A 285,658-nucleotide genomic window follows, 5' to 3' on the forward strand; every position below is an offset into this window, starting at 1 on the left:
GCTGATCTTTACCTCTAGGGGCCTGTGGCCCTGAAGTGGCCGGACACCTCCAAAAATCCAAACGATCGAGGATGTGTCGCAGACCCAAGCTGCCCCCACCTCAAACCTGTGCTGCCCTGACAGTCCCAAGGGAACCCTACAAACTGACATCAGGAACCTGGGCTGGCCACTTTTCTTTCCCAAGGAAAAAGGCTGATCTTTGCCTCCAGGGGCCTGTGGCCCTGAGTGGCCAGACACCTCCAAAAATCCAAACGATCGAAGATGTGTCGCAGACCCAAACTGCCCCCAGCTCAAACCTGTGCTGCCCTGACAGTCCCAAGGGAACCCTACAAACTGACATCAGGAACCTGGGCTGGCCACTTTTCTTTCCCAAGGAAAAAGGCTGATCTTTGCCTCCAGGGGCCTTTGGCCCTGAAATGGCCGGACACCTCCAAAAATCCAAACGATCGAAGATGTGTCGCAGACCCAAGCTGCCCCCACCTCAAACCTGTGCTGCCCTGACAGTCCCAAGGGAACCCTACAAACTGACATCAGGAACCTGGGCTGACCTCTTTTCTTTCCAAAGGAAAAAAGCTGATATTTGCCCCCAGGGGCCTGTGGCCCTGAGTGGCCGGACACCTCCAAAAATCCAAACGATCGAAGATGTGTCGCAGACCGAAGCTGCCCCCACCTCAAACCTGTGCTGCCCTGACAGTCCCAAGGGAACCCTACAAACTGACATCAGGAACCTGGGCTGGCCACTTTTCTTTCCCAAGGAAAAAGGACCGGTCTTTGTCTCCAGGGGCCTGTGGCCCTGAGTGGCCGGACACCTCCAAAAATCCAAACGATCGAAGATGTGTCGCAGACCCAAGCTGCCCCCAGCTCAAACCTGTGCTGCCCTGACAGTCCCAAGGGAACCCTACAAACTGACATCAGGAACCTGGGCTGGCCACTTTTCTTTCCCAGGGAAAAAGGACCGGTCTGTGTCTCCAGGGGCCTGTGGCCCTGAAGTGGCCGGACACCTCCAAAAATCCAAACGATCGAAGATGTGTCGCAGACCCAAGCTGCCCCCACCTCAAACCTGTGCTGCCCTGACAGTCCCAAGGGAACCCTACAAACTGACATCAGGAACCTGGGCTGGCCACTTTTCTTTCCCAAGAAAAAGTCTGATCTTTTCCTCCAGGGGCCTGTAGCCCTGAGTGGCCGGACACCTCCAAAAATCCAAACGATCGAAGATGTGTCGCAGACCCAAGCTGCCCCCACCTCAAACCTGTGCTGCCCTGACAGTCCCAAGGGAACCCTACAAACTGACATCAGGAACCTGGGCTGGCCACTTTTCTTTCCCAGGGAAAAAGGACCGGTCTGTGTCTCCAGGGGCCTGTGGCCCTGAAGTGGCCGGACACCTCCAAAAATCCAAACGATCGAAGATGTGTCGCAGACCGAAGCTGCCCCCACCTCAAACCTGTGCTGCCCTGACAGTCCCAAGGGAACCCTACAAACTGACATCAGGAACTTGGGCTGGCCACTTTTCTTTCCCAGGGAAAAGGACTGGTTTTTGTCTCCAGGGGCCTGTGGCCCTGAAGTGGCCGGACACCTCCAAAAATCCAAACGATCGAAGATGTGTCGCAGACCCAAGCTGCCCCCACCTCAAACCTGTGCTGCCCTGACAGTCCCAAGGGAACCCTACAAACTGACATCAGGAACCTGGGCTGACCTCTTTTCTTTCTAAAGGAAAAAAGCTGATATTTGCCTCCAGGGGCCTGTGGCCCTGAGTGGCCGGACACCTCCAAAAATCCAAACGATCGAAGATGTGTCGCAGACCCAAGCTGCCCCCACCTCAAACCTGTGCTGCCCTGACAGTCCCAAGGGAACCCTACAAACTGACATCAGGAACCTGGGCTGGCCACTTTTCTTTCCCAAGGAAAAAGGATCGGTCTTTGTCTCCATGGGCCTGTGACCCTGACTGGCCGGACACCTCCAAAAATCCAAACCATCGAGGATGTGTCGCAGACCCAAGCTGCCCCCACCTCAAACCTGTGCTGCCCTGACAGTCCCAAGGGAACCCTACAAACTGACATCAGGAACCTGGGCTGGCCACTTTTCTTTCCCAGGGAAAAGGACCAGTCTTTGTTTCCAGGGGCCTGTGGCCCTGAGTGGCCGGACACCTCTAAAAATCCAAACGATCGAAGATGTGTCGCAGACCCAAGCTGCCCCCACCTCAAACCTGTGCTGCCCTGACAGTCCCAAGGGAACCCTACAAACTGACATCAGGAACCTGGGCTGGCCACTTTTCTTTCCCAGGGAAAAAGGCTGATCTTTACCTCTAGGGGCCTGTGGCCCTGAAGTGGCCGGACACCTCCAAAAATCCAAACGATCGAGGATGTGTCGCAGACCCAAGCTGCCCCCACCTCAAACCTGTGCTGCCCTGACAGTCCCAAGGGAACCCTACAAACTGACATCAGGAACCTGGGCTGGCCACTTTTCTTTCCCAAGGAAAAAGGCTGATCTTTGCCTCCAGGGGCCTGTGGCCCTGAGTGGCCAGACACCTCCAAAAATCCAAACGATCGAAGATGTGTCGCAGACCCAAATTGCCCCCAGCTCAAACCTGTGCTGCCCTGACAGTCCCAAGGGAACCCTACAAACTGACATCAGGAACCTGGGCTGGCCACTTTTCTTTCCCAAGGAAAAAGGCTGATCTTTGCCTCCAGGGGCCTTTGGCCCTGAAATGGCCGGACACCTCCAAAAATCCAAACGATCGAAGATGTGTCGCAGACCCAAGCTGCCCCCACCTCAAACCTGTGCTGCCCTGACAGTCCCAAGGGAACCCTACAAACTGACATCAGGAACCTGGGCTGACCTCTTTTCTTTCCAAAGGAAAAAAGCTGATATTTGCCCCCAGGGGCCTGTGGCCCTGAGTGGCCGGACACCTCCAAAAATCCAAACGATCGAAGATGTGTCGCAGACCCAAGCTGCCCCCAGCTCAAACCTGTGCTGCCCTGACAGTCCCAAGGGAACCCTACAAACTGACATCAGGAACCTGGGCTGGCCACTTTTCTTTCCCAAGGAAAAAGGACCGGTCTTTGTCTCCAGGGGCCTGTGGCCCTGAGTGGCCGGACACCTCCAAAAATCCAAACGATCGAAGATGTGTCGCAGACCCAAGCTGCCCCCAGCTCAAACCTGTGCTGCCCTGACAGTCCCAAGGGAACCCTACAAACTGACATCAGGAACCTGGGCTGGCCACTTTTCTTTCCCAGGGAAAAAGGACCGGTCTGTGTCTCCAGGGGCCTGTGGCCCTGAAGTGGCCGGACACCTCCAAAAATCCAAACGATCGAAGATGTGTCGCAGACCCAAGCTGCCCCCACCTCAAACCTGTGCTGCCCTGACAGTCCCAAGGGAACCCTACAAACTGACATCAGGAACCTGGGCTGGCCACTTTTCTTTCCCAAGAAAAAGTCTGATCTTTTCCTCCAGGGGCCTGTAGCCCTGAGTGGCCGGACACCTCCAAAAATCCAAACGATCGAAGATGTGTCGCAGACCCAAGCTGCCCCCACCTCAAACCTGTGCTGCCCTGACAGTCCCAAGGGAACCCTACAAACTGACATCAGGAACCTGGGCTGACCTCTTTTCTTTCCAAAGGAAAAAAGCTGATATTTGCCTCCAGGGGCCTGTGGCCCTGAGTGGCCGGACACCTCCAAAAATCCAAACGATCGAAGATGTGTCGCAGACCCAAGCTGCCCCCACCTCAAACCTGTGCTGCCCTGACAGTCCCAAGGGAACCCTACAAACTGACATCAGGAACCTGGGCTGGCCACTTTTCTTTCCCAAGGAAAAAGGATCGGTCTTTGTCTCCATGGGCCTGTGACCCTGACTGGCCGGACACCTCCAAAAATCCAAACCATCGAGGATGTGTCGCAGACCCAAGCTGCCCCCACCTCAAACCTGTGCTGCCCTGACAGTCCCAAGGGAACCCTACAAACTGACATCAGGAACCTGGGCTGGCCACTTTTCTTTCCCAGGAAAAAGGACCGGTCTTTGTCTCTAGGGGCCTGTGGCCCTGACTGGCCGGACACCTCCAAAAATCCAAACGATCGAAGATGTGTCGCAGACCCAAGCTGCCCCCAGCTCAAACCTGTGCTGCCCTGACAGTCCCAAGGGAACCCTACAAACTGACATCAGGAACCTGGGCTGGCCACTTTTCTTTCCCAGGGAAAAAGGACCGGTCTGTGTCTCCAGGGGCCTGTGGCCCTGAAGTGGCCGGACACCTCCAAAAATCCAAACGATCGAAGATGTGTCGCAGACCCAAGCTGCCCCCACCTCAAACCTGTGCTGCCCTGACAGTCCCAAGGGAACCCTACAAACTGACATCAGGAACCTGGGCTGGCCACTTTTCTTTCCCAAGAAAAAGTCTGATCTTTTCCTCCAGGGGCCTGTAGCCCTGAGTGGCCGGACACCTCCAAAAATCCAAACGATCGAAGATGTGTCGCAGACCCAAGCTGCCCCCACCTCAAACCTGTGCTGCCCTGACAGTCCCAAGGGAACCCTACAAACTGACATCAGGAACCTGGGCTGACCTCTTTTCTTTCCAAAGGAAAAAAGCTGATATTTGCCTCCAGGGGCCTGTGGCCCTGAGTGGCCGGACACCTCCAAAAATCCAAACGATCGAAGATGTGTCGCAGACCCAAGCTGCCCCCACCTCAAACCTGTGCTGCCCTGACAGTCCCAAGGGAACCCTACAAACTGACATCAGGAACCTGGGCTGGCCACTTTTCTTTCCCAAGGAAAAAGGATCGGTCTTTGTCTCCATGGGCCTGTGACCCTGACTGGCCGGACACCTCCAAAAATCCAAACCATCGAGGATGTGTCGCAGACCCAAGCTGCCCCCACCTCAAACCTGTGCTGCCCTGACAGTCCCAAGGGAACCCTACAAACTGACATCAGGAACCTGGGCTGGCCACTTTTCTTTCCCAGGAAAAAGGACCGGTCTTTGTCTCTAGGGGCCTGTGGCCCTGACTGGCCGGACACCTCCAAAAATCCAAACGATCGAAGATGTGTCGCAGACCCAAGCTGCCCCCACCTCAAACCTGTGCTGCCCTGACAGTCCCAAGGGAACCCTACAAACTGACATCAGGAACCTGGGCTGACCTCTTTTCTTTCCAAAGGAAAAAAGCTGATATTTGCCCCCAGGGGCCTGTGGCCCTGAGTGGCCGGACACCTCCAAAAATCCAAACGATCGAAGATGTGTCGCAGACCCAAGCTGCCCCCACCTCAAACCTGTGCTGCCCTGACAGTCCCAAGGGAACCCTACAAACTGACATCAGGAACCTGGGCTGGCCACTTTTCTTTCCCAAGGAAAAAGGACCGGTCTTTGTCTCCAGGGGCCTGTGGCCCTGAGTGGCCGGACACCTCCAAAAATCCAAACGATCGAAGATGTGTCGCAGACCCAAGCTGCCCCCAGCTCAAACCTGTGCTGCCCTGACAGTCCCAAGGGAACCCTACAAACTGACATCAGGAACCTGGGCTGGCCACTTTTCTTTCCCAGGGAAAAAGGACCGGTCTGTGTCTCCAGGGGCCTGTGGCCCTGAAGTGGCCGGACACCTCCAAAAATCCAAACGATCGAAGATGTGTCGCAGACCCAAGCTGCCCCCACCTCAAACCTGTGCTGCCCTGACAGTCCCAAGGGAACCCTACAAACTGACATCAGGAACCTGGGCTGGCCACTTTTCTTTCCCAAGAAAAAGTCTGATCTTTTCCTCCAGGGGCCTGTAGCCCTGAGTGGCCGGACACCTCCAAAAATCCAAACGATCGAAGATGTGTCGCAGACCCAAGCTGCCCCCACCTCAAACCTGTGCTGCCCTGACAGTCCCAAGGGAACCCTACAAACTGACATCAGGAACCTGGGCTGACCTCTTTTCTTTCTAAAGGAAAAAAGCTGATATTTGCCTCCAGGGGCCTGTGGCCCTGAGTGGCCGGACACCTCCAAAAATCCAAACGATCGAAGATGTGTCGCAGACCCAAGCTGCCCCCACCTCAAACCTGTGCTGCCCTGACAGTCCCAAGGGAACCCTACAAACTGACATCAGGAACCTGGGCTGGCCACTTTTCTTTCCCAAGGAAAAAGGATCGGTCTTTGTCTCCATGGGCCTGTGACCCTGACTGGCCGGACACCTCCAAAAATCCAAACCATCGAGGATGTGTCGCAGACCCAAGCTGCCCCCACCTCAAACCTGTGCTGCCCTGACAGTCCCAAGGGAACCCTACAAACTGACATCAGGAACCTGGGCTGGCCACTTTTCTTTCCCAGGGAAAAGGACCGGTCTTTGTCTCCAGGGGCCTGTGGCCCTGAAGTGGCCGGACACCTCCAAAAATCCAAACGATCGAAGATGTGTCGCAGACCCAAGCTGCCCCCAGCTCAAACCTGTGCTGCCCTGACAGTCCCAAGGGAACCCTACAAACTGACATCAGGAACCTGGGCTGGCCACTTTTCTTTCCCAGGGAAAAAGGCTGATCTTTGCCTCGAGGGGACTGTGGCCCTGAAGTGGCCGGACACCTCCAAAAATCCAAACGATCGAAGATGTGTCGCAGACCCAAGCTGCCCCCAGCTCAAACCTGTGCTGCCCTGACAGTCCCAAGGGAACCCTACAAACTGACATCAGGAACCTGGGCTGGCCACTTTTCTTTCCCAGGGAAAAGGACCAGTCTTTGTCTCCAGGGGCCTGTGGCCCTGACTGGCCGGACACCTCCAAAAATCCAAACGATCGAGGATGTGTCGCAGACCCAAGCTGCCCCCACCTCAAACCTGTGCTGCCCTGACAGTCCCAAGGGAACCCTACAAACTGACATCAGGAACCTGGGCTGGCCACTTTTCTTTCCCAGGGAAAAGGACCAGTCTTTGTCTCCAGGGGCCTGTGGCCCTGAAGTGGCCGGACACCTCCAAAAATCCAAACGATCGAAGATGTGTCGCAGACCCAAGCTGCCCCCAGCTCAAACCTGTGCTGCCCTGACAGTCCCAAGGGAACCCTACAAACTGACATCAGGAACCTGGGCTGACCTCTTTTCTTTCCAAAGGAAAAAAGAGGATATTTGCCTCCAGGGGCCTGTGGCCCTGAGTGGCCGGACACCTCCAAAAATCCAAACGATCGAAGATGTGTCGCAGACCCAAGCTGCCCCCAGCTCAAACCTGTGCTGCCCTGACAGTCCCAAGGGAACCCTACAAACTGACATCAGGAACCTGGGCTGGCCACTCTTCTTTCCCAAGGAAAAAGGACCGGTCTTTGTCTCCAGGGGCCTGTGGCCCTGACTGGCCGGACACCTCCAAAAATCCAAACGATCGAAGATGTGTCGCAGACCCAAGCTGCCCCCACCTCAAACCTGTGCTGCCCTGACAGTCCCAAGGGAACTCTACAAACTGACATCAGGAACCTGGGCTGGCCACTTTTCTTTCTCAAGGAAAAAGCCTGATATTTGCCTCCAGGGGCCTGTGGCATTGAGTGGCCCGACACCTCCAAAAATCCAAACGATCGAAGATGTGTCGCAGACCCAAGCTGCCCCCACCTCAAACCTGTGCTGCCCTGACAGTCCCAAGGGAACCCTACAAACTGACATCAGGAACCTGGGCTGACCTCTTTTCTTTCCAAAGGAAAAAAGCTGATATTTGCCTCCAGGGGCCTGTGGCCCTGAGTGGCCGGACACCTCCAAAAATCCAAACGATCGAAGATGTGTCGCAGACCCAAGCTGCCCCCACCTCAAACCTGTGCTGCCCTGACAGTCCCAAGGGAACCCTACAAACTGACATCAGGAACCTGGGCTGGCCACTTTTCTTTCCCAAGAAAAAGTCTGATCTTTTCCTCCAGGGGCCTGTAGCCCTGAGTGGCCGGACACCTCCAAAAATCCAAACGATCGAAGATGTGTCGCAGACCCAAGCTGCCCCCACCTCAAACCTGTGCTGCCCTGACAGTCCCAAGGGAACCCTACAAACTGACATCAGGAACCTGGGCTGACCTCTTTTCTTTCTAAAGGAAAAAAGCTGATATTTGCCTCCAGGGGCCTGTGGCCCTGAGTGGCCGGACACCTCCAAAAATCCAAACGATCGAAGATGTGTCGCAGACCCAAGCTGCCCCCACCTCAAACCTGTGCTGCCCTGACAGTCCCAAGGGAACCCTACAAACTGACATCAGGAACCTGGGCTGGCCACTTTTCTTTCCCAGGGAAAAGGACCGGTCTTTGTCTCCAGGGGCCTGTGGCCCTGAAGTGGCCGGACACCTCCAAAAATCCAAACGATCGAAGATGTGTCGCAGACCCAAGCTGCCCCCAGCTCAAACCTGTGCTGCCCTGACAGTCCCAAGGGAACTCTACAAACTGACATCAGGAACCTGGGCTGGCCACTTTTCTTTCTCAAGGAAAAAGCCTGATATTTGCCTCCAGGGGCCTGTGGCATTGAGTGGCCCGACACCTCCAAAAATCCAAACGATCGAAGATGTGTCGCAGACCCAAGCTGCCCCCACCTCAAACCTGTGCTGCCCTGACAGTCCCAAGGGAACCCTACAAACTGACATCAGGAACCTGGGCTGACCTCTTTTCTTTCCAAAGGAAAAAAGCTGATATTTGCCTCCAGGGGCCTGTGGCCCTGAGTGGCCGGACACCTCCAAAAATCCAAACGATCGAAGATGTGTCGCAGACCCAAGCTGCCCCCACCTCAAACCTGTGCTGCCCTGACAGTCCCAAGGGAACCCTACAAACTGACATCAGGAACCTGGGCTGGCCACTTTTCTTTCCCAAGAAAAAGTCTGATCTTTTCCTCCAGGGGCCTGTAGCCCTGAGTGGCCGGACACCTCCAAAAATCCAAACGATCGAAGATGTGTCGCAGACCCAAGCTGCCCCCACCTCAAACCTGTGCTGCCCTGACAGTCCCAAGGGAACCCTACAAACTGACATCAGGAACCTGGGCTGACCTCTTTTCTTTCTAAAGGAAAAAAGCTGATATTTGCCTCCAGGGGCCTGTGGCCCTGAGTGGCCGGACACCTCCAAAAATCCAAACGATCGAAGATGTGTCGCAGACCCAAGCTGCCCCCACCTCAAACCTGTGCTGCCCTGACAGTCCCAAGGGAACCCTACAAACTGACATCAGGAACCTGGGCTGGCCACTTTTCTTTCCCAGGGAAAAGGACCGGTCTTTGTCTCCAGGGGCCTGTGGCCCTGAAGTGGCCGGACACCTCCAAAAATCCAAACGATCGAAGATGTGTCGCAGACCCAAGCTGCCCCCAGCTCAAACCTGTGCTGCCCTGACAGTCCCAAGGGAACCCTACAAACTGACATCAGGAACCTGGGCTGGCCACTTTTCTTTCCCAGGGAAAAAGGCTGATCTTTGCCTCGAGGGGACTGTGGCCCTGAAGTGGCCGGACACCTCCAAAAATCCAAACGATCGAAGATGTGTCGCAGACCCAAGCTGCCCCCACCTCAAACCTGTGCTGCCCTGACAGTCCCAAGGGAACCCTACAAACTGACATCAGGAACCTGGGCTGGCCACTTTTCTTTCCCAGGGAAAAGGACCAGTCTTTGTCTCCAGGGGCCTGTGGCCCTGACTGGCCGGACACCTCCAAAAATCCAAACGATCGAGGATGTGTCGCAGACCCAAGCTGCCCCCACCTCAAACCTGTGCTGCCCTGACAGTCCCAAGGGAACCCTACAAACTGACATCAGGAACCTGGGCTGGCCACTTTTCTTTCCCAGGGAAAAGGACCAGTCTTTGTCTCCAGGGGCCTGTGGCCCTGAAGTGGCCGGACACCTCCAAAAATCCAAACGATCGAAGATGTGTCGCAGACCCAAGCTGCCCCCACCTCAAACCTGTGCTGCCCTGACAGTCCCAAGGGAACCCTACAAACTGACATCAGGAACCTGGGCTGACCTCTTTTCTTTCCAAAGGAAAAAAGAGGATATTTGCCTCCAGGGGCCTGTGGCCCTGAGTGGCCGGACACCTCCAAAAATCCAAACGATCGAAGATGTGTCGCAGACCCAAGCTGCCCCCAGCTCAAACCTGTGCTGCCCTGACAGTCCCAAGGGAACCCTACAAACTGACATCAGGAACCTGGGCTGGCCACTCTTCTTTCCCAAGGAAAAAGGACCGGTCTTTGTCTCCAGGGGCCTGTGGCCCTGACTGGCCGGACACCTCCAAAAATCCAAACGATCGAAGATGTGTCGCAGACCCAAGCTGCCCCCACCTCAAACCTGTGCTGCCCTGACAGTCCCAAGGGAACTCTACAAACTGACATCAGGAACCTGGGCTGGCCACTTTTCTTTCTCAAGGAAAAAGCCTGATATTTGCCTCCAGGGGCCTGTGGCATTGAGTGGCCCGACACCTCCAAAAATCCAAACGATCGAAGATGTGTCGCAGACCCAAGCTGCCCCCACCTCAAACCTGTGCTGCCCTGACAGTCCCAAGGGAACCCTACAAACTGACATCAGGAACCTGGGCTGACCTCTTTTCTTTCCAAAGGAAAAAAGCTGATATTTGCCTCCAGGGGCCTGTGGCCCTGAGTGGCCGGACACCTCCAAAAATCCAAACGATCGAAGATGTGTCGCAGACCCAAGCTGCCCCCACCTCAAACCTGTGCTGCCCTGACAGTCCCAAGGGAACCCTACAAACTGACATCAGGAACCTGGGCTGACCTCTTTTCTTTCCAAAGGAAAAAAGAGGATATTTGCCTCCAGGGGCCTGTGGCCCTGAGTGGCCGGACACCTCCAAAAATCCAAACGATCGAAGATGTGTCGCAGACCCAAGCTGCCCCCACCTCAAACCTGTGCTGCCCTGACAGTCCCAAGGGAACCCTACAAACTGACATCAGGAACCTGGGCTGACCTCTTTTCTTTCCAAAGGAAAAAAGAGGATATTTGCCTCCAGGGGCCTGTGGCCCTGAGTGGCCGGACACCTCCAAAAATCCAAACGATCGAAGATGTGTCGCAGACCCAAGCTGCCCCCAGCTCAAACCTGTGCTGCCCTGACAGTCCCAAGGGAACCCTACAAACTGACATCAGGAACCTGGGCTGGCCACTCTTCTTTCCCAAGGAAAAAGGACCGGTCTTTGTCTCCAGGGGCCTGTGGCCCTGACTGGCCGGACACCTCCAAAAATCCAAACGATCGAAGATGTGTCGCAGACCCAAGCTGCCCCCACCTCAAACCTGTGCTGCCCTGACAGTCCCAAGGGAACTCTACAAACTGACATCAGGAACCTGGGCTGGCCACTTTTCTTTCTCAAGGAAAAAGCCTGATATTTGCCTCCAGGGGCCTGTGGCATTGAGTGGCCCGACACCTCCAAAAATCCAAACGATCGAAGATGTGTCGCAGACCCAAGCTGCCCCCACCTCAAACCTGTGCTGCCCTGACAGTCCCAAGGGAACCCTACAAACTGACATCAGGAACCTGGGCTGACCTCTTTTCTTTCCAAAGGAAAAAAGCTGATATTTGCCTCCAGGGGCCTGTGGCCCTGAGTGGCCGGACACCTCCAAAAATCCAAACGATCGAAGATGTGTCGCAGACCCAAGCTGCCCCCACCTCAAACCTGTGCTGCCCTGACAGTCCCAAGGGAACCCTACAAACTGACATCAGGAACCTGGGCTGGCCACTTTTCTTTCCCAAGAAAAAGTCTGATCTTTTCCTCCAGGGGCCTGTAGCCCTGAGTGGCCGGACACCTCCAAAAATCCAAACGATCGAAGATGTGTCGCAGACCCAAGCTGCCCCCACCTCAAACCTGTGCTGCCCTGACAGTCCCAAGGGAACCCTACAAACTGACATCAGGAACCTGGGCTGACCTCTTTTCTTTCTAAAGGAAAAAAGCTGATATTTGCCTCCAGGGGCCTGTGGCCCTGAGTGGCCGGACACCTCCAAAAATCCAAACGATCGAAGATGTGTCGCAGACCCAAGCTGCCCCCACCTCAAACCTGTGCTGCCCTGACAGTCCCAAGGGAACCCTACAAACTGACATCAGGAACCTGGGCTGGCCACTTTTCTTTCCCAGGGAAAAGGACCGGTCTTTGTCTCCAGGGGCCTGTGGCCCTGAAGTGGCCGGACACCTCCAAAAATCCAAACGATCGAAGATGTGTCGCAGACCCAAGCTGCCCCCAGCTCAAACCTGTGCTGCCCTGACAGTCCCAAGGGAACTCTACAAACTGACATCAGGAACCTGGGCTGGCCACTTTTCTTTCTCAAGGAAAAAGCCTGATATTTGCCTCCAGGGGCCTGTGGCATTGAGTGGCCCGACACCTCCAAAAATCCAAACGATCGAAGATGTGTCGCAGACCCAAGCTGCCCCCACCTCAAACCTGTGCTGCCCTGACAGTCCCAAGGGAACCCTACAAACTGACATCAGGAACCTGGGCTGACCTCTTTTCTTTCCAAAGGAAAAAAGCTGATATTTGCCTCCAGGGGCCTGTGGCCCTGAGTGGCCGGACACCTCCAAAAATCCAAACGATCGAAGATGTGTCGCAGACCCAAGCTGCCCCCACCTCAAACCTGTGCTGCCCTGACAGTCCCAAGGGAACCCTACAAACTGACATCAGGAACCTGGGCTGGCCACTTTTCTTTCCCAAGAAAAAGTCTGATCTTTTCCTCCAGGGGCCTGTAGCCCTGAGTGGCCGGACACCTCCAAAAATCCAAACGATCGAAGATGTGTCGCAGACCCAAGCTGCCCCCACCTCAAACCTGTGCTGCCCTGACAGTCCCAAGGGAACCCTACAAACTGACATCAGGAACCTGGGCTGACCTCTTTTCTTTCTAAAGGAAAAAAGCTGATATTTGCCTCCAGGGGCCTGTGGCCCTGAGTGGCCGGACACCTCCAAAAATCCAAACGATCGAAGATGTGTCGCAGACCCAAGCTGCCCCCACCTCAAACCTGTGCTGCCCTGACAGTCCCAAGGGAACCCTACAAACTGACATCAGGAACCTGGGCTGGCCACTTTTCTTTCCCAGGGAAAAGGACCGGTCTTTGTCTCCAGGGGCCTGTGGCCCTGAAGTGGCCGGACACCTCCAAAAATCCAAACGATCGAAGATGTGTCGCAGACCCAAGCTGCCCCCAGCTCAAACCTGTGCTGCCCTGACAGTCCCAAGGGAACCCTACAAACTGACATCAGGAACCTGGGCTGGCCACTTTTCTTTCCCAGGGAAAAAGGCTGATCTTTGCCTCGAGGGGACTGTGGCCCTGAAGTGGCCGGACACCTCCAAAAATCCAAACGATCGAAGATGTGTCGCAGACCCAAGCTGCCCCCACCTCAAACCTGTGCTGCCCTGACAGTCCCAAGGGAACCCTACAAACTGACATCAGGAACCTGGGCTGGCCACTTTTCTTTCCCAGGGAAAAGGACCAGTCTTTGTCTCCAGGGGCCTGTGGCCCTGACTGGCCGGACACCTCCAAAAATCCAAACGATCGAGGATGTGTCGCAGACCCAAGCTGCCCCCACCTCAAACCTGTGCTGCCCTGACAGTCCCAAGGGAACCCTACAAACTGACATCAGGAACCTGGGCTGGCCACTTTTCTTTCCCAGGGAAAAGGACCAGTCTTTGTCTCCAGGGGCCTGTGGCCCTGAAGTGGCCGGACACCTCCAAAAATCCAAACGATCGAAGATGTGTCGCAGACCCAAGCTGCCCCCACCTCAAACCTGTGCTGCCCTGACAGTCCCAAGGGAACCCTACAAACTGACATCAGGAACCTGGGCTGACCTCTTTTCTTTCCAAAGGAAAAAAGAGGATATTTGCCTCCAGGGGCCTGTGGCCCTGAGTGGCCGGACACCTCCAAAAATCCAAACGATCGAAGATGTGTCGCAGACCCAAGCTGCCCCCAGCTCAAACCTGTGCTGCCCTGACAGTCCCAAGGGAACCCTACAAACTGACATCAGGAACCTGGGCTGGCCACTCTTCTTTCCCAAGGAAAAAGGACCGGTCTTTGTCTCCAGGGGCCTGTGGCCCTGACTGGCCGGACACCTCCAAAAATCCAAACGATCGAAGATGTGTCGCAGACCCAAGCTGCCCCCACCTCAAACCTGTGCTGCCCTGACAGTCCCAAGGGAACTCTACAAACTGACATCAGGAACCTGGGCTGGCCACTTTTCTTTCTCAAGGAAAAAGCCTGATATTTGCCTCCAGGGGCCTGTGGCATTGAGTGGCCCGACACCTCCAAAAATCCAAACGATCGAAGATGTGTCGCAGACCCAAGCTGCCCCCACCTCAAACCTGTGCTGCCCTGACAGTCCCAAGGGAACCCTACAAACTGACATCAGGAACCTGGGCTGACCTCTTTTCTTTCCAAAGGAAAAAAGCTGATATTTGCCTCCAGGGGCCTGTGGCCCTGAGTGGCCGGACACCTCCAAAAATCCAAACGATCGAAGATGTGTCGCAGACCCAAGCTGCCCCCACCTCAAACCTGTGCTGCCCTGACAGTCCCAAGGGAACCCTACAAACTGACATCAGGAACCTGGGCTGGCCACTTTTCTTTGCCAGGGAAAAGGACCAGTTTTTGTTTCCAGGGGCCTGTGGCCCTGAAGTGGCCAGACACCTCCAAAAATCCAAACGATCAAAGATGTGTCGCAGACCCAAGCTGCCCCCAGCTCAAACCTGTGCTGCCCTGACAGTCCCAAGGGAACCCTACAAACTGACATCAGGAACCTGGGCTGGCCACTTTTCTTTCCCAAGGAAAAAGGACCGGTCTTTGTCTACAGGGGCCTGTGGCCCTGACTGGCCGGACACCTCCAAAAATCCAAACGATCGAGGATGTGTCGCAGACCCAAGCTGCCCCCACCTCAAACCTGTGCTGCCCTGACAGTCCCAAGGGAACCCTACAAACTGACATCAGGAACCTGGGCTGGCCACTTTTCTTTCCCAGGAAAAAGGACCGGTCTTTGTCTCCAGGGGCCTGTGGCCCTGAGTGGCCGGACACCTCCAAAAATCCAAACGATCGAAGATGTGTCGCAGACCCAAGCTGCCCCCACCTCAAACCTGTGCTGCCCTGACAGTCCCAAGGGAACCCTACAAACTGACATCAGGAACCTGGGCTGGCCACTCTTCTTTCCCAAGGAAAAAGGACCGGTCTTTGTCTCCAGGGGCCTGTGGCCCTGAAGTGGCCGGACACCTCCAAAAATCCAAACGATCGAAGATGTGTCGCAGACCCAAGCTGCCCCCACCTCAAACCTGTGCTGCCCTGACAGTCCCAAAGGAACCCTACAAACTGACATCAGGAACCTGGGCTGGCCACTTTTCTTTCCCAGGGAAAAAGGCTGATCTTTGCCTCGAGGGGCCTGTGGCCCTGAAGTGGCCGGACACCTCCAAAAATCCAAACGATCGAAGATGTGTCGCAGACCCAAGCTGCCCCCAGCTCAAACCTGTGCTGCCCTGACAGTCCCAAGGGAACCCTACAAACTGACATCAGGAACCTGGGCTGGCCACTTTTCTTTCCCAGGGAAAAAGGCTGATCATTGCCTCGAGGGGACTGTGGCCCTGAAGTGGCCGGACACCTCCAAAAATCCAAACGATCGAAGATGTGTCGCAGACCCAAGCTGCCCCCAGCTCAAACCTGTGCTGCCCTGACAGTCCCAAGGGAACCCTACAAACTGACATCAGGAACCTGGGCTGGCCACTTTTCTTTCCCAGGGAAAAGGACCAGTCTTTGTCTCCAGGGGCCTGTGGCCCTGACTGGCCGGACACCTCCAAAAATCCAAACGATCGAGGATGTGTCGCAGACCCAAGCTGCCCCCACCTCAAACCTGTGCTGCCCTGACAGTCCCAAGGGAACCCTACAAACTGACATCAGGAACCTGGGCTGGCCACTTTTCTTTCCCAGGGAAAAGGACCAGTCTTTGTCTCCAGGGGCCTGTGGCCCTGAAGTGGCCGGACACCTCCAAAAATCCAAACGATCGAAGATGTGTCGCAGACCCAAGCTGCCCCCAGCTCAAACCTGTGCTGCCCTGACAGTCCCAAGGGAACCCTACAAACTGACATCAGGAACCTGGGCTGGCCACTTTTCTTTCCCAGGGAAAAGGACCAGTCTTTGTCTCCAGGGGCCTGTGGCCCTGACTGGCCGGACACCTCCAAAAATCCAAACGATCGAGGATGTGTCGCAGACCCAAGCTGCCCCCACCTCAAACCTGTGCTGCCCTGACAGTCCCAAGGGAACCCTACAAACTGACATCAGGAACCTGGGCTGGCCACTTTTCTTTCCCAGGGAAAAGGACCAGTCTTTGTCTCCAGGGGCCTGTGGCCCTGAAGTGGCCGGACACCTCCAAAACTCCAAACGATCGAAGATGTGTCGCAGACCCAAGCTGCCCCCACCTCAAACCTGTGCTGCCCTGACAGTCCCAAGGGAACCCTACAAACTGACATCAGGAACCTGGGCTGACCTCTTTTCTTTCCAAAGGAAAAAAGCTGATATTTGCCTCCAGGGGCCTGTGGCCCTAAGTGGCCGGACACCTCCAAAAATCCAAACGATCGAAGATGTGTCGCAGACCCAAGCTGCCCCCAGCTCAAACCTGTGCTGCCCTGACAGTCCCAAGGGAACCCTACAAACTGACATCAGGAACCTGGGCTGGCCACTTTTCTTTCCCAAGGAAAAAGGACCGGTCTTTGTCTACAGGGGCCTGTGGCCCTGACTGGCCGGACACCTCCAAAAATCCAAACGATCGAGGATGTGTCGCAGACCCAAGCTGCCCCCACCTCAAACCTGTGCTGCCCTGACAGTCCCAAGGGAACCCTACAAACTGACATCAGGAACCTGGGCTGGCCACTTTTCTTTCCCAGGGAAAAAGGCTGATCTTTGCCTCGAGGCGCCTGTGGCCCTGAAGTGGCCGGACACCTCCAAAAATCCAAACGATCGAAGATGTGTCGCAGACCCAAGCTGCCCCCACCTCAAACCTGTGCTGCCCTGACAGTCCCAAGGGAACTCTACAAACTGACATCAGGAACCTGGGCTGGCCACTTTTCTTTCTCAAGGAAAAAGCCTGATATTTGCCTCCAGGGGCCTGTGGCATTGAGTGGCCCGACACCTCCAAAAATCCAAACGATCGAAGATGTGTCGCAGACCCAAGCTGCCCCCACCTCAAACCTGTGCTGCCCTGACAGTCCCAAGGGAACCCTACAAACTGACATCAGGAACCTGGGCTGACCTCTTTTCTTTCCAAAGGAAAAAAGCTGATATTTGCCTCCAGGGGCCTGTGGCCCTGAGTGGCCGGACACCTCCAAAAATCCAAACGATCGAAGATGTGTCGCAGACCCAAGCTGCCCCCACCTCAAACCTGTGCTGCCCTGACAGTCCCAAGGGAACCCTACAAACTGACATCAGGAACCTGGGCTGGCCACTTTTCTTTGCCAGGGAAAAGGACCAGTTTTTGTTTCCAGGGGCCTGTGGCCCTGAAGTGGCCAGACACCTCCAAAAATCCAAACGATCAAAGATGTGTCGCAGACCCAAGCTGCCCCCAGCTCAAACCTGTGCTGCCCTGACAGTCCCAAGGGAACCCTACAAACTGACATCAGGAACCTGGGCTGGCCACTTTTCTTTCCCAAGGAAAAAGGACCGGTCTTTGTCTACAGGGGCCTGTGGCCCTGACTGGCCGGACACCTCCAAAAATCCAAACGATCGAGGATGTGTCGCAGACCCAAGCTGCCCCCACCTCAAACCTGTGCTGCCCTGACAGTCCCAAGGGAACCCTACAAACTGACATCAGGAACCTGGGCTGGCCACTTTTCTTTCCCAGGAAAAAGGACCGGTCTTTGTCTCCAGGGGCCTGTGGCCCTGAGTGGCCGGACACCTCCAAAAATCCAAACGATCGAAGATGTGTCGCAGACCCAAGCTGCCCCCACCTCAAACCTGTGCTGCCCTGACAGTCCCAAGGGAACCCTACAAACTGACATCAGGAACCTGGGCTGGCCACTCTTCTTTCCCAAGGAAAAAGGACCGGTCTTTGTCTCCAGGGGCCTGTGGCCCTGAAGTGGCCGGACACCTCCAAAAATCCAAACGATCGAAGATGTGTCGCAGACCCAAGCTGCCCCCACCTCAAACCTGTGCTGCCCTGACAGTCCCAAAGGAACCCTACAAACTGACATCAGGAACCTGGGCTGGCCACTTTTCTTTCCCAGGGAAAAAGGCTGATCTTTGCCTCGAGGGGCCTGTGGCCCTGAAGTGGCCGGACACCTCCAAAAATCCAAACGATCGAAGATGTGTCGCAGACCCAAGCTGCCCCCAGCTCAAACCTGTGCTGCCCTGACAGTCCCAAGGGAACCCTACAAACTGACATCAGGAACCTGGGCTGGCCACTTTTCTTTCCCAGGGAAAAAGGCTGATCATTGCCTCGAGGGGACTGTGGCCCTGAAGTGGCCGGACACCTCCAAAAATCCAAACGATCGAAGATGTGTCGCAGACCCAAGCTGCCCCCAGCTCAAACCTGTGCTGCCCTGACAGTCCCAAGGGAACCCTACAAACTGACATCAGGAACCTGGGCTGGCCACTTTTCTTTCCCAGGGAAAAGGACCAGTCTTTGTCTCCAGGGGCCTGTGGCCCTGACTGGCCGGACACCTCCAAAAATCCAAACGATCGAGGATGTGTCGCAGACCCAAGCTGCCCCCACCTCAAACCTGTGCTGCCCTGACAGTCCCAAGGGAACCCTACAAACTGACATCAGGAACCTGGGCTGGCCACTTTTCTTTCCCAGGGAAAAGGACCAGTCTTTGTCTCCAGGGGCCTGTGGCCCTGAAGTGGCCGGACACCTCCAAAAATCCAAACGATCGAAGATGTGTCGCAGACCCAAGCTGCCCCCAGCTCAAACCTGTGCTGCCCTGACAGTCCCAAGGGAACCCTACAAACTGACATCAGGAACCTGGGCTGGCCACTTTTCTTTCCCAGGGAAAAGGACCAGTCTTTGTCTCCAGGGGCCTGTGGCCCTGACTGGCCGGACACCTCCAAAAATCCAAACGATCGAGGATGTGTCGCAGACCCAAGCTGCCCCCACCTCAAACCTGTGCTGCCCTGACAGTCCCAAGGGAACCCTACAAACTGACATCAGGAACCTGGGCTGGCCACTTTTCTTTCCCAGGGAAAAGGACCAGTCTTTGTCTCCAGGGGCCTGTGGCCCTGAAGTGGCCGGACACCTCCAAAACTCCAAACGATCGAAGATGTGTCGCAGACCCAAGCTGCCCCCACCTCAAACCTGTGCTGCCCTGACAGTCCCAAGGGAACCCTACAAACTGACATCAGGAACCTGGGCTGACCTCTTTTCTTTCCAAAGGAAAAAAGCTGATATTTGCCTCCAGGGGCCTGTGGCCCTAAGTGGCCGGACACCTCCAAAAATCCAAACGATCGAAGATGTGTCGCAGACCCAAGCTGCCCCCAGCTCAAACCTGTGCTGCCCTGACAGTCCCAAGGGAACCCTACAAACTGACATCAGGAACCTGGGCTGGCCACTTTTCTTTCCCAAGGAAAAAGGACCGGTCTTTGTCTACAGGGGCCTGTGGCCCTGACTGGCCGGACACCTCCAAAAATCCAAACGATCGAGGATGTGTCGCAGACCCAAGCTGCCCCCACCTCAAACCTGTGCTGCCCTGACAGTCCCAAGGGAACCCTACAAACTGACATCAGGAACCTGGGCTGGCCACTTTTCTTTCCCAGGGAAAAAGGCTGATCTTTGCCTCGAGGCGCCTGTGGCCCTGAAGTGGCCGGACACCTCCAAAAATCCAAACGATCGAAGATGTGTCGCAGACCCAAGCTGCCCCCAGCTCAAACCTGTGCTGCCCTGACCGTCCCAAGGGAACCCTACAAACTGACATCAGGAACCTGGGCTGGCCACTTTTCTTTCCCAGGGAAAAAGGCTGATCATTGCCTCGAGGGGACTGTGGCCCTGAAGTGGCCGGACACCTCCAAAAATCCAAACGATCGAAGATGTGTCGCAGACCCAAGCTGCCCCCAGCTCAAACCTGTGCTGCCCTGACAGTCCCAAGGGAACCCTACAAACTGACATCAGGAACCTGGGCTGGCCACTTTTCTTTCCCAGGGAAAAGGACCAGTCTTTGTCTCCAGGGGCCTGTGGCCCTGACTGGCCGGACACCTCCAAAAATCCAAACGATCGAGGATGTGTCGCAGACCCAAGCTGCCCCCACCTCAAACCTGTGCTGCCCTGACAGTCCCAAGGGAACCCTACAAACTGACATCAGGAACCTGGGCTGGCCACTTTTCTTTCCCAGGGAAAAGGACCAGTCTTTGTCTCCAGGGGCCTGTGGCCCTGAAGTGGCCGGACACCTCCAAAAATCCAAACGATCGAAGATGTGTCGCAGACCCAAGCTGCCCCCAGCTCAAACCTGTGCTGCCCTGACAGTCCCAAGGGAACCCTACAAACTGACATCAGGAACCTGGGCTGGCCACTTTTCTTTCCCAGGGAAAAGGACCAGTCTTTGTCTCCAGGGGCCTGTGGCCCTGACTGGCCGGACACCTCCAAAAATCCAAACGATCGAGGATGTGTCGCAGACCCAAGCTGCCCCCACCTCAAACCTGTGCTGCCCTGACAGTCCCAAGGGAACCCTACAAACTGACATCAGGAACCTGGGCTGGCCACTTTTCTTTCCCAGGGAAAAGGACCAGTCTTTGTCTCCAGGGGCCTGTGGCCCTGAAGTGGCCGGACACCTCCAAAACTCCAAACGATCGAAGATGTGTCGCAGACCCAAGCTGCCCCCACCTCAAACCTGTGCTGCCCTGACAGTCCCAAGGGAACCCTACAAACTGACATCAGGAACCTGGGCTGACCTCTTTTCTTTCCAAAGGAAAAAAGCTGATATTTGCCTCCAGGGGCCTGTGGCCCTAAGTGGCCGGACACCTCCAAAAATCCAAACGATCGAAGATGTGTCGCAGACCCAAGCTGCCCCCAGCTCAAACCTGTGCTGCCCTGACAGTCCCAAGGGAACCCTACAAACTGACATCAGGAACCTGGGCTGGCCACTTTTCTTTCCCAAGGAAAAAGGACCGGTCTTTGTCTACAGGGGCCTGTGGCCCTGACTGGCCGGACACCTCCAAAAATCCAAACGATCGAGGATGTGTCGCAGACCCAAGCTGCCCCCACCTCAAACCTGTGCTGCCCTGACAGTCCCAAGGGAACCCTACAAACTGACATCAGGAACCTGGGCTGGCCACTTTTCTTTCCCAGGGAAAAAGGCTGATCTTTGCCTCGAGGCGCCTGTGGCCCTGAAGTGGCCGGACACCTCCAAAAATCCAAACGATCGAAGATGTGTCGCAGACCCAAGCTGCCCCCAGCTCAAACCTGTGCTGCCCTGACCGTCCCAAGGGAACCCTACAAACTGACATCAGGAACCTGGGCTGGCCACTTTTCTTTCCCAGGGAAAAAGGCTGATCATTGCCTCGAGGGGACTGTGGCCCTGAAGTGGCCGGACACCTCCAAAAATCCAAACGATCGAAGATGTGTCGCAGACCCAAGCTGCCCCCAGCTCAAACCTGTGCTGCCCTGACAGTCCCAAGGGAACCCTACAAACTGACATCAGGAACCTGGGCTGGCCACTTTTCTTTCCCAGGGAAAAGGACCAGTCTTTGTCTCCAGGGGCCTGTGGCCCTGACTGGCCGGACACCTCCAAAAATCCAAACGATCGAGGATGTGTCGCAGACCCAAGCTGCCCCCACCTCAAACCTGTGCTGCCCTGACAGTCCCAAGGGAACCCTACAAACTGACATCAGGAACCTGGGCTGGCCACTTTTCTTTCCCAGGGAAAAAGGCTGATCTTTGCCTCGAGGGGACTGTGGCCCTGAAGTGGCCGGACACCTCCAAAAATCCAAACGATCGAAGATGTGTCGCAGACCCAAGCTGCCCCCAGCTCAAACCTGTGCTGCCCTGACAGTCCCAAGGGAACCCTACAAACTGACATCAGGAACCTGGGCTGGCCACTTTTCTTTCCCAGGGAAAAGGACCAGTCTTTGTCTCCAGGGGCCTGTGGCCCTGACTGGCCGGACACCTCCAAAAATCCAAACGATCGAGGATGTGTCGCAGACCCAAGCTGCCCCCACCTCAAACCTGTGCTGCCCTGACAGTCCCAAGGGAACCCTACAAACTGACATCAGGAACCTGGGCTGACCTCTTTTCTTTCCAAAGGAAAAAAGCTGATATTTGCCTCCAGGGGCCTGTGGCCCTAAGTGGCCGGACACCTCCAAAAATCCAAACGATCGAAGATGTGTCGCAGACCCAAGCTGCCCCCACCTCAAACCTGTGCTGCCCTGACAGTCCCAAGGGAACCCTACAAACTGACATCAGGAACCTGGGCTGGCCACTTTTCTTTCCCAAGGAAAAAGGACCGGTCTTTGTCTACAGGGGCCTGTGGCCCTGACTGGCCGGACACCTCCAAAAATCCAAACGATCGAGGATGTGTCGCAGACCCAAGCTGCCCCCACCTCAAACCTGTGCTGCCCTGACAGTCCCAAGGGAACCCTACAAACTGACATCAGGAACCTGGGCTGGCCACTTTTCTTTCCCAGGAAAAAGGACCGGTCTTTGTCTCTAGGGGCCTGTGGCCCTGACTGGCCGGACACCTCCAAAAATCCAAACGATCGAGGATGTGTCGCAGACCCAAGCTGCCCCCACCTCAAACCTGTGCTGCCCTGACAGTCCCAAGGGAACCCTACAAACTGACATCAGGAACCTGGGCTGGCCACTTTTCTTTCCCAGGGAAAAGAACTGGTCTTTCTCTCCAGGGGCCTGTGGCCCTGGAGTGGCCAGACACCTCCAAAAATCCAAACGATCGAAGATGTGTCGCAGACCAAAGCTGCCCCCAGCTCAAACCTGAGCTGCCCTGACAGTCCTAAGGGAACCCTACAAACTGACATCAGGAACCTGGGCTGGCCACTTTTCTTTCCCAGGGAAAAGGACCAGTCTTTGTCTCCAGGGGCCTGTGGCCCTGAAGTGGCCAGACACCTCCAAAAATCCAAACGATCGAAGATGTGTCGCAGACCCAAGCTGCCCCCACCTCAAACCTGTGCTGCCCTGACAGTCCCAAGGGAACCCTACAAACTGACATCAGGAACCTGGGCTGGCCACTTTTCTTTCCCAGGGAAAAGGACCAGTCTTTGTCTCCAGGGGCCTGTGGCCCTGAAGTGGCCGGACACCTCCAAAAATCCAAACGATCGAAGATGTGTCGCAGACCCAAGCTGCCCCCACCTCAAACCTGTGCTGCCCTGACAGTCCCAAGGGAACCCTACAAACTGACATCAGGAACCTGGGCTGACCTCTTTTCTTTCCAAAGGAAAAAAGAGGATATTTGCCTCCAGGGGCCTGTGGCCCTGAGTGGCCGGACACCTCCAAAAATCCAAACGATCAAAGATGTGTCGCAGACCCAACCTGCCCCCAGCTCAAACCTGTGCTGCCCTGACAGTCCCAAGGGAACCCTACAAACTGACATCAGGAACCTGGGCTGGCCACTCTTCTTTCCCAAGGAAAAAGGACCGGTCTTTGTCTCCAGGGGCCTGTGGCCCTGACTGGCCGGACACCTCCAAAAATCCAAACGATCGAAGATGTGTCGCAGACCCAAGCTGCCCCCACCTCAAACCTGTGCTGCCCTGACAGTCCCAAGGGAACTCTACAAACTGACATCAGGAACCTGGGCTGGCCACTTTTCTTTCTCAAGGAAAAAGCCTGATATTTGCCTCCAGGGGCCTGTGGCATTGAGTGGCCCGACACCTCCAAAAATCCAAACGATCGAAGATGTGTCGCAGACCCAAGCTGCCCCCACCTCAAACCTGTGCTGCCCTGACAGTCCCAAGGGAACCCTACAAACTGACATCAGGAACCTGGGCTGACCTCTTTTCTTTCCAAAGGAAAAAAGCTGATATTTGCCTCCAGGGGCCTGTGGCCCTGAGTGGCCGGACACCTCCAAAAATCCAAACGATCGAAGATGTGTCGCAGACCCAAGCTGCCCCCACCTCAAACCTGTGCTGCCCTGACAGTCCCAAGGGAACTCTACAAACTGACATCAGGAACCTGGGCTGGCCACTTTTCTTTCCCAGGGAAAAGGACCAGTCTTTGTTTCCAGGGGCCTGTGGCCCTGAGTGGCCAGACACCTCCAAAAATCCAAACGATCGAAGATGTGTCGCAGACCCAAGCTGCCCCCACCTCAAACCTGTGCTGCCCTGACAGTCCCAAGGGAACCCTACAAACTGACATCAGGAACCTGGGCTGGCCACTTTTCTTTCCCAGGGAAAAAGGCTGATCATTGCCTCGAGGGGACTGTGGCCCTGAAGTGGCCGGACACCTCCAAAAATCCAAACGATCGAAGATGTGTCGCAGACCCAAGCTGCCCCCAGCTCAAACCTGTGCTGCCCTGACAGTCCCAAGGGAACCCTACAAACTGACATCAGGAACCTGGGCTGGCCACTTTTCTTTCCCAGGGAAAAGGACCAGTCTTTGTCTCCAGGGGCCTGTGGCCCTGACTGGCCGGACACCTCCAAAAATCCAAACGATCGAGGATGTGTCGCAGACCCAAGCTGCCCCCAGCTCAAACCTGTGCTGCCCTGACAGTCCCAAGGGAACCCTACAAACTGACATCAGGAACCTGGGCTGGCCACTTTTCTTTCCCAGGGAAAAAGGCTGATCTTTGCCTCGAGGGGACTGTGGCCCTGAAGTGGCCGGACACCTCCAAAAATCCAAACGATCGAAGATGTGTCGCAGACCCAAGCTGCCCCCAGCTCAAACCTGTGCTGCCCTGACAGTCCCAAGGGAACCCTACAAACTGACATCAGGAACCTGGGCTGGCCACTTTTCTTTCCCAGGGAAAAGGACCAGTCTTTGTCTCCAGGGGCCTGTGGCCCTGACTGGCCGGACACCTCCAAAAATCCAAACGATCGAGGATGTGTCGCAGACCCAAGCTGCCCCCACCTCAAACCTGTGCTGCCCTGACAGTCCCAAGGGAACCCTACAAACTGACATCAGGAACCTGGGCTGGCCACTTTTCTTTCCCAGGGAAAAGGACCAGTCTTTGTCTCCAGGGGCCTGTGGCCCTGAAGTGGCCGGACACCTCCAAAACTCCAAACGATCGAAGATGTGTCGCAGACCCAAGCTGCCCCCACCTCAAACCTGTGCTGCCCTGACAGTCCCAAGGGAACCCTACAAACTGACATCAGGAACCTGGGCTGACCTCTTTTCTTTCCAAAGGAAAAAAGCTGATATTTGCCTCCAGGGGCCTGTGGCCCTAAGTGGCCGGACACCTCCAAAAATCCAAACGATCGAAGATGTGTCGCAGACCCAAGCTGCCCCCAGCTCAAACCTGTGCTGCCCTGACAGTCCCAAGGGAACCCTACAAACTGACATCAGGAACCTGGGCTGGCCACTTTTCTTTCCCAAGGAAAAAGGACCGGTCTTTGTCTACAGGGGCCTGTGGCCCTGACTGGCCGGACACCTCCAAAAATCCAAACGATCGAGGATGTGTCGCAGACCCAAGCTGCCCCCACCTCAAACCTGTGCTGCCCTGACAGTCCCAAGGGAACCCTACAAACTGACATCAGGAACCTGGGCTGGCCACTTTTCTTTCCCAGGAAAAAGGACCGGTCTTTGTCTCTAGGGGCCTGTGGCCCTGACTGGCCGGACACCTCCAAAAATCCAAACGATCGAGGATGTGTCGCAGACCCAAGCTGCCCCCACCTCAAACCTGTGCTGCCCTGACAGTCCCAAGGGAACCCTACAAACTGACATCAGGAACCTGGGCTGGCCACTTTTCTTTCCCAGGGAAAAGAACTGGTCTTTCTCTCCAGGGGCCTGTGGCCCTGGAGTGGCCAGACACCTCCAAAAATCCAAACGATCGAAGATGTGTCGCAGACCAAAGCTGCCCCCAGCTCAAACCTGAGCTGCCCTGACAGTCCTAAGGGAGCCCTACAAACTGACATCAGGAACCTGGGCTGGCCACTTTTCTTTCCCAGGGAAAAGGACCAGTCTTTGTCTCCAGGGGCCTGTGGCCCTGAAGTGGCCAGACACCTCCAAAAATCCAAACGATCGAAGATGTGTCGCAGACCCAAGCTGCCCCCACCTCAAACCTGTGCTGCCCTGACAGTCCCAAGGGAACCCTACAAACTGACATCAGGAACCTGGGCTGGCCACTTTTCTTTCCCAAGAAAAAGTCTGATCTTTTCCACCAGGGGCCTGTGGCCCTGAGTGGCCGGACACCTCCAAAAATCCAAACGATCGAAGATGTGTCGCAGACGCAAGCTGCCCCCACCTCAAACCTGTGCTGCCCTGACAGTCCCAAGGGAACCCTACAAACTGACATCAGGAACCTGGGCTGGCCACTTTTCTTTCCCAGGGAAAAAGGACCGGTCTCTGTCTCCAGGGGCCTGTGGCCCTGAAGTGGCCGGACACCTCCAAAAATCCAAACGATCGAAGATGTGTCGCAGACCCAAGCTGCCCCCAGCTCAAACCTGTGCTGCCCTGACAGTCCCAAGGGAACCCTACAAACTGACATCAGGAACCTGGGCTGGCCACTTTTCTTTCCCAAGGAAAAAGGCTGACCTTTGCCTCCAGGGGCCTGTGCCCCTGAGTGGCCAGACACCTCCAAAAATCCAAACGATCGAAGATGTGTCGCAGACCCAAGCTGCCCCCACCTCAAACCTGTGCTGCCCTGACAGTCCCAAGGGAACCCTACAAACTGACATCAGGAACCTGGGCTGACCTCTTTTCTTTCCAAAGGAAAAAAGCTGATATTTGCCTCCAGGGGCCTGTGGCCCTGAGTGGCCGGACACCTCCAAAAATCCAAACGATCGAAGATGTGTCGCAGACCCAAGCTGCCCCCAGCTCAAACCTGTGCTGCCCTGACAGTCCCAAGGGAACCCTACAAACTGACATCAGGAACCTGGGCTGGCCACTTTTCTTTCCCAAGGAAAAAGGACCGGTCTTTGTCTCCAGGGGCCTGTGACCCTGACTGGCCGGACACCTCCAAAAATCCAAACAATCGAGGATGTGTCGCAGACCCAAGCTGCCCCCAGCTCAAACCTGTGCTGCCCTGACAGTCCCAAGGGAACCCTACAAACTGACATCAGGAACCTGGGCTGGCCACTTTTCTTTCCCAGGAAAAAGGACCGGTCTTTGTCTCTAGGGGCCTGTGGCCCTGACTGGCCGGACACCTCCAAAAATCCAAACGATCGAGGATGTGTCGCAGACCCAAGCTGCCCCCACCTCAAACCTGTGCTGCCCTGACAGTCCCAAGGGAACCCTACAAACTGACATCAGGAACCTGGGCTGGCCACTTTTCTTTCCCAGGGAAAAGAACTGGTCTTTCTCTCCAGGGGCCTGTGGCCCTGGAGTGGCCAGACACCTCCAAAAATCCAAACGATCGAAGATGTGTCGCAGACCAAAGCTGCCCCCAGCTCAAACCTGAGCTGCCCTGACAGTCCTAAGGGAGCCCTACAAACTGACATCAGGAACCTGGGCTGGCCACTTTTCTTTCCCAGGGAAAAGGACCAGTCTTTGTCTCCAGGGGCCTGTGGCCCTGAAGTGGCCAGACACCTCCAAAAATCCAAACGATCGAAGATGTGTCGCAGACCCAAGCTGCCCCCACCTCAAACCTGTGCTGCCCTGACAGTCCCAAGGGAACCCTACAAACTGACATCAGGAACCTGGGCTGGCCACTTTTCTTTCCCAAGAAAAAGTCTGATCTTTTCCACCAGGGGCCTGTGGCCCTGAGTGGCCGGACACCTTCAAAAATCCAAACGATCGAAGATGTGTCGCAGACGCAAGCTGCCCCCACCTCAAACCTGTGCTGCCCTGACAGTCCCAAGGGAACCCTACAAACTGACATCAGGAACCTGGGCTGGCCACTTTTCTTTCCCAGGGAAAAAGGACCGGTCTCTGTCTCCAGGGGCCTGTGGCCCTGAAGTGGCCGGACACCTCCAAAAATCCAAACGATCGAAGATGTGTCGCAGACCCAAGCTGCCCCCAGCTCAAACCTGTGCTGCCCTGACAGTCCCAAGGGAACCCTACAAACTGACATCAGGAACCTGGGCTGGCCACTTTTCTTTCCCAAGGAAAAAGGCTGACCTTTGCCTCCAGGGGCCTGTGCCCCTGAGTGGCCAGACACCTCCAAAAATCCAAACGATCGAAGATGTGTCGCAGACCCAAGCTGCCCCCACCTCAAACCTGTGCTGCCCTGACAGTCCCAAGGGAACCCTACAAACTGACATCAGGAACCTGGGCTGACCTCTTTTCTTTCCAAAGGAAAAAAGCTGATATTTGCCTCCAGGGGCCTGTGGCCCTGAGTGGCCGGACACCTCCAAAAATCCAAACGATCGAAGATGTGTCGCAGACCCAAGCTGCCCCCAGCTCAAACCTGTGCTGCCCTGACAGTCCCAAGGGAACCCTACAAACTGACATCAGGAACCTGGGCTGGCCACTTTTCTTTCCCAAGGAAAAAGGACCGGTCTTTGTCTCCAGGGGCCTGTGACCCTGACTGGCCGGACACCTCCAAAAATCCAAACAATCGAGGATGTGTCGCAGACCCAAGCTGCCCCCAGCTCAAACCTGTGCTGCCCTGACAGTCCCAAGGGAACCCTACAAACTGACATCAGGAACCTGGGCTGGCCACTTTTCTTTCCCAGGAAAAAGGACCGGTCTTTGTCTCTAGGGGCCTGTGGCCCTGACTGGCCGGACACCTCCAAAAATCCAAACGATCGAGGATGTGTCGCAGACCCAAGCTGCCCCCACCTCAAACCTGTGCTGCCCTGACAGTCCCAAGGGAACCCTACAAACTGACATCAGGAACCTGGGTTGGCCAGTTTTCTCTCCCAGGGAAAAGAACTGGTCTTTGTCTCCAGGGGCCTGTGGCCCTGGAGTGGCCAGACACCTCCAAAAATCCAAACGATTGAAGATGTGTCGCAGACCAAAGCTGCCCCCAGCTCAAACCTGAGCTGCCCTGACAGTCCTAAGGGAACCCTACAAACTGACATCAGGAACCTGGGCTGGCCACTTTTCTTTCCCAGGGAAAAGGACCAGTTTTTGTTTCCAGGGGCCTGTGGCCCTGAAGTGGCCAGACACCTCCAAAAATCCAAACGATCGAAGATGTGTCGCAGACCCAAGCTGCCCCCACCTCAAACCTGTGCTGCCCTGACAGTCCCAAGGGAACCCTACAAACTGACATCAGGAACCTGGGCTGGCCACTTTTCTTTCCCAGGGAAAAGGACCAGTCTTTGTTTCCAGGGGCCTGTGGCCCCGAGTGGCCAGACACCTCCAAAAATCCAAACGATCGAAGATGTGTCGCAGACCCAAGCTGCCCCCACCTCAAACCTGTGCTGCCCTGACAGTCCCAAAGGAACCCTACAAACTGACATCAGGCACCTGGGCTGGCCACTTTTCTTTCCCAGGGAAAAGGACCAGTCTTTGTCTCCAGGGGCCTGTGGCCCTGACTGGCCGGACACCTCCAAAAATCCAAACGATCGAGGATGTGTCGCAGACCCAAGCTGCCCCCACCTCAAACCTGTGCTGCCCTGACAGTCCCAAGGGAACCCTACAAACTGACATCAGGAACCTGGGCTGGCCACTTTTCTTTCCCAGGGAAAAGGACCAGTCTTTGTCTCCAGGGGCCTGTGGCCCTGAAGTGGCCGGATACCTCCAAAAATCCAAACGATCGAAGATGTGTCGCAGACCCAAGCTGCCCCCACCTCAAACCTGTGCTGCCCTGACAGTCCCAAGGGAACCCTACAAACTGACATCAGGAACCTGGGCTGACCTCTTTTCTTTCCAAAGGAAAAAAGAGGATATTTGCCTCCAGGGGCCTGTGGCCCTGAGTGGCCGGACACCTCCAAAAATCCAAACGATCGAAGATGTGTCGCAGACCCAAGCTGCCCCCAGCTCAAACCTGTGCTGCCCTGACAGTCCCAAGGGAACCCTACAAACTGACATCAGGAACCTGGGCTGGCCACTTTTCTTTCCCAAGGAAAAAGGACCGGTCTTTGTCTCCAGGGGCCTGTGGCCCTGACTGGCCGGACACCTCCAAAAATCCAAACGATCGAGGATGTGTCGCAGACCCAAGCTGCCCCCACCTCAAACCTGTGCTGCCCTGACAGTCCCAAGGGAACCCTACAAACTGACATCAGGAACCTGGGCTGGCCACTTTTCCTTCCCAGGGAAAAGGACCGGTCTTTGTCTCCAGGGGCCTGTGGCCCTGACTGGCCGGACACCTCCAAAAATCGAAACGATCGAGGATGTGTCGCAGACCCAAGCTGCCCCCACCTCAAACCTGTGCTGCCCTGACAGTCCCAAAGGAACCCTACAAACTGACATCAGGAACCTGGGCTGGCCACTTTTCTTTCCCAGGGAAAAAGGCTGATCTTTGCTTCCAGGGGCCTGTGGCCCTGAAGTGGCCGGACACCTCCAAAAATCCAAACGATCGAAGATGTGTCGTAGACCCAAGCTGCCCCCACCTCAAACCTGTGCTGCCCTGACAGTCCCAAGGGAACCCTACAAATTGACATCAGGAACCTGGGCTGGCCACTTTTCTTTCCCAGGGAAAAGGACTGGTCTTTGTCTCCAGGGGCCTGTGGCCCTGAAGTGGCCAGACACCTCCAAAAATCCAAACGATCGAAGATGTGTCGCAGACCCAAGCTGCCCCCACCTCAAACCTGTGCTGCCCTGACAGTCCCAAGGGAACCCTACAAACTGACATCAGGAACCTGGGCTGGGCACTTTTCTTTCCAAGGGAAAAGGACCAGTCTTTGTCTCCAGGGTCCGGTGGCCCTGACGTGGCCGGACACCTCCAAAAATCCAAACGATCGAAGATGTGTCGCAGACCCAAGCTGCCCCCACCTCAAACCTGTGCTGCCCTGACAGTCCCAAGGGAACCCTACAAACTGACATCAGGAACCTGGGCTGGCCACTTTTCTTTCCCAAGGAAAAAGGCTGATCTTTGCCTCCAGGGGCCTGTGGCCCTGAAGTGGCCGGACACCTCCAAAAATCCAAACGATCGAAGATGTGTCGCAGACCCAAGCTGCCCCCACCTCAAACCTGTGCTGCCCTGACAGTCCCAAAGGAACCCTACAAACTGACATCAGGAACCTGGGCTGGCCACTTTTCTTTCCCAGGGAAAAAGGCTGATCTTTGCCTCCAGGGGCCTGTGGCCCTGAAGTGGCCGGACACCTCCAAAAATCCAAACGATCGAAGATGTGTCGCAGACCCAAGCTGCCCCCACCTCAAACCTGTGCTGCCCTGACAGTCCCAAGGGAACCCTACAAACTGACATCAGGAACCTGGGCTGGCCACTTTTCTTTCCCAAGGAAAAAGGCTGATCTTTGCCTCCAGGGGCCTGTGGCCCTGAAGTGGCCGGACACCTCCAAAAATCCAAACGATCGAAGATGTGTCGCAGACCCAAGCTGCCCCCACCTCAAACCTGTGCTGCCCTGACAGTCCCAAGGGAAGCCTACAAACTGACATCAGGAACCTGGGCTGGCCACTTTTCTTTCCCAGGGAAAAGGACCGGTCTTTGTCTCCAGGGGCCTGTGGCCCTGACTGGCCGGACACCTCCAAAAATCCAAACGATCGGGGATGTCTCGCAGACCCAAGCTGCCCCCACCTCAAACCTGTGCTGCCCTGACAGTCCCAAGGGAACCCTACAAACTGACATCAGGAACCTGGGCTGGCCACTTTTCTTTCCCAAGAAAAAAGGACCGGTCTTTGTCTCCAGGGGCCTGTGACATTGACTGGCCGGACACCTCCAAAAATCCAAACGATCGAAGATGTGTCGCAGACCCAAGCTGCCCCCAGCTCAAACCTGTGCTGCCCTGACAGTCCCAAGGGAACCCTACAAACTGACATCAGGAACCTGGGCTGGCCACTTTTCTTTCTCAAGGAAAAAGCCTGATATTTGCCTCCAGGGGCCTGTGGCCCTGAAATGGCCAGACACCTCCAAAAATCCAAACGATCGAAGATGTGTCGCAGACCCAAGCTGCCCCCACCTCAAACCTGTGCTGCCCTGACAGTCCCAAGGGAACCCTACAAACTGACATCAGGAACCTGGGCTGGCCACTTTTCTTTCCCAAGGAAAAAGGCTGATCTTTGCCTCCAGGGGCCTGTGGCCCTGACTGGCCGGACACCTCCAAAAATACAAGCGATCGAAGATGTGTCGCAGACCCAAGATGCCCCACCTCAAACCTGTGCTGCCCTGACAGTCCCAAAGGAACCCTACAAACTGACATCAGGAACCTGGGCTGGCCACTTTTCTTTCCCAAGGAAAAAGGCTGATCTTTGCCTCCAGGGCCCTGTGGCCCTGAAGTGGCCGGACACCTCCAAAAATCCAAACGATCGAAGATGTGTCGCAGACCCAAGCTGCCCCCAGCTCAAACCTGTGCTGCCCTGACAGTCCCAAGGGACCCCTACAAATTGACATCAGGAACCTGGGCTGGCCACTTTTCTTTCCCAGGGAAAAGGACCGGTCTTTCTCTCCAGGGGCCTGTGGCCCTGAAGTGGCCAGACACCTCCAAAAATCGAAACGATCGAGGATGTGTCGCAGACCCAAGCTGCCCCCAGCTCAAAACTGTGCTGCCCTGACAGTCCCAAGGGAACCCTACAAACTGACATCAGGAACCTGGGCTGGCCACTTTTCTTTCCCAAGGAAAAAGGCTGATCTTTGCCTCCAGGGGCCTGTGGCCCTGAGTGGCCGGACACCTCCAAAAATCCAAACGATCGAAGATGTGTCACAGACCCAAGCTGCCCCCACCTCAAACCTGTGCTGCCCTGACAGTCCCAAGGGAACCCTACAAACTGACATCAGGAACCTGGGCTGGCCACTTTTCTTTCCCAAGGAAAAAGGCTGATCGTTGCCTCCAGGGGCCTGTGGCCCTGAAGTGGCCGGACACATCCAAAAATCCAAACGATCGAGGATGTGTCGCAGACCCAAGCTGCCCCCACCTCAAACCTGTGCTGCCCTGACAGTCCCAAGGGAACCCTACAAACTGACATCAGGAACCTGGGCTGGCCACTTTTCTTTCCCAGGGAAAAGGACCAGTCTTCGTCTCCAGGGGCCTGTGGCCCTGAAGTGGCCGGACACCTCCAAAAATCCAAACGATCGAAGATGTGTCGCAGACCCAAGCTGCCCCCAGCTCAAACCTGTGCTGCCCAGATAGTCCCAAGGGAACCCTACAAACTGACATCAGGAACCTGGGCTGGCCACTTTTCTTTCTCAAGGAAAAAGCCTGATATTTGCCTCCACGGGCCTGTGGCCCTGAGTGGCCGGACACCTCCAAAAATCCAAACGATCGAAGATGTGTCGCAGACCCAAGCTGCCCCCACCTCAAACCTGTGCTTCCCTGACAGTCCCAAGGGAACCCTACAAACTGACATCAGGAACCGGGGCTGGCCACTTTTCTTTCTCAAGGAAAAAGCCTGATATTTGCCTCCAGGGGCCTGTGGCCCTGACTGGCCGGACACCTCCAAAAATCCAAACGATCGAAGATGTGTCACAGACCCAAGCTGCCCCCAGCTCAAACCTGTGCTGCCCTGACAGTCCCAAGGGAACCCTACAAACTGACATCAGGAACCTGGGCTGGCCACTTTTCTTTCCCAAGGAAAAAGGCTGATCGTTGCCTCCAGGGGCCTGTGGCCCTGAAGTGGCCGGACACATCCAAAAATCCAAACGATCGAGGATGTGTCGCAGACCCAAGCTGCCCCCACCTCAAACCTGTGCTGCCCTGACAGTCCCAAGGGAACCCTACAAACTGACATCAGGAACCTGGGCTGGCCACTTTTCTTTCCCAGGGAAAAGGACCAGTCTTCGTCTCCAGGGGCCTGTGGCCCTGAAGTGGCCGGACACCTCCAAAAATCCAAACGATCGAAGATGTGTCGCAGACCCAAGCTGCCCCCACCTGAAACCTGTGCTGCCCTGACAGTCCCAAGGGAACCCTATAAACTGACATCAGGAACCTGGGCTGGCCACTTTTCTTTCTCAAGGAAAAAGCCTGATATTTGCCTCCAGGGGCCTGTGGCCCTGAGTGGCCGGACACCTCCAAAAATCCAAACGATCGAAGATGTGTCGCAGACCCAAGCTGCCCCCACCTCAAACCTGTGCTGCCCTGACAGTCCCAAGGGAACCCTACAAACTGACATCAGGAACCTGGGCTGGCCACTTTTCTTTCCCAGGGAAAAGGACCAGTCTTTGTCTCCAGGGGCCTGTGACATTGAGTGGTCCGACACCTCCAAAAATCCAAACGATCGAAGATGTGTCGCAGACCCAAGCTGCCCCCAGCTCAAACCTGTGCTGCCCTGACAGTCCCAAGGGAACCCTACAAACTGACATCAGGAACCTGGGCTGGCCACTTTTCTTTCCCAAGGAAAAAGGCTGATCTTTGCCTCCAGGGGCCTGTGGCCCTTAAGTGGCCGGACACCTCCAAAATCCCAAACACTCGAAGATGTGTCGCAGACCCAAGCTGCCCCCACCTCAAACCTGTGCTGCCCTGACAGTCCCAAAGGAACCCTACAAACTGACATCAGGAACCTGGGCTGGCCACTTTTCTTTCCCAGGGAAAAGGGCTGATCTTTGCTTCCAGGGGCCTGTGGCCCTGAAGTGGCCGGATACCTCCAAAAATCCAAACGATCGAAGATGTGTCGCAGACCCAAGCTGCCCCACCTCAAACCTGTGCTGCCCTGACAGTCCCAAAGGAACCCTACAAACTGACATCAGGAACCTGGGCTGGCCACTTTTCTTTCCCAAGGAAAAAGGCTGATCTTTGCCTCCAGGGCCCTGTGGCCCTGAAGTGGCCGGACACCTCCAAAAATCCAAACGATCGAAGATGTGTCGCAGACCCAAGCTGCCCCCAGCTCAAACCTGTGCTGCCCTGACAGTCCCAAGGGACCCCTACAAATTGACATCAGGAACCTGGGCTGGCCACTTTTCTTTCCCAGGGAAAAGGACCGGTCTTTCTCTCCAGGGGCCTGTGGCCCTGAAGTGGCCAGACACCTCCAAAAATCGAAACGATCGAGGATGTGTCGCAGACCCAAGCTGCCCCCAGCTCAAAACTGTGCTGCCCTGACAGTCCCAAGGGAACCCTACAAACTGACATCAGGAACCTGGGCTGGCCACTTTTCTTTCCCAAGGAAAAAGGCTGATCTTTGCCTCCAGGGGCCTGTGGCCCTGAGTGGCCGGACACCTCCAAAAATCCAAACGATCGAAGATGTGTCACAGACCCAAGCTGCCCCCACCTCAAACCTGTGCTGCCCTGACAGTCCCAAGGGAACCCTACAAACTGACATCAGGAACCTGGGCTGGCCACTTTTCTTTCCCAAGGAAAAAGGCTGATCGTTGCCTCCAGGGGCCTGTGGCCCTGAAGTGGCCGGACACATCCAAAAATCCAAACGATCGAGGATGTGTCGCAGACCCAAGCTGCCCCCACCTCAAACCTGTGCTGCCCTGACAGTCCCAAGGGAACCCTACAAACTGACATCAGGAACCTGGGCTGGCCACTTTTCTTTCCCAGGGAAAAGGACCAGTCTTCGTCTCCAGGGGCCTGTGGCCCTGAAGTGCCCGGACACCTCCAAAAATCCAAACGATCGAAGATGTGTCGCAGACCCAAGCTGCCCCCAGCTCAAACCTGTGCTGCCCAGATAGTCCCAAGGGAACCCTACAAACTGACATCAGGAACCTGGGCTGGCCACTTTTCTTTCTCAAGGAAAAAGCCTGATATTTGCCTCCACGGGCCTGTGGCCCTGAGTGGCCGGACACCTCCAAAAATCCAAACGATCGAAGATGTGTCGCAGACCCAAGCTGCCCCCACCTCAAACCTGTGCTTCCCTGACAGTCCCAAGGGAACCCTACAAACTGACATCAGGAACCTGGGCTGGCCACTTTTCTTTCTCAAGGAAAAAGCCTGATATTTGCCTCCAGGGGCCTGTGGCCCTGACTGGCCGGACACCTCCAAAAATCCAAACGATCGAAGATGTGTCACAGACCCAAGCTGCCCCCAGCTCAAACCTGTGCTGCCCTGACAGTCCCAAGGGAACCCTACAAACTGACATCAGGAACCTGGGCTGGCCACTTTTCTTTCCCAGGGAAAAAGGACCGGTCTCTGTCTCCAGGGGCCTGTGGCCCTGAAGTGGCCGGACACCTCCAAAAATCCAAACGATCGAAGATGTGTCGCAGACCCAAGCTGCCCCCAGCTCAAACCTGTGCTGCCCTGACAGTCCCAAGGGAACCCTACAAACTGACATCAGGAACCTGGGCTGGCCACTTTTCTTTCCCAAGGAAAAAGGCTGACCTTTGCCTCCAGGGGCCTGTGCCCCTGAGTGGCCAGACACCTCCAAAAATCCAAACGATCGAAGATGTGTCGCAGACCCAAGCTGCCCCCACCTCAAACCTGTGCTGCCCTGACAGTCCCAAGGGAACCCTACAAACTGACATCAGGAACCTGGGCTGACCTCTTTTCTTTCCAAAGGAAAAAAGCTGATATTTGCCTCCAGGGGCCTGTGGCCCTGAGTGGCCGGACACCTCCAAAAATCCAAACGATCGAAGATGTGTCGCAGACCCAAGCTGCCCCCAGCTCAAACCTGTGCTGCCCTGACAGTCCCAAGGGAACCCTACAAACTGACATCAGGAACCTGGGCTGGCCACTTTTCTTTCCCAAGGAAAAAGGACCGGTCTTTGTCTCCAGGGGCCTGTGACCCTGACTGGCCGGACACCTCCAAAAATCCAAACAATCGAGGATGTGTCGCAGACCCAAGCTGCCCCCAGCTCAAACCTGTGCTGCCCTGACAGTCCCAAGGGAACCCTACAAACTGACATCAGGAACCTGGGCTGGCCACTTTTCTTTCCCAGGAAAAAGGACCGGTCTTTGTCTCTAGGGGCCTGTGGCCCTGACTGGCCGGACACCTCCAAAAATCCAAACGATCGAGGATGTGTCGCAGACCCAAGCTGCCCCCACCTCAAACCTGTGCTGCCCTGACAGTCCCAAGGGAACCCTACAAACTGACATCAGGAACCTGGGTTGGCCAGTTTTCTCTCCCAGGGAAAAGAACTGGTCTTTGTCTCCAGGGGCCTGTGGCCCTGGAGTGGCCAGACACCTCCAAAAATCCAAACGATTGAAGATGTGTCGCAGACCAAAGCTGCCCCCAGCTCAAACCTGAGCTGCCCTGACAGTCCTAAGGGAACCCTACAAACTGACATCAGGAACCTGGGCTGGCCACTTTTCTTTCCCAGGGAAAAGGACCAGTTTTTGTTTCCAGGGGCCTGTGGCCCTGAAGTGGCCAGACACCTCCAAAAATCCAAACGATCGAAGATGTGTCGCAGACCCAAGCTGCCCCCACCTCAAACCTGTGCTGCCCTGACAGTCCCAAGGGAACCCTACAAACTGACATCAGGAACCTGGGCTGGCCACTTTTCTTTCCCAGGGAAAAGGACCAGTCTTTGTTTCCAGGGGCCTGTGGCCCCGAGTGGCCAGACACCTCCAAAAATCCAAACGATCGAAGATGTGTCGCAGACCCAAGCTGCCCCCACCTCAAACCTGTGCTGCCCTGACAGTCCCAAAGGAACCCTACAAACTGACATCAGGCACCTGGGCTGGCCACTTTTCTTTCCCAGGGAAAAGGACCAGTCTTTGTCTCCAGGGGCCTGTGGCCCTGACTGGCCGGACACCTCCAAAAATCCAAACGATCGAGGATGTGTCGCAGACCCAAGCTGCCCCCACCTCAAACCTGTGCTGCCCTGACAGTCCCAAGGGAACCCTACAAACTGACATCAGGAACCTGGGCTGGCCACTTTTCTTTCCCAGGGAAAAGGACCAGTCTTTGTCTCCAGGGGCCTGTGGCCCTGAAGTGGCCGGATACCTCCAAAAATCCAAACGATCGAAGATGTGTCGCAGACCCAAGCTGCCCCCACCTCAAACCTGTGCTGCCCTGACAGTCCCAAGGGAACCCTACAAACTGACATCAGGAACCTGGGCTGACCTCTTTTCTTTCCAAAGGAAAAAAGAGGATATTTGCCTCCAGGGGCCTGTGGCCCTGAGTGGCCGGACACCTCCAAAAATCCAAACGATCGAAGATGTGTCGCAGACCCAAGCTGCCCCCAGCTCAAACCTGTGCTGCCCTGACAGTCCCAAGGGAACCCTACAAACTGACATCAGGAACCTGGGCTGGCCACTTTTCTTTCCCAAGGAAAAAGGACCGGTCTTTGTCTCCAGGGGCCTGTGGCCCTGACTGGCCGGACACCTCCAAAAATCCAAACGATCGAGGATGTGTCGCAGACCCAAGCTGCCCCCACCTCAAACCTGTGCTGCCCTGACAGTCCCAAGGGAACCCTACAAACTGACATCAGGAACCTGGGCTGGCCACTTTTCCTTCCCAGGGAAAAGGACCGGTCTTTGTCTCCAGGGGCCTGTGGCCCTGACTGGCCGGACACCTCCAAAAATCGAAACGATCGAGGATGTGTCGCAGACCCAAGCTGCCCCCACCTCAAACCTGTGCTGCCCTGACAGTCCCAAAGGAACCCTACAAACTGACATCAGGAACCTGGGCTGGCCACTTTTCTTTCCCAGGGAAAAAGGCTGATCTTTGCTTCCAGGGGCCTGTGGCCCTGAAGTGGCCGGACACCTCCAAAAATCCAAACGATCGAAGATGTGTCGTAGACCCAAGCTGCCCCCACCTCAAACCTGTGCTGCCCTGACAGTCCCAAGGGAACCCTACAAATTGACATCAGGAACCTGGGCTGGCCACTTTTCTTTCCCAGGGAAAAGGACTGGTCTTTGTCTCCAGGGGCCTGTGGCCCTGAAGTGGCCAGACACCTCCAAAAATCCAAACGATCGAAGATGTGTCGCAGACCCAAGCTGCCCCCACCTCAAACCTGTGCTGCCCTGACAGTCCCAAGGGAACCCTACAAACTGACATCAGGAACCTGGGCTGGGCACTTTTCTTTCCAAGGGAAAAGGACCAGTCTTTGTCTCCAGGGTCCGGTGGCCCTGACGTGGCCGGACACCTCCAAAAATCCAAACGATCGAAGATGTGTCGCAGACCCAAGCTGCCCCCACCTCAAACCTGTGCTGCCCTGACAGTCCCAAGGGAACCCTACAAACTGACATCAGGAACCTGGGCTGGCCACTTTTCTTTCCCAAGGAAAAAGGCTGATCTTTGCCTCCAGGGGCCTGTGGCCCTGAAGTGGCCGGACACCTCCAAAAATCCAAACGATCGAAGATGTGTCGCAGACCCAAGCTGCCCCCACCTCAAACCTGTGCTGCCCTGACAGTCCCAAAGGAACCCTACAAACTGACATCAGGAACCTGGGCTGGCCACTTTTCTTTCCCAGGGAAAAAGGCTGATCTTTGCCTCCAGGGGCCTGTGGCCCTGAAGTGGCCGGACACCTCCAAAAATCCAAACGATCGAAGATGTGTCGCAGACCCAAGCTGCCCCCACCTCAAACCTGTGCTGCCCTGACAGTCCCAAGGGAACCCTACAAACTGACATCAGGAACCTGGGCTGGCCACTTTTCTTTCCCAAGGAAAAAGGCTGATCTTTGCCTCGAGGGGCCTGTGGCCCTGAAGTGGCCGGACACCTCCAAAAATCCAAACGATCGAAGATGTGTCGCAGACCCAAGCTGCCCCCACCTCAAACCTGTGCTGCCCTGACAGTCCCAAGGGAAGCCTACAAACTGACATCAGGAACCTGGGCTGGCCACTTTTCTTTCCCAGGGAAAAGGACCGGTCTTTGTCTCCAGGGGCCTGTGGCCCTGACTGGCCGGACACCTCCAAAAATCCAAACGATCGGGGATGTCTCGCAGACCCAAGCTGCCCCCACCTCAAACCTGTGCTGCCCTGACAGTCCCAAGGGAACCCTACAAACTGACATCAGGAACCTGGGCTGGCCACTTTTCTTTCCCAAGAAAAAAGGACCGGTCTTTGTCTCCAGGGGCCTGTGACATTGACTGGCCGGACACCTCCAAAAATCCAAACGATCGAAGATGTGTCGCAGACCCAAGCTGCCCCCAGCTCAAACCTGTGCTGCCCTGACAGTCCCAAGGGAACCCTACAAACTGACATCAGGAACCTGGGCTGGCCACTTTTCTTTCTCAAGGAAAAAGCCTGATATTTGCCTCCAGGGGCCTGTGGCCCTGAAATGGCCAGACACCTCCAAAAATCCAAACGATCGAAGATGTGTCGCAGACCCAAGCTGCCCCCACCTCAAACCTGTGCTGCCCTGACAGTCCCAAGGGAACCCTACAAACTGACATCAGGAACCTGGGCTGGCCACTTTTCTTTCCCAAGGAAAAAGGCTGATCTTTGCCTCCAGGGGCCTGTGGCCCTGACTGGCCGGACACCTCCAAAAATACAAGCGATCGAAGATGTGTCGCAGACCCAAGATGCCCCACCTCAAACCTGTGCTGCCCTGACAGTCCCAAAGGAACCCTACAAACTGACATCAGGAACCTGGGCTGGCCACTTTTCTTTCCCAAGGAAAAAGGCTGATCTTTGCCTCCAGGGCCCTGTGGCCCTGAAGTGGCCGGACACCTCCAAAAATCCAAACGATCGAAGATGTGTCGCAGACCCAAGCTGCCCCCAGCTCAAACCTGTGCTGCCCAGATAGTCCCAAGGGAACCCTACAAACTGACATCAGGAACCTGGGCTGGCCACTTTTCTTTCTCAAGGAAAAAGCCTGATATTTGCCTCCACGGGCCTGTGGCCCTGAGTGGCCGGACACCTCCAAAAATCCAAACGATCGAAGATGTGTCGCAGACCCAAGCTGCCCCCACCTCAAACCTGTGCTTCCCTGACAGTCCCAAGGGAACCCTACAAACTGACATCAGGAACCGGGGCTGGCCACTTTTCTTTCTCAAGGAAAAAGCCTGATATTTGCCTCCAGGGGCCTGTGGCCCTGACTGGCCGGACACCTCCAAAAATCCAAACGATCGAAGATGTGTCACAGACCCAAGCTGCCCCCAGCTCAAACCTGTGCTGCCCTGACAGTCCCAAGGGAACCCTACAAACTGACATCAGGAACCTGGGCTGGCCACTTTTCTTTCCCAAGGAAAAAGGCTGATCGTTGCCTCCAGGGGCCTGTGGCCCTGAAGTGGCCGGACACATCCAAAAATCCAAACGATCGAGGATGTGTCGCAGACCCAAGCTGCCCCCACCTCAAACCTGTGCTGCCCTGACAGTCCCAAGGGAACCCTACAAACTGACATCAGGAACCTGGGCTGGCCACTTTTCTTTCCCAGGGAAAAGGACCAGTCTTCGTCTCCAGGGGCCTGTGGCCCTGAAGTGGCCGGACACCTCCAAAAATCCAAACGATCGAAGATGTGTCGCAGACCCAAGCTGCCCCCACCTGAAACCTGTGCTGCCCTGACAGTCCCAAGGGAACCCTATAAACTGACATCAGGAACCTGGGCTGGCCACTTTTCTTTCTCAAGGAAAAAGCCTGATATTTGCCTCCAGGGGCCTGTGGCCCTGAGTGGCCGGACACCTCCAAAAATCCAAACGATCGAAGATGTGTCGCAGACCCAAGCTGCCCCCACCTCAAACCTGTGCTGCCCTGACAGTCCCAAGGGAACCCTACAAACTGACATCAGGAACCTGGGCTGGCCACTTTTCTTTCCCAGGGAAAAGGACCAGTCTTTGTCTCCAGGGGCCTGTGGCCCTGAAGTGGCCGGACACCTCCAAAATTCCAAACGATCGAAGATGTGTTGCAGACCCAAGCTGCCGTGACCTCACACCTGTGCTGCCCTGACAGTCCCAAGGGAACCCTACAAACTGACATCAGGAACCTGGGCTGGCCACTTTTCTTTCCCAGGGAAAAGGACCAGTCTTTGTCTCCAGGGTCCTGTGGCCCTGACGTGGCCGGACACCTCCAAAAATCCAAACGATCGAAGATGTGTCGCAGACCCAAGCTGCCCCCAGCTCAAACCTGTGCTGCCCTGACAGTCCCAAGGGAACCCTACAAACTGACATCAGGAACCTGGGCTGGCCACTTTTCTTTCCCAGGGAAAAGGACCGGTCTGGGTCTCCAGGGGCCTGTGGCCCTGAGTGGCCGGACACCTCCAAAAATCCAAACGATCGAAGATGTGTCGCAGACCCAAGCTGCCCCCACCTCAAACCTGTGCTGCCCTGACAGTCCCAAAGGAACCCTACAAACTGACATCAGGAACCTGGGCTGGCCACTTTTCTTTCCCAGGGAAAAAGGCTGATCTTTGCCTCCAGGGGCCTGTGGCCCTGAAGTGGCCGGACACCTCCAAAAATCCAAACGATCGAAGATGTGTCGCAGACCCAAGCTGCCCCCAGCTCAAACCTGTGCTGCCCTGACAGTCCCAAGGGAACCCTACAAACTGACATCAGGAACCTGGGCTGGCCACTTTTCTTTCCCAAGGAAAAAGGCTGACCTTTGCCTCCAGGGGCCTGTGCCCCTGAGTGGCCAGACACCTCCAAAAATCCAAACGATCGAAGATGTGTCGCAGACCCAAGCTGCCCCCACCTCAAACCTGTGCTGCCCTGACAGTCCCAAGGGAACCCTACAAACTGACATCAGGAACCTGGGCTGGCCACTTTTCTTTCCCAGGAAAAAAGACCGGTCTGTGTCTCCAGGGGCCTGTGGCCCTGAAGTGGCCACACACCTCCAAAAATCCAAACGATCGAAGATGTGTCGCAGACCCAAGCTGCCCCCACCTCAAACCTGTGCTGCCCTGACAGTCCCAAGGGAACCCTACAAACTGACATCAGGAACCTGGGCTGGCCACTTTTCTTTCCCAGGGAAAAGGACCGGTCTTTGTCTCCAGGGGCCTGTGGCCCTGACTGGCCCGACACCTCCAAAAATCCAAACAATCGAAGATGTGTCGCAGACCCAAGCTGCCCCCAGCTCAAACCTGTGCTGCCCTGACAGTCCCAAGGGAACCCTACAAACTGACATCAGGAACCTGGGCTGGCCACTTTTCTTTCCCAAGGAAAAAGGCTGATCTTTGCCTCCAGGGGCCTGTGGCCCTGAAGTGGCCGGACACCTCCAAAAATCCAAACGATCGAAGATGTGTCGCAGACCCAAGCTGCCCCCACCTCAAACTAGTGCTGCCCTGACAGTCCCAAGGGAACCCTACAAACTGACATCAGGAACCTGGGCTGGCCACTTTTCTTTCCCAGGGAAAAAGGCTGATCTTTGCCTCCAGGGGCCTGTGGCCCTGAGTGGCCGGACACCTCCAAAAATCCAAATGATCGAGGATGTGTCGCAGACCCAAGCTACCCCCACCTCAAACCTGCGCTGCCCTGACAGTCCCAAGGGAACCCTACAAACTGACATCAGGAACCTGGGCTGGCCACTTTTCTTTCCCAGGGAAAAGGACCGGTCTTTGTCTCCAGGGGCCTGTGGCCCTGAAGTGGCCACACACCTCCAAAAATCCAAACGATCGAAGATGTGTCGCAGACCCAAGCTGCCCCCACCTCAAACCTGTGCTGCCCTGACAGTCCCAAGGGAACCCTACAAACTGACATCAGGAACCTGGGCTGGCCACTTTTCTTTCCCAAGGAAAAAGGACCGGTCTGTGTCTCCAGGGGCCTGTGGCCCTGAAATGGCCGGACACCTCCAAAAATCCAAACGATCGAAGATGTGTCGCAGACCCAAGCTGCCCCCACCTCAAACCTGTGCTGCCCTGACAGTCCCAAGGGAACCCTACAAACTGACATCAGGAACCTGGGCTGGCCACTTTTCTTTCCCAAGGAAAAAGGCTGATCTTTGCCTCCAGCGGTCTGTGGCCCTGAAGTGGCCGGACACCTCCAAAAATCCAAACGATCGAAGATGTGTCGCAGACCCAAGCTGCCCCCACCTCAAACCTGTGCTGCCCTGACAGTCCCAAGGGAACCCTACAAACTGACATCACGAACCTGGGCTGGCCACTTTTCTTTCCCAGGGAAAAGGACCGGTCTTTCTCTCCAGGGGCCTGTGGCCCTGAAGTGGCCGGACACATCCAAAAATCCAAACGATCGAGGATGTGTCGCAGACCCAAGCTGCCCCCAGCTCAAACCTGTGCTGCCCTGACAGTCCCAAGGGAACCCTACAAACTGACATCAGGAACCTGGGCTGGCCACTTTTCTTTCCCAAGGAAAAAGGCTGATCTTTCCCTCCAGGGGCCTGTGGCCCTGACTGGCCGGACATCTCCAAAAATCCAAACGATCGAAGATGTGTCGCAGACCCAAGCTGCCCCCAGCTCAAACCTGTGCTGCCCTGACAGTCCCAAGGGAACCCTACAAACTGACATCAGGAGCCTGGGCTGGCCACTTTTCTTTCTCAAGGGAAAAGGCTGATCTTTGCCTCCACGGGCCTGTGGCCCTGAAGTGGCCGGACACCTCCAAAAATCCAAACGATCGAAGATGTGTCGCAGACCCAAGCTGCCCCCACCTCAAACCTGTGCTGCCCTGACAGTCCCAAGGGAACCCTACAAACTGACATCAGGAACCTGGGCTGGCCAGTTTTCTTTCCCAAGGAAAAAGGACCGGTCTGTGTCTCCAGGGGCCTGTGGCCCTGAAGTGGCCGGACACCTCCAAAAATCCAAACGATCGAAGATGTGTCGCAGACCCAAGCTGCCCCCACCTCAAACCTGTGCTGCCCTGACAGTCCCAAGGGAACCCTACAAACTGACATCAGGAACCTGGGCTGGCCACTTTTCTTTCCCAATGAAAAAGGACCGGTCTGTGTCTCCAGGGGCCTGTGGCCCTGAACTGGCCGGACACCTCCAAAAATCCAAACGATCGAAGATGTGTCGCAGACCCAAGCTGCCCCCACCTCAAACCTGTGCTGCCCTGACAGTCCCAAGGGAACCCTACAAACTGACATCAGGAACCTGGGCTGGCCACTTTTCTTTCCCAAGGAAAAAGGCTGATCTTTGCCTCCAGCGGTCTGTGGCCCTGAAGTGGCCGGACACCTCCAAAAATCCAAACGATCGAAGATGTGTCGCAGACCCAAGCTGCCCCCACCTCAAACCTGTGCTGCCCTGACAGTCCCAAGGGAACCCTACAAACTGACATCAGGAACCTGGGCTGGCCACTTTTCTTTCCCAAGGAAAAAGGCTGATCTTTGCCTCCAGCGGTCTGTGGCCCTGAAGTGGCCGGACACCTCCAAAAATCCAAACGATCGAAGATGTGTCGCAGACCCAAGCTGCCCCCACCTCAAACCTGTGCTGCCCTGACAGTCCCAAGGGAACCCTACAAACTGACATCAGGAACCTGGGCTGGCCACTTTTCTTTCCCAAGGAAAAAGGCTGATCTTTGCCTCCAGCGGTCTGTGGCCCTGAAGTGGCCGGACACCTCCAAAAATCCAAACGATCGAAGATGTGTCGCAGACCCAAGCTGCCCCCACCTCAAACCTGTGCTGCCCTGACAGTCCCAAGGGAACCCTACAAACTGACATCAGGAACCTGGGCTGGCCACTTTTCTTTCCCAAGGAAAATGGCTGATCTTTGCCTCCAAGGGCCTGTGGCCCTGACTGGCTGGACACCTCCAAAAATCCAAACGATCGAAGATGTGTCGCAGACCCAAGCTGCCCCCACCTCAAACCTGTGCTGCCCTGACAGTCCCAAGGGAACCCTACAAACTGACATCAGGAACCTGGGCTGGCCACTTTTCTTTCCCAAGGAAAACGGCTGATATTTGCCTCCAGGGGTCTGTGGCCCTGAAGTGGCCGGACACCTCCAAAAATCCAAACCATCGAAGATGTGTCGCAGACCCAAGCTGCCCCCACCTCAAACCTGTGCTGCCCTGACAGTCCCAAGGGAACCCTACAAACTGACATCAGGAACCTGGACTGGCCACTTTTCTTTCCCAAGGAAAAAGGCTGATCTTTGCCTTCAGGGGCCTGTGGCCCTGACTGGCCAGACACCTCCAAAAATCCAAACGATCGAAGATGTGTCGCAGACCCAAGCTGCCCCCACCTCAAACCTGTGCTGCCCTGACAGTCCCAAGGGAACCCTACAAACTGACATCAGGAACCTGGGCTGGCCACTTTTCTTTCCCAAGGAAAAAGGACCGGTCTTTGTCTCCAGGGGCCTGTGGCCCTGAAGTGGCCGGACACCTCCAAAAATCCAAACGATCGAAGATGTGTCGCAGACCCAAGCTGCCCCCACCTCAAACCTGTGCTGCCCTGACAGTCCCAAGGGAACCCTACAAACTGACATCAGGAACCTGGGCTGGCCACGTTTCTTTCCCTGGGAAAAGGACCGGTCTGTGTCTCCAGGGGCCTGTGGCCCTGAAATGGCCGGACACCTCCAAAAATCCAAACGATCGAAGATGTGTCGCAGACCCAAGCTGCCCCCACCTCAAACCTGTGCTGCCCTGACAGTCCTAAGGGAACCCTACAAACTGACATCAGGAACCTGGGCTGGCCACTTTTCTTTCCCAAGGAAAAAGGCTGATCTTTGCCTCCAGCGGCCTGTGGCCCTGAAGTGGCCGGACATCTCCAAAAATCCAAACGATCGAAGATGTGTCGCAGACCCAAGCTGCCCCCACCTCAAACCTGTGCTGCCCTGACAGTCCCAAGGGAACCCTACAAACTGACATCAGGAGCCTGGGCTGGCCACTTTTCTTTCCCAGGGAAAAGGACCGGTCTGTGTCTCCAGGGACCTGTGGCCCTGAAGTGGCCGGACACCTCCAAAAATCCAAACGATCGAGGATGTGTCGCAGACCCAAGCTGCCCCCACCTCAAACCTGTGCTGCCCTGACAGTCCCAAGGGAACCCTACAAACTGGCATCAGGAACCTGGGCTGGCCACTTTTCTTTCCCAGGGAAAAGGACCGGTCTGTGTCTCCAGGGACCTGTGGCCCTGAGTGGCTGGACACCTCCAAAAAATCCCAACAAGCCAGGATGTGCCCTCCACTGGCACCTTTCCAAAGCATTGCACTAGATTCCAGTAATACTCTGCATTTCCAGTGGTTCAGCCTGTCTGACCCTCATCCTGACCCTTAAAATGCACTAAGGAATTCTAAAACAGCCCTTAGGAAGGTGTAACAATGCCCTAAAAGACACCAGACAAGTCCTAAGAAGCCTTCCAAAATCCCCTAAATATTCCTAATAGTCCTGCAAAAACACTCAAGGAAACCTGCTCAGCCTCCAAAGCCTTCCTGGTGCTCTCTAGCCCACAGATGTCATCCCTACCTTTCTCCAGGGGGTCCTGTTGTCCTCTGAGGGTTCTGTCGTTGTCCTGGTGTGAGGGTCACTGCCTTGTCCTAGCGGGAGCGTTCCGGTGTGCTCTCGCTGTTAGGGTTGCTGTGTGGTGCTGCTGCTGGCAGGGCTGAAAAGGGAAAAGGCTCTTGTTAGGGGGGCTGCTTAGGCTGAGGTTAGGGCTGGGGGGAGAGGTGGTGCTCCTGTACCCTAACTTGCCTCCTAAGCTGTACCCTGTAGCCCTGATCTCCACTGCACTGTCCAGCCCTCAAGCCCTCGCCCTTTACCCCTCAACCTCTCCCTCTGCCCCCCAGCCCTCAGGCTCTGTGTGTCACCCTCGAGCCCCCCCTTTGCCCCTCAAGCCCCCTCTCAGCTGCCCCTCAGCTCCTGTGCGTCACCCTTAATCCCTCTCCTTTGCCCCTCAGCCCCCAGCTTCTCCGTGTCACGCTCCAGCTGCCCCTGCCCCCCTCAGCATCTCTCTGTCACCCACTGTCCCCTTTCCCCGTGCCTCCCTCAGCTCCCAGCCTCTGTCACCCTCAAGCCCCCACAGTGCCCCTCAGCCTCTATGTGCTGTGCCATGAAAAAACATAAAATTTCCCTAAAAAACCCTCATCTTCAAAATGTCCTAAAATCCCCACAAAAACATAAAAATAGCCTCAGAATACCCTTAAAATACAAGAAAAATACCCTACTTTTAAAAAACCCCTAAAACACACCTAAATATCCCTAAAAAACCTGTAAGAAATCCCTCAATATTCCTAAAAGAGCTCTAAAAATACCCCAAAAATACTTAAAATGCCCTGATAAGACCCTAAGAAAACCTAAAAGTTCCCTCAAAAGACCTAAAAATACCCTAGTCCTAAGAGTCCTCCACATACCCTCAATAGTCCTAAAAAAGCCCTAAAATTTTTAAATAGTCCTAAAAAAAGCCCCAAGAACACCCAACCCCCCCCCCAAATATTCTAATTAGCAGTGAGAAAGCCCTTAAAATACCCTAAAAAAATCTTTTAAAAGCCCTGAAAAAGGCCTAAAAGTATCCTAAATAGTCACAGAAAATTCCTAAAACGCTCCTGTGAAAAAAAAACCTAAAATATCTTTTAAAAGCCCTAAAAAAACCCTAAAGAAGTGCTCAGTCCCCAACCTTCACCAGTCACTCTCTAGCCAGCAAACATCATCCCTACCTTTTCATTAGGGTCACTGCCTGCAGCTGCTGGGAGGGTTCTGGGGCTGTCCCAGCAGTAGGGTCACTGCCTGCAGCTGCTGTTGAGGAAAACTGGTGTTCTAGGGGTGTGTTTAGGGTGAGCTTAGGGTTGGGGTGAGGGCTGCTGCTGTACCCTAACCCTTCCTGGTACCCCGTGCCCTGTCCTTTGTACCCCTAACCCTCAGGGTCAGCTCTCCACCTGTCAAGTCCCCCCCTTTTTGCCCCTCAGCCCGCAATGTCTGTGTGTCACCCCCAAGCCCCCCGACACTGTCCTGTGGCCCCCTAACCTCCACCGTGCACTTTCCACCCTTGTAGGGGTGGTTTTAAGGGTGAGGTTAAGGGTGCTGTGAGGGCTGGTTCACCTGTCACCCTCAGGCACCCCCCCACTTTGTCCCTCAGGACAGCCCCTGCCTCTCAGCCTCCTTGTGTCACCCTCAGGTTCCCACCGCAGCCTCTCAGCGTCTCTGTGCCACCCTGGAGCCCCCCTTTTTAACTCCTAAAGACCCCTTCGGCCTCTCAGCTGCCCCCATCTTCTGTGTCACCCTCCAGCCCCCTCCCCTCAGCCCCAGGTGCCTTTGTGACACCGCGCGGCCCACAGACGTCGTCCCTGCCTGTTTTCTTTGGGTGTTGTCCTGCTGCGAGGGCCGCACTATCCCCACGAGTCCGGGCTCCCATGTCCTGCTGCAGGGAGTCACACCTGGGGCATGGGAGGAGTGAGGGATGGGGCAGGGGCGGGATGGGGAGGGGTGAAGGGAGGAGAGAGACTGGGGAAGGGGTGGGCTGGAAGGACAAGTAGGGGTGAGGGGTGGAGACAGGGACAGAGCAGAACAGGGCAGGGGGGAAGAGGGACATTTGCAGGGGGCAGTCCACATATCCCAGACCAAAGCTGCAGCAAAATACAATTTTAGCGGACAGGGTAAAGCCAAACACCACCTGCAAACTGACATCAGGAACCAGGGCTGGCCACTTTTCTTTCCCAGGGAAAAGGGCATGTCAGGGCCACAGACCCCTGGAGGCAAAGATCAGCCTTTTTCTTTGGGAAAGAAAAGTGGCCAACCCAGGTTCCTGATGTCAGTTTGTAGGGTTCCCTTGGGACTGTCAGGGCAGCACAGGTTTGAGCTGGGGGCAGCTTGGGTCTGCGACACATCCTCGATCGTTCGGATTTTGGGACGCAGCCGGCTACTGAGGGACCTAGGCTCCTGGAGACAAAGACCGGCCCTTTTCCCTGGAAAAGAAAAGTGGCCAGCCCAGATTCCTGATGTCAGTTTGTAGGGTTCCCTTGGGACTGTCAGGGCAGCACAGGTTTGAGGTGGGGGCAGCTTGGGTCTGCGACACATCTTCGATCGTTTGGATTTTTGGAGGTGTCCGGCCACTTCAGGGCCACAGGCCCCTGGAGACAAGGACCGGTCCTTTTCCTTGGGAAAGAAAAGTGGCCAGCCCAGGTTCCTGATGTCAGTTTGTAGGGTTCCCTTGGGACTGTCAGGGCAGCACAGGTTTGAGCTGGGGGCAGCTTGGGTCTGCGACACATCCTCGATCGTTTGGATTTGGGACGGAGCCGGCCACTGAGGGCCTAACCCTAAACCCTAAACCCAAACCCTAACCCCTAACCCTACAAGATGGTGGCACCCCTGTGGTCACATGATGGGGAGTAAAATGGCAGCACCTGTGTGGTCATGTGACAGGGAGCAAGATGGTGGCGCCCATAGGGTCACGTGATGGGGAGCAAGGTGGCGGTGTCTACATGGTGGGGGTGATGTGGGTAGTGGGTATTGTAATGTGCCAGGTGGAGCACTAATTAGGGGTTGTATAGGTATATATAAAAAAGAAGAAAAACTATATGTCCGGTGCAGCAGTAGAAAGTTTCAGGCTCCCGGGGAGTAAATTCTTTTTTTTTTTAATAATTATTTAAAGTTTGTTTTTTATTTTACTCCCAGGGAGCCTGAAAGCTTCTACTGCTGCTTTTTGAAAGCTAGAAAGGGAAACAAAGTTAGAAATGAAAAGATGGAAAGAAAGAAAAAGACAGACTTAAGAGCCCACTTAAGAGCCCACTTAAGAGCCCACTTAAGAGCCCACTTAAGAGACCACTTAAGAGAGCACTTAAGAGCCCACTTAAGAGACCACTTAAGAGACCACTTAAGAGAGCACTTAAGAGCCCACTTAAGAGACCACTTAAGAGACCACTTAAGAGACGAAAAGAAATAGGAAAGGAATGGCAAAGAGTAAAAAATGAGAAGGGTTACAGTGAAAAAGAAAGAGGATGAGAGTGAAAAAGAGGACAAAAGAATAGAGAAAAAAAAAGAAGAGAAGCTGGAGAGAAAAAGAAATAAAGAGTAAAAGCATCAACTAGAGAGACAAATAAATAGTTAGAAATAGTGAAACAGACAAAGAGAAGAAAAGACATACAGGGAAATAGAGAAGCAGAGAGAGAGAGAGTTAGAAACAGTGAGAAACAGAAACAAAGTTAGGGACGGACAGAAATGACGTGACAGAAAGAAAACTAAGAGAAGAAGCAAAGGAAGAAATACAGTGAGGAAAAAAAAATTACTAAACCACACCAAAAAACAAAGGAGCCAAAGGGGAAGGGGGAGGGAGCAGGGGGCATCATTATTAGGGTTGATTCAACTATATTGAATATTTTTTTTTTATTTACATTCCAGCAAAACACATGGAAACGATGCATACAAATGGGAACCCTACAAACTGACATCAGGAACCTGGGCTGGCCACTTTTCTTTCCCAAGGAAAAAGGCTGATCTTTGCCTCCAGGGGCCTGTGACCCTGACTGGCCGGACACCTCCAAAAATCCAAACGATCGAGGATGTGTCGCAGACCCAAGCTGCCCCCACCTCAAACCTGTGCTGCCCTGACAGTCCCAAGGGAACCCTACAAACTGACATCAGGAACCTGGGCTGGCCACTTTTCTTTCCCAGGGAAAAGGACCGGTCTGTGTCTCCAGGGGCCTGTGGCCCTGAAGTGGCCGGACACCTCCAAAAATCCAAACGATCGAAGATGTGTCGCAGACCCAAGCTGCCCCCACCTCAAACCTGCGCTGCCCTGACAGTCCCAAGGGAACCCTACAAACTGACATCAGGAACCTGGGCTGGCCACTTTTCTTTCCCAGGGAAAAAGGACCGGTCTTTGTCTCCAGGGGCCTGTGGCACTGAAATGGCCGGACACCTCCAAAAATCCAAACGATCGAAGATGTGTCGCAGACCCAAGCTGCCCCCACCTCAAACCTGTGCTGCCCTGACAGTCCCAAGGGAACCCTACAAACTGACATCAGGAACCTGGGCTGGCCACTTTTCTTTCCCAAGGAAAAAGGCTGATCTTTGCCTCCAGGGGCCTGTGACACTGACTGGCCGGACACCTCCAAAAATCCAAACGATCGAAGATGTGTCGCAGACCCAAGCTGCCCCCACCTCAAACCTGCGCTGCCCTGACAGTCCCAAGGGAACCCTACAAACTGACATCAGGAACCTGGGCTGGCCACTTTTCTTTCCCAAGGAAAAGGACCGGTCTGTGTCTCCAGGGGCCTGTGGCCCGGAAGTGGCCGGACACCTCCAAAAATCCAAACGATCGAAGATGTGTCGCAGACCCAAGCTGCCCCCACCTCAAACCTGTGCTGCCCTGACAGTCCCAAGGGAACCCTACAAACTGACATCAGGAGCCTGGGCTGGCCACTTTTCTTTCCCAAGGAAAAAGGCTGATCTTTGCCTCCAGGGGCCTGTGGCCCTGAAATGGCCGGACACCTCCAAAAATCCAAACGATCGAAGATGTGTCGCAGACCCAAGCTGCCCCCACCTCAAACCTGTGCTGCCCTGACAGTCCCAAGGGAACCCTACAAACTGACATCAGGAACCTGGGCTGGCCACTTTTCTTTCCCAAGGAAAAAGGACCGGTCTGTGTCTCCAGGAGCCTGTGGCTCTGACTGGCCGGACACCTCCAAAAATCCAAACGATCGAAGATGTGTCGCAGACCCAAGCTGCCCCCACCTCAAACCTGTGCTGCCCTGACAGTCCCAAGGGAACCCTACAAACTGACATCAGGAACCTGGGCTGGCCACTTTTCTTTCCCAGGGAAAAGGACCGGTCTTTGTCTCCAGGGGCCTGTGGCCCTGAAGTGGCCGGACACCTCCAAAAATCCAAACGATCGAAGATGTGTCGCAGACCCAAGCTGCCCCCACCTCAAACCTGTGCTGCCCTGACAGTCCCAAGGGAACCCTACAAACTGACATCAGGAACCTGGGCTGGCCACTTTTCTTTCCCAAGGAAAAAGGACCGGTCTTTGTCTCCAGGGGCCTGTGGCCCTGAGTGGCTGGACACCTCCAAAAATCCAAACGATCGAGGATGTGTCGCAGACCCAAGCTGCCCCCACCTCAAACCTGTGCTGCCCTGACAGTCCCAAGGGAACCCTACAAACTGACATCAGGAACCTGGGCTGGCCACTTTTCTTTCCCAGGGAAAAGGACCGGTCTGTGTCTCGAGGGGCCTGTGGCCCTGAAGTGGCCGGACACCTCCAAAAATCCAAACGATCGAGGATGTGTCGCAGACCCAAGCTGCCCCCAGCTCAAACCTGTGCTGCCCTGACAGTCCCAAGGGAACCCTACAAACTGACATCAGGAACCTGGGCTGGCCACTTTTCTTTCCCAAGTAAAAAGGCTGCTATTTGCCTCCAGGGGCCTGTGGCCCTGAAGTGGCTGGACACCTCCAAAAATCCAAACGATCGAAGATGTGTCGCAGACCCAAGCTGCCCCCACCTCAAACCTGTGCTGCCCTGACAGTCCCAAGGGAACCCTACAAACTGACATCAGGAACCTGGGCTGGCCACTTTTCTTTCCCAAGATAAAAGGATTGGTCTGTGTCTCCAGGGGCCTGTGGCCCTGAGTGGCCAGACACCTCCAAAAATCCAAACGATCGAAGATGTGTCGCAGACCCAAGCTGCCCCCACCTCAAACCTGTGCTGCCCTGACAGTCCCAAGGGAACCCTACAAACTGACATCAGGAACCTGGGCTGGCCACTTTTCTTTCCCAGGGAAAAGGACCGGTCTGTGTCTACAGGGACCTTTAGCCCTGAGTGGCCGGACACCTCCAAAACTCCAGACGATCGAAGATGTGTCGCAGACCCAAGCTGCCCCCACCTCAAACCTGTGCTGCCCTGACAGTCCCAAGGGAACCCTACAAACTGACATCAGGAACCTGGGCTGGCCACTTTTCTTTCCCAAGGAAAAAGGACCGGCCTTTGTCTCCAGGAGCCTGTGGCCCTGAGTGGCTGGACACCTCCAAAAATCCAAACGATCGAAGATGTGTCGCAGACCCAAGCTGCCCCCACCTCAAACCTGTGCTGCCCTGACAGTCCCAAGGGAACCCTACAAACTGACATCAGGAACCTGGGCTGGCCACTTTTCTTTCCCAAGGAAAAAGGCTGATATTTGCCTCCAGGGGCCTGTGGCCCTGAAGTGGCCGGACACCTCCAAAAATCCAAACGATCGAAGATGTGTCGCAGACCCAAGCTGCCCCCACCTCAAACCTGTGCTGCCCTGACACTCCCAAGGGAACCCTACAAACTGACATCAGGAGACTGGGCTGGCCACTTTTCTTTCCCAGGAAAAAAGACCGGTCTGTGTCTCCAGGGGCCTGTGGCCCTGAAGTGGCCACACACCTCCAAAAATCCAAACGATCGAAGATGTGTCGCAGACCCAAGCTGCCCCCACCTCAAACCTGTGCTGCCCTGACAGTCCCAAGGGAACCCTACAAACTGACATCAGGAACCTGGGCTGGCCACTTTTCTTTCCCAGGGAAAAGGACCGGTCTTTGTCTCCAGGGGCCTGTGGCCCTGACTGGCCCGACACCTCCAAAAATCCAAACAATCGAAGATGTGTCGCAGACCCAAGCTGCCCCCAGCTCAAACCTGTGCTGCCCTGACAGTCCCAAGGGAACCCTACAATCTGACATCAGGAGCCTGGGCTGGCCACTTTTCTTTCTCAAGGGAAAAGGCTGATCTTTGCCTCCAGGGGCCTGTGGCCCTGAAGTGGCCGGACACCTCCAAAAATCCAAACGATCGAAGATGTGTCGCAGACCCAAGCTGCCCCCACCTCAAACCTGTGCTGCCCTGACAGTCCCAAGGGAACCCTACAAACTGACATCAGGAACCTGGGCTGGCCACTTTTCTTTCCCAGGGAAAAGGACCAGACTTTGTCTCCAGGGGCCTGTGGCCCTGAAGTGGCCGGACACCTCCAAAAATCCAAACGATCGAAGATGTGTCGCAGACCCAAGCTGCCCCCACCTCAAACCTGTGCTGCCCTGACAGTCCCAAGGGAACCCTACAAACTGACATCAGGAACCTGGGCTGGCCACTTTTCTTTCCCAAGGAAAAAGGACCGGTCTGTGTCTCCAGGGGCCTGTGGCCCTGAAATGGCCGGACACCTCCAAAAATCCAAACGATCGAAGATGTGTCGCAGACCCAAGCTGCCCCCAGCTCAAACCTGTGCTGCCCTGACAGTCCCAAGGGAACCCTACAAACTGACATCAGGAACCTGGGCTGGCCACTTTTCTTTCCCAAGGAAAAAGGCTGATCTTTGCCTCCAGCGGTCTGTGGCCCTGAAGTGGCCGGACACCTCCAAAAATCCAAACGATCGAAGATGTGTCGCAGACCCAAGCTGCCCCCACCTCAAACCTGTGCTGCCCTGACAGTCCCAAGGGAACCCTACAAACTGACATCAGTAACCTGGGCTGGCCACTTTTCTTTCCCAGGGAAAAGGACCGGTCTTTCTCTCCAGGGGCCTGTGGCCCTGAAGTGGCCGGACACCTCCAAAAATCCAAACGGTCGAGGATGTGTCGCAGACCCAAGCTGCCCCCAGCTCAAACCTGTGCTGCCCTGACAGTCCCAAGGGAACCCTACAAACTGACATCAGGAACCTGGGCTGGCCACTTTTCTTTCCCAAGGAAAAAGGCTGATCTTTCCCTCCAGGGGCCTGTGGCCCTGACTGGCCGGACACCTCCAAAAATCCAAACGATCGAAGATGTGTCGCAGACCCAAGCTGCCCCCAGCTCAAACCTGTGCTGCCCTGACAGTCCCAAGGGAACCCTACAAACTGACATCAGGAGCCTGGGCTGGCCACTTTTCTTTCTCAAGGGAAAAGGCTGATCTTTGCCTCCACGGGCCTGTGGCCCTGAAGTGGCCGGACACCTCCAAAAATCCAAACGATCGAAGATGTGTCGCAGACCCAAGCTGCCCCCACCTCAAACCTGTGCTGCCCTGACAGTCCCAAGGGAACCCTACAAACTGACATCAGGAACCTGGGCTGGCCACTTTTCTTTCCCAAGGAAAAAGGACCGGTCTGTGTCTCCAGGGGCCTGTGGCCCTGAAGTGGCCGGACACCTCCAAAAATCCAAACGATCGAAGATGTGTCGCAGACCCAAGCTGCCCCCACCTCAAACCTGTGCTGCCCTGACAGTCCCAAGGGAACCCTACAAACTGACATCAGGAACCTGGGCTGGCCACTTTTCTTTCCCAAGGAAAAAGGACCGGTCTGTGTCTCCAGGGGCCTGTGGCCCTGAAATGGCCGGACACCTCCAAAAATCCAAACGATCGAAGATGTGTCGCAGACCCAAGCTGCCCCCACCTCAAACCTGTGCTGCCCTGACAGTCCCAAGGGAACCCTACAAACTGACATCAGGAACCTGGGCTGGCCACATTTCTTTCCCAAGAAAAAAGGCTGATCTTTGCCTCCAGCGGTCTGTGGCCCTGAAGTGGCCGGACACCTCCAAAAATCCAAACGATCGAAGATGTGTCGCAGACCCAAGCTGCCCCCACCTCAAACCTGTGCTGCCCTGACAGTCCCAAGGGAACCCTACAAACTGACATCAGGAACCTGGGCTGGCCACTTTTCTTTCCCAAGGAAAAAGGCTGATCTTTGCCTCCAGCGGTCTGTGGCCCTGAAGTGGCCGGACACCTCCAAAAATCCAAACGATCGAAGATGTGTCGCAGACCCAAGCTGCCCCCACCTCAAACCTGTGCTGCCCTGACAGTCCCAAGGGAACCCTACAAACTGACATCAGGAACCTGGGCTGGCCACTTTTCTTTCCCAAGGAAAATGGCTGATCTTTGCCTCCAAGGGCCTGTGGCCCTGACTGGCTGGACACCTCCAAAAATCCAAACGATCGAAGATGTGTCGCAGACCCAAGCTGCCCCCACCTCAAACCTGTGCTGCCCTGACAGTCCCAAGGGAACCCTACAAACTGACATCAGGAACCTGGGCTAGCCACTTTTCTTTCCCAGGGAAAAAGGCTGATCTTTGCCTCGAGGGGACTGTGGCCCTGAAGTGGCCGGACACCTCCAAAAATCCAAACGATCGAAGATGTGTCGCAGACCCAAGCTGCCCCCAGCTCAAACCTGTGCTGCCCTGACAGTCCCAAGGGAACCCTACAAACTGACATCAGGAACCTGGGCTGGCCACTTTTCTTTCCCAGGGAAAAGGACCGGTCTTTGTCTCCAGGGGCCTGTGGCCCTGAAGTGGCCGGACACCTCCAAAAATCCAAACGATCGAAGATGTGTCGCAGACCCAAGCTGCCCCCACCTCAAACCTGTGCTGCCCTGACAGTCCCAAGGGAACCCTACGAGCTGACATCAGGAACCTGGGCTGGCCACTTTTCTTTCCCAAGGAAAAAGGACCGGTCTTTGTCTCCAGGGGCCTGTGGCCCTGAGTGGCTGGACACCTCCAAAAATCCAAACGATCGAGGATGTGTCGCAGACCCAGGCTGCCCCCACCTCAAACCTGTGCTGCCCTGACAGTCCCAAGGGAACCCTACAAACTGACATCAGGAACCTGGGCTGGCCACTTTTCTTTCCCAGGGAAAAGGACCGGTCTGTGTCTCGAGGGGCCTGTGGCCCTGAAGTGGCCGGACACCTCCAAAAATCCAAACGATCGAGGATGTGTCGCAGACCCAAGCTGCCCCCAGCTCAAACCTGTGCTGCCCTGACAGTCCCAAGGGAACCCTACAAACTGACATCAGGAACCTGGGCCGGCCACTTTTCTTTCCCAGGGAAAAGGACCGGTCTGTGTCTCCAGGGGCCTGTGGCCCTGAAGTGGCCGGACACCTCCAAAAATCCAAATGATCGAAGATGTGTCGCAGACCCAAGCTGCCCCCACCTCAAACCTGTGCTGCCCTGACAGTCCCAAGGGAACCCTACAAACTGACATCAGGAACCTGGGCTGGCCACTTTTCTTTCCCAAGTAAAAAGGCTCCTATTTGCCTCCAGGGGCCTGTGGCCCTGAAGTGGCCGGACACCTCCAAAAATCCAAACGATCGAAGATGTGTCGCAGACCCAAGCTGCCCCCACCTCAAACCTGTGCTGCCCTGACAGTCCCAAGGGAACCCTACAAACTGACATCAGGAACCTGGGCTGGCCACTTTTCTTTCCCAGGGAAAAGGACCGGTCTTTGTCTCCAGGGGCCTGTGGCCCTGACTGGCCCGACACCTCCAAAAATCCAAACAATCGAAGATGTGTCGCAGACCCAAGCTGCCCCCAGCTCAAACCTGTGCTGCCCTGACAGTCCCAAGGGAACCCTACAATCTGACATCAGGAGCCTGGGCTGGCCACTTTTCTTTCTCAAGGGAAAAGGCTGATCTTTGCCTCCAGGGGCCTGTGGCCCTGAAGTGGCCGGACACCTCCAAAAATCCAAACGATCGAAGATGTGTCGCAGACCCAAGCTGCCCCCACCTCAAACCTGTGCTGCCCTGACAGTCCCAAGGGAACCCTACAAACTGACATCAGGAACCTGGGCTGGCCACTTTTCTTTCCCAGGGAAAAGGACCAGTCTTTGTCTCCAGGGGCCTGTGGCCCTGAAGTGGCCGGACACCTCCAAAAATCCAAACGATCGAAGATGTGTCGCAGACCCAAGCTGCCCCCACCTCAAACCTGTGCTGCCCTGACAGTCCCAAGGGAACCCTACAAACTGACATCAGGAACCTGGGCTGGCCACTTTTCTTTCCCAAGGAAAAAGGCTGATCTTTGCCTCCAGGGGCCTGTGGCCCTGAAGTGGCCGGACACCTCCAAAAATCCAAACGATCGAAGATGTGTCGCAGACCCAAGCTGCCCCCACCTCAAACTAGTGCTGCCCTGACAGTCCCAAGGGAACCCTACAAACTGACATCAGGAACCTGGGCTGGCCACTTTTCTTTCCCAGGGAAAAAGGCTGATCTTTGCCTCCAGGGGCCTGTGGCCCTGAGTGGCCGGACACCTCCAAAAATCCAAACGATCGAGGATGTGTCGCAGACCCAAGCTACCCCCACCTCAAACCTGCGCTGCCCTGACAGTCCCAAGGGAACCCTACAAACTGACATCAGGAACCTGGGCTGACCACTTTTCTTTCCCAGGGAAAAGGACCGGTCTTTGTCTCCAGGGGCCTGTGGCCCTGAAGTGGCCACACACCTCCAAAAATCCAAACGATCGAAGATGTGTCGCAGACCCAAGCTGCCCCCACCTCAAACCTGTGCTGCCCTGACAGTCCCAAGGGAACCCTACAAACTGACATCAGGAACCTGGGCTGGCCACTTTTCTTTCCCAAGGAAAAAGGCTGATCTTTGCCTCCAGCGGTCTGTGGCCCTGAAGTGGCCGGACACCTCCAAAAATCCAAACGATCGAAGATGTGTCGCAGACCCAAGCTGCCCCCACCTCAAACCTGTGCTGCCCTGACAGTCCCAAGGAAACCCTACAAACTGACATCAGTAACCTGGGCTGGCCACTTTTCTTTCCCAGGGAAAAGGACCGGTCTTTCTCTCCAGGGGCCTGTGGCCCTGAAGTGGCCGGACACCTCCAAAAATCCAAACGGTCGAGGATGTGTCGCAGACCCAAGCTGCCCCCAGCTCAAACCTGTGCTGCCCTGACAGTCCCAAGGGAACCCTACAAACTGACATCAGGAACCTGGGCTGGCCACTTTTCTTTCCCAAGGAAAAAGGCTGATCTTTCCCTCCAGGGGCCTGTGGCCCTGACTGGCCGGACACCTCCAAAAATCCAAACGATCGAAGATGTGTCGCAGACCCAAGCTGCCCCCAGCTCAAACCTGTGCTGCCCTGACAGTCCCAAGGGAACCCTACAAACTGACATCAGGAGCCTGGGCTGGCCACTTTTCTTTCTCAAGGGAAAAGGCTGATCTTTGCCTCCACGGGCCTGTGGCCCTGAAGTGGCCGGACACCTCCAAAAATCCAAACGATCGAAGATGTGTCGCAGACCCAAGCTGCCCCCACCTCAAACCTGTGCTGCCCTGACAGTCCCAAGGGAACCCTACAAACTGACATCAGGAACCTGGGCTGGCCACTTTTCTTTCCCAAGGAAAAAGGACCGGTCTGTGTCTCCAGGGGCCTGTGGCCCTGAAGTGGCCGGACACCTCCAAAAATCCAAACGATCGAAGATGTGTCGCAGACCCAAGCTGCCCCCACCTCAAACCTGTGCTGCCCTGACAGTCCCAAGGGAACCCTACAAACTGACATCAGGAACCTGGGCTGGCCACTTTTCTTTCCCAAGGAAAAAGGACCGGTCTGTGTCTCCAGGGGCCTGTGGCCCTGAAATGGCCGGACACCTCCAAAAATCCAAACGATCGAAGATGTGTCGCAGACCCAAGCTGCCCCCACCTCAAACCTGTGCTGCCCTGACAGTCCCAAGGGAACCCTACAAACTGACATCAGGAACCTGGGCTGGCCACTTTTCTTTCCCAAGGAAAATGGCTGATCTTTGCCTCCAAGGGCCTGTGGCCCTGACTGGCTGGACACCTCCAAAAATCCAAACGATCGAAGATGTGTCGCAGACCCAAGCTGCCCCCACCTCAAACCTGTGCTGCCCTGACAGTCCCAAGGGAACCCTACAAACTGACATCAGGAACCTGGGCTAGCCACTTTTCTTTCCCAGGGAAAAAGGCTGATCTTTGCCTCGAGGGGACTGTGGCCCTGAAGTGGCCGGACACCTCCAAAAATCCAAACGATCGAAGATGTGTCGCAGACCCAAGCTGCCCCCAGCTCAAACCTGTGCTGCCCTGACAGTCCCAAGGGAACCCTACAAACTGACATCAGGAACCTGGGCTGGCCACTTTTCTTTCCCAGGGAAAAGGACCGGTCTTTGTCTCCAGGGGCCTGTGGCCCTGAAGTGGCCGGACACCTCCAAAAATCCAAACGATCGAAGATGTGTCGCAGACCCAAGCTGCCCCCACCTCAAACCTGTGCTGCCCTGACAGTCCCAAGGGAACCCTACGAGCTGACATCAGGAACCTGGGCTGGCCACTTTTCTTTCCCAAGGAAAAAGGACCGGTCTTTGTCTCCAGGGGCCTGTGGCCCTGAGTGGCTGGACACCTCCAAAAATCCAAACGATCGAGGATGTGTCGCAGACCCAAGCTGCCCCCACCTCAAACCTGTGCTGCCCTGACAGTCCCAAGGGAACCCTACAAACTGACATCAGGAACCTGGGCTGGCCACTTTTCTTTCCCAGGGAAAAGGACCGGTCTGTGTCTCGAGGGGCCTGTGGCCCTGAAGTGGCCGGACACCTCCAAAAATCCAAACGATCGAGGATGTGTCGCAGACCCAAGCTGCCCCCAGCTCAAACCTGTGCTGCCCTGACAGTCCCAAGGGAACCCTACAAACTGACATCAGGAACCTGGGCCGGCCACTTTTCTTTCCCAGGGAAAAGGACCGGTCTGTGTCTCCAGGGGCCTGTGGCCCTGAAGTGGCCGGACACCTCCAAAAATCCAAATGATCGAAGATGTGTCGCAGACCCAAGCTGCCCCCACCTCAAACCTGTGCTGCCCTGACAGTCCCAAGGGAACCCTACAAACTGACATCAGGAACCTGGGCTGGCCACTTTTCTTTCCCAAGTAAAAAGGCTCCTATTTGCCTCCAGGGGCCTGTGGCCCTGAAGTGGCCGGACACCTCCAAAAATCCAAACGATCGAAGATGTGTCGCAGACCCAAGCTGCCCCCACCTCAAACCTGTGCTGCCCTGACAGTCCCAAGGGAACCCTACAAACTGACATCAGGAACCTGGGCTGGCCACTTTTCTTTCCCAGGGAAAAGGACCGGTCTTTGTCTCCAGGGGCCTGTGGCCCTGACTGGCCCGACACCTCCAAAAATCCAAACAATCGAAGATGTGTCGCAGACCCAAGCTGCCCCCAGCTCAAACCTGTGCTGCCCTGACAGTCCCAAGGGAACCCTACAATCTGACATCAGGAGCCTGGGCTGGCCACTTTTCTTTCTCAAGGGAAAAGGCTGATCTTTGCCTCCAGCGGCCTGTGGCCCTGAAGTGGCCGGACACCTCCAAAAATCCAAACGATCGAAGATGTGTCGCAGACCCAAGCTGCCCCCACCTCAAACCTGTGCTGCCCTGACAGTCCCAAGGGAACCCTACAAACTGACATCAGGAACCTGGGCTGGCCACTTTTCTTTCCCAGGGAAAAGGACCAGTCTTTGTCTCCAGGGGCCTGTGGCCCTGAAGTGGCCGGACACCTCCAAAAATCCAAACGATCGAAGATGTGTCGCAGACCCAAGCTGCCCCCACCTCAAACCTGTGCTGCCCTGACAGTCCCAAGGGAACCCTACAAACTGACATCAGGAACCTGGGCTGGCCACTTTTCTTTCCCAAGGAAAAAGGCTGATCTTTGCCTCCAGGGGCCTGTGGCCCTGAAGTGGCCGGACACCTCCAAAAATCCAAACGATCGAAGATGTGTCGCAGACCCAAGCTGCCCCCACCTCAAACTAGTGCTGCCCTGACAGTCCCAAGGGAACCCTACAAACTGACATCAGGAACCTGGGCTGGCCACTTTTCTTTCCCAGGGAAAAAGGCTGATCTTTGCCTCCAGGGGCCTGTGGCCCTGAGTGGCCGGACACCTCCAAAAATCCAAACGATCGAGGATGTGTCGCAGACCCAAGCTACCCCCACCTCAAACCTGCGCTGCCCTGACAGTCCCAAGGGAACCCTACAAACTGACATCAGGAACCTGGGCTGACCACTTTTCTTTCCCAGGGAAAAGGACCGGTCTTTGTCTCCAGGGGCCTGTGGCCCTGAAGTGGCCACACACCTCCAAAAATCCAAACGATCGAAGATGTGTCGCAGACCCAAGCTGCCCCCACCTCAAACCTGTGCTGCCCTGACAGTCCCAAGGGAACCCTACAAACTGACATCAGGAACCTGGGCTGGCCACTTTTCTTTCCCAAGGAAAAAGGCTGATCTTTGCCTCCAGCGGTCTGTGGCCCTGAAGTGGCCGGACACCTCCAAAAATCCAAACGATCGAAGATGTGTCGCAGACCCAAGCTGCCCCCACCTCAAACCTGTGCTGCCCTGACAGTCCCAAGGGAACCCTACAAACTGACATCAGTAACCTGGGCTGGCCACTTTTCTTTCCCAGGGAAAAGGACCGGTCTTTCTCTCCAGGGGCCTGTGGCCCTGAAGTGGCCGGACACCTCCAAAAATCCAAACGGTCGAGGATGTGTCGCAGACCCAAGCTGCCCCCAGCTCAAACCTGTGCTGCCCTGACAGTCCCAAGGGAACCCTACAAACTGACATCAGGAACCTGGGCTGGCCACTTTTCTTTCCCAAGGAAAAAGGCTGATCTTTCCCTCCAGGGGCCTGTGGCCCTGACTGGCCGGACACCTCCAAAAATCCAAACGATCGAAGATGTGTCGCAGACCCAAGCTGCCCCCAGCTCAAACCTGTGCTGCCCTGACAGTCCCAAGGGAACCCTACAAACTGACATCAGGAGCCTGGGCTGGCCACTTTTCTTTCTCAAGGGAAAAGGCTGATCTTTGCCTCCACGGGCCTGTGGCCCTGAAGTGGCCGGACACCTCCAAAAATCCAAACGATCGAAGATGTGTCGCAGACCCAAGCTGCCCCCACCTCAAACCTGTGCTGCCCTGACAGTCCCAAGGGAACCCTACAAACTGACATCAGGAACCTGGGCTGGCCACTTTTCTTTCCCAAGGAAAAAGGACCGGTCTGTGTCTCCAGGGGCCTGTGGCCCTGAAGTGGCCGGACACCTCCAAAAATCCAAACGATCGAAGATGTGTCGCAGACCCAAGCTGCCCCCACCTCAAACCTGTGCTGCCCTGACAGTCCCAAGGGAACCCTACAAACTGACATCAGGAACCTGGGCTGGCCACTTTTCTTTCCCAAGGAAAAAGGACCGGTCTGTGTCTCCAGGGGCCTGTGGCCCTGAAATGGCCGGACACCTCCAAAAATCCAAACGATCGAAGATGTGTCGCAGACCCAAGCTGCCCCCACCTCAAACCTGTGCTGCCCTGACAGTCCCAAGGGAACCCTACAAACTGACATCAGGAACCTGGGCTGGCCACATTTCTTTCCCAAGAAAAAAGGCTGATCTTTGCCTCCAGCGGTCTGTGGCCCTGAAGTGGCCGGACACCTCCAAAAATCCAAACGATCGAAGATGTGTCGCAGACCCAAGCTGCCCCCACCTCAAACCTGTGCTGCCCTGACAGTCCCAAGGGAACCCTACAAACTGACATCAGGAACCTGGGCTGGCCACTTTTCTTTCCCAAGGAAAAAGGCTGATCTTTGCCTCCAGCGGTCTGTGGCCCTGAAGTGGCCGGACACCTCCAAAAATCCAAACGATCGAAGATGTGTCGCAGACCCAAGCTGCCCCCACCTCAAACCTGTGCTGCCCTGACAGTCCCAAGGGAACCCTACAAACTGACATCAGGAACCTGGGCTGGCCACTTTTCTTTCCCAAGGAAAAAGGCTGATCTTTGCCTCCAGCGGTCTGTGGCCCTGAAGTGGCCGGACACCTCCAAAAATCCAAACGATCGAAGATGTGTCGCAGACCCAAGCTGCCCCCACCTCAAACCTGTGCTGCCCTGACAGTCCCAAGGGAACCCTACAAACTGACATCAGGAACCTGGGCTGGCCACTTTTCTTTCCCAAGGAAAATGGCTGATCTTTGCCTCCAAGGGCCTGTGGCCCTGACTGGCTGGACACCTCCAAAAATCCAAACGATCGAAGATGTGTCGCAGACCCAAGCTGCCCCCAGCTCAAACCTGTGCTGCCCTGACAGTCCCAAGGGAACCCTACAAACTGACATCAGGAACCTGGGCTGGCCACTTTTCTTTCCCAAGGAAAACGGCTGATATTTGCCTCCAGGGGTCTGTGGCCCTGAAGTGGCCGGACACCTCCAAAAATCCAAACCATCGAAGATGTGTCGCAGACCCAAGCTGCCCCCACCTCAAACATGTGCTGCCCTGACAGTCCCAAGGGAACCCTACAAACTGACATCAGGAACCTGGACTGGCCACTTTTCTTTCCCAAGGAAAAAGGCTGATCTTTGCCTTCAGGGGCCTGTGGCCCTGACTGGCCAGACACCTCCAAAAATCCAAACGATCGAAGATGTGTCGCAGACCCAAGCTGCCCCCACCTCAAACCTGTGCTGCCCTGACAGTCCCAAGGGAACCCTACAAACTGACATCAGGAACCTGGGCTGGCCACTTTTCTTTCCCAAGGAAAAAGGACCGGTCTTTGTCTCCAGGGGCCTGTGGCCCTGAAGTGGCCGGACACCTCCAAAAATCCAAACGATCGAAGATGTGTCGCAGACCCAAGCTGCCCCCACCTCAAACCTGTGCTGCCCTGACAGTCCCAAGGGAACCCTACAAACTGACATCAGGAACCTGGGCTGGCCACGTTTCTTTCCCTGGGAAAAGGACCGGTCTGTGTCTCCAGGGGCCTGTGGCCCTGAAATGGCCGGACACCTCCAAAAATCCAAACGATCGAAGATGTGTCGCAGACCCAAGCTGCCCCCACCTCAAACCTGTGCTGCCCTGACAGTCCCAAGGGAACCCTACAAACTGACATCAGGAACCTGGGCTGGCCACTTTTCTTTCCCAAGGAAAAAGGCTGATCTTTGCCTCCAGCGGTCTGTGGCCCTGAAGTGGCCGGACACCTCCAAAAATCCAAACGATCGAAGATGTGTCGCAGACCCAAGCTGCCCCCACCTCAAACCTGTGCTGCCCTGACAGTCCCAAGGGAACCCTACAAACTGACATCAGGAACCTGGGCTGGCCACTTTTCTTTCCCAAGGAAAAAGGCTGATCTTTGCCTCCAGCGGTCTGTGGCCCTGAAGTGGCCGGACACCTCCAAAAATCCAAACGATCGAAGATGTGTCGCAGACCCAAGCTGCCCCCACCTCAAACCTGTGCTGCCCTGACAGTCCCAAGGGAACCCTACAAACTGACATCAGGAACCTGGGCTGGCCACTTTTCTTTCCCAAGGAAAAAGGCTGATCTTTGCCTCCAGCGGTCTGTGGCCCTGAAGTGGCCGGACACCTCCAAAAATCCAAACGATCGAAGATGTGTCGCAGACCCAAGCTGCCCCCACCTCAAACCTGTGCTGCCCTGACAGTCCCAAGGGAACCCTACAAACTGACATCAGGAACCTGGGCTGGCCACTTTTCTTTCCCAAGGAAAATGGCTGATCTTTGCCTCCAAGGGCCTGTGGCCCTGACTGGCTGGACACCTCCAAAAATCCAAACGATCGAAGATGTGTCGCAGACCCAAGCTGCCCCCAGCTCAAACCTGTGCTGCCCTGACAGTCCCAAGGGAACCCTACAAACTGACATCAGGAACCTGGGCTGGCCACTTTTCTTTCCCAAGGAAAACGGCTGATATTTGCCTCCAGGGGTCTGTGGCCCTGAAGTGGCCGGACACCTCCAAAAATCCAAACCATCGAAGATGTGTCGCAGACCCAAGCTGCCCCCACCTCAAACATGTGCTGCCCTGACAGTCCCAAGGGAACCCTACAAACTGACATCAGGAACCTGGACTGGCCACTTTTCTTTCCCAAGGAAAAAGGCTGATCTTTGCCTTCAGGGGCCTGTGGCCCTGAGTGGCCAGACACCTCCAAAAATCCAAACGATCGAAGATGTGTCGCAGACCCAAGCTGCCCCCACCTCAAACCTGTGCTGCCCTGACAGTCCCAAGGGAACCCTACAAACTGACATCAGGAACCTGGGCTGGCCACTTTTCTTTCCCAAGGAAAAAGGACCGGTCTTTGTCTCCAGGGGCCTGTGGCCCTGAAGTGGCCGGACACCTCCAAAAATCCAAACGATCGAAGATGTGTCGCAGACCCAAGCTGCCCCCACCTCAAACCTGTGCTGCCCTGACAGTCCCAAGGGAACCCTACAAACTGACATCAGGAACCTGGGCTGGCCACGTTTCTTTCCCTGGGAAAAGGACCGGTCTGTGTCTCCAGGGGCCTGTGGCCCTGAAATGGCCGGACACCTCCAAAAATCCAAACGATCGAAGATGTGTCGCAGACCCAAGCTGCCCCCACCTCAAACCTGTGCTGCCCTGACAGTCCTAAGGGAACCCTACAAACTGACATCAGGAACCTGGGCTGGCCACTTTTCTTTCCCAAGGAAAAAGGCTGATCTTTGCCTCCAGCGGCCTGTGGCCCTGAAGTGGCCGGACATCTCCAAAAATCCAAACGATCGAAGATGTGTCGCAGACCCAAGCTGCCCCCACCTCAAACCTGTGCTGCCCTGACACTCCCAAGGGAACCCTACAAACTGACATCAGGAGCCTGGGCTGGCCACTTTTCTTTCCCAGGAAAAAAGACCGGTCTGTGTCTCCAGGGGCCTGTGGCCCTGAAGTGGCCGGACACCTCCAAAAATCCAAACGATCGAAGATGTGTCGCAGACCCAAGCTGCCCCCACCTCAAACCTGTGCTGCCCTGACAGTCCCAAGGGAACCCTACAAACTGACATCAGGAACCTGGGCTGGCCACGTTTCTTTCCCAAGGAAAACGGCTGATATTTGCCTCCAGGGGCCTGTGGCCCTGAAGTGGCCGGACACCTCCAAAAATCCAAACGATCGAAGATGTGTCGCAGACCCAAGCTGCCCCCACCTCAAACCTGTGCTGCCCTGACAGTCCCAAGGGAACCCTACAAACTGACATCAGGAACCTGGACTGGCCACTTTTCTTTCCCAAGGAAAAAGGCTGATCTTTGCCTTCAGGGGCCTGTGGCCCTGACTGGCCGGACACCTCCAAAAATCCAAACGATCGAAGATGTGTCGCAGACCCAAGCTGCCCCCACCTCAAACCTGTGCTGCCCTGACAGTCTCAAGGGAACCCTACAAACTGGCATCAGGAACCTGGGCTGGCCACTTTTCTTTCCCAGGGGAAAGGACCGGTCTGTGTCTCCAGGGACCTGTGGCCCTGAAGTGGCCGGACACCTCCAAAAATCCAAACGATCGAGGATGTGTCGCAGACCCAAGCTGCCCCCACCTCAAACCTGTGCTGCCCTGACAGTCCCAAGGGAACCCTACAAACTGGCATCAGGAACCTGGGCTGGCCACTTTTCTTTCCCAGGGAAAAGGACCGGTCTGTGTCTCCAGGGACCTGTGGCCCTGAGTGGCTGGACACCTCCAAAAAATCCCAACAAGCCAGGATGTGCCCTCCACTGGCACCTTTCCAAAGCATTGCACTAGATTCCAGTAATACTCTGCATTTCCAGTGGTTCAGCCTGTCTGACCCTCATCCTGACCCTTAAAATGCACTAAGGAATTCTAAAACAGCCCTTAGGAAGGTGTAACAATGCCCTAAAAGACACCAGACAAGTCCTAAGAAGCCTTCCAAAATCCCCTAAATATTCCTAATAGTCCTGCAAAAACACTCAAGGAAACCTGCTCAGCCTCCAAACCCTTCCTGGTGCTCTCTAGCCCACAGATGTCATCCCTACCTTTCTCCAGGGGGTCCTGTTGTCCTCTGAGGGTTCTGTCGTTGTCCTGGTGTGAGGGTCACTGCCTTGTCCTAGCGGGAGCGTTCCGGTGTGCTCTCGCTGTTAGGGTTGCTGTGTGGTGCTGCTGCTGGCAGGGCTGAAAAGGGAAAAGGCTCTTGTTAGGGGGGCTGCTTAGGCTGAGGTTAGGGCTGGGGGGAGAGGTGGTGCTCCTGTACCCTAACTTGCCTCCTAAGCTGTACCCTGTAGCCCTGATCTCCACTGCACTGTCCAGCCCTCAAGCCCTCGCCCTTTACCCCTCAACCTCTCCCTCTGCCCCCCAGCCCTCAGGCTCTGTGTGTCACCCTCGAGCCCCCCCTTTGCCCCTCAAGCCCCCTCTCAGCTGCCCCTCAGCTCCTGTGCGTCACCCTTAATCCCTCTCCTTTGCCCCTCAGCCCCCAGCTTCTCCGTGTCACGCTCCAGCTGCCCCTGCCCCCCTCAGCATCTCTCTGTCACCCACTGTCCCCTTTCCCCGTGCCTCCCTCAGCTCCCAGCCTCTGTCACCCTCAAGCCCCCACAGTGCCCCTCAGCCTCTATGTGCTGTGCCATGAAAAAACATAAAATTTCCCTAAAAAACCCTCATCTTCAAAATGTCCTAAAATCCCCACAAAAACATAAAAATAGCCTCAGAATACCCTTAAAATACAAGAAAAATACCCTACTTTTAAAAAACCCCTAAAACACACCTAAATATCCCTAAAAAACCTGTAAGAAATCCCTCAATATTCCTAAAAGAGCTCTAAAAATACCCCAAAAATACTTAAAATGCCCTGATAAGACCCTAAGAAAACCTAAAAGTTCCCTCAAAAGACCTAAAAATACCCTAGTCCTAAGAGTCCTCCACATACCCTCAATAGTCCTAAAAAAGCCCTAAAATTTTTAAATAGTCCTAAAAAAAGCCCCAAGAACACCCAACCCCCCCCCAAATATTCTAATTAGCAGTGAGAAAGCCCTTAAAATACCCTAAAAAAATCTTTTAAAAGCCCTGAAAAAGGCCTAAAAGTATCCTAAATAGTCACAGAAAATTCCTAAAACGCTCCTGTGAAAAAAAAACCTAAAATATCTTTTAAAAGCCCTAAAAAAACCCTAAAGAAGTGCTCAGTCCCCAACCTTCACCAGTCACTCTCTAGCCAGCAAACATCATCCCTACCTTTTCATTAGGGTCACTGCCTGCAGCTGCTGGGAGGGTTCTGGGGCTGTCCCAGCAGTAGGGTCACTGCCTGCAGCTGCTGTTGAGGAAAACTGGTGTTCTAGGGGTGTGTTTAGGGTGAGCTTAGGGTTGGGGTGAGGGCTGCTGCTGTACCCTAACCCTTCCTGGTACCCCGTGCCCTGTCCTTTGTACCCCTAACCCTCAGGGTCAGCTCTCCACCTGTCAAGTCCCCCCCTTTTTGCCCCTCAGCCCGCAATGTCTGTGTGTCACCCCAAGCCCCCCGACACTGTCCTGTGGCCCCCTAACCTCCACCGTGCACTTTCCACCCTTGTAGGGGTGGTTTTAAGGGTGAGGTTAAGGGTGCTGTGAGGGCTGGTTCACCTGTCACCCTCAGGCACCCCCCCACTTTGTCCCTCAGGACAGCCCCTGCCTCTCAGCCTCCTTGTGTCACCCTCAGGTTCCCACCGCAGCCTCTCAGCGTCTCTGTGCCACCCTGGAGCCCCCCTTTTTAACTCCTAAAGACCCCTTCTGCCTCTCAGCTGCCCCCATCTTCTGTGTCACCCTCCAGCCCCCTCCCCTCAGCCCCAGGTGCCTTTGTGACACCGCGCGGCCCACAGACGTCGTCCCTGCCTGTTTTCTTTGGGTGTTGTCCTGCTGCGAGGGCCGCACTATCCCCACGAGTCCGGGCTCCCATGTCCTGCTGCAGGGAGTCACACCTGGGGCATGGGAGGAGTGAGGGATGGGGCAGGGGCGGGATGGGGAGGGGTGAAGGGAGGAGAGAGACTGGGGAAGGGGTGGGCTGGAAGGACAAGTAGGGGTGAGGGGTGGAGACAGGGACAGAGCAGAACAGGGCAGGGGGGAAGAGGGACATTTGCAGGGGGCAGTCCACATATCCCAGACCAAAGCTGCAGCAAAATACAATTTTAGCGGACAGGGTAAAGCCAAACACCACCTGCAAACTGACATCAGGAACCAGGGCTGGCCACTTTTCTTTCCCAGGGAAAAGGGCATGTCAGGGCCACAGACCCCTGGAGGCAAAGATCAGCCTTTTTCTTTGGGAAAGAAAAGTGGCCAACCCAGGTTCCTGATGTCAGTTTGTAGGGTTCCCTTGGGACTGTCAGGGCAGCACAGGTTTGAGCTGGGGGCAGCTTGGGTCTGCGACACATCCTCGATCGTTCGGATTTTGGGACGCAGCCGGCTACTGAGGGACCTAGGCTCCTGGAGACAAAGACCGGCCCTTTTCCCTGGGAAAGAAAAGTGGCCAGCCCAGATTCCTGATGTCAGTTTGTAGGGTTCCCTTGGGACTGTCAGGGCAGCACAGGTTTGAGGTGGGGGCAGCTTGGGTCTGCGACACATCTTCGATCGTTTGGATTTTTGGAGGTGTCCGGCCACTTCAGGGCCACAGGCCCCTGGAGACAAGGACCGGTCCTTTTCCTTGGGAAAGAAAAGTGGCCAGCCCAGGTTCCTGATGTCAGTTTGTAGGGTTCCCTTGGGACTGTCAGGGCAGCACAGGTTTGAGGTGGGGGCAGCTTGGGTCTGCGACACATCCTCGATCGTTTGGATTTGGGACGGAGCCGGCCACTGAGGGCCTAACCCTAAACCCTAAACCCAAACCCTAACCCCTAACCCTACAAGATGGTGGCACCCCTGTGGTCACATGATGGGGAGTAAAATGGCAGCACCTGTGTGGTCATGTGACAGGGAGCAAGATGGTGGCGCCCATAGGGTCACGTGATGGGGAGCAAGGTGGCGGTGTCTACATGGTGGGGGTGATGTGGGTAGTGGGTATTGTAATGTGCCAGGTGGAGCACTAATTAGGGGTTGTATAGGTATATATAAAAAAGAAGAAAAACTATATGTCCGGTGCAGCAGTAGAAAGTTTCAGGCTCCCGGGGAGTAAATTCTTTTTTTTTTTAATAATTATTTAAAGTTTGTTTTTTATTTTACTCCCAGGGAGCCTGAAAGCTTCTACTGCTGCTTTTTGAAAGCTAGAAAGGGAAACAAAGTTAGAAATGAAAAGATGGAAAGAAAGAAAAAGACAGACTTAAGAGCCCACTTAAGAGCCCACTTAAGAGCCCACTTAAGAGCCCACTTAAGAGCCCACTTAAGAGCCCACTTAAGAGCCCACTTAAGAGACCACTTAAGAGAGCACTTAAGAGCCCACTTAAGAGACCACTTAAGAGACCACTTAAGAGACGAAAAGAAATAGGAAAGGAATGGCAAAGAGTAAAAAATGAGAAGGGTTACAGTGAAAAAGAAAGAGGATGAGAGTGAAAAAGAGGACAAAAGAATAGAGAAAAAAAAAGAAGAGAAGCTGGAGAGAAAAAGAAATAAAGAGTAAAAGCATCAACTAGAGAGACAAATAAATAGTTAGAAATAGTGAAACAGACAAAGAGAAGAAAAGACATACAGGGAAATAGAGAAGCAGAGAGAGAGAGAGTTAGAAACAGTGAGAAACAGAAACAAAGTTAGGGACGGACAGAAATGACGTGACAGAAAGAAAACTAAGAGAAGAAGCAAAGGAAGAAATACAGTGAGGAAAAAAAAATTACTAAACCACACCAAAAAACAAAGGAGCCAAAGGGGAAGGGGGAGGGAGCAGGGGGCATCATTATTAGGGTTGATTCAACTATATTGAATATTTTTTTTTTATTTACATTCCAGCAAAACACATGGAAACGATGCATACAAATGGGAACCCTACAAACTGACATCAGGAACCTGGGCTGGCCACTTTTCTTTCCCAAGGAAAAAGGCTGATCTTTGCCTCCAGGGGCCTGTGACCCTGACTGGCCGGACACCTCCAAAAATCCAAACGATCGAGGATGTGTCGCAGACCCAAGCTGCCCCCACCTCAAACCTGTGCTGCCCTGACAGTCCCAAGGGAACCCTACAAACTGACATCAGGAACCTGGGCTGGCCACTTTTCTTTCCCAGGGAAAAGGACCGGTCTGTGTCTCCAGGGGCCTGTGGCCCTGAAGTGGCCGGACACCTCCAAAAATCCAAACGATCGAAGATGTGTCGCAGACCCAAGCTGCCCCCACCTCAAACCTGCGCTGCCCTGACAGTCCCAAGGGAACCCTACAAACTGACATCAGGAACCTGGGCTGGCCACTTTTCTTTCCCAAGGAAAAAGGCTGATCTTTGCCTCCAGGGGCCTGTGACACTGACTGGCCGGACACCTCCAAAAATCCAAACGATCGAAGATGTGTCGCAGACCCAAGCTGCCCCCACCTCAAACCTGCGCTGCCCTGACAGTCCCAAGGGAACCCTACAAACTGACATCAGGAACCTGGGCTGGCCACTTTTCTTTCCCAAGGAAAAGGACCGGTCTGTGTCTCCAGGGGCCTGTGGCCCGGAAGTGGCCGGACACCTCCAAAAATCCAAACGATCGAAGATGTGTCGCAGACCCAAGCTGCCCCCACCTCAAACCTGTGCTGCCCTGACAGTCCCAAGGGAACCCTACAAACTGACATCAGGAGCCTGGGCTGGCCACTTTTCTTTCCCAAGGAAAAAGGCTGATCTTTGCCTCCAGGGGCCTGTGGCCCTGAAATGGCCGGACACCTCCAAAAATCCAAACGATCGAAGATGTGTCGCAGACCCAAGCTGCCCCCACCTCAAACCTGTGCTGCCCTGACAGTCCCAAGGGAACCCTACAAACTGACATCAGGAACCTGGGCTGGCCACTTTTCTTTCCCAAGGAAAAAGGACCGGTCTGTGTCTCCAGGAGCCTGTGGCTCTGACTGGCCGGACACCTCCAAAAATCCAAACGATCGAAGATGTGTCGCAGACCCAAGCTGCCCCCAGCTCAAACCTGTGCTGCCCTGACAGTCCCAAGGGAACCCTACAAACTGACATCAGGAACCTGGGCTGGCCACTTTTCTTTCCCAGGGAAAAGGACCGGTCTTTGTCTCCAGGGGCCTGTGGCCCTGAAGTGGCCGGACACCTCCAAAAATCCAAACGATCGAAGATGTGTCGCAGACCCAAGCTGCCCCCACCTCAAACCTGTGCTGCCCTGACAGTCCCAAGGGAACCCTACAAGCTGACATCAGGAACCTGGGCTGGCCACTTTTCTTTCCCAAGGAAAAAGGACCGGTCTTTGTCTCCAGGGGCCTGTGGCCCTGAGTGGCTGGACACCTCCAAAAATCCAAACGATCGAGGATGTGTCGCAGACCCAAGCTGCCCCCACCTCAAACCTGTGCTGCCCTGACAGTCCCAAGGGAACCCTACAAACTGACATCAGGAACCTGGGCTGGCCACTTTTCTTTCCCAGGGAAAAGGACCGGTCTGTGTCTCGAGGGGCCTGTGGCCCTGAAGTGGCCGGACACCTCCAAAAATCCAAACGATCGAGGATGTGTCGCAGACCCAAGCTGCCCCCAGCTCAAACCTGTGCTGCCCTGACAGTCCCAAGGGAACCCTACAAACTGACATCAGGAACCTGGGCTGGCCACTTTTCTTTCCCAGGGAAAAGGACCGGTCTGTGTCTCCAGGGGCCTGTGGCCCTGAAGTGGCCGGACACCTCCAAAAATCCAAATGATCGAAGATGTGTCGCAGACCCAAGCTGCCCCCACCTCAAACCTGTGCTGCCCTGACAGTCCCAAGGGAACCCTACAAACTGACATCAGGAACCTGGGCTGGCCACTTTTCTTTCCAGGGAAAAGGACCGGTCTGTGTCTACAGGGACCTTTAGCCCTGAGTGGCCGGACACCTCCAAAACTCCAGACGATCGAGGATGTGTCGCAGACCGAAGCTGCCCCCAGCTCAAACCTGTGCTGCCCTGACAGTCCCAAGGGAACCCTACAAACTGACATCAGGAACCTGGGCTGGCCGCTTTTCTTTCCCAAGGAAAAAGGACCGGCCTTTGTCTCCAGGAGCCTGTGGCCCTGAAGTGGCCGGACACCTCCAAAAATCCAAACGATCGAAGATGTGTCGCAGACCCAAGCTGCCCCCAGCTCAAACCTGTGCTGCCCTGACAGTCCCAAGGGAACCCTACAAACTGACATCAGGAACCTGGGCTGGCCACTTTTCTTTCCCAGGGAAAAGAACCGGTCTGTGTCTACAGGGGCCTGTGGCCCTGAAGTGGCCGGACACCTCCAAAAATCCAAACGATCGAAGATGTGTCGCAGACCCAAGCTGCCCCCACCTCAAACCTGTGCTGCCCTGACAGTCCCAAGGGAACCCTACAAACTGACATCAGGAACCTGGGCTGGCCACTTTTCTTTCCCAAGTAAAAAGGCTGATATTTGCCTCCAGGGGCCTGTGGCACTGAAGTGGCCGGACACCTCCAAAAATCCAAACGATCGAAGATGTGTCGCAGACCCAAGCTGCCCCCACCTCAAACCTGTGCTGCCCTGACAGTCCCAAGGGAACCCTACAAACTGATATCAGGAACCTGGGCTGGCCACTTTTCTTTCCCAGGGAAAAGGACCGGTCTGTGTCTCCAGGGGCCTGTGGCCCTGAAGTGGCCGGACACCTCCAAAAATCCAAACGATCGAAGATGTGTCGCAGACCCAAGCTGCCCCCAGCTCAAACCTGTGCTGCCCTGACAGTCCCAAGGGAACCCTACAAACTGACATCAGGAACCTGGGCTGGCCACTTTTCTTTCCCAAGGAAAAAGGACCGGTCTGTGTCTCCAGGGGCCTGTGGCCCTGAAATGGCCGGACACCTCCAAAAATCCAAACGATCGAAGATGTGTCGCAGACCCAAGCTGCCCCCAGCTTAAACCTGTGCTGCCCTGACAGTCCCAAGGGAACCCTACAAACTGACATCAGGAACCTGGGCTGGCCACTTTTCTTTCCCAAGGAAAAAGGCTGATCTTAGCCTCCAGGGGCCTGTGGCCCTGAAGTGGCCGGACACCTCCAAAAATCCAAACGATCGAGGATGTGTCGCAGACCCAAGCTGCCCCCACCTCAAACCTGTGCTGCCCTGACAGTCCCAAGGGAACCCTACAAACTGGCATCAGGAACCTGGGCTGGCGACTTTTCTTTCCCAGGGAAAAGGACCAGTCTGTGTCTCCAGGGGCCTGTGGCCCTGAAGTGGCCGGACACCTCCAAAAATCCAAACGATCGAAGATGTGTCGCAGACCGAAGCTGCCCCCACCTCAAACCTGTGCTGCCCTGACAGTCCCAAGGGAACCCTACAAACTGACATCAGGAAACTGGGCTGGCCACTTTTCTTTCCCAAGGAAAAAGGCTGATATTTGCCTCCAGGGGCCTGTGGCCCTGAAGTGGCCGGACACCTCCAAAAATCCAAACGATCGAGGATGTGTCGCAGACCGAAGCTGCCCCCACCTCAAACCTGTGCTGCCCTGACAGTCCCAAGGGAACCCTACAAACTGACATCAGGAACCTGGGCTGGCCACTTTTCTTTCCCAGGGAAAAAGGACCGGTCTTTGTCTCCAGGGGCCTGTGGCCCTGAAGTGGCCGGACACCTCCAAAAATCCAAACGATCGAAGATGTGTCGCAGACCCAAGCTGCCCCCACCTCAAACCTGTGCTGCCCTGACAGTCCCATAGGAACCCTACAAACTGACATCAGGAACCTGGGCTGGCCACTTTTCTTTCCCAAGGAAAAGGACCGGTTTTGTCTCCAGGGACCTGTGGCCCTGAAGTGGCCAGACACCTCCAAAAATCCAAACGATCGAAGATGTGTCGCAGACCGAAGCTGCCCCCACCTCAAACCTGTGCTGCCCTGACAGTCCCAAGGAAACCCTACAAACTGACACCAGGAACCTGGGCTGGCCACTTTTCTTTCCCAAGGAAAAAGGCTGATCTTTCCCTCCAGGGGCCTGTGGCCCTGACTGGCCGGACACCTCCAAAAATCCAAACGATCGAGGATGTGTCGCAGACCCAAGCTGCCCCCACCTCAAACCTGTGCTGCCCTGACAGTCCCAAGGGAACCCTACAAACTGACATCAGGAACCTGGGCTGGCCACTTTTCTTTCCCAGGGAAAAAGGACCGGTCTGTGTCTCCAGGGGACTGTGGCCCTGACTGGCCGGACACCTCCAAAAATACAAACGATCGAAGATGTGTCGCAGACCCAAGCTGCCCCCAGCTCAAACCTGTGCTGCCCTGACAGTCCCAAGGGAACCCTACAAACTGACATCAGGAGCCTGGGCTGGCCACTTTTCTTTCCCAAGGGAAAAGGCTGATCTTTGCCTCCAGGGGCCTGTGGCCCTGAAGTGGCCGGACACCTCCAAAAATCCAAACGATCGAAGATGTGTCGCAGACCCAAGCTGCCCCCACCTCAAACCTGTGCTGCCCTGACAGTCCCAAGGGAACCCTACAAACTGACATCAGGAACCTGGGCTGGCCACTTTTCTTTCCCAAGGAAAAAGGCTGATCTTAGCCTCCAGGGGCCTGTGGCCCTGAAGTGGCCGGACACCTCCAAAAATCCAAACGATCGAAGATGTGTCGCAGACCCAAGCTGCCCCCACCTCAAACCTGTGCTGCCCTGACAGTCCCAAGGGAACCCTACAAACTGACATCAGGAACCTGGGCTGGCCACTTTTCTTTCCCAGGGAAAAGGACCGGTCTGTGTCTCCAGGGGCCTGTGGCCCTGAAGTGGCCGGACACCTCCAAAAATCCAAACGATCGAAGATGTGTCGCAGACCCAAGCTGCCCCCAGCTCAAACCTGTGCTGCCCTGACAGTCCCAAGGGAACCCTACAAACTGACATCAGGAACCTGGGCTGGCCACTTTTCTTTCCCAAGGAAAAAGGCTGATATTTGCCTCCAGGGGCCTGTGGCCCTGAAGTGGCCGGACACCTCCAAAAATCCAAACGATCGAGGATGTGTCGCAGACCCAAGCTGCCCCCAGCTCAAACCTGTGCTGCCCTGACAGTCCCAAGGGAACCCTACAAACTGACATCAGGAACCTGGGCTGGCCACTTTTCTTTCCCAGGGAAAAAGGACCGGTCTTTGTCTCCAGGGGCCTGTGGCCCTGAAGTGGCCGGACACCTCCAAAAATCCAAACGATCGAAGATGTGTCGCAGACCCAAGCTGCCCCCACCTCAAACCTGTGCTGCCCTGACAGTCCCAAGGGAACCCTACAAACTGACATCAGGAACCTGGGCTGGCCACTTTTCTTTCCCAGGGAAAAGAACCGGTCTGTGTCTACAGGGGCCTGTGGCCCTGAAGTGGCCGGACACCTCCAAAAATCCAAACGATCGAAGATGTGTCGCAGACCCAAGCTGCCCCCACCTCAAACCTGTGCTGCCCTGACAGTCCCAAGGGAACCCTACAAACTGACATCAGGAACCTGGGCTGGCCACTTTTCTTTCCCAAGTAAAAAGGCTGATATTTGCCTCCAGGGGCCTGTGGCACTGAAGTGGCCGGACACCTCCAAAAATCCAAACGATCGAAGATGTGTCGCAGACCCAAGCTGCCCCCACCTCAAACCTGTGCTGCCCTGACAGTCCCAAGGGAACCCTACAAACTGATATCAGGAACCTGGGCTGGCCACTTTTCTTTCCCAGGGAAAAGGACCGGTCTGTGTCTCCAGGGGCCTGTGGCCCTGAAGTGGCCGGACACCTCCAAAAATACAAACGATCGAAGATGTGTCGCAGACCCAAGCTGCCCCCAGCTTAAACCTGTGCTGCCCTGACAGTCCCAAGGGAACCCTACAAACTGACATCAGGAACCTGGGCTGGCCACTTTTCTTTCCCAAGGAAAAAGGCTGATCTTAGCCTCCAGGGGCCTGTGGCCCTGAAGTGGCCGGACACCTCCAAAAATCCAAACGATCGAGGATGTGTCGCAGACCCAAGCTGCCCCCACCTCAAACCTGTGCTGCCCTGACAGTCCCAAGGGAACCCTACAAACTGGCATCAGGAACCTGGGCTGGCGACTTTTCTTTCCCAGGGAAAAGGACCAGTCTGTGTCTCCAGGGGCCTGTGGCCCTGAAGTGGCCGGACACCTCCAAAAATCCAAACGATCGAAGATGTGTCGCAGACCCAAGCTGCCCCCACCTCAAACCTGTGCTGCCCTGACAGTCCCAAGGGAACCCTACAAACTGACATCAGGAAACTGGGCTGGCCACTTTTCTTTCCCAAGGAAAAAGGCTGATATTTGCCTCCAGGGGCCTGTGGCCCTGAAGTGGCCGGACACCTCCAAAAATCCAAACGATCGAGGATGTGTCGCAGACCCAAGCTGCCCCCACCTCAAACCTGTGCTGCCCTGACAGTCCCAAGGGAACCCTACAAACTGACATCAGGAACCTGGGCTGGGCACTTTTCTTTCCCAGGGAAAAAGGACCGGTCTTTGTCTCCAGGGGCCTGTGGCCCTGAAGTGGCCGGACACCTCCAAAAATCCAAACGATCGAAGATGTGTCGCAGACCCAAGCTGCCCCCACCTCAAACCTGTGCTGCCCTGACAGTCCCAAGGGAACCCTACAAACTGACATCAGGAACCTGGGCTGGCCACTTTTCTTTCCCAAGGAAAAGGACCGGTTTTGTCTCCAGGGACCTGTGGCCCTGAAGTGGCCAGACACCTCCAAAAATCCAAACGATCGAAGATGTGTCGCAGACCGAAGCTGCCCCCACCTCAAACCTGTGCTGCCCTGACAGTCCCAAGGAAACCCTACAAACTGACACCAGGAACCTGGGCTGGCCACTTTTCTTTCCCAAGGAAAAAGGCTGATCTTAGCCTCCAGGGGCCTGTGGCCCTGACTGGCCGGACACCTCCAAAAATCCAAACGATCGAGGATGTGTCGCAGACCCAAGCTGCCCCCAGCTCAAACCTGTGCTGCCCTGACAGTCCCAAGGGAACCCTACAAACTGACATCAGGAGCCTGGGCTGGCCACTTTTCTTTCCCAAGGGAAAAGGCTGATCTTTGCCTCCAGGGGCCTGTGGCCCTGAAGTGGCCGGACACCTCCAAAAATCCAAACGATCGAAGATGTGTCGCAGACCCAAGCTGCCCCCACCTCAAACCTGTGCTGCCCTGACAGTCCCAAGGGAACCCTACAAACTGACATCAGGAACCTGGGCTGGCCACTTTTCTTTCCCAAGGAAAAAGGCTGATCTTTGCCTCCAGGGGCCTGTGGCCCTGAAGTGGCCGGACACCTCCAAAAATCCAAACGATCGAAGATGTGTCGCAGACCCAAGCTGCCCCCACCTCAAACCTGTGCTGCCCTGACAGTCCCAAGGGAACCCTACAAACTGACATCAGGAACCTGGGCTGGCCACTTTTCTTTCCCAGGGAAAAGGACCGGTCTGTGTCTCCAGGGGCCTGTGGCCCTGAAGTGGCCGGACACCTCCAAAAATCCAAACGATCGAAGATGTGTCGCAGACCCAAGCTGCCCCCAGCTCAAACCTGTGCTGCCCTGACAGTCCCAAGGGAACCCTACAAACTGACATCAGGAACCTGGGCTGGCCACTTTTCTTTCCCAAGGAAAAAGGCTGATATTTGCCTCCAGGGGCCTGTGGCCCTGAAGTGGCCGGACACCTCCAAAAATCCAAACGATCGAGGATGTGTCGCAGACCCAAGCTGCCCCCACCTCAAACCTGTGCTGCCCTGACAGTCCCAAGGGAACCCTACAAACTGACATCAGGAACCTGGGCTGGCCACTTTTCTTTCCCAGGGAAAAAGGACCGGTCTTTGTCTCCAGGGGCCTGTGGCCCTGAAGTGGCTGGACACCTCCAAAAATCCAAACGATCGAAGATGTGTCGCAGACCCAAGCTGCCCCCACCTCAAACCTGTGCTGCCCTGACAGTCCGAAGGGAACCCTACAAACTGACATCAGGAACCTGGGCTGGCCACTTTTCTTTCCCAAGGAAAAGGACCGGTTTTTTCTCCAGGGACCTGTGGCCCTGAAGTGGCCGGACACCTCCAAAAATCCAAACGATCGAAGATGTGTCGCAGACCGAAGCTGCCCCCACCTCAAACCTGTGCTGCCCTGACAGTCCCAAGGGAACCCTACAAACTGACACCAGGAACCTGGGCTGGCCACTTTTCTTTCCCAAGGAAAAAGGCTGATCTTTGCCTCCAGGGGCCTGTGGCCCTGAGTGGCCGGACACCTCCAAAAATCCAAACGATCGAGGATGTGTCGCAGACCCAAGCTGCCCCCAGCTCAAACCTGTGCTGCCCTGACAGTCCCAAGGGAACCCTACAAACTGACATCAGGAGCCTGGGCTGGCCACTTTTCTTTCCCAAGGGAAAAGGCTGATCTTTGCCTCCAGGGGCCTGTGGCCCTGAACTGGCCGGACACCTCCAAAAATCCAAACGATCGAAGATGTGTCGCAGACCCAAGCTGCCCCCACCTCAAACCTGTGCTGCCCTGACAGTCCCAAAGGAACCCTACAAACTGACATCAGGAGCCTGGGCTGGCCACTTTTCTTTCCCAAGGGAAAAGGCTGATCTTTGCCTCCAGGGGCCTGTGGCCCTGAAGTGGCCGGACACCTCCAAAAATCCAAACGATCGAAGATGTGTCGCAGACCCAAGCTGCCCCCAGCTCAAACCTGTGCTGCCCTGACAGTCCCAAGGGAACCCTACAAACTGACACCAGGAACCTGGGCTGGCCACTTTTCTTTCCCAAGGAAAAAGGCTGATCTTTGCCTCCAGGGGCCTGTGGCCCTGAGTGGCCGGACACCTCCAAAAATCCAAACGATCGAGGATGTGTCGCAGACCCAAGATGCCCCCAGCTCAAACCTGTGCTGCCCTGACAGTCCCAAGGGAACCCTACAAACTGACATCAGGAACCTGGGCTGGCCACTTTTCTTTCCCTGGGAAAAAGGACCGGTCTGTGTCTCCAGGGGCCTGTGGCCCTGACTGGCCGGACACCTCCAAAAATACAAACGATCGAAGATGTGTCGCAGACCCAAGCTGCCCCCAGCTCAAACCTGTGCTGCCCTGACAGTCCCAAGGGAACCCTACAAACTGACATCAGGAACCTGGGCTGGCCACTTTTCTTTCCCAGGGAATAGGACCGGTCTGTGTCTCCAGGGGCCTGTGGCCCTGAAGTGGCCGGACACCTCCAAAAATCCAAACGATCGAGGATGTGTCGCAGACCCAAACTGCCCCCACCTCAAACCTGTGCTGCCCTGACAGTCCCAAGGAAACCCTACGAACTGACACCAGGAACCTGGGCTGGCCACTTTTCTTTCCCAAGGAAAAAGGCTGATCTTAGCCTCCAGGGGCCTGTGGCCCTGACTGGCCGGACACCTCCAAAAATCCAAACGATCGAGGATGTGTCGCAGACCCAAGCTGCCCCCACCTCAAACCTGTGCTGCCCTGACAGTCCCAAGGGAACCCTACAAACTGACATCAGGAACCTGGGCTGGCCACTTTTCTTTCCCAGGGAAAAAGGACCGGTCTGTGTCTCCAGGGGACTGTGGCCCTGACTGGCCGGACACCTCCAAAAATCCAAACGATCGAAGATGTGTCGCAGACCCAAGCTGCCCCCAGCTCAAACCTGTGCTGCCCTGACAGTCCCAAGGGAACCCTACAAACTGACATCAGGAGCCTGGGCTGGCCACTTTTCTTTCCCAAGGGAAAAGGCTGATCTTTGCCTCCAGGGGCCTGTGGCCCTGAAGTGGCCGGACACCTCCAAAAATCCAAACGATCGAAGATGTGTCGCAGACCCAAGCTGCCCCCACCTCAAACCTGTGCTGCCCTGACAGTCCCAAGGGAACCCTACAAACTGACATCAGGAACCTGGGCTGGCCACTTTTCTTTCCCAAGGAAAAAGGCTGATCTTAGCCTCCAGGGGCCTGTGGCCCTGAAGTGGCCGGACACCTCCAAAAATCCAAACGATCGAAGATGTGTCGCAGACCCAAGCTGCCCCCAGCTCAAACCTGTGCTGCCCTGACAGTCCCAAGGGAACCCTACAAACTGACATCAGGAACCTGGGCTGGCCACTTTTCTTTCCCAGGGAAAAGGACCGGTCTGTGTCTCCAGGGGCCTGTGGCCCTGAAGTGGCCGGACACCTCCAAAAATCCAAACGATCGAAGATGTGTCGCAGACCCAAGCTGCCCCCAGCTCAAACCTGTGCTGCCCTGACAGTCCCAAGGGAACCCTACAAACTGACATCAGGAACCTGGGCTGGCCACTTTTCTTTCCCAAGGAAAAAGGCTGATATTTGCCTCCAGGGGCCTGTGGCCCTGAAGTGGCCGGACACCTCCAAAAATCCAAACGATCGAGGATGTGTCGCAGACCCAAGCTGCCCCCACCTCAAACCTGTGCTGCCCTGACAGTCCCAAGGGAACCCTACAAACTGACATCAGGAACCTGGGCTGGCCACTTTTCTTTCCCAGGGAAAAAGGACCGGTCTTTGTCTCCAGGGGCCTGTGGCCCTGAAGTGGCCGGACACCTCCAAAAATCCAAACGATCGAAGATGTGTCGCAGACCCAAGCTGCCCCCACCTCAAACCTGTGCTGCCCTGACAGTCCCAAGGGAACCCTACAAACTGACATCAGGAACCTGGGCTGGCCACTTTTCTTTCCCAAGGAAAAGGACCGGTTTTTTCTCCAGGGACCTGTGGCCCTGAAGTGGCCGGACACCTCCAAAAATCCAAACGATCGAAGATGTGTCGCAGACCGAAGCTGCCCCCACCTCAAACCTGTGCTGCCCTGACAGTCCCAAGGGAACCCTACAAACTGACACCAGGAACCTGGGCTGGCCACTTTTCTTTCCCAAGGAAAAAGGCTGATCTTTGCCTCCAGGGGCCTGTGGCCCTGAGTGGCCGGACACCTCCCAAAATCCAAACGATCGAGGATGTGTCGCAGACCCAAGCTGCCCCCAGCTCAAACCTGTGCTGCCCTGACAGTCCCAAGGGAACCCTACAAACTGACATCAGGAGCCTGGGCTGGTCACTTTTCTTTCCCAAGGGAAAAGGCTGATCTTTGCCTCCAGGGGCCTGTGGCCCTGAACTGGCCGGACACCTCCAAAAATCCAAACGATCGAAGATGTGTCGCAGACCCAAGCTGCCCCCACCTCAAACCTGTGCTGCCCTGACAGTCCCAAAGGAACCCTACAAACTGACATCAGGAGCCTGGGCTGGCCACTTTTCTTTCCCAAGGGAAAAGGCTGATCTTTGCCTCCAGGGGCCTGTGGCCCTGAAGTGGCCGGACACCTCCAAAAATCCAAACGATCGAAGATGTGTCGCAGACCCAAGCTGCCCCCAGCTCAAACCTGTGCTGCCCTGACAGTCCCAAGGGAACCCTACAAACTGACACCAGGAACCTGGGCTGGCCACTTTTCTTTCCCAAGGAAAAAGGCTGATCTTTGCCTCCAGGGGCCTGTGGCCCTGAGTGGCCGGACACCTCCAAAAATCCAAACGATCGAGGATGTGTCGCAGACCCAAGATGCCCCCAGCTCAAACCTGTGCTGCCCTGACAGTCCCAAGGGAACCCTACAAACTGACATCAGGAACCTGGGCTGGCCACTTTTCTTTCCCTGGGAAAAAGGACCGGTCTGTGTCTCCAGGGGCCTGTGGCCCTGACTGGCCGGACACCTCCAAAAATACAAACGATCGAAGATGTGTCGCAGACCCAAGCTGCCCCCAGCTCAAACCTGTGCTGCCCTGACAGTCCCAAGGGAACCCTACAAACTGACATCAGGAACCTGGGCTGGCCACTTTTCTTTCCCAGGGAATAGGACCGGTCTGTGTCTCCAGGGGCCTGTGGCCCTGAGTGGCCGGACACCTCCAAAAATCCAAACGATCGAGGATGTGTCGCAGACCCAAACTGCCCCCACCTCAAACCTGTGCTGCCCTGACAGTCCCAAGGGAACCCTACAAACTGACATCAGGAACCTGGGCTGGCCACTTTTCTTTCCCAAGGAAAAAGGCTGATCTTTGCCTCCAGGGGCCTGTGGCCCTGAAGTGGCCGGACACCTCCAAAAATCCAAACGATCGAAGATGTGTCGCAGACCCAAGCTGCCCCCACCTCAAACCTGTGCTGCCCTGACAGTCCCAAGGGAACCCTACAAACTGACATCAGGAACCTGGGCTGGCCACTTTTCTTTCCCAGGGAAAAGGACCGGTCTGTGTCTCCAGGGGCCTGTGGCCCTGAAGTGGCCGGACACCTCCAAAAATCCAAACGATCGAAGATGTGTCGCAGACCCAAGCTGCCCCCAGCTCAAACCTGTGCTGCCCTGACAGTCCCAAGGGAACCCTACAAACTGACACCAGGAACCTGGGCTGGCCACTTTTCTTTCCCAAGGAAAAAGGCTGATCTTTGCCTCCAGGGGCCTGTGGCCCTGAGTGGCCGGACACCTCCAAAAATCCAAACGATCGAAGATGTGTCGCAGACCCAAGCTGCCCCCACCTCAAACCTGTGCTGCCCTGACAGTCCCAAGGGAACCCTACAAACTGACATCAGGAACCTGGGCTGGCCACTTTTCTTTCCCAGGGAAAAAGGACCGGTCTGTGTCTCCAGGGGACTGTGGCCCTGACTGGCCGGACACCTCCAAAAATACAAACGATCGAAGATGTGTCGCAGACCCAAGCTGCCCCCAGCTCAAACCTGTGCTGCCCTGACAGTCCCAAGGGAACCCTACAAACTGACATCAGGAACCTGGGCTGGCCACTTTTCTTTCCCAGGGAAAAGGACCGGTCTGTGTCTCCAGGGGCCTGTGGCCCTGAAGTGGCCGGACACCTCCAAAAATCCAAACGATCGAGGATGTGTCGCAGACCCAAACTGCCCCCACCTCAAACCTGTGCTGCCCTGACAGTCCCAAGGGAACCCTACAAACTGACATCAGGAACCTGGGCTGGCCACTTTTCTTTCCCAGGGAAAAAGGCTGATCTTTGCCTCCAGGGGCCTGTGGCCCTTAACTGGCCGGACACCTCCAAAAATCCAAACGATCGAAGATGTGTCGCAGACCCAAGCTGCCCCCACCTCAAACCTGTGCTGCCCTGACAGTCCCAAGGGAACCCTACAAACTGACATCAGGAACCTGGACTGGCCACTTTTCTTTCCCAAGGAAAAAGGCTGATCTTTGCCTCCAGGGGCCTGTGGCCCTGAAGTGGCCGGACACCTCCAAAAATCCAAACGATCGAAGATGTGTCGCAGACCCAAGCTGCCCCCACCTCAAACCTGTGCTGCCCTGACAGTCCCAAGGGAACCCTACAAACTGACATCAGGAACCTGGGCTGGCCACTTTTCTTTCCCAGGGAAAAGGACCGGTCTGTGTCTCCAGGGACCTGTGGCCCTGAAGTGGCCGGACACCTCCAAAAATCCAAACGATCGAAGATGTGTCGCAGACCCAAGCTGCCCCCACCTCAAACCTGTGCTGCCCTGACAGTCCCAAGGGAACCCTACAAACTGACATCAGGAACCTGGGCTGGCCACTTTTCTTTCCCAAGGAAAAAGGCTGATATTTGCCTCCAGGGGCCTGTGGCCCTGAAGTGGCCGGACACCTCCAAAAATCCAAACGATCGAGGATGTGTCGCAGACCCAAGCTGCCCCCAGCTCAAACCTGTGCTGCCCTGACAGTCCCAAGGGAACCCTACAAACTGACACCAGGAACCTGGGCTGGCCACTTTTCTTTCCCAAGGAAAAAGGCTGATCTTAGCCTCCAGGGGCCTGTGGCCCTGAACTGGCCGGACACCTCCAAAAATCCAAACGATCGAGGATGTGTCGCAGACCCAAGCTGCCCCCACCTCAAACCTGTGCTGCCCTGACAGTCCCAAGGGAACCCTACAAACTGACATCAGGAACCTGGGCTGGCCACTTTTCTTTCCCAGGGAAAAGGACCGGTCTTTGTCTCCAGGGGCCTGTGGCCCTGAAGTGGCCGGACACCTCCAAAAATCCAAACGATCGAGGATGTGTCGCAGACCCAATCTGCCCCCAGCTCAAACCTGTGCTGCCCTGACAGTCCCAAGGGAACCCTACAAACTGACATCAGGAACCTGGGCTGGCCACTTTTCTTTCCCAAGGAAAAAGGACCGGTCTGTGTCTCCAGGAGCCTGTGGCTCTGACTGGCCGGACACCTCCAAAAATCCAAACGATCGAAGATGTGTCGCAGACCCAAGCTGCCCCCAGCTCAAACCTGTGCTGCCCTGACAGTCCCAAGGGAACCCTACAAACTGACATCAGGAACCTGGGCTGGCCACTTTTCTTTCCCAGGGAAAAGGACCGGTCTTTGTCTCCAGGGGCCTGTGGCCCTGAAGTGGCCGGACACCTCCAAAAATCCAAACGATCGAAGATGTGTCGCAGACCCAAGCTGCCCCCACCTCAAACCTGTGCTGCCCTGACAGTCCCAAGGGAACCCTACAAGCTGACATCAGGAACCTGGGCTGGCCACTTTTCTTTCCCAAGGAAAAAGGACCGGTCTTTGTCTCCAGGGGCCTGTGGCCCTGAGTGGCTGGACACCTCCAAAAATCCAAACGATCGAGGATGTGTCGCAGACCCAAGCTGCCCCCACCTCAAACCTGTGCTGCCCTGACAGTCCCAAGGGAACCCTACAAACTGACATCAGGAACCTGGGCTGGCCACTTTTCTTTCCCAGGGAAAAGGACCGGTCTGTGTCTCGAGGGGCCTGTGGCCCTGAAGTGGCCGGACACCTCCAAAAATCCAAACGATCGAGGATGTGTCGCAGACCCAAGCTGCCCCCAGCTCAAACCTGTGCTGCCCTGACAGTCCCAAGGGAACCCTACAAACTGACATCAGGAACCTGGGCTGGCCACTTTTCTTTCCTAGGGAAAAGGACCGGTCTGTGTCTCCAGGGGCCTGTGGCCCTGAAGTGGCCGGACACCTCCAAAAATCCAAATGATCGAAGATGTGTCGCAGACCCAAGCTGCCCCCACCTCAAACCTCTGCTGCCCTGACAGTCCCAAGGGAACCCTACAAACTGACATCAGGAACCTGGGCTGGCCACTTTTCTTTCCCAAGTAAAAAGGCTGCTATTTGCCTCCAGGGGCCTGTGGCCCTGAAGTGGCCGGACACCTCCAAAAATCCAAACGATCGAAGATGTGTCGCAGACCCAAGCTGCCCCCACCTCAAACCTGTGCTGCCCTGACAGTCCCAAGGGAACCCTACAAACTGACATCAGGAACCTGGGCTGGCCACTTTTCTTTCCCAAGATAAAAGGATTGGTCTGTGTCTCCAGGGGCCTGTGGCCCTGAGTGGCCAGACACCTCCAAAAATCCAAATGATCGAAGATGTGTCGCAGACCCAAGCTGCCCCCACCTCAAACCTGTGCTGCCCTGACAGTCCCAAGGGAACCCTACAAACTGACATCAGGAGCCTGGGCTGGCCACTTTTCTTTCCCAGGAAAAAAGACCGGTCTGTGTCTCCAGGGGCCTGTGGCCCTGAAGTGGCCACACACCTCCAAAAATCCAAACGATCGAAGATGTGTCGCAGACCCAAGCTGCCCCCACCTCAAACCTGTGCTGCCCTGACAGTCCCAAGGGAACCCTACAAACTGACATCAGGAACCTGGGCTGGCCACTTTTCTTTCCCAGGGAAAAGGACCGGTCTTTGTCTCCAGGGGCCTGTGGCCCTGACTGGCCCGACACCTCCAAAAATCCAAACAATCGAAGATGTGTCGCAGACCCAAGCTGCCCCCAGCTCAAACCTGTGCTGCCCTGACACTCCCAAGGGAACCCTACAATCTGACATCAGGAGCCTGGGCTGGCCACTTTTCTTTCTCAAGGGAAAAGGCTGATCTTTGCCTCCAGGGGCCTGTGGCCCTGAAGTGGCCGGACACCTCCAAAAATCCAAACGATCGAAGATGTGTCGCAGACCCAAGCTGCCCCCAGCTCAAACCTGTGCTGCCCTGACAGTCCCAAGGGAACCCTACAAACTGACATCAGGAACCTGGACTGGCCACTTTTCTTTCCCAAGGAAAAAGGCTGATCTTTGCCTTCAGGGGCCTGTGGCCCTGAGTGGCCGGACACCTCCAAAAATCCAAACGATCGAAGATGTGTCGCAGACCCAAGCTGCCCCCAGCTCAAACCTGTGCTGCCCTGACAGTCCCAAGGGAACCCTACAAACTGACATCAGGAACCTGGGCTGGCCACTTTTCTTTCCCAGGGAAAAGGACCGGTCTGTGTCTACAGGGACCTGTAGGCCTGAGTGGCCGGACACCTCCAAAAATCCAAACGATCGAAGATGTGTCGCAGACCCAAGCTGCCCCCACCTCAAACCTGTGCTGCCCTGACAGTCCCAAGGGAACCCTACAAACTGACATCAGGAACCTGGGCTGGCCACTTTTCTTTCCCAGGGAAAAGGACCGGTCTGTGTCTCTAGGGGCCTGTGGCCCTGAAGTGGCCGGACACCTCCAAAAATCCAAACGATCGAGGATGTGTCGCAGACCCAAGCTGCCCCCACCTCAAACCTGTGCTGCCCTGACAGTCCCAAGGGAACCCTACAAACTGACATCAGGAACCTGGGCTGGCCACTTTTCTTTCCCAGGGAAAAGGACCGGTCTGTGTCTCCAGGGGCCTGTGGCCCTGAAGTGGCCGGACACCTCCAAAAATCCAAATGATCGAAGATGTGTCGCAGACCCAAGCTGCCCCCACCTCAAACCTCTGCTGCCCTGACAGTCCCAAGGGAACCCTACAAACTGACATCAGGAACCTGGGCTGGCCACTTTTCTTTCCCAAGTAAAAAGGCTGCTATTTGCCTCCAGGGGCCTGTGGCCCTGAAGTGGCCGGACACCTCCAAAAATCCAAACGATCGAAGATGTGTCGCAGACCCAAGCTGCCCCCACCTCAAACCTGTGCTGCCCTGACAGTCCCAAGGGAACCCTACAAACTGACATCAGGAACCTGGGCTAGCCACTTTTCTTTCCCAAGATAAAAGGATTGGTCTGTGTCTCCAGGGGCCTGTGGCCCTGAGTGGCCAGACACCTCCAAAAATCCAAACGATCGAAGATGTGTCGCAGACCCAAGCTGCCCCCACCTCAAACCTGTGCTGCCCTGACAGTCCCAAGGGAACCCTACAAACTGACATCAGGAACCTGGGCTGGCCACTTTTCTTTCCCAGGGAAAAGGACCGGTCTGTGTCCACAGGGACCTTTAGCCCTGAGTGGCCGGACAACTCTAAAACTCCAGACGATCGAAGATGTGTCGCAGACCCAAGCTGCCCCCACCTCAAACCTGTGCTGCCCTGACAGTCCCAAGGGAACCCTACAAACTGACATCAGGAACCTGGGCTGGCCACTTTTCTTTCCCAAGGAAAAAGGACCGGCCTTTGTCTCCAGGAGCCTGTGGCCCTGAGTGGCTGGACACCTCCAAAAATCCAAACGATCGAAGATGTGTCGCAGACCCAAGCTGCCCCCACCTCAAACCTGTGCTGCCCTGACAGTCCCAAGGGAACCCTACAAACTGACATCAGGAACCTGGGCTGGCCACTTTTCTTTCCCAAGGAAAAAGGCTGATATTTGCGTCCAGGGGCCTGTGGCCCTGAAGTGGCCGGACACCTCCAAAAATCCAAACGATCGAAGATGTGTCGCAGACCCAAGCTGCCCCCACCTCAAACCTGTGCTGCCCTGACACTCCCAAGGGAACCCTACAAACTGACATCAGGAGCCTGGGCTGGCCACTTTTCTTTCCCAGGAAAAAAGACCGGTCTGTGTCTCCAGGGGCCTGTGGCCCTGAAGTGGCCACACACCTCCAAAAATCCAAACGATCGAAGATGTGTCGCAGACCCAAGCTGCCCCCACCTCAAACCTGTGCTGCCCTGACAGTCCCAAGGGAACCCTACAAACTGACATCAGGAACCTGGGCTGGCCACTTTTCTTTCCCAGGGAAAAGGACCGGTCTTTGTCTCCAGGGGCCTGTGGCCCTGACTGGCCCGACACCTCCAAAAATCCAAACAATCGAAGATGTGTCGCAGACCCAAGCTGCCCCCAGCTCAAACCTGTGCTACCCTGACAGTCCCAAGGGAACCCTACAATCTGACATCAGGAGCCTGGGCTGGCCACTTTTCTTTCTCAAGGGAAAAGGCTGATCTTTGCCTCCAGGGGCCTGTGGCCCTGAAGTGGCCGGACACCTCCAAAAATCCAAACGATCGAAGATGTGTCGCAGACCCAAGCTGCCCCCACCTCAAACCTGTGCTGCCCTGACAGTCCCAAGGGAACCCTACAAACTGACATCAGGAACCTGGGCTGGCCACTTTTCTTTCCCAGGGAAAAGGACCAGACTTTGTCTCCAGGGGCCTGTGGCCCTGAAGTGGCCGGACACCTCCAAAAATCCAAACGATCGAAGATGTGTCGCAGACCCAAGCTGCCCCCACCTCAAACCTGTGCTGCCCTGACAGTCCCAAGGGAACCCTACAAACTGACATCAGGAACCTGGGCTGGCCACTTTTCTTTCCCAAGGAAAAAGGCTGATCTTTGCCTCCAGGGGCCTGTGGCCCTGAAGTGGCCGGACACCTCCAAAAATCCAAACGATCGAAGATGTGTCGCAGACCCAAGCTGCCCCCACCTCAAACCTGTGCTGCCCTGACAGTCCCAAGGGAACCCTACAAACTGACATCAGGAACCTGGGCTGGCCACTTTTCTTTCCCAAGGAAAAAGGCTGATCTTTGCCTCCAGGGGCCTGTGGCCCTGAAGTGGCCGGACACCTCCAAAAATCCAAACGATCGAAGATGTGTCGCAGACCCAAGCTGCCCCCACCTCAAACCTGTGCTGCCCTGACAGTCCCAAGGGAACCCTACAAACTGACATCAGGAACCTGGGCTGGCCACTTTTCTTTCCCAAGGAAAATGGCTGATCTTTGCCTCCAAGGGCCTGTGGCCCTGACTGGCTGGACACCTCCAAAAATCCAAACGATCGAAGATGTGTCGCAGACCCAAGCTGCCCCCACCTCAAACCTGTGCTGCCCTGACAGTCCCAAGGGAACCCTACAAACTGACATCAGGAACCTGGGCTAGCCACTTTTCTTTCCCAGGGAAAAAGGCTGATCTTTGCCTCGAGGGGACTGTGGCCCTGAAGTGGCCGGACACCTCCAAAAATCCAAACGATCGAAGATGTGTCGCAGACCCAAGCTGCCCCCACCTCAAACCTGTGCTGCCCTGACAGTCCCAAGGGAACCCTACAAACTGACATCAGGAACCTGGGCTGGCCACTTTTCTTTCCCAGGGAAAAGGACCGGTCTTTGTCTCCAGGGGCCTGTGGCCCTGAAGTGGCCGGACACCTCCAAAAATCCAAACGATCGAAGATGTGTCGCAGACCCAAGCTGCCCCCACCTCAAACCTGTGCTGCCCTGACAGTCCCAAGGGAACCCTACAAGCTGACATCAGGAACCTGGGCTGGCCACTTTTCTTTCCCAAGGAAAAAGGCTGATCTTTGCCTCCAGGGGCCTGTGGCCCTGAAGTGGCCGGACACCTCCAAAAATCCAAACGATCGAGGATGTGTCGCAGACCCAAGCTGCCCCCAGCTCAAACCTGTGCTGCCCTGACAGTCCCAAGGGAACCCTACAAACTGACATCAGGAACCTGGGCTGGCCACTTTTCTTTCCCAGGGAAAAGGACCGGTCTGTGTCTCCAGGGGCCTGTGGCCCTGAAGTGGCCGGACACCTCCAAAAATCCAAATGATCGAAGATGTGTCGCAGACCCAAGCTGCCCCCACCTCAAACCTCTGCTGCCCTGACAGTCCCAAGGGAACCCTACAAACTGACATCAGGAACCTGGGCTGGCCACTTTTCTTTCCCAAGTAAAAAGGCTGCTATTTGCCTCCAGGGGCCTGTGGCCCTGAAGTGGCCGGACACCTCCAAAAATCCAAACGATCGAAGATGTGTCGCAGACCCAAGCTGCCCCCACCTCAAACCTGTGCTGCCCTGACAGTCCCAAGGGAACCCTACAAACTGACATCAGGAACCTGGGCTGGCCACTTTTCTTTCCCAGGGAAAAGGACCGGTCTGTGTCTACAGGGACCTTTAGCCCTGAGTGGCCGGACACCTCCAAAACTCCAGACGATCGAAGATGTGTCGCAGACCCAAGCTGCCCCCACCTCAAACCTGTGCTGCCCTGACAGTCCCAAGGGAACCCTACAAACTGACATCAGGAACCTGGGCTGGCCACTTTTCTTTCCCAAGGAAAAAGGACCGGCCTTTGTCTCCAGGAGCCTGTGGCCCTGAGTGGCCGGACACCTCCAAAAATCCAAACGATCGAAGATGTGTCGCAGACCCAAGCTGCCCCCACCTCAAACCTGTGCTGCCCTGACACTCCCAAGGGAACCCTACAAACTGACATCAGGAGCCTGGGCTGGCCACTTTTCTTTCCCAGGAAAAAAGACCGGTCTGTGTCTCCAGGGGCCTGTGGCCCTGAAGTGGCCACACACCTCCAAAAATCCAAACGATCGAAGATGTGTCGCAGACCCAAGCTGCCCCCACCTCAAACCTGTGCTGCCCTGACAGTCCCAAGGGAACCCTACAAACTGACATCAGGAACCTGGGCTGGCCACTTTTCTTTCCCAGGGAAAAGGACCGGTCTTTGTCTCCAGGGGCCTGTGGCCCTGACTGGCCCGACACCTCCAAAAATCCAAACAATCGAAGATGTGTCGCAGACCCAAGCTGCCCCCAGCTCAAACCTGTGCTGCCCTGACAGTCCCAAGGGAACCCTACAATCTGACATCAGGAGCCTGGGCTGGCCACTTTTCTTTCTCAAGGGAAAAGGCTGATCTTTGCCTCCAGGGGCCTGTGGCCCTGAAGTGGCCGGACACCTCCAAAAATCCAAACGATCGAAGATGTGTCGCAGACCCAAGCTGCCCCCACCTCAAACCTGTGCTGCCCTGACAGTCCCAAGGGAACCCTACAAACTGACATCAGGAACCTGGGCTGGCCACTTTTCTTTCCCAGGGAAAAGGACCAGACTTTGTCTCCAGGGGCCTGTGGCCCTGAAGTGGCCGGACACCTCCAAAAATCCAAACGATCGAAGATGTGTCGCAGACCCAAGCTGCCCCCACCTCAAACCTGTGCTGCCCTGACAGTCCCAAGGGAACCCTACAAACTGACATCAGGAACCTGGGCTGGCCACTTTTCTTTCCCAAGGAAAAAGGCTGATCTTTGCCTCCAGGGGCCTGTGGCCCTGAAGTGGCCGGACACCTCCAAAAATCCAAACGATCGAAGATGTGTCGCAGACCCAAGCTGCCCCCAGCTCAAACTAGTGCTGCCCTGACAGTCCCAAGGGAACCCTACAAACTGACATCAGGAACCTGGGCTGGCCACTTTTCTTTCCCAGGGAAAAAGGCTGATCTTTGCCTCCAGGGGCCTGTGGCCCTGAGTGGCCGGACACCTCCAAAAATCCAAACGATCGAGGATGTGTCGCAGACCCAAGCTACCCCCACCTCAAACCTGCGCTGCCCTGACAGTCCCAAGGGAACCCTACAAACTGACATCAGGAACCTGGGCTGACCACTTTTCTTTCCCAGGGAAAAGGACCGGTCTTTGTCTCCAGGGGCCTGTGGCCCTGAAGTGGCCACACACCTCCAAAAATCCAAACGATCGAAGATGTGTCGCAGACCCAAGCTGCCCCCACCTCAAACCTGTGCTGCCCTGACAGTCCCAAGGGAACCCTACAAACTGACATCAGGAACCTGGGCTGGCCACTTTTCTTTCCCAAGGAAAAAGGACCGGTCTGTGTCTCCAGGGGCCTGTGGCCCTGAAATGGCCGGACACCTCCAAAAATCCAAACGATCGAAGATGTGTCGCAGACCCAAGCTGCCCCCACCTCAAACCTGTGCTGCCCTGACAGTCCCAAGGGAACCCTACAAACTGACATCAGGAACCTGGGCTGGCCACTTTTCTTTCCCAAGGAAAAAGGCTGATCTTTGCCTCCAGCGGTCTGTGGCCCTGAAGTGGCCGGACACCTCCAAAAATCCAAACGATCGAAGATGTGTCGCAGACCCAAGCTGCCCCCACCTCAAACCTGTGCTGCCCTGACAGTCCCAAGGGAACCCTACAAACTGACATCAGTAACCTGGGCTGGCCACTTTTCTTTCCCAGGGAAAAGGACCGGTCTTTCTCTCCAGGGGCCTGTGGCCCTGAAGTGGCCGGACACCTCCAAAAATCCAAACGGTCGAGGATGTGTCGCAGACCCAAGCTGCCCCCAGCTCAAACCTGTGCTGCCCTGACAGTCCCAAGGGAACCCTACAAACTGACATCAGGAACCTGGGCTGGCCACTTTTCTTTCCCAAGGAAAAAGGCTGATCTTTCCCTCCAGGGGCCTGTGGCCCTGACTGGCCGGACACCTCCAAAAATCCAAACGATCGAAGATGTGTCGCAGACCCAAGCTGCCCCCAGCTCAAACCTGTGCTGCCCTGACAGTCCCAAGGGAACCCTACAAACTGACATCAGGAGCCTGGGCTGGCCACTTTTCTTTCTCAAGGGAAAAGGCTGATCTTTGCCTCCACGGGCCTGTGGCCCTGAAGTGGCCGGACACCTCCAAAAATCCAAACGATCGAAGATGTGTCGCAGACCCAAGCTGCCCCCACCTCAAACCTGTGCTGCCCTGACAGTCCCAAGGGAACCCTACAAACTGACATCAGGAACCTGGGCTGGCCACTTTTCTTTCCCAAGGAAAAAGGACCGGTCTGTGTCTCCAGGGGCCTGTGGCCCTGAAGTGGCCGGACACCTCCAAAAATCCAAACGATCGAAGATGTGTCGCAGACCCAAGCTGCCCCCACCTCAAACCTGTGCTGCCCTGACAGTCCCAAGGGAACCCTACAAACTGACATCAGGAACCTGGGCTGGCCACTTTTCTTTCCCAAGGAAAAAGGACCGGTCTGTGTCTCCAGGGGCCTGTGGCCCTGAAATGGCCGGACACCTCCAAAAATCCAAACGATCGAAGATGTGTCGCAGACCCAAGCTGCCCCCACCTCAAACCTGTGCTGCCCTGACAGTCCCAAGGGAACCCTACAAACTGACATCAGGAACCTGGGCTGGCCACATTTCTTTCCCAAGAAAAAAGGCTGATCTTTGCCTCCAGCGGTCTGTGGCCCTGAAGTGGCCGGACACCTCCAAAAATCCAAACGATCGAAGATGTGTCGCAGACCCAAGCTGCCCCCACCTCAAACCTGTGCTGCCCTGACAGTCCCAAGGGAACCCTACAAACTGACATCAGGAACCTGGGCTGGCCACTTTTCTTTCCCAAGGAAAAAGGCTGATCTTTGCCTCCAGCGGTCTGTGGCCCTGAAGTGGCCGGACACCTCCAAAAATCCAAACGATCGAAGATGTGTCGCAGACCCAAGCTGCCCCCACCTCAAACCTGTGCTGCCCTGACAGTCCCAAGGGAACCCTACAAACTGACATCAGGAACCTGGGCTGGCCACTTTTCTTTCCCAAGGAAAATGGCTGATCTTTGCCTCCAAGGGCCTGTGGCCCTGACTGGCTGGACACCTCCAAAAATCCAAACGATCGAAGATGTGTCGCAGACCCAAGCTGCCCCCACCTCAAACCTGTGCTGCCCTGACAGTCCCAAGGGAACCCTACAAACTGACATCAGGAACCTGGGCTAGCCACTTTTCTTTCCCAGGGAAAAAGGCTGATCTTTGCCTCGAGGGGACTGTGGCCCTGAAGTGGCCGGACACCTCCAAAAATCCAAACGATCGAAGATGTGTCGCAGACCCAAGCTGCCCCCAGCTCAAACCTGTGCTGCCCTGACAGTCCCAAGGGAACCCTACAAACTGACATCAGGAACCTGGGCTGGCCACTTTTCTTTCCCAGGGAAAAGGACCGGTCTTTGTCTCCAGGGGCCTGTGGCCCTGAAGTGGCCGGACACCTCCAAAAATCCAAACGATCGAAGATGTGTCGCAGACCCAAGCTGCCCCCAGCTCAAACCTGTGCTGCCCTGACAGTCCCAAGGGAACCCTACAAGCTGACATCAGGAACCTGGGCTGGCCACTTTTCTTTCCCAAGGAAAAAGGACCGGTCTTTGTCTCCAGGGGCCTGTGGCCCTGAAGTGGCCACACACCTCCAAAAATCCAAACGATCGAGGATGTGTCGCAGACCCAAGCTGCCCCCACCTCAAACCTGTGCTGCCCTGACAGTCCCAAGGGAACCCTACAAACTGACATCAGGAACCTGGGCTGGCCACTTTTCTTTCCCAGGGAAAAGGACCGGTCTGTGTCTCGAGGGGCCTGTGGCCCTGAAGTGGCCGGACACCTCCAAAAATCCAAACGATCGAGGATGTGTCGCAGACCCAAGCTGCCCCCAGCTCAAACCTGTGCTGCCCTGACAGTCCCAAGGGAACCCTACAAACTGACATCAGGAACCTGGGCTGGCCACTTTTCTTTCCCAGGGAAAAGGACCGGTCTGTGTCTCCAGGGGCCTGTGGCCCTGAAGTGGCCGGACACCTCCAAAAATCCAAATGATCGAAGATGTGTCGCAGACCCAAGCTGCCCCCACCTCAAACCTCTGCTGCCCTGACAGTCCCAAGGGAACCCTACAAACTGACATCAGGAACCTGGGCTGGCCACTTTTCTTTCCCAAGTAAAAAGGCTGCTATTTGCCTCCAGGGGCCTGTGGCCCTGAAGTGGCCGGACACCTCCAAAAATCCAAACGATCGAAGATGTGTCGCAGACCCAAGCTGCCCCCACCTCAAACCTGTGCTGCCCTGACACTCCCAAGGGAACCCTACAAACTGACATCAGGAGCCTGGGCTGGCCACTTTTCTTTCCCAGGAAAAAAGACCGGTCTGTGTCTCCAGGGGCCTGTGGCCCTGAAGTGGCCACACACCTCCAAAAATCCAAACGATCGAAGATGTGTCGCAGACCCAAGCTGCCCCCAGCTCAAACCTGTGCTGCCCTGACAGTCCCAAGGGAACCCTACAAACTGACATCAGGAACCTGGGCTGGCCACTTTTCTTTCCCAGGGAAAAGGACCGGTCTGTGTCTCCAGGGGCCTGTGGCCCTGAAGTGGCCACACACCTCCAAAAATCCAAACGATCGAAGATGTGTCGCAGACCCAAGCTGCCCCCACCTCAAACCTGTGCTGCCCTGACAGTCCCAAGGGAACCCTACAAACTGACATCAGGAACCTGGGCTGGCCACTTTTCTTTCCCAGGGAAAAGGACCGGTCTTTGTCTCCAGGGGCCTGTGGCCCTGACTGGCCCGACACCTCCAAAAATCCAAACAATCGAAGATGTGTCGCAGACCCAAGCTGCCCCCAGCTCAAACCTGTGCTGCCCTGACAGTCCCAAGGGAACCCTACAATCTGACATCAGGAGCCTGGGCTGGCCACTTTTCTTTCTCAAGGGAAAAGGCTGATCTTTGCCTCCAGCGGTCTGTGGCCCTGAAGTGGCCGGACACCTCCAAAAATCCAAACGATCGAAGATGTGTCGCAGACCCAAGCTGCCCCCACCTCAAACCTGTGCTGCCCTGACAGTCCCAAGGGAACCCTACAAACTGACATCAGGAACCTGGGCTGGCCACTTTTCTTTCCCAGGGAAAAGGACCAGACTTTGTCTCCAGGGGCCTGTGGCCCTGAAGTGGCCGGACACCTCCAAAAATCCAAACGATCGAAGATGTGTCGCAGACCCAAGCTGCCCCCACCTCAAACCTGTGCTGCCCTGACAGTCCCAAGGGAACCCTACAAACTGACATCAGGAACCTGGGCTGGCCACTTTTCTTTCCCAAGGAAAAAGGCTGATCTTTGCCTCCAGGGGCCTGTGGCCCTGAAGTGGCCGGACACCTCCAAAAATCCAAACGATCGAAGATGTGTCGCAGACCCAAGCTGCCCCCACCTCAAACTAGTGCTGCCCTGACAGTCCCAAGGGAACCCTACAAACTGACATCAGGAACCTGGGCTGGCCACTTTTCTTTCCCAGGGAAAAAGGCTGATCTTTGCCTCCAGGGGCCTGTGGCCCTGAGTGGCCGGACACCTCCAAAAATCCAAACGATCGAGGATGTGTCGCAGACCCAAGCTACCCCCACCTCAAACCTGCGCTGCCCTGACAGTCCCAAGGGAACCCTACAAACTGACATCAGGAACCTGGGCTGACCACTTTTCTTTCCCAGGGAAAAGGACCGGTCTTTGTCTCCAGGGGCCTGTGGCCCTGAAGTGGCCACACACCTCCAAAAATCCAAACGATCGAAGATGTGTCGCAGACCCAAGCTGCCCCCACCTCAAACCTGTGCTGCCCTGACAGTCCCAAGGGAACCCTACAAACTGACATCAGGAACCTGGGCTGGCCACTTTTCTTTCCCAAGGAAAAAGGACCGGTCTGTGTCTCCAGGGGCCTGTGGCCCTGAAATGGCCGGACACCTCCAAAAATCCAAACGATCGAAGATGTGTCGCAGACCCAAGCTGCCCCCACCTCAAACCTGTGCTGCCCTGACAGTCCCAAGGGAACCCTACAAACTGACATCAGGAACCTGGGCTGGCCACTTTTCTTTCCCAAGGAAAAAGGCTGATCTTTGCCTCCAGCGGTCTGTGGCCCTGAAGTGGCCGGACACCTCCAAAAATCCAAACGATCGAAGATGTGTCGCAGACCCAAGCTGCCCCCACCTCAAACCTGTGCTGCCCTGACAGTCCCAAGGGAACCCTACAAACTGACATCAGTAACCTGGGCTGGCCACTTTTCTTTCCCAGGGAAAAGGACCGGTCTTTCTCTCCAGGGGCCTGTGGCCCTGAAGTGGCCGGACACCTCCAAAAATCCAAACGGTCGAGGATGTGTCGCAGACCCAAGCTGCCCCCAGCTCAAACCTGTGCTGCCCTGACAGTCCCAAGGGAACCCTACAAACTGACATCAGGAACCTGGGCTGGCCACTTTTCTTTCCCAAGGAAAAAGGCTGATCTTTCCCTCCAGGGGCCTGTGGCCCTGACTGGCCGGACACCTCCAAAAATCCAAACGATCGAAGATGTGTCGCAGACCCAAGCTGCCCCCAGCTCAAACCTGTGCTGCCCTGACAGTCCCAAGGGAACCCTACAAACTGACATCAGGAGCCTGGGCTGGCCACTTTTCTTTCTCAAGGGAAAAGGCTGATCTTTGCCTCCACGGGCCTGTGGCCCTGAAGTGGCCGGACACCTCCAAAAATCCAAACGATCGAAGATGTGTCGCAGACCCAAGCTGCCCCCACCTCAAACCTGTGCTGCCCTGACAGTCCCAAGGGAACCCTACAAACTGACATCAGGAACCTGGGCTGGCCACTTTTCTTTCCCAAGGAAAAAGGACCGGTCTGTGTCTCCAGGGGCCTGTGGCCCTGAAGTGGCCGGACACCTCCAAAAATCCAAACGATCGAAGATGTGTCGCAGACCCAAGCTGCCCCCACCTCAAACCTGTGCTGCCCTGACAGTCCCAAGGGAACCCTACAAACTGACATCAGGAACCTGGGCTGGCCACTTTTCTTTCCCAAGGAAAAAGGACCGGTCTGTGTCTCCAGGGGCCTGTGGCCCTGAAATGGCCGGACACCTCCAAAAATCCAAACGATCGAAGATGTGTCGCAGACCCAAGCTGCCCCCACCTCAAACCTGTGCTGCCCTGACAGTCCCAAGGGAACCCTACAAACTGACATCAGGAACCTGGGCTGGCCACATTTCTTTCCCAAGAAAAAAGGCTGATCTTTGCCTCCAGCTGTCTGTGGCCCTGAAGTGGCCGGACACCTCCAAAAATCCAAACGATCGAAGATGTGTCGCAGACCCAAGCTGCCCCCACCTCAAACCTGTGCTGCCCTGACAGTCCCAAGGGAACCCTACAAACTGACATCAGGAACCTGGGCTGGCCACTTTTCTTTCCCAAGGAAAAAGGCTGATCTTTGCCTCCAGCGGTCTGTGGCCCTGAAGTGGCCGGACACCTCCAAAAATCCAAACGATCGAAGATGTGTCGCAGACCCAAGCTGCCCCCACCTCAAACCTGTGCTGCCCTGACAGTCCCAAGGGAACCCTACAAACTGACATCAGGAACCTGGGCTGGCCACTTTTCTTTCCCAAGGAAAAAGGCTGATCTTTGCCTCCAGGGGCCTGTGGCCCTGAAGTGGCCGGACACCTCCAAAAATCCAAACGATCGAAGATGTGTCGCAGACCCAAGCTGCCCCCACCTCAAACCTGTGCTGCCCTGACAGTCCCAAGGGAACCCTACAAACTGACATCAGGAACCTGGGCTGGCCACTTTTCTTTCCCAAGGAAAATGGCTGATCTTTGCCTCCAAGGGCCTGTGGCCCTGACTGGCTGGACACCTCCAAAAATCCAAACGATCGAAGATGTGTCGCAGACCCAAGCTGCCCCCACCTCAAACCTGTGCTGCCCTGACAGTCCCAAGGGAACCCTACAAACTGACATCAGGAACCTGGGCTGGCCACTTTTCTTTCCCAAGGAAAAAGGCTGATCTTTGCCTCCAGCGGTCTGTGGCCCTGAAGTGGCCGGACACCTCCAAAAATCCAAACGATCGAAGATGTGTCGCAGACCCAAGCTGCCCCCACCTCAAACCTCTGCTGCCCTGACAGTCCCAAGGGAACCCTACAAACTGACATCAGGAACCTGGGCTGGCCACTTTTCTTTCCCAGGGAAAAGGACCGGTCTTTCTCTCCAGGGGCCTGTGGCCCTGAAGTGGCCGGACACCTCCAAAAATCCAAACGGTCGAGGATGTGTCGCAGACCCAAGCTGCCCCCAGCTCAAACCTGTGCTGCCCTGACAGTCCCAAGGGAACCCTACAAACTGACATCAGGAACCTGGGCTGGCCACTTTTCTTTCCCAAGGAAAAAGGCTGATCTTTCCCTCCAGGGGCCTGTGGCCCTGACTGGCCGGACACCTCCAAAAATCCAAACGATCGAAGATGTGTCGCAGACCCAAGCTGCCCCCAGCTCAAACCTGTGCTGCCCTGACAGTCCCAAGGGAACCCTACAAACTGACATCAGGAGCCTGGGCTGGCCACTTTTCTTTCTCAAGGGAAAAGGCTGATCTTTGCCTCCACGGGCCTGTGGCCCTGAAGTGGCCGGACACCTCCAAAAATCCAAACGATCGAAGATGTGTCGCAGACCCAAGCTGCCCCCACCTCAAACCTGTGCTGCCCTGACAGTCCCAAGGGAACCCTACAAACTGACATCAGGAACCTGGGCTGGCCACTTTTCTTTCCCAAGGAAAAAGGACCGGTCTGTGTCTCCAGGGGCCTGTGGCCCTGAAGTGGCCGGACACCTCCAAAAATCCAAACGATCGAAGATGTGTCGCAGACCCAAGCTGCCCCCAGCTCAAACCTGTGCTGCCCTGACAGTCCCAAGGGAACCCTACAAACTGACATCAGGAACCTGGGCTGGCCACTTTTCTTTCCCAAGGAAAAAGGACCGGTCTGTGTCTCCAGGGGCCTGTGGCCCTGAAATGGCCGGACACCTCCAAAAATCCAAACGATCGAAGATGTGTCGCAGACCCAAGCTGCCCCCACCTCAAACCTGTGCTGCCCTGACAGTCCCAAGGGAACCCTACAAACTGACATCAGGAACCTGGGCTGGCCACATTTCTTTCCCAAGAAAAAAGGCTGATCTTTGCCTCCAGCGGTATGTGGCCCTGAAGTGGCCGGACACCTCCAAAAATCCAAACGATCGAAGATGTGTCGCAGACCCAAGCTGCCCCCACCTCAAACCTGTGCTGCCCTGACAGTCCCAAGGGAACCCTACAAACTGACATCAGGAACCTGGGCTGGCCACTTTTCTTTCCCAAGGAAAAAGGCTGATCTTTGCCTCCAGCGGTCTGTGGCCCTGAAGTGGCCGGACACCTCCAAAAATCCAAACGATCGAAGATGTGTCGCAGACCCAAGCTGCCCCCACCTCAAACCTGTGCTGCCCTGACAGTCCCAAGGGAACCCTACAAACTGACATCAGGAACCTGGGCTGGCCACTTTTCTTTCCCAAGGAAAAAGGCTGATCTTTGCCTCCAGGGGCCTGTGGCCCTGAAGTGGCCGGACACCTCCAAAAATCCAAACGATCGAAGATGTGTCGCAGACCCAAGCTGCCCCCACCTCAAACCTGTGCTGCCCTGACAGTCCCAAGGGAACCCTACAAACTGACATCAGGAACCTGGGCTGGCCACTTTTCTTTCCCAAGGAAAATGGCTGATCTTTGCCTCCAAGGGCCTGTGGCCCTGACTGGCTGGACACCTCCAAAAATCCAAACGATCGAAGATGTGTCGCAGACCCAAGCTGCCCCCAGCTCAAACCTGTGCTGCCCTGACAGTCCCAAGGGAACCCTACAAACTGACATCAGGAACCTGGGCTGGCCACTTTTCTTTCCCAAGGAAAACGGCTGATATTTGCCTCCAGGGGTCTGTGGCCCTGAAGTGGCCGGACACCTCCAAAAATCCAAACCATCGAAGATGTGTCGCAGACCCAAGCTGCCCCCACCTCAAACATGTGCTGCCCTGACAGTCCCAAGGGAACCCTACAAACTGACATCAGGAACCTGGACTGGCCACTTTTCTTTCCCAAGGAAAAAGGCTGATCTTTGCCTTCAGGGGCCTGTGGCCCTGACTGGCCAGACACCTCCAAAAATCCAAACGATCGAAGATGTGTCGCAGACCCAAGCTGCCCCCACCTCAAACCTGTGCTGCCCTGACAGTCCCAAGGGAACCCTACAAACTGACATCAGGAACCTGGGCTGGCCACTTTTCTTTCCCAAGGAAAAAGGACCGGTCTTTGTCTCCAGGGGCCTGTGGCCCTGAAGTGGCCGGACACCTCCAAAAATCCAAACGATCGAAGATGTGTCGCAGACCCAAGCTGCCCCCACCTCAAACCTGTGCTGCCCTGACAGTCCCAAGGGAACCCTACAAACTGACATCAGGAACCTGGGCTGGCCACGTTTCTTTCCCTGGGAAAAGGACCGGTCTGTGTCTCCAGGGGCCTGTGGCCCTGAAATGGCCGGACACCTCCAAAAATCCAAACGATCGAAGATGTGTCGCAGACCCAAGCTGCCCCCACCTCAAACCTGTGCTGCCCTGACAGTCCTAAGGGAACCCTACAAACTGACATCAGGAACCTGGGCTGGCCACTTTTCTTTCCCAAGGAAAAAGGCTGATCTTTGCCTCCAGCGGCCTGTGGCCCTGAAGTGGCCGGACATCTCCAAAAATCCAAACGATCGAAGATGTGTCGCAGACCCAAGCTGCCCCCACCTCAAACCTGTGCTGCCCTGACACTCCCAAGGGAACCCTACAAACTGACATCAGGAGCCTGGGCTGGCCACTTTTCTTTCCCAGGAAAAAAGACCGGTCTGTGTCTCCAGGGGCCTGTGGCCCTGAAGTGGCCGGACACCTCCAAAAATCCAAACGATCGAAGATGTGTCGCAGACCCAAGCTGCCCCCACCTCAAACCTGTGCTGCCCTGACAGTCCCAAGGGAACCCTACAAACTGACATCAGGAACCTGGGCTGGCCACGTTTCTTTCCCAAGGAAAACGGCTGATATTTGCCTCCAGGGGCCTGTGGCCCTGAAGTGGCCGGACACCTCCAAAAATCCAAACGATCGAAGATGTGTCGCAGACCCAAGCTGCCCCCACCTCAAACCTGTGCTGCCCTGACAGTCCCAAGGGAACCCTACAAACTGACATCAGGAACCTGGACTGGCCACTTTTCTTTCCCAAGGAAAAAGGCTGATCTTTGCCTTCAGGGGCCTGTGGCCCTGACTGGCCGGACACCTCCAAAAATCCAAACGATCGAAGATGTGTCGCAGACCCAAGCTGCCCCCACCTCAAACCTGTGCTGCCCTGACAGTCTCAAGGGAACCCTACAAACTGGCATCAGGAACCTGGGCTGGCCACTTTTCTTTCCCAGGGAAAAGGACCGGTCTGTGTCTCCAGGGACCTGTGGCCCTGAAGTGGCCGGACACCTCCAAAAATCCAAACGATCGAGGATGTGTCGCAGACCCAAGCTGCCCCCACCTCAAACCTGTGCTGCCCTGACAGTCCCAAGGGAACCCTACAAACTGGCATCAGGAACCTGGGCTGGCCACTTTTCTTTCCCAGGGAAAAGGACCGGTCTGTGTCTCCAGGGACCTGTGGCCCTGAGTGGCTGGACACCTCCAAAAAATCCCAACAAGCCAGGATGTGCCCTCCACTGGCACCTTTCCAAAGCATTGCACTAGATTCCAGTAATACTCTGCATTTCCAGTGGTTCAGCCTGTCTGACCCTCATCCTGACCCTTAAAATGCACTAAGGAATTCTAAAACAGCCCTTAGGAAGGTGTAACAATGCCCTAAAAGACACCAGACAAGTCCTAAGAAGCCTTCCAAAATCCCCTAAATATTCCTAATAGTCCTGCAAAAACACTCAAGGAAACCTGCTCAGCCTCCAAAGCCTTCCTGGTGCTCTCTAGCCCACAGATGTCATCCCTACCTTTCTCCAGGGGGTCCTGTTGTCCTCTGAGGGTTCTGTCGTTGTCCTGGTGTGAGGGTCACTGCCTTGTCCTAGCGGGAGCGTTCCGGTGTGCTCTCGCTGTTAGGGTTGCTGTGTGGTGCTGCTGCTGGCAGGGCTGAAAAGGGAAAAGGCTCTTGTTAGGGGGGCTGCTTAGGCTGAGGTTAGGGCTGGGGGGAGAGGTGGTGCTCCTGTACCCTAACTTGCCTCCTAAGCTGTACCCTGTAGCCCTGATCTCCACTGCACTGTCCAGCCCTCAAGCCCTCGCCCTTTACCCCTCAACCTCTCCCTCTGCCCCCCAGCCCTCAGGCTCTGTGTGTCACCCTCGAGCCCCCCCTTTGCCCCTCAAGCCCCCTCTCAGCTGCCCCTCAGCTCCTGTGCGTCACCCTTAATCCCTCTCCTTTGCCCCTCAGCCCCCAGCTTCTCCGTGTCACGCTCCAGCTGCCCCTGCCCCCCTCAGCATCTCTCTGTCACCCACTGTCCCCTTTCCCCGTGCCTCCCTCAGCTCCCAGCCTCTGTCACCCTCAAGCCCCCACAGTGCCCCTCAGCCTCTATGTGCTGTGCCATGAAAAAACATAAAATTTCCCTAAAAAACCCTCATCTTCAAAATGTCCTAAAATCCCCACAAAAACATAAAAATAACCTCAGAATACCCTTAAAATACAAGAAAAATACCCTACTTTTAAAAAACCCCTAAAACACACCTAAATATCCCTAAAAAACCTGTAAGAAATCCCTCAATATTCCTAAAAGAGCTCTAAAAATACCCCAAAAATACTTAAAATGCCCTGATAAGACCCTAAGAAAACCTAAAAGTTCCCTCAAAAGACCTAAAAATACCCTAGTCCTAAGAGTCCTCCACATACCCTCAATAGTCCTAAAAAAGCCCTAAAATTTTTAAATAGTCCTAAAAAAAGCCCCAAGAACACCCAACCCCCCCCCCAAATATTCTAATTAGCAGTGAGAAAGCCCTTAAAATACCCTAAAAAAATCTTTTAAAAGCCCTGAAAAAGGCCTAAAAGTATCCTAAATAGTCACAGAAAATTCCTAAAACGCTCCTGTGAAAAAAAAACCTAAAATATCTTTTAAAAGCCCTAAAAAAACCCTAAAGAAGTGCTCAGTCCCCAACCTTCACCAGTCACTCTCTAGCCAGCAAACATCATCCCTACCTTTTCATTAGGGTCACTGCCTGCAGCTGCTGGGAGGGTTCTGGGGCTGTCCCAGCAGTAGGGTCACTGCCTGCAGCTGCTGTTGAGGAAAACTGGTGTTCTAGGGGTGTGTTTAGGGTGAGCTTAGGGTTGGGGTGAGGGCTGCTGCTGTACCCTAACCCTTCCTGGTACCCCGTGCCCTGTCCTTTGTACCCCTAACCCTCAGGGTCAGCTCTCCACCTGTCAAGTCCCCCCCTTTTTGCCCCTCAGCCCGCAATGTCTGTGTGTCACCCCAAGCCCCCCGACACTGTCCTGTGGCCCCCTAACCTCCACCGTGCACTTTCCACCCTTGTAGGGGTGGTTTTAAGGGTGAGGTTAAGGGTGCTGTGAGGGCTGGTTCACCTGTCACCCTCAGGCACCCCCCCACTTTGTCCCTCAGGACAGCCCCTGCCTCTCAGCCTCCTTGTGTCACCCTCAGGTTCCCACCGCAGCCTCTCAGCGTCTCTGTGCCACCCTGGAGCCCCCCTTTTTAACTCCTAAAGACCCCTTCTGCCTCTCAGCTGCCCCCATCTTCTGTGTCACCCTCCAGCCCCCTCCCCTCAGCCCCAGGTGCCTTTGTGACACCGCGCGGCCCACAGACGTCGTCCCTGCCTGTTTTCTTTGGGTGTTGTCCTGCTGCGAGGGCCGCACTATCCCCACGAGTCCGGGCTCCCATGTCCTGCTGCAGGGAGTCACACCTGGGGCATGGGAGGAGTGAGGGATGGGGCAGGGGCGGGATGGGGAGGGGTGAAGGGAGGAGAGAGACTGGGGAAGGGGTGGGCTGGAAGGACAAGTAGGGGTGAGGGGTGGAGACAGGGACAGAGCAGAACAGGGCAGGGGGGAAGAGGGACATTTGCAGGGGGCAGTCCACATATCCCAGACCAAAGCTGCAGCAAAATACAATTTTAGCGGACAGGGTAAAGCCAAACACCACCTGCAAACTGACATCAGGAACCAGGGCTGGCCACTTTTCTTTCCCAGGGAAAAGGGCATGTCAGGGCCACAGACCCCTGGAGGCAAAGATCAGCCTTTTTCTTTGGGAAAGAAAAGTGGCCAACCCAGGTTCCTGATGTCAGTTTGTAGGGTTCCCTTGGGACTGTCAGGGCAGCACAGGTTTGAGGTGGGGGCAGCTTGGGTCTGCGACACATCCTCGATCGTTCGGATTTTGGGACGCAGCCGGCTACTGAGGGACCTAGGCTCCTGGAGACAAAGACCGGCCCTTTTCCCTGGGAAAGAAAAGTGGCCAGCCCAGATTCCTGATGTCAGTTTGTAGGGTTCCCTTGGGACTGTCAGGGCAGCACAGGTTTGAGGTGGGGGCAGCTTGGGTCTGCGACACATCTTCGATCGTTTGGATTTTTGGAGGTGTCCGGCCACTTCAGGGCCACAGGCCCCTGGAGACAAGGACCGGTCCTTTTCCTTGGGAAAGAAAAGTGGCCAGCCCAGGTTCCTGATGTCAGTTTGTAGGGTTCCCTTGGGACTGTCAGGGCAGCACAGGTTTGAGGTGGGGGCAGCTTGGGTCTGCGACACATCCTCGATCGTTTGGATTTGGGACGGAGCCGGCCACTGAGGGCCTAACCCTAAACCCTAAACCCAAACCCTAACCCCTAACCCTACAAGATGGTGGCACCCCTGTGGTCACATGATGGGGAGTAAAATGGCAGCACCTGTGTGGTCATGTGACAGGGAGCAAGATGGTGGCGCCCATAGGGTCACGTGATGGGGAGCAAGGTGGCGGTGTCTACATGGTGGGGGTGATGTGGGTAGTGGGTGTTGTAATGTGCCAGGTGGAGCACTAATTAGGGGTTGTATAGGTATATATAAAAAAGAAGAAAAACTATATGTCCGGTGCAGCAGTAGAAAGTTTCAGGCTCCCGGGGAGTAAATTCTTTTTTTTTTAATAATTATTTAAAGTTTGTTTTTTATTTTACTCCCAGGGAGCCTGAAAGCTTCTACTGCTGCTTTTTGAAAGCTAGAAAGGGAAACAAAGTTAGAAATGAAAAGATGGAAAGAAAGAAAAAGACAGACTTAAGAGCCCACTTAAGAGCCCACTTAAGAGCCCACTTAAGAGCCCACTTAAGAGACCACTTAAGAGAGCACTTAAGAGCCCACTTAAGAGACCACTTAAGAGACCACTTAAGAGAGCACTTAAGAGCCCACTTAAGAGACCACTTAAGAGACCACTTAAGAGACGAAAAGAAATAGGAAAGGAATGGCAAAGAGTAAAAAATGAGAAGGGTTACAGTGAAAAAGAAAGAGGATGAGAGTGAAAAAGAGGACAAAAGAATAGAGAAAAAAAAAGAAGAGAAGCTGGAGAGAAAAAGAAATAAAGAGTAAAAGCATCAACTAGAGAGACAAATAAATAGTTAGAAATAGTGAAACAGACAAAGAGAAGAAAAGACATACAGGGAAATAGAGAAGCAGAGAGAGAGAGAGTTAGAAACAGTGAGAAACAGAAACAAAGTTAGGGACGGACAGAAATGACGTGACAGAAAGAAAACTAAGAGAAGAAGCAAAGGAAGAAATACAGTGAGGAAAAAAAAATTACTAAACCACACCAAAAAACAAAGGAGCCAAAGGGGAAGGGGGAGGGAGCAGGGGGCATCATTATTAGGGTTGATTCAACTATATTGAATATTTTTTTTTTATTTACATTCCAGCAAAACACATGGAAACGATGCATACAAATGGGAACCCTACAAACTGACATCAGGAACCTGGGCTGGCCACTTTTCTTTCCCAAGGAAAAAGGCTGATCTTTGCCTCCAGGGGCCTGTGACCCTGACTGGCCGGACACCTCCAAAAATCCAAACGATCGAGGATGTGTCGCAGACCCAAGCTGCCCCCACCTCAAACCTGTGCTGCCCTGACAGTCCCAAGGGAACCCTACAAACTGACATCAGGAACCTGGGCTGGCCACTTTTCTTTCCCAGGGAAAAGGACCGGTCTGTGTCTCCAGGGGCCTGTGGCTCTGACTGGCCGGACACCTCCAAAAATCCAAACGATCGAAGATGTGTCGCAGACCCAAGCTGCCCCCAGCTCAAACCTGTGCTGCCCTGACAGTCCCAAGGGAACCCTACAAACTGACATCAGGAACCTGGGCTGGCCACTTTTCTTTCTCAAGGGAAAAGGACCGGTCTTTGTCTCCAGGGGCCTGTGGCCCTGAAGTGGCCGGACACCTCCAAAAATCCAAACGATCGAAGATGTGTCGCAGACCCAAGCTGCCCCCACCTCAAACCTGTGCTGCCCTGACAGTCCCAAGGGAACCCTACAAGCTGACATCAGGAACCTGGGCTGGCCACTTTTCTTTCCCAAGGAAAAAGGACCGGTCTTTGTCTCCAGGGGCCTGTGGCCCTGAGTGGCTGGACACCTCCAAAAATCCAAACGATCGAGGATGTGTCGCAGACCCAAGCTGCCCCCACCTCAAACCTGTGCTGCCCTGACAGTCCCAAGGGAACCCTACAAACTGACATCAGGAACCTGGGCTGGCCACTTTTCTTTCCCAGGGAAAAGGACCGGTCTGTGTCTCGAGGGGCCTGTGGCCCTGAAGTGGCCGGACACCTCCAAAAATCCAAACGATCGAGGATGTGTCGCAGACCCAAGCTGCCCCCAGCTCAAACCTGTGCTGCCCTGACAGTCCCAAGGGAACCCTACAAACTGACATCAGGAACCTGGGCTGGCCACTTTTCTTTCCCAGGGAAAAGGACCGGTCTGTGTCTCCAGGGGCCTGTGGCCCTGAAGTGGCCGGACACCTCCAAAAATCCAAATGATCGAAGATGTGTCGCAGACCCAAGCTGCCCCCACCTCAAACCTGTGCTGCCCTGACAGTCCCAAGGGAACCCTACAAACTGACATCAGGAACCTGGGCTGGCCACTTTTCTTTCCAGGGAAAAGGACCGGTCTGTGTCTACAGGGACCTTTAGCCCTGAGTGGCCGGACACCTCCAAAACTCCAGACGATCGAGGATGTGTCGCAGACCGAAGCTGCCCCCAGCTCAAACCTGTGCTGCCCTGACAGTCCCAAGGGAACCCTAGAAACTGACATCAGGAACCTGGGCTGGCCACTTTTCTTTCCCAAGGAAAAAGGACCGGCCTTTGTCTCCAGGAGCCTGTGGCCCTGAAGTGGCCGGACACCTCCAAAAATCCAAACGATCGAAGATGTGTCGCAGACCCAAGCTGCCCCCAGCTCAAACCTGTGCTGCCCTGACAGTCCCAAGGGAACCCTACAAACTGACATCAGGAACCTGGGCTGGCCACTTTTCTTTCCCAGGGAAAAGAACCGGTCTGTGTCTACAGGGGCCTGTGGCCCTGAAGTGGCCGGACACCTCCAAAAATCCAAACGATCGAAGATGTGTCGCAGACCCAAGCTGCCCCCACCTCAAACCTGTGCTGCCCTGACAGTCCCAAGGGAACCCTACAAACTGACATCAGGAACCTGGGCTGGCCACTTTTCTTTCCCAAGTAAAAAGGCTGATATTTGCCTCCAGGGGCCTGTGGCACTGAAGTGGCCGGACACCTCCAAAAATCCAAACGATCGAAGATGTGTCGCAGACCCAAGCTGCCCCCACCTCAAACCTGTGCTGCCCTGACAGTCCCAAGGGAACCCTACAAACTGATATCAGGAACCTGGGCTGGCCACTTTTCTTTCCCAGGGAAAAGGACCGGTCTGTGTCTCCAGGGGCCTGTGGCCCTGAAGTGGCCGGACACCTCCAAAAATCCAAACGATCGAAGATGTGTCGCAGACCCAAGCTGCCCCCAGCTCAAACCTGTGCTGCCCTGACAGTCCCAAGGGAACCCTACAAACTGACATCAGGAACCTGGGCTGGCCACTTTTCTTTCCCAAGGAAAAAGGACCGGTCTGTGTCTCCAGGGGCCTGTGGCCCTGAAATGGCCGGACACCTCCAAAAATCCAAACGATCGAAGATGTGTCGCAGACCCAAGCTGCCCCCAGCTTAAACCTGTGCTGCCCTGACAGTCCCAAGGGAACCCTACAAACTGACATCAGGAACCTGGGCTGGCCACTTTTCTTTCCCAAGGAAAAAGGCTGATCTTAGCCTCCAGGGGCCTGTGGCCCTGAAGTGGCCGGACACCTCCAAAAATCCAAACGATCGAGGATGTGTCGCAGACCCAAGCTGCCCCCACCTCAAACCTGTGCTGCCCTGACAGTCCCAAGGGAACCCTACAAACTGGCATCAGGAACCTGGGCTGGCGACTTTTCTTTCCCAGGGAAAAGGACCAGTCTGTGTCTCCAGGGGCCTGTGGCCCTGAAGTGGCCGGACACCTCCAAAAATCCAAACGATCGAAGATGTGTCGCAGACCGAAGCTGCCCCCACCTCAAACCTGTGCTGCCCTGACAGTCCCAAGGGAACCCTACAAACTGACATCAGGAAACTGGGCTGGCCACTTTTCTTTCCCAAGGAAAAAGGCTGATATTTGCCTCCAGGGGCCTGTGGCCCTGAAGTGGCCGGACACCTCCAAAAATCCAAACGATCGAGGATGTGTCGCAGACCGAAGCTGCCCCCACCTCAAACCTGTGCTGCCCTGACAGTCCCAAGGGAACCCTACAAACTGACATCAGGAACCTGGGCTGGCCACTTTTCTTTCCCAGGGAAAAAGGACCGGTCTTTGTCTCCAGGGGCCTGTGGCCCTGAAGTGGCCGGACACCTCCAAAAATCCAAACGATCGAAGATGTGTCGCAGACCCAAGCTGCCCCCACCTCAAACCTCTGCTGCCCTGACAGTCCCATAGGAACCCTACAAACTGACATCAGGAACCTGGGCTGGCCACTTTTCTTTCCCAAGGAAAAGGACCGGTTTTGTCTCCAGGGACCTGTGGCCCTGAAGTGGCCAGACACCTCCAAAAATCCAAACGATCGAAGATGTGTCGCAGACCGAAGCTGCCCCCACCTCAAACCTGTGCTGCCCTGACAGTCCCAAGGGAACCCTACAAACTGACATCAGGAACCTGGGCTGGCCACTTTTCTTTCCCAAGGAAAAAGGCTGATCTTTCCCTCCAGGGGCCTGTGGCCCTGACTGGCCGGACACCTCCAAAAATCCAAACGATCGAGGATGTGTCGCAGACCCAAGCTGCCCCCACCTCAAACCTGTGCTGCCCTGACAGTCCCAAGGGAACCCTACAAACTGACATCAGGAACCTGGGCTGGCCACTTTTCTTTCCCAGGGAAAAAGGACCGGTCTGTGTCTCCAGGGGACTGTGGCCCTGACTGGCCGGACACCTCCAAAAATCCAAACGATCGAAGATGTGTCGCAGACCCAAGCTGCCCCCAGCTCAAACCTGTGCTGCCCTGACAGTCCCAAGGGAACCCTACAAACTGACATCAGGAGCCTGGGCTGGCCACTTTTCTTTCCCAAGGGAAAAGGCTGATCTTTGCCTCCAGGGGCCTGTGGCCCTGAAGTGGCCGGACACCTCCAAAAATCCAAACGATCGAAGATGTGTCGCAGACCCAAGCTGCCCCCACCTCAAACCTGTGCTGCCCTGACAGTCCCAAGGGAACCCTACAAACTGACATCAGGAACCTGGGCTGGCCACTTTTCTTTCCCAAGGAAAAAGGCTGATCTTAGCCTCCAGGGGCCTGTGGCCCTGAAGTGGCCGGACACCTCCAAAAATCCAAACGATCGAAGATGTGTCGCAGACCCAAGCTGCCCCCACCTCAAACCTGTGCTGCCCTGACAGTCCCAAGGGAACCCTACAAACTGACATCAGGAACCTGGGCTGGCCACTTTTCTTTCCCAGGGAAAAGGACCGGTCTGTGTCTCCAGGGGCCTGTGGCCCTGAAGTGGCCGGACACCTCCAAAAATCCAAACGATCGAAGATGTGTCGCAGACCCAAGCTGCCCCCAGCTCAAACCTGTGCTGCCCTGACAGTCCCAAGGGAACCCTACAAACTGACATCAGGAACCTGGGCTGGCCACTTTTCTTTCCCAAGGAAAAAGGCTGATATTTGCCTCCAGGGGCCTGTGGCCCTGAAGTGGCCGGACACCTCCAAAAATCCAAACGATCGAGGATGTGTCGCAGACCCAAGCTGCCCCCAGCTCAAACCTGTGCTGCCCTGACAGTCCCAAGGGAACCCTACAAACTGACATCAGGAACCTGGGCTGGCCACTTTTCTTTCCCAGGGAAAAAGAACCGGTCTTTGTCTCCAGGGGCCTGTGGCCCTGAAGTGGCCGGACACCTCCAAAAATCCAAACGATCGAAGATGTGTCGCAGACCCAAGCTGCCCCCACCTCAAACCTGTGCTGCCCTGACAGTCCCAAGGGAACCCTACAAACTGACATCAGGAACCTGGGCTGGCCACTTTTCTTTCCCAGGGAAAAGAACCGGTCTGTGTCTACAGGGGCCTGTGGCCCTGAAGTGGCCGGACACCTCCAAAAATCCAAACGATCGAAGATGTGTCGCAGACCGAAGCTGCCCCCACCTCAAACCTGTGCTGCCCTGACAGTCCCAAGGGAACCCTACAAACTGACATCAGGAAACTGGGCTGGCCACTTTTCTTTCCCAAGGAAAAAGGCTGATCTTTGCCTCCAGGGGCCTGTGGCCCTGAAGTGGCCGGACACCTCCAAAAATCCAAACGATCGAGGATGTGTCGCAGACCCAAGCTGCCCCCACCTCAAACCTGTGCTGCCCTGACAGTCCCAAGGGAACCCTACAAACTGACATCAGGAACCTGGGCTGGCCACTTTTCTTTCCCAGGGAAAAAGGACCGGTCTTTGTCTCCAGGGGCCTGTGGCCCTGAAGTGGCCGGACACCTCCAAAAATCCAAACGATCGAAGATGTGTCGCAGACCCAAGCTGCCCCCACCTCAAACCTGTGCTGCCCTGACAGTCCCAAGGGAACCCTACAAACTGACATCAGGAACCTGGGCTGGCCACTTTTCTTTCCCAAGGAAAAGGACCGGTTTTGTCTCCAGGGACCTGTGGCCCTGAAGTGGCCAGACACCTCCAAAAATCCAAACGATCGAAGATGTGTCGCAGACCGAAGCTGCCCCCACCTCAAACCTGTGCTGCCCTGACAGTCCCAAGGAAACCCTACAAACTGACACCAGGAACCTGGGCTGGCCACTTTTCTTTCCCAAGGAAAAAGGCTGATCTTAGCCTCCAGGGGCCTGTGGCCCTGACTGGCCGGACACCTCCAAAAATCCAAACGATCGAGGATGTGTCGCAGACCCAAGCTGCCCCCACCTCAAACCTGTGCTGCCCTGACAGTCCCAAGGGAACCCTACAAACTGACATCAGGAACCTGGGCTGGCCACTTTTCTTTCCCAGGGAAAAAGGACCGGTCTGTGTCTCCAGGGGACTGTGGCCCTGACTGGCCGGACACCTCCAAAAATACAAACGATCGAAGATGTGTCGCAGACCCAAGCTGCCCCCAGCTCAAACCTGTGCTGCCCTGACAGTCCCAAGGGAACCCTACAAACTGACATCAGGAGCCTGGGCTGGCCACTTTTCTTTCCCAAGGGAAAAGGCTGATCTTTGCCTCCAGGGGCCTGTGGCCCTGAAGTGGCCGGACACCTCCAAAAATCCAAACGATCGAAGATGTGTCGCAGACCCAAGCTGCCCCCACCTCAAACCTGTGCTGCCCTGACAGTCCCAAGGGAACCCTACAAACTGACATCAGGAACCTGGGCTGGCCACTTTTCTTTCCCAAGGAAAAAGGCTGATCTTAGCCTCCAGGGGCCTGTGGCCCTGAAGTGGCCGGACACCTCCAAAAATCCAAACGATCGAAGATGTGTCGCAGACCCAAGCTGCCCCCACCTCAAACCTGTGCTGCCCTGACAGTCCCAAGGGAACCCTACAAACTGACATCAGGAACCTGGGCTGGCCACTTTTCTTTCCCAGGGAAAAGGACCAGTCTGTGTCTCCAGGGGCCTGTGGCCCTGAAGTGGCCGGACACCTCCAAAAATCCAAACGATCGAAGATGTGTCGCAGACCCAAGCTGCCCCCAGCTCAAACCTGTGCTGCCCTGACAGTCCCAAGGGAACCCTACAAACTGACATCAGGAACCTGGGCTGGCCACTTTTCTTTCCCAGGGAAAAAGGACCGGTCTTTGTCTCCAGGGGCCTGTGGCCCTGAAGTGGCCGGACACCTCCAAAAATCCAAACGATCGAAGATGTGTCGCAGACCCAAGCTGCCCCCACCTCAAACCTGTGCTGCCCTGACAGTCCCAAGGGAACCCTACAAACTGACATCAGGAACCTGGGCTGGCCACTTTTCTTTCCCAAGGAAAAGGACCGGTTTTGTCTCCAGGGACCTGTGGCCCTGAAGTGGCCAGACACCTCCAAAAATCCAAACGATCGAAGATGTGTCGCAGACCGAAGCTGCCCCCACCTCAAACCTGTGCTGCCCTGACAGTCCCAAGGAAACCCTACAAACTGACACCAGGAACCTGGGCTGGCCACTTTTCTTTCCCAGGGAAAAAGGCTGATCTTAGCCTCCAGGGGCCTGTGGCCCTGACTGGCCGGACACCTCCAAAAATCCAAACGATCGAGGATGTGTCGCAGACCCAAGCTGCCCCCACCTCAAACCTGTGCTGCCCTGACAGTCCCAAGGGAACCCTACAAACTGACATCAGGAACCTGGGCTGGCCACTTTTCTTTCCCAGGGAAAAAGGACCGGTCTGTGTCTCCAGGGGACTGTGGCCCTGACTGGCCGGACACCTCCAAAAATACAAACGATCGAAGATGTGTCGCAGACCCAAGCTGCCCCCAGCTCAAACCTGTGCTGCCCTGACAGTCCCAAGGGAACCCTACAAACTGACATCAGGAGCCTGGGCTGGCCACTTTTCTTTCCCAAGGGAAAAGGCTGATCTTTGCCTCCAGGGGCCTGTGGCCCTGAAGTGGCCGGACACCTCCAAAAATCCAAACGATCGAAGATGTGTCGCAGACCGAAGCTGCCCCCACCTCAAACCTGTGCTGCCCTGACAGTCCCAAGGGAACCCTACAAACTGACATCAGGAACCTGGGCTGGCCACTTTTCTTTCCCAAGGAAAAAGGCTGATCTTAGCCTCCAGGGGCCTGTGGCCCTGAAGTGGCCGGACACCTCCAAAAATCCAAACGATCGAAGATGTGTCGCAGACCCAAGCTGCCCCCACCTCAAACCTGTGCTGCCCTGACAGTCCCAAGGGAACCCTACAAACTGACATCAGGAACCTGGGCTGGCCACTTTTCTTTCCCAGGGAAAAGGACCAGTCTGTGTCTCCAGGGGCCTGTGGCCCTGAAGTGGCCGGACACCTCCAAAAATCCAAACGATCGAAGATGTGTCGCAGACCCAAGCTGCCCCCAGCTCAAACCTGTGCTGCCCTGACAGTCCCAAGGGAACCCTACAAACTGACATCAGGAACCTGGGCTGGCCACTTTTCTTTCCCAAGGAAAAAGGCTGATATTTGCCTCCAGGGGCCTGTGGCCCTGAAGTGGCCGGACACCTCCAAAAATCCAAACGATCGAGGATGTGTCGCAGACCCAAGCTGCCCCCACCTCAAACCTGTGCTGCCCTGACAGTCCCAAGGGAACCCTACAAACTGACATCAGGAACCTGGGCTGGCCACTTTTCTTTCCCAGGGAAAAAGGACCGGTCTTTGTCTCCAGGGGCCTGTGGCCCTGAAGTGGCCGGACACCTCCAAAAATCCAAACGATCGAAGATGTGTCGCAGACCCAAGCTGCCCCCACCTCAAACCTGTGCTGCCCTGACAGTCCCAAGGGAACCCTACAAACTGACATCAGGAACCTGGGCTGGCCACTTTTCTTTCCCAAGGAAAAAGGCTGATCTTAGCCTCCAGGGGCCTGTGGCCCTGAAGTGGCCGGACACCTCCAAAAATCCAAACGATCGAAGATGTGTCGCAGACCCAAGCTGCCCCCACCTCAAACCTGTGCTGCCCTGACAGTCCCAAGGGAACCCTACAAACTGACATCAGGAACCTGGGCTGGCCACTTTTCTTTCCCAGGGAAAAGGACCAGTCTGTGTCTCCAGGGGCCTGTGGCCCTGAAGTGGCCGGACACCTCCAAAAATCCAAACGATCGAAGATGTGTCGCAGACCCAAGCTGCCCCCAGCTCAAACCTGTGCTGCCCTGACAGTCCCAAGGGAACCCTACAAACTGACATCAGGAACCTGGGCTGGCCACTTTTCTTTCCCAAGGAAAAAGGCTGATATTTGCCTCCAGGGGCCTGTGGCCCTGAAGTGGCCGGACACCTCCAAAAATCCAAACGATCGAGGATGTGTCGCAGACCCAAGCTGCCCCCACCTCAAACCTGTGCTGCCCTGACAGTCCCAAGGGAACCCTACAAACTGACATCAGGAACCTGGGCTGGCCACTTTTCTTTCCCAGGGAAAAAGGACCGGTCTTTGTCTCCAGGGGCCTGTGGCCCTGAAGTGGCCGGACACCTCCAAAAATCCAAACGATCGAAGATGTGTCGCAGACCCAAGCTGCCCCCACCTCAAACCTGTGCTGCCCTGACAGTCCCAAGGGAACCCTACAAACTGACATCAGGAACCTGGGCTGGCCACTTTTCTTTCCCAAGGAAAAGGACCGGTTTTTTCTCCAGGGACCTGTGGCCCTGAAGTGGCCGGACACCTCCAAAAATCCAAACGATCGAAGATGTGTCGCAGACCCAAGCTGCCCCCAGCTCAAACCTGTGCTGCCCTGACAGTCCCAAGGGAACCCTACAAACTGACACCAGGAACCTGGGCTGGCCACTTTTCTTTCCCAAGGAAAAAGGCTGATCTTTGCCTCCAGGGGCCTGTGGCCCTGAGTGGCCGGACACCTCCAAAAATCCAAACGATCGAGGATGTGTCGCAGACCCAAGCTGCCCCCAGCTCAAACCTGTGCTGCCCTGACAGTCCCAAGGGAACCCTACAAACTGACATCAGGAGCCTGGGCTGGCCACTTTTCTTTCCCAAGGGAAAAGGCTGATCTTTGCCTCCAGGGGCCTGTGGCCCTGAACTGGCCGGACACCTCCAAAAATCCAAACGATCGAAGATGTGTCGCAGACCCAAGCTGCCCCCACCTCAAACCTGTGCTGCCCTGACAGTCCCAAAGGAACCCTACAAACTGACATCAGGAGCCTGGGCTGGCCACTTTTCTTTCCCAAGGGAAAAGGCTGATCTTTGCCTCCAGGGGCCTGTGGCCCTGAAGTGGCCGGACACCTCCAAAAATCCAAACGATCGAAGATGTGTCGCAGACCCAAGCTGCCCCCAGCTCAAACCTGTGCTGCCCTGACAGTCCCAAGGGAACCCTACAAACTGACACCAGGAACCTGGGCTGGCCACTTTTCTTTCCCAAGGAAAAAGGCTGATCTTTGCCTCCAGGGGCCTGTGGCCCTGAGTGGCCGGACACCTCCAAAAATCCAAACGATCGAGGATGTGTCGCAGACCCAAGATGCCCCCAGCTCAAACCTGTGCTGCCCTGACAGTCCCAAGGGAACCCTACAAACTGACATCAGGAACCTGGGCTGGCCACTTTTCTTTCCCTGGGAAAAAGGACCGGTCTGTGTCTCCAGGGGCCTGTGGCCCTGACTGGCCGGACACCTCCAAAAATACAAACGATCGAAGATGTGTCGCAGACCCAAGCTGCCCCCAGCTCAAACCTGTGCTGCCCTGACAGTCCCAAGGGAACCCTACAAACTGACATCAGGAACCTGGGCTGGCCACTTTTCTTTCCCAGGGAATAGGACCGGTCTGTGTCTCCAGGGGCCTGTGGCCCTGAGTGGCCGGACACCTCCAAAAATCCAAACGATCGAGGATGTGTCGCAGACCCAAGCTGCCCCCACCTCAAACCTGTGCTGCCCTGACAGTCCCAAGGGAACCCTACAAACTGACATCAGGAACCTGGGCTGGCCACTTTTCTTTCCCAGGGAAAAAGGACCGGTCTGTGTCTCCAGGGGACTGTGGCCCTGACTGGCCGGACACCTCCAAAAATACAAACGATCGAAGATGTGTCGCAGACCCAAGCTGCCCCCAGCTCAAACCTGTGCTGCCCTGACAGTCCCAAGGGAACCCTACAAACTGACATCAGGAGCCTGGGCTGGCCACTTTTCTTTCCCAAGGGAAAAGGCTGATCTTTGCCTCCAGGGGCCTGTGGCCCTGAAGTGGCCGGACACCTCCAAAAATCCAAACGATCGAAGATGTGTCGCAGACCCAAGCTGCCCCCACCTCAAACCTGTGCTGCCCTGACAGTCCCAAGGGAACCCTACAAACTGACATCAGGAACCTGGGCTGGCCACTTTTCTTTCCCAAGGAAAAAGGCTGATCTTAGCCTCCAGGGGCCTGTGGCCCTGAAGTGGCCGGACACCTCCAAAAATCCAAACGATCGAAGATGTGTCGCAGACCCAAGCTGCCCCCACCTCAAACCTGTGCTGCCCTGACAGTCCCAAGGGAACCCTACAAACTGACATCAGGAACCTGGGCTGGCCACTTTTCTTTCCCAGGGAAAAGGACCAGTCTGTGTCTCCAGGGGCCTGTGGCCCTGAAGTGGCCGGACACCTCCAAAAATCCAAACGATCGAAGATGTGTCGCAGACCCAAGCTGCCCCCAGCTCAAACCTGTGCTGCCCTGACAGTCCCAAGGGAACCCTACAAACTGACATCAGGAACCTGGGCTGGCCACTTTTCTTTCCCAGGGAAAAAGGACCGGTCTTTGTCTCCAGGGGCCTGTGGCCCTGAAGTGGCCGGACACCTCCAAAAATCCAAACGATCGAAGATGTGTCGCAGACCCAAGCTGCCCCCACCTCAAACCTGTGCTGCCCTGACAGTCCCAAGGGAACCCTACAAACTGACATCAGGAACCTGGGCTGGCCACTTTTCTTTCCCAAGGAAAAAGGCTGATCTTAGCCTCCAGGGGCCTGTGGCCCTGAAGTGGCCGGACACCTCCAAAAATCCAAACGATCGAAGATGTGTCGCAGACCCAAGCTGCCCCCACCTCAAACCTGTGCTGCCCTGACAGTCCCAAGGGAACCCTACAAACTGACATCAGGAACCTGGGCTGGCCACTTTTCTTTCCCAGGGAAAAGGACCAGTCTGTGTCTCCAGGGGCCTGTGGCCCTGAAGTGGCCGGACACCTCCAAAAATCCAAACGATCGAAGATGTGTCGCAGACCCAAGCTGCCCCCAGCTCAAACCTGTGCTGCCCTGACAGTCCCAAGGGAACCCTACAAACTGACATCAGGAACCTGGGCTGGCCACTTTTCTTTCCCAAGGAAAAAGGCTGATATTTGCCTCCAGGGGCCTGTGGCCCTGAAGTGGCCGGACACCTCCAAAAATCCAAACGATCGAGGATGTGTCGCAGACCCAAGCTGCCCCCACCTCAAACCTGTGCTGCCCTGACAGTCCCAAGGGAACCCTACAAACTGACATCAGGAACCTGGGCTGGCCACTTTTCTTTCCCAGGGAAAAAGGACCGGTCTTTGTCTCCAGGGGCCTGTGGCCCTGAAGTGGCCGGACACCTCCAAAAATCCAAACGATCGAAGATGTGTCGCAGACCCAAGCTGCCCCCACCTCAAACCTGTGCTGCCCTGACAGTCCCAAGGGAACCCTACAAACTGACATCAGGAACCTGGGCTGGCCACTTTTCTTTCCCAAGGAAAAAGGCTGATCTTAGCCTCCAGGGGCCTGTGGCCCTGAAGTGGCCGGACACCTCCAAAAATCCAAACGATCGAAGATGTGTCGCAGACCCAAGCTGCCCCCACCTCAAACCTGTGCTGCCCTGACAGTCCCAAGGGAACCCTACAAACTGACATCAGGAACCTGGGCTGGCCACTTTTCTTTCCCAGGGAAAAGGACCAGTCTGTGTCTCCAGGGGCCTGTGGCCCTGAAGTGGCCGGACACCTCCAAAAATCCAAACGATCGAAGATGTGTCGCAGACCCAAGCTGCCCCCAGCTCAAACCTGTGCTGCCCTGACAGTCCCAAGGGAACCCTACAAACTGACATCAGGAACCTGGGCTGGCCACTTTTCTTTCCCAAGGAAAAAGGCTGATATTTGCCTCCAGGGGCCTGTGGCCCTGAAGTGGCCGGACACCTCCAAAAATCCAAACGATCGAGGATGTGTCGCAGACCCAAGCTGCCCCCACCTCAAACCTGTGCTGCCCTGACAGTCCCAAGGGAACCCTACAAACTGACATCAGGAACCTGGGCTGGCCACTTTTCTTTCCCAGGGAAAAAGGACCGGTCTTTGTCTCCAGGGGCCTGTGGCCCTGAAGTGGCCGGACACCTCCAAAAATCCAAACGATCGAAGATGTGTCGCAGACCCAAGCTGCCCCCACCTCAAACCTGTGCTGCCCTGACAGTCCCAAGGGAACCCTACAAACTGACATCAGGAACCTGGGCTGGCCACTTTTCTTTCCCAAGGAAAAGGACCGGTTTTTTCTCCAGGGACCTGTGGCCCTGAAGTGGCCGGACACCTCCAAAAATCCAAACGATCGAAGATGTGTCGCAGACCCAAGCTGCCCCCAGCTCAAACCTGTGCTGCCCTGACAGTCCCAAGGGAACCCTACAAACTGACACCAGGAACCTGGGCTGGCCACTTTTCTTTCCCAAGGAAAAAGGCTGATCTTTGCCTCCAGGGGCCTGTGGCCCTGAGTGGCCGGACACCTCCAAAAATCCAAACGATCGAGGATGTGTCGCAGACCCAAGCTGCCCCCAGCTCAAACCTGTGCTGCCCTGACAGTCCCAAGGGAACCCTACAAACTGACATCAGGAGCCTGGGCTGGCCACTTTTCTTTCCCAAGGGAAAAGGCTGATCTTTGCCTCCAGGGGCCTGTGGCCCTGAACTGGCCGGACACCTCCAAAAATCCAAACGATCGAAGATGTGTCGCAGACCCAAGCTGCCCCCACCTCAAACCTGTGCTGCCCTGACAGTCCCAAAGGAACCCTACAAACTGACATCAGGAGCCTGGGCTGGCCACTTTTCTTTCCCAAGGGAAAAGGCTGATCTTTGCCTCCAGGGGCCTGTGGCCCTGAAGTGGCCGGACACCTCCAAAAATCCAAACGATCGAAGATGTGTCGCAGACCCAAGCTGCCCCCAGCTCAAACCTGTGCTGCCCTGACAGTCCCAAGGGAACCCTACAAACTGACATCAGGAAGCTGGGCTGGCCACTTTTCTTTCCCTGGGAAAAAGGACCGGTCTGTGTCTCCAGGGGCCTGTGGCCCTGACTGGCCGGACACCTCCAAAAATACAAACGATCGAAGATGTGTCGCAGACCCAAGCTGCCCCCAGCTCAAACCTGTGCTGCCCTGACAGTCCCAAGGGAACCCTACAAACTGACATCAGGAACCTGGGCTGGCCACTTTTCTTTCCCAGGGAATAGGACCGGTCTGTGTCTCCAGGGGCCTGTGGCCCTGAGTGGCCGGACACCTCCAAAAATCCAAACGATCGAGGATGTGTCGCAGACCCAAACTGCCCCCACCTCAAACCTGTGCTGCCCTGACAGTCCCAAGGAAACCCTACAAACTGACACCAGGAACCTGGGCTGGCCACTTTTCTTTCCCAAGTAAAAAGGCTGATCTTAGCCTCCAGGGGCCTGTGGCCCTGACTGGCCGGACACCTCCAAAAATCCAAACGATCGAGGATGTGTCGCAGACCCAAGCTGCCCCCACCTCAAACCTGTGCTGCCCTGACAGTCCCAAGGGAACCCTACAAACTGACATCAGGAACCTGGGCTGGCCACTTTTCTTTCCCAGGGAAAAAGGACCGGTCTGTGTCTCCAGGGGACTGTGGCCCTGACTGGCCGGACACCTCCAAAAATACAAACGATCGAAGATGTGTCGCAGACCCAAGCTGCCCCCAGCTCAAACCTGTGCTGCCCTGACAGTCCCAAGGGAACCCTACAAACTGACATCAGGAGCCTGGGCTGGCCACTTTTCTTTCCCAAGGGAAAAGGCTGATCTTTGCCTCCAGGGGCCTGTGGCCCTGAAGTGGCCGGACACCTCCAAAAATCCAAACGATCGAAGATGTGTCGCAGACCCAAGCTGCCCCCACCTCAAACCTGTGCTGCCCTGACAGTCCCAAGGGAACCCTACAAACTGACATCAGGAACCTGGGCTGGCCACTTTTCTTTCCCAAGGAAAAAGGCTGATCTTAGCCTCCAGGGGCCTGTGGCCCTGAAGTGGCCGGACACCTCCAAAAATCCAAACGATCGAAGATGTGTCGCAGACCCAAGCTGCCCCCACCTCAAACCTGTGCTGCCCTGACAGTCCCAAGGGAACCCTACAAACTGACATCAGGAACCTGGGCTGGCCACTTTTCTTTCCCAGGGAAAAGGACCGGTCTGTGTCTCCAGGGGCCTGTGGCCCTGAAGTGGCCGGACACCTCCAAAAATCCAAACGATCGAAGATGTGTCGCAGACCCAAGCTGCCCCCAGCTCAAACCTGTGCTGCCCTGACAGTCCCAAGGGAACCCTACAAACTGACATCAGGAACCTGGGCTGGCCACTTTTCTTTCCCAAGGAAAAAGGCTGATATTTGCCTCCAGGGGCCTGTGGCCCTGAAGTGGCCGGACACCTCCAAAAATCCAAACGATCGAGGATGTGTCGCAGACCCAAGCTGCCCCCACCTCAAACCTGTGCTGCCCTGACAGTCCCAAGGGAACCCTACAAACTGACATCAGGAACCTGGGCTGGCCACTTTTCTTTCCCAGGGAAAAAGGACCGGTCTTTGTCTCCAGGGGCCTGTGGCCCTGAAGTGGCCGGACACCTCCAAAAATCCAAACGATCGAAGATGTGTCGCAGACCCAAGCTGCCCCCACCTCAAACCTGTGCTGCCCTGACAGTCCCAAGGGAACCCTACAAAATGACATCAGGAACCTGGGCTGGCCACTTTTCTTTCCCAAGGAAAAGGACCGGTTTTTTCTCCAGGGACCTGTGGCCCTGAAGTGGCCGGACACCTCCAAAAATCCAAACGATCGAAGATGTGTCGCAGACCGAAGCTGCCCCCACCTCAAACCTGTGCTGCCCTGACAGTCCCAAGGGAACCCTACAAACTGACACCAGGAACCTGGGCTGGCCACTTTTCTTTCCCAAGGAAAAAGGCTGATCTTTGCCTCCAGGGGCCTGTGGCCCTGAGTGGCCGGACACCTCCAAAAATCCAAACGATCGAGGATGTGTCGCAGACCCAAGCTGCCCCCAGCTCAAACCTGTGCTGCCCTGACAGTCCCAAGGGAACCCTACAAACTGACATCAGGAGCCTGGGCTGGTCACTTTTCTTTCCCAAGGGAAAAGGCTGATCTTTGCCTCCAGGGGCCTGTGGCCCTGAAGTGGCCGGACACCTCCAAAAATCCAAACGATCGAAGATGTGTCGCAGACCCAAGCTGCCCCCAGCTCAAACCTGTGCTGCCCTGACAGTCCCAAGGGAACCCTACAAACTGACATCAGGAAGCTGGGCTGGCCACTTTTCTTTCCCTGGGAAAAAGGACCGGTCTGTGTCTCCAGGGGCCTGTGGCCCTGACTGGCCGGACACCTCCAAAAATACAAACGATCGAAGATGTGTCGCAGACCCAAGCTGCCCCCAGCTCAAACCTGTGCTGCCCTGACAGTCCCAAGGGAACCCTACAAACTGACATCAGGAACCTGGGCTGGCCACTTTTCTTTCCCAGGGAATAGGACCGGTCTGTGTCTCCAGGGGCCTGTGGCCCTGAGTGGCCGGACACCTCCAAAAATCCAAACGATCGAGGATGTGTCGCAGACCCAAACTGCCCCCACCTCAAACCTGTGCTGCCCTGACAGTCCCAAGGAAACCCTACAAACTGACACCAGGAACCTGGGCTGGCCACTTTTCTTTCCCAAGTAAAAAGGCTGATCTTAGCCTCCAGGGGCCTGTGGCCCTGACTGGCCGGACACCTCCAAAAATCCAAACGATCGAGGATGTGTCGCAGACCCAAGCTGCCCCCACCTCAAACCTGTGCTGCCCTGACAGTCCCAAGGGAACCCTACAAACTGACATCAGGAACCTGGGCTGGCCACTTTTCTTTCCCAGGGAAAAAGGACCGGTCTGTGTCTCCAGGGGACTGTGGCCCTGACTGGCCGGACACCTCCAAAAATACAAACGATCGAAGATGTGTCGCAGACCCAAGCTGCCCCCAGCTCAAACCTGTGCTGCCCTGACAGTCCCAAGGGAACCCTACAAACTGACATCAGGAGCCTGGGCTGGCCACTTTTCTTTCCCAAGGGAAAAGGCTGATCTTTGCCTCCAGGGGCCTGTGGCCCTGAAGTGGCCGGACACCTCCAAAAATCCAAACGATCGAAGATGTGTCGCAGACCCAAGCTGCCCCCACCTCAAACCTGTGCTGCCCTGACAGTCCCAAGGGAACCCTACAAACTGACATCAGGAACCTGGGCTGGCCACTTTTCTTTCCCAAGGAAAAAGGCTGATCTTAGCCTCCAGGGGCCTGTGGCCCTGAAGTGGCCGGACACCTCCAAAAATCCAAACGATCGAAGATGTGTCGCAGACCCAAGCTGCCCCCACCTCAAACCTGTGCTGCCCTGACAGTCCCAAGGGAACCCTACAAACTGACATCAGGAACCTGGGCTGGCCACTTTTCTTTCCCAGGGAAAAGGACCGGTCTGTGTCTCCAGGGGCCTGTGGCCCTGAAGTGGCCGGACACCTCCAAAAATCCAAACGATCGAAGATGTGTCGCAGACCCAAGCTGCCCCCAGCTCAAACCTGTGCTGCCCTGACAGTCCCAAGGGAACCCTACAAACTGACATCAGGAACCTGGGCTGGCCACTTTTCTTTCCCAAGGAAAAAGGCTGATATTTGCCTCCAGGGGCCTGTGGCCCTGAAGTGGCCGGACACCTCCAAAAATCCAAACGATCGAGGATGTGTCGCAGACCCAAGCTGCCCCCACCTCAAACCTGTGCTGCCCTGACAGTCCCAAGGGAACCCTACAAACTGACATCAGGAACCTGGGCTGGCCACTTTTCTTTCCCAGGGAAAAAGGACCGGTCTTTGTCTCCAGGGGCCTGTGGCCCTGAAGTGGCCGGACACCTCCAAAAATCCAAACGATCGAAGATGTGTCGCAGACCCAAGCTGCCCCCACCTCAAACCTGTGCTGCCCTGACAGTCCCAAGGGAACCCTACAAAATGACATCAGGAACCTGGGCTGGCCACTTTTCTTTCCCAAGGAAAAGGACCGGTTTTTTCTCCAGGGACCTGTGGCCCTGAAGTGGCCGGACACCTCCAAAAATCCAAACGATCGAAGATGTGTCGCAGACCGAAGCTGCCCCCACCTCAAACCTGTGCTGCCCTGACAGTCCCAAGGGAACCCTACAAACTGACACCAGGAACCTGGGCTGGCCACTTTTCTTTCCCAAGGAAAAAGGCTGATCTTTGCCTCCAGGGGCCTGTGGCCCTGAGTGGCCGGACACCTCCAAAAATCCAAACGATCGAGGATGTGTCGCAGACCCAAGCTGCCCCCAGCTCAAACCTGTGCTGCCCTGACAGTCCCAAGGGAACCCTACAAACTGACATCAGGAGCCTGGGCTGGTCACTTTTCTTTCCCAAGGGAAAAGGCTGATCTTTGCCTCCAGGGGCCTGTGGCCCTGAACTGGCCGGACACCTCCAAAAATCCAAACGATCGAAGATGTGTCGCAGACCCAAGCTGCCCCCACCTCAAACCTGTGCTGCCCTGACAGTCCCAAAGGAACCCTACAAACTGACATCAGGAGCCTGGGCTGGCCACTTTTCTTTCCCAAGGGAAAAGGCTGATCTTTGCCTCCAGGGGCCTGTGGCCCTGAAGTGGCCGGACACCTCCAAAAATCCAAACGATCGAAGATGTGTCGCAGACCCAAGCTGCCCCCAGCTCAAACCTGTGCTGCCCTGACAGTCCCAAGGGAACCCTACAAACTGACACCAGGAACCTGGGCTGGCCACTTTTCTTTCCCAAGGAAAAAGGCTGATCTTTGCCTCCAGGGGCCTGTGGCCCTGAGTGGCCGGACACCTCCAAAAATCCAAACGATCGAGGATGTGTCGCAGACCCAAGATGCCCCCAGCTCAAACCTGTGCTGCCCTGACAGTCCCAAGGGAACCCTACAAACTGACATCAGGAACCTGGGCTGGCCACTTTTCTTTCCCTGGGAAAAAGGACCGGTCTGTGTCTCCAGGGGCCTGTGGCCCTGACTGGCCGGACACCTCCAAAAATACAAACGATCGAAGATGTGTCGCAGACCCAAGCTGCCCCCAGCTCAAACCTGTGCTGCCCTGACAGTCCCAAGGGAACCCTACAAACTGACATCAGGAACCTGGGCTGGCCACTTTTCTTTCCCAGGGAATAGGACCGGTCTGTGTCTCCAGGGGCCTGTGGCCCTGAGTGGCCGGACACCTCCAAAAATCCAAACGATCGAGGATGTGTCGCAGACCCAAACTGCCCCCACCTCAAACCTGTGCTGCCCTGACAGTCCCAAGGGAACCCTACAAACTGACATCAGGAACCTGGGCTGGCCACTTTTCTTTCCCAAGGAAAAAGGCTGATCTTTGCCTCCAGGGGCCTGTGGCCCTGAAGTGGCCGGACACCTCCAAAAATCCAAACGATCGAAGATGTGTCGCAGACCCAAGCTGCCCCCACCTCAAACCTGTGCTGCCCTGACAGTCCCAAGGGAACCCTACAAACTGACATCAGGAACCTGGGCTGGCCACTTTTCTTTCCCAGGGAAAAGGACCGGTCTGTGTCTCCAGGGGCCTGTGGCCCTGAAGTGGCCGGACACCTCCAAAAATCCAAACGATCGAAGATGTGTCGCAGACCCAAGCTGCCCCCAGCTCAAACCTGTGCTGCCCTGACAGTCCCAAGGGAACCCTACAAACTGACACCAGGAACCTGGGCTGGCCACTTTTCTTTCCCAAGGAAAAAGGCTGATCTTTGCCTCCAGGGGCCTGTGGCCCTGAGTGGCCGGACACCTCCAAAAATCCAAACGATCGAAGATGTGTCGCAGACCCAAGCTGCCCCCACCTCAAACCTGTGCTGCCCTGACAGTCCCAAGGGAACCCTACAAACTGACATCAGGAACCTGGGCTGGCCACTTTTCTTTCCCAGGGAAAAAGGACCGGTCTGTGTCTCCAGGGGACTGTGGCCCTGACTGGCCGGACACCTCCAAAAATACAAACGATCGAAGATGTGTCGCAGACCCAAGCTGCCCCCAGCTCAAACCTGTGCTGCCCTGACAGTCCCAAGGGAACCCTACAAACTGACATCAGGAACCTGGGCTGGCCACTTTTCTTTCCCAGGGAAAAGGACCGGTCTGTGTCTCCAGGGGCCTGTGGCCCTGAAGTGGCCGGACACCTCCAAAAATCCAAACGATCGAGGATGTGTCGCAGACCCAAACTGCCCCCACCTCAAACCTGTGCTGCCCTGACAGTCCCAAGGGAACCCTACAAACTGACATCAGGAACCTGGGCTGGCCACTTTTCTTTCCCAGGGAAAAAGGCTGATCTTTGCCTCCAGGGGCCTGTGGCCCTTAACTGGCCGGACACCTCCAAAAATCCAAACGATCGAAGATGTGTCGCAGACCCAAGCTGCCCCCACCTCAAACCTGTGCTGCCCTGACAGTCCCAAGGGAACCCTACAAACTGACATCAGGAACCTGGACTGGCCACTTTTCTTTCCCAAGGAAAAAGGCTGATCTTTGCCTCCAGGGGCCTGTGGCCCTGAAGTGGCCGGACACCTCCAAAAATCCAAACGATCGAAGATGTGTCGCAGACCCAAGCTGCCCCCACCTCAAACCTGTGCTGCCCTGACAGTCCCAAGGGAACCCTACAAACTGACATCAGGAACCTGGGCTGGCCACTTTTCTTTCCCAGGGAAAAGGACCGGTCTGTGTCTCCAGGGGCCTGTGGCCCTGAAGTGGCCGGACACCTCCAAAAATCCAAACGATCGAAGATGTGTCGCAGACCCAAGCTGCCCCCAGCTCAAACCTGTGCTGCCCTGACAGTCCCAAGGGAACCCTACAAACTGACATCAGGAACCTGGGCTGGCCACTTTTCTTTCCCAAGATAAAAGGACCGGTCTGTGTCTCCAGAGGCCTGAGGCCCTGAACTGGCCGGACACCTCCAAAAATCCAAACGATCGAAGATGTGTCGCAGACCCAAGCTGCCCCCAGCTCAAACCTGTGCTGCCCTGACAGTCCCAAGGGAACCCTACAAACTGACATCAGGAACCTGGACTGGCCACTTTTCTTTCCCAAGGAAAAAGGCTGATCTTTGCCTTCAGGGGCCTGTGGCCCTGAGTGGCCGGACACCTCCAAAAATCCAAACGATCGAAGATGTGTCGCAGACCCAAGCTGCCCCCACCTCAAACCTGTGCTGCCCTGACAGTCCCAAAGGAACCCTACAAACTGACATCAGGAACCTGGGCTGGCCACTTTTCTTTCCCAGGGAAAAAGGCTGATCTTTGCCTCCAGGGGCCTGTGGCCCTGAGTGGCCGGACACCTCCAAAAATCCAAACGATCGAAGATGTGTCGCAGACCCAAGCTGCCCCCAGCTCAAACCTGTGCTGCCCTGACAGTCCCAAGGGAACCCTACAAACTGACATCAGGAACCTGGGCTGGCCACTTTTCTTTCCCAGGGAAAAGGACCGGTCTGTGTCTACAGGGACCTGTAGGCCTGAGTGGCCGGACACCTCCAAAAATCCAAACGATCGAAGATGTGTCGCAGACCCAAGCTGCCCCCACCTCAAACCTGTGCTGCCCTGACAGTCCCAAGGGAACCCTACAAACTGACATCAGGAACCTGGGCTGGCCACTTTTCTTTCCCAAGGAAAAAGGCTGATATTTGCCTCCAGGGGCCTGTGGCCCTGAAGTGGCCGGACACCGCCAAAAATCCAAACGATCGAGGATGTGTCGCAGACCCAAGCTGCCCCCACCTCAAACCTGTGCTGCCCTGACAGTCCCAAGGGAACCCTACAAACTGACACCAGGAACCTGGGCTGGCCACTTTTCTTTCCCAAGGAAAAAGGCTGATCTTAGCCTCCAGGGGCCTGTGGCCCTGAACTGGCCGGACACCTCCAAAAATCCAAACGATCGAGGATGTGTCGCAGACCCAAGCTGCCCCCACCTCAAACCTGTGCTGCCCTGACAGTCCCAAGGGAACCCTACAAACTGACATCAGGAACCTGGGCTGGCCACTTTTCTTTCCCAGGGAAAAGGACCGGTCTTTGACTCCAGGGGCCTGTGGCCCTGAAGTGGCCGGACACCTCCAAAAATCCAAACGATCGAGGATGTGTCGCAGACCCAATCTGCCCCCAGCTCAAACCTGTGCTGCCCTGACAGTCCCAAGGGAACCCTACAAACTGACATCAGGAACCTGGGCTGGCCACTTTTCTTTCCCAAGGAAAAAGGCTGATCTTTGCCTCCAGGGGACTGTGGCCCTGACAGTCCGGACACCTCCAAAAATCCAAACGATCGAAGATGTGTCGCAGACCCAAGCTGCCCCCAGCTCAAACCTGTGCTGCCCTGACAGTCCCAAGGGAACCCTACAAACTGACATCAGGAGCCTGGGCTGGCCACTTTTCTTTCCCAAGGGAAAAGGCTGATCTTTGCCTCCAGGGGCCTGTGGCCCTGAAGTGGCCGGAAACCTCCAAAAATCCAAACGATCGAAGATGTGTCGCAGACCCAAGCTGCCCCCAGCTCAAACCTGTGCTGCCCTGACAGTCCCAAGGGAACCCTACAAACTGACATCAGGAACCTGGGCTGGCCACTTTTCTTTCCCAGGGAAAAGGACCAGTCTTTGTCTCCAGGAGCCTGTGGCCCTGAGTGGCCGGACACCGCCAAAAATCCAAACGATCGAGGATGTGTCGCAGACCCAAGCTGCCCCCAGCTCAAACCTGTGCTGCCCTGACAGTCCCAAGGGAACCCTACAAACTGACATCAGGAACCTGGGCTGGCCACTTTTCTTTCCCAAGTAAAAAGGCTGATATTTGCCTCCAGGAGCCTGTGGCCCTGAAGTGGCCGGACACCTCCAAAAATCCAAACGATCGAAGATGTGTCGCAGACCCAAGCTGCCCCCAGCTCAAACCTGTGCTGCCCTGACAGTCCCAAGGGAACCCTACAAACTGACACCAGGAACCTGGGCTGGCCACTTTTCTTTCCCAAGGAAAAAGGCTGATCTTTGCCTCCAGGGGCCTGTGGCCCTGAGTGGCCGGACACCTCCAAAAATACAAACGATCGAAGATGTGTCGCAGACCCAAGCTGCCCCCACCTCAAACCTGTGCTGCCCTGACAGTCCCAAGGGAACCCTACAAACTGACATCAGGAACCTGGGCTGGCCACTTTTCTTTCCCAGGGAAAAAGGACCGGTCTGTGTCTCCAGGGGACTGTGGCCCTGACTGGCCGGACACCTCCAAAAATACAAACGATCGAAGATGTGTCGCAGACCCAAGCTGCCCCCAGCTCAAACCTGTGCTGCCCTGACAGTCCCAAGGGAACCCTACAAACTGACATCAGGAACCTGGACTGGCCACTTTTCTTTCCCAAGGAAAAAGGCTGATCTTTGCCTCCAGGGGCCTGTGGCCCTGAAGTGGCCGGACACCTCCAAAAATCCAAACGATCGAAGATGTGTCGCAGACCCAAGCTGCCCCCAGCTCAAACCTGTGCTGCCCTGACAGTCCCAAGGGAACCCTACAAACTGACATCAGGAACCTGGGCTGGCCACTTTTCTTTCCGAAGATAAAAGGACCGGTCTGTGTCTCCAGAGGCCTGTGGCTCTGAACTGGCCGGACACCTCCAAAAATCCAAACGATCGAAGATGTGTCGCAGACCCAAGCTGCCCCCAGCTCAAACCTGTGCTGCCCTGACAGTCCCAAGGGAACCCTACAAACTGACATCAGGAACCTGGACTGGCCACTTTTCTTTCCCAAGGAAAAAGGCTGATCTTTGCCTTCAGGGGCCTGTGGCCCTGAGTGGCCGGACACCTCCAAAAATCCAAACGATCGAAGATGTGTCGCAGACCCAAGCTGCCCCCACCTCAAACCTGTGCTGCCCTGACAGTCCCAAAGGAACCCTACAAACTGACATCAGGAACCTGGGCTGGCCACTTTTCTTTCCCAGGGAAAAAGGCTGATCTTTGCCTCCAGGGGCCTGTGGCCCTGAGTGGCCGGACACCTCCAAAAATCCAAACGATCGAGGATGTGTCGCAGACCCAAGCTGCCCCCAGCTCAAACCTGTGCTGCCCTGACAGTCCCAAGGGAACCCTACAAACTGACATCAGGAACCTGGGCTGGCCACTTTTCTTTCCCAGGGAAAAGGACCGGTCTGTGTCTACAGGGACCTGTAGGCCTGAGTGGCCGGACACCTCCAAAAATCCAAACGATCGAAGATGTGTCGCAGACCCAAGCTGCCCCCACCTCAAACCTGTGCTGCCCTGACAGTCCCAAGGGAACCATACAAACTGACATCAGGAACCTGGGCTGGCCACTTTTCTTTCCCAAGGAAAAAGGCTGATATTTGCCTCCAGGGGCCTGTGGCCCTGAAGTGGCCGGACACCTCCAAAAATCCAAACGATCGAGGATGTGTCGCAGACCCAAGCTGCCCCCACCTCAAACCTGTGCTGCCCTGACAGTCCCAAGGGAACCCTACAAACTGACACCAGGAACCTGGGCTGGCCACTTTTCTTTCCCAAGGAAAAAGGCTGATCTTAGCCTCCAGGGGCCTGTGGCCCTGAAGTGGCCGGACACCTCCAAAAATCCAAACGATCGAGGATGTGTCGCAGACCCAAGCTGCCCCCACCTCAAACCTGTGCTGCCCTGACAGTCCCAAGGGAACCCTACAAACTGACATCAGGAACCTGGGCTGGCCACTTTTCTTTCCCAGGGAAAAGGACCGGTCTTTGTCTCCAGGGGCCTGTGGCCCTGAAGTGGCCGGACACCTCCAAAAATCCAAACGATCGAGGATGTGTCGCAGACCCAATCTGCCCCCAGCTCAAACCTGTGCTGCCCTGACAGTCCCAAGGGAACCCTACAAACTGACATCAGGAACCTGGGCTGGCCACTTTTCTTTCCCAGGGAAAAGGACCAGTCTTTGTCTCCAGGAGCCTGTGGCCCTGAGTGGCCGGACACCGCCAAAAATCCAAACGATCGAGGATGTGTCGCAGACCCAAGCTGCCCCCAGCTCAAACCTGTGCTGCCCTGACAGTCCCAAGGGAACCCTACAAACTGACATCAGGAACCTGGGCTGGCCACTTTTCTTTCCCAGGGAAAAGGACTGGTCTGTGTCTCCAGGGGCCTGTGGCCCTGAAGTGGCCACACACCTCCAAAAATCCAAACGATCGAAGATGTGTCGCAGACCCAAGCTGCCCCCAGCTCAAACCTGTGCTGCCCTGACAGTCCCAAGGGAACCCTACAAACTGACATCAGGAACCTGGGCTGGCCACTTTTCTTTCCCAAGGAAAAAGGCTGATCTTTGCCTCCAGGGGCCTGTGGCCCTGAAGTGGCCGGACACCTCCAAAAATCCAAACGATCGAAGATGTGTCGCAGACCCAAGCTGCCCCCACCTCAAACCTGTGCTGCCCTGACAGTCCCAAGGGAACCCTACAAACTGACATCAGGAACCTGGGCTGGCCACTTTTCTTTCCCAGGGAAAAGGACCGGTCTGTGTCTCCAGGGGCCTGTGGCCCTGAAGTGGCCGGACACCTCCAAAAATCCAAACGATCGAAGATGTGTCGCAGACCCAAGCTGCCCCCAGCTCAAACCTGTGCTGCCCTGACAGTCCCAAGGGAACCCTACAAACTGACACCAGGAACCTGGGCTGGCCACTTTTCTTTCCCAAGATAAAAGGACCGGTCTGTGTCTCCAGAGGCCTGTGGCCCTGAAGTGGCCGGACACCTCCAAAAATCCAAACGATCGAAGATGTGTCGCAGACCCAAGCTGCCCCCACCTCAAACCTGTGCTGCCCTGACAGTCCCAAGGGAACCCTACAAACTGACACCAGGAACCTGGGCTGGCCACTTTTCTTTCCCAAGGAAAAAGGCTGATCTTTGCCTCCAGGGGCCTGTGGCCCTGAGTGGCCGGACACCTCCAAAAATCCAAACGATCGAAGATGTGTCGCAGACCCAAGCTGCCCCCACCTCAAACCTGTGCTGCCCTGACAGTCCCAAGGGAACCCTACAAACTGACATCAGGAACCTGGGCTGGCCACTTTTCTTTCCCAGGGAAAAAGGACCGGTCTGTGTCTCCAGGGGACTGTGGCCCTGACTGGCCGGACACCTCCAAAAATACAAACGATCGAAGATGTGTCGCAGACCCAAGCTGCCCCCACCTCAAACCTGTGCTGCCCTGACAGTCCCAAGGGAACCCTACAAACTGACATCAGGAACCTGGGCTGGCCACTTTTCTTTCCCAGGGAAAAGGACCGGTCTGTGTCTCCAGGGGCCTGTGGCCCTGAAGTGGCCGGACACCTCCAAAAATCCAAACGATCGAGGATGTGTCGCAGACCCAAACTGCCCCCACCTCAAACCTGTGCTGCCCTGACAGTCCCAAGGGAACCCTACAAACTGACATCAGGAACCTGGGCTGGCCACTTTTCTTTCCCAGGGAAAAAGGCTGATCTTTGCCTCCAGGGGCCTGTGGCCCTGAAGTGGCCGGACACCTCCAAAAATCCAAACGATCGAAGATGTGTCGCAGACCCAAGCTGCCCCCACCTCAAACCTGTGCTGCCCTGACAGTCCCAAGGGAACCCTACAAACTGACATTAGGAACCTGGACTGGCCACTTTTCTTTCCCAAGGAAAAAGGCTGATCTTTGCCTCCAGGGGCCTGTGGCCCTGAAGTGGCCGGACACCTCCAAAAATCCAAACGATCGAAGATGTGTCGCAGACCCAAGCTGCCCCCAGCTCAAACCTGTGCTGCCCTGACAGTCCCAAGGGAACCCTACAAACTGACATCAGGAACCTGGGCTGGCCACTTTTCTTTCCCAGGGAAAAGGACCGGTCTGTGTCTCCAGGGGCCTGTGGCCCTGAAGTGGCCGGACACCTCCAAAAATCCAAACGATCGAAGATGTGTCGCAGACCCAAGCTGCCCCCACCTCAAACCTGTGCTGCCCTGACAGTCCCAAGGGAACCCTACAAACTGACATCAGGAACCTGGGCTCGCCACTTTTCTTTCCCAAGATAAAAGGACCGGTCTGTGTCTCCAGAGGCCTGTGGCCCTGAAGTGGCCGGACACCTCCAAAAATCCAAACGATCGAAGATGTGTCGCAGACCCAAGCTGCCCCCACCTCAAACCTGTGCTGCCCTGACAGTCCCAAGGGAACCCTACAAACTGACACCAGGAACCTGGACTGGCCACTTTTCTTTCCCAAGGAAAAAGGCTGATCTTTGCCTCCAGGGGCCTGTGGCCCTGAGTGGCCGGACACCTCCAAAAATCCAAACGATCGAGGATGTGTCGCAGACCCAAGCTGCCCCCAGCTCAAACCTGTGCTGCCCTGACAGTCCCAAGGGAACCCTACAAACTGACATCAGGAACCTGGGCTGGCCACTTTTCTTTCCCAGGGAAAAAGGACCGGTCTGTGTCTCCAGGGGACTGTGGCCCTGACTGGCCGGACACCTCCAAAAATACAAACGATCGAAGATGTGTCGCAGACCCAAGCTGCCCCCACCTCAAACCTGTGCTGCCCTGACAGTCCCAAGGGAACCCTACAAACTGACATCAGGAACCTGGGCTGGCCACTTTTCTTTCCCAGGGAAAAGGACCGGTCTGTGTCTCCAGGGGCCTGTGGCCCTGAAGTGGCCGGACACCTCCAAAAATCCAAACGATCGAGGATGTGTCGCAGACCCAAGCTGCCCCCAGCTCAAACCTGTGCTGCCCTGACAGTCCCAAGGGAACCCTACAAACTGACATCAGGAACCTGGGCTGGCCACTTTTCTTTCCCAGGGAAAAAGGCTGATCTTTGCCTCCAGGGGCCTGTGGCCCTGAACTGGCCGGACACCTCCAAAAATCCAAACGATCGAAGATGTGTCGCAGACCCAAGCTGCCCCCAGCTCAAACCTGTGCTGCCCTGACAGTCCCAAGGGAACCCTACCAATTGACATCAGGAGCCTGGGCTGGCCACTTTTCTTTCCCAAGGGAAAACGCTGATCTTTGCCTCCAGGGGCCTGTGGCCCTGAAGTGGCCGGACACCTCCAAAAATCCAAACGATCGAAGATGTGTCGCAGACCGAAGCTGCCCCCACCTCAAACCTGTGCTGCCCTGACAGTCCCAAGGGAACCCTACAAACTGACATCAGGAACCTGGACTGGCCACTTTTCTTTCCCAAGGAAAAAGGCTGATCTTTGCCTTCAGGGGCCTGTGGCCCTGAGTGGCCGGACACCTCCAAAAATCCAAACGATCGAAGATGTGTCGCAGACCCAAGCTGCCCCCACCTCAAACCTGTGCTGCCCTGACAGTCCCAAAGGAACCCTACAAACTGACATCAGGAACCTGGGCTGGCCACTTTTCTTTCCAAGGGAAAAAGGCTGATCTTTGCCTCCAGGGGCCTGTGGCCCTGAGTGGCCGGACACCTCCAAAAATCCAAACGATCGAGGATGTGTCGCAGACCCAAGCTGCCCCCACCTCAAACCTGTGCTGCCCTGACAGTCCCAAGGGAACCCTACAAACTGACATCAGGAACCTGGGCTGGCCACTTTTCTTTCCCAGGGAAAAGGACCGGTCTGTGTCTACAGGGACCTGTAGGCCTGAGTGGCCGGACACCTCCAAAAATCCAAACGATCGAAGATGTGTCGCAGACCCAAGCTGCCCCCACCTCAAACCTGTGCTGCCCTGACAGTCCCAAGGGAACCCTACAAACTGACATCAGGAACCTGGGCTGGCCACTTTTCTTTCCCAAGGAAAAAGGCTGATCTTGGCCTCCAGGGGCCTGTGGCCCTGAAGTGGCCGGACACCTCCAAAAATCCAAACGATCGAAGATGTGTCGCAGACCCAAGCTGCCCCCAGCTCAAACCTGTGCTGCCCTGACAGTCCCAAGGGAACCCTACAAACTGACACCAGGAACCTGGGCTGGCCACTTTTCTTTCCCAAGGAAAAAGGCTGATCTTAGCCTCCAGGGGCCTGTGGCCCTGAAGTGGCCGGACACCTCCAAAAATCCAAACGATCGAGGATGTGTCGCAGACCCAAGCTGCCCCCACCTCAAACCTGTGCTGCCCTGACAGTCCCAAGGGAACCCTACAAACTGACATCAGGAACCTGGGCTGGCCACTTTTCTTTCCCAGGGAAAAGGACCGGTCTTTGTCTCCAGGGGCCTGTGGCCCTGAAGTGGCCGGACACCTCCAAAAATCCAAACGATCGAGGATGTGTCGCAGACCCAATCTGCCCCCAGCTCAAACCTGTGCTGCCCTGACAGTCCCAAGGGAACCCTACAAACTGACATCAGGAACCTGGGCTGGCCACTTTTCTTTCCCAAGGAAAAAGGCTGATCTTTGCCTCCAGGGGCCTGTGGCCCTGACAGTCCGGACACCTCCAAAAATCCAAACGATCGAAGATGTGTCGCACACCCAAGCTGCCCCCAGCTCAAACCTGTGCTGCCCTGACAGTCCCAAGGGAACCCTACAAACTGACATCAGGAGCCTGGGCTGGCCACTTTTCTTTCCCAAGGGAAAAGGCTGATCTTTGCCTCCAGGGGCCTGTGGCCCTGAAGTGGCCGGAAACCTCCAAAAATCCAAACGATCGAAGATGTGTCGCAGACCCAAGCTGCCCCCACCTCAAACCTGTGCTGCCCTGACAGTCCCAAGGGAACCCTACAAACTGACATCAGGAACCTGGGCTGGCCACTTTTCTTTCCCAGGGAAAAGGACCGGACTTTGTCTCCAGGGGCCTGTGGCCCTGAAGTGGCCGGACACCTCCAAAAATCCAAACGATCGAAGATGTGTCGCAGACCCAAGCTGCCCCCACCTCAAACCTGTGCTGCCCTGACAGTCCCAAGGGAACCCTACAAACTGACATCAGGAAGCTGGGCTGGCCACTTTTCTTTCCCAGGGAAAAGGACCAGTCTTTGTCTCCAGGAGCCTGTGGCCCTGAGTGGCCGGACACCTCCAAAAATCCAAACGATCGAGGATGTGTCGCAGACCCAAGCTGCCCCCCACCTCAAACCTGTGCTGCCCTGACAGTCCCAAGGGAACCCTACAAACTGACATCAGGAACATGGGCTGGCCACTTTTCTTTCCCAGGGAAAAGGACCGGTCTTTGTCTCCAGGGGCCTGTGGCCCTGAAGTGGCCGGACACCTCCAAAAATCCAAACGATCGAAGATGTGTCGCAGACCCAAGCTGCCCCCACCTCAAACCTGTGCTGCCCTGACAGTCCCAAGGGAACCCTACAAACTGACATCAGGAACCTGGGCTGGCCACTTTTCTTTCCCAAGGAAAACGGCTGATATTTGCCTCCAGGGGCCTGTGGCCCTGAAGTGGCCGGACACCTCCAAAAATCCAAACGATCGAAGATGTGTCGCAGACCCAAGCTGCCCCCAGCTCAAACCTGTGCTGCCCTGACAGTCCCAAGGGAACCCTACAAACTGACATTAAGAACTTGGGCTTACCACTTTTCTTTCCAAAGGAAAAAAGCTGATATTTGTTTCCATGGGCCTGTGGCCCTCAGTGGCCAGCTACGTCCAAAATTCCGAACGATCGAGGATGTGTCGCAGACCCAAGCTGCCCCCACCTCAAACCTGTGCTGCCCTGACAGTCCCAAGGGAACCCTACAAACTGACATCAGGAACCTGGGCTGGCCACTTTTCTTTCCCAAGGAAAAAGGCTGATCTTTGCCTCCAGGGGCCTGTGGCCCTGAAGTGGCCGGACACCTCCAAAAATCCAAACGATCGAAGATGTGTCGCAGACCCAAGCTGCCCCCACCTCAAACCTGTGCTGCCCTGACAGTCCCAAGGGAACCCTACAAACTGACATCAGGAACCTGGGCTGGCCACTTTTCTTTCCCAGGAAAAAAGACCGGTCTGTGTCTCCAGGGGCCTGTGGCCCTGAAGTGGCCACACACCTCCAAAAATACAAACGATCGAAGATGTGTTGCAGACCCAAGCTGCCCCCACCTCAAACCTGTGCTGCCCTGACAGTCCCAAGGGAACCCTACAAACTCACATCAGGAACCTGGGCTGGCCACTTTTCTTTCCCAAGGAAAAAGGCTGATCTTTGCCTCCAGGGGCCTGTGGCCCTGAAGTGGCCGGACACCTCCAAAAATCCAAACGATCGAAGATGTGTCGCAGACCCAAGCTGCCCCCAGCTCAAACCTGTGCTGCCCTGACAGTCCCAAGGGAACCCTACAAACTGACATCAGGAACCTGGGCTGGCCACTTTTCTTTCCCAGGAAAAAAGACCGGTCTGTGTCTCCAGGGGCCTGTGGCCCTGAAGTGGCCGGACACCTCCAAAAATCCAAACGATCGAGGATGTGTCGCAGACCCAAGCTGCCCCCAGCTCAAACCTGTGCTGCCCTGACAGTCCCAAGGGAACCCTACAAACTGACATCAGGAACCTGGGCTGGCCACTTTTCTTTCCCAAGGAAAACGGCTGATATTTGCCTCCAGGGGCCTGTGGCCCTGAAGTGGCCGGACACCTCCAAAAATCCAAACGATCGAGGATGTGTCGCAGACCCAAGCTGCCCCCACCTCAAACCTGTGCTGCCCTGACAGTCCCAAGGGAACCCTACAAAATGACATCAGGAACCTGGGCTGGCCACTTTTCTTTCCCAGGGAAAAGGACCGGTCTGTGTCTCCAGGGACCTGTGGCCCTGAGTGGCTGGACACCTCCAAAAATCCCAACAAGCCAGGATGTGCCCTCCACTGGCACCTTTCCAAAGCATTGCACTAGATTCCAGTAATACTCTGCATTTCCAGTGGTTCAGCCTGTCTGACCCTCATCCTGACCCTTAAAATGCACTAAGGAATTCTAAAACAGCCCTTAGGAAGGTGTAACAATGCCCTAAAAGACACCAGACAAGTCCTAAGAAGCCTTCCAAAATCCCCTAAATATTCCTAATAGTCCTGCAAAAACACTCAAGGAAACCTGCTCAGCCTCCAAAGCCTTCCTGGTGCTCTCTAGCCCACAGATGTCATCCCTACCTTTCTCCAGGGGGTCCTGTTGTCCTCTGAGGTTTCTGTCGTTGTCCTGGTGTGAGGGTCACTGCCTTGTCCCAGCGGGAGCGTTCCGGTGTGCTCTCGCTGTTAGGGTTGCTGTGTGGTGCTGCTGCTGGCAGGGCTGAAAAGGGAAAAGGCTCTTGTTAGGGGGGCTGCTTAGGCTGAGGTTAGGGCTGGGGGGAGAGGTGGTGCTCCTGTACCCTAACTTGCCTCCTAAGCTGTACCCTGTAGCCCTGATCTCCACTGCACTGTCCAGCCCTCAAGCCCTCGCCCTTTACCCCTCAACCTCTCCCTCTGCCCCCCAGCCCTCAGGCTCTGTGTGTCACCCTCGAGCCCCCCCTTTGCCCCTCAAGCCCCCTCTCAGCTGCCCCTCAGCTCCTGTGCGTCACCCTTAATCCCTCTCCTTTGCCCCTCAGCCCCCAGCTTCTCCGTGTCACGCTCCAGCTGCCCCTGCCCCCCTCAGCATCTCTCTGTCACCCACTGTCCCCTCTCCCTGTGCCTCCCTCAGCTCCCAGCCTCTGTCACCCTCAAGCCCCCACAGTGCCCCTCAGCCTCTATGTGCTGTGCCATGAAAAAAAAAAAAATTTCCCTAAAAAACCCTCATCTTCAAAATGTCCTAAAATCCCCACAAAAACATAAAAATAGCCTCAGAATACCCTTAAAATACAAGAAAAATACCCTACTTTTAAAAAACCCCTAAAACACACCTAAATATCCCTAAAAAACCTGTAAGAAATCCCTCAATATTCCTAAAAGAGCTCTAAAAATACCCCAAAAATACTTAAAATGCCCTGATAAGACCCTAAGAAAACCTAAAAGTTCCCTCAAAAGACCTAAAAATACCCTAGTCCTAAGAGTCCTCCACATACCCTCAATAGTCCTAAAAAAGCCCTAAAATTTTTAAATAGTCCTAAAAAAGCCCCAAGAACACCCAACCCCCCCCCCCCAAATATTCTAATTAGCAGTGAGAAAGCCCTTAAAATACCCTAAAAAAATCTTTTAAAAGCCCTGAAAAAGGCCTAAAAGTATCCTAAATAGTCACAGAAAATTCCTAAAACGCTCCTGTGAAAAAAAAACCCTAAAATATCTTTTAAAAGCCCTAAAAAAACCCTAAAGAAGTGCTCAGTCCCCAACCTTCACCAGTCACTCTCTAGCCAGCAAACATCATCCCTACCTTTTCATTAGGGTCACTGCCTGCAGCTGCTGGGAGGGTTCTGGGGCTGTCCCAGCAGTAGGGTCACTGCCTGCAGCTGCTGTTGAGGAAAACTGGTGTTCTAGGGGTGTGTTTAGGGTGAGCTTAGGGTTGGGGTGAGGGCTGCTGCTGTACCCTAACCCTTCCTGGTACCCCGTGCCCTGTCCTTTGTACCCCTAACCCTCAGGGTCAGCTCTCCACCTGTCAAGTCCCCCCCTTTTTGCCCCTCAGCCCGCAATGTCTGTGTGTCACCCCAAGCCCCCCGACACTGTCCTGTGGCCCCCTAACCTCCACCGTGCACTTTCCACCCTTGTAGGGGTGGTTTTAAGGGTGAGGTTAAGGGTGCTGTGAGGGCTGGTTCACCTGTCACCCTCAGGCACCCCCCCACTTTGTCCCTCAGGACAGCCCCTGCCTCTCAGCCTCCTTGTGTCACCCTCAGGTTCCCACTGCAGCCTCTCAGCGTCTCTGTGCCACCCTGGAGCCCCCCTTTTTAACTCCTAAAGACCCCTTCTGCCTCTCAGCTGCCCCCATCTTCTGTGTCACCCTCCAGCCCCCTCCCCTCAGCCCCAGGTGCCTTTGTGACACCGCGCGGCCCACAGACGTCGTCCCTGCCTGTTTTCTTTGGGTGTTGTCCTGCTGCGAGGGCCGCACTATCCCCACGAGTCCGGGCTCCCATGTCCTGCTGCAGGGAGTCACACCTGGGGCATGGGAGGAGTGAGGGATGGGGCAGGGGCGGGATGGGGAGGGGTGAAGGGAGGAGAGAGACTGGGGAAGGGGTGGGCTGGAAGGACAAGTAGGGGTGAGGGGTGGAGACGGGGACAGAGCAGAACAGGGCAGAGGGAAGAGGGACATTTGCAGGGGGCAGTCCACATATCCCAGACCAAAGCTGCAGCAAAATACAATTTTAGTGGACAGGGCAAAGCCAAACACCACCTGCAAACTGACATCAGGAACCAGGGCTGGCCACTTTTCTTTCCCAAGGAAAAGGGCATGTCAGGGCCACAGACCCCTGGAGGCAAAGATCAGCCTTTTTCTTTGGGAAAGAAAAGTGGCCAACCCAGGTTCCTGATGTCAGTTTGTAGGGTTCCCTTGGGACTGTCAGGGCAGCACAGGTTTGAGGTGGGGGCAGCTTGGGTCTGCGACACATCCTCGATCGTTTGGATTTGGGACGGAGCCGGCCACTGAGGGCCTAACCCTAAACCCTAAACCCAAACCCTAACCCCTAACCCTACAAGATGGTGGCACCCCTGTGGTCACATCATGGGGAGTAAAATGGCAGCACCTGTGTGGTCATGTGACAGGGAGCAAGATGGTGGCGCCCATAGGGTCACGTGATGGGGAGCAAGGTGGCGGTGTCTACATGGTGGGGGTGATGTGGGTAGTGGGTATTGTAATGTGCCAGGTGGAGCACTAATTAGGGGTTGTATAGGTATATATAAAAAAAGAAGAAAAACTATATGTCCGGTGCAGCAGTAGAAAGTTTCAGGCTCCCGGGGAGTAAATTATTTTTTTTTTTTAATAATTATTTAAAGTTTGTTTTTTATTTTACTCCCAGGGAGCCTGAAAGTTTCTACTGCTGCTTTTTGAAAGCTAGAAAGGGAAACAAAGTTAGAAATGAAAAGATGGAAAGAAAGAAAAAGACAGACTTAAGAGCCCACTTAAGAGCCCACTTAAGAGCCCACTTAAGAGCCCACTTAAGAGAGCACTTAAGAGCCCACTTAAGAGCCCACTTAAGAGCCCACTTAAGAGACCACTTAAGAGACCACTTAAGAGACGAAAAGAAATAGGAAAGGAATGGCAAAGAGTAAAAAATGGGAAGGGTTACAGTGAAAAAGAAAGAGGATGAGAGTGAAAAAGAGGACAAAAGACTAGAGAAAAAAAAAGAAGAGAAGCTGGAGAGAAAAAGAAATAAAGAGTAAAAGCATCAACTAGAGAGACAAATAAATAGTTAGAAATAGTGAAACAGAGAAACAGAAGAAAAGACATACAGGGAAATAGAGAAGCAGAGAGAGAGAGAGTTAGAAACAGTGAGAAACAGAAACAAAGTTAGGGACGGACAGAAATGACGTGACAGAAAGAAAACTAAGAGAAGAAGCAAAGGAAGAAATACAGTGAGGAAAAAAAAATTACTAAACCACACCAAAAAACAAAGGAGCCAAAGGGGAAGGGGGAGGGAGCAGGGGGCATCATTATTAGGGTTGATTCAACTATATTGAATATTTTTTTTTTATTTACATTCCAGCAAAACACATGGAAACGATGCATACAAATGGGAACCCTACAAACTGACATCAGGAACCTGGGCTGGCCACTTTTCTTTCCCAAGGAAAAAGGCTGATATTTGCCTCCAGGGGCCTGTGGCCCTGAAGTGGAGAGACACCTCCAAAAATCCAAACGATCGAAGATGTGTCGCAGACCCAAGCTGCCCCCACCTCAAACCTGTGCTGCCCTGACAGTCCCAAGGGAACCCTACAAACTCACATCAGGAACCTGGGCTGGCCACTTTTCTTTCCCAAGGAAAAAGGCTGATCTTTGCCTCCAGGGTCCTGTGGCCCTGACTGGCCGGACACCTCCAAAAATCCAAATGATCGAAGATGTGTCGCAGACCCAAGCTGCCCCCACCTCAAACCTCTGCTGCCCTGACAGTTCCAAGGGAACCCTACAAACTGACATCAGGAACCTGGGCTGGCCACTTTTCTTTCCCAGGGAAAAGGACCGGTCTGTGTCTCCAGGGGCCTGTGGCCCTGAAGTGGCCGGACACCTCCAAAAATCCAAACGATCGAAGATGTGTCGCAGACCCAAGCTGCCCCCAGCTCAAAACTGTGCTGCCCTGACAGTCCCAAGGGACCCCTACAAACTGACATCAGGAACCTGGGCTGGCCACTTTTCTTTCCCAGGGAATAGGACCGGTCTGTGTCTACAGGGACCTGTGGCCCTGAGTGGCCGGACACCTCCAAAAATCCAAACGATCGAAGATGTGTCGCAGACCCAAGCTGCCCCCAGCTCAAACCTGTGCTGCCCTGACAGTCCCAAGGGAACCCTACAAACTGACATCAGGAACCTGGGCTGGCCACTTTTCTTTCCCAGGGAAAAGGACCGGTCTGTGTCTACAGGGGCCTGTGGCCCTGAAGTGGCCGGACACCTCCAAAAATCCAAACGATCGAGGATGTGTCGCAGACCCAAGCTGCCCCCACCTCAAACCTGTGCTGCCCTGACAGTCCCAAGGGAACCCTACAAACTGACATCAGGAACCTGGGCTGGCCACTTTTCTTTCCCAAGTAAAAAGGCTGATATTTGCCTCCAGGAGCCTGTGGCCCTGAAGTGGCCGGACACCTCCAAAAATCCAAACGATCGAAGATGTGTCGCAGACCCCAGCTGCCCCCACCTCAAACCTGTGCTGCCCTGACAGTCCCAAGGGAACCCTACAAACTGACATCAGGAACCTGGGCTGGCCACTTTTCTTTCCAGGGAAAAGGACCGGTCTGTGTCTACAGGGACCTTTAGCCCTGAGTGGCCGGACACCTCCAAAACTCCAGACGATCGAGGATGTGTCGCAGACCGAAGCTGCCCCCAGCTCAAACCTGTGCTGCCCTGACAGTCCCAAGGGAACCCTACAAACTGACATCAGGAACCTGGGCTGGCCGCTTTTCTTTCCCAAGGAAAAAGGACCGGCCTTTGTCTCCAGGAGCCTGTGGCCCTGAAGTGGCCGGACACCTCCAAAAATCCAAACGATCGAAGATGTGTCGCAGACCCAAGCTGCCCCCAGCTCAAACCTGTGCTGCCCTGACAGTCCCAAGGGAACCCTACAAACTGACATCAGGAACCTGGGCTGGCCACTTTTCTTTCCCAGGGAAAAGAACCGGTCTGTGTCTACAGGGGCCTGTGGCCCTGAAGTGGCCGGACACCTCCAAAAATCCAAACGATCGAGGATGTGTCGCAGACCCAAGCTGCCCCCACCTCAAACCTGTGCTGCCCTGACAGTCCCAAGGGAACCCTACAAACTGATATCAGGAACCTGGGCTGGCCACTTTTCTTTCCCAGGGAAAAGGACCGGTCTGTGTCTCCAGGGGCCTGTGGCCCTGAAGTGGCCGGACACCTCCAAAAATCCAAACGATCGAAGATGTGTCGCAGACCCAAGCTGCCCCCAGCTCAAACCTGTGCTGCCCTGACAGTCCCAAGGGAACCCTACAAACTGACATCAGGAACCTGGGCTGGCCACTTTTCTTTCCCAAGGAAAAAGGCTGATCTTTGCCTCCAGGGGCCTGTGGCCCTGAAGTGGCCGGACACCTCCAAAAATCCAAACGATCGAAGATGTGTCGCAGACCCAAGCTGCCCCCACCTCAAACCTGTGCTGCCCTGACAGTCCCAAGGGACCCCTACAAACTGACATCAGGAACCTGGGCTGGCCACTTTTCTTTCCCAGGGAAAAGGACCAGTCTGTGTCTCCAGGGGCCTGTGGCCCTGAAGTGGCCGGACACCTCCAAAAATCCAAACGATCGAGGATGTGTCGCAGACCCAAGCTGCCCCCAGCTCAAACCTGTGCTGCCCTGACAGTCCCAAGGGAACCCTACAAACTGACATCAGGAACCTGGGCTGGCCACTTTTCTTTCCGAAGGAAAAGGACCGGTTTTTTCTCCAGGGACCTGTGGCCCTGAGTGGCCGGACACCTCCAAAAATCCAAACGATCGAAGATGTGTCGCAGACCCAAGCTGCCCCCAGCTTAAACCTGTGCTGCCCTGACAGTCCCAAGGGAACCCTACAAACTGACATCAGGAACCTGGGCTGGCCACTTTTCTTTCCCAAGGAAAAAGGCTGATCTTAGCCTCCAGGGGCCTGTGGCCCTGAAGTGGCCGGACACCTCCAAAAATCCAAACGATCGAGGATGTGTCGCAGACCCAAGCTGCCCCCACCTCAAACCTGTGCTGCCCTGACAGTCCCAAGGGAACCCTACAAACTGGCATCAGGAACCTGGGCTGGCGACGTTTCTTTCCCAGGGAAAAGGACCAGTCTGTGTCTCCAGGGGCCTGTGGCCCTGAAGTGGCCGGACACCTCCAAAAATCCAAACGATCGAAGATGTGTCGCAGACCCAAGCTGCCCCCACCTCAAACCTGTGCTGCCCTGACAGTCCCAAGGGAACCCTGCAAACTGACATCAGGAACCTGGGCTGGCCACTTTTCTTTCCCAAGGAAAAAGGCTGATCTTTGCCTCCAGGGGCCTGTGGCCCTGAAGTGGCCGGACACCTCCAAAAATCCAAACGATCGAGGATGTGTCGCAGACCGAAGCTGCCCCCACCTCAAACCTGTGCTGCCCTGACAGTCCCAAGGGAACCCTACAAACTGACATCAGGAACCTGGGCTGGCCACTTTTCTTTCCCAGGGAAAAGGACCGGTCTTTGTCTCCAGGGGCCTGTGGCCCTGAAGTGGCCGGACACCTCCAAAAATCCAAACGATCGAAGATGTGTCGCAGACCCAAGCTGCCCCCACCTCAAACCTGTGCTGCCCTGACAGTCCCAAGGGAACCCTGCAAACTGACATCAGGAACCTGGGCTGGCCACTTTTCTTTCCCAAGGAAAAAGGCTGATATTTGCCTCCAGGGGCCTGTGGCCCTGAAGTGGCCGGACACCTCCAAAAATCCAAACGATCGAGGATGTGTCGCAGACCCAAGCTGCCCCCACCTCAAACCTGTGCTGCCCTGACAGTCCCAAGGGAACCCTACAAACTGACATCAGGAACCTGGGCTGGCCACTTTTCTTTCCCAAGTAAAAAGGCTGATATTTGCCTCCAGGAGCCTGTGGCCCTGAAGTGGCCGGACACCTCCAAAAATCCAAACGATCGAAGATGTGTCGCAGACCCCAGCTGCCCCCACCTCAAACCTGTGCTGCCCTGACAGTCCCAAGGGAACCCTACAAACTGACATCAGGAACCTGGGCTGGCCACTTTTCTTTCCAGGGAAAAGGACCGGTCTGTGTCTACAGGGACCTTTAGCCCTGAGTGGCCGGACACCTCCAAAACTCCAGACGATCGAGGATGTGTCGCAGACCGAAGCTGCCCCCAGCTCAAACCTGTGCTGCCCTGACAGTCCCAAGGGAACCCTACAAACTGACATCAGGAACCTGGGCTGGCCACTTTTCTTTCCCAGGGAAAAGAACCGGTCTGTGTCTACAGGGGCCTGTGGCCCTGAAGTGGCCGGACACCTCCAAAAATCCAAACGATCGAGGATGTGTCGCAGACCCAAGCTGCCCCCACCTCAAACCTGTGCTGCCCTGACAGTCCCAAGGGAACCCTACAAACTGATATCAGGAACCTGGGCTGGCCACTTTTCTTTCCCAGGGAAAAGGACCGGTCTGTGTCTCCAGGGGCCTGTGGCCCTGAAGTGGCCGGACACCTCCAAAAATCCAAACGATCGAAGATGTGTCGCAGACCCAAGCTGCCCCCAGCTCAAACCTGTGCTGCCCTGACAGTCCCAAGGGAACCCTACAAACTGACATCAGGAACCTGGGCTGGCCACTTTTCTTTCCCAAGGAAAAAGGCTGATCTTTGCCTCCAGGGGCCTGTGGCCCTGAAGTGGCCGGACACCTCCAAAAATCCAAACGATCGAAGATGTGTCGCAGACCCAAGCTGCCCCCACCTCAAACCTGTGCTGCCCTGACAGTCCCAAGGGACCCCTACAAACTGACATCAGGAACCTGGGCTGGCCACTTTTCTTTCCCAGGGAAAAGGACCAGTCTGTGTCTCCAGGGGCCTGTGGCCCTGAAGTGGCCGGACACCTCCAAAAATCCAAACGATCGAGGATGTGTCGCAGACCCAAGCTGCCCCCAGCTCAAACCTGTGCTGCCCTGACAGTCCCAAGGGAACCCTACAAACTGACATCAGGAACCTGGGCTGGCCACTTTTCTTTCCCAAGGAAAAGGACCGGTTTTTTCTCCAGGGACCTGTGGCCCTGAGTGGCCGGACACCTCCAAAAATCCAAACGATCGAAGATGTGTCGCAGACCCAAGCTGCCCCCAGCTTAAACCTGTGCTGCCCTGACAGTCCCAAGGGAACCCTACAAACTGACATCAGGAACCTGGGCTGGCCACTTTTCTTTCCCAAGGAAAAAGGCTGATCTTAGCCTCCAGGGGCCTGTGGCCCTGAAGTGGCCGGACACCTCCAAAAATCCAAACGATCGAGGATGTGTCGCAGACCCAAGCTGCCCCCACCTCAAACCTGTGCTGCCCTGACAGTCCCAAGGGAACCCTACAAACTGGCATCAGGAACCTGGGCTGGCGACGTTTCTTTCCCAGGGAAAAGGACCAGTCTGTGTCTCCAGGGGCCTGTGGCCCTGAAGTGGCCGGACACCTCCAAAAATCCAAACGATCGAAGATGTGTCGCAGACCCAAGCTGCCCCCACCTCAAACCTGTGCTGCCCTGACAGTCCCAAGGGAACCCTGCAAACTGACATCAGGAACCTGGGCTGGCCACTTTTCTTTCCCAAGGAAAAAGGCTGATCTTTGCCTCCAGGGGCCTGTGGCCCTGAAGTGGCCGGACACCTCCAAAAATCCAAACGATCGAGGATGTGTCGCAGACCGAAGCTGCCCCCACCTCAAACCTGTGCTGCCCTGACAGTCCCAAGGGAACCCTACAAACTGACATCAGGAACCTGGGCTGGCCACTTTTCTTTCCCAGGGAAAAGGACCGGTCTTTGTCTCCAGGGGCCTGTGGCCCTGAAGTGGCCGGACACCTCCAAAAATCCAAACGATCGAAGATGTGTCGCAGACCCAAGCTGCCCCCACCTCAAACCTGTGCTGCCCTGACAGTCCCAAGGGAACCCTACAAACTGACATCAGGAACCTGGGCTGGTCACTTTTCTTTCCCAAGGAAAAGGACCGGTTTTGTCTCCAGGGACCTGTGGCCCTGAAGTGGCCAGACACCTCCAAAAATCCAAACGATCGAAGATGTGTCGCAGACCGAAGCTGCCCCCACCTCAAACCTGTGGTGCCCTGACAGTCCCAAGGAAACCCTACAAACTGACACCAGGAACCTGGGCTGGCCACTTTTCTTTCCCAAGGAAAAAGGCTGATCTTAGCCTCCAGGGGCCTGTGGCCCTGACTGGCCGGACACCTCCAAAAATCCAAACGATCGAGGATGTGTCGCAGACCCAAGCTGCCCCCACCTCAAACCTGTGCTGCCCTGACAGTCCCAAGGGAACCCTACAAACTGACATCAGGAGCCTGGGCTGGCCACTTTTCTTTCCCAAGGGAAAAGGCTGATCTTTGCCTCCAGGGGCCTGTGGCCCTGAAGTGGCCGGACACCTCCAAAAATCCAAACGATCGAAGATGTGTCGCAGACCCAAGCTGCCCCCACCTCAAACCTGTGCTGCCCTGACAGTCCCAAGGGAACCCTACAAACTGACATCAGGAACCTGGGCTGGCCACTTTTCTTTCCCAAGGAAAAAGGCTGATATTTGCCTCCAGGGGCCTGTGGCCCTGAAGTGGCCGGACACCTCCAAAAATCCAAACGATCGAAGATGTGTCGCAGACCCAAGCTGCCCCCACCTCAAACCTGTGCTGCCCTGACAGTCCCAAGGGAACCCTACAAACTGATATCAGGAACCTGGGCTGGCCACTTTTCTTTCCCAGGGAAAAGGACCGGTCTGTGTCTCCAGGGGCCTGTGGCCCTGAAGTGGCCGGACACCTCCAAAAATCCAAACGATCGAAGATGTGTCGCAGACCCAAGCTGCCCCCAGCTCAAACCTGTGCTGCCCTGACAGTCCCAAGGGAACCCTACAAACTGACATCAGGAACCTGGGCTGGCCACTTTTCTTTCCCAGGGAAAAGGACCGGTCTGTGTCTACAGGGGCCTGTGGCCCTGAAGTGGCCGGACACCTCCAAAAATCCAAACGATCGAGGATGTGTCGCAGACCCAAGCTGCCCCCAGCTCAAACCTGTGCTGCCCTGACAGTCCCAAGGGAACCCTACAAACTGACATCAGGAACCTGGGCTGGCCACTTTTCTTTCCCAGGGAAAAGGACCGGTCTGTGTCTCCAGGGGCCTGTGGCCCTGAAGTGGCCGGACACCTCCAAAAATCCAAACGATCGAAGATGTGTCGCAGACCCAAGCTGCCCCCACCTCAAACCTGTGCTGCCCTGACAGTCCCAAGGGAACCCTACAAACTGACATCAGGAACCTGGGCTGGCCACTTTTCTTTCCCAAGTAAAAAGGCTGATATTTGCCTCCAGGGGCCTGTGGCCCTGAAGTGGCCGGACACCTCCAAAAATCCAAACGATCGAAGATGTGTCGCAGACCCAAGCTGCCCCCACCTCAAACCTGTGCTGCCCTGACAGTCCCAAGGGAACCCTACAAACTGATATCAGGAACCTGGGCTGGCCACTTTTCTTTCCCAGGGAAAAGGACCGGTCTGTGTCTCCAGGGGCCTGTGGCCCTGAAGTGGCCGGACACCTCCAAAAATACAAACGATCGAAGATGTGTCGCAGACCCAAGCTGCCCCCAGCTCAAACCTGTGCTGCCCTGACAGTCCCAAGGGAACCCTACAAACTGACATCAGGAACCTGGGCTGGCCACTTTTCTTTCCCAAGGAAAAAGGCTGATATTTGCCTCCAGGGGCCTGTGGCCCTGAAGTGGCCGGACACCTCCAAAAATCCAAACGATCGAGGATGTGTCGCAGACCCAAGCTGCCCCCAGCTCAAACCTGTGCTGCCCTGACAGTCCCAAGGGAACCCTACAAACTGACATCAGGAACCTGGGCTGGCCACTTTTCTTTCCCAGGGAAAAAGGACCGGTCTTTGTCTCCAGGGGCCTGTGGCCCTGAAGTGGCCGGACACCTCCAAAAATCCAAACGATCGAGGATGTGTCGCAGACCGAAGCTGCCCCCACCTCAAACCTGTGCTGCCCTGACAGTCCCAAGGGAACCCTACAAACTGACATCAGGAACCTGGGCTGGCCACTTTTCTTTCCCAGGGAAAAGGACCGGTCTCTGTCTCCAGGGGCCTGTGGCCCTGAGTGGCCGGACACCTCCAAAAATCCAAACGATCGAAGATGTGTCGCAGACCCAAGCTGCCCCCACCTCAAACCTGTGCTGCCCTGACAGTCCCAAGGGAACCCTACAAACTGACATCAGGAACCTGGGCTGGCCACTTTTCTTTCCCAAGGAAAATGGCTGATCTTTGCCTCCAGGGGCCTGTGGCCCTGAGTGGCCGGACACCTCCAAAAATCCAAACGATCGAAGATGTGTCGCAGACCCAAGCTGCCCCCACCTCAAACCTGTGCTGCCCTGACAGTCCCAAGGGAACCCTACAAACTGACATCAGGAGCCTGGGCTGGCCACTTTTCTTTCCCAGGGAAAAGGACCGGACTTTGTCTCCAGGGGCCTGTGGCCCTGAAGTGGCCGGACACCTCCAAAAATCCAAACGATCGAAGATGTGTCGCAGACCCAAGCTGCCCCCACCTCAAACCTGTGCTGCCCTGACAGTCCCAAGGGAACCCTACAAACTGACATCAGGAACCTGGGCTGGCCACTTTTCTTTCCCAAGGAAAAAGGCTGATATTTGCCTCCAGGGGCCTGTGGCCCTGAAGTGGCCGGACACCTCCAAAAATCCAAACGATCGAGGATGTGTCGCAGACCCAAGCTGCCCCCACCTCAAACCTGTGCTGCCCTGACAGTCCCAAGGGAACCCTACAAACTGACACCAGGAACCTGGGCTGGCCACTTTTCTTTCCCAAGGAAAAAGGCTGATCTTAGCCTCCAGGGGCCTGTGGCCCTGAAGTGGCCGGACACCTCCAAAAATCCAAACGATCGAGGATGTGTCGCAGACCCAAGCTGCCCCCAGCTCAAACCTGTGCTGCCCTGACAGTCCCAAGGGAACCCTACAAACTGACATCAGGAACCTGGGCTGGCCACTTTTCTTTCCCAAGGAAAAGGACCGGTTTTTTCTCCAGGGACCTGTGGCCCTGAGTGGCCGGACACCTCCAAAAATCCAAACGATCGAAGATGTGTCGCAGACCCAAGCTGCCCCCAGCTTAAACCTGTGCTGCCCTGACAGTCCCAAGGGAACCCTACAAACTGACATCAGGAACCTGGGCTGGCCACTTTTCTTTCCCAAGGAAAAAGGCTGATCTTAGCCTCCAGGGGCCTGTGGCCCTGAAGTGGCCGGACACCTCCAAAAATCCAAACGATCGAGGATGTGTCGCAGACCCAAGCTGCCCCCACCTCAAACCTGTGCTGCCCTGACAGTCCCAAGGGAACCCTACAAACTGGCATCAGGAACCTGGGCTGGCGACGTTTCTTTCCCAGGGAAAAGGACCAGTCTGTGTCTCCAGGGGCCTGTGGCCCTGAAGTGGCCGGACACCTCCAAAAATCCAAACGATCGAAGATGTGTCGCAGACCCAAGCTGCCCCCACCTCAAACCTGTGCTGCCCTGACAGTCCCAAGGGAACCCTGCAAACTGACATCAGGAACCTGGGCTGGCCACTTTTCTTTCCCAAGGAAAAAGGCTGATATTTGCCTCCAGGGGCCTGTGGCCCTGAAGTGGCCGGACACCTCCAAAAATCCAAACGATCGAAGATGTGTCGCAGACCCAAGCTGCCCCCACCTCAAACCTGTGCTGCCCTGACAGTCCCAAGGGAACCCTACAAACTGACATCAGGAACCTGGGCTGGCCACTTTTCTTTCCCAGGGAAAAGGACCGGTCTGTGTCTACAGGGGCCTGTGGCCCTGAAGTGGCCGGACACCTCCAAAAATCCAAACGATCGAGGATGTGTCGCAGACCCAAGCTGCCCCCACCTCAAACCTGTGCTGCCCTGACAGTCCCAAGGGAACCCTACAAACTGACATCAGGAACCTGGGCTGGCCACTTTTCTTTCCCAAGTAAAAAGGCTGATATTTGCCTCCAGGAGCCTGTGGCCCTGAAGTGGCCGGACACCTCCAAAAATCCAAACGATCGAAGATGTGTCGCAGACCCCAGCTGCCCCCACCTCAAACCTGTGCTGCCCTGACAGTCCCAAGGGAACCCTACAAACTGACATCAGGAACCTGGGCTGGCCACTTTTCTTTCCAGGGAAAAGGACCGGTCTGTGTCTACAGGGACCTTTAGCCCTGAGTGGCCGGACACCTCCAAAACTCCAGACGATCGAGGATGTGTCGCAGACCGAAGCTGCCCCCAGCTCAAACCTGTGCTGCCCTGACAGTCCCAAGGGAACCCTACAAACTGACATCAGGAACCTGGGCTGGCCGCTTTTCTTTCCCAAGGAAAAAGGACCGGCCTTTGTCTCCAGGAGCCTGTGGCCCTGAAGTGGCCGGACACCTCCAAAAATCCAAACGATCGAAGATGTGTCGCAGACCCAAGCTGCCCCCAGCTCAAACCTGTGCTGCCCTGACAGTCCCAAGGGAACCCTACAAACTGACATCAGGAACCTGGGCTGGCCACTTTTCTTTCCCAGGGAAAAGAACCGGTCTGTGTCTACAGGGGCCTGTGGCCCTGAAGTGGCCGGACACCTCCAAAAATCCAAACGATCGAGGATGTGTCGCAGACCCAAGCTGCCCCCACCTCAAACCTGTGCTGCCCTGACAGTCCCAAGGGAACCCTACAAACTGATATCAGGAACCTGGGCTGGCCACTTTTCTTTCCCAGGGAAAAGGACCGGTCTGTGTCTCCAGGGGCCTGTGGCCCTGAAGTGGCCGGACACCTCCAAAAATCCAAACGATCGAAGATGTGTCGCAGACCCAAGCTGCCCCCAGCTCAAACCTGTGCTGCCCTGACAGTCCCAAGGGAACCCTACAAACTGACATCAGGAACCTGGGCTGGCCACTTTTCTTTCCCAAGGAAAAAGGCTGATATTTGCCTCCAGGGGCCTGTGGCCCTGAAGTGGCCGGACACCTCCAAAAATCCAAACGATCGAAGATGTGTCGCAGACCCAAGCTGCCCCCACCTCAAACCTGTGCTGCCCTGACAGTCCCAAGGGACCCCTACAAACTGACATCAGGAACCTGGGCTGGCCACTTTTCTTTCCCAGGGAAAAGGACCAGTCTGTGTCTCCAGGGGCCTGTGGCCCTGAAGTGGCCGGACACCTCCAAAAATCCAAACGATCGAGGATGTGTCGCAGACCCAAGCTGCCCCCAGCTCAAACCTGTGCTGCCCTGACAGTCCCAAGGGAACCCTACAAACTGGCATCAGGAACCTGGGCTGGCGACGTTTCTTTCCCAGGGAAAAGGACCAGTCTGTGTCTCCAGGGGCCTGTGGCCCTGAAGTGGCCGGACACCTCCAAAAATCCAAACGATCGAAGATGTGTCGCAGACCCAAGCTGCCCCCAGCTCAAACCTGTGCTGCCCTGACAGTCCCAAGGGAACCCTGCAAACTGACATCAGGAACCTGGGCTGGCCACTTTTCTTTCCCAAGGAAAAAGGCTGATCTTTGCCTCCAGGGGCCTGTGGCCCTGAAGTGGCCGGACACCTCCAAAAATCCAAACGATCGAGGATGTGTCGCAGACCGAAGCTGCCCCCACCTCAAACCTGTGCTGCCCTGACAGTCCCAAGGGAACCCTACAAACTGACATCAGGAACCTGGGCTGGCCACTTTTCTTTCCCAGGGAAAAGGACCGGTCTTTGTCTCCAGGGGCCTGTGGCCCTGAAGTGGCCGGACACCTCCAAAAATCCAAACGATCGAAGATGTGTCGCAGACCCAAGCTGCCCCCACCTCAAACCTGTGCTGCCCTGACAGTCCCAAGGGAACCCTACAAACTGACATCAGGAACCTGGGCTGGCCACTTTTCTTTCCCAAGGAAAAGGACCGGTTTTGTCTCCAGGGACCTGTGGCCCTGAAGTGGCCAGACACCTCCAAAAATCCAAACGATCGAAGATGTGTCGCAGACCGAAGCTGCCCCCACCTCAAACCTGTGGTGCCCTGACAGTCCCAAGGAAACCCTACAAACTGACACCAGGAACCTGGGCTGGCCACTTTTCTTTCCCAAGGAAAAAGGCTGATCTTAGCCTCCAGGGGCCTGTGGCCCTGACTGGCCGGACACCTCCAAAAATCCAAACGATCGAGGATGTGTCGCAGACCCAAGCTGCCCCCACCTCAAACCTGTGCTGCCCTGACAGTCCCAAGGGAACCCTACAAACTGACATCAGGAGCCTGGGCTGGCCACTTTTCTTTCCCAAGGGAAAAGGCTGATCTTTGCCTCCAGGGGCCTGTGGCCCTGAAGTGGCCGGACACCTCCAAAAATCCAAATGATCGAAGATGTGTCGCAGACCCAAGCTGCCCCCACCTCAAACCTGTGCTGCCCTGACAGTCCCAAGGGAACCCTACAAACTGACATCAGGAACCTGGGCTGGCCACTTTTCTTTCCCAAGGAAAAAGGCTGATATTTGCCTCCAGGGGCCTGTGGCCCTGAAGTGGCCGGACACCTCCAAAAATCCAAACGATCGAAGATGTGTCGCAGACCCAAGCTGCCCCCACCTCAAACCTGTGCTGCCCTGACAGTCCCAAGGGAACCCTACAAACTGACATCAGGAACCTGGGCTGGCCACTTTTCTTTCCCAAGGAAAAAGGCTGATCTTAGCCTCCAGGGGCCTGTGGCCCTGAAGTGGCCGGACACCTCCAAAAATCCAAACGATCGAAGATGTGTCGCAGACCCAAGCTGCCCCCACCTCAAACCTGTGCTGCCCTGACAGTCCCAAGGGAACCCTACAAACTGACATCAGGAACCTGGGCTGGCCACTTTTCTTTCCCAGGGAAAAGGACCGGTCTGTGTCTACAGGGGCCTGTGGCCCTGAAGTGGCCGGACACCTCCAAAAATCCAAACAATCGAGGATGTGTCGCAGACCCAAGCTGCCCCCAGCTCAAACCTGTGCTGCCCTGACAGTCCCAAGGGAACCCTACAAACTGACATCAGGAACCTGGGCTGGCCACTTTTCTTTCCCAGGGAAAAGGACCGGTCTGTGTCTCCAGGGACCTGTGGCCCTGAAGTGGCCGGACACCTCCAAAAATCCAAACGATCGAAGATGTGTCGCAGACCCAAGCTGCCCCCACCTCAAACCTGTGCTGCCCTGACAGTCCCAAGGGAACCCTACAAACTGACATCAGGAACCTGGGCTGGCCACTTTTCTTTCCCAAGTAAAAAGGCTGATATTTGCCTCCAGAGGCCTGTGGCCCTGAAGTGGCCGGACACCTCTAAAAATCCAAACGATCGAAGATGTGTCGCAGACCCAAGCTGCCCCCACCTCAAACCTGTGCTGCCCTGACAGTCCCAAGGGAACCCTACAAACTGATATCAGGAACCTGGGCTGGCCACTTTTCTTTCCCAGGGAAAAGGACCAGTCTGTGTCTCCAGGGGCCTGTGGCCCTGAAGTGGCCGGACACCTCCAAAAATACAAACGATCGAAGATGTGTCGCAGACCCAAGCTGCCCCCAGCTCAAACCTGTGCTGCCCTGACAGTCCCAAGGGAACCCTACAAACTGACATCAGGAACCTGGGCTGGCCACTTTTCTTTCCCAAGGAAAAAGGCTGATATTTGCCTCCAGGGGCCTGTGGCCCTGAAGTGGCCGGACACCTCCAAAAATCCAAACGATCGAGGATGTGTCGCAGACCCAAGCTGCCCCCAGCTCAAACCTGTGCTGCCCTGACAGTCCCAAGGGAACCCTACAAACTGACATCAGGAACCTGGGCTGGCCACTTTTCTTTCCCAGGGAAAAAGGACCGGTCTTTGTCTCCAGGGGCCTGTGGCCCTGAAGTGGCCGGACACCTCCAAAAATCCAAACGATCGAAGATGTGTCGCAGACCCAAGCTGCCCCCACCTCAAACCTGTGCTGCCCTGACAGTCCCAAGGGAACCCTACAAACTGACATCAGGAACCTGGGCTGGCCACTTTTCTTTCCCAAGGAAAAGGACCGGTTTTTTCTCCAGGGACCTGTGGCCCTGAAGTGGCCGGACACCTCCAAAAATCCAAACGATCGAAGATGTGTCGCAGACCCAAGCTGCCCCCACCTCAAACCTGTGCTGCCCTGACAGTCCCAAGGGAACCCTACAAACTGATATCAGGAACCTGGGCTGGCCACTTTTCTTTCCCAAGGAAAAAGGCTGATATTTGCCTCCAGGGGCCTGTGTCCCTGACTGGCCGGACACCTCCAAAAATCCAAACGATCGAGGATGTGTCGCAGACCCAAGCTGCCCCCACCTCAAACCTGTGCTGCCCTGACAGTCCCAAGGGAACCCTACAAACTGACATCAGGAACCTGGGCTGGCCACTTTTCTTTCCCAGGGAAAAAGGACCGGACTGTGTCTCCAGGGGACTGTGGCCCTGACTGGCCGGACACCTCCAAAAATACAAACGATCGAAGATGTGTCGCAGACCCAAGCTGCCCCCACCTCAAACCTGTGCTGCCCTGACAGTCCCAAGGGAACCCTACAAACTGACATCAGGAACCTGGGCTGGCCACTTTTCTTTCCCAAGGAAAATGGCTGATCTTTGCCTCCAGGGGCCTGTGGCCCTGAGTGGCCGGACACCTCCAAAAATCCAAACGATCGAAGATGTGTCGCAGACCCAAGCTGCCCCCACCTCAAACCTGTGCTGCCCTGACAGTCCCAAGGGAACCCTACAAACTGACATCAGGAGCCTGGGCTGGCCACTTTTCTTTCCCAGGGAAAAGGACCGGACTTTGTCTCCAGGGGCCTGTGGCCCTGAAGTGGCCGGACACCTCCAAAAATCCAAACGATCGAAGATGTGTCGCAGACCCAAGCTGCCCCCACCTCAAACCTGTGCTGCCCTGACAGTCCCAAGGGAACCCTACAAACTGACATCAGGAACCTGGGCTGGCCACTTTTCTTTCCCAAGGAAAAAGGCTGATATTTGCCTCCAGGGGCCTGTGGCCCTGAAGTGGCCGGACACCTCCAAAAATCCAAACGATCGAGGATGTGTCGCAGACCCAAGCTGCCCCCAGCTCAAACCTGTGCTGCCCTGACAGTCCCAAGGGAACCCTACAAACTGACATCAGGAACCTGGGCTGGCCACTTTTCTTTCCCAGGGAAAAGGACCGGTCTTTGTCTCCAGGGGCCTGTGGCCCTGAAGTGGCCGGACACCTCCAAAAATCCAAACGATCGAGGATGTGTCGCAGACCCAATCTGCCCCCAGCTCAAACCTGTGCTGCCCTGACAGTCCCAAGGGAACCCTACAAACTGACATCAGGAACCTGGGCTGGCCACTTTTCTTTCCCAAGGAAAAAGGCTGATCTTTGCCTCCAGGGGCCTGTGGCCCTGAGTGGCCGGACACCTCCAAAAATCCAAACGATCGAAGATGTGTCGCAGACCCAAGCTGCCCCCAGCTCAAACCTGTGCTGCCCTGACAGTCCCAAGGGAACCCTACAAACTGACATCAGGAGCCTGGGCTGGCCACTTTTCTTTCCCAAGGGAAAAGGCTGATCTTTGCCTCCAGGGGCCTGTGGCCCTGAAGTGGCCGGACACCTCCAAAAATCCAAACGATCGAAGATGTGTCGCAGACCCAAGCTGCCCCCAGCTCAAACCTGTGCTGCCCTGACAGTCCCAAGGGAACCCTACAAACTGACATCAGGAACCTGGGCTGGCCACTTTTCTTTCCCAGGGAAAAGGACCGGACTTTGTCTCCAGGGGCCTGTGGCCCTGAAGTGGCCAGACACCTCCAAAAATCCAAACGATCGAAGATGTGTCGCAGACCCAAGCTGCCCCCACCTCAAACCTGTGCTGCCCTGACAGTCCCAAGGGAACCCTACAAACTGACATCAGGAACCTGGGCTGGCCACTTTTCTTTCCCAGGGAAAAGGACCGGTCTGTGTCTCCAGGGGCCTGTGGCCCTGAAGTGGCCACACACCTCCAAAAATCCAAACGATCGAAGATGTGTCGCAGACCCAAGCTGCCCCCAGCTCAAACCTGTGCTGCCCTGACAGTCCCAAGGGAACCCTACAAACTGACATCAGGAACCTGGGCTGGCCACTTTTCTTTCCCAAGGAAAAAGGCTGATCTTTGCCTCCAGGGGCCTGTGGCCCTGAAGTGGCCGGACACCTCCAAAAATCCAAACGATCGAAGATGTGTCGCAGACCCAAGCTGCCCCCACCTCAAACCTGTGCTGCCCTGACAGTCCCAAGGGAACCCTACAAACTGACATCAGGAACCTGGGCTGGCCACTTTTCTTTCCCAGGGAAAAGGACCGGTCTGTGTCTCCAGGGGCCTGTGGCCCTGAAGTGGCCGGACACCTCCAAAAATCCAAACGATCGAAGATGTGTCGCAGACCCAAGCTGCCCCCACCTCAAACCTGTGCTGCCCTGACAGTCCCAAGGGAACCCTACAAACTGACACCAGGAACCTGGGCTGGCCACTTTTCTTTCCCAAGGAAAAAGGCTGATCTTTGCCTCCAGGGGCCTGTGGCCCTGAGTGGCCGGACACCTCCAAAAATCCAAACGATCGAAGATGTGTCGCAGACCCAAGCTGCCCCCACCTCAAACCTGTGCTGCCCTGACAGTCCCAAGGGAACCCTACAAACTGACATCAGGAACCTGGGCTGGCCGCTTTTCTTTCCCAGGGAAAAAGGACCGGTCTGTGTCTCCAGGGGACTGTGGCCCTGACTGGCCGGACACCTCCAAAAATACAAACGATCGAAGATGTGTCACAGACCCAAGCTGCCCCCACCTCAAACCTGTGCTGCCCTGACAGTCCCAAGGGAACCCTACAAACTGACATCAGGAACCTGGGCTGGCCACTTTTCTTTCCCAGGGAAAAGGACCGGTCTGTGTCTCCAGGGGCCTGTGGCCCTGAAGTGGCCGGACACCTCCAAAAATCCAAACGATCGAGGATGTGTCGCAGACCCAAACTGCCCCCACCTCAAACCTGTGCTGCCCTGACAGTCCCAAGGGAACCCTACAAACTGACATCAGGAACCTGGGCTGGCCACTTTTCTTTCCCAGGGAAAAAGGCTGATCTTTGCCTCCAGGGGCCTGTGGCCCTGAAGTGGCCGGACACCTCCAAAAATCCAAACGATCGAAGATGTGTCGCAGACCCAAGCTGCCCCCAGCTCAAACCTGTGCTGCCCTGACAGTCCCAAGGGAACCCTACCAACTGACATCAGGAGCCTGGGCTGGCCACTTTTCTTTCCCAAGGGAAAACGCTGATCTTTGCCTCCAGGGGCCTGTGGCCCTGAAGTGGCCGGACACCTCCAAAAATCCAAACGATCGAAGATGTGTCGCAGACCCAAGCTGCCCCCACCTCAAACCTGTGCTGCCCTGACAGTCCCAAGGGAACCCTACAAACTGACATTAGGAACCTGGACTGGCCACTTTTCTTTCCCAAGGAAAAAGGCTGATCTTTGCCTCCAGGGGCCTGTGGCCCTGAAGTGGCCGGACACCTCCAAAAATCCAAACGATCGAAGATGTGTCGCAGACCCAAGCTGCCCCCACCTCAAACCTGTGCTGCCCTGACAGTCCCAAGGGAACCCTACAAACTGACATCAGGAACCTGGGCTGGCCACTTTTCTTTCCCAGGGAAAAGGACCGGTCTGTGTCTCCAGGGGCCTGTGGCCCTGAAGTGGCCGGACACCTCCAAAAATCCAAACGATCGAAGATGTGTCGCAGACCCAAGCTGCCCCCACCTCAAACCTGTGCTGCCCTGACAGTCCCAAGGGAACCCTACAAACTGACATCAGGAACCTGGGCTGGCCACTTTTCTTTCCCAAGATAAAAGGACCGGTCTGTGTCTCCAGAGGCCTGTGGCCCTGAAGTGGCCGGACACCTCCAAAAATCCAAACGATCGAAGATGTGTCGCAGACCCAAGCTGCCCCCAGCTCAAACCTGTGCTGCCCTGACAGTCCCAAGGGAACCCTACAAACTGACACCAGGAACCTGGGCTGGCCACTTTTCTTTCCCAAGGAAAAAGGCTGATCTTTGCCTCCAGGGGCCTGTGGCCCTGAGTGGCCGGACACCTCCAAAAATCCAAACGATCGAAGATGTGTCGCAGACCCAAGCTGCCCCCACCTCAAACCTGTGCTGCCCTGACAGTCCCAAGGGAACCCTACAAACTGACATCAGGAACCTGGGCTGGCCACTTTTCTTTCCCAGGGAAAAAGGACCGGTCTGTGTCTCCAGGGGACTGTGGCCCTGACTGGCCGGACACCTCCAAAAATACAAACGATCGAAGATGTGTCGCAGACCCAAGCTGCCCCCACCTCAAACCTGTGCTGCCCTGACAGTCCCAAGGGAACCCTACAAACTGACATCAGGAACCTGGGCTGGCCACTTTTCTTTCCCAGGGAAAAAGGACCGGTCTGTGTCTCCAGGGGACTGTGGCCCTGACTGGCCGGACACCTCCAAAAATACAAACGATCGAAGATGTGTCGCAGACCCAAGCTGCCCCCACCTCAAACCTGTGCTGCCCTGACAGTCCCAAGGGAACCCTACAAACTGACATCAGGAACCTGGGCTGGCCACTTTTCTTTCCCAGGGAAAAGGACCGGTCTGTGTCTCCAGGGGCCTGTGGCCCTGAAGTGGCCGGACACCTCCAAAAATCCAAACGATCGAGGATGTGTCGCAGACCCAAGCTGCCCCCACCTCAAACCTGTGCTGCCCTGACAGTCCCAAGGGAACCCTACAAACTGACATCAAGAACCTGGGCTGGCCACTTTTCTTTCCCAGGGAAAAAGGCTGATCTTTGCCTCCAGGGGCCTGTGGCCCTGAACTGGCCGGACACCTCCAAAAATCCAAACGATCGAAGATGTGTCGCAGACCCAAGCTGCCCCCAGCTCAAACCTGTGCTGCCCTGACAGTCCCAAGGGAACCCTACCAATTGACATCAGGAGCCTGGGCTGGCCACTTTTCTTTCCCAAGGGAAAACGCTGATCTTTGCCTCCAGGGGCCTGTGGCCCTGAAGTGGCCAGACACCTCCAAAAATCCAAACGATCGAAGATGTGTCGCAGACCCAAGCTGCCCCCACCTCAAACCTGTGCTGCCCTGACAGTCCCAAGGGAACCCTACAAACTGACATCAGGAACCTGGACTGGCCACTTTTCTTTCCCAAGGAAAAAGGCTGATCTTTGCCTTCAGGGGCCTGTGGCCCTGAGTGGCCGGACACCTCCAAAAATCCAAACGATCGAGGATGTGTCGCAGACCCAAGCTGCCCCCAGCTCAAACCTGTGCTGCCCTGACAGTCCCAAGGGAACCCTACAAACTGACATCAGGAACCTGGGCTGGCCACTTTTCTTTCCCAGGGAAAAGGACCGGTCTGTGTCTACAGGGACCTGTAGGCCTGAGTGGCCGGACACCTCCAAAAATCCAAACGATCGAAGATGTGTCGCAGACCCAAGCTGCCCCCACCTCAAACCTGTGCTGCCCTGACAGTCCCAAGGGAACCCTACAAACTGACATCAGGAACCTGGGCTGGCCACTTTTCTTTCCCAGGGAAAAGGACCGGTCTTTGTCTCCAGGGGCCTGTGGCCCTGAAGTGGCCGGACACCTCCAAAAATCCAAACGATCGAGGATGTGTCGCAGACCCAATCTGCCCCCAGCTCAAACCTGTGCTGCCCTGACAGTCCCAAGGGAACCCTACAAACTGACATCAGGAACCTGGGCTGGCCACTTTTCTTTCCCAAGGAAAAAGGCTGATCTTTGCCTCCAGGGGCCTGTGGCCCTGACAGTCCGGACACCTCCAAAAATCCAAACGATCGAAGATGTGTCGCACACCCAAGCTGCCCCCAGCTCAAACCTGTGCTGCCCTGACAGTCCCAAGGGAACCCTACAAACTGACATCAGGAGCCTGGGCTGGCCACTTTTCTTTCCCAAGGGAAAAGGCTGATCTTTGCCTCCAGGGGACTGTGGCCCTGAAGTGGCCGGACACCTCCAAAAATCCAAACGATCGAAGATGTGTCGCAGACCCAAGCTGCCCCCACCTCAAACCTGTGCTGCCCTGACAGTCCCAAGGGAACCCTACAAACTGACATCAGGAACCTGGGCTGGCCACTTTTCTTTCCCAGGGAAAAGGACCGGTCTTTGTCTCCAGGGGCCTGTGGCCCTGAAGTGGCCGGACACCTCCAAAAATCCAAACGATCGAAGATGTGTCGCAGACCCAAGCTGCCCCCACCTCAAACCTGTGCTGCCCTGACAGTCCCAAGGGAACCCTACAAACTGACATCAGGAACCTGGACTGGCCACTTTTCTTTCCCAGGGAAAAGGACCAGTCTTTGTCTCCAGGAGCCTGTGGCCCTGAGTGGCCGGACACCTCCAAAAATCCAAACGATCGAAGATGTGTCGCAGACCCAAGCTGCCCCCAGCTCAAACCTGTGCTGCCCTGACAGTCCCAAGGGAACCCTACAAACTGACATTAAGAACTTGGGCTTACCACTTTTCTTTCCAAAGGAAAAAAGCTGATATTTGTTTCCATGGGCCTGTGGCCCTCAGTGGCCAGCTACGTCCAAAATTCCGAACGATCGAGGATGTGTCGCAGACCCAAGCTGCCCCCACCTCAAACCTGTGCTGCCCTGACAGTCCCAAGGGAACCCTACAAACTGACATCAGGAGCCTGGGCTGGCCACTTTTCTTTCCCAAGGAAAAAGGCTGATCTTTGCCTCCAGGGGCCTGTGGCCCTGAAGTGGCCGGACACCTCCAAAAATCCAAACGATCGAAGATGTGTCGCAGACCCAAGCTGCCCCCACCTCAAACCTGTGCTGCCCTGACAGTCCCAAGGGAACCCTACAAACTGACATCAGGAACCTGGGCTGGCCACTTTTCTTTCCCAGGAAAAAAGACCGGTCTGTGTCTCCAGGGGCCTGTGGCCCTGAAGTGGCCACACACCTCCAAAAATACAAACGATCGAAGATGTGTCGCAGACCCAAGCTGCCCCCACCTCAAACCTGTGCTGCCCTGACAGTCCCAAGGGAACCCTACAAACTCACATCAGGAACCTGGGCTGGCCACGTTTCTTTCCCTGGGAAAAGGACCGGTCTGTGTCTCCAGGGGCCTGTGGCCCTGAAATGGCCGGACACCTCCAAAAATCCGAACGATCGAAGATGTGTCGCAGACCCAAGCTGCCCCCACCTCAAACCTGTGCTGCCCTGACAGTCCCAAGGGAACCCTACAAACTGACATCAGGAACCTGGGCTGGCCACTTTTCTTTCCCAAGGAAAAAGGCTGATCTTTGCCTCCAGGGGCCTGTGGCCCTGAAGTGGCCGGACACCTCCAAAAATCCAAACGATCGAAGATGTGTCGCAGACCCAAGCTGCCCCCAGCTCAAACCTGTGCTGCCCTGACAGTCCCAAGGGAACCCTACAAACTGACATCAGGAACCTGGGCTGGCCACTTTTCTTTCCCAGGAAAAAAGACCGGTCTGTGTCTCCAGGGGCCTGTGGCCCTGAAGTGGCCGGACACCTCCAAAAATCCAAACGATCGAGGATGTGTCGCAGACCCAAGCTGCCCCCAGCTCAAACCTGTGCTGCCCTGACAGTCCCAAGGGAACCCTACAAACTGACATCAGGAACCTGGGCTGGCCACTTTTCTTTCCCAGGGAAAAGGACCGGTCTGTGTCTCCAGGGACCTGTGGCCCTGAGTGGCTGGACACCTCCAAAAATCCCAACAAGCCAGGATGTGCCCTCCACTGGCACCTTTCCAAAGCATTGCACTAGATTCCAGTAATACTCTGCATTTCCAGTGGTTCAGCCTGTCTGACCCTCATCCTGACCCTTAAAATGCACTAAGGAATTCTAAAACAGCCCTTAGGAAGGTGTAACAATGCCCTAAAAGACACCAGACAAGTCCTAAGAAGCCTTCCAAAATCCCCTAAATATTCCTAATAGTCCTGCAAAAACACTCAAGGAAACCTGCTCAGCCTCCAAAGCCTTCCTGGTGCTCTCTAGCCCACAGATGTCATCCCTACCTTTCTCCAGGGGGTCCTGTTGTCCTCTGAGGTTTCTGTCGTTGTCCTGGTGTGAGGGTCACTGCCTTGTCCCAGCGGGAGCGTTCCGGTGTGCTCTCGCTGTTAGGGTTGCTGTGTGGTGCTGCTGCTGGCAGGGCTGAAAAGGGAAAAGGCTCTTGTTAGGGGGGCTGCTTAGGCTGAGGTTAGGGCTGGGGGGAGAGGTGGTGCTCCTGTACCCTAACTTGCCTCCTAAGCTGTACCCTGTAGCCCTGATCTCCACTGCACTGTCCAGCCCTCAAGCCCTCGCCCTTTACCCCTCAACCTCTCCCTCTGCCCCCCAGCCCTCAGGCTCTGTGTGTCACCCTCGAGCCCCCCCTTTGCCCCTCAAGCCCCCTCTCAGCTGCCCCTCAGCTCCTGTGCGTCACCCTTAATCCCTCTCCTTTGCCCCTCAGCCCCCAGCTTCTCCGTGTCACGCTCCAGCTGCCCCTGCCCCCCTCAGCATCTCTCTGTCACCCACTGTCCCCTCTCCCTGTGCCTCCCTCAGCTCCCAGCCTCTGTCACCCTCAAGCCCCCACAGTGCCCCTCAGCCTCTATGTGCTGTGCCATGAAAAAAAAAAAAATTTCCCTAAAAAACCCTCATCTTCAAAATGTCCTAAAATCCCCACAAAAACATAAAAATAGCCTCAGAATACCCTTAAAATACAAGAAAAATACCCTACTTTTAAAAAACCCCTAAAACACACCTAAATATCCCTAAAAAACCTGTAAGAAATCCCTCAATATTCCTAAAAGAGCTCTAAAAATACCCCAAAAATACTTAAAATGCCCTGATAAGACCCTAAGAAAACCTAAAAGTTCCCTCAAAAGACCTAAAAATACCCTAGTCCTAAGAGTCCTCCACATACCCTCAATAGTCCTAAAAAAGCCCTAAAATTTTTAAATAGTCCTAAAAAAGCCCCAAGAACACCCAACCCCCCCCCCCAAATATTCTAATTAGCAGTGAGAAAGCCCTTAAAATACCCTAAAAAAATCTTTTAAAAGCCCTGAAAAAGGCCTAAAAGTATCCTAAATAGTCACAGAAAATTCCTAAAACGCTCCTGTGAAAAAAAAACCCTAAAATATCTTTTAAAAGCCCTAAAAAAACCCTAAAGAAGTGCTCAGTCCCCAACCTTCACCAGTCACTCTCTAGCCAGCAAACATCATCCCTACCTTTTCATTAGGGTCACTGCCTGCAGCTGCTGGGAGGGTTCTGGGGCTGTCCCAGCATTAGGGTCACTGCCTGCAGCTGCTGTTGAGGAAAACTGGTGTTCTAGGGGTGTGTTTAGGGTGAGCTTAGGGTTGGGGTGAGGGCTGCTGCTGTACCCTAACCCTTCCTGGTACCCCGTGCCCTGTCCTTTGTACCCCTAACCCTCAGGGTCAGCTCTCCACCTGTCAAGTCCCCCCCTTTTTGCCCCTCAGCCCGCAATGTCTGTGTGTCACCCCAAGCCCCCCGACACTGTCCTGTGGCCCCCTAACCTCCACCGTGCACTTTCCACCCTTGTAGGGGTGGTTTTAAGGGTGAGGTTAAGGGTGCTGTGAGGGCTGGTTCACCTGTCACCCTCAGGCACCCCCCCACTTTGTCCCTCAGGACAGCCCCTGCCTCTCAGCCTCCTTGTGTCACCCTCAGGTTCCCACTGCAGCCTCTCAGCGTCTCTGTGCCACCCTGGAGCCCCCCTTTTTAACTCCTAAAGACCCCTTCTGCCTCTCAGCTGCCCCCATCTTCTGTGTCACCCTCCAGCCCCCTCCCCTCAGCCCCAGGTGCCTTTGTGACACCGCGCGGCCCACAGACGTCGTCCCTGCCTGTTTTCTTTGGGTGTTGTCCTGCTGCGAGGGCCGCACTATCCCCACGAGTCCGGGCTCCCATGTCCTGCTGCAGGGAGTCACACCTGGGGCATGGGAGGAGTGAGGGATGGGGCAGGGGCGGGATGGGGAGGGGTGAAGGGAGGAGAGAGACTGGGGAAGGGGTGGGCTGGAAGGACAAGTAGGGGTGAGGGGTGGAGACGGGGACAGAGCAGAACAGGGCAGAGGGAAGAGGGACATTTGCAGGGGGCAGTCCACATATCCCAGACCAAAGCTGCAGCAAAATACAATTTTAGTGGACAGGGCAAAGCCAAACACCACCTGCAAACTGACATCAGGAACCAGGGCTGGCCACTTTTCTTTCCCAAGGAAAAGGGCATGTCAGGGCCACAGACCCCTGGAGGCAAAGATCAGCCTTTTTCTTTGGGAAAGAAAAGTGGCCAACCCAGGTTCCTGATGTCAGTTTGTAGGGTTCCCTTGGGACTGTCAGGGCAGCACAGGTTTGAGGTGGGGGCAGCTTGGGTCTGCGACACATCCTCGATCGTTCGGATTTTGGGACGCAGCCGGCTACTGAGGGACCTAGGCTCCTGGAGACAAAGACCGGCCCTTTTCCCTGGAAAAGAAAAGTGGCCAGCCCAGATTCCTGATGTCAGTTTGTAGGGTTCCCTTGGGACTGTCAGGGCAGCACAGGTTTGAGGTGGGGGCAGCTTGGGTCTGCGACACATCTTCGATCGTTTGGATTTTTGGAGGTGTCCGGCCACTTCAGGGCCACAGGCCCCTGGAGACAAGGACCGGTCCTTTTCCTTGGGAAAGAAAAGTGGCCAGCCCAGGTTCCTGATGTCAGTTTGTAGGGTTCCCTTGGGACTGTCAGGGCAGCACAGGTTTGAGCTGGGGGCAGCTTGGGTCTGCGACACATCCTCGATCGTTTGGATTTGGGACGGAGCCGGCCACTGAGGGCCTAACCCTAAACCCTAAACCCAAACCCTAACCCCTAACCCTACAAGATGGTGGCACCCCTGTGGTCACATGATGGGGAGTAAAATGGCAGCACCTGTGTGGTCATGTGACAGGGAGCAAGATGGTGGCGCCCATAGGGTCACGTGATGGGGAGCAAGGTGGCGGTGTCTACATGGTGGGGGTGATGTGGGTAGTGGGTATTGTAATGTGCCAGGTGGAGCACTAATTAGGGGTTGTATAGGTATATATAAAAAAGAAGAAAAACTATATGTCCGGTGCAGCAGTAGAAAGTTTCAGGCTCCCGGGGAGTAAATTATTTTTTTTTTTTAATAATTATTTAAAGTTTGTTTTTTATTTTACTCCCAGGGAGCCTGAAAGTTTCTACTGCTGCTTTTTGAAAGCTAGAAAGGGAAACAAAGTTAGAAATGAAAAGATGGAAAGAAAGAAAAAGACAGACTTAAGAGCCCACTTAAGAGCCCACTTAAGAGACCACTTAAGAGCCCACTTAAGAGACCACTTAAGAGCCCACTTAAGAGCCCACTTAAGAGACCACTTAAGAGACCACTTAAGAGACGAAAAGAAATAGGAAAGGAATGGCAAAGAGTAAAAAATGGGAAGGGTTACAGTGAAAAAGAAAGAGGATGAGAGTGAAAAAGAGGAAAAAAGACTAGAGAAAAAAAAAGAAGAGAAGCTGGAGAGAAAAAGAAATAAAGAGTAAAAGCATCAACTAGAGAGACAAATAAATAGTTAGAAATAGTGAAACAGAGAAACAGAAGAAAAGACATACAGGGAAATAGAGAAGCAGAGAGAGAGAGAGTTAGAAACAGTGAGAAACAGAAACAAAGTTAGGGACGGACAGAAATGACGTGACAGAAAGAAAACTAAGAGAAGAAGCAAAGGAAGAAATACAGTGAGGAAAAAAAAATTACTAAACCACACCAAAAAAATAAAGGAGCCAAAGGGGAAGGGGGAGGGAGCGGGGGGCATCATTATTAGGGTTGATTCAACTATATTGAATATTTTTTTTTTATTTACATTCCAGCAAAACACATGGAAACGATACATACAAATGGGAACCCTACAAACTGACATCAGGAACCTGGGCTGGCCACTTTTCTTTCCCAAGGAAAAAGGCTGATATTTGCCTCCAGGGGCCTGTGGCCCTGAAGTGGAGAGACACCTCCAAAAATCCAAACGATCGAAGATGTGTCGCAGACCCAAGCTGCCCCCACCTCAAACCTGTGCTGCCCTGACAGTCCCAAGGGAACCCTACAAACTCACATCAGGAACCTGGGCTGGCCACTTTTCTTTCCCAAGGAAAAAGGCTGATCTTTGCCTCCAGGGTCCTGTGGCCCTGACTGGCCGGACACCTCCAAAAATCCAAATGATCGAAGATGTGTCGCAGACCCAAGCTGCCCCCACCTCAAACCTCTGCTGCCCTGACAGTTCCAAGGGAACCCTACAAACTGACATCAGGAACCTGGGCTGGCCACTTTTCTTTCCCAGGGAAAAGGACCGGTCTGTGTCTCCAGGGGCCTGTGGCCCTGAAGTGGCCGGACACCTCCAAAAATCCAAACGATCGAAGATGTGTCGCAGACCCAAGCTGCCCCCAGCTCAAAACTGTGCTGCCCTGACAGTCCCAAGGGACCCCTACAAACTGACATCAGGAACCTGGGCTGGCCACTTTTCTTTCCCAAGTAAAAAGGCTGATATTTGCCTCCAGGAGCCTGTGGCCCTGAAGTGGCCGGACACCTCCAAAAATCCAAACGATCGAAGATGTGTCGCAGACCCAAGCTGCCCCCAGCTCAAACCTGTGCTGCCCTGACAGTCCCAAGGGAACCCTACAAACTGACATCAGGAACCTGGGCTGGCCACTTTTCTTTCCAGGGAAAAGGACCGGTCTGTGTCTACAGGGACCTTTAGCCCTGAGTGGCCGGACACCTCCAAAACTCCAGACGATCGAGGATGTGTCGCAGACCCAAGCTGCCCCCAGCTCAAACCTGTGCTGCCCTGACAGTCCCAAGGGAACCCTACAAACTGACATCAGGAACCTGGGCTGGCCGCTTTTCTTTCCCAAGGAAAAAGGACCGGCCTTTGTCTCCAGGAGCCTGTGGCCCTGAAGTGGCCGGACACCTCCAAAAATCCAAACGATCGAAGATGTGTCGCAGACCCAAGCTGCCCCCACCTCAAACCTGTGCTGCCCTGACAGTCCCAAGGGAACCCTACAAACTGACATCAGGAACCTGGGCTGGCCACTTTTCTTTCCCAAGGAAAAAGGCTGATCTTAGCCTCCAGGGGCCTGTGGCCCTGAAGTGGCCGGACACCTCCAAAAATCCAAACGATCGAGGATGTGTCGCAGACCCAAGCTGCCCCCACCTCAAACCTGTGCTGCCCTGACAGTCCCAAGGGAACCCTACAAACTGGCATCAGGAACCTGGGCTGGCGACGTTTCTTTCCCAGGGAAAAGGACCAGTCTGTGTCTCCAGGGGCCTGTGGCCCTGAAGTGGCCGGACACCTCCAAAAATCCAAACGATCGAAGATGTGTCTCAGACCCAAGCTGCCCCCACCTCAAACCTGTGCTGCCCTGACAGTCCCAAGGGAACCCTACAAACTGACATCAGGAACCTGGGCTGGCCACTTTTCTTTCCCAGGGAAAAGGACCGGTCTGTGTCTCCAGGGGCCTGTGGCCCTGAAGTGGCCGGACACCTCCAAAAATCCAAACGATCGAAGATGTGTCGCAGACCCAAGCTGCCCCCACCTCAAACCTGTGCTGCCCTGACAGTCCCAAGGGAACCCTACAAACTGACATCAGGAACCTGGGCTGGCCACTTTTCTTTCCCAGGGAAAAAGGACCGGTCTTTGTCTCCAGGGGCCTGTGGCCCTGAAGTGGCCGGACACCTCCAAAAATCCAAACGATCGAAGATGTGTCGCAGACCCAAGCTGCCCCCACCTCAAACCTGTGCTGCCCTGACAGTCCCAAGGGAACCCTACAAACTGACATCAGGAACCTGGGCTGGCCACTTTTCTTTCCCAAGGAAAATGGCTGATCTTTGCCTCCAGGGGCCTGTGCCCCTGAGTGGCCGGACACCTCCAAAAATCCAAACGATCGAAGATGTGTCGCAGACCCAAGCTGCCCCCACCTCAAACCTGTGCTGCCCTGACAGTCCCAAGGGAACCCTACAAACTGACATCAGGAGCCTGGGCTGGCCACTTTTCTTTCCCAAGGGAAAAGGCTGATCTTTGCCTCCAGGGGCCTGTGGCCCTGAACTGGCCGGACACCTCCAAAAATCCAAACGATCGAAGATGTGTCGCAGACCCAAGCTGCCCCCAGCTCAAACCTGTGCTGCCCTGACAGTCCCAAGGGAACCCTACAAACTGACATCAGGAGCCTGGGCTGGCCACTTTTCTTTCCCAAGGGAAAAGGCTGATCTTTGCCTCCAGGGGCCTGTGGCCCTGAAGTGGCCGGACACCTCCAAAAATCCAAACGATCGAAGATGTGTCGCAGACCCAAGCTGCCCCCACCTCAAACCTGTGCTGCCCTGACAGTCCCAAGGGAACCCTACAAACTGACATCAGGAACCTGGGCTGGCCACTTTTCTTTCCCAGGGAAAAAGGACCGGTCTGTGTCTCCAGGGGCCTGTGGCCCTGAAGTGGCCGGACACCTCCAAAAATCCAAACGATCGAAGATGTGTCGCAGACCCAAGCTGCCCCCACCTCAAACCTGTGCTGCCCTGACAGTCCCAAGGGAACCCTACAAACTGACATTAAGAACTTGGGCTTACCACTTTTCTTTCCAAAGGAAAAAAGCTGATATTTGTTTCCATGGGCCTGTGGCCCTCAGTGGCCAGCTACGTCCAAAATTCCGAACGATCGAGGATGTGTCGCAGACCCAAGCTGCCCCCACCTCAAACCTGTGCTGCCCTGACAGTCCCAAGGGAACCCTACAAACTGACATCAGGAACCTGGGCTGGCCACTTTTCTTTCCCAAGGAAAAAGGCTGATCTTTGCCTCCAGGGGCCTGTGGCCCTGAAGGGGCCGGACACCTCCAAAAATCCAAACGATCGAAGATGTGTCGCAGACCCAAGCTGCCCCCACCTCAAACCTGTGCTGCCCTGACAGTCCCAAGGGAACCCTACAAACTGACATCAGGAACCTGGGCTGGCCACTTTTCTTTCCCAAGGAAAACGGCTGATATTTGCCTCCAGGGGCCTGTGGCCCTGAAGTGGCCGGACACCTCCAAAAATCCAAACGATCGAAGATGTGTCGCACACCCAAGCTGCCCCCACCTCAAACCTGTGCTGCCCTGACAGTCCCAAGGGAACCCTACAAACTGACATTAAGAACTTGGGCTTACCACTTTTCTTTCCAAAGGAAAAAAGCTGATATTTGTTTCCATGGGCCTGTGGACCTCAGTGGCCAGCTACGTCCAAAATTCCGAACGATCGAGGATGTGTCGCAGACCCAAGCTGCCCCCACCTCAAACCTGTGCTGCCCTGACAGTCCCAAGGGAACCCTACAAACTGACATCAGGAACCTGGGCTGGCCACTTTTCTTTCCCAAGGAAAAAGGCTGATCTTTGCCTCCAGGGGCCTGTGGCCCTGAAGTGGCCGGACACCTCCAAAAATCCAAACGATCGAAGATGTGTCGCAGACCCAAGCTGCCCCCAGCTCAAACCTGTGCTGCCCTGACAGTCCCAAGGGAACCCTACAAACTGACATCAGGAACCTGGGCTGGCCACTTTTCTTTCCCAGGAAAAAAGACCGGTCTGTGTCTCCAGGGGCCTGTGGCCCTGAAGTGGCCACACACCTCCAAAAATACAAACGATCGAAGATGTGTCGCAGACCCAAGCTGCCCCCACCTCAAACCTGTGCTGCCCTGACAGTCCCAAGGGAACCCTACAAACTGACATCAGGAACCTGGGCTGGCCACTTTTCTTTCCCAAGTAAAAAGGCTGATATTTGCCTCCAGGGGCCTGTGGCCCTGAAGTGGCCGGACACCTCCAAAAATCCAAACGATCGAAGATGTGTCGCAGACCCAAGCTGCCCCCACCTCAAACCTGTGCTGCCCTGACAGTCCCAAGGGAACCCTACAAACTGACATCAGGAACCTGGGCTGGCCACTTTTCTTTCCCAAGGAAAAGGACCGGTTTTTTCTCCAGGGACCTGTGGCCCTGAAGTGGCCGGACACCTCCAAAAATCCAAACGATCGAAGATGTGTCGCAGACCGAAGCTGCCCCCACCTCAAACCTGTGCTGCCCTGACAGTCCCAAGGGAACCCTACAAACTGACACCAGGAACCTGGGCTGGCCACTTTTCTTTCCCAAGGAAAAAGGCTGATCTTTGCCTCCAGGGGCCTGTGTCCCTGACTGGCCGGACACCTCCAAAAATCCAAACGATCGAGGATGTGTCGCAGACCCAAGCTGCCCCCACCTCAAACCTGTGCTGCCCTGACAGTCCCAAGGGAACCCTACAAACTGACATCAGGAACCTGGGCTGGCCACTTTTCTTTCCCAAGGAAAAAGGCTGATCTTTGCCTCCAGGGGCCTGTGGCCCTGAGTGGCCGGATACCTCCAAAAATCCAAACGATCGAAGATGTGTCGCAGACCCAAGCTGCCCCCACCTCAAACCTGTGCTGCCCTGACAGTCCCAAGGGAACCCTACAAACTGACATCAGGAACCTGGGCTGGCCACTTTTCTTTCCCAAGGAAAACGGCTGATATTTGCCTCCAGGGGCCTGTGGCCCTGAAGTGGCCGGACACCTCCAAAAATCCAAACGATCGAAGATGTGTCGCAGACCCAAGCTGCCCCCAGCTCAAACCTGTGCTGCCCTGACAGTCCCAAGGGAACCCTACAAACTGACATCAGGAACCTGGGCTGGCCACTTTTCTTTCCCAGGAAAAAAGACCGGTCTGTGTCTCCAGGGGCCTGTGGCCCTGAAGTGGCCACACACCTCCAAAAATACAAACGATCGAAGATGTGTCGCAGACCCAAGCTGCCCCCACCTCAAACCTGTGCTGCCCTGACAGTCCCAAGGGAACCCTACAAACTCACATCAGGAACCTGGGCTGGCCACGTTTCTTTCCCTGGGAAAAGGACCGGTCTGTGTCTCCAGGGGCCTGTGGCCCTGAAATGGCCGGACACCTCCAAAAATCCGAACGATCGAAGATGTGTCGCAGACCCAAGCTGCCCCCACCTCAAACCTGTGCTGCCCTGACAGTCCCAAGGGAACCCTACAAACTGACATCAGGAACCTGGGCTGGCCACTTTTCTTTCCCAAGTAAAAAGGCTGATATTTGCCTCCAGGGGCCTGTGGCCCTGAAGTGGCCGGACACCTCCAAAAATCCAAACGATCGAAGATGTGTCGCAGACCCAAGCTGCCCCCACCTCAAACCTGTGCTGCCCTGACAGTCCCAAGGGAACCCTACAAACTGACACCAGGAACCTGGGCTGGCCACTTTTCTTTCCCAAGGAAAAAGGCTGATCTTTGCCTCCAGGGGCCTGTGTCCCTGACTGGCCGGACACCTCCAAAAATCCAAACGATCGAGGATGTGTCGCAGACCCAAGCTGCCCCCACCTCAAACCTGTGCTGCCCTGACAGTCCCAAGGGAACCCTACAAACTGACATCAGGAACCTGGGCTGGCCACTTTTCTTTCCCAGGGAAAAAGGACCGGACTGTGTCTCCAGGGGACTGTGGCCCTGACTGGCCGGACACCTCCAAAAATACAAACGATCGAAGATGTGTCGCAGACCCAAGCTGCCCCCAGCTCAAACCTGTGCTGCCCTGACAGTCCCAAGGGAACCCTACAAACTGACATCAGGAACCTGGGCTGGCCACTTTTCTTTCCCAGGGAAAAAGGACCGGACTGTGTCTCCAGGGGACTGTGGCCCTGACTGGCCGGACACCTCCAAAAATACAAACGATCGAAGATGTGTCGCAGACCCAAGCTGCCCCCAGCTCAAACCTGTGCTGCCCTGACAGTCCCAAGGGAACCCTACAAACTGACATCAGGAACCTGGGCTGGCCACTTTTCTTTCCCAGGAAAAAAGACCGGTCTGTGTCTCCAGGGGCCTGTGGCCCTGAAGTGGCCACACACCTCCAAAAATACAAACGATCGAAGATGTGTCGCAGACCCAAGCTGCCCCCACCTCAAACCTGTGCTGCCCTGACAGTCCCAAGGGAACCCTACAAACTCACATCAGGAACCTGGGCTGGCCACGTTTCTTTCCCTGGGAAAAGGACCGGTCTGTGTCTCCAGGGGCCTGTGGCCCTGAAATGGCCGGACACCTCCAAAAATCCGAACGATCGAAGATGTGTCGCAGACCCAAGCTGCCCCCACCTCAAACCTGTGCTGCCCTGACAGTCCCAAGGGAACCCTACAAACTGACATCAGGAACCTGGGCTGGCCACTTTTCTTTCCCAAGTAAAAAGGCTGATATTTGCCTCCAGGGGCCTGTGGCCCTGAAGTGGCCGGACACCTCCAAAAATCCAAACGATCGAAGATGTGTCGCAGACCCAAGCTGCCCCCACCTCAAACCTGTGCTGCCCTGACAGTCCCAAGGGAACCCTACAAACTGACACCAGGAACCTGGGCTGGCCACTTTTCTTTCCCAAGGAAAAAGGCTGATCTTTGCCTCCAGGGGCCTGTGTCCCTGACTGGCCGGACACCTCCAAAAATCCAAACGATCGAGGATGTGTCGCAGACCCAAGCTGCCCCCACCTCAAACCTGTGCTGCCCTGACAGTCCCAAGGGAACCCTACAAACTGACATCAGGAACCTGGGCTGGCCACTTTTCTTTCCCAAGGAAAAAGGCTGATCTTTGCCTCCAGGGGCCTGTGGCCCTGAGTGGCCGGATACCTCCAAAAATCCAAACGATCGAAGATGTGTCGCAGACCCAAGCTGCCCCCACCTCAAACCTGTGCTGCCCTGACAGTCCCAAGGGAACCCTACAAACTGACATCAGGAACCTGGGCTGGCCACTTTTCTTTCCCAAGGAAAACGGCTGATATTTGCCTCCAGGGGCCTGTGGCCCTGAAGTGGCCGGACACCTCCAAAAATCCAAACGATCGAAGATGTGTCGCAGACCCAAGCTGCCCCCAGCTCAAACCTGTGCTGCCCTGACAGTCCCAAGGGAACCCTACAAACTGACATCAGGAACCTGGGCTGGCCACTTTTCTTTCCCAGGAAAAAAGACCGGTCTGTGTCTCCAGGGGCCTGTGGCCCTGAAGTGGCCACACACCTCCAAAAATACAAACGATCGAAGATGTGTCGCAGACCCAAGCTGCCCCCACCTCAAACCTGTGCTGCCCTGACAGTCCCAAGGGAACCCTACAAACTCACATCAGGAACCTGGGCTGGCCACGTTTCTTTCCCTGGGAAAAGGACCGGTCTGTGTCTCCAGGGGCCTGTGGCCCTGAAATGGCCGGACACCTCCAAAAATCCGAACGATCGAAGATGTGTCGCAGACCCAAGCTGCCCCCACCTCAAACCTGTGCTGCCCTGACAGTCCCAAGGGAACCCTACAAACTGACATCAGGAACCTGGGCTGGCCACTTTTCTTTCCCAAGTAAAAAGGCTGATATTTGCCTCCAGGGGCCTGTGGCCCTGAAGTGGCCGGACACCTCCAAAAATCCAAACGATCGAAGATGTGTCGCAGACCCAAGCTGCCCCCACCTCAAACCTGTGCTGCCCTGACAGTCCCAAGGGAACCCTACAAACTGACACCAGGAACCTGGGCTGGCCACTTTTCTTTCCCAAGGAAAAAGGCTGATCTTTGCCTCCAGGGGCCTGTGTCCCTGACTGGCCGGACACCTCCAAAAATCCAAACGATCGAGGATGTGTCGCAGACCCAAGCTGCCCCCACCTCAAACCTGTGCTGCCCTGACAGTCCCAAGGGAACCCTACAAACTGACATCAGGAACCTGGGCTGGCCACTTTTCTTTCCCAGGGAAAAAGGACCGGACTGTGTCTCCAGGGGACTGTGGCCCTGACTGGCCGGACACCTCCAAAAATACAAACGATCGAAGATGTGTCGCAGACCCAAGCTGCCCCCAGCTCAAACCTGTGCTGCCCTGACAGTCCCAAGGGAACCCTACAAACTGACATCAGGAACCTGGGCTGGCCACTTTTCTTTCCCAGGGAAAAAGGACCGGACTGTGTCTCCAGGGGACTGTGGCCCTGACTGGCCGGACACCTCCAAAAATACAAACGATCGAAGATGTGTCGCAGACCCAAGCTGCCCCCACCTCAAACCTGTGCTGCCCTGACAGTCCCAAGGGAACCCTACAAACTGACATCAGGAGCCTGGGCTGGCCACTTTTCTTTCCCAAGGGAAAAGGCTGATCTTTGCCTCCAGGGGCCTGTGGCCCTGAAGTGGCCGGACACCTCCAAAAATCCAAACGATCGAAGATGTGTCGCAGACCCAAGCTGCCCCCAGCTCAAACCTGTGCTGCCCTGACAGTCCCAAGGGAACCCTACAAACTGACATCAGGAACCTGGGCTGGCCACTTTTCTTTCCCAGGGAAAAGGACCGGTCTGTGTCTCCAGGGGCCTGTGGCCCTGAAGTGGCCGGACACCTCCAAAAATCCAAACGATCGAAGATGTGTCGCAGACCGAAGCTGCCCCCACCTCAAACCTGTGCTGCCCTGACAGTCCCAAGGGAACCCTACAAACTGACATCAGGAACCTGGGCTGGCCACTTTTCTTTCCCAAGGAAAAAGGCTGATCTTTGCCTCCAGGGGCCTGTGGCCCTGAGTGGCCGGACACCTCCAAAAATCCAAACGATCGAAGATGTGTCGCAGACCCAAGCTGCCCCCACCTCAAACCTGTGCTGCCCTGACAGTCCCAAGGGAACCCTACAAACTGACATCAGGAACCTGGGCTGGCCACTTTTCTTTCCCAGGGAAAAGGACCGGACTTTGTCTCCAGGGGCCTGTGGCCCTGAAGTGGCCGGACACCTCCAAAAATCCAAACGATCGAAGATGTGTCGCAGACCCAAGCTGCCCCCACCTCAAACCTGTGCTGCCCTGACAGTCCCAAGGGAACCCTACAAACTGACACCAGGAACCTGGGCTGGCCACTTTTCTTTCCCAAGGAAAAAGGCTGATCTTTGCCTCCAGGGGACTGTGGCCCTGACAGTCCGGACACCTCCAAAAATCCAAACGATCGAAGATGTGTCGCAGACCCAAGCTGCCCCCAGCTCAAACCTGTGCTGCCCTGACAGTCCCAAGGGAACCCTACAAACTGACATCAGGAGCCTGGGCTGGCCACTTTTCTTTCCCAAGGGAAAAGGCTGATCTTTGCCTCCAGGGGCCTGTGGCCCTGAAGTGGCCGGAAACCTCCAAAAATCCAAACGATCGAAGATGTGTCGCAGACCCAAGCTGCCCCCACCTCAAACCTGTGCTGCCCTGACAGTCCCAAGGGAACCCTACAAACTGACATCAGGAACCTGGGCTGGCCACTTTTCTTTCCCAGGGAAAAGGACCGGACTTTGTCTCCAGGGGCCTGTGGCCCTGAAGTGGCCGGACACCTCCAAAAATCCAAACGATCGAAGATGTGTCGCAGACCCAAGCTGCCCCCACCTCAAACCTGTGCTGCCCTGACAGTCCCAAGGGAACCCTACAAACTGACATCAGGAACCTGGGCTGGCCACTTTTCTTTCCCAGGGAAAAGGACCAGTCTTTGTCTCCAGGAGCCTGTGGCCCTGAGTGGCCGGACACCGCCAAAAATCCAAACGATCGAGGATGTGTCGCAGACCCAAGCTGCCCCCAGCTCAAACCTGTGCTGCCCTGACAGTCCCAAGGGAACCCTACAAACTGACATCAGGAACCTGGGCTGGCCACTTTTCTTTCCCAGGGAAAAGGACCGGTCTGTGTCTCCAGGGGCCTGTGGCCCTGAAGTGGCCACACACCTCCAAAAATCCAAACGATCGAAGATGTGTCGCAGACCCAAGCTGCCCCAACCTCAAACCTGTGCTGCCCTGACAGTCCCAAGGGAACCCTACAAACTGACATCAGGAACCTGGGCTGGCCACTTTTCTTTCCCAAGGAAAACGGCTGATATTTGCCTCCAGGGGCCTGTGGCCCTGAAGTGGCCGGACACCTCCAAAAATCCAAACGATCGAAGATGTGTCGCAGACCCAAGCTGCCCCCAGCTCAAACCTGTGCTGCCCTGACAGTCCCAAGGGAACCCTACAAACTGACATCAGGAACCTGGGCTGGCCACTTTTCTTTCCCAGGGAAAAGGACCGGACTTTGTCTCCAGGGGCCTGTGGCCCTGAAGTGGCCGGACACCTCCAAAAATCCAAACGATCGAAGATGTGTCGCAGACCCAAGCTGCCCCCACCTCAAACCTGTGCTGCCCTGACAGTCCCAAGGGAACCCTACAAACTGATATCAGGAACCTGGGCTGGCCACTTTTCTTTCCCAGGGAAAAGGACCGGTCTGTGTCTCCAGGGGCCTGTGGCCCTGAAGTGGCCGGACACCTCCAAAAATCCAAACGATCGAAGATGTGTCGCAGACCCAAGCTGCCCCCAGCTCAAACCTGTGCTGCCCTGACAGTCCCAAGGGAACCCTACAAACTGACATCAGGAACCTGGGCTGGCCACTTTTCTTTCCCAGGGAAAAAGGACCGGTCTTTGTCTCCAGGGGCCTGTGGCCCTGAAGTGGCCGGACACCTCCAAAAATCCAAACGATCGAAGATGTGTCGCAGACCGAAGCTGCCCCCACCTCAAACCTGTGCTGCCCTGACAGTCCCAAGGGAACCCTACAAACTGACACCAGGAACCTGGGCTGGCCACTTTTCTTTCCCAAGGAAAAAGGCTGATCTTTGCCTCCAGGGGCCTGTGTCCCTGACTGGCCGGACACCTCCAAAAATCCAAACGATCGAGGATGTGTCGCAGACCCAAGCTGCCCCCAGCTCAAACCTGTGCTGCCCTGACAGTCCCAAGGGAACCCTACAAACTGACATCAGGAACCTGGGCTGGCCACTTTTCTTTCCCAAGGAAAAAGGCTGATATTTGCCTCCAGGGGCCTGTGGCCCTGAAGTGGCCGGACACCTCCAAAAATCCAAACGATCGAGGATGTGTCGCAGACCGAAGCTGCCCCCACCTCAAACCTGTGCTGCCCTGACAGTCCCAAGGGAACCCTACAAACTGACATCAGGAACCTGGGCTGGCCACTTTTCTTTCCCAGGGAAAAAGGACCGGTCTTTGTCTCCAGGGGCCTGTGGCCCTGAAGTGGCCGGACACCTCCAAAAATCCAAACGATCGAAGATGTGTCGCAGACCCAAGCTGCCCCCACCTCAAACCTGTGCTGCCCTGACAGTCCCAAGGGAACCCTACAAACTGACATCAGGAACCTGGGCTGGCCACTTTTCTTTCCCAAGGAAAATGGCTGATCTTTGCCTCCAGGGGCCTGTGCCCCTGAGTGGCCGGACACCTCCAAAAATCCAAACGATCGAAGATGTGTCGCAGACCCAAGCTGCCCCCACCTCAAACCTGTGCTGCCCTGACAGTCCCAAGGGAACCCTACAAACTGACATCAGGAGCCTGGGCTGGCCACTTTTCTTTCCCAAGGGAAAAGGCTGATCTTTGCCTCCAGGGGCCTGTGGCCCTGAACTGGCCGGACACCTCCAAAAATCCAAACGATCGAAGATGTGTCGCAGACCCAAGCTGCCCCCAGCTCAAACCTGTGCTGCCCTGACAGTCCCAAGGGAACCCTACAAACTGACATCAGGAGCCTGGGCTGGCCACTTTTCTTTCCCAAGGGAAAAGGCTGATCTTTGCCTCCAGGGGCCTGTGGCCCTGAAGTGGCCGGACACCTCCAAAAATCCAAACGATCGAAGATGTGTCGCAGACCCAAGCTGCCCCCACCTCAAACCTGTGCTGCCCTGACAGTCCCAAGGGAACCCTACAAACTGACATCAGGAACCTGGGCTGGCCACTTTTCTTTCCCAGGGAAAAAGGACCGGTCTGTGTCTCCAGGGGCCTGTGGCCCTGAAGTGGCCGGACACCTCCAAAAATCCAAACGATCGAAGATGTGTCGCAGACCCAAGCTGCCCCCAGCTCAAACCTGTGCTGCCCTGACAGTCCCAAGGGAACCCTACAAACTGACATTAAGAACTTGGGCTTACCACTTTTCTTTCCAAAGGAAAAAAGCTGATATTTGTTTCCATGGGCCTGTGGCCCTCAGTGGCCAGCTACGTCCAAAATTCCGAACGATCGAGGATGTGTCGCAGACCCAAGCTGCCCCCACCTCAAACCTGTGCTGCCCTGACAGTCCCAAGGGAACCCTACAAACTGACATCAGGAACCTGGGCTGGCCACTTTTCTTTCCCAAGGAAAAAGGCTGATCTTTGCCTCCAGGGGCCTGTGGCCCTGAAGTGGCCGGACACCTCCAAAAATCCAAACGATCGAAGATGTGTCGCAGACCCAAGCTGCCCCCACCTCAAACCTGTGCTGCCCTGACAGTCCCAAGGGAACCCTACAAACTGACATCAGGAACCTGGGCTGGCCACTTTTCTTTCCCAAGGAAAACGGCTGATATTTGCCTCCAGGGGCCTGTGGCCCTGAAGTGGCCGGACACCTCCAAAAATCCAAACGATCGAAGATGTGTCGCAGACCCAAGCTGCCCCCACCTCAAACCTGTGCTGCCCTGACAGTCCCAAGGGAACCCTACAAACTGACATTAAGAACTTGGGCTTACCACTTTTCTTTCCAAAGGAAAAAAGCTGATATTTGTTTCCATGGGCCTGTGGACCTCAGTGGCCAGCTACGTCCAAAATTCCGAACGATCGAGGATGTGTCGCAGACCCAAGCTGCCCCCACCTCAAACCTGTGCTGCCCTGACAGTCCCAAGGGAACCCTACAAACTGACATCAGGAACCTGGGCTGGCCACTTTTCTTTCCCAGGGAAAAAGGACCGGACTGTGTCTCCAGGGGACTGTGGCCCTGACTGGCCGGACACCTCCAAAAATACAAACGATCGAAGATGTGTCGCACACCCAAGCTGCCCCCAGCTCAAACCTGTGCTGCCCTGACAGTCCCAAGGGAACCCTACAAACTCACATCAGGAACCTGGGCTGGCCACGTTTCTTTCCCTGGGAAAAGGACCGGTCTGTGTCTCCAGGGGCCTGTGGCCCTGAAATGGCCGGACACCTCCAAAAATCCGAACGATCGAAGATGTGTCGCAGACCCAAGCTGCCCCCACCTCAAACCTGTGCTGCCCTGACAGTCCCAAGGGAACCCTACAAACTGACATCAGGAACCTGGGCTGGCCACTTTTCTTTCCCAGGGAAAAAGGACCGGACTGTGTCTCCAGGGGACTGTGGCCCTGACTGGCCGGACACCTCCAAAAATACAAACGATCGAAGATGTGTCGCACACCCAAGCTGCCCCCAGCTCAAACCTGTGCTGCCCTGACAGTCCCAAGGGAACCCTACAAACTGACATCAGGAACCTGGGCTGGCCACTTTTCTTTCCCAAGGAAAAAGGCTGATCTTTGCCTCCAGGGGCCTGTGGCCCTGAGTGGCCGGACACCTCCAAAAATCCAAACGATCGAAGATGTGTCGCAGACCCAAGCTGCCCCCACCTCAAACCTGTGCTGCCCTGACAGTCCCAAGGGAACCCTACAAACTGACATCAGGAACCTGGGCTGGCCACTTTTCTTTCCCAGGGAAAAAGGACCGGACTGTGTCTCCAGGGGACTGTGGCCCTGACTGGCCGGACACCTCCAAAAATACAAACGATCGAAGATGTGTCGCAGACCCAAGCTGCCCCCACCTCAAACCTGTGCTGCCCTGACAGTCCCAAGGGAACCCTACAAACTGACATCAGGAACCTGGGCTGGCCACTTTTCTTTCCCAGGGAAAAAGGACCGGACTGTGTCTCCAGGGGACTGTGGCCCTGACTGGCCGGACACCTCCAAAAATACAAACGATCGAAGATGTGTCGCAGACCCAAGCTGCCCCCACCTCAAACCTGTGCTGCCCTGACAGTCCCAAGGGAACCCTACAAACTGACATCAGGAACCTGGGCTGGCCACTTTTCTTTCCCAAGGAAAATGGCTGATCTTTGCCTCCAGGGGCCTGTGCCCCTGAGTGGCCGGACACCTCCAAAAATCCAAACGATCGAAGATGTGTCGCAGACCCAAGCTGCCCCCACCTCAAACCTGTGCTGCCCTGACAGTCCCAAGGGAACCCTACAAACTGACATCAGGAGCCTGGGCTGGCCACTTTTCTTTCCCAAGGGAAAAGGCTGATCTTTGCCTCCAGGGGCCTGTGGCCCTGAGTGGCCGGACACCTCCAAAAATCCAAACGATCGAAGATGTGTTGCAGACCCAAGCTGCCCCCACCTCAAACCTGTGCTGCCCTGACAGTCCCAAGGGAACCCTACAAACTGACATCAGGAACCTGGGCTGGCCACTTTTCTTTCCCAGGGAAAAGGACCGGACTTTGTCTCCAGGGGCCTGTGGCCCTGAAGTGGCCGGACACCTCCAAAAATCCAAACGATCGAAGATGTGTCGCAGACCCAAGCTGCCCCCACCTCAAACCTGTGCTGCCCTGACAGTCCCAAGGGAACCCTACAAACTGACATCAGGAACCTGGGCTGGCCACTTTTCTTTCCCAAGGAAAAAGGCTGATATTTGCCTCCAGGGGCCTGTGGCCCTGAAGTGGCCGGACACCTCCAAAAATCCAAATGATCGAAGATGTGTCGCAGACCCAAGCTGCCCCCACCTCAAACCTGTGCTGCCCTGACAGTCCCAAGGGAACCCTACAAACTGACACCAGGAACCTGGGCTGGCCACTTTTCTTTCCCAAGGAAAAAGGCTGATCTTAGCCTCCAGGGGCCTGTGGCCCTGAAGTGGCCGGACACCTCCAAAAATCCAAACGATCGAGGATGTGTCGCAGACCCAAGCTGCCCCCACCTCAAACCTCTGCTGCCCTGACAGTCCCAAGGGAACCCTACAAACTGACATCAGGAACCTGGGCTGGCCACTTTTCTTTCCCAGGGAAAAGGACCGGTCTTTGTCTCCAGGGGCCTGTGGCCCTGAAGTGGCCGGACACCTCCAAAAATCCAAACGATCGAGGATGTGTCGCAGACCCAATCTGCCCCCAGCTCAAACCTGTGCTGCCCTGACAGTCCCAAGGGAACCCTACAAACTGACATCAGGAACCTGGGCTGGCCACTTTTCTTTCCCAAGGAAAAAGGCTGATCTTTGCCTCCAGGGGACTGTGGCCCTGACAGTCCGGACACCTCCAAAAATCCAAACGATCGAAGATGTGTCGCACACCCAAGCTGCCCCCAGCTCAAACCTGTGCTGCCCTGACAGTCCCAAGGGAACCCTACAAACTGACATCAGGAGCCTGGGCTGGCCACTTTTCTTTCCCAAGGGAAAAGGCTGATCTTTGCCTCCAGGGGCCTGTGGCCCTGAAGTGGCCGGAAACCTCCAAAAATCCAAACGATCGAAGATGTGTCGCAGACCCAAGCTGCCCCCACCTCAAACCTGTGCTGCCCTGACAGTCCCAAGGGAACCCTACAAACTGACATCAGGAACCTGGGCTGGCCACTTTTCTTTCCCAGGGAAAAGGACCGGACTTTGTCTCCAGGGGCCTGTGGCCCTGAAGTGGCCGGACACCTCCAAAAATCCAAACGATCGAAGATGTGTCGCAGACCCAAGCTGCCCCCACCTCAAACCTGTGCTGCCCTGACAGTCCCAAGGGAACCCTACAAACTGACATCAGGAACCTGGGCTGGCCACTTTTCTTTCCCAGGGAAAAGGACCAGTCTTTGTCTCCAGGAGCCTGTGGCCCTGAGTGGCCGGACACCGCCAAAAATCCAAACGATCGAGGATGTGTCGCAGACCCAAGCTGCCCCCACCTCAAACCTGTGCTGCCCTGACAGTCCCAAGGGAACCCTACAAACTGACATCAGGAACCTGGGCTGGCCACTTTTCTTTCCCAGGGAAAAGGACCGGTCTGTGTCTCCAGGGGCCTGTGGCCCTGAAGTGGCCACACACCTCCAAAAATCCAAACGATCGAAGATGTGTCGCAGACCCAAGCTGCCCCCACCTCAAACCTCTGCTGCCCTGACAGTCCCAAGGGAACCCTACAAACTGACACCAGGAACCTGGGCTGGCCACTTTTCTTTCCCAAGGAAAAAGGCTGATCTTTGCCTCCAGGGGCCTGTGTCCCTGACTGGCCGGACACCTCCAAAAATCCAAACGATCGAAGATGTGTCGCAGACCCAAGCTGCCCCCACCTCAAACCTGTGCTGCCCTGACAGTCCCAAGGGAACCCTACAAACTGACATCAGGAACCTGGGCTGGCCACTTTTCTTTCCCAGGGAAAAAGGACCGGACTGTGTCTCCAGGGGACTGTGGCCCTGACTGGCCGGACACCTCCAAAAATACAAACGATCGAAGATGTGTCGCAGACCCAAGCTGCCCCCACCTCAAACCTGTGCTGCCCTGACAGTCCCAAGGGAACCCTACAAACTGACATCAGGAACCTGGGCTGGCCACTTTTCTTTCCCAAGGAAAAAGGCTGATCTTTGCCTCCAGGGGCCTGTGGCCCTGAGTGGCCGGACACCTCCAAAAATCCAAACGATCGAAGATGTGTTGCAGACCCAAGCTGCCCCCACCTCAAACCTGTGCTGCCCTGACAGTCCCAAGGGAACCCTACAAACTGACATCAGGAACCTGGGCTGGCCACTTTTCTTTCCCAGGGAAAAGGACCGGACTTTGTCTCCAGGGGCCTGTGGCCCTGAAGTGGCCGGACACCTCCAAAAATCCAAACGATCGAAGATGTGTCGCAGACCCAAGCTGCCCCCACCTCAAACCTGTGCTGCCCTGACAGTCCCAAGGGAACCCTACAAACTGACACCAGGAACCTGGGCTGGCCACTTTTCTTTCCCAAGGAAAAAGGCTGATCTTAGCCTCCAGGGGCCTGTGGCCCTGAAGTGGCCGGACACCTCCAAAAATCCAAACGATCGAGGATGTGTCGCAGACCCAAGCTGCCCCCACCTCAAACCTCTGCTGCCCTGACAGTCCCAAGGGAACCCTACAAACTGACATCAGGAACCTGGGCTGGCCACTTTTCTTTCCCAGGGAAAAGGACCGGTCTTTGTCTCCAGGGGCCTGTGGCCCTGAAGTGGCCGGACACCTCCAAAAATCCAAACGATCGAGGATGTGTCGCAGACCCAATCTGCCCCCAGCTCAAACCTGTGCTGCCCTGACAGTCCCAAGGGAACCCTACAAACTGACATCAGGAACCTGGGCTGGCCACTTTTCTTTCCCAAGGAAAAAGGCTGATCTTTGCCTCCAGGGGACTGTGGCCCTGACAGTCCGGACACCTCCAAAAATCCAAACGATCGAAGATGTGTCGCACACCCAAGCTGCCCCCAGCTCAAACCTGTGCTGCCCTGACAGTCCCAAGGGAACCCTACAAACTGACATCAGGAGCCTGGGCTGGCCACTTTTCTTTCCCAAGGGAAAAGGCTGATCTTTGCCTCCAGGGGCCTGTGGCCCTGAAGTGGCCGGAAACCTCCAAAAATCCAAACGATCGAAGATGTGTCGCAGACCCAAGCTGCCCCCACCTCAAACCTGTGCTGCCCTGACAGTCCCAAGGGAACCCTACAAACTGACATCAGGAACCTGGGCTGGCCACTTTTCTTTCCCAGGGAAAAGGACCGGACTTTGTCTCCAGGGGCCTGTGGCCCTGAAGTGGCCGGACACCTCCAAAAATCCAAACGATCGAAGATGTGTCGCAGACCCAAGCTGCCCCCACCTCAAACCTGTGCTGCCCTGACAGTCCCAAGGGAACCCTACAAACTGACATCAGGAACCTGGGCTGGCCACTTTTCTTTCCCAGGGAAAAGGACCAGTCTTTGTCTCCAGGAGCCTGTGGCCCTGAGTGGCCGGACACCGCCAAAAATCCAAACGATCGAGGATGTGTCGCAGACCCAAGCTGCCCCCAGCTCAAACCTGTGCTGCCCTGACAGTCCCAAGGGAACCCTACAAACTGACATCAGGAACCTGGGCTGGCCACTTTTCTTTCCCAGGGAAAAGGACCGGTCTGTGTCTCCAGGGGCCTGTGGCCCTGAAGTGGCCACACACCTCCAAAAATCCAAACGATCGAAGATGTGTCGCAGACCCAAGCTGCCCCAACCTCAAACCTGTGCTGCCCTGACAGTCCCAAGGGAACCCTACAAACTGACATCAGGAACCTGGGCTGGCCACTTTTCTTTCCCAAGGAAAACGGCTGATATTTGCCTCCAGGGGCCTGTGGCCCTGAAGTGGCCGGACACCTCCAAAAATCCAAACGATCGAAGATGTGTCGCAGACCCAAGCTGCCCCCAGCTCAAACCTGTGCTGCCCTGACAGTCCCAAGGGAACCCTACAAACTGACATCAGGAACCTGGGCTGGCCACTTTTCTTTCCCAGGGAAAAGGACCGGACTTTGTCTCCAGGGGCCTGTGGCCCTGAAGTGGCCGGACACCTCCAAAAATCCAAACGATCGAAGATGTGTCGCAGACCCAAGCTGCCCCCAGCTCAAACCTGTGCTGCCCTGACAGTCCCAAGGGAACCCTACAAACTGACATCAGGAACCTGGGCTGGCCACTTTTCTTTCCCAGGGAAAAAGGACCGGTCTGTGTCTCCAGGGGCCTGTGGCCCTGACTGGCCGGACACCTCCAAAAATACAAACGATCGAAGATGTGTCGCAGACCCAAGCTGCCCCCAGCTCAAACCTGTGCTGCCCTGACAGTCCCAAGGGAACCCTACAAACTGACATCAGGAACCTGGGCTGGCCACTTTTCTTTCCCAAGGAAAATGGCTGATCTTTGCCTCCAGGGGCCTGTGCCCCTGAGTGGCCGGACACCTCCAAAAATCCAAACGATCGAAGATGTGTCGCAGACCCAAGCTGCCCCCACCTCAAACCTGTGCTGCCCTGACAGTCCCAAGGGAACCCTACAAACTGACATCAGGAGCCTGGGCTGGCCACTTTTCTTTCCCAAGGGAAAAGGCTGATCTTTGCCTCCAGGGGCCTGTGGCCCTGAACTGGCCGGACACCTCCAAAAATCCAAACGATCAAAGATGTGTCGCAGACCCAAGCTGCCCCCAGCTCAAACCTGTGCTGCCCTGACAGTCCCAAGGGAACCCTACAAACTGACATCAGGAACTTGGGCTGGCCACTTTTCTTTCCCTGGGAAAAGGACCGGTCTGTGTCTCCAGGGGCCTGTGGCCCTGAAGTGGCCGGACACCTCCAAAAATCCAAACGATCGAAGATGTGTCGCAGACCCAAGCTGCCCCCACCTCAAACCTGTGCTGCCCTGACAGTCCCAAGGGAACCCTACAAACTGACACCAGGAACCTGGGCTGGCCACTTTTCTTTCCCAAGGAAAAAGGCTGATCTTAGCCTCCAGGGGCCTGTGGCCCTGAAGTGGCCGGACACCTCCAAAAATCCAAACGATCGAGGATGTGTCGCAGACCCAAGCTGCCCCCACCTCAAACCTGTGCTGCCCTGACAGTCCCAAGGGAACCCTACAAACTGACATCAGGAACCTGGGCTGGCCACTTTTCTTTCCCAGGGAAAAGGACCGGTCTTTGTCTCCAGGGGCCTGTGGCCCTGAAGTGGCCGGACACCTCCAAAAATCCAAACGATCGAGGATGTGTCGCAGACCCAATCTGCCCCCAGCTCAAACCTGTGCTGCCCTGACAGTCCCAAGGGAACCCTACAAACTGACATCAGGAACCTGGGCTGGCCACTTTTCTTTCCCAAGGAAAAAGGCTGATCTTTGCCTCCAGGGGCCTGTGGCCCTGACAGTCCGGACACCTCCAAAAATCCAAACGATCGAAGATGTGTCGCACACCCAAGCTGCCCCCAGCTCAAACCTGTGCTGCCCTGACAGTCCCAAGGGAACCCTACAAACTGACATCAGGAGCCTGGGCTGGCCACTTTTCTTTCCCAAGGGAAAAGGCTGATCTTTGCCTCCAGGGGCCTGTGGCCCTGAAGTGGCCGGAAACCTCCAAAAATCCAAACGATCGAAGATGTGTCGCAGACCCAAGCTGCCCCCAGCTCAAACCTGTGCTGCCCTGACAGTCCCAAGGGAACCCTACAAACTGACATCAGGAACCTGGGCTGGCCACTTTTCTTTCCCAGGGAAAAGGACCGGACTTTGTCTCCAGGGGCCTGTGGCCCTGAAGTGGCCGGACACCTCCAAAAATCCAAACGATCGAAGATGTGTCGCAGACCCAAGCTGCCCCCAGCTCAAACCTGTGCTGCCCTGACAGTCCCAAGGGAACCCTACAAACTGACATCAGGAACCTGGGCTGGCCACTTTTCTTTCCCAAGGAAAAAGGCTGATCTTTGCCTCCAGGGGCCTGTGGCCCTGAGTGGCCGGACACCTCCAAAAATCCAAACGATCGAAGATGTGTCGCAGACCCAAGCTGCCCCCAGCTCAAACCTGTGCTGCCCTGACAGTCCCAAGGGAACCCTACAAACTGACATCAGGAACCTGGGCTGGCCACTTTTCTTTCCCAAGGAAAAGGACCGGACTTTGTCTCCAGGGGCCTGTGGCCCTGAAGTGGCCGGACACCTCCAAAAATCCAAACGATCGAAGATGTGTCGCAGACCCAAGCTGCCCCCAGCTCAAACCTGTGCTGCCCTGACAGTCCCAAGGGAACCCTACAAACTGACATCAGGAACCTGGGCTGGCCACTTTTCTTTCCCAAGGAAAAAGGCTGATATTTGCCTCCAGGGGCCTGTGGCCCTGAAGTGGCCGGACACCTCCAAAAATCCAAACGATCGAAGATGTGTCGCAGACCCAAGCTGCCCCCACCTCAAACCTGTGCTGCCCTGACAGTCCCAAGGGAACCCTACAAACTGACACCAGGAACCTGGGCTGGCCACTTTTCTTTCCCAAGGAAAAAGGCTGATCTTAGCCTCCAGGGGCCTGTGGCCCTGAAGTGGCCGGACACCTCCAAAAATCCAAACGATCGAGGATGTGTCGCAGACCCAAGCTGCCCCCACCTCAAACCTGTGCTGCCCTGACAGTCCCAAGGGAACCCTACAAACTGACATCAGGAACCTGGGCTGGCCACTTTTCTTTCCCAGGGAAAAGGACCGGTCTTTGTCTCCAGGGGCCTGTGGCCCTGAAGTGGCCGGACACCTCCAAAAATACAAACGATCGAAGATGTGTCGCAGACCCAAGCTGCCCCCAGCTCAAACCTGTGCTGCCCTGACAGTCCCAAGGGAACCCTACAAACTGACATCAGGAACCTGGGCTGGCCACTTTTCTTTCCCAAGGAAAACGGCTGATATTTGCCTCCAGGGGCCTGTGGCCCTGAAGTGGCCGGACACCTCCAAAAATCCAAACGATCGAAGATGTGTCGCAGACCCAAGCTGCCCCCACCTCAAACCTGTGCTGCCCTGACAGTCCCAAGGGAACCCTACAAACTGACATTAAGAACTTGGGCTTACCACTTTTCTTTCCAAAGGAAAAAAGCTGATATTTGTTTCCATGGGCCTGTGGCCCTCAGTGGCCAGCTACGTCCAAAATTCCGAACGATCGAGGATGTGTCGCAGACCCAAGCTGCCCCCACCTCAAACCTGTGCTGCCCTGACAGTCCCAAGGGAACCCTACAAACTGACATCAGGAACCTGGGCTGGCCACTTTTCTTTCCCAAGGAAAAAGGCTGATCTTTGCCTCCAGGGGCCTGTGGCCCTGAAGTGGCCGGGCACCTCCAAAAATCCAAACGATCGAAGATGTGTCGCAGACCCAAGCTGCCCCCACCTCAAACCTGTGCTGCCCTGACAGTCCCAAGGGAACCCTACAAACTGACATCAGGAACCTGGGCTGGCCACTTTTCTTTCCCAGGGAAAAGGACCGGACTTTGTCTCCAGGGGCCTGTGGCCCTGAAGTGGCCGGACACCTCCAAAAATCCAAACGATCGAAGATGTGTCGCAGACCCAAGCTGCCCCCACCTCAAACCTGTGCTGCCCTGACAGTCCCAAGGGAACCCTACAAACTGACATTAAGAACTTGGGCTTACCACTTTTCTTTCCAAAGGAAAAAAGCTGATATTTGTTTCCATGGGCCTGTGGCCCTCAGTGGCCAGCTACGTCCAAAATTCCGAACGATCGAGGATGTGTCGCAGACCCAAGCTGCCCCCACCTCAAACCTGTGCTGCCCTGACAGTCCCAAGGGAACCCTACAAACTGACATCAGGAACCTGGGCTGGCCACTTTTCTTTCCCAAGGAAAAAGGCTGATATTTGCCTCCAGGGGCCTGTGGCCCTGAAGTGGCCGGACACCTCCAAAAATCCAAACGATCGAAGATGTGTCGCAGACCCAAGCTGCCCCCACCTCAAACCTGTGCTGCCCTGACAGTCCCAAGGGAACCCTACAAACTGACATCAGGAACCTGGGCTGGCCACTTTTCTTTCCCAGGAAAAAAGACCGGTCTGTGTCTCCAGGGGCCTGTGGCCCTGAAGTGGCCACACACCTCCAAAAATACAAACGATCGAAGATGTGTCGCAGACCCAAGCTGCCCCCACCTCAAACCTGTGCTGCCCTGACAGTCCCAAGGGAACCCTACAAACTCACATCAGGAACCTGGGCTGGCCACGTTTCTTTCCCTGGGAAAAGGACCGGTCTGTGTCTCCAGGGGCCTGTGGCCCTGAAATGGCCGGACACCTCCAAAAATCCGAACGATCGAAGATGTGTCGCAGACCCAAGCTGCCCCCACCTCAAACCTGTGCTGCCCTGACAGTCCCAAGGGAACCCTACAAACTGACATCAGGAACCTGGGCTGGCCACTTTTCTTTCCCAAGGAAAAAGGCTGATCTTTGCCTCCAGGGGCCTGTGGCCCTGAAGTGGCCGGACACCTCCAAAAATCCAAACGATCGAAGATGTGTCGCAGACCCAAGCTGCCCCCAGCTCAAACCTGTGCTGCCCTGACAGTCCCAAGGGAACCCTACAAACTGACATCAGGAACCTGGGCTGGCCACTTTTCTTTCCCAGGAAAAAAGACCGGTCTGTGTCTCCAGGGGCCTGTGGCCCTGAAGTGGCCGGACACCTCCAAAAATCCAAACGATCGAGGATGTGTCGCAGACCCAAGCTGCCCCCACCTCAAACCTGTGCTGCCCTGACAGTCCCAAGGGAACCCTACAAAATGACATCAGGAACATGGGCTGGCCACTTTTCTTTCCCAGGGAAAAGGACCGGTCTGTGTCTCCAGGGACCTGTGGCCCTGAGTGGCTGGACACCTCCAAAAATCCCAACAAGCCAGGATGTGCCCTCCACTGGCACCTTTCCAAAGCATTGCACTAGATTCCAGTAATACTCTGCATTTCCAGTGGTTCAGCCTGTCTGACCCTCATCCTGACCCTTAAAATGCACTAAGGAATTCTAAAACAGCCCTTAGGAAGGTGTAACAATGCCCTCAAAGACACCAGACAAGTCCTAAGAAGCCTTCCAAAATCCCCTAAATATTCCTAATAGTCCTGCAAAAACACTCAAGGAAACCTGCTCAGCCTCCAAAGCCTTCCTGGTGCTCTCTAGCCCACAGATGTCATCCCTACCTTTCTCCAGGGGGTCCTGTTGTCCTCTGAGGGTTCTGTCGTTGTCCTGGTGTGAGGGTCACTGCCTTGTCCTAGCGGGAGCGTTCCGGTGTGCTCTCGCTGTTAGGGTTGCTGTGTGGTGCTGCTGCTGGCAGGGCTGAAAAGGGAAAAGGCTCTTGTTAGGGGGGCTGCTTAGGCTGAGGTTAGGGCTGGGGGGAGAGGTGGTGCTCCTGTACCCTAACTTGCCTCCTAAGCTGTACCCTGTAGCCCTGATCTCCACTGCACTGTCCAGCCCTCAAGCCCTCGCCCTTTACCCCTCAACCTCTCCCTCTGCCCCCCAGCCCTCAGGCTCTGTGTGTCACCCTCGAGCCCCCCCTTTGCCCCTCAAGCCCCCTCTCAGCTGCCCCTCAGCTCCTGTGCGTCACCCTTAATCCCTCTCCTTTGCCCCTCAGCCCCCAGCTTCTCCGTGTCACGCTCCAGCTGCCCCTGCCCCCCTCAGCATCTCTCTGTCACCCACTGTCCCCTCTCCCTGTGCCTCCCTCAGCTCCCAGCCTCTGTCACCCTCAAGCCCCCACAGTGCCCCTCAGCCTCTATGTGCTGTGCCATGAAAAAAAAAAAAAATTTCCCTAAAAAACCCTCATCTTCAAAATGTCCTAAAATCCCCACAAAAACATAAAAATAGCCTCAGAATACCCTTAAAATACAAGAAAAATACCCTACTTTTAAAAAACCCCTAAAACACACCTAAATATCCCTAAAAAACCTGTAAGAAATCCCTCAATATTCCTAAAAGAGCTCTAAAAATACCCCAAAAATACTTAAAATGCCCTGATAAGACCCTAAGAAAACCTAAAAGTTCCCTCAAAAGACCTAAAAATACCCTAGTCCTAAGAGTCCTCCACATACCCTCAATAGTCCTAAAAAAGCCCTAAAATTTTTAAATAGTCCTAAAAAAGCCCCAAGAACACCCAACCCCCCCCCCAAATATTCTAATTAGCAGTGAGAAAGCCCTTAAAATACCCTAAAAAAATCTTTTAAAAGCCCTGAAAAAGGCCTAAAAGTATCCTAAATAGTCACAGAAAATTCCTAAAACGCTCCTGTGAAAAAAAAACCCTAAAATATCTTTTAAAAGCCCTAAAAAAACCCTAAAGAAGTGCTCAGTCCCCAACCTTCACCAGTCACTCTCTAGCCAGCAAACATCATCCCTACCTTTTCATTAGGGTCACTGCCTGCAGCTGCTGGGAGGGTTCTGGGGCTGTCCCAGCATTAGGGTCACTGCCTGCAGCTGCTGTTGAGGAAAACTGGTGTTCTAGGGGTGTGTTTAGGGTGAGCTTAGGGTTGGGGTGAGGGCTGCTGCTGTACCCTAACCCTTCCTGGTACCCCCGTGCCCTGTCCTTTGTACCCCTAACCCTCAGGGTCAGCTCTCCACCTGTCAAGTCCCCCCCTTTTTGCCCCTCAGCCCGCAATGTCTGTGTGTCACCCCAAGCCCCCCGACACTGTCCTGTGGCCCCCTAACCTCCACCGTGCACTTTCCACCCTTGTAGGGGTGGTTTTAAGGGTGAGGTTAAGGGTGCTGTGAGGGCTGGTTCACCTGTCACCCTCAGGCACCCCCCCACTTTGTCCCTCAGGACAGCCCCTGCCTCTCAGCCTCCTTGTGTCACCCTCAGGTTCCCACCGCAGCCTCTCAGCGTCTCTGTGCCACCCTGGAGCCCCCCTTTTTAACTCCTAAAGACCCCTTCTGCCTCTCAGCTGCCCCCATCTTCTGTGTCACCCTCCAGCCCCCTCCCCTCAGCCCCAGGTGCCTTTGTGACACCGCGCGGCCCACAGACGTCGTCCCTGCCTGTTTTCTTTGGGTGTTGTCCTGCTGCGAGGGCCGCACTATCCCCACGAGTCCGGGCTCCCATGTCCTGCTGCAGGGAGTCACACCTGGGGCATGGGAGGAGTGAGGGATGGGGCAGGGGCGGGATGGGGAGGGGTGAAGGGAGGAGAGAGACTGGGGAAGGGGTGGGCTGGAAGGACAAGTAGGGGTGAGGGGTGGAGACGGGGACAGAGCAGAACAGGGCAGAGGGAAGAGGGACATTTGCAGGGGGCAGTCCACATATCCCAGACCAAAGCTGCAGCAAAATACAATTTTAGTGGACAGGGCAAAGCCAAACACCACCTGCAAACTGACATCAGGAACCAGGGCTGGCCACTTTTCTTTCCCAAGGAAAAGGGCATGTCAGGGCCACAGACCCCTGGAGGCAAAGATCAGCCTTTTTCTTTGGGAAAGAAAAGTGGCCAACCCAGGTTCCTGATGTCAGTTTGTAGGGTTCCCTTGGGACTGTCAGGGCAGCACAGGTTTGAGGTGGGGGCAGCTTGGGTCTGCGACACATCCTCGATCGTTCGGATTTTGGGACGCAGCCGGCTACTGAGGGACCTAGGCTCCTGGAGACAAAGACCGGCCCTTTTCCCTGGAAAAGAAAAGTGGCCAGCCCAGATTCCTGATGTCAGTTTGTAGGGTTCCCTTGGGACTGTCAGGGCAGCACAGGTTTGAGCTGGGGGCAGCTTGGGTCTGCGACACATCTTCGATCGTTTGGATTTTTGGAGGTGTCCGGCCACTTCAGGGCCACAGGCCCCTGGAGACAAGGACCGGTCCTTTTCCTTGGGAAAGAAAAGTGGCCAGCCCAGGTTCCTGATGTCAGTTTGTAGGGTTCCCTTGGGACTGTCAGGGCAGCACAGGTTTGAGCTGGGGGCAGCTTGGGTCTGCGACACATCCTCGATCGTTTGGATTTGGGACGGAGCCGGCCACTGAGGGCCTAACCCTAAACCCTAAACCCAAACCCTAACCCCTAACCCTACAAGATGGTGGCACCCCTGTGGTCACATCATGGGGAGTAAAATGGCAGCACCTGTGTGGTCATGTGACAGGGAGCAAGATGGTGGCGCCCATAGGGTCACGTGATGGGGAGCAAGGTGGCGGTGTCTACATGGTGGGGGTGATGTGGGTAGTGGGTATTGTAATGTGCCAGGTGGAGCACTAATTAGGGGTTGTATAGGTATATATAAAAAAAGAAGAAAAACTATATGTCCGGTGCAGCAGTAGAAAGTTTCAGGCTCCCGGGGAGTAAATTATTTTTTTTTTTTAATAATTATTTAAAGTTTGTTTTTTATTTTACTCCCAGGGAGCCTGAAAGTTTCTACTGCTGCTTTTTGAAAGCTAGAAAGGGAAACAAAGTTAGAAATGAAAAGATGGAAAGAAAGAAAAAGACAGACTTAAGAGCCCACTTAAGAGCCCACTTAAGAGCCCACTTAAGAGCCCACTTAAGAGACCACTTAAGAGAGCACTTAAGAGCCCACTTAAGAGACCACTTAAGAGCCCACTTAAGAGCCCACTTAAGAGACCACTTAAGAGACGAAAAGAAATAGGAAAGGAATGGCAAAGAGTAAAAAATGGGAAGGGTTACAGTGAAAAAGAAAGAGGATGAGAGTGAAAAAGAGGACAAAAGACTAGAGAAAAAAAAAGAAGAGAAGCTGGAGAGAAAAAGAAATAAAGAGTAAAAGCATCAACTAGAGAGACAAATAAATAGTTAGAAATAGTGAAACAGAGAAACAGAAGAAAAGACATACAGGGAAATAGAGAAGCAGAGAGAGAGAGAGTTAGAAACAGTGAGAAACAGAAACAAAGTTAGGGACGGACAGAAATGACGTGACAGAAAGAAAACTAAGAGAAGAAGCAAAGGAAGAAATACAGTGAGGAAAAAAAAATTACTAAACCACACCAAAAAACAAAGGAGCCAAAGGGGAAGGGGGAGGGAGCGGGGGGCATCATTATTAGGGTTGATTCAACTATATTGAATATTTTTTTTTTATTTACATTCCAGCAAAACACATGGAAACGATGCATACAAATGGGAACCCTACAAACTGACATCAGGAACCTGGGCTGGCCACTTTTCTTTCCCAAGGAAAAAGGCTGATATTTGCCTCCAGGGGCCTGTGGCCCTGAAGTGGCCGGACACCTCCAAAAATCCAAACGATCGAAGATGTGTCGCAGACCCAAGCTGCCCCCAGCTCAAAACTGTGCTGCCCTGACAGTCCCAAGGGACCCCTACAAACTGACATCAGGAACCTGGGCTGGCCACTTTTCTTTCCCAGGGAATAGGACCGGTCTGTGTCTACAGGGACCTGTGGCCCTGAGTGGCCGGACACCTCCAAAAATCCAAACGATCGAAGATGTGTCGCAGACCCAAGCTGCCCCCACCTCAAACCTGTGCTGCCCTGACAGTCCCAAGGGAACCCTACAAACTGACATCAGGAACCTGGGCTGGCCACTTTTCTTTCCCAAGTAAAAAGGCTGATATTTGCCTCCAGGAGCCTGTGGCCCTGAAGTGGCCGGACACCTCCAAAAATCCAAACGATCGAAGATGTGTCGCAGACCGAAGCTGCCCCCAGCTCAAACCTGTGCTGCCCTGACAGTCCCAAGGGAACCCTACAAACTGACATCAGGAACCTGGGCTGGCCACTTTTCTTTCCCAAGGAAAAAGGCTGATCTTTGCCTCCAGGGGACTGTGGCCCTGACAGTCCGGACACCTCCAAAAATCCAAACGATCGAAGATGTGTCGCACACCCAAGCTGCCCCCAGCTCAAACCTGTGCTGCCCTGACAGTCCCAAGGGAACCCTACAAACTGACATCAGGAGCCTGGGCTGGCCACTTTTCTTTCCCAAGGGAAAAGGCTGATCTTTGCCTCCAGGGGCCTGTGGCCCTGAAGTGGCCGGAAACCTCCAAAAATCCAAACGATCGAAGATGTGTCGCAGACCCAAGCTGCCCCCACCTCAAACCTGTGCTGCCCTGACAGTCCCAAGGGAACCCTACAAACTGACATCAGGAACCTGGGCTGGCCACTTTTCTTTCCCAGGGAAAAGGACCAGTCTTTGTCTCCAGGAGCCTGTGGCCCTGAGTGGCCGGACACCGCCAAAAATCCAAACGATCGAGGATGTGTCGCAGACCCAAGCTGCCCCCAGCTCAAACCTGTGCTGCCCTGACAGTCCCAAGGGAACCCTACAAACTGACATCAGGAACCTGGGCTGGCCACTTTTCTTTCCCAGGGAAAAGGACCGGTCTGTGTCTCCAGGGGCCTGTGGCCCTGAAGTGGCCACACACCTCCAAAAATCCAAACGATCGAAGATGTGTCGCAGACCCAAGCTGCCCCAACCTCAAACCTGTGCTGCCCTGACAGTCCCAAGGGAACCCTACAAACTGACATCAGGAACCTGGGCTGGCCACTTTTCTTTCCCAAGGAAAACGGCTGATATTTGCCTCCAGGGGCCTGTGGCCCTGAAGTGGCCGGACACCTCCAAAAATCCAAACGATCGAAGATGTGTCGCAGACCCAAGCTGCCCCCAGCTCAAACCTGTGCTGCCCTGACAGTCCCAAGGGAACCCTACAAACTGACATCAGGAACCTGGGCTGGCCACTTTTCTTTCCCAGGGAAAAGGACCGGACTTTGTCTCCAGGGGCCTGTGGCCCTGAAGTGGCCGGACACCTCCAAAAATCCAAACGATCGAAGATGTGTCGCAGACCCAAGCTGCCCCCACCTCAAACCTGTGCTGCCCTGACAGTCCCAAGGGAACCCTACAAACTGACATCAGGAACCTGGGCTGGCCACTTTTCTTTCCCAGGGAAAAGGACCGGTCTGTGTCTCCAGGGGCCTGTGGCCCTGAAGTGGCCACACACCTCCAAAAATCCAAACGATCGAAGATGTGTCGCAGACCCAAGCTGCCCCCACCTCAAACCTGTGCTGCCCTGACAGTCCCAAGGGAACCCTACAAACTGATATCAGGAACCTGGGCTGGCCACTTTTCTTTCCCAGGGAAAAGGACCGGTCTGTGTCTCCAGGGGCCTGTGGCCCTGAAGTGGCCGGACACCTCCAAAAATCCAAACGATCGAAGATGTGTCGCAGACCCAAGCTGCCCCCAGCTCAAACCTGTGCTGCCCTGACAGTCCCAAGGGAACCCTACAAACTGACACCAGGAACCTGGGCTGGCCACTTTTCTTTCCCAAGGAAAAAGGCTGATCTTAGCCTCCAGGGGCCTGTGGCCCTGAAGTGGCCGGACACCTCCAAAAATCCAAACGATCGAGGATGTGTCGCAGACCCAAGCTGCCCCCACCTCAAACCTGTGCTGCCCTGACAGTCCCAAGGGAACCCTACAAACTGACATCAGGAACCTGGGCTGGCCACTTTTCTTTCCCAGGGAAAAGGACCGGTCTTTGTCTCCAGGGGCCTGTGGCCCTGAAGTGGCCGGACACCTCCAAAAATCCAAACGATCGAGGATGTGTCGCAGACCCAATCTGCCCCCAGCTCAAACCTGTGCTGCCCTGACAGTCCCAAGGGAACCCTACAAACTGACATCAGGAACCTGGGCTGGCCACTTTTCTTTCCCAAGGAAAAAGGCTGATCTTTGCCTCCAGGGGCCTGTGGCCCTGACAGTCCGGACACCTCCAAAAATCCAAACGATCGAAGATGTGTCGCACACCCAAGCTGCCCCCAGCTCAAACCTGTGCTGCCCTGACAGTCCCAAGGGAACCCTACAAACTGACATCAGGAGCCTGGGCTGGCCACTTTTCTTTCCCAAGGGAAAAGGCTGATCTTTGCCTCCAGGGGCCTGTGGCCCTGAAGTGGCCGGAAACCTCCAAAAATCCAAACGATCGAAGATGTGTCGCAGACCCAAGCTGCCCCCACCTCAAACCTGTGCTGCCCTGACAGTCCCAAGGGAACCCTACAAACTGACATCAGGAACCTGGGCTGGCCACTTTTCTTTCCCAGGGAAAAGGACCGGACTTTGTCTCCAGGGGCCTGTGGCCCTGAAGTGGCCGGACACCTCCAAAAATCCAAACGATCGAAGATGTGTCGCAGACCCAAGCTGCCCCCACCTCAAACCTGTGCTGCCCTGACAGTCCCAAGGGAACCCTACAAACTGACATCAGGAACCTGGGCTGGCCACTTTTCTTTCCCAGGGAAAAGGACCGGTCTGTGTCTCCAGGGGCCTGTGGCCCTGAAGTGGCCGGACACCTCCAAAAATCCAAACGATCGAAGATGTGTCGCAGACCCAAGCTGCCCCCACCTCAAACCTGTGCTGCCCTGACAGTCCCAAGGGAACCCTACAAACTGACATCAGGAACCTGGGCTGGCCACTTTTCTTTCCCAAGGAAAAAGGCTGATCTTTGCCTCCAGGGGCCTGTGGCCCTGAAGTGGCCGGGCACCTCCAAAAATCCAAACGATCGAAGATGTGTCGCAGACCCAAGCTGCCCCCACCTCAAACCTGTGCTGCCCTGACAGTCCCAAGGGAACCCTACAAACTGACATCAGGAACCTGGGCTGGCCACTTTTCTTTCCCAGGGAAAAGGACCGGACTTTGTCTCCAGGGGCCTGTGGCCCTGAAGTGGCCGGACACCTCCAAAAATCCAAACGATCGAAGATGTGTCGCAGACCCAAGCTGCCCCCACCTCAAACCTGTGCTGCCCTGACAGTCCCAAGGGAACCCTACAAACTGACATTAAGAACTTGGGCTTACCACTTTTCTTTCCAAAGGAAAAAAGCTGATATTTGTTTCCATGGGCCTGTGGCCCTCAGTGGCCAGCTACGTCCAAAATTCCGAACGATCGAGGATGTGTCGCAGACCCAAGCTGCCCCCACCTCAAACCTGTGCTGCCCTGACAGTCCCAAGGGAACCCTACAAACTGACATCAGGAACCTGGGCTGGCCACTTTTCTTTCCCAAGGAAAAAGGCTGATATTTGCCTCCAGGGGCCTGTGGCCCTGAAGTGGCCGGACACCTCCAAAAATCCAAACGATCGAAGATGTGTCGCAGACCCAAGCTGCCCCCACCTCAAACCTCTGCTGCCCTGACAGTCCCAAGGGAACCCTACAAACTGACATCAGGAACCTGGGCTGGCCACTTTTCTTTCCCAGGAAAAAAGACCGGTCTGTGTCTCCAGGGGCCTGTGGCCCTGAAGTGGCCGGACACCTCCAAAAATCCAAACGATCGAGGATGTGTCGCAGACCCAAGCTGCCCCCACCTCAAACCTGTGCTGCCCTGACAGTCCCAAGGGAACCCTACAAAATGACATCAGGAACATGGGCTGGCCACTTTTCTTTCCCAGGGAAAAGGACCGGTCTGTGTCTCCAGGGACCTGTGGCCCTGAGTGGCTGGACACCTCCAAAAATCCCAACAAGCCAGGATGTGCCCTCCACTGGCACCTTTCCAAAGCATTGCACTAGATTCCAGTAATACTCTGCATTTCCAGTGGTTCAGCCTGTCTGACCCTCATCCTGACCCTTAAAATGCACTAAGGAATTCTAAAACAGCCCTTAGGAAGGTGTAACAATGCCCTCAAAGACACCAGACAAGTCCTAAGAAGCCTTCCAAAATCCCCTAAATATTCCTAATAGTCCTGCAAAAACACTCAAGGAAACCTGCTCAGCCTCCAAAGCCTTCCTGGTGCTCTCTAGCCCACAGATGTCATCCCTACCTTTCTCCAGGGGGTCCTGTTGTCCTCTGAGGGTTCTGTCGTTGTCCTGGTGTGAGGGTCACTGCCTTGTCCTAGCGGGAGCGTTCCGGTGTGCTCTCGCTGTTAGGGTTGCTGTGTGGTGCTGCTGCTGGCAGGGCTGAAAAGGGAAAAGGCTCTTGTTAGGGGGGCTGCTTAGGCTGAGGTTAGGGCTGGGGGGAGAGGTGGTGCTCCTGTACCCTAACTTGCCTCCTAAGCTGTACCCTGTAGCCCTGATCTCCACTGCACTGTCCAGCCCTCAAGCCCTCGCCCTTTACCCCTCAACCTCTCCCTCTGCCCCCCAGCCCTCAGGCTCTGTGTGTCACCCTCGAGCCCCCCCTTTGCCCCTCAAGCCCCCTCTCAGCTGCCCCTCAGCTCCTGTGCGTCACCCTTAATCCCTCTCCTTTGCCCCTCAGCCCCCAGCTTCTCCGTGTCACGCTCCAGCTGCCCCTGCCCCCCTCAGCATCTCTCTGTCACCCACTGTCCCCTCTCCCTGTGCCTCCCTCAGCTCCCAGCCTCTGTCACCCTCAAGCCCCCACAGTGCCCCTCAGCCTCTATGTGCTGTGCCATGAAAAAAAAAAAAAATTTCCCTAAAAAACCCTCATCTTCAAAATGTCCTAAAATCCCCACAAAAACATAAAAATAGCCTCAGAATACCCTTAAAATACAAGAAAAATACCCTACTTTTAAAAAACCCCTAAAACACACCTAAATATCCCTAAAAAACCTGTAAGAAATCCCTCAATATTCCTAAAAGAGCTCTAAAAATACCCCAAAAATACTTAAAATGCCCTGATAAGACCCTAAGAAAACCTAAAAGTTCCCTCAAAAGACCTAAAAATACCCTAGTCCTAAGAGTCCTCCACATACCCTCAATAGTCCTAAAAAAGCCCTAAAATTTTTAAATAGTCCTAAAAAAGCCCCAAGAACACCCAACCCCCCCCCCAAATATTCTAATTAGCAGTGAGAAAGCCCTTAAAATACCCTAAAAAAATCTTTTAAAAGCCCTGAAAAAGGCCTAAAAGTATCCTAAATAGTCACAGAAAATTCCTAAAACGCTCCTGTGAAAAAAAAACCCTAAAATATCTTTTAAAAGCCCTAAAAAAACCCTAAAGAAGTGCTCAGTCCCCAACCTTCACCAGTCACTCTCTAGCCAGCAAACATCATCCCTACCTTTTCATTAGGGTCACTGCCTGCAGCTGCTGGGAGGGTTCTGGGGCTGTCCCAGCATTAGGGTCACTGCCTGCAGCTGCTGTTGAGGAAAACTGGTGTTCTAGGGGTGTGTTTAGGGTGAGCTTAGGGTTGGGGTGAGGGCTGCTGCTGTACCCTAACCCTTCCTGGTACCCCGTGCCCTGTCCTTTGTACCCCTAACCCTCAGGGTCAGCTCTCCACCTGTCAAGTCCCCCCCTTTTTGCCCCTCAGCCCGCAATGTCTGTGTGTCACCCCAAGCCCCCCGACACTGTCCTGTGGCCCCCTAACCTCCACCGTGCACTTTCCACCCTTGTAGGGGTGGTTTTAAGGGTGAGGTTAAGGGTGCTGTGAGGGCTGGTTCACCTGTCACCCTCAGGCACCCCCCCACTTTGTCCCTCAGGACAGCCCCTGCCTCTCAGCCTCCTTGTGTCACCCTCAGGTTCCCACCGCAGCCTCTCAGCGTCTCTGTGCCACCCTGGAGCCCCCCTTTTTAACTCCTAAAGACCCCTTCTGCCTCTCAGCTGCCCCCATCTTCTGTGTCACCCTCCAGCCCCCTCCCCTCAGCCCCAGGTGCCTTTGTGACACCGCGCGGCCCACAGACGTCGTCCCTGCCTGTTTTCTTTGGGTGTTGTCCTGCTGCGAGGGCCGCACTATCCCCACGAGTCCGGGCTCCCATGTCCTGCTGCAGGGAGTCACACCTGGGGCATGGGAGGAGTGAGGGATGGGGCAGGGGCGGGATGGGGAGGGGTGAAGGGAGGAGAGAGACTGGGGAAGGGGTGGGCTGGAAGGACAAGTAGGGGTGAGGGGTGGAGACGGGGACAGAGCAGAACAGGGCAGAGGGAAGAGGGACATTTGCAGGGGGCAGTCCACATATCCCAGACCAAAGCTGCAGCAAAATACAATTTTAGTGGACAGGGCAAAGCCAAACACCACCTGCAAACTGACATCAGGAACCAGGGCTGGCCACTTTTCTTTCCCAAGGAAAAGGGCATGTCAGGGCCACAGACCCCTGGAGGCAAAGATCAGCCTTTTTCTTTGGGAAAGAAAAGTGGCCAACCCAGGTTCCTGATGTCAGTTTGTAGGGTTCCCTTGGGACTGTCAGGGCAGCACAGGTTTGAGGTGGGGGCAGCTTGGGTCTGCGACACATCCTCGATCGTTCGGATTTTGGGACGCAGCCGGCTACTGAGGGACCTAGGCTCCTGGAGACAAAGACCGGCCCTTTTCCCTGGAAAAGAAAAGTGGCCAGCCCAGATTCCTGATGTCAGTTTGTAGGGTTCCCTTGGGACTGTCAGGGCAGCACAGGTTTGAGCTGGGGGCAGCTTGGGTCTGCGACACATCTTCGATCGTTTGGATTTTTGGAGGTGTCCGGCCACTTCAGGGCCACAGGCCCCTGGAGACAAGGACCGGTCCTTTTCCTTGGGAAAGAAAAGTGGCCAGCCCAGGTTCCTGATGTCAGTTTGTAGGGTTCCCTTGGGACTGTCAGGGCAGCACAGGTTTGAGCTGGGGGCAGCTTGGGTCTGCGACACATCCTCGATCGTTTGGATTTGGGACGGAGCCGGCCACTGAGGGCCTAACCCTAAACCCTAAACCCAAACCCTAACCCCTAACCCTACAAGATGGTGGCACCCCTGTGGTCACATCATGGGGAGTAAAATGGCAGCACCTGTGTGGTCATGTGACAGGGAGCAAGATGGTGGCGCCCATAGGGTCACGTGATGGGGAGCAAGGTGGCGGTGTCTACATGGTGGGGGTGATGTGGGTAGTGGGTATTGTAATGTGCCAGGTGGAGCACTAATTAGGGGTTGTATAGGTATATATAAAAAAAGAAGAAAAACTATATGTCCGGTGCAGCAGTAGAAAGTTTCAGGCTCCCGGGGAGTAAATTATTTTTTTTTTTTAATAATTATTTAAAGTTTGTTTTTTATTTTACTCCCAGGGAGCCTGAAAGTTTCTACTGCTGCTTTTTGAAAGCTAGAAAGGGAAACAAAGTTAGAAATGAAAAGATGGAAAGAAAGAAAAAGACAGACTTAAGAGCCCACTTAAGAGCCCACTTAAGAGCCCACTTAAGAGCCCACTTAAGAGACCACTTAAGAGAGCACTTAAGAGCCCACTTAAGAGACCACTTAAGAGCCCACTTAAGAGCCCACTTAAGAGACCACTTAAGAGACGAAAAGAAATAGGAAAGGAATGGCAAAGAGTAAAAAATGGGAAGGGTTACAGTGAAAAAGAAAGAGGATGAGAGTGAAAAAGAGGACAAAAGACTAGAGAAAAAAAAAGAAGAGAAGCTGGAGAGAAAAAGAAATAAAGAGTAAAAGCATCAACTAGAGAGACAAATAAATAGTTAGAAATAGTGAAACAGAGAAACAGAAGAAAAGACATACAGGGAAATAGAGAAGCAGAGAGAGAGAGAGTTAGAAACAGTGAGAAACAGAAACAAAGTTAGGGACGGACAGAAATGACGTGACAGAAAGAAAACTAAGAGAAGAAGCAAAGGAAGAAATACAGTGAGGAAAAAAAAATTACTAAACCACACCAAAAAACAAAGGAGCCAAAGGGGAAGGGGGAGGGAGCGGGGGGCATCATTATTAGGGTTGATTCAACTATATTGAATATTTTTTTTTTATTTACATTCCAGCAAAACACATGGAAACGATGCATACAAATGGGAACCCTACAAACTGACATCAGGAACCTGGGCTGGCCACTTTTCTTTCCCAAGGAAAAAGGCTGATATTTGCCTCCAGGGGCCTGTGGCCCTGAAGTGGCCGGACACCTCCAAAAATCCAAACGATCGAAGATGTGTCGCAGACCCAAGCTGCCCCCAGCTCAAAACTGTGCTGCCCTGACAGTCCCAAGGGACCCCTACAAACTGACATCAGGAACCTGGGCTGGCCACTTTTCTTTCCCAGGGAATAGGACCGGTCTGTGTCTACAGGGACCTGTGGCCCTGAGTGGCCGGACACCTCCAAAAATCCAAACGATCGAAGATGTGTCGCAGACCCAAGCTGCCCCCACCTCAAACCTGTGCTGCCCTGACAGTCCCAAGGGAACCCTACAAACTGACATCAGGAACCTGGGCTGGCCACTTTTCTTTCCCAAGTAAAAAGGCTGATATTTGCCTCCAGGAGCCTGTGGCCCTGAAGTGGCCGGACACCTCCAAAAATCCAAACGATCGAAGATGTGTCGCAGACCGAAGCTGCCCCCAGCTCAAACCTGTGCTGCCCTGACAGTCCCAAGGGAACCCTACAAACTGACATCAGGAACCTGGGCTGGCCGCTTTTCTTTCCCAAGGAAAAAGGACCGGCCTTTGTCTCCAGGAGCCTGTGGCCCTGAAGTGGCCGGACACCTCCAAAAATCCAAACGATCGAAGATGTGTCGCAGACCCAAGCTGCCCCCAGCTCAAACCTGTGCTGCCCTGACAGTCCCAAGGGAACCCTACAAACTGACATCAGGAACCTGGGCTGGCCACTTTTCTTTCCCAGGGAAAAGAACCGGTCTGTGTCTCCAGGGGCCTGTGGCCCTGAAGTGGCCGGACACCTCCAAAAATCCAAACGATCGAAGATGTGTCGCAGACCCAAGCTGCCCCCACCTCAAACCTGTGCTGCCCTGACAGTCCCAAGGGAACCCTACAAACTGACATCAGGAACCTGGGCTGGCCACTTTTCTTTCCCAAGTAAAAAGGCTGATATTTGCCTCCAGGGGCCTGTGGCCCTGAAGTGGCCGGACACCTCCAAAAATCCAAACGATCGAAGATGTGTCGCAGACCCAAGCTGCCCCCACCTCAAACCTGTGCTGCCCTGACAGTCCCAAGGGAACCCTACAAACTGACATCAGGAACCTGGGCTGGCCACTTTTCTTTCCCAAGGAAAAAGGACCGGTCTGTGTCTCCAGGGGCCTGTGGCCCTGAAATGGCCGGACACCTCCAAAAATCCAAACGATCGAAGATGTGTCGCAGACCCAAGCTGCCCCCAGCTTAAACCTGTGCTGCCCTGACAGTCCCAAGGGAACCCTACAAACTGACATCAGGAACCTGGGCTGGCCACTTTTCTTTCCCAAGGAAAAAGGCTGATCTTAGCCTCCAGGGGCCTGTGGCCCTGAAGTGGCCGGACACCTCCAAAAATCCAAACGATCGAGGATGTGTCGCAGACCCAAGCTGCCCCCACCTCAAACCTGTGCTGCCCTGACAGTCCCAAGGGAACCCTACAAACTGGCATCAGGAACCTGGGCTGGCGACTTTTCTTTCCCAGGGAAAAGGACCAGTCTGTGTCTCCAGGGGCCTGTGGCCCTGAAGTGGCCGGACACCTCCAAAAATCCAAACGATCGAAGATGTGTCGCAGACCCAAGCTGCCCCCACCTCAAACCTGTGCTGCCCTGACAGTCCCAAGGGAACCCTACAAACTGACATCAGGAACCTGGGCTGGCCACTTTTCTTTCCCAAGGAAAAAGGCTGATATTTGCCTCCAGGGGCCTGTGGCCCTGAAGTGGCCGGACACCTCCAAAAATCCAAACGATCGAGGATGTGTCGCAGACCGAAGCTGCCCCCACCTCAAACCTGTGCTGCCCTGACAGTCCCAAGGGAACCCTACAAACTGACATCAGGAACCTGGGCTGGCCACTTTTCTTTCCCAGGGAAAAAGGACCGGTCTTTGTCTCCAGGGGCCTGTGGCCCTGAAGTGGCCGGACACCTCCAAAAATCCAAACGATCGAAGATGTGTCGCAGACCCAAGCTGCCCCCACCTCAAACCTGTGCTGCCCTGACAGTCCCAAGGGAACCCTACAAACTGACATCAGGAACCTGGGCTGGCCACTTTTCTTTCCCAAGGAAAAGGACCGGTTTTGTCTCCAGGGACCTGTGGCCCTGAAGTGGCCAGACACCTCCAAAAATCCAAACGATCGAAGATGTGTCGCAGACCGAAGCTGCCCCCACCTCAAACCTGTGCTGCCCTGACAGTCCCAAGGAAACCCTACAAACTGACATCAGGAACCTGGGCTGGCCACTTTTCTTTCCCAGGGAAAAGGACCGGTCTGTGTCTCCAGGGGCCGGTGGCCCTGAAGTGGCCGGACACCTCCAAAAATCCAAACGATCGAAGATGTGTCGCAGACCCAAGCTGCCCCCACCTCAAACCTGTGCTGCCCTGACAGTCCCAAGGGAACCCTACAAACTGACATCAGGAACCTGGGCTGGCCACTTTTCTTTCCCAAGTAAAAAGGCTGATATTTGCCTCCAGGGGCCTGTGGCCCTGAAGTGGCCGGACACCTCCAAAAATCCAAACGATCGAAGATGTGTCGCAGACCCAAGCTGCCCCCACCTCAAACCTGTGCTGCCCTGACAGTCCCAAGGGAACCCTACAAACTGATATCAGGAACCTGGGCTGGCCACTTTTCTTTCCCAGGGAAAAGGACCGGTCTGTGTCTCCAGGGGCCTGTGGCCCTGAAGTGGCCGGACACCTCCAAAAATCCAAACGATCGAGGATGTGTCGCAGACCCAAGCTGCCCCCACCTCAAACCTGTGCTGCCCTGACAGTCCCAAGGGAACCCTACAAACTGACATCAGGAACCTGGGCTGGCCACTTTTCTTTCCCAAGGAAAAAGGCTGATATTTGCCTCCAGGGGCCTGTGGCCCTGAAGTGGCCGGACACCTCCAAAAATCCAAACGATCGAGGATGTGTCACAGACCGAAGCTGCCCCCACCTCAAACCTGTGCTGCCCTGACAGTCCCAAGGGAACCCTACAAACTGACATCAGGAACCTGGGCTGGCCACTTTTCTTTCCCAGGGAAAAAGGACCGGTCTTTGTCTCCAGGGGCCTGTGGCCCTGAGTGGCCGGACACCTCCAAAAATCCAAACGATCGAAGATGTGTCGCAGACCCAAGCTGCCCCCACCTCAAACCTGTGCTGCCCTGACAGTCCCAAGGGAACCCTACAAACTGACATCAGGAACCTGGGCTGGCCACTTTTCTTTCCCAAGATAAAAGGACCGGTCTGTGTCTCCAGAGGCCTGTGGCCCTGAAGTGGCCGGACACCTCCAAAAATCCAAACGATCGAAGATGTGTCGCAGACCCAAGCTGCCCCCAGCTCAAACCTGTGCTGCCCTGACAGTCCCAAGGGAACCCTACAAACTGACACCAGGAACCTGGGCTGGCCACTTTTCTTTCCCAAGGAAAAAGGCTGATCTTTGCCTCCAGGGGCCTGTGGCCCTGAGTGGCCGGACACCTCCAAAAATCCAAACGATCGAAGATGTGTCGCAGACCCAAGCTGCCCCCAGCTCAAACCTGTGCTGCCCTGACAGTCCCAAGGGAACCCTACAAACTGACATCAGGAACCTGGGCTGGCCACTTTTCTTTCCCAGGGAAAAGGACCGGTCTGTGTCTCCAGAGGCCTGTGGCCCTGAAGTGGCCGGACACCTCCAAAAATCCAAACGATCGAGGATGTGTCGCAGACCCAAACTGCCCCCACCTCAAACCTGTGCTGCCCTGACAGTCCCAAGGGAACCCTACAAACTGACATCAGGAACCTGGGCTGGCCACTTTTCTTTCCCAGGGAAAAAGGCTGATATTTGCCTCCAGGGGCCTGTGGCCCTGAAGTGGCCGGACACCTCCAAAAATCCAAACGATCGAAGATGTGTCGCAGACCCAAGCTGCCCCCAGCTCAAACCTGTGCTGCCCTGACAGTCCCAAGGGAACCCTACCAACTGACATCAGGAGCCTGGGCTGGCCACTTTTCTTTCCCAAGGGAAAACACTGATCTTTGCCTCCAGGGGCCTGTGGCCCTGAAGTGGCCGGACACCTCCAAAAATCCAAACGATCGAAGATGTGTCGCAGACCCAAGCTGCCCCCACCTCAAACCTGTGCTGCCCTGACAGTCCCAAGGGAACCCTACAAACTGACATCAGGAACCTGGGCTGGCCACTTTTCTTTCCCAGGGAAAAGGACCGGTCTGTGTCTCCAGGGGCCTGTGGCCCTGAAGTGGCCGGACACCTCCAAAAATCCAAACGATCGAAGATGTGTCGCAGACCCAAGCTGCCCCCACCTCAAACCTGTGCTGCCCTGACAGTCCCAAGGGAACCCTACAAACTGACATCAGGAACCTGGGCTGGCCACTTTTCTTTCCCAAGATAAAAGGACCGGTCTGTGTCTCCAGAGGCCTGTGGCCCTGAAGTGGCCGGACACCTCCAAAAATCCAAACGATCGAAGATGTGTCGCAGACCCAAGCTGCCCCCAGCTCAAACCTGTGCTGCCCTGACAGTCCCAAGGGAACCCTACAAACTGACACCAGGAACCTGGGCTGGCCACTTTTCTTTCCCAAGGAAAAAGGCTGATCTTTGCCTCCAGGGGCCTGTGGCCCTGAGTGGCCGGACACCTCCAAAAATCCAAACGATCGAAGATGTGTCGCAGACCCAAGCTGCCCCCACCTCAAACCTGTGCTGCCCTGACAGTCCCAAGGGAACCCTACAAACTGACATCAGGAACCTGGGCTGGCCACTTTTCTTTCCCAGGGAAAAAGGACCGGTCTGTGTCTCCAGGGGACTGTGGCCCTGACTGGCCGGACACCTCCAAAAATACAAACGATCGAAGATGTGTCGCAGACCCAAGCTGCCCCCACCTCAAACCTGTGCTGCCCTGACAGTCCCAAGGGAACCCTACAAACTGACATCAGGAACCTGGGCTGGCCACTTTTCTTTCCCAAGGAAAAGGACCGGTTTTGTCTCCAGGGACCTGTGCCCTGAAGTGGCCAGACACCTCCAAAAATCCAAACGATCGAAGATGTGTCGCAGACCGAAGCTGCCCCCACCTCAAACCTGTGCTGCCCTGACAGTCCCAAGGAAACCCTACAAACTGACATCAGGAACCTGGGCTGGCCACTTTTCTTTCCCAGGGAAAAGGACCGGTCTGTGTCTCCAGGGGCCGGTGGCCCTGAAGTGGCCGGACACCTCCAAAAATCCAAACGATCGAAGATGTGTCGCAGACCCAAGCTGCCCCCACCTCAAACCTGTGCTGCCCTGACAGTCCCAAGGGAACCCTACAAACTGACATCAGGAACCTGGGCTGGCCACCTTTCTTTCCCAAGTAAAAAGGCTGATATTTGCCTCCAGGGGCCTGTGGCCCTGAAGTGGCCGGACACCTCCAAAAATCCAAACGATCGAAGATGTGTCGCAGACCCAAGCTGCCCCCACCTCAAACCTGTGCTGCCCTGACAGTCCCAAGGGAACCCTACAAACTGACATCAGGAACCTGGGCTGGCCACTTTTCTTTCCCAGGGAAAAGGACCGGTCTGTGTCTACAGGGACCTGTAGGCCTGAGTGGCCGGACACCTCCAAAAATCCAAACGATCGAAGATGTGTCGCAGACCCAAGCTGCCCCCACCTCAAACCTGTGCTGCCCTGACAGTCCCAAGGGAACCCTACAAACTGACATCAGGAACCTGGGCTGGCCACTTTTCTTTCCCAAGGAAAAAGGCTGATATTTGCCTCCAGGGGCCTGTGGCCCTGAACTGGCCGGACACCTCCAAAAATCCAAACGATCGAAGATGTGTCGCAGACCCAAGCTGCCCCCACCTCAAACCTGTGCTGCCCTGACAGTCCCAAGGGAACCCTACAAACTGACACCAGGAACCTGGGCTGGCCACTTTTCTTTCCCAAGGAAAAACGCTGATCTTAGCCTCCAGGGGCCTGTGGCCCTGAAGTGGCCGGACACCTCCAAAAATCCAAACAATCGAGGATGTGTCGCAGACCCAAGCTGCCCCCACCTCAAACCTGTGCTGCCCTGACAGTCCCAAGGGAACCCTACAAACTGACATCAGGAACCTGGGCTGGCCACTTTTCTTTCCCAGGGAAAAGGACCGGTCTTTGTCTCCAGGGGCCTGTGGCCCTGAAGTGGCCGGACACCTCCAAAAATCCAAACGATCGAGGATGTGTCGCAGACCCAATCTGCCCCCAGCTCAAACCTGTGCTGCCCTGACAGTCCCAAGGGAACCCTACAAACTGACATCAGGAACCTGGGCTGGCCACTTTTCTTTCCCAAGTAAAAAGGCTGATATTTGCCTCCAGGGGCCTGTGGCCCTGAAGTGGCCGGACACCTCCAAAAATCCAAACGATCGAAGATGTGTCGCAGACCCAAGCTGCCCCCACCTCAAACCTGTGCTGCCCTGACAGTCCCAAGGGAACCCTACAAACTGATATCAGGAACCTGGGCTGGCCACTTTTCTTTCCCAGGGAAAAGGACCGGTCTGTGTCTCCAGGGGCCTGTGGCCCTGAAGTGGCCGGACACCTCCAAAAATCCAAACGATCGAGGATGTGTCGCAGACCCAAGCTGCCCCCACCTCAAACCTGTGCTGCCCTGACAGTCCCAAGGGAACCCTACAAACTGACATCAGGAACCTGGGCTGGCCACTTTTCTTTCCCAAGGAAAAAGGCTGATATTTGCCTCCAGGGGCCTGTGGCCCTGAAGTGGCCGGACACCTCCAAAAATCCAAACGATCGAGGATGTGTCACAGACCGAAGCTGCCCCCACCTCAAACCTGTGCTGCCCTGACAGTCCCAAGGGAACCCTACAAACTGACATCAGGAACCTGGGCTGGCCACTTTTCTTTCCCAGGGAAAAAGGACCGGTCTTTGTCTCCAGGGGCCTGTGGCCCTGAGTGGCCGGACACCTCCAAAAATCCAAACGATCGAAGATGTGTCGCAGACCCAAGCTGCCCCCACCTCAAACCTGTGCTGCCCTGACAGTCCCAAGGGAACCCTACAAACTGACATCAGGAACCTGGGCTGGCCACTTTTCTTTCCCAAGATAAAAGGACCGGTCTGTGTCTCCAGAGGCCTGTGGCCCTGAAGTGGCCGGACACCTCCAAAAATCCAAACGATCGAAGATGTGTCGCAGACCCAAGCTGCCCCCAGCTCAAACCTGTGCTGCCCTGACAGTCCCAAGGGAACCCTACAAACTGACACCAGGAACCTGGGCTGGCCACTTTTCTTTCCCAAGGAAAAAGGCTGATCTTTGCCTCCAGGGGCCTGTGGCCCTGAGTGGCCGGACACCTCCAAAAATCCAAACGATCGAAGATGTGTCGCAGACCCAAGCTGCCCCCAGCTCAAACCTGTGCTGCCCTGACAGTCCCAAGGGAACCCTACAAACTGACATCAGGAACCTGGGCTGGCCACTTTTCTTTCCCAGGGAAAAAGGACCGGTCTGTGTCTCCAGGGGACTGTGGCCCTGACTGGCCGGACACCTCCAAAAATACAAACGATCGAAGATGTGTCGCAGACCCAAGCTGCCCCCAGCTCAAACCTGTGCTGCCCTGACAGTCCCAAGGGAACCCTACAAACTGACATCAGGAACCTGGGCTGGCCACTTTTCTTTCCCAGGGAAAAGGACCGGTCTGTGTCTCCAGAGGCCTGTGGCCCTGAAGTGGCCGGACACCTCCAAAAATCCAAACGATCGAGGATGTGTCGCAGACCCAAACTGCCCCCACCTCAAACCTGTGCTGCCCTGACAGTCCCAAGGGAACCCTACAAACTGACATCAGGAACCTGGGCTGGCCACTTTTCTTTCCCAGGGAAAAAGGCTGATATTTGCCTCCAGGGGCCTGTGGCCCTGAAGTGGCCGGACACCTCCAAAAATCCAAACGATCGAAGATGTGTCGCAGACCCAAGCTGCCCCCACCTCAAACCTGTGCTGCCCTGACAGTCCCAAGGGAACCCTACAAACTGACATCAGGAACCTGGGCTGGCCACTTTTCTTTCCCAAGATAAAAGGACCGGTCTGTGTCTCCAGAGGCCTGTGGCCCTGAAGTGGCCGGACACCTCCAAAAATCCAAACGATCGAAGATGTGTCGCAGACCCAAGCTGCCCCCAGCTCAAACCTGTGCTGCCCTGACAGTCCCAAGGGAACCCTACAAACTGACACCAGGAACCTGGGCTGGCCACTTTTCTTTCCCAAGGAAAAAGGCTGATCTTTGCCTCCAGGGGCCTGTGGCCCTGAGTGGCCGGACACCTCCAAAAATCCAAACGATCGAAGATGTGTCGCAGACCCAAGCTGCCCCCACCTCAAACCTGTGCTGCCCTGACAGTCCCAAGGGAACCCTACAAACTGACATCAGGAACCTGGGCTGGCCACTTTTCTTTCCCAGGGAAAAAGGACCGGTCTGTGTCTCCAGGGGACTGTGGCCCTGACTGGCCGGACACCTCCAAAAATACAAACGATCGAAGATGTGTCGCAGACCCAAGCTGCCCCCACCTCAAACCTGTGCTGCCCTGACAGTCCCAAGGGAACCCTACAAACTGACATCAGGAACCTGGGCTGGCCACTTTTCTTTCCCAAGGAAAAGGACCGGTTTTGTCTCCAGGGGCCGGTGGCCCTGAAGTGGCCGGACACCTCCAAAAATCCAAACGATCGAAGATGTGTCGCAGACCCAAGCTGCCCCCACCTCAAACCTGTGCTGCCCTGACAGTCCCAAGGGAACCCTACAAACTGACATCAGGAACCTGGGCTGGCCACCTTTCTTTCCCAAGTAAAAAGGCTGATATTTGCCTCCAGGGGCCTGTGGCCCTGAAGTGGCCGGACACCTCCAAAAATCCAAACGATCGAAGATGTGTCGCAGACCCAAGCTGCCCCCACCTCAAACCTGTGCTGCCCTGACAGTCCCAAGGGAACCCTACAAACTGACATCAGGAACCTGGGCTGGCCACTTTTCTTTCCCAGGGAAAAGGACCGGTCTGTGTCTACAGGGACCTGTAGGCCTGAGTGGCCGGACACCTCCAAAAATCCAAACGATCGAAGATGTGTCGCAGACCCAAGCTGCCCCCACCTCAAACCTGTGCTGCCCTGACAGTCCCAAGGGAACCCTACAAACTGACATCAGGAACCTGGGCTGGCCACTTTTCTTTCCCAAGGAAAAAGGCTGATATTTGCCTCCAGGGGCCTGTGGCCCTGAACTGGCCGGACACCTCCAAAAATCCAAACGATCGAAGATGTGTCGCAGACCCAAGCTGCCCCCACCTCAAACCTGTGCTGCCCTGACAGTCCCAAGGGAACCCTACAAACTGACACCAGGAACCTGGGCTGGCCACTTTTCTTTCCCAAGGAAAAACGCTGATCTTAGCCTCCAGGGGCCTGTGGCCCTGAAGTGGCCGGACACCTCCAAAAATCCAAACAATCGAGGATGTGTCGCAGACCCAAGCTGCCCCCACCTCAAACCTGTGCTGCCCTGACAGTCCCAAGGGAACCCTACAAACTGACATCAGGAACCTGGGCTGGCCACTTTTCTTTCCCAGGGAAAAGGACCGGTCTTTGTCTCCAGGGGCCTGTGGCCCTGAAGTGGCCGGACACCTCCAAAAATCCAAACGATCGAGGATGTGTCGCAGACCCAATCTGCCCCCAGCTCAAACCTGTGCTGCCCTGACAGTCCCAAGGGAACCCTACAAACTGACATCAGGAACCTGGGCTGGCCACTTTTCTTTCCCAAGGAAAAAGGCTGATCTTTGCCTCCAGGGGCCTGTGGCCCTGACAGTCCGGACACCTCCAAAAATCCAAACGATCGAAGATGTGTCGCACACCCAAGCTGCCCCCAGCTCAAACCTGTGCTGCCCTGACAGTCCCAAGGGAACCCTACAAACTGACATCAGGAACCTGGGCTGGCCACTTTTCTTTCCCAGGGAAAAGGACCAGTCTTTGTCTCCAGGGGCCTGTGGCCCTGAAGTGGCCACACACCTCCAAAAATCCAAACGATCGAAGATGTGTCGCAGACCCAAGCTGCCCCCACCTCAAACCTGTGCTGCCCTGACAGTCCCAAGGGAACCCTACAAACTGATATCAGGAACCTGGGCTGGCCACTTTTCTTTCCCAGGGAAAAGGACCGGTCTGTGTCTCCAGGGGCCTGTGGCCCTGAAGTGGCCGGACACCTCCAAAAATCCAAACGATCGAGGATGTGTCGCAGACCCAAGCTGCCCCCACCTCAAACCTGTGCTGCCCTGACAGTCCCAAGGGAACCCTACAAACTGACATCAGGAACCTGGGCTGGCCACTTTTCTTTCCCAAGGAAAAAGGCTGATATTTGCCTCCAGGGGCCTGTGGCCCTGAAGTGGCCGGACACCTCCAAAAATCCAAACGATCGAGGATGTGTCACAGACCGAAGCTGCCCCCACCTCAAACCTGTGCTGCCCTGACAGTCCCAAGGGAACCCTACAAACTGACATCAGGAACCTGGGCTGGCCACTTTTCTTTCCCAGGGAAAAAGGACCGGTCTTTGTCTCCAGGGGCCTGTGGCCCTGAGTGGCCGGACACCTCCAAAAATCCAAACGATCGAAGATGTGTCGCAGACCCAAGCTGCCCCCACCTCAAACCTGTGCTGCCCTGACAGTCCCAAGGGAACCCTACAAACTGACATCAGGAACCTGGGCTGGCCACTTTTCTTTCCCAAGATAAAAGGACCGGTCTGTGTCTCCAGAGGCCTGTGGCCCTGAAGTGGCCGGACACCTCCAAAAATCCAAACGATCGAAGATGTGTCGCAGACCCAAGCTGCCCCCAGCTCAAACCTGTGCTGCCCTGACAGTCCCAAGGGAACCCTACAAACTGACACCAGGAACCTGGGCTGGCCACTTTTCTTTCCCAAGGAAAAAGGCTGATCTTTGCCTCCAGGGGCCTGTGGCCCTGAGTGGCCGGACACCTCCAAAAATCCAAACGATCGAAGATGTGTCGCAGACCCAAGCTGCCCCCAGCTCAAACCTGTGCTGCCCTGACAGTCCCAAGGGAACCCTACAAACTGACATCAGGAACCTGGGCTGGCCACTTTTCTTTCCCAGGGAAAAAGGACCGGTCTGTGTCTCCAGGGGACTGTGGCCCTGACTGGCCGGACACCTCCAAAAATACAAACGATCGAAGATGTGTCGCAGACCCAAGCTGCCCCCAGCTCAAACCTGTGCTGCCCTGACAGTCCCAAGGGAACCCTACAAACTGACATCAGGAACCTGGGCTGGCCACTTTTCTTTCCCAGGGAAAAGGACCGGTCTGTGTCTCCAGAGGCCTGTGGCCCTGAAGTGGCCGGACACCTCCAAAAATCCAAACGATCGAGGATGTGTCGCAGACCCAAACTGCCCCCACCTCAAACCTGTGCTGCCCTGACAGTCCCAAGGGAACCCTACAAACTGACATCAGGAACCTGGGCTGGCCACTTTTCTTTCCCAGGGAAAAAGGCTGATATTTGCCTCCAGGGGCCTGTGGCCCTGAAGTGGCCGGACACCTCCAAAAATCCAAACGATCGAAGATGTGTCGCAGACCCAAGCTGCCCCCAGCTCAAACCTGTGCTGCCCTGACAGTCCCAAGGGAACCCTACCAACTGACATCAGGAGCCTGGGCTGGCCACTTTTCTTTCCCAAGGGAAAACGCTGATCTTTGCCTCCAGGGGCCTGTGGCCCTGAAGTGGCCGGACACCTCCAAAAATCCAAACGATCGAAGATGTGTCGCAGACCCAAGCTGCCCCCACCTCAAACCTGTGCTGCCCTGACAGTCCCAAGGGAACCCTACAAACTGACATCAGGAACCTGGGCTGGCCACTTTTCTTTCCCAGGGAAAAGGACCGGTCTGTGTCTCCAGGGGCCTGTGGCCCTGAAGTGGCCGGACACCTCCAAAAATCCAAACGATCGAAGATGTGTCGCAGACCCAAGCTGCCCCCACCTCAAACCTGTGCTGCCCTGACAGTCCCAAGGGAACCCTACAAACTGACATCAGGAACCTGGGCTGGCCACTTTTCTTTCCCAAGATAAAAGGACCGGTCTGTGTCTCCAGAGGCCTGTGGCCCTGAAGTGGCCGGACACCTCCAAAAATCCAAACGATCGAAGATGTGTCGCAGACCCAAGCTGCCCCCAGCTCAAACCTGTGCTGCCCTGACAGTCCCAAGGGAACCCTACAAACTGACACCAGGAACCTGGGCTGGCCACTTTTCTTTCCCAAGGAAAAAGGCTGATCTTTGCCTCCAGGGGCCTGTGGCCCTGAGTGGCCGGACACCTCCAAAAATCCAAACGATCGAAGATGTGTCGCAGACCCAAGCTGCCCCCACCTCAAACCTGTGCTGCCCTGACAGTCCCAAGGGAACCCTACAAACTGACATCAGGAACCTGGGCTGGCCACTTTTCTTTCCCAGGGAAAAAGGACCGGTCTGTGTCTCCAGGGGACTGTGGCCCTGACTGGCCGGACACCTCCAAAAATACAAACGATCGAAGATGTGTCGCAGACCCAAGCTGCCCCCACCTCAAACCTGTGCTGCCCTGACAGTCCCAAGGGAACCCTACAAACTGACATCAGGAACCTGGGCTGGCCACTTTTCTTTCCCAAGGAAAAGGACCGGTTTTGTCTCCAGGGACCTGTGCCCTGAAGTGGCCAGACACCTCCAAAAATCCAAACGATCGAAGATGTGTCGCAGACCGAAGCTGCCCCCACCTCAAACCTGTGCTGCCCTGACAGTCCCAAGGAAACCCTACAAACTGACATCAGGAACCTGGGCTGGCCACTTTTCTTTCCCAGGGAAAAGGACCGGTCTGTGTCTCCAGGGGCCGGTGGCCCTGAAGTGGCCGGACACCTCCAAAAATCCAAACGATCGAAGATGTGTCGCAGACCCAAGCTGCCCCCACCTCAAACCTGTGCTGCCCTGACAGTCCCAAGGGAACCCTACAAACTGACATCAGGAACCTGGGCTGGCCACCTTTCTTTCCCAAGTAAAAAGGCTGATATTTGCCTCCAGGGGCCTGTGGCCCTGAAGTGGCCGGACACCTCCAAAAATCCAAACGATCGAAGATGTGTCGCAGACCCAAGCTGCCCCCACCTCAAACCTGTGCTGCCCTGACAGTCCCAAGGGAACCCTACAAACTGACATCAGGAACCTGGGCTGGCCACTTTTCTTTCCCAGGGAAAAGGACCGGTCTGTGTCTACAGGGACCTGTAGGCCTGAGTGGCCGGACACCTCCAAAAATCCAAACGATCGAAGATGTGTCGCAGACCCAAGCTGCCCCCACCTCAAACCTGTGCTGCCCTGACAGTCCCAAGGGAACCCTACAAACTGACATCAGGAACCTGGGCTGGCCACTTTTCTTTCCCAAGGAAAAAGGCTGATATTTGCCTCCAGGGGCCTGTGGCCCTGAACTGGCCGGACACCTCCAAAAATCCAAACGATCGAAGATGTGTCGCAGACCCAAGCTGCCCCCACCTCAAACCTGTGCTGCCCTGACAGTCCCAAGGGAACCCTACAAACTGACACCAGGAACCTGGGCTGGCCACTTTTCTTTCCCAAGGAAAAACGCTGATCTTAGCCTCCAGGGGCCTGTGGCCCTGAAGTGGCCGGACACCTCCAAAAATCCAAACAATCGAGGATGTGTCGCAGACCCAAGCTGCCCCCAGCTCAAACCTGTGCTGCCCTGACAGTCCCAAGGGAACCCTACAAACTGACATCAGGAACCTGGGCTGGCCACTTTTCTTTCCCAGGGAAAAGGACCGGTCTTTGTCTCCAGGGGCCTGTGGCCCTGAAGTGGCCGGACACCTCCAAAAATCCAAACGATCGAGGATGTGTCGCAGACCCAATCTGCCCCCAGCTCAAACCTGTGCTGCCCTGACAGTCCCAAGGGAACCCTACAAACTGACATCAGGAACCTGGGCTGGCCACTTTTCTTTCCCAAGGAAAAAGGCTGATCTTTGCCTCCAGGGGCCTGTGGCCCTGACAGTCCGGACACCTCCAAAAATCCAAACGATCGAAGATGTGTCGCACACCCAAGCTGCCCCCAGCTCAAACCTGTGCTGCCCTGACAGTCCCAAGGGAACCCTACAAACTGACATCAGGAACCTGGGCTGGCCACTTTTCTTTCCCAGGGAAAAGGACCAGTCTTTGTCTCCAGGAGCCTGTGGCCCTGAGTGGCCGGACACCGCCAAAAATCCAAACGATCGAGGATGTGTCGCAGACCCAAGCTGCCCCCAGCTCAAACCTGTGCTGCCCTGACAGTCCCAAGGGAACCCTACAAACTGACATCAGGAACCTGGGCTGGCCACTTTTCTTTCCCAGGGAAAAGGACCGGTCTGTGTCTCCAGGGGCCTGTGGCCCTGAAGTGGCCACACACCTCCAAAAATCCAAACGATCGAAGATGTGTCGCAGACCCAAGCTGCCCCCACCTCAAACCTGTGCTGCCCTGACAGTCCCAAGGGAACCCTACAAACTGACACCAGGAACCTGGGCTGGCCACTTTTCTTTCCCAAGGAAAAAGGCTGATCTTTGCCTCCAGGGGCCTGTGGCCCTGAGTGGCCGGACACCTCCAAAAATCCAAACGATCGAAGATGTGTCGCAGACCCAAGCTGCCCCCAGCTCAAACCTGTGCTGCCCTGACAGTCCCAAGGGAACCCTACAAACTGACATCAGGAACCTGGGCTGGCCACTTTTCTTTCCCAAGGAAAAAGGCTGATATTTGCCTCCAGGGGCCTGTGGCCCTGACTGGCCGGACACCTCCAAAAATACAAACGATCGAAGATGTGTCGCAGACCCAAGCTGCCCCCACCTCAAACCTGTGCTGCCCTGACAGTCCCAAGGGAACCCTACAAACTGACATCAGGAACCTGGGCTGGCCACTTTTCTTTCCCAGGGAAAAGGACCGGTCTGTGTCTCCAGAGGCCTGTGGCCCTGAAGTGGCCGGACACCTCCAAAAATCCAAACGATCGAGGATGTGTCGCAGACCCAAGCTGCCCCCACCTCAAACCTGTGCTGCCCTGACAGTCCCAAGGGAACCCTACAAACTGACATCAGGAACCTGGGCTGGCCACTTTTCTTTCCCAGGGAAAAAGGCTGATCTTTGCCTCCAGGGGCCTGTGGCCCGGAAGTGGCCGGACACCTCCAAAAATCCAAACGATCGAAGATGTGTCGCAGACCCAAGCTGCCCCCACCTCAAACCTGTGCTGCCCTGACAGTCCCAAGGGAACCCTACAAACTGACATCAGGAACCTGGACTGGCCACTTTTCTTTCCCAAGGAAAAAGGCTGATCTTTGCCTCCAGGGGCCTGTGGCCCTGAAGTGGCCGGACACCTCCAAAAATCCAAACGATCGAAGATGTGTCGCAGACCCAAGCTGCCCCCACCTCAAACCTGTGCTGCCCTGACAGTCCCAAGGGAACCCTACAAACTGACATCAGGAACCTGGGCTGGCCACTTTTCTTTCCCAGGGAAAAGGACCGGTCTGTGTCTCCAGGGGCCTGTGGCCCTGAAGTGGCCGGACACCTCCAAAAATCCAAACGATCGAAGATGTGTCGCAGACCCAAGCTGCCCCCACCTCAAACCTGTGCTGCCCTGACAGTCCCAAGGGAACCCTACAAACTGACACCAGGAACCTGGGCTGGCCACTTTTCTTTCCCAAGGAAAAAGGCTGATCTTTGCCTCCAGGGGCCTGTGGCCCTGAGTGGCCGGACACCTCCAAAAATCCAAACGATCGAAGATGTGTCGCAGACCCAAGCTGCCCCCACCTCAAACCTGTGCTGCCCTGACAGTCCCAAGGGAACCCTACAAACTGACATCAGGAACCTGGGCTGGCCACTTTTCTTTCCCAGGGAAAAAGGACCGGTCTGTGTCTCCAGGGGACTGTGGCCCTGACTGGCCGGACACCTCCAAAAATACAAACGATCGAAGATGTGTCGCAGACCCAAGCTGCCCCCACCTCAAACCTGTGCTGCCCTGACAGTCCCAAGGGAACCCTACAAACTGACATCAGGAACCTGGGCTGGCCACTTTTCTTTCCCAGGGAAAAAGGACCGGTCTGTGTCTCCAGAGGCCTGTGGCCCTGAAGTGGGCCGGACACCTCCAAAAATCCAAACGATCGAGGATGTGTCGCAGACCCAAACTGCCCCCACCTCAAACCTGTGCTGCCCTGACAGTCCCAAGGGAACCCTACAAACTGACATCAGGAACCTGGGCTGGCCACTTTTCTTTCCCAGGGAAAAAGGCTGATCTTTGCCTCCAGGGGCCTGTGGCCCGGAAGTGGCCGGACACCTCCAAAAATCCAAACGATCGAAGATGTGTCGCAGACCCAAGCTGCCCCCAGCTCAAACCTGTGCTGCCCTGACAGTCCCAAGGGAACCCTACCAACTGACATCAGGAGCCTGGGCTGGCCACTTTTCTTTCCCAAGGGAAAACGCTGATCTTTGCCTCCAGGGGCCTGTGGCCCTGAAGTGGCCGGACACCTCCAAAAATCCAAACGATCGAAGATGTGTCGCAGACCCAAGCTGCCCCCACCTCAAACCTGTGCTGCCCTGACAGTCCCAAGGGAACCCTACAAACTGACATCAGGAACCTGGGCTGGCCACTTTTCTTTCCCAAGGAAAAAGGCTGATCTTAGCCTCCAGGGGCCTGTGGCCCTGAAGTGGCCGGACACCTCCAAAAATCCAAACGATCGAGGATGTGTCGCAGACCCAAGCTGCCCCCACCTCAAACCTCTGCTGCCCTGACAGTCCCAAGGGAACCCTACAAACTGACATCAGGAACCTGGGCTGGCCACTTTTCTTTCCCAGGGAAAAGGACCGGTCTTTGTCTCCAGGGGCCTGTGGCCCTGAAGTGGCCGGACACCTCCAAAAATCCAAACGATCGAGGATGTGTCGCAGACCCAATCTGCCCCCAGCTCAAACCTGTGCTGCCCTGACAGTCCCAAGGGAACCCTACAAACTGACATCCAGGAACCTGGGCTGGCCACTTTTCTTTCCCAAGGAAAAAGGCTGATCTTTGCCTCCAGGGGCCTGTGGCCCTGACAGTCCGGACACCTCCAAAAATCCAAACGATCGAGGATGTGTCGCAGACCCAAGCTGCCCCCAGCTCAAACCTGTGCTGCCCTGACAGTCCCAAGGGAACCCTACAAACTGACATCAGGAACCTGGGCTGGCCACTTTTCTTTCCCAGGGAAAAGGACCGGACTTTGTCTCCAGGGGCCTGTGGCCCTGAAGTGGCCGGACACCTCCAAAAATCCAAACGATCGAAGATGTGTCGCAGACCCAAGCTGCCCCCACCTCAAACCTGTGCTGCCCTGACAGTCCCAAGGGAACCCTACAAACTGACATCAGGAACCTGGGCTGGCCACTTTTCTTTCCCAGGGAAAAGGACCGGTCTGTGTCTCCAGGGGCCTGTGGCCCTGAAGTGGCCGGACACCTCCAAAAATCCAAACGATCGAGGATGTGTCGCAGACCCAAACTGCCCCCACCTCAAACCTGTGCTGCCCTGACAGTCCCAAGGGAACCCTACAAACTGACATCAGGAACCTGGGCTGGCCACTTTTCTTTCCCAAGATAAAAGGACCGGTCTGTGTCTCCAGAGGCCTGTGGCCCTGAAGTGGCCGGACACCTCCAAAAATCCAAACGATCGAAGATGTGTCGCAGACCCAAGCTGCCCCCAGCTCAAACCTGTGCTGCCCTGACAGTCCCAAGGGAACCCTACAAACTGACACCAGGAACCTGGGCTGGCCACTTTTCTTTCCCAAGGAAAAAGGCTGATCTTTGCCTCCAGGGGCCTGTGGCCCTGAGTGGCCGGACACCTCCAAAAATCCAAACGATCGAAGATGTGTCGCAGACCCAAGCTGCCCCCAGCTCAAACCTGTGCTGCCCTGACAGTCCCAAGGGAACCCTACAAACTGACATCAGGAACCTGGGCTGGCCACTTTTCTTTCCCAGGGAAAAAGGCTGATCTTTGCCTCCAGGGGCCTGTGGCCCTGAACTGGCCGGACACCTCCAAAAATCCAAACGATCGAAGATGTGTCGCAGACCCAAGCTGCCCCCAGCTCAAACCTGTGCTGCCCTGACAGTCCCAAGGGAACCCTACCAACTGACATCAGGAGCCTGGGCTGGCCACTTTTCTTTCCCAAGGGAAAACGCTGATCTTTGCCTCCAGGGGCCTGTGGCCCTGAAGTGGCCGGACACCTCCAAAAATCCAAACGATCGAAGATGTGTCGCAGACCCAAGCTGCCCCCACCTCAAACCTGTGCTGCCCTGACAGTCCCAAGGGAACCCTACAAACTGACATCAGGAACCTGGGCTGGCCACTTTTCTTTCCCAAGGAAAAAGGCTGATCTTTGCCTCCAGGGGCCTGTGGCCCTGAAGTGGCCGGACACCTCCAAAAATCCAAACGATCGAAGATGTGTCGCAGACCCAAGCTGCCCCCACCTCAAACCTGTGCTGCCCTGACAGTCCCAAGGGAACCCTACAAACTGACATCAGGAACCTGGGCTGGCCACTTTTCTTTCCCAGGGAAAAGGACCGGTCTGTGTCTCCAGGGGCCTGTGGCCCTGAAGTGGCCGGACACCTCCAAAAATCCAAACGATCGAAGATGTGTCGCAGACCCAAGCTGCCCCCACCTCAAACCTGTGCTGCCCTGACAGTCCCAAGGGAACCCTACAAACTGACATCAGGAACCTGGGCTGGCCACTTTTCTTTCCCAAGATAAAAAGACCGGTCTGTGTCTCCAGAGGCCTGTGGCCCTGAAGTGGCCGGACACCTCCAAAAATCCAAACGATCGAAGATGTGTCGCAGACCCAAGCTGCCCCCAGCTCAAACCTGTGCTGCCCTGACAGTCCCAAGGGAACCCTACAAACTGACACCAGGAACCTGGGCTGGCCACTTTTCTTTCCCAAGGAAAAAGGCTGATCTTTGCCTCCAGGGGCCTGTGGCCCTGAGTGGCCGGACACCTCCAAAAATCCAAACGATCGAAGATGTGTCGCAGACCCAAGCTGCCCCCACCTCAAACCTGTGCTGCCCTGACAGTCCCAAGGGAACCCTACAAACTGACATTAGGAACCTGGACTGGCCACTTTTCTTTCCCAGGGAAAAAGGACCGGTCTGTGTCTCCAGGGGACTGTGGCCCTGACTGGCCGGACACCTCCAAAAATACAAACGATCGAAGATGTGTCGCAGACCCAAGCTGCCCCCACCTCAAACCTGTGCTGCCCTGACAGTCCCAAGGGAACCCTACAAACTGACATCAGGAACCTGGGCTGGCCACTTTTCTTTCCCAGGGAAAAGGACCGGTCTGTGTCTCCAGGGGCCTGTGGCCCTGAAGTGGCCGGACACCTCCAAAAATCCAAACGATCGAGGATGTGTCGCAGACCCAAACTGCCCCCACCTCAAACCTGTGCTGCCCTGACAGTCCCAAGGGAACCCTACAAACTGACATCAGGAACCTGGGCTGGCCACTTTTCTTTCCCAGGGAAAAAGGCTGATCTTTGCCTCCAGGGGCCTGTGGCCCTGAAGTGGCCGGACACCTCCAAAAATCCAAACGATCGAAGATGTGTCGCAGACCCAAGCTGCCCCCACCTCAAACCTGTGCTGCCCTGACAGTCCCAAGGGAACCCTACCAACTGACATCAGGAGCCTGGGCTGGCCACTTTTCTTTCCCAAGGGAAAACGCTGATCTTTGCCTCCAGGGGCCTGTGGCCCTGAAGTGGCCGGACACCTCCAAAAATCCAAACGATCGAAGATGTGTCGCAGACCCAAGCTGCCCCCACCTCAAACCTGTGCTGCCCTGACAGTCCCAAGGGAACCCTACAAACTGACATCAGGAACCTGGACTGGCCACTTTTCTTTCCCAGGGAAAAAGGCTGATCTTTGCCTCCAGGGGCCTGTGGCCCTGAGTGGCCGGACACCTCCAAAAATCCAAACGATCGAGGATGTGTCGCAGACCCAAGCTGCCCCCAGCTCAAACCTGTGCTGCCCTGACAGTCCCAAGGGAACCCTACAAACTGACATCAGGAACCTGGGCTGGCCACTTTTCTTTCCCAAGGAAAAAGGCTGATCTTTGCCTCCAGGGGCCTGTGGCCCTGACAGTCCGGACACCTCCAAAAATCCAAACGATCGAAGATGTGTCGCACACCCAAGCTGCCCCCAGCTCAAACCTGTGCTGCCCTGACAGTCCCAAGGGAACCCTACAAACTGACATCAGGAGCCTGGGCTGGCCACTTTTCTTTCCCAAGGGAAAAGGCTGATCCTTGCCTCCAGGGGCCTGTGGCCCTGAAGTGGCCGGACACCTCCAAAAATCCAAACGATCGAAGATGTGTCGCAGACCCAAGCTGCCCCCAGCTCAAACCTGTGCTGCCCTGACAGTCCCAAGGGAACCCTACAAACTGACATTAAGAACTTGGGCTTACCACTTTTCTTTCCAAAGGAAAAAAGCTGATATTTGTTTCCATGGGCCTGTGGCCCACAGTGGCCAGCTACGTCCAAAATTCCGAACGATCGAGGATGTGTCGCAGACCCAAGCTGCCCCCACCTCAAACCTGTGCTGCCCTGACAGTCCCAAGGGAACCCTACAAACTGACATCAGGAACCTGGGCTGGCCACGTTTCTTTCCCTGGGAAAAGGACCGGTCTGTGTCTCCAGGGGCTTGTGGCCCTGAAATGGCCGGACACCTCCAAAAATCCGAACGATCGAAGATGTGTCGCAGACCCAAGCTGCCCCCACCTCAAACCTGTGCTGCCCTGACAGTCCCAAGGGAACCCTACAAACTGACATCAGGAACCTGGGCTGGCCACTTTTCTTTCCCAAGGAAAAAGGCTGATCTTTGCCTCCAGGGGCCTGTGGCCCTGAAGTGGCCGGACACCTCCAAAAATCCAAACGATCGAAGATGTGTCGCAGACCCAAGCTGCCCCCAGCTCAAACCTGTGCTGCCCTGACAGTCCCAAGGGAACCCTACAAACTGACATCAGGAACCTGGGCTGGCCACTTTTCTTTCCCAGGAAAAAAGACCGGTCTGTGTCTCCAGGGGCCTGTGGCCCTGAAGTGGCCGGACACCTCCAAAAATCCAAACGATCGAGGATGTGTCGCAGACCCAAGCTGCCCCCACCTCAAACCTGTGCTGCCCTGACAGTCCCAAGGGAACCCTACAAAATGACATCAGGAACCTGGGCTGGCCACTTTTCTTTCCCAGGGAAAAGGACCGGTCTTTGTCTCCAGGGACCTGTGGCCCTGAGTGGCTGGACACCTCCAAAAATCCCAACAAGCCAGGATGTGCCCTCCACTGGCACCTTTCCAAAGCATTGCACTAGATTCCAGTAATACTCTGCATTTCCAGTGGTTCAGCCTGTCTGACCCTCATCCTGACCCTTAAAATTCACTAAGGAATTCTAAAACAGCCCTTAGGAAGGTGTAACAATGCCCTAAAAGACACCAGACAAGTCCTAAGAAGCCTTCCAAAATCCCCTAAATATTCCTAATAGTCCTGCAAAAACACTCAAGGAAACCTGCTCAGCCTCCAAAGCCTTCCTGGTGCTCTCTAGCCCACAGATGTCATCCCTACCTTTCTCCAGGGGGTCCTGTTGTCCTCTGAGGTTTCTGTCGTTGTCCTGGTGTGAGGGTCACTGCCTTGTCCCAGCGGGAGCGTTCCGGTGTGCTCTCGCTGTTAGGGTTGCTGTGTGGTGCTGCTGCTGGCAGGGCTGAAAAGGGAAAAGGCTCTTGTTAGGGGGGGCTGCTTAGGCTGAGGTTAGGGCTGGGGGGAGAGGTGGTGCTCCTGTACCCTAACTTGCCTCCTAAGCTGTACCCTGTAGCCCTGATCTCCACTGCACTGTCCAGCCCTCAAGCCCTCGCCCTTTACCCCTCAACCTCTCCCTCTGCCCCCCAGCCCTCAGGCTCTGTGTGTCACCCTCGAGCCCCCCCTTTGCCCCTCAAGCCCCCTCTCAGCTGCCCCTCAGCTCCTGTGCGTCACCCTTAATCCCTCTCCTTTGCCCCTCAGCCCCCAGCTTCTCCGTGTCACGCTCCAGCTGCCCCTGCCCCCCTCAGCATCTCTCTGTCACCCACTGTCCCCTCTCCCTGTGCCTCCCTCAGCTCCCAGCCTCTGTCACCCTCAAGCCCCCACAGTGCCCCTCAGCCTCTATGTGCTGTGCCATGAAAAAAAAAAAAAATTCCCTAAAAAACCCTCATCTTCAAAATGTCCTAAAATCCCCACAAAAACATAAAAATAGCCTCAGAATACCCTTAAAATACAAGAAAAATACCCTACTTTTAAAAAACCCCTAAAACACACCTAAATATCCCTAAAAAACCTGTAAGAAATCCCTCAATATTCCTAAAAGAGCTCTAAAAATACCCCAAAAATACTTAAAATGCCCTGATAAGACCCTAAGAAAACCTAAAAGTTCCCTCAAAAGACCTAAAAATACCCTAGTCCTAAGAGTCCTCCACATACCCTCAATAGTCCTAAAAAAGCCCTAAAATTTTTAAATAGTCCTAAAAAAGCCCCAAGAACACCCAACCCCCCCCCCCCCAAATATTCTAATTAGCAGTGAGAAAGCCCTTAAAATACCCTAAAAAAATCTTTTAAAAGCCCTGAAAAAGGCCTAAAAGTATCCTAAATAGTCACAGAAAATTCCTAAAACGCTCCTGTGAAAAAAAAACCCTAAAATATCTTTTAAAAGCCCTAAAAAAACCCTAAAGAAGTGCTCAGTCCCCAACCTTCACCAGTCACTCTCTAGCCAGCAAACATCATCCCTACCTTTTCATTAGGGTCACTGCCTGCAGCTGCTGGGAGGGTTCTGGGGCTGTCCCAGCATTAGGGTCACTGCCTGCAGCTGCTGTTGAGGAAAACTGGTGTTCTAGGGGTGTGTTTAGGGTGAGCTTAGGGTTGGGGTGAGGGCTGCTGCTGTACCCTAACCCTTCCTGGTACCCCGTGCCCTGTCCTTTGTACCCCTAACCCTCAGGGTCAGCTCTCCACCTGTCAAGTCCCCCCCCTTTTTGCCCCTCAGCCCGCAATGTCTGTGTGTCACCCCAAGCCCCCCGACACTGTCCTGTGGCCCCCTAACCTCCACCGTGCACTTTCCACCCTTGTAGGGGTGGTTTTAAGGGTGAGGTTAAGGGTGCTGTGAGGGCTGGTTCACCTGTCACCCTCAGGCACCCCCCACTTTGTCCCTCAGGCACCCCCTGCCTCTCAGCCTCCTTGTGTCACCCTCAGGTTCCCACCGCAGCCTCTCAGCGTCTCTGTGCCACCCTGGAGCCCCCCTTTTTAACTCCTAAAGACCCCTTCTGCCTCTCAGCTGCCCCCATCTTCTGTGTCACCCTCCAGCGCCCTCCCCTCAGCCCCAGGTGCCTTTGTGACACCGCGCGGCCCACAGACGTCGTCCCTGCCTGTTTTCTTTGGGTGTTGTCCTGCTGCGAGGGCCGCACTATCCCCACGAGTCCGGGCTCCCATGTCCTGCTGCAGGGAGTCACACCTGGGGCATGGGAGGAGTGAGGGATGGGGCAGGGGCGGGATGGGGAGGGGTGAAGGGAGGAGAGAGACTGGGGAAGGGGTGGGCTGGAAGGACAAGTAGGGGTGAGGGGTGGAGACAGGGACAGAGCAGAACAGGGCAGAGGGAAGAGGGACATTTGCAGGGGGCAGTCCACATATCCCAGACCAAAGCTGCAGCAAAATACAATTTTAGTGGACAGGGCAAAGCCAAACACCACCTGCAAACTGACATCAGGAACCAGGGCTGGCCACTTTTCTTTCCCAAGGAAAAGGGCATGTCAGGGCCACAGACCCCTGGAGGCAAAGATCAGCCTTTTTCTTTGGGAAAGAAAAGTGGCCAACCCAGGTTCCTGATGTCAGTTTGTAGGGTTCCCTTGGGACTGTCAGGGCAGCACAGGTTTGAGGTGGGGGCAGCTTGGGTCTGCGACACATCCTCGATCGTTCGGATTTTGGGACGCAGCCGGCTACTGAGGGACCTAGGCTCCTGGAGACAAAGACCGGCCCTTTTCCCTGGAAAAGAAAAGTGGCCAGCCCAGATTCCTGATGTCAGTTTGTAGGGTTCCCTTGGGACTGTCAGGGCAGCACAGGTTTGAGGTGGGGGCAGCTTGGGTCTGCGACACATCTTCGATCGTTTGGATTTTTGGAGGTGTCCGGCCACTTCAGGGCCACAGGCCCCTGGAGACAAGGACCGGTCCTTTTCCTTGGGAAAGAAAAGTGGCCAGCCCAGGTTCCTGATGTCAGTTTGTAGGGTTCCCTTGGGACTGTCAGGGCAGCACAGGTTTGAGCTGGGGGCAGCTTGGGTCTGCGACACATCCTCGATCGTTTGGATTTGGGACGGAGCCGGCCACTGAGGGCCTAACCCTAAACCCTAAACCCAAACCCTAACCCCTAACCCTACAAGATGGTGGCACCCCTGTGGTCACATGATGGGGAGTAAAATGGCAGCACCTGTGTGGTCATGTGACAGGGAGCAAGATGGTGGCGCCCATAGGGTCACGTGATGGGGAGCAAGGTGGCGGTGTCTACATGGTGGGGGTGATGTGGGTAGTGGGTATTGTAATGTGCCAGGTGGAGCACTAATTAGGGGTTGTATAGGTATATATAAAAAAGAAGAAAAACTATATGTCCGGTGCAGCAGTAGAAAGTTTCAGGCTCCCGGGGAGTAAATTATTTTTTTTTTTTAATAATTATTTAAAGTTTGTTTTTTATTTTACTCCCAGGGAGCCTGAAAGTTTCTACTGCTGCTTTTTGAAAGCTAGAAAGGGAAACAAAGTTAGAAATGAAAAGATGGAAAGAAAGAAAAAGACAGACTTAAGAGCCCACTTAAGAGCCCACTTAAGAGCCCACTTAAGAGACCACTTAAGAGACCACTTAAGAGAGCACTTAAGAGCCCACTTAAGAGACCACTTAAGAGCCCACTTAAGAGCCCACTTAAGAGACCACTTAAGAGACGAAAAGAAATAGGAAAGGAATGGCAAAGAGTAAAAAATGGGAAGGGTTACAGTGAAAAAGAAAGAGGATGAGAGTGAAAAAGAGGAAAAAAGACTAGAGAAAAAAAAAGAAGAGAAGCTGGAGAGAAAAAGAAATAAAGAGTAAAAGCATCAACTAGAGAGACAAATAAATAGTTAGAAATAGTGAAACAGAGAAACAGAAGAAAAGACATACAGGGAAATAGAGAAGCAGAGAGAGAGAGAGTTAGAAACAGTGAGAAACAGAAACAAAGTTAGGGACGGACAGAAATGACGTGACAGAAAGAAAACTAAGAGAAGAAGCAAAGGAAGAAATACAGTGAGGAAAAAAAAATTACTAAACCACACCAAAAAAATAAAGGAGCCAAAGGGGAAGGGGGAGGGAGCGGGGGGCATCATTATTAGGGTTGATTCAACTATATTGAATATTTTTTTTTTATTTACATTCCAGCAAAACACATGGAAACGATACATACAAATGGGAACCCTACAAACTGACATCAGGAACCTGGGCTGGCCACTTTTCTTTCCCAAGGAAAAAGGCTGATATTTGCCTCCAGGGGCCTGTGGCCCTGAAGTGGAGAGACACCTCCAAAAATCCAAACGATCGAAGATGTGTCGCAGACCCAAGCTGCCCCCACCTCAAACCTGTGCTGCCCTGACAGTCCCAAGGGAACCCTACAAACTCACATCAGGAACCTGGGCTGGCCACTTTTCTTTCCCAAGGAAAAAGGCTGATCTTTGCCTCCAGGGTCCTGTGGCCCTGACTGGCCGGACACCTCCAAAAATCCAAATGATCGAAGATGTGTCGCAGACCCAAGCTGCCCCCACCTCAAACCTCTGCTGCCCTGACAGTTCCAAGGGAACCCTACAAACTGACATCAGGAACCTGGGCTGGCCACTTTTCTTTCCCAGGGAAAAGGACCGGTCTGTGTCTCCAGGGGCCTGTGGCCCTGAAGTGGCCACACACCTCCAAAAATACAAACGATCGAAGATGTGTCGCAGACCCAAGCTGCCCCCAGCTCAAAACTGTGCTGCCCTGACAGTCCCAAGGGACCCCTACAAACTGACATCAGGAACCTGGGCTGGCCACTTTTCTTTCCCAAGTAAAAAGGCTGATATTTGCCTCCAGGAGCCTGTGGCCCTGAAGTGGCCGGACACCTCCAAAAATCCAAACGATCGAAGATGTGTCGCAGACCCAAGCTGCCCCCAGCTCAAACCTGTGCTGCCCTGACAGTCCCAAGGGAACCCTACAAACTGACATCAGGAACCTGGGCTGGCCACTTTTCTTTCCAGGGAAAAGGACCGGTCTGTGTCTACAGGGACCTTTAGCCCTGAGTGGCCGGACACCTCCAAAACTCCAGACGATCGAGGATGTGTCGCAGACCCAAGCTGCCCCCAGCTCAAACCTGTGCTGCCCTGACAGTCCCAAGGGAACCCTACAAACTGACATCAGGAACCTGGGCTGGCCGCTTTTCTTTCCCAAGGAAAAAGGACCGGCCTTTGTCTCCAGGAGCCTGTGGCCCTGAAGTGGCCGGACACCTCCAAAAATCCAAACGATCGAAGATGTGTCGCAGACCCAAGCTGCCCCCACCTCAAACCTGTGCTGCCCTGACAGTCCCAAGGGACCCCTACAAACTGACATCAGGAACCTGGGCTGGCCACTTTTCTTTCCCAGGGAAAAGGACCAGTCTGCGTCTCCAGGGGCCTGTGGCCCTGAAGTGGCCGGACACCTCCAAAAATCCAAACGATCGAGGATGTGTCGCAGACCCAAGCTGCCCCCAGCTCAAACCTGTGCTGCCCTGACAGTCCCAAGGGAACCCTACAAACTGACATCAGGAACCTGGGCTGGCCACTTTTCTTTCCCAAGGAAAAGGACCGGTTTTTTCTCCAGGGACCTGTGGCCCTGAGTGGCCGGACACCTCAAAAATCCAAACGATCGAAGATGTGTCGCAGACCCAAGCTGCCCCCAGCTTAAACCTGTGCTGCCCTGACAGTCCCAAGGGAACCCTACAAACTGACATCAGGAACCTGGGCTGGCCACTTTTCTTTCCCAAGGAAAAAGGCTGATCTTAGCCTCCAGGGGCCTGTGGCCCTGAAGTGGCCGGACACCTCCAAAAATCCAAACGATCGAGGATGTGTCGCAGACCCAAGCTGCCCCCACCTCAAACCTGTGCTGCCCTGACAGTCCCAAGGGAACCCTACAAACTGGCATCAGGAACCTGGGCTGGCGACGTTTCTTTCCCAGGGAAAAGGACCAGTCTGTGTCTCCAGGGGCCTGTGGCCCTGAAGTGGCCGGACACCTCCAAAAATCCAAACGATCGAAGATGTGTCGCAGACCCAAGCTGCCCCCACCTCAAACCTGTGCTGCCCTGACAGTCCCAAGGGAACCCTACAAACTGACATCAGGAACCTGGGCTGGCCACTTTTCTTTCCCAGGGAAAAAGGACCGGTCTTTGTCTCCAGGGGCCTGTGGCCCTGAAGTGGCCGGACACCTCCAAAAATCCAAACGATCGAAGATGTGTCGCAGACCCAAGCTGCCCCCACCTCAAACCTGTGCTGCCCTGACAGTCCCAAGGGAACCCTACAAACTGACATCAGGAACCTGGGCTGGCCACTTTTCTTTCCCAAGGAAAAGGACCGGTTTTGTCTCCAGGGACCTGTGGCCCTGAAGTGGCCAGACACCTCCAAAAATCCAAACGATCGAAGATGTGTCTCAGACCCAAGCTGCCCCCACCTCAAACCTGTGCTGCCCTGACAGTCCCAAGGGAACCCTACAAACTGACATCAGGAACCTGGGCTGGCCACTTTTCTTTCCCAGGGAAAAGGACCGGTCTGTGTCTCCAGGGGCCTGTGGCCCTGAAGTGGCCGGACACCTCCAAAAATCCAAACGATCGAAGATGTGTCGCAGACCCAAGCTGCCCCCACCTCAAACCTGTGCTGCCCTGACAGTCCCAAGGGAACCCTACAAACTGACATCAGGAACCTGGGCTGGCCACTTTTCTTTCCCAAGGAAAAAGGCTGATATTTGCCTCCAGGGGCCTGTGGCCCTGAAGTGGCCGGACACCTCCAAAAATCCAAACGATCGAAGATGTGTCGCAGACCCAAGCTGCCCCCACCTCAAACCTGTGCTGCCCTGACAGTCCCAAGGGAACCCTACAAACTGATATCAGGAACCTGGGCTGGCCACTTTTCTTTCCCAGGGAAAAGGACCGGTCTGTGTCTCCAGGGGCCTGTGGCCCTGAAGTGGCCGGACACCTCCAAAAATCCAAACGATCGAAGATGTGTCGCAGACCCAAGCTGCCCCCAGCTCAAACCTGTGCTGCCCTGACAGTCCCAAGGGAACCCTACAAACTGACATCAGGAACCTGGGCTGGCCACTTTTCTTTCCCAAGGGAAAAGGCTGATCTTTGCCTCCAGGGGCCTGTGGCCCTGAAGTGGCCGGACACCTCCAAAAATCCAAACGATCGAAGATGTGTCGCAGACCCAAGCTGCCCCCACCTCAAACCTGTGCTGCCCTGACAGTCCCAAGGGAACCCTACAAACTGACATCAGGAACCTGGGCTGGCCACTTTTCTTTCCCAGGGAAAAGGACCAGTCTGTGTCTCCAGGGGCCTGTGGCCCTGAAGTGGCCGGACACCTCCAAAAATCCAAACGATCGAGGATGTGTCGCAGACCCAAGCTGCCCCCAGCTCAAACCTGTGCTGCCCTGACAGTCCCAAGGGAACCCTACAAACTGACATCAGGAACCTGGGCTGGCCACTTTTCTTTCCCAAGGAAAAAGGCTGATATTTGCCTCCAGGGGCCTGTGGCCCTGAAGTGGCCGGACACCTCCAAAAATCCAAACGATCGAGGATGTGTCGCAGACCGAAGCTGCCCCCACCTCAAACCTGTGCTGCCCTGACAGTCCCAAGGGAACCCTACAAACTGACATCAGGAACCTGGGCTGGCCACTTTTCTTTCCCAGGGAAAAAGGACCGGTCTTTGTCTCCAGGGGCCTGTGGCCCTGAAGTGGCCGGACACCTCCAAAAATCCAAACGATCGAAGATGTGTCGCAGACCCAAGCTGCCCCCACCTCAAACCTGTGCTGCCCTGACAGTCCCAAGGGAACCCTACAAACTGACATCAGGAACCTGGGCTGGCCACTTTTCTTTCCCAGGGAAAAAGGACCGGACTGTGTCTCCAGGGGACTGTGGCCCTGACTGGCCGGACACCTCCAAAAATACAAACGATCGAAGATGTGTCGCAGACCCAAGCTGCCCCCACCTCAAACCTGTGCTGCCCTGACAGTCCCAAGGGAACCCTACAAACTGACATCAGGAGCCTGGGCTGGCCACTTTTCTTTCCCAAGGGAAAAGGCTGATCTTTGCCTCCAGGGGCCTGTGGCCCTGAACTGGCCGGACACCTCCAAAAATCCAAACGATCGAAGATGTGTCGCAGACCCAAGCTGCCCCCAGCTCAAACCTGTGCTGCCCTGACAGTCCCAAGGGAACCCTACAAACTGACATCAGGAGCCTGGGCTGGCCACTTTTCTTTCCCAAGGGAAAAGGCTGATCTTTGCCTCCAGGGGCCTGTGGCCCTGAAGTGGCCGGACACCTCCAAAAATCCAAACGATCGAAGATGTGTCGCAGACCCAAGCTGCCCCCAGCTCAAACCTGTGCTGCCCTGACAGTCCCAAGGGAACCCTACAAACTGACATCAGGAGCCTGGGCTGGCCACTTTTCTTTCCCAGGGAAAAAGGACCGGTCTGTGTCTCCAGGGGCCTGTGGCCCTGAAGTGGCCGGACACCTCCAAAAATCCAAACGATCGAAGATGTGTCGCAGACCCAAGCTGCCCCCACCTCAAACCTGTGCTGCCCTGACAGTCCCAAGAGAACCCTACAAACTGACATCAGGAACCTGGGCTGGCCACTTTTCTTTCCCAAGGAAAAAGGCTGATCTTTGCCTCCAGGGGTCTGTGGCTCTGAGTGGCCGGACACCTCCAAAAATCCAAACGATCAAAGATGTGTCGCAGACCCAAGCTGCCCCCACCTCAAACCTGTGCTGCCCTGACAGTCCCAAGGGAACCCTACAAACTGACATCAGGAACCTGGGCTGGCCACTTTTCTTTCCCAGGGAAAAGGACCGGTCTGTGACTCCAGGGGCCTGTGGCCCTGAAGTGGCCGGACACCTCCAAAAATCCAAACGATCGAAGATGTGTCGCAGACCCAAGCTGCCCCCAGCTCAAACCTGTGCTGCCCTGACAGTCCCAAGGGAACCCTACAAACTGACATCAGGAACCTGGGCTGGCCACTTTTCTTTCCCAAGGAAAAAGGCTGATCTTTGCCTCCAGGGGCCTGTGGCCCTGAAATGGCTGGACACCTCCAAAAATCCAAACGATCGAAGATGTGTCGCAGACCCAAGCTGCCCCCAGCTCAAACCTGTGCTGCCCTGACAGTCCCAAGGGAACCCTACAAACTGACATCAGGAACCTGGGCTGGCCACTTTTCTTTCCCAGGGAAAAAGGCTGATCTTTGCCTCCAGGGGTCTGTGGCCCTGAGTGGCCGGACACCTCCAAAAATCCAAACGATCAAAGATGTGTCGCAGACCCAAGCTGCCCCCAGCTCAAACCTGTGCTGCCCTGACAGTCCCAAGGGAACCCTACAAACTGACATCAGGAACCTGGGCTGGCCACTTTTCTTTCCCAAGGAAAAAGGCTGATCTTTGCCTCCAGGGGCCTGTGGCCCTGAAGTGGCCGGACACCTCCAAAAATCCAAACGATCGAAGATGTGTTGCAGACCCAAGCTGCCCCCAGCTCAAACCTGTGCTGCCCTGACAGTCCCAAGGGAACCCTACAAACTGACATCAGGAACCTGGGCTGGCCACTTTTCTTTCCCAGGGAAAAGGACCGGTCTGTGTCTCCAGGGGCCTGTGGCCCTGAAGTGGCCGGACACCTCCAAAAATCCAAACGATCGAAGATGTGTCGCAGACCCAAGCTGCCCCCAGCTCAAACCTGTGCTGCCCTGACAGTCCCAAGAGAACCCTACAAACTGACATCAGGAACCTGGGCTGGCCACTTTTCTTTCCCAAGGAAAAAGGCTGATCTTTGCCTCCAGGGGCCTGTGGCCCGGAAGTGGCCGGACACCTCCAAAAATCCAAACGATCGAAGATGTGTCGCAGACCCAAGCTGCCCCCAGCTCAAACCTGTGCTGCCCTGACAGTCCCAAGGGAACCCTACAAACTGACATCAGGAACCTGGGCTGGCCACTTTTCTTTCCCAGGGAAAAGGACCGGTCTGTGTCTCCAGGGGCCTGTGGCCCTGAAGTGGCCGGACACCTCCAAAAATCCAAACGATCGAGGATGTGTCGCAGACCCAAGCTGCCCCCAGCTCAAACCTGTGCTGCCCTGACAGTCCCAAGGGAACCCTACAAACTGACATCAGGAACCTGGGCTGGCCACTTTTCTTTCCCAAGGAAAAAGGCTGATCTTTGCCTCCAGGGGCCTGTGGCCCTGAAATGGCTGGACACCTCTAAAAATCCAAACGATCGAAGATGTGTCGCAGACCCAAGCTGCCCCCAGCTCAAACCTGTGCTGCCCTGACAGTCCCAAGGGAACCCTACAAACTGACATCAGGAACCTGGGCTGGCCACTTTTCTTTCCCAGGGAAAAGGACCGGTCTGTGTCTCCAGGGGCCTGTGGCCCTGAAGTGGCCGGACACCTCCAGAAATCCAAACGATCGAGGATGTGTCGCAGACCCAAGCTGCCCCCAGCTCAAACCTGTGCTGCCCTGACAGTCCCAAGGGAACCCTACAAACTGACATCAGGAACCTGGGCTGGCCACTTTTCTTTCCCAGGGAAAAAGGCTGATCTTGGCCTCCAGGGGTCTGTGGCCCTGAAGTGGCCGGACACCTCCAAAAATCCAAACGATCGAGGATGTGTCGCAGACCCAAGCTGCCCCCACCTCAAACCTGTGCTGCCCTGACAGTCCCAAGGGAACCCTACAAACTGACATCAGGAACCTGGGCTGGCCACTTTTCTTTCCCAGGGAAAAGGACCGGTCTGTGTCTCCAGGGGCCTGTGGCCCTGAAGTGGCCAGACACCTCCAAAAATCCAAACGATCGAAGATGTGTCGCAGACCCAAGCTGCCCCCAGCTCAAACCTGTGCTGCCCTGACAGTCCCAAGGGAACCCTACAAACTGACATCAGGAACCTGGGCTGGCCACTTTTCTTTCCCAGGGAAAAAGGCTGATCTTTGCCTCCAGGGGCCTGTGGCCCTGAAATGGCCGGACACCTCCAAAAATCCAAACGATCGAAGATGTGTCGCAGACCCAAGCTGCCCCCAGCTCAAACCTGTGCTGCCCTGACAGTCCCAAGGGAACCCTACAAACTGACATCAGGAACCTGGGCTGGCCACTTTTCTTTCCCAGGGAAAAGGACCGGTCTGTGTCTCCAGGGGCCTGTGGGCCTGAAGTGGCCGGAGACCTCCAAAAATGCAAACAATCGAGGATGTGTCGCAGACCCAAGCTGCCCCCACCTCAAACCTGTGCTGCCCTGACAGTCCCAAGGGAACCCTACAAACTGACATCAGGAACCTGGGCTGGCCACTTTTCTTTCCCAAGGAAAAAGGCTGATCTTTGCCTCCAGGGGCCTGTGGCCCTGAAGTGGCCGGACACCTCCAAAAATCCAAACGATCGAAGATGTGTCGCAGACCCAAGCTGCCCCCACCTCAAACCTGTGCTGCCCTGACAGTCCCAAGGGAACCCTACAAACTGACATCAGGAACCTGGGCTGGCCACTTTTCTTTCCCAGGGAAAAGGACCGGTCTTTGTCTCCAGGGGCCTGTGGCCCTGAAGTGGCCGGACACCTCCAAAAATCCAAACGATCGAGGATGTGTCGCAGACCCAATCTGCCCCCAGCTCAAACCTGTGCTGCCCTGACAGTCCCAAGGGAACCCTACAAACTGACATCAGGAACCTGGGCTGGCCACTTTTCTTTCCCAAGGAAAAAGGCTGATCTTTGCCTCCAGGGGCCTGTGGCCCTGACAGTCCGGACACCTCCAAAAATCCAAACGATCGAGGATGTGTCGCAGACCCAAGCTGCCCCCAGCTCAAACCTGTGCTGCCCTGACAGTCCCAAGGGAACCCTACAAACTGACATCAGGAGCCTGGGCTGGCCACTTTTCTTTCCCAAGGGAAAAGGCTGATCTTTGCCTCCAGGGGCCTGTGGCCCTGAAGTGGCCGGACACCTCCAAAAATCCAAACGATCGAAGATGTGTCGCAGACCCAAGCTGCCCCCACCTCAAACCTGTGCTGCCCTGACAGTCCCAAGGGAACCCTACAAACTGACATCAGGAACCTGGGCTGGCCACTTTTCTTTCCCAAGGAAAAAGGCTGATCTTTGCCTCCAGGGGCCTGTGGCCCTGAGTGGCCGGACACCTCCAAAAATCCAAACGATCGAAGATGTGTCGCAGACCCAAGCTGCCCCCAGCTCAAACCTGTGCTGCCCTGACAGTCCCAAGGGAACCCTACAAACTGACATCAGGAACCTGGGGTGGCCACTTTTCTTTCCCAGGGAAAAAGGACCGGTCTGTGTCTCCAGGGGACTGTGGCCCTGACTGGCCGGACACCTCCAAAAATCCAAACGATCGAAGATGTGTCGCAGACCCAAGCTGCCCCCACCTCAAACCTGTGCTGCCCTGACAGTCCCAAGGGAACCCTACAAACTGACATCAGGAACCTGGGCTGGCCACTTTTCTTTCCCAGGGAAAAGGACCGGTCTGTGTCTCCAGAGGCCTGTGGCCCTGAAGTGGCCGGACACCTCCAAAAATCCAAACGATCGAGGATGTGTCGCAGACCCAAACTGCCCCCACCTCAAACCTGTGCTGCCCTGACAGTCCCAAGGGAACCCTACAAACTGACATCAGGAACCTGGGCTGGCCACTTTTCTTTCCCAGGGAAAAAGGCTGATCTTTGCCTCCAGGGGCCTGTGGCCCTGAAGTGGCCGGACACCTCCAAAAATCCAAACGATCGAAGATGTGTCGCAGACCCAAGCTGCCCCCACCTCAAACCTGTGCTGCCCTGACAGTCCCAAGGGAACCCTACAAACTGACATCAGGAACCTGGACTGGCCACTTTTCTTTCCCAAGGAAAAAGGCTGATCTTTGCCTCCAGGGGCCTGTGGCCCTGAAGTGGCCGGACACCTCCAAAAATCCAAACGATCGAAGATGTGTCGCAGACCCAAGCTGCCCCCACCTCAAACCTGTGCTGCCCTGACAGTCCCAAGGGAACCCTACAAACTGACATCAGGAACCTGGGCTGGCCACTTTTCTTTCCCAGGGAAAAGGACCGGTCTGTGTCTCCAGGGGCCTGTGGCCCTGAAGTGGCCACACACCTCCAAAAATCCAAACGATCGAAGATGTGTCGCAGACCCAAGCTGCCCCCAGCTCAAACCTGTGCTGCCCTGACAGTCCCAAGGGAACCCTACAAACTGACATCAGGAGCCTGGGCTGGCCACTTTTCTTTCCCAAGGGAAAAGGCTGATCTTTGCCTCCAGGGGCCTGTGGCCCTGAAGTGGCCGGAAACCTCCAAAAATCCAAACGATCGAAGATGTGTCGCAGACCCAAGCTGCCCCCACCTCAAACCTGTGCTGCCCTGACAGTCCCAAGGGAACCCTACAAACTGACATCAGGAACCTGGGCTGGCCACTTTTCTTTCCCAGGGAAAAGGACCGGACTTTGTCTCCAGGGGCCTGTGGCCCTGAAGTGGCCGGACACCTCCAAAAATCCAAACGATCGAAGATGTGTCGCAGACCCAAGCTGCCCCCACCTCAAACCTGTGCTGCCCTGACAGTCCCAAGGGAACCCTACAAACTGACATCAGGAACCTGGGCTGGCCACTTTTCTTTCCCAGGGAAAAGGACCAGTCTTTGTCTCCAGGGGCCTGTGGCCCTGAAGTGGCCACACACCTCCAAAAATCCAAACGATCGAAGATGTGTCGCAGACCCAAGCTGCCCCCACCTCAAACCTGTGCTGCCCTGACAGTCCCAAGGGAACCCTACAAACTGACATCAGGAACCTGGGCTGGCCACTTTTCTTTCCCAAGATAAAAGGACCGGTCTGTGTCTCCAGAGGCCTGTGGCCCTGAAGTGGCCGGACACCTCCAAAAATCCAAACGATCGAAGATGTGTCGCAGACCCAAGCTGCCCCCAGCTCAAACCTGTGCTGCCCTGACAGTCCCAAGGGAACCCTACAAACTGACATCAGGAACCTGGACTGGCCACTTTTCTTTCCCAAGGAAAAAGGCTGATCTTTGCCTCCAGGGGCCTGTGGCCCTGAAGTGGCCGGACACCTCCAAAAATCCAAACGATCGAAGATGTGTCGCAGACCCAAGCTGCCCCCACCTCAAACCTGTGCTGCCCTGACAGTCCCAAGGGAACCCTACAAACTGACATCAGGAACCTGGGCTGGCCACTTTTCTTTCCCAGGGAAAAGGACCGGTCTGTGTCTCCAGGGGCCTGTGGCCCTGAAGTGGCCGGACACCTCCAAAAATCCAAACGATCGAAGATGTGTCGCAGACCCAAACTGCCCCCACCTCAAACCTGTGCTGCCCTGACAGTCCCAAGGGAACCCTACAAACTGACATCAGGAACCTGGGCTGGCCACTTTTCTTTCCCAGGGAAAAAGGCTGATCTTTGCCTCCAGGGGCCTGTGGCCCTGAACTGGCCGGACACCTCCAAAAATCCAAACGATCGAAGATGTGTCGCAGACCCAAGCTGCCCCCAGCTCAAACCTGTGCTGCCCTGACAGTCCCAAGGGAACCCTACAAACTGACATCAGGAACCTGGGCTGGCCACTTTTCTTTCCCAAGGAAAAAGGCTGATCTTTGCCTCCAGGGGCCTGTGGCCCTGACAGTCCGGACACCTCCAAAAATCCAAACGATCGAGGATGTGTCGCAGACCCAAGCTGCCCCCAGCTCAAACCTGTGCTGCCCTGACAGTCCCAAGGGAACCCTACAAACTGACATCAGGAGCCTGGGCTGGCGACTTTTCTTTCCCAAGGGAAAAGGCTGATCTTTGCCTCCAGGGGCCTGTGGCCCTGAAGTGGCCGGACACCTCCAAAAATCCAAACGATCGAAGATGTGTCGCAGACCCAAGCTGCCCCCACCTCAAACCTGTGCTGCCCTGACAGTCCCAAGGGAACCCTACAAACTGACATCAGGAACCTGGGCTGGCCACTTTTCTTTCCCAGGGAAAAGGACCAGTCTTTGTCTCCAGGAGCCTGTGGCCCTGAGTGGCCGGACACCGCCAAAAATCCAAACGATCGAGGATGTGTCGCAGACCCAAGCTGCCCCCACCTCAAACCTGTGCTGCCCTGACAGTCCCAAGGGAACCCTACAAACTGACATCAGGAACCTGGGCTGGCCACTTTTCTTTCCCAGGGAAAAGGACCGGTCTGTGTCTCCAGGGGCCTGTGGCCCTGAAGTGGCCACACACCTCCAAAAATCCAAACGATCGAAGATGTGTCGCAGACCCAAGCTGCCCCCACCTCAAACCTGTGCTGCCCTGACAGTCCCAAGGGAACCCTACAAACTGACATCAGGAACCTGGGCTGGCCACTTTTCTTTCCCAAGGAAAAAGGCTGATCTTTGCCTCCAGGGGCCTGTGGCCCTGAGTGGCCGGACACCTCCAAAAATCCAAACGATCGAAGATGTGTCGCAGACCCAAGCTGCCCCCAGCTCAAACCTGTGCTGCCCTGACAGTCCCAAGGGAACCCTACAAACTGACATCAGGAACCTGGGGTGGCCACTTTTCTTTCCCAGGGAAAAAGGACCGGTCTGTGTCTCCAGGGGACTGTGGCCCTGACTGGCCGGACACCTCCAAAAATCCAAACGATCGAAGATGTGTCGCAGACCCAAGCTGCCCCCACCTCAAACCTGTGCTGCCCTGACAGTCCCAAGGGAACCCTACAAACTGACATCAGGAACCTGGGCTGGCCACTTTTCTTTCCCAGGGAAAAGGACCGGTCTGTGTCTCCAGAGGCCTGTGGCCCTGAAGTGGCCGGACACCTCCAAAAATCCAAACGATCGAGGATGTGTCGCAGACCCAAACTGCCCCCACCTCAAACCTGTGCTGCCCTGACAGTCCCAAGGGAACCCTACAAACTGACATCAGGAACCTGGGCTGGCCACTTTTCTTTCCCAGGGAAAAAGGCTGATCTTTGCCTCCAGGGGCCTGTGGCCCTGAACTGGCCGGACACCTCCAAAAATCCAAACGATCGAAGATGTGTCGCAGACCCAAGCTGCCCCCACCTCAAACCTGTGCTGCCCTGACAGTCCCAAGGGAACCCTACAAACTGACATCAGGAACCTGGGCTGGCCACTTTTCTTTCCCAGGGAAAAGGACCGGTCTGTGTCTCCAGAGGCCTGTGGCCCTGAAGTGGCCGGACACCTCCAAAAATCCAAACGATCGAGGATGTGTCGCAGACCCAAACTGCCCCCACCTCAAACCTGTGCTGCCCTGACAGTCCCAAGGGAACCCTACAAACTGACATCAGGAACCTGGGCTGGCCACTTTTCTTTCCCAGGGAAAAAGGCTGATCTTTGCCTCCAGGGGCCTGTGGCCCTGAACTGGCCGGACACCTCCAAAAATCCAAACGATCGAAGATGTGTCGCAGACCCAAGCTGCCCCCACCTCAAACCTGTGCTGCCCTGACAGTCCCAAGGGAACCCTACAAACTGACATCAGGAACCTGGACTGGCCACTTTTCTTTCCCAAGGAAAAAGGCTGATCTTTGCCTCCAGGGGCCTGTGGCCCTGAAGTGGCCGGACACCTCCAAAAATCCAAACGATCGAAGATGTGTCGCAGACCCAAGCTGCCCCCACCTCAAACCTGTGCTGCCCTGACAGTCCCAAGGGAACCCTACAAACTGACATCAGGAACCTGGGCTGGCCACTTTTCTTTCCCAGGAAAAAAGACCGGTCTGTGTCTCCAGGGGCCTGTGGCCCTGAAGTGGCCGCACACCTCCAAAAATCCAAACGATCGAAGATGTGTCGCAGACCCAAGCTGCCCCCACCTCAAACCTGTGCTGCCCTGACAGTCCCAAGGGAACCCTACAAACTGACATCAGGAACCTGGGCTGGCCACTTTTCTTTCCCAGGAAAAAAGACCGGTCTGTGTCTCCAGGGGCCTGTGGCCCTGAAATGGCCGGACACCTCCAAAAATCCGAACGATCGAAGATGTGTCGCAGACCCAAGCTGCCCCCACCTCAAACCTGTGCTGCCCTGACAGTCCCAAGGGAACCCTACAAACTGACATCAGGAACCTGGGCTGGCCACTTTTCTTTCCCAAGGAAAAAGGCTGATCTTTGCCTCCAGGGGCCTGTGGCCCTGAAGTGGCCGGACACCTCCAAAAATCCAAACGATCGAAGATGTGTCGCAGACCCAAGCTGCCCCCAGCTCAAACCTGTGCTGCCCTGACAGTCCCAAGGGAACCCTACAAACTGACATCAGGAACCTGGGCTGGCCACTTTTCTTTCCCAGGAAAAAAGACCGGTCTGTGTCTCCAGGGGCCTGTGGCCCTGAAGTGGCCGGACACCTCCAAAAATCCAAACGATCGAGGATGTGTCGCAGACCCAAGCTCCCCCCAGCTCAAACCTGTGCTGCCCTGACAGTCCCAAGGGAACCCTACAAACTGACATCAGGAACCTGGGCTGGCCACTTTTCTTTCCCAAGGAAAACGGCTGATATTTGCCTCCAGAGGCCTGTGGCCCTGAAGTGGCCGGACACCTCCAAAAATCCAAACGATCGAGGATGTGTCGCAGACCCAAGCTGCCCCCACCTCAGACCTGTGCTGCCCTGACAGTCCCAAGGGAACCCTACAAAATGACATCAGGAACCTGGGCTGGCCATTTTCTTTCCCAGGGAAAAGGACCGGTCTGTGTCTCCAGGGACCTGTGGCCCTGAGTGGCTGGACACCTCCAAAAATCCCAACAAGCCAGGATGTGCCCTCCACTGGCACCTTTCCAAAGCATTGCACTAGATTCCAGTAATACTCTGCATTTCCAGTGGTTCAGCCTGTCTGACCCTCATCCTGACCCTTAAAATGCACTAAGGAATTCTAAAACAGCCCTTAGGAAGGTGTAACAATGCCCTAAAAGACACCAGACAAGTCCTAAGAAGCCTTCCAAAATCCCCTAAATATTCCTAATAGTCCTGCAAAAACACTCAAGGAAACCTGCTCAGCCTCCAAAGCCTTCCTGGTGCTCTCTAGCCCACAGATGTCATCCCTACCTTTCTCCAGGGGGTCCTGTTGTCCTCTGAGGTTTCTGTCGTTGTCCTGGTGTGAGGGTCACTGCCTTGTCCCAGCGGGAGCGTTCCGGTGTGCTCTCGCTGTTAGGGTTGCTGTGTGGTGCTGCTGCTGGCAGGGCTGAAAAGGGAAAAGGCTCTTGTTAGGGGGGCTGCTTAGGCTGAGGTTAGGGCTGGGGGGAGAGGTGGTGCTCCTGTACCCTAACTTGCCTCCTAAGCTGTACCCTGTAGCCCTGATCTCCACTGCACTGTCCAGCCCTCAAGCCCTCGCCCTTTACCCCTCAACCTCTCCCTCTGCCCCCCAGCCCTCAGGCTCTGTGTGTCACCCTCGAGCCCCCCCTTTGCCCCTCAAGCCCCCTCTCAGCTGCCCCTCAGCTCCTGTGCGTCACCCTTAATCCCTCTCCTTTGCCCCTCAGCCCCCAGCTTCTCCGTGTCACGCTCCAGCTGCCCCTGCCCCCCTCAGCATCTCTCTGTCACCCACTGTCCCCTCTCCCTGTGCCTCCCTCAGCTCCCAGCCTCTGTCACCCTCAAGCCCCCACAGTGCCCCTCAGCCTCTATGTGCTGTGCCATGAAAAAAAAAAAAATTTCCCTAAAAAACCCTCATCTTCAAAATGTCCTAAAATCCCCACAAAAACATAAAAATAGCCTCAGAATACCCTTAAAATACAAGAAAAATACCCTACTTTTAAAAAACCCCTAAAACACACCTAAATATCCCTAAAAAACCTGTAAGAAATCCCTCAATATTCCTAAAAGAGCTCTAAAAATACCCCAAAAATACTTAAAATGCCCTGATAAGACCCTAAGAAAACCTAAAAGTTCCCTCAAAAGACCTAAAAATACCCTAGTCCTAAGAGTCCTCCACATACCCTCAATAGTCCTAAAAAAGCCCTAAAATTTTTAAATAGTCCTAAAAAAGCCCCAAGAACACCCAACCCCCCCCCCCCCAAATATTCTAATTAGCAGTGAGAAAGCCCTTAAAATACCCTAAAAAAAATCTTTTGAAAGCCCTGAAAAAGGCCTAAAAGTATCCTAAATAGTCACAGAAAATTCCTAAAACGCTCCTGTGAAAAAAAAACCCTAAAATATCTTTTAAAAGCCCTAAAAAAACCCTAAAGAAGTGCTCAGTCCCCAACCTTCACCAGTCACTCTCTAGCCAGCAAACATCATCCCTACCTTTTCATTAGGGTCACTGCCTGCAGCTGCTGGGAGGGTTCTGGGGCTGTCCCAGCATTAGGGTCACTGCCTGCAGCTGCTGTTGAGGAAAACTGGTGTTCTAGGGGTGTGTTTAGGGTGAGCTTAGGGTTGGGGTGAGGGCTGCTGCTGTACCCTAACCCTTCCTGGTACCCCGTGCCCTGTCCTTTGTACCCCTAACCCTCAGGGTCAGCTCTCCACCTGTCAAGTCCCCCCCTTTTTGCCCCTCAGCCCGCAATGTCTGTGTGTCACCCCAAGCCCCCCGACACTGTCCTGTGGCCCCCTAACCTCCACCGTGCACTTTCCACCCTTGTAGGGGTGGTTTTAAGGGTGAGGTTAAGGGTGCTGTGAGGGCTGGTTCACCTGTCACCCTCAGGCACCCCCCCACTTTGTCCCTCAGGACAGCCCCTGCCTCTCAGCCTCCTTGTGTCACCCTCAGGTTCCCACCGCAGCCTCTCAGCGTCTCTGTGCCACCCTGGAGCCCCCCTTTTTAACTCCTAAAGACCCCTTCTGCCTCTCAGCTGCCCCCATCTTCTGTGTCACCCTCCAGCGCCCTCCCCTCAGCCCCAGGTGCCTTTGTGACACCGCGCGGCCCACAGACGCCGTCCCTGCCTGTTTTCTTTGGGTGTTGTCCTGCTGCGAGGGCCGCACTATCCCCACGAGTCCGGGCTCCCATGTCCTGCTGCAGGGAGTCACACCTGGGGCATGGGAGGAGTGAGGGATGGGGCAGGGGCGGGATGGGGAGGGGTGAAGGGAGGAGAGAGACTGGGGAAGGGGTGGGCTGGAAGGACAAGTAGGGGTGAGGGGTGGAGACGGGGACAGAGCAGAACAGGGCAGAGGGAAGAGGGACATTTGCAGGGGGCAGTCCACATATCCCAGACCAAAGCTGCAGCAAAATACAATTTTAGTGGACAGGGCAAAGCCAAACACCACCTGCAAACTGACATCAGGAACCAGGGCTGGCCACTTTTCTTTCCCAAGGAAAAGGGCATGTCAGGGCCACAGACCCCTGGAGGCAAAGATCAGCCTTTTTCTTTGGGAAAGAAAAGTGGCCAACCCAGGTTCCTGATGTCAGTTTGTAGGGTTCCCTTGGGACTGTCAGGGCAGCACAGGTTTGAGGTGGGGGCAGCTTGGGTCTGCGACACATCCTCGATCGTTCGGATTTTGGGACGCAGCTGGCTACTGAGGGACCTAGGCTCCTGGAGACAAAGACCGGCCCTTTTCCCTGGAAAAGAAAAGTGGCCAGCCCAGATTCCTGATGTCAGTTTGTAGGGTTCCCTTGGGACTGTCAGGGCAGCACAGGTTTGAGGTGGGGGCAGCTTGGGTCTGCGACACATCTTCGATCGTTTGGATTTTTGGAGGTGTCCGGCCACTTCAGGGCCACAGGCCCCTGGAGACAAGGACCGGTCCTTTTCCTTGGGAAAGAAAAGTGGCCAGCCCAGGTTCCTGATGTCAGTTTGTAGGGTTCCCTTGGGACTGTCAGGGCAGCACAGGTTTGAGCTGGGGGCAGCTTGGGTCTGCGACACATCCTCGATCGTTTGGATTTGGGACGGAGCCGGCCACTGAGGGCCTAACCCTAAACCCTAAACCCAAACCCTAACCCCTAACCCTACAAGATGGTGGCACCCCTGTGGTCACATGATGGGGAGTAAAATGGCAGCACCTGTGTGGTCATGTGACAGGGAGCAAGATGGTGGCGCCCATAGGGTCACGTGATGGGGGAGCAAGGTGGCGGTGTCTACATGGTGGGGGTGATGTGGGTAGTGGGTATTGTAATGTGCCAGGTGGAGCACTAATTAGGGGTTGTATAGGTATATATAAAAAAGAAGAAAAACTATATGTCCGGTGCAGCAGTAGAAAGTTTCAGGCTCCCGGGGAGTAAATTATTTTTTTTTTTTAATAATTATTTAAAGTTTGTTTTTTATTTTACTCCCAGGGAGCCTGAAAGTTTCTACTGCTGCTTTTTGAAAGCTAGAAAGGGAAACAAAGTTAGAAATGAAAAGATGGAAAGAAAGAAAAAGACAGACTTAAGAGCCCACTTAAGAGCCCACTTAAGAGCCCACTTAAGAGACCACTTAAGAGACCACTTAAGAGACCACTTAAGAGAGCACTTAAGAGCCCACTTAAGAGACCACTTAAGAGCCCACTTAAGAGCCCACTTAAGAGACCACTTAAGAGACGAAAAGAAATAGGAAAGGAATGGCAAAGAGTAAAAAATGGGAAGGGTTACAGTGAAAAAGAAAGAGGATGAGAGTGAAAAAGAGGAAAAAAGACTAGAGAAAAAAAAAGAAGAGAAGCTGGAGAGAAAAAGAAATAAAGAGTAAAAGCATCAACTAGAGAGACAAATAAATAGTTAGAAATAGTGAAACAGAGAAACAGAAGAAAAGACATACAGGGAAATAGAGAAGCAGAGAGAGAGAGAGTTAGAAACAGTGAGAAACAGAAACAAAGTTAGGGACGGACAGAAATGACGTGACAGAAAGAAAACTAAGAGAAGAAGCAAAGGAAGAAATACAGTGAGGAAAAAAAAATTACTAAACCACACCAAAAAAATAAAGGAGCCAAAGGGGAAGGGGGAGGGAGCGGGGGGCATCATTATTAGGGTTGATTCAACTATATTGAATATTTTTTTTTTATTTACATTCCAGCAAAACACATGGAAACGATACATACAAATGGGAACCCTACAAACTGACATCAGGAACCTGGGCTGGCCACTTTTCTTTCCCAAGGAAAAAGGCTGATCTTTGCCTCCAGGGTCCTGTGGCCCTGACTGGCCGGACACCTCCAAAAATCCAAATGATCGAAGATGTGTCGCAGACCCAAGCTGCCCCCACCTCAAACCTCTGCTGCCCTGACAGTTCCAAGGGAACCCTACAAACTGACATCAGGAACCTGGGCTGGCCACTTTTCTTTCCCAGGGAAAAGGACCGGTCTGTGTCTCCAGGGGCCTGTGGCCCTGAAGTGGCCGGACACCTCCAAAAATCCAAACGATCGAAGATGTGTCGCAGACCCAAGCTGCCCCCAGCTCAAACCTGTGCTGCCCTGACAGTCCCAAGGGAACCCTACAAACTGACATCAGGAACCTGGGCTGGCCACTTTTCTTTCCCAAGTAAAAAGGCTGATATTTGCCTCCAGGAGCCTGTGGCCCTGAAGTGGCCGGACACCTCCAAAAATCCAAACGATCGAAGATGTGTCGCAGACCCAAGCTGCCCCCAGCTCAAACCTGTGCTGCCCTGACAGTCCCAAGGGAACCCTACAAACTGACATCAGGAACCTGGGCTGGCCACTTTTCTTTCCAGGGAAAAGGACCGCTCTGTGTCTACAGGGACCTTTAGCCCTGAGTGGCCGGACACCTACAAAACTCCAGACGATCGAGGATGTGTCGCAGACCCAAGCTGCCCCCAGCTCAAACCTGTGCTGCCCTGACAGTCCCAAGGGAACCCTACAAACTGACATCAGGAACCTGGGCTGGCCGCTTTTCTTTCCCAAGGAAAAAGGACCGGCCTTTGTCTCCAGGAGCCTGTGGCCCTGAAGTGGCCGGACACCTCCAAAAATCCAAACGATCGAAGATGTGTCGCAGACCCAAGCTGCCCCCACCTCAAACCTGTGCTGCCCTGACAGTCCCAAGGGAACCCTACAAACTGACATCAGGAACCTGGGCTGGCGACGTTTCTTTCCCAGGGAAAAGGACCAGTCTGTGTCTCCAGGGGCCTGTGGCCCTGAAGTGGCCGGACACCTCCAAAAATCCAAACGATCGAAGATGTGTCGCAGACCCAAGCTGCCCCCACCTCAAACCTGTGCTGCCCTGACAGTCCCAAGGGAACCCTACAAACTGACATCAGGAACCTGGGCTGGCCACTTTTCTTTCCCAAGGAAAAGGACCGGTTTTGTCTCCAGGGACCTGTGGCCCTGAAGTGGCCAGACACCTCCAAAAATCCAAACGATCGAAGATGTGTCGCAGACCGAAGCTGCCCCCACCTCAAACCTGTGCTGCCCTGACAGTCCCAAGGAAACCCTACAAACTGACACCAGGAACCTGGGCTGGCCACTTTTCTTTCCCAAGGAAAAAGGCTGATCTTAGCGTCCAGGGGCCTGTGGCCCTGACTGGCCGGACACCTCCAAAAATCCAAACGATCGAAGATGTGTCGCAGACCCAAGCTGCCCCCAGCTCAAACCTGTGCTGCCCTGACAGTCCCAAGGGAACCCTACAAACTGACATCAGGAACCTGGGCTGGCCACTTTTCTTTCCCAAGGAAAAAGGCTGATCTTAGCCTCCAGGGGCCTGTGGCCCTGAAGTGGCCGGACACCTCCAAAAATCCAAACGATCGAAGATGTGTCTCAGACCCAAGCTGCCCCCACCTCAAACCTGTGCTGCCCTGACAGTCCCAAGGGAACCCTACAAACTGACATCAGGAACCTGGGCTGGCCACTTTTCTTTCCCAGGGAAAAGGACCGGTCTGTGTCTCCAGGGGCCTGTGGCCCTGAAGTGGCCGGACACCTCCAAAAATCCAAACGATCGAAGATGTGTCGCAGACCCAAGCTGCCCCCACCTCAAACCTGTGCTGCCCTGACAGTCCCAAGGGAACCCTACAAACTGACATCAGGAACCTGGGCTGGCCACTTTTCTTTCCCAAGTAAAAAGGCTGATATTTGCCTCCAGGGGCCTGTGGCCCTGAAGTGGCCGGACACCTCCAAAAATCCAAACGATCGAAGATGTGTCGCAGACCCAAGCTGCCCCCACCTCAAACCTGTGCTGCCCTGACAGTCCCAAGGGAACCCTACAAACTGATATCAGGAACCTGGGCTGGCCACTTTTCTTTCCCAGGGAAAAGGACCGGTCTGTGTCTCCAGGGGCCTGTGGCCCTGAAGTGGCCGGACACCTCCAAAAATCCAAACGATCGAAGATGTGTCGCAGACCCAAGCTGCCCCCAGCTCAAACCTGTGCTGCCCTGACAGTCCCAAGGGAACCCTACAAACTGACATCAGGAACCTGGGCTGGCCACTTTTCTTTCCCAAGGGAAAAGGCTGATCTTTGCCTCCAGGGGCCTGTGGCCCTGAAGTGGCCGGACACCTCCAAAAATCCAAACGATCGAAGATGTGTCGCAGACCCAAGCTGCCCCCACCTCAAACCTGTGCTGCCCTGACAGTCCCAAGGGAACCCTACAAACTGACATCAGGAACCTGGGCTGGCCACTTTTCTTTCCCAGGGAAAAGGACCAGTCTGTGTCTCCAGGGGCCTGTGGCCCTGAAGTGGCCGGACACCTCCAAAAATCCAAACGATCGAGGATGTGTCGCAGACCCAAGCTGCCCCCAGCTCAAACCTGTGCTGCCCTGACAGTCCCAAGGGAACCCTACAAACTGACATCAGGAACCTGGGCTGGCCACTTTTCTTTCCCAGGGAAAAAGGACCGGTCTTTGTCTCCAGGGGCCTGTGGCCCTGAAGTGGCCGGACACCTCCAAAAATCCAAACGATCGAAGATGTGTCGCAGACCCAAGCTGCCCCCACCTCAAACCTGTGCTGCCCTGACAGTCCCAAGGGAACCCTACAAACTGACATCAGGAACCTGGGCTGGCCACTTTTCTTTCCCAAGGAAAATAGCTGATCTTTGCCTCCAGGGGCCTGTGCCCCTGAGTGGCCGGACACCTCCAAAAATCCAAACGATCGAAGATGTGTCGCAGACCCAAGCTGCCCCCACCTCAAACCTGTGCTGCCCTGACAGTCCCAAGGGAACCCTACAAACTGACATCAGGAGCCTGGGCTGGCCACTTTTCTTTCCCAAGGGAAAAGGCTGATCTTTGCCTCCAGGGGCCTGTGGCCCTGAACTGGCCGGACACCTCCAAAAATCCAAACGATCGAAGATGTGTCGCAGACCCAAGCTGCCCCCAGCTCAAACCTGTGCTGCCCTGACAGTCCCAAGGGAACCCTACAAACTGACATCAGGAGCCTGGGCTGGCCACTTTTCTTTCCCAAGGGAAAAGGCTGATCTTTGCCTCCAGGGGCCTGTGGCCCTGAACTGGCCGGACACCTCCAAAAATCCAAACGATCGAAGATGTGTCGCAGACCCAATCTGCCCCCAGCTCAAACCTGTGCTGCCCTGACAGTCCCAAGGGAACCCTACAAACTGACATCAGGAACCTGGGCTGGCCACTTTTCTTTCCCAGGGAAAAAGGACCGGTCTGTGTCTCCAGGGGCCTGTGGCCCTGAAGTGGCCGGACACCTCCAAAAATCCAAACGATCGAAGATGTGTCGCAGACCCAAGCTGCCCCCACCTCAAACCTGTGCTGCCCTGACAGTCCCAAGAGAACCCTACAAACTGACATCAGGAACCTGGGCTGGCCACTTTTCTTTCCCAAGGAAAAAGGCTGATCTTTGCCTCCAGGGGCCTGTGGCCCTGAAGTGGCCGGACACCTCCAAAAATCCAAACGATCGAAGATGTGTTGCAGACCCAAGCTGCCCCCAGCTCAAACCTGTGCTGCCCTGACAGTCCCAAGGGAACCCTACAAACTGACATCAGGAACCTGGGCTGGCCACTTTTCTTTCCCAGGGAAAAGGACCGGTCTGTGTCTCCAGGGGCCTGTGGCCCTGAAGTGGCCGGACACCTCCAAAAATCCAAACGATCGAAGATGTGTCGCAGACCCAAGCTGCCCCCAGCTCAAACCTGTGCTGCCCTGACAGTCCCAAGAGAACCCTACAAACTGACATCAGGAACCTGGGCTGGCCACTTTTCTTTCCCAAGGAAAAAGGCTGATCTTTGCCTCCAGGGGCCTGTGGCCCTGAAATGGCTGGACACCTCCAAAAATCCAAACGATCGAAGATGTGTCGCAGACCCAAGCTGCCCCCAGCTCAAACCTGTGCTGCCCTGACAGTCCCAAGGGAACCCTACAAACTGACATCAGGAACCTGGGCTGGCCACTTTTCTTTCCCAGGGAAAAAGGCTAAACTTTGCCTCCAGGGGCCTGTGGCCCAGAGTCGCCAGACACCTCCAAAAAGCCAAACGATCGAAGATGTGTCGCAGACCGAAACTGCCCCCACCTTAAACCTGTGCTGCCCTGACAGTCCCAAGGGAACCCTACAAACTGACATCAGGAACCTGGGCTGGCCACTTTTCTTTCCCAGGGAAAAGGACCGGTCTGTGTCTCCAGGGGCCTGTGGCCCTGAAGTGGCCGGACACCTCCAAAAATCCAAACGATCGAAGATGTGTCGCAGACCCAAGCTGCCCCCAGCTCAAACCTGTGCTGCCCTGACAGTCCCAAGGGAACCCTACAAACTGACATCAGGAACCTGGGCTGGCCACTTTTCTTTCCCAGGGAAAAGGACCGGTCTGTGTCTCCAGGGGCCTGTGGCCCTGAAGTGGCCGGACACCTCCAAAAATCCAAACGATTGAAGATGTGTCGCAGACCCAAGCTGCCCCCAGCTCAAACCTGTGCTGCCCTGACAGTCCCAAGGGAACCCTACAAACTGACATCAGGAACCTGGGCTGGCCACTTTTCTTTCCCAGGGAAAAGGACCGGTCTGTGACTCCAGGGGCCTGTGGCCCTGAAGTGGCCGGACACCTCCAAAAATCCAAACGATCAAAGATGTGTCGCAGACCCAAGCTGCCCCCACCTCAAACCTGTGCTGCCCTGACAGTCCCAAGGGAACCCTACAAACTGACATCAGGAACCTGGGCTGGCCACTTTTCTTTCCCAAGGAAAAAGGCTGATCTTTGCCTCCAGGGGCCTGTGGCCCTGAAATGGCTGGACACCTCCAAAAATCCAAACGATCGAAGATGTGTCGCAGACCCAAGCTGCCCCCACCTCAAACCTGTGCTGCCCTGACAGTCCCAAGGGAACCCTACAAACTGACATCAGGAACCTGGGCTGGCCACTTTTCTTTCCCAGGGAAAAGGACCGGTCTGTGTCTCCAGGGGCCTGTGGCCCTGAAGTGGCCGGACACCTCCAGAAATCCAAACGATCGAGGATGTGTCGCAGACCCAAGCTGCCCCCAGCTCAAACCTGTGCTGCCCTGACAGTCCCAAGGGAACCCTACAAACTGACATCAGGAACCTGGGCTGGCCACTTTTCTTTCCCAAGGAAAAAGGCTGATATTTGCCTCCAGGAGCCTGTGGCCCTGAAATGGCCGGACACCTCCAAAAATCCAAACGATCGAAGATGTGTCGCAGACCCAAGCTGCCCCCACCTCAAACCTGTGCTGCCCTGACAGTCCCAAGGGAACCCTACAAACTGACATCAGGAACCTGGGCTGGCCACTTTTCTTTCCCAGGGAAAAGGACCGGTCTGTGTCTCCAGGGGCCTGTGGGCCTGAAGTGGCCGGAGACCTCCAAAAATGCAAACAATCGAGGATGTGTCGCAGACCCAAGCTGCCCCCACCTCAAACCTGTGCTGCCCTGACAGTCCCAAGGGAACCCTACAAACTGACATCAGGAACCTGGGCTGGCCACTTTTCTTTCCCAGGGAAAATGACGGGTCTGTGTCTCCAGGGGCCTGTGGCCCTGAAGTGGCCGGACACCTCCAAAAATCCAAACGATCGAAGATGTGTCGCAGACCCAAGCTGCCCCCACCTCAAACCTGTGCTGCCCTGACAGTCCCAAGGGAACCCTACAAACTGACATCAGGAACCTGGGCTGGCCACTTTTCTTTCCCAGGGAAAAAGGCTGATCTTTGCCTCCAGGGGCCTGTGGCCCTGAAGTGGCCGGACACCTCCAAAAATCCAAACGATCGAAGATGTGTCGCAGACCCAAGCTGCCCCCACCTCAAACCTGTGCTGCCCTGACAGTCCCAAGGGAACCCTACAAACTGACATCAGGAACCTGGGCTGGCCACTTTTCTTTCCCAGGGAAAAGGACCGGTCTGTGTCTCCAGGGACCTGTGGCCCTGAAGTGGCCAGACACCTCCAAAAATCCAAACGATCGAAGATGTGTCGCAGACCCAAGCTGCCCCCAGCTCAAACCTGTGCTGCCCTGACAGTCCCAAGGGAACCCTACAAACTGACATCAGGAACCTGGGCTGGCCACTTTTCTTTCCCAGGGAAAAGGACCGGTCTGTGTCTCCAGGGGCCTGTGGCCCTGAAGTGGCCGGACACCTCCAAAAATCCAAACGATCGAAGATGTGTCGCAGACCCAAGCTGCCCCCACCTCAAACCTGTGCTGCCCTGACAGTCCCAAGGGAACCCTACAAACTGACATCAGGAACCTGGGCTGGCCACTTTTCTTTCCCAGGGAAAAGGACCGGTCTGTGTCTCCAGGGGCCTGTGGCCCTGAAGTGGCCGGACACCTCCAAAAATCCAAACGATCAAAGATGTGTCGCAGACCCAAGCTGCCCCCAGCTCAAACCTGTGCTGCCCTGACAGTCCCAAGGGAACCCTACAAACTGACATCAGGAACCTGGGCTGGCCACTTTTCTTTCCCAGGGAAAAAGGCTGATCTTTGCCTCCAGGGGCCTGTGGCCCTGAAGTGGCCGGACACCTCCAAAAATCCAAACGATCGAAGATGTGTCGCAGACCCAAGCTGCCCCCACCTCAAACCTGTGCTGCTTTGACAGTCCCAAGGGAACCCTACAAACTGACATCAGGAACCTGGGCTGGCCACTTTTCTTTCCCAGGGAAAAGGACCGGTCTCTGTCTCCAGGGGCCTGTGGCCCTGAAGTGGCCGGACACCTCCAAAAATCCAAACGATCGAGGATGTGTCGCAGACCCAAGCTGCCCCCAGCTCAAACCTGTGCTGCCCTGACAGTCCCAAGGGAACCCTACAAACTGACATCAGGAACCTGGGCTGGCCACTTTTCTTTCCCAGGGAAAAAGGCTAAACTTTGCCTCCAGGGGCCTGTGGCCCAGAGTCGCCAGACACCTCCAAAAATCCAAACGATCGAAGATGTGTCGCAGACCGAAACTGCCCCCACCTCAAACCTGTGCTGCCCTGACAGTCCCAAGGGAACCCTACAAACTGACATCAGGAACCTGGGCTGGCCACTTTTCTTTCCCAGGGAAAAGGACCGGTCTGTGTCTCCAGGGGCCTGTGGCCCTGAAGTGGCCACACACCTCCAAAAATCCAAACGATCGAAGATGTGTCGCAGACCCAAGCTGCCCCCACCTCAAACCTGTGCTGCCCTGACAGTCCCAAGGGAACCCTACAAACTGACATCAGGAACCTGGGCTGGCCACTTTTCTTTCCCAAGGAAAAAGGCTGATCTTTGCCTCCAGGGGCCTGTGGCCCGGAAGTGGCCGGACACCTCCAAAAATCCAAACGATCGAAGATGTGTCGCAGACCCAAGCTGCCCCCACCTCAAACCTGTGCTGCCCTGACAGTCCCAAGGGAACCCTACAAACTGACATCAGGAACCTGGGCTGGCCACTTTTCTTTCCCAGGGAAAAGGACCGGTCTTTGTCTCCAGGGGCCTGTGGCCCTGAGTGGCCGGACACCTCCAAACATCCAAACGATCGAAGATGTGTCGCAGACCCAAGCTGCCCCCAGCTCAAACCTGTGCTGCCCTGACAGTCCCAAGGGAACCCTACAAACTGACATCAGGAACCTGGGCTGGCCACTTTTCTTTCCCAGGGAAAAAGGCTGATCTTTGCCTCCAGGGGCCTGTGGCCCTGAAGTGGCCGGACACCTCCAAAAATCCAAACGATCGAAGATGTGTCGCAGACCCAAGCTGCCCCCACCTCAAACCTGTGCTGCTTTGACAGTCCCAAGGGAACCCTACAAACTGACATCAGGAACCTGGGCTGGCCACTTTTCTTTCCCAGGGAAAAGGACCGGTCTGTGTCTCCAGGGGCCTGTGGCCCTGAAGTGGCCGGACACCTCCAAAAATCCAAACGATCGAGGATGTGTCGCAGACCCAAGCTGCCCCCAGCTCAAACCTGTGCTGCCCTGACAGTCCCAAGGGAACCCTACAAACTGACATCAGGAACCTGGGCTGGCCACTTTTCTTTCCCAGGGAAAAAGGCTAAACTTTGCCTCCAGGGGCCTGTGGCCCAGAGTCGCCAGACACCTCCAAAAATCCAAACGATCGAAGATGTGTCGCAGACCCAAGCTGCCCCCACCTCAAACCTGTGCTGCCCTGACAGTCCCAAGGGAACCCTACAAACTGACATCAGGAACCTGGGCTGGCCACTTTTCTTTCCCAGGGAAAAGGACCGGTCTGTGTCTCCAGGGGCCTGTGGCCCTGAAGTGGCCGGACACCTCCAAAAATCCAAACGATCGAAGATGTGTCGCAGACCCAAGCTGCCCCCACCTCAAACCTGTGCTGCCCTGACAGTCCCAAGGGAACCCTACAAACTGACATCAGGAACCTGGGCTGGCCACTTTTCTTTCCCAAGGAAAAAGGCTGATCTTTGCCTCCAGGGGCCTGTGGCCCTGAAGTGGCCGGACACCTCCAAAAATGCAAACAATCGAGGATGTGTCGCAGACCCAAGCTGCCCCCAGCTCAAACCTGTGCTGCCCTGACAGTCCCAAGGGAACCCTACAAACTGACATCAGGAACCTGGGCTGGCCACTTTTCTTTCCCAAGGAAAAAGGCTGATCTTTGCCTCCAGGGGCCTGTGGCCCTGAAGTGGCCGGACACCTCCAAAAATCCAAACGATCGAAGATGTGTCGCAGACCCAAGCTGCCCCCACCTCAAACCTGTGCTGCCCTGACAGTCCCAAGGGAACCCTACAAACTGACATCAGGAACCTGGGCTGGCCACTTTTCTTTCCCAGGGAAAAAGGCTGATCTTTGCCTCCAGGGGCCTGTGGCCCTGAAGTGGCCGGACACCTCCAAAAATCCAAACGATCGAAGATGTGTCGCAGACCCAAGCTGCCCCCACCTCAAACCTGTGCTGCCCTGACAGTCCCAAGGGAACCCTACAAACTGACATCAGGAACCTGGGCTGGCCACTTTTCTTTCCCAGGGAAAAGGACCGGTCTGTGTCTCCAGGGACCTGTGGCCCTGAAGTGGCCAGACACCTCCAAAAATCCAAACGATCGAAGATGTGTCGCAGACCCAAGCTGCCCCCAGCTCAAACCTGTGCTGCCCTGACAGTCCCAAGGGAACCCTACAAACTGACATCAGGAACCTGGGCTGGCCACTTTTCTTTCCCAGGGAAAAGGACCGGTCTGTGTCTCCAGGGGCCTGTGGCCCTGAAGTGGCCGGACACCTCCAAAAATCCAAACGATCGAAGATGTGTCGCAGACCCAAGCTGCCCCCACCTCAAACCTGTGCTGCCCTGACAGTCCCAAGGGAACCCTACAAACTGACATCAGGAACCTGGGCTGGCCACTTTTCTTTCCCAGGGAAAAGGACCGGTCTGTGTCTCCAGGGGCCTGTGGCCCTGAAGTGGCCGGACACCTCCAAAAATCCAAACGATCAAAGATGTGTCGCAGACCCAAGCTGCCCCCAGCTCAAACCTGTGCTGCCCTGACAGTCCCAAGGGAACCCTACAAACTGACATCAGGAACCTGGGCTGGCCACTTTTCTTTCCCAGGGAAAAAGGCTGATCTTTGCCTCCAGGGGCCTGTGGCCCTGAAGTGGCCGGACACCTCCAAAAATCCAAACGATCGAAGATGTGTCGCAGACCCAAGCTGCCCCCACCTCAAACCTGTGCTGCTTTGACAGTCCCAAGGGAACCCTACAAACTGACATCAGGAACCTGGGCTGGCCACTTTTCTTTCCCAGGGAAAAGGACCGGTCTCTGTCTCCAGGGGCCTGTGGCCCTGAAGTGGCCGGACACCTCCAAAAATCCAAACGATCGAGGATGTGTCGCAGACCCAAGCTGCCCCCAGCTCAAACCTGTGCTGCCCTGACAGTCCCAAGGGAACCCTACAAACTGACATCAGGAACCTGGGCTGGCCACTTTTCTTTCCCAGGGAAAAAGGCTAAACTTTGCCTCCAGGGGCCTGTGGCCCAGAGTCGCCAGACACCTCCAAAAATCCAAACGATCGAAGATGTGTCGCAGACCGAAACTGCCCCCACCTCAAACCTGTGCTGCCCTGACAGTCCCAAGGGAACCCTACAAACTGACATCAGGAACCTGGGCTGGCCACTTTTCTTTCCCAGGGAAAAGGACCGGTCTTTTTCTCCAGGGGCCTGTGGCCCTGAAGTGGCCACACACCTCCAAAAATCCAAACGATCGAAGATGTGTCGCAGACCCAAGCTGCCCCCACCTCAAACCTGTGCTGCCCTGACAGTCCCAAGGGAACCCTACAAACTGACATCAGGAACCTGGGCTGGCCACTTTTCTTTCCCAAGGAAAAAGGCTGATCTTTGCCTCCAGGGGCCTGTGGCCCTGAAGTGGCCGGACACCTCCAAAAATGCAAACAATCGAGGATGTGTCGCAGACCCAAGCTGCCCCCAGCTCAAACCTGTGCTGCCCTGACAGTCCCAAGGGAACCCTACAAACTGACATCAGGAACCTGGGCTGGCCACTTTTCTTTCCCAAGGAAAAAGGCTGATCTTTGCCTCCAGGGGCCTGTGGCCCGGAAGTGGCCGGACACCTCCAAAAATCCAAACGATCGAAGATGTGTCGCAGACCCAAGCTGCCCCCACCTCAAACCTGTGCTGCCCTGACAGTCCCAAGGGAACCCTACAAACTGACATCAGGAACCTGGGCTGGCCACTTTTCTTTCCCAGGGAAAAGGACCGGTCTTTGTCTCCAGGGGCCTGTGGCCCTGAGTGGCCGGACACCTCCAAAAATCCAAACGATCGAAGATGTGTCGCAGACCCAAGCTGCCCCCAGCTCAAACCTGTGCTGCCCTGACAGTCCCAAGGGAACCCTACAAACTGACATCAGGAACCTGGGCTGGCCACTTTTCTTTCCCAGGGAAAAAGGCTGATCTTTGCCTCCAGGGGCCTGTGGCCCTGAAGTGGCCGGACACCTCCAAAAATCCAAACGATCGAAGATGTGTCGCAGACCCAAGCTGCCCCCACCTCAAACCTGTGCTGCTTTGACAGTCCCAAGGGAACCCTACAAACTGACATCAGGAACCTGGGCTGGCCACTTTTCTTTCCCAGGGAAAAGGACCGGTCTGTGTCTCCAGGGGCCTGTGGCCCTGAAGTGGCCGGACACCTCCAAAAATCCAAACGATCGAGGATGTGTCGCAGACCCAAGCTGCCCCCAGCTCAAACCTGTGCTGCCCTGACAGTCCCAAGGGAACCCTACAAACTGACATCAGGAACCTGGGCTGGCCACTTTTCTTTCCCAGGGAAAAAGGCTAAACTTTGCCTCCAGGGGCCTGTGGCCCAGAGTCGCCAGACACCTCCAAAAATCCAAACGATCGAAGATGTGTCGCAGACCCAAGCTGCCCCCACCTCAAACCTGTGCTGCCCTGACAGTCCCAAGGGAACCCTACAAACTGACATCAGGAACCTGGGCTGGCCACTTTTCTTTCCCAGGGAAAAGGACCGGTCTGTGTCTCCAGGGGCCTGTGGCCCTGAAGTGGCCGGACACCTCCAAAAATCCAAACGATCGAAGATGTGTCGCAGACCCAAGCTGCCCCCAGCTCAAACCTGTGCTGCCCTGACAGTCCCAAGGGAACCCTACAAACTGACATCAGGAACCTGGGCTGGCCACTTTTCTTTCCCAAGGAAAAAGGCTGATCTTTGCCTCCAGGGGCCTGTGGCCCGGAAGTGGCCGGACACCTCCAAAAATCCAAACGATCGAAGATGTGTCGCAGACCCAAGCTGCCCCCACCTCAAACCTGTGCTGCCCTGACAGTCCCAAGGGAACCCTACAAACTGACATCAGGAACCTGGGCTGGCCACTTTTCTTTCCCAGGGAAAAGGACCGGTCTTTGTCTCCAGGGGCCTGTGGCCCTGAGTGGCCGGACACCTCCAAAAATCCAAACGATCGAAGATGTGTCGCAGACCCAAGCTGCCCCCAGCTCAAACCTGTGCTGCCCTGACAGTCCCAAGGGAACCCTACAAACTGACATCAGGAACCTGGGCTGGCCACTTTTCTTTCCCAGGGAAAAAGGCTGATCTTTGCCTCCAGGGGCCTGTGGCCCTGAAGTGGCCGGACACCTCCAAAAATCCAAACGATCGAAGATGTGTCGCAGACCCAAGCTGCCCCCAGCTCAAACCTGTGCTGCCCTGACAGTCCCAAGGGAACCCTACAAACTGACATCAGGAACCTGGGCTGGCCACTTTTCTTTCCCAAGGAAAAAGGCTGATCTTTGCCTCCAGGGGCCTGTGGCCCAGAAGTGGCCGGACACCTCCAAAAATCCAAACGATCGAAGATGTGTCGCAGACCCAAGCTGCCCCCAGCTCAAACCTGTGCTGCCCTGACAGTCCCAAGGGAACCCTACAAACTGACATCAGGAACCTGGGCTGGCCACTTTTCTTTCCCAGGGAAAAGGACCGGTCTGTGTCTCCAGGGGCCTGTGGCCCTGAAGTGGCCGGACACCTCCAAAAATCCAAACGATCGAAGATGTGTCGCAGACCCAAGCTGCCCCCACCTCAAACCTGTGCTGCCCTGACAGTCCCAAGGGAACCCTACAAACTGACATCAGGAACCTGGGCTGGCCACTTTTCTTTCCCAAGGAAAATGGCTGATCTTTGTCTCCAGGGGCCTGTGGCCCTGAAGTGGCCGGACACCTCCAAAAATGCAAACAATCGAGGATGTGTCGCAGACCCAAGCTGCCCCCAGCTCAAACCTGTGCTGCCCTGACAGTCCCAAGGGAACCCTACAAACTGACATCAGGAACCTGGGCTGGCCACTTTTCTTTCCCAAGGAAAAAGGCTGATCTTTGCCTCCAGGGGCCTGTGGCCCGGAAGTGGCCGGACACCTCCAAAAATCCAAACGATCGAAGATGTGTCGCAGACCCAAGCTGCCCCCAGCTCAAACCTGTGCTGCCCTGACAGTCCCAAGGGAACCCTACAAACTGACATCAGGAACCTGGGCTGGCCACTTTTCTTTCCCAGGGAAAAGGACCGGTCTGTGTCTCCAGGGGCCTGTGGCCCTGAGTGGCCGGACACCTCCAAAAATCCAAACGATCGAAGATGTGTCGCAGACCCAAGCTGCCCCCACCTCAAACCTGTGCTGCCCTGACAGTCCCAAGGGAACCCTACAAACTGACATCAGGAACCTGGGCTGGCCACTTTTCTTTCCCAGGGAAAAAGGCTGATCTTGGCCTCCAGGGGCCTGTGGCCCTGAAGTGGCCAGACACCTCCAAAAATCCAAACGATCGAAGATGTGTCGCAGACCCAAGCTGCCCCCACCTCAAACCTGTGCTGCTTTGACAGTTCCAAGGGAACCCTACAAACTGACATCAGGAACCTGGGCTGGCCACTTTTCTTTCCCAGGGAAAAGGACCGGTCTGTGTCTCCAGGGGCCTGTGGCCCTGAAGTGGCCGGAGACCTCCAAAAATCCAAACGATCGAAGATGTGTCGCAGACCCAAGCTGCCCCCAGCTCAAACCTGTGCTGCCCTGACAGTCCCAAGGGAACCCTACAAACTGACATCAGGAACCTGGGCTGGCCACTTTTCTTTCCCAAGGAAAAAGGCTGATCTTTGCCTCCAGGGGCCTGTGGCCCGGAAGTGGCCGGACACCTCCAAAAATCCAAACGATCGAAGATGTGTCGCAGACCCAAGCTGCCCCCAGCTCAAACCTGTGCTGCCCTGACAGTCCCAAGGGAACCCTACAAACTGACATCAGGAACCTGGGCTGGCCACTTTTCTTTCCCAAGGAAAATGGCTGATCTTTGTCTCCAGGGGCCTGTGGCCCTGAAGTGGCCGGACACCTCCAAAAATGCAAACAATCGAGGATGTGTCGCAGACCCAAGCTGCCCCCAGCTCAAACCTGTGCTGCCCTGACAGTCCCAAGGGAACCCTACAAACTGACATCAGGAACCTGGGCTGGCCACTTTTCTTTCCCAGGGAAAAGGACCGGTCTGTGTCTCCAGGGGCCTGTGGCCCTGAGTGGCCGGACACCTCCAAAAATCCAAACGATCGAAGATGTGTCGCAGACCCAAGCTGCCCCCAGCTCAAACCTGTGCTGCCCTGACAGTCCCAAGGGAACCCTACAAACTGACATCAGGAACCTGGGCTGGCCACTTTTCTTTCCCAGGGAAAAAGGCTGATCTTTGCCTCCAGGGGCCTGTGGCCCTGAAGTGGCCGGACACCTCCAAAAATCCAAACGATCGAAGATGTGTCGCAGACCCAAGCTGCCCCCACCTCAAACCTGTGCTGCCCTGACAGTCCCAAGGGAACCCTACAAACTGACATCAGGAACCTGGGCTGGCCACTTTTCTTTCCCAGGGAAAAAGGCTGATCTTTGCCTCCAGGGGCCTGTGGCCCTGAAGTGGCCGGACACCTCCAAAAATCCAAACGATCGAGGATGTGTCGCAGACCCAAGCTGCCCCCACCTCAAACCTGTGCTGCCCTGACAGTCCCAAGGGAACCCTACAAACTGACATCAGGAACCTGGGCTGGCCACTTTTCTTTCCCAGGGAAAAAGGCTGATTTTTGCCTCCAGGGGCCTGTGGCCCTGAAGTGGCCGGACACCTCCAAAAATGCAAACAATCGAGGATGTGTCGCAGACCCAAGCTGCCCCCAGCTCAAACCTGTGCTGCCCTGACAGTCCCAAGGGAACCCTACAAACTGACATCAGGAACCTGGGCTGGCCACTTTTCTTTCCAAGGGAAAAAGGCTGATCTTTGCCTCCAGGGGTCTGTGGCCCTGAGTGGCCGGACACCTCCAAAAATCCAAACGATCAAAGATGTGTCGCAGACCCAAGCTGCCCCCACCTCAAACCTGTGCTGCCCTGACAGTCCCAAGGGAACCCTACAAACTGACATCAGGAACCTGGGCTGGCCACTTTTCTTTCCCAGGGAACAGGACCGGTCTGTGTCTCCAGGGGCCTGTGGCCCTGAAGTGGCCGGACACCTCCAAAAATCCAAACGATCGAAGATGTGTCGCAGACCCAAGCTGCCCCCACCTCAAACCTGTGCTGCCCTGACAGTCCCAAGGGAACCCTACAAAATGACATCAGGAACCTGGGCTGGCCACTTTTCTTTCCCAGGGAAAAGGACCGGTCTTTTTCTCCAGGGGCCTGTGGCCCTGAAGTGGCCGGACACCTCCAAAAATGCAAACAATCGAGGATGTGTCGCAGACCCAAGCTGCCCCCAGCTCAAACCTGTGCTGCCCTGACAGTCCCAAGGGAACCCTACAAACTGACATCAGGAACCTGGGCTGGCCACTTTTCTTTCCCAGGGAAAAGGACCGGTCTGTGTCTCCAGGGGCCTGTGGCCCTGAGTGGCCGGACACCTCCAAAAATCCAAACGATCGAAGATGTGTCGCAGACCCAAGCTGCCCCCACCTCAAACCTGTGCTGCCCTGACAGTCCCAAGGGAACCCTACAAACTGACATCAGGAACCTGGGCTGGCCACTTTTCTTTCCCAAGGAAAAAGGCTGATCTTGGCCTCCAGGGGCCTGTGGCCCGGAAGTGGCCGGACACCTCCAAAAATCCAAACGATCAAAGATGTGTCGCAGACCCAAGCTGCCCCCAGCTCAAACCTGTGCTGCCCTGACAGTCCCAAGGGAACCCTACAAACTGACATCAGGAACCTGGGCTGGCCACTTTTCTTTCCCAAGGAAAAAGGCTGATCTTTGCCTCCAGGGGCCTGTGGCCCGGAAGTGGCCGGACACCTCCAAAAATCCAAACGATCGAAGATGTGTCGCAGACCCAAGCTGCCCCCACCTCAAACCTGTGCTGCCCTGACAGTCCCAAGGGAACCCTACAAACTGACATCAGGAACCTGGGCTGGCCACTTTTCTTTCCCAAGGAAAATGGCTGATATTTGCCTCCAGGGGTCTGTGGCCCTGAGTGGCCGGACACCTCCAAAAATCCAAACGATCGAAGATGTGTCGCAGACCCAAGCTGCCCCCACCTCAAACCTGTGCTGCCCTGACAGTCCCAAGGGAACCCTACAAACTGACATCAGGAACCTGGGCTGGCCACTTTTCTTTCCCAGGGAAAAGGACCGGTCTGTGTCTCCAGGGGCCTGTGGCCCTGAAGTGGCCGGACACCTCCAAAAATCCAAACGATCGAAGATGTGTCGCAGACCCAAGCTGCCCCCACCTCAAACCTGTGCTGCCCTGACAGTCCCAAGGGAACCCTACAAACTGACATCAGGAACCTGGGCTGGCCACTTTTCTTTCCCAAGGAAAATGGCTGATCTTTGTCTCCAGGGGCCTGTGGCCCTGAAGTGGCCGGACACCTCCAAAAATGCAAACAATCGAGGATGTGTCGCAGACCCAAGCTGCCCCCACCTCAAACCTGTGCTGCCCTGACAGTCCCAAGGGAACCCTACAAACTGACATCAGGAACCTGGGCTGGCCACTTTTCTTTCCCAGGGAAAAGGACCGGTCTGTGTCTCCAGGGGCCTGTGGCCCTGAAGTGGCCGGACACCTCCAAAAATCCAAACGATCGAAGATGTGTCGCAGACCCAAGCTGCCCCCACCTCAAACCTGTGCTGCCCTGACAGTCCCAAGGGAACCCTACAAACTGACATCAGGAACCTGGGCTGGCCACTTTTCTTTCCCAGGGAAAAAGGCTGATCTTTGCCTCCAGGGGCCTGTGGCCCTGAAGTGGCCGGACACCTCCAAAAATCCAAACGATCGAGGATGTGTCGCAGACCCAAGCTGCCCCCACCTCAAACCTGTGCTGCCCAGACAGTCCCAAGGGAACCCTACAAACTGACATCAGGAACCTGGGCTGGCCACTTTTCTTTCCCAGGGAAAAAGGCTGATTTTTGCCTCCAGGGGCCTGTGGCCCTGAAGTGGCCGGACACCTCCAAAAATGCAAACAATCGAGGATGTGTCGCAGACCCAAGCTGCCCCCAGCTCAAACCTGTGCTGCCCTGACAGTCCCAAGGGAACCCTACAAACTGACATCAGGAACCTGGGCTGGCCACTTTTCTTTCCCAAAGAAAATGGCTGATCTTTGCCTCCAGGGGCCTGTGGCCCGGAAGTGGCCGGACACCTCCAAAAATCCAAACGATCGAAGATGTGTCGCAGACCTAAGCTGCCCCCAGCTCAAACCTGTGCTGCCCTGACAGTCCCAAGGGAACCCTACAAACTGACATCAGGAACCTGGGCTGGCCACTTTTCTTTCCCAGGGAAAAAGGCTGATCTTTGCCTCCAGGGGCCTGTGGCCCTGAGTGGCCGGACACCTCCAAAAATCCAAACGATCGAAGATGTGTCGCAGACCCAAGCTGCCCCCACCTCAAACCTGTGCTGCTTTGACAGTCCCAAGGGAACCCTACAAACTGACATCAGGAACCTGGGCTGGCCACTTTTCTTTCCCAGGGAAAAGGACCGGTCTGTGTCTCCAGGGGCCTGTGGCCCTGAGTGGCCGGACACCTCCAAAAATCCAAACGATCGAGGATGTGTCGCAGACCCAAGCTGCCCCCACCTCAAACCTGTGCTGCCCTGACAGTCCCAAGGGAACCCTACAAACTGACATCAGGAACCTGGGCTGGCCACTTTTCTTTCCCAAAGAAAATGGCTGATCTTTGCCTCCAGGGGCCTGTGGCCCGGAAGTGGCCGGACACCTCCAAAAATCCAAACGATCGAAGATGTGTCGCAGACCCAAGCTGCCCCCACCTCAAACCTGTGCTGCCCTGACAGTCCCAAGGGAACCCTACAAACTGACATCAGGAACCTGGGCTGGCCACTTTTCTTTCCCAGGGAAAAGGACCGGTCTGTGTCTCCAGGGGCCTGTGGCCCTGAAGTGGCCGGACACCTCCAAAAATCCAAACGATCGAAGATGTGTCGCAGACCCAAGCTGCCCCCAGCTCAAACCTGTGCTGCCCTGACAGTCCCAAGGGAACCCTACAAACTGACATCAGGAACCTGGGCTGGCCACTTTTCTTTCCCAGGGAAAAGGACCGGTCTGTGTCTCCAGGGGCCTGTGGCCCTGAGTGGCCGGACACCTCCAAAAATCCAAACGATCGAGGATGTGTCGCAGACCCAAGCTGCCCCCACCTCAAACCTGTGCTGCCCTGACAGTCCCAAGGGAACCCTACAAACTGACATCAGGAACCTGGGCTGGCCACTTTTCTTTCCCAAAGAAAATGGCTGATCTTTGCCTCCAGGGGCCTGTGGCCCGGAAGTGGCCGGACACCTCCAAAAATCCAAACGATCGAAGATGTGTCGCAGACCCAAGCTGCCCCCACCTCAAACCTGTGCTGCTTTGACAGTCCCAAGGGAACCCTACAAACTGACATCAGGAACCTGGGCTGGCCACTTTTCTTTCCCAGGGAAAAAGGCTGATCTTTGCCTCCAGGGGTCTGTGGCCCTGAGTGGCCGGACACCTCCAAAAATCCAAACGATCGAAGATGTGTCGCAGACCCAAGCTGCCCCCACCTCAAACCTGTGCTGCCCTGACAGTCCCAAGGGAACCCTACAAACTGACATCAGGAACCTGGGCTGGCCACTTTTCTTTCCCAGGGAAAAGGACCGGACTTTGTCTCCAGGGGCCTGTGGCCCTGAAGTGGCCGGACACCTCCAAAAATCCAAACGATCGAAGATGTGTCGCAGACCCAAGCTGCCCCCAGCTCAAACCTGTGCTGCCCTGACAGTCCCAAGAGAACCCTACAAACTGACATCAGGAACCTGGGCTGGCCACTTTTCTTTCCCAAGGAAAAAGGCTGATCTTTGCCTCCAGGGGCCTGTGGCCCGGAAGTGGCCGGACACCTCCAAAAATCCAAACGATCGAAGATGTGTCGCAGACCCAAGCTGCCCCCACCTCAAACCTGTGCTGCCCTGACAGTCCCAAGGGAACCCTACAAGCTGACATCAGGAACCTGGGCTGGCCACTTTTCTTTCCCAGGGAAAAAGGCTGATCTTTGCCTCCAGGGGCCTGTGGCCCTGAAGTGGCCGGACACCTCCAAAAATCCAAACGATCGAAGATGTGTCGCAGACCCAAGCTGCCCCCACCTCAAACCTGTGCTGCTTTGACAGTCCCAAGGGAACCCTACAAACTGACATCAGGAACCTGGGCTGGCCACTTTTCTTTCCCAGGGAAAAGGACCGGTCTGTGTCTCCAGGGGCCTGTGGCCCTGAGTGGCCGGACACCTCCAAAAATCCAAACGATCGAGGATGTGTCGCAGACCCAAGCTGCCCCCACCTCAAACCTGTGCTGCCCTGACAGTCCCAAGGGAACCCTACAAACTGACATCAGGAACCTGGGCTGGCCACTTTTCTTTCCCAAGGAAAAAGGCTGATCTTTGCCTCCAGGGGCCTGTGGCCCTGAGTGGCCGGACACCTCCAAAAATCCAAACGATCGAAGATGTGTCGCAGACCCAAGCTGCCCCCAGCTCAAACCTGTGCTGCCCTGACAGTCCCAAGGGAACCCTACAAACTGACATCAGGAACCTGGGCTGGCCACTTTTCTTTCCCAAGGAAAAAGGCTGATCTTTGCCTCCAGGGGCCTGTGGCCCTGAAGTGGCCGGACACCTCCAAAAATCCAAACGATCGAAGATGTGTCGCAGACCCAAGCTGCCCCCACCTCAAACCTGTGCTGCCCTGACAGTCCCAAGGGAACCCTACAAACTGACATCAGGAACCTGGGCTGGCCACTTTTCTTTCCCAAGGAAAATGGCTGATCTTTGTCTCCAGGGGCCTGTGGCCCTGAAGTGGCCGGACACCTCCAAAAATGCAAACAATCGAGGATGTGTCGCAGACCCAAGCTGCCCCCAGCTCAAACCTGTGCTGCCCTGACAGTCCCAAGGGAACCCTACAAACTGACATCAGGAACCTGGGCTGGCCACTTTTCTTTCCCAAGGAAAAAGGCTGATCTTTGCCTCCAGGGGCCTGTGGCCCGGAAGTGGCCGGACACCTCCAAAAATCCAAACGATCGAAGATGTGTCGCAGACCCAAGCTGCCCCCAGCTCAAACCTGTGCTGCCCTGACAGTCCCAAGGGAACCCTACAAACTGACATCAGGAACCTGGGCTGGCCACTTTTCTTTCCCAGGGAAAAGGACCGGTCTGTGTCTCCAGGGGCCTGTGGCCCTGAAGTGGCCGGAGACCTCCAAAAATCCAAACGATCGAAGATGTGTCGCAGACCCAAGCTGCCCCCAGCTCAAACCTGTGCTGCCCTGACAGTCCCAAGGGAACCCTACAAACTGACATCAGGAACCTGGGCTGGCCACTTTTCTTTCCCAAGGAAAAAGGCTGATCTTTGCCTCCAGGGGCCTGTGGCCCGGAAGTGGCCGGACACCTCCAAAAATCCAAACGATCGAAGATGTGTCGCAGACCCAAGCTGCCCCCAGCTCAAACCTGTGCTGCCCTGACAGTCCCAAGGGAACCCTACAAACTGACATCAGGAACCTGGGCTGGCCACTTTTCTTTCCCAAGGAAAATGGCTGATCTTTGTCTCCAGGGGCCTGTGGCCCTGAAGTGGCCGGACACCTCCAAAAATGCAAACAATCGAGGATGTGTCGCAGACCCAAGCTGCCCCCAGCTCAAACCTGTGCTGCCCTGACAGTCCCAAGGGAACCCTACAAACTGACATCAGGAACCTGGGCTGGCCACTTTTCTTTCCCAGGGAAAAGGACCGGTCTGTGTCTCCAGGGGCCTGTGGCCCTGAGTGGCCGGACACCTCCAAAAATCCAAACGATCGAAGATGTGTCGCAGACCCAAGCTGCCCCCAGCTCAAACCTGTGCTGCCCTGACAGTCCCAAGGGAACCCTACAAACTGACATCAGGAACCTGGGCTGGCCACTTTTCTTTCCCAGGGAAAAAGGCTGATCTTTGCCTCCAGGGGCCTGTGGCCCTGAAGTGGCCGGACACCTCCAAAAATCCAAACGATCGAGGATGTGTCGCAGACCCAAGCTGCCCCCACCTCAAACCTGTGCTGCCCTGACAGTCCCAAGGGAACCCTACAAACTGACATCAGGAACCTGGGCTGGCCACTTTTCTTTCCCAGGGAAAAAGGCTGATTTTTGCCTCCAGGGGCCTGTGGCCCTGAAGTGGCCGGACACCTCCAAAAATGCAAACAATCGAGGATGTGTCGCAGACCCAAGCTGCCCCCAGCTCAAACCTGTGCTGCCCTGACAGTCCCAAGGGAACCCTACAAACTGACATCAGGAACCTGGGCTGGCCACTTTTCTTTCCCAAGGAAAAAGGCTGATCTTTGCCTCCAGGGGCCTGTGGCCCGGAAGTGGCCGGACACCTCCAAAAATCCAAACGATCGAAGATGTGTCGCAGACCCAAGCTGCCCCCAGCTCAAACCTGTGCTGCCCTGACAGTCCCAAGGGAACCCTACAAACTGACATCGGGAACCTGGGCTGGCCACTTTTCTTTCCCAGGGAAAAAGGCTGATCTTTGCCTCCAGGGGTCTGTGGCCCTGAGTGGCCGGACACCTCCAAAAATCCAAACGATCAAAGATGTGTCACAGACCCAAGCTGCCCCCACCTCAAACCTGTGCTGCTTTGACAGTCCCAAGGGAACCCTACAAACTGACATCAGGAACCTGGGCTGGCCACTTTTCTTTCCCAAGGAAAAAGGCTGATCTTTGCCTCCAGGGGTCTGTGGCCCTGAGTGGCCGGACACCTCCAAAAATCCAAACGATCAAAGATGTGTCACAGACCCAAGCTGCCCCCACCTCAAACCTGTGCTGCTTTGACAGTCCCAAGGGAACCCTACAAACTGACATCAGGAACCTGGGCTGGCCACTTTTCTTTCCCAGGGAAAAGGACCGGTCTGTGTCTCCAGGGGCCTGTGGCCCTGAAGTGGCCGGACACCTCCAAAAATCCAAACGATCGAAGATGTGTCGCAGACCCAAGCTGCCCCCAGCTCAAACCTGTGCTGCCCTGACAGTCCCAAGGGAACCCTACAAACTGACATCAGGAACCTGGGCTGGCCACTTTTCTTTCCCAAGGAAAATGGCTGATCTTTGTCTCCAGGGGCCTGTGGCCCTGAAGTGGCCGGACACCTCCAAAAATGCAAACAATCGAGGATGTGTCGCAGACCCAAGCTGCCCCCAGCTCAAACCTGTGCTGCCCTGACAGTCCCAAGGGAACCCTACAAACTGACATCAGGAACCTGGGCTGGCCACTTTTCTTTCCCAGGGAAAAAGGCTGATCTTTGCCTCCAGGGGCCTGTGGCCCTGAAGTGGCCGGACACCTCCAAAAATCCAAACGATCGAAGATGTGTCGCAGACCCAAGCTGCCCCCACCTCAAACCTGTGCTGCCCTGACAGTCCCAAGGGAACCCTACAAACTGACATCAGGAACCTGGGCTGGCCACTTTTCTTTCCCAGGGAAAAAGGCTGATTTTTGCCTCCAGGGGCCTGTGGCCCTGAAGTGGCCGGACACCTCCAAAAATCCAAACGATCGAAGATGTGTCGCAGACCCAAGCTGCCCCCACCTCAAACCTGTGCTGCCCTGACAGTCCCAAGGGAACCCTACAAAATGACATCAGGAACCTGGGCTGGCCACTTTTCTTTCCCAGGGAAAAGGACCGGTCTGTGTCTCCAGGGGCCTGTGGCCCTGAAGTGGCCGGACACCTCCAAAAATCCAAACGATCGAGGATGTGTCGCAGACCCAAGCTGCCCCCACCTCAAACCTGTGCTGCCCTGACAGTCCCAAGGGAACCCTACAAACTGACATCAGGAACCTGGGCTGGCCACTTTTCTTTCCCAAAGAAAATGGCTGATCTTTGCCTCCAGGGGCCTGTGGCCCGGAAGTGGCCGGACACCTCCAAAAATCCAAACGATCGAAGATGTGTCGCAGACCCAAGCTGCCCCCAGCTCAAACCTGTGCTGCCCTGACAGTCCCAAGGGAACCCTACAAACTGACATCAGGAACCTGGGCTGGCCACTTTTCTTTCCCAGGTAAAAAGGCTGATCTTTGCCTCCAGGGGTCTGTGGCCCTGAGTGGCCGGACACCTCCAAAAATCCAAACGATCAAAGATGTGTCACAGACCCAAGCTGCCCCCACCTCAAACCTGTGCTGCCCTGACAGTCCCAAGGGAACCCTACAAACTGACATCAGGAACCTGGGCTGGCCACTTTTCTTTCCCAGGGAAAAGGACCGGTCTTTTTCTCCAGGGGCCTGTGGCCCTGAAGTGGCCGGACACCTCCAAAAATCCAAACGATCGAAGATGTGTCGCAGACCCAAGCTGCCCCCAGCTCAAACCTGTGCTGCCCTGACAGTCCCAAGGGAACCCTACAAACTGACATCAGGAACCTGGGCTGGCCACTTTTCTTTCCCTGGGAAAAGGACCGGTCTGTGTCTCCAGGGGCCTGTGGCCCTTTAGTGGCCGGAGACCTCCAAAAATCCAAACGATCGAAGATGTGTCGCAGACCCAAGCTGCCCCCACCTCAAACCTGTGCTGCCCTGACAGTCCCAAGGGAACCCTACAAACTGACATCAGGAACCTGGGCTGGCCACTTTTCTTTCCCAAGGAAAAAGGCTGATCTTTGCCTCCAGGGGCCTGTGGCCCGGAAGTGGCCGGACACCTCCAAAAATCCAAACGATCGAAGATGTGTCGCAGACCCAAGCTGCCCCCAGCTCAAACCTGTGCTGCCCTGACAGTCCCAAGGGAACCCTACAAACTGACATCAGGAACCTGGGCTGGCCACTTTTCTTTCCCAAGGAAAAAGGCTGATCTTTGCCTCCTGGGGCCTGTGGCCCGGAAGTGGCCGGACACCTCCAAAAATCCAAACGATCGAAGATGTGTCGCAGACCCAAGCTGCCCCCACCTCAAACCTGTGCTGCCCTGACAGTCCCAAGGGAACCCTACAAACTGACATCAGGAACCTGGGCTGGCCACTTTTCTTTCCCAAGGAAAAAGGCTGATCTTGGCCTCCAGGGGCCTGTGGCCCTGAAGTGGCCGGACACCTCCAAAAATCCAAACGATCGAAGATGTGTCGCAGACCCAAGCTGCCCCCAGCTCAAACCTGTGCTGCCCTGACAGTCCCAAGGGAACCCTACAAACTGACATCAGGAACCTGGGCTGGCCACTTTTCTTTCCCAGGGAAAAAGGCTGATCTTTGCCTCCAGGGGTCTGTGCCCCTGAGTGGCCGGACACCTCCAAAAATCCAAACGATCAAAGATGTGTCACAGACCCAAGCTGCCCCCACCTCAAACCTGTGCTGCCCTGACAGTCCCAAGGGAACCCTACAAACTGACATCAGGAACCTGGGCTGGCCACTTTTCTTTCCCAAGGAAAAAGGCTGATCTTTGCCTCCAGGGGCCTGTGGCCCGGAAGTGGCCGGACACCTCCAAAAATCCAAACGATCAAAGATGTGTCGCAGACCCAAGCTGCCCCCACCTCAAACCTGTGCTGCCCTGACAGTCCCAAGGGAACCCTACAAACTGACATCAGGAACCTGGGCTGGCCACTTTTCTTTCCCAAGGAAAAAGGCTGATCTTTGCCTCCAGGGGCCTGTGGCCCGGAAGTGGCCGGACACCTCCAAAAATCCAAACGATCGAAGATGTGTCGCAGACCCAAGCTGCCCCCACCTCAAACCTGTGCTGCCCTGACAGTCCCAAGGGAACCCTACAAACTGACATCAGGAACCTGGGCTGGCCACTTTTCTTTCCCAGGGAAAAGGACCGGTCTGTGTCTCCAGGGGCCTGTGGCCCTGAAGTGGCCGGACACCTCCAAAAATCCAAACGATCGAAGATGTGTCGCAGACCCAAGCTGCCCCCACCTCAAACCTGTGCTGCCCTGACAGTCCCAAGGGAACCCTACAAACTGACATCAGGAACCTGGGCTGGCCACTTTTCTTTCCCAAGGAAAATGGCTGATCTTTGTCTCCAGGGGCCTGTGGCCCTGAAGTGGCCGGACACCTCCAAAAATGCAAACAATCGAGGATGTGTCGCAGACCCAAGCTGCCCCCACCTCAAACCTGTGCTGCCCTGACAGTCCCAAGGGAACCCTACAAACTGACATCAGGAACCTGGGCTGGCCACTTTTCTTTCCCAGGGAAAAAGGCTGATTTTTGCCTCCAGGGGCCTGTGGCCCTGAAGTGGCCGGACACCTCCAAAAATGCAAACAATCGAGGATGTGTCGCAGACCCAAGCTGCCCCCAGCTCAAACCTGTGCTGCCCTGACAGTCCCAAGGGAACCCTACAAACTGACATCAGGAACCTGGGCTGGCCACTTTTCTTTCCCAAGGAAAAAGGCTGATCTTTGCCTCCAGGGGCCTGTGGCCCGGAAGTGGCCGGACACCTCCAAAAATCCAAACGATCGAAGATGTGTCGCAGACCCAAGCTGCCCCCAGCTCAAACCTGTGCTGCCCTGACAGTCCCAAGGGAACCCTACAAACTGACATCAGGAACCTGGGCTGGCCACTTTTCTTTCCCAGGGAAAAGGACCGGTCTGTGTCTCCAGGGGCCTGTGGCCCTGAGTGGCCGGACACCTCCAAAAATCCAAACGATCGAGGATGTGTCGCAGACCCAAGCTGCCCCCACCTCAAACCTGTGCTGCCCTGACAGTCCCAAGGGAACCCTACAAACTGACATCAGGAACCTGGGCTGGCCACTTTTCTTTCCCAGGGAAAAAGGCTGATTTTTGCCTCCAGGGGCCTGTGGCCCTGAGTGGCCGGACACCTCCAAAAATCCAAACGATCAAAGATGTGTCACAGACCCAAGCTGCCCCCACCTCAAACCTGTGCTGCCCTGACAGTCCCAAGGGAACCCTACCAACTGACATCAGGAACCTGGGCTGGCCACTTTTCTTTCCCAGGGAAAAAGGCTGATCTTTGCCTCCAGGGGTCTGTGGCCCTGAAGTGGCCGGACACCTCCAAAAATCCAAACGATCGAAGATGTGTCGCAGAGCAAAGCTGCCCCCACCTCAAACCTGTGCTGCCCTGACAGTCCCAAGGGAACCCTACAAACTGACATCAGGAACCTGGGCTGGCCACTTTTCTTTCCCAAGGAAAATGGCTGATCTTTGCCTCCAGGGGTCTGTGGCCCTGAGTGGCCGGACACCTCCAAAAATCCAAACGATCGAAGATGTGTCGCAGACCCAAGCTGCCCCCACCTCAAACCTGTGCTGCCCTGACAGTCCCAAGGGAACCCTACAAACTGACATCAGGAACCTGGGCTGGCCACTTTTCTTTCCCAGGGAAAAGGACCGGTCTGTGTCTCCAGGGGCCTGTGGCCCTGAAGTGGCCGGACACCTCCAAAAATCCAAACGATCGAAGATGTGTCGCAGACCCAAGCTGCCCCCAGCTCAAACCTGTGCTGCCCTGACAGTCCCAAGGGAACCCTACAAACTGACATCAGGAACCTGGGCTGGCCACTTTTCTTTCCCAAGGAAAAAGGCTGATCTTTGCCTCCAGGGGCCTGTGGCCCGGAAGTGGCCGGACACCTCCAAAAATCCAAACGATCGAAGATGTGTCGCAGACCCAAGCTGCCCCCACCTCAAACCTGTGCTGCCCTGACAGTCCCAAGGGAACCCTACAAACTGACATCAGGAACCTGGGCTGGCCACTTTTCTTTCCCAGGGAAAAAGGCTGATCTTTGCCTCCAGGGGTCTGTGGCCCTGAGTGGCCGGACACCTCCAAAAATCCAAACGATCGAAGATGTGTCGCAGACCCAAGCTGCCCCCAGCTCAAACCTGTGCTGCCCTGACAGTCCCAAGGGAACCCTACAAACTGACATGAGGAACCTGGGCTGGCCACTTTTCTTTCCCAGGGAAAAGGACCGGTCTGTGTCTCCAGGGGCCTGTGGCCCTGAAGTGGCCGGACACCTCCAAAAATCCAAACGATCGAAGATGTGTCGCAGACCCAAGCTGCCCCCAGCTCAAACCTGTGCTGCCCTGACAGTCCCAAGAGAACCCTACAAACTGACATCAGGAACCTGGGCTGGCCACTTTTCTTTCCCAAGGAAAATGGCTGATCTTTGTCTCCAGGGGCCTGTGGCCCTGAAGTGGCCGGACACCTCCAAAAATGCAAACAATCGAGGATGTGTCGCAGACCCAAGCTGCCCCCAGCTCAAACCTGTGCTGCTTTGACAGTCCCAAGGGAACCCTACAAACTGACATCAGGAACCTGGGCTGGCCACTTTTCTTTCCCAAGGAAAAGGACCGGTCTGTGTCTCCAGGGGCCTGTGGCCCTGAGTGGCCGGACACCTCCAAAAATCCAAACGATCGAGGATGTGTCGCAGACCCAAGCTGCCCCCAGCTCAAACCTGTGCTGCCCTGACAGTCCCAAGGGAACCCTACAAACTGACATCAGGAACCTGGGCTGGCCACTTTTCTTTCCCAGGGAAAAGGACCGGTCTGTGTCTCCAGGGGCCTGTGGCCCTGAGTGGCCGGACACCTCCAAAAATCCAAACGATCGAAGATGTGTCGCAGACCCAAGCTGCCCCCACCTCAAACCTGTGCTGCCCTGACAGTCCCAAGGGAACCCTACAAACTGACATCAGGAACCTGGGCTGGCCACTTTTCTTTCCCAGGGAAAAAGGCTGATTTTTGCCTCCAGGGGCCTGTGGCCCTGAAGTGGCCGGACACCTCCAAAAATGCAAACAATCGAGGATGTGTCGCAGACCCAAGCTGCCCCCAGCTCAAACCTGTGCTGCTTTGACAGTCCCAAGGGAACCCTACAAACTGACATCAGGAACCTGGGCTGGCCACTTTTCTTTCCCAAGGAAAAGGACCGGTCTGTGTCTCCAGGGGCCTGTGGCCCTGAGTGGCCGGACACCTCCAAAAATCCAAACGATCGAAGATGTGTCGCAGACCCAAGCTGCCCCCAGCTCAAACCTGTGCTGCCCTGACAGTCCCAAGGGAACCCTACAAACTGACATCAGGAACCTGGGCTGGCCACTTTTCTTTCCCAGGGAAAAGGACCGGTCTGTGTCTCCAGGGGCCTGTGGCCCTGAAGTGGCCGGACACCTCCAAAAATCCAAACGATCGAAGATGTGTCGCAGACCGAAACTGCCCCCACCTCAAACCTGTGCTGCCCTGACAGTCCCAAGGGAACCCTACAAACTGACATCAGGAACCTGGGCTGGCCACTTTTCTTTCCCAAGGAAAAAGGCTGATCTTTGCCTCCAGGGGCCTGTGGCCCGGAAGTGGCCGGACACCTCCAAAAATCCAAACGATCGAAGATGTGTCGCAGACCCAAGCTGCCCCCACCTCAAACCTGTGCTGCCCTGACAGTCCCAAGGGAACCCTACAAACTGACATCAGGAACCTGGGCTGGCCACTTTTCTTTCCCAGGGAAAAAGGCTGATCTTTGCCTCCAGGGGCCTGTGGCCCGGAAGTGGCCGGACACCTCCAAAAATCCAAACGATCGAAGATGTGTCGCAGACCCAAGCTGCCCCCAGCTCAAACCTGTGCTGCCCTGACAGTCCCAAGGGAACCCTACAAACTGACATCAGGAACCTGGGCTGGCCACTTTTCTTTCCCAGGGAAAAAGGCTGATCTTTGCCTCCAGGGGCCTGTGGCCCTGAAGTGGCCGGACACCTCCAAAAATCCAAACGATCGAAGATGTGTCGCAGACCCAAGCTGCCCCCACCTCAAACCTGTGCTGCCCTGACAGTCCCAAGGGAACCCTACAAACTGACATCAGGAACCTGGGCTGGCCACTTTTCTTTCCCAAGGAAAAAGGCTGATCTTTGCCTCCAGGGGCCTGTGGCCCTGAAGTGGCCGGACACCTCCAAAAATCCAAACGATCGAAGATGTGTCGCAGACCCAAGCTGCCCCCACCTCAAACCTGTGCTGCCCTGACAGTCCCAAGGGAACCCTACAAACTGACATCAGGAACCTGGGCTGGCCACTTTTCTTTCCCAGGGAAAAGGACCGGTCTGTGTCTCCAGGGGCCTGTGGCCCTGAAGTGGCCGGACACCTCCAAAAATCCAAACGATCGAGGATGTGTCGCAGACCCAAGCTGCCCCCACCTCAAACCTGTGCTGCCCTGACAGTCCCAAGGGAACCCTACAAACTGACATCAGGAACCTGGGCTGGCCACTTTTCTTTCCCAAAGAAAATGGCTGATCTTTGCCTCCAGGGGCCTGTGGCCCGGAAGTGGCCGGACACCTCCAAAAATCCAAACGATCGAAGATGTGTCGCAGACCCAAGCTGCCCCCTCCTCAAACCTGTGCTGCTTTGACAGTTCCAAGGGAACCCTACAAACTGACATCAGGAACCTGGGCTGGCCACTTTTCTTTCCCAGGGAAAAGGACCGGTCTGTGTCTCCAGGGGCCTGTGGCCCTGAAGTGGCCGGAGACCTCCAAAAATCCAAACGATCGAAGATGTGTCGCAGACCCAAGCTGCCCCCAGCTCAAACCTGTGCTGCCCTGACAGTCCCAAGGGAACCCTACAAACTGACATCAGGAACCTGGGCTGGCCACTTTTCTTTCCCAAGGAAAATGGCTGATCTTTGTCTCCAGGGGCCTGTGGCCCTGAAGTGGCCGGACACCTCCAAAAATGCAAACAATCGAGGATGTGTCGCAGACCCAAGCTGCCCCCAGCTCAAACCTGTGCTGCCCTGACAGTCCCAAGGGAACCCTACAAACTGACATCAGGAACCTGGGCTGGCCACTTTTCTTTCCCAGGGAAAAGGACCGGTCTGTGTCTCCAGGGGCCTGTGGCCCTGAGTGGCCGGACACCTCCAAAAATCCAAACGATCGAAGATGTGTCGCAGACCCAAGCTGCCCCCAGCTCAAACCTGTGCTGCCCTGACAGTCCCAAGGGAACCCTACAAACTGACATCAGGAACCTGGGCTGGCCACTTTTCTTTCCCAGGGAAAAAGGCTGATCTTTGCCTCCAGGGGCCTGTGGCCCTGAAGTGGCCGGACACCTCCAAAAATCCAAACGATCGAGGATGTGTCGCAGACCCAAGCTGCCCCCACCTCAAACCTGTGCTGCCCTGACAGTCCCAAGGGAACCCTACAAACTGACATCAGGAACCTGGGCTGGCCACTTTTCTTTCCCAGGGAAAAAGGCTGATTTTTGCCTCCAGGGGCCTGTGGCCCTGAAGTGGCCGGACACCTCCAAAAATGCAAACAATCGAGGATGTGTCGCAGACCCAAGCTGCCCCCACCTCAAACCTGTGCTGCTTTGACAGTCCCAAGGGAACCCTACAAACTGACATCAGGAACCTGGGCTGGCCACTTTTCTTTCCCAAGGAAAAAGGCTGATCTTTGCCTCCAGGGGTCTGTGGCCCTGAGTGGCCGGACACCTCCAAAAATCCAAACGATCAAAGATGTGTCACAGACCCAAGCTGCCCCCACCTCAAACCTGTGCTGCTTTGACAGTCCCAAGGGAACCCTACAAACTGACATCAGGAACCTGGGCTGGCCACTTTTCTTTCCCAGGGAAAAGGACCGGTCTGTGTCTCCAGGGGCCTGTGGCCCTGAAGTGGCCGGACACCTCCAAAAATCCAAACGATCGAAGATGTGTCGCAGACCCAAGCTGCCCCCAGCTCAAACCTGTGCTGCCCTGACAGTCCCAAGGGAACCCTACAAACTGACATCAGGAACCTGGGCTGGCCACTTTTCTTTCCCAAGGAAAATGGCTGATCTTTGTCTCCAGGGGCCTGTGGCCCTGAAGTGGCCGGACACCTCCAAAAATGCAAACAATCGAGGATGTGTCGCAGACCCAAGCTGCCCCCAGCTCAAACCTGTGCTGCCCTGACAGTCCCAAGGGAACCCTACAAACTGACATCAGGAACCTGGGCTGGCCACTTTTCTTTCCCAGGGAAAAGGACCGGTCTGTGTCTCCAGGGGCCTGTGGCCCTGAGTGGCCGGACACCTCCAAAAATCCAAACGATCGAAGATGTGTCGCAGACCCAAGCTGCCCCCAGCTCAAACCTGTGCTGCCCTGACAGTCCCAAGGGAACCCTACAAACTGACATCAGGAACCTGGGCTGGCCACTTTTCTTTCCCAGGGAAAAAGGCTGATCTTTGCCTCCAGGGGCCTGTGGCCCTGAAGTGGCCGGACACCTCCAAAAATCCAAACGATCGAAGATGTGTCGCAGACCCAAGCTGCCCCCACCTCAAACCTGTGCTGCCCTGACAGTCCCAAGGGAACCCTACAAACTGACATCAGGAACCTGGGCTGGCCACTTTTCTTTCCCAGGGAAAAAGGCTGATTTTTGCCTCCAGGGGCCTGTGGCCCTGAAGTGGCCGGACACCTCCAAAAATCCAAACGATCGAAGATGTGTCGCAGACCCAAGCTGCCCCCACCTCAAACCTGTGCTGCCCTGACAGTCCCAAGGGAACCCTACAAAATGACATCAGGAACCTGGGCTGGCCACTTTTCTTTCCCAGGGAAAAGGACCGGTCTGTGTCTCCAGGGGCCTGTGGCCCTGAAGTGGCCGGACACCTCCAAAAATCCAAACGATCGAGGATGTGTCGCAGACCCAAGCTGCCCCCACCTCAAACCTGTGCTGCCCTGACAGTCCCAAGGGAACCCTACAAACTGACATCAGGAACCTGGGCTGGCCACTTTTCTTTCCCAAAGAAAATGGCTGATCTTTGCCTCCAGGGGCCTGTGGCCCGGAAGTGGCCGGACACCTCCAAAAATCCAAACGATCGAAGATGTGTCGCAGACCCAAGCTGCCCCCAGCTCAAACCTGTGCTGCCCTGACAGTCCCAAGGGAACCCTACAAACTGACATCAGGAACCTGGGCTAGCCACTTTTCTTTCCCAGGTAAAAAGGCTGATCTTTGCCTCCAGGGGTCTGTGGCCCTGAGTGGCCGGACACCTCCAAAAATCCAAACGATCAAAGATGTGTCACAGACCCAAGCTGCCCCCACCTCAAACCTGTGCTGCCCTGACAGTCCCAAGGGAACCCTACAAACTGACATCAGGAACCTGGGCTGGCCACTTTTCTTTCCCAGGGAAAAGGACCGGTCTTTTTCTCCAGGGGCCTGTGGCCCTGAAGTGGCCGGACACCTCCAAAAATCCAAACGATCGAAGATGTGTCGCAGACCCAAGCTGCCCCCAGCTCAAACCTGTGCTGCCCTGACAGTCCCAAGGGAACCCTACAAACTGACATCAGGAACCTGGGCTGGCCACTTTTCTTTCCCTGGGAAAAGGACCGGTCTGTGTCTCCAGGGGCCTGTGGCCCTTTAGTGGCCGGAGACCTCCAAAAATCCAAACGATCGAAGATGTGTCGCAGACCCAAGCTGCCCCCAGCTCAAACCTGTGCTGCCCTGACAGTCCCAAGGGAACCCTACAAACTGACATCAGGAACCTGGGCTGGCCACTTTTCTTTCCCAGGGAAAAAGGCTGATCTTTGCCTCCAGGGGTCTGTGCCCCTGAGTGGCCGGACACCTCCAAAAATCCAAACGATCAAAGATGTGTCACAGACCCAAGCTGCCCCCACCTCAAACCTGTGCTGCCCTGACAGTCCCAAGGGAACCCTACAAACTGACATCAGGAACCTGGGCTGGCCACTTTTCTTTCCCAAGGAAAAAGGCTGATCTTTGCCTCCAGGGGCCTGTGGCCCGGAAGTGGCCGGACACCTCCAAAAATCCAAACGATCAAAGATGTGTCGCAGACCCAAGCTGCCCCCACCTCAAACCTGTGCTGCCCTGACAGTCCCAAGGGAACCCTACAAACTGACATCAGGAACCTGGGCTGGCCACTTTTCTTTCCCAAGGAAAAAGGCTGATCTTTGCCTCCAGGGGCCTGTGGCCCGGAAGTGGCCGGACACCTCCAAAAATCCAAACGATCGAAGATGTGTCGCAGACCCAAGCTGCCCCCACCTCAAACCTGTGCTGCCCTGACAGTCCCAAGGGAACCCTACAAACTGACATCAGGAACCTGGGCTGGCCACTTTTCTTTCCCAGGGAAAAGGACCGGTCTGTGTCTCCAGGGGCCTGTGGCCCTGAAGTGGCCGGACACCTCCAAAAATCCAAACGATCGAAGATGTGTCGCAGACCCAAGCTGCCCCCACCTCAAACCTGTGCTGCCCTGACAGTCCCAAGGGAACCCTACAAACTGACATCAGGAACCTGGGCTGGCCACTTTTCTTTCCCAAGGAAAATGGCTGATCTTTGTCTCCAGGGGCCTGTGGCCCTGAAGTGGCCGGACACCTCCAAAAATGCAAACAATCGAGGATGTGTCGCAGACCCAAGCTGCCCCCACCTCAAACCTGTGCTGCCCTGACAGTCCCAAGGGAACCCTACAAACTGACATCAGGAACCTGGGCTGGCCACTTTTCTTTCCCAGGGAAAAGGACCGGTCTGTGTCTCCAGGGGCCTGTGGCCCTGAGTGGCCGGACACCTCCAAAAATCCAAACGATCGAAGATGTGTCGCAGACCCAAGCTGCCCCCACCTCAAACCTGTGCTGCCCTGACAGTCCCAAGGGAACCCTACAAACTGACATCAGGAACCTGGGCTGGCCACTTTTCTTTCCCAGGGAAAAGGACCGGTCTGTGTCTCCAGGGGCCTGTGGCCCTGAAGTGGCCGGACACCTCCAAAAATCCAAACGATCGAAGATGTGTCGCAGACCCAAGCTGCCCCCACCTCAAACCTGTGCTGCCCTGACAGTCCCAAGGGAACCCTACAAACTGACATCAGGAACCTGGGCTGGCCACTTTTCTTTCCCAGGGAAAAAGGCTGATCTTTGCCTCCAGGGGCCTGTGGCCCTGAAGTGGCCGGACACCTCCAAAAATCCAAACGATCGAAGATGTGTCGCAGACCCAAGCTGCCCCCACCTCAAACCTGTGCTGCCCTGACAGTCCCAAGGGAACCCTACAAACTGACATCAGGAACCTGGGCTGGCCACTTTTCTTTCCCAGGGAAAAAGGCTGATTTTTGCCTCCAGGGGCCTGTGGCCCTGAAGTGGCCGGACACCTCCAAAAATGCAAACAATCGAGGATGTGTCGCAGACCCAAGCTGCCCCCAGCTCAAACCTGTGCTGCCCTGACAGTCCCAAGGGAACCCTACAAACTGACATCAGGAACCTGGGCTGGCCACTTTTCTTTCCCAAGGAAAAAGGCTGATCTTTGCCTCCAGGGGCCTGTGGCCCGGAAGTGGCCGGACACCTCCAAAAATCCAAACGATCGAAGATGTGTCGCAGACCCAAGCTGCCCCCAGCTCAAACCTGTGCTGCCCTGACAGTCCCAAGGGAACCCTACAAACTGACATCAGGAACCTGGGCTGGCCACTTTTCTTTCCCAGGGAAAAGGACCGGTCTGTGTCTCCAGGGGCCTGTGGCCCTGAGTGGCCGGACACCTCCAAAAATCCAAACGATCGAGGATGTGTCGCAGACCCAAGCTGCCCCCACCTCAAACCTGTGCTGCCCTGACAGTCCCAAGGGAACCCTACAAACTGACATCAGGAACCTGGGCTGGCCACTTTTCTTTCCCAGGGAAAAAGGCTGATTTTTGCCTCCAGGGGCCTGTGGCCCTGAGTGGCCGGACACCTCCAAAAATCCAAACGATCAAAGATGTGTCACAGACCCAAGCTGCCCCCACCTCAAACCTGTGCTGCCCTGACAGTCCCAAGGGAACCCTACCAACTGACATCAGGAACCTGGGCTGGCCACTTTTCTTTCCCAGGGAAAAAGGCTGATCTTTGCCTCCAGGGGTCTGTGGCCCTGAAGTGGCCGGACACCTCCAAAAATCCAAACGATCGAAGATGTGTCGCAGAGCAAAGCTGCCCCCACCTCAAACCTGTGCTGCCCTGACAGTCCCAAGGGAACCCTACAAACTGACATCAGGAACCTGGGCTGGCCACTTTTCTTTCCCAAGGAAAATGGCTGATCTTTGCCTCCAGGGGTCTGTGGCCCTGAGTGGCCGGACACCTCCAAAAATCCAAACGATCGAAGATGTGTCGCAGACCCAAGCTGCCCCCACCTCAAACCTGTGCTGCCCTGACAGTCCCAAGGGAACCCTACAAACTGACATCAGGAACCTGGGCTGGCCACTTTTCTTTCCCAGGGAAAAGGACCGGTCTGTGTCTCCAGGGGCCTGTGGCCCTGAAGTGGCCGGACACCTCCAAAAATCCAAACGATCGAAGATGTGTCGCAGACCCAAGCTGCCCCCAGCTCAAACCTGTGCTGCCCTGACAGTCCCAAGGGAACCCTACAAACTGACATCAGGAACCTGGGCTGGCCACTTTTCTTTCCCAAGGAAAAAGGCTGATCTTTGCCTCCAGGGGCCTGTGGCCCGGAAGTGGCCGGACACCTCCAAAAATCCAAACGATCGAAGATGTGTCGCAGACCCAAGCTGCCCCCAGCTCAAACCTGTGCTGCCCTGACAGTCCCAAGGGAACCCTACAAACTGACATCAGGAACCTGGGCTGGCCACTTTTCTTTCCCAGGGAAAAAGGCTGATCTTTGCCTCCAGGGGTCTGTGGCCCTGAGTGGCCGGACACCTCCAAAAATCCAAACGATCGAAGATGTGTCGCAGACCCAAGCTGCCCCCAGCTCAAACCTGTGCTGCCCTGACAGTCCCAAGGGAACCCTACAAACTGACATCAGGAACCTGGGCTGGCCACTTTTCTTTCCCAGGGAAAAGGACCGGTCTGTGTCTCCAGGGGCCTGTGGCCCTGAGTGGCCGGACACCTCCAAAAATCCAAACGATCGAGGATGTGTCGCAGACCCAAGCTGCCCCCACCTCAAACCTGTGCTGCCCTGACAGTCCCAAGGGAACCCTACAAACTGACATCAGGAACCTGGGCTGGCCACTTTTCTTTCCCAGGGAAAAGGACCGGTCTGTGTCTCCAGGGGCCTGTGGCCCTGAAGTGGCCGGACACCTCCAAAAATCCAAACGATCGAAGATGTGTCGCAGACCCAAGCTGCCCCCAGCTCAAACCTGTGCTGCCCTGACAGTCCCAAGAGAACCCTACAAACTGACATCAGGAACCTGGGCTGGCCACTTTTCTTTCCCAAGGAAAATGGCTGATCTTTGTCTCCAGGGGCCTGTGGCCCTGAAGTGGCCGGACACCTCCAAAAATGCAAACAATCGAGGATGTGTCGCAGACCCAAGCTGCCCCCAGCTCAAACCTGTGCTGCTTTGACAGTCCCAAGGGAACCCTACAAACTGACATCAGGAACCTGGGCTGGCCACTTTTCTTTCCCAAGGAAAAGGACCGGTCTGTGTCTCCAGGGGCCTGTGGCCCTGAGTGGCCGGACACCTCCAAAAATCCAAACGATCGAGGATGTGTCGCAGACCCAAGCTGCCCCCACCTCAAACCTGTGCTGCCCTGACAGTCCCAAGGGAACCCTACAAACTGACATCAGGAACCTGGGCTGGCCACTTTTCTTTCCCAAAGAAAATGGCTGATCTTTGCCTCCAGGGGCCTGTGGCCCGGAAGTGGCCGGACACCTCCAAAAATCCAAACGATCGAAGATGTGTCGCAGACCCAAGCTGCCCCCAGCTCAAACCTGTGCTGCCCTGACAGTCCCAAGGGAACCCTACAAACTGACATCAGGAACCTGGGCTGGCCACTTTTCTTTCCCAGGGAAAAAGGCTGATCTTTGCCTCCAGGGGCCTGTGGCCCTGAAGTGGCCGGACACCTCCAAAAATCCAAACGATCGAGGATGTGTCGCAGACCCAAGCTGCCCCCAGCTCAAACCTGTGCTGCCCTGACAGTCCCAAGGGAACCCTACAAACTGACATCAGGAACCTGGGCTGGCCACTTTTCTTTCCCAGGGAAAAAGGACCGGTCTTTGTCTCCAGGGGCCTGTGGCCCTGAAGTGGCCGGACACCTCCAAAAATCCAAACGATCGAAGATGTGTCGCAGACCCAAGCTGCCCCCAGCTCAAACCTGTGCTGCCCTGACAGTCCCAAGGGAACCCTACAAACTGACATCAGGAACCTGGGCTGGCCACTTTTCTTTCCCAGGGAAAAAGGCTGATCTTTGCCTCCAGGGGTCTGTGGCCCTGAGTGGCCGGACACCTCCAAAAATCCAAACGATCGAAGATGTGTCGCAGACCCAAGCTGCCCCCAGCTCAAACCTGTGCTGCCCTGACAGTCCCAAGGGAACCCTACAAACTGACATCAGGAACCTGGGCTGGCCACTTTTCTTTCCCAGGGAAAAGGACTGGTCTGTGTCTCCTGGGGCCTGTGGCCCTGAAGTGGCCGGACACCTCCAAAAATCCAAACGATCGAAGATGTGTCGCAGACCCAAGCTGCCCCCACCTCAAACCTGTGCTGCCCTGACAGTCCCAAGGGAACCCTACAAACTGACATCAGGAACCTGGGCTGGCCACTTTTCTTTCCCAAGGAAAAAGGCTGATCTTTGCCTCCAGGGGCCTGTGGCCCGGAAGTGGCCGGAGACCTCCAAAAATCCAAACGATCGAAGATGTGTCGCAGACCCAAGCTGCCCCCAGCTCAAACCTGTGCTGCCCTGACAGTCCCAAGGGAACCCTACAAACTGACATCAGGAACCTGGGCTGGCCACTTTTCTTTCCCAAGGAAAAAGGCTGATCTTTGCCTCCAGGGGTCTGTGCCCCTGAGTGGCCGGACACCTCCAAAAATCCAAACGATCAAAGATGTGTCACAGACCCAAGCTGCCCCCACCTCAAACCTGTGCTGCCCTGACAGTCCCAAGGGAACCCTACAAACTGACATCAGGAACCTGGGCTGGCCACTTTTCTTTCCCAGGGAAAAAGGACCGGTCTTTGTCTCCAGGGGCCTGTGGCCCTGAAGTGGCCGGACACCTCCAAAAATCCAAACGATCGAAGATGTGTCGCAGACCCAAGCTGCCCCCACCTCAAACCTGTGCTGCCCTGACAGTCCCAAGGGAACCCTACAAACTGACATCAGGAACCTGGGCTGGCCACTTTTCTTTCCCAAGGAAAAAGGCTGATCTTTGCCTCCAGGGGCCTGTGGCCCTGAAGTGGCCGGACACCTCCAAAAATCCAAACGATCGAAGATGTGTGGCAGACCCAAGCTGCCCCCAGCTCAAACCTGTGCTGCTT

The sequence above is a fragment of the Vidua macroura genome, unplaced genomic scaffold, assembly GCF_024509145.1.
Source record: "Vidua macroura isolate BioBank_ID:100142 unplaced genomic scaffold, ASM2450914v1 whyUn_scaffold_133, whole genome shotgun sequence".
Taxonomy (NCBI): domain Eukaryota; kingdom Metazoa; phylum Chordata; class Aves; order Passeriformes; family Viduidae; genus Vidua; species Vidua macroura.